We start from the raw sequence: 214776 nt of genomic DNA, 5'->3' as shown, positions 1-214776 counted from the left end.
CGAATTTGGAGGTATAATGAAGTAAATCCAGTTTAATAAAACGGTAAAATGGATATATTCTGAAGGAAGTATTTTTACAACAAATAATGAATAAATTGATAAACAGATTATGTAAATAATAGCTTTCAAATAGATACAGAATGAAGATTGGTTGACAACAGATTTGAATCTTTAAATTATAAATATTATATAAAAAGTTTGGTACTCTTCAATTAAACAAAATAAAATGGATAATAGCCCTTAGGAAAGGGTCATAAACTGAACTAGTTAAACAAGAAAAAACAAGTTAATATTAAATGGTGATTCAGAGAATAGAACAAATTAATAATTAAAATTACTCTCAGGGTGTGGTTTCGCCTAAGGAAAATAGACCTTTTAGCTAAGTACAGCGTGGACAGTTAAATTTATTTAATACTATAAAATTTAATTATGATAAATTTTGTACCCTTAAAACTATAGTCATGACTTTTCCAAATGGACGAATTTATGCGCTGTACAATTTTCGCAGATTTATGGGGATCCCCTTTTATATATTCGAACAACTTACGTAGACTTTTGTTTCCGTTTTTTGGTTTTTCGAAATATATTCGGCCGTAGAATATATCGTTCCGGCTGGGTCCTTCCACGTGGCGAAAAATGTTGAACAGACTTCACTGATATAATTTCAGGGTTTATTTGAATGAAATTTAAAATCTTAATATCACAATTATTATAGGAACTTTGGAACAACTTTTTAAAAAACAGAAAAACGAAGATTAAGTTACATGAAACAGAAATTAAAGCTTTTGAACAATTAGGTACGTGGACTAGGTCTGCATCCTACCGATGATCCTTGCAAAATGGCCTCGAGTCTTCCTCTTCTAATTTTCACTTCAATTTCTCCTCCAAATTTTATCTCGCCAAATTTACATATTAATTCGGGATTGGTCCGATTCTGTGACGTAACCAATACGCCGAATGGGTGGTGTCACTGTGTCCAACTTTAAAGCTTTTAAAATAGGGTGAAATTCCTGATTTTAAGTTGTTCCAAATTATTATTTAGTTTTTTATAATTATAATAATACCCAACATAAATAATAGAATTCGTCTATGATGATATGCTTTTAAATTGGCTTCAATGAACAGCTAATGATTATAGAACATAGACATGCTTGTATAACATAAAGTAGACATAAGAATATATATGTTTATAACAATAACGAACATCATAATAAATAAATATTTCTTCCTATTTTTTTGTTTATATTGTTTTTTATATGCTAGAATATCGACCCTCAAACGTTATATATGGCTAAGCTAATTTGTTCATATATTTTTAACAAGTATATTTTTTTTGTAGTTTAAATAAATAAATATTCGGGCTTATTTGGCCTAGAAACGAAAGTATAAAAATGAAAAATTTAATAATATATTATTTCTATGATCGATGTTTAGTTGAACTGCCTTCTCAATTTGCTACTTGTTAATGAGCTAGCCTTGGTTTGTTTTGGGGTTATGTTTTCATTTCGAAACTAACCTTCAAATATAACTTTACTGTTCCAATCCATAGGCATATAAACATATACGGTTTTTTCCATTGACTAATTTTTTGGAAGGCATACAATTACAGATTTATTTATTTCCTTCTTTGTAAGTTAGATAATGGTCGTCTATCTACCTCAGATAAGATTGTATTGTTTCTACGGTGATAGAAGCTATTCCGTTCTTGTACTAGCCTATGAACAAATTTATTCTGTATTTTGAGGACTGTACAATCATTGGTACATCACACCTTCCACTGAGTGACGTTCAATGATCGTTTCCTCCCACTGTACAGATTTTCAACATCTCTTTGTGACAAATCCATCTTGAGTTGCTAGTCACAAATTAAACTTTAAACTAAAACTTCAAACTAATTAAAATACAACATAACCACGCACTAGATCCATCAGTTTAGACTGCAACACAGCACCATAAAAAGCCACAACCTAGAACTTTCATCAATGCTGTCTCCAGCTGTTGGTGGACTCAAAAAAATAAACATAAAATATGCCGTTCTTCCACTGGACATTTTCAATTTATGCATTGCCCTGAGCTCTGTTGGATACTTTTGTAACTAATATCTCTACAGTCGATAGAAGACATAACAAAGGCCATTATTCCACCAAAAAACAAGATTCATGAAAATTCGAACATAGGCCCTTCTTCCAGACACCCATTCATATGTTTCAGAATTATAATTCTGTACAACTTATACCCTTTTGCACATTCCTCATTTGACATATACCCCTTTTCACACATTTCCAAATTTAAGAACAATGATAAACAGAACCATTTCTGTTTGCATTTTATGAAATTGGCATTATATAGCTGCTAATTAGCATTAATAAGTTAATTACCTTCATTTAAAAATTAATTGGGTGATTTTCACCTAAGAATAAATGAATCCTCGAAAAAAGTAACAACTTTCTGTGAAATATTAAAAACTTTATCAGAATCTGTAGATTAATATAAATTATAATATCAAACATGTGATGCTTTACAGCACATTAAACAGTAAGCAATGTGATAGAGTTTGTTATTCTAAATGGAAAATGTTCGGTTTGATTGTTGAATATTATTAATCTGATCTCCCATTACAGTATCAAAATCTTTTATATAATTTTTCATGTACCACTAAAGTATCAACTCACAAACTTACCTATCATTCATTATTAGTCCATCTCAAGTTTAGTCTTAAAAATAAAATCATCATGTACTTTTATAAACTAAAAAAACTAAATTCATACTTTTCTCAATCTCCCTACTCCAAATGTTCTTCATCATCTTGAATTGTATCAGGATGGATGTCTCCTCCAGTGGCTGTTGTCGGCAGTTCTTCATAAAATTTATGAAATATGTCAGGCACTAGGGGTAGGAGTGCAAGCAAATCTTTTTTCTTAGCAACTGTTATTGGAACTCGTGAATTGTAGCTCAGCCGGAGGGTGAGATTCGAATTCCCATGATCTCTTCTAAAGACACTAATTTTTTTAAATTCTGCCTCAACACTCAATGTCTCCTTATAGAAAACTACATTCGAGCCTTTCTCATACCGCAGCCACTTGACTTCTCTCCAGATGAACTTTTCTCCATTGGCATTATTTTTCTTCATTTGAAGAGCTGTACTGAACAAGTCTGAGTATTCATGAAAATGTTCCTGTTTCATTTCTTTTACAACAAATGGACGTTCCTTACCAGTCTGACGCACTCGTGTGGGTGGTAAATTTCAACTGGCTTGTTGTTTTCTTCTTTTTTCTTTCAATCTGGGCGTGTGAAGAGTCACACTCGAGGTGAGTGTGACCTGCAACAAGGAACTTATGATCTATTATTTTAATTGTATCACTATTTTTCAAAAACGATAGGCACATCCCAGCTAGAAATCTGTTTTATTCTGGCCGCCACAAGTATCTGAATACATCACAACATGGGCGACATTGAGTGGCATATTGCTAAAATGTCTTGAAAGGCATGATGCCACTTGATTGGCTCCTCTTCCTCCTTCGGGCTGAGACCACATGTAGCAATATGCTTGTCTATCTTTACAGTCATAAACAGTTAAATTGAACGTCCATAGAAGACGCTTATAAAAGGCCACTCCACTTTGTAGTAAAGGGGTTGGCAGGCATTGCTGCATGTCAAAAGCCAACACTCTCATACCTCCATCTGTTTCACTATTTTTTTTATCATTCTTCTTTGATTCATAGGCCAATTCGGCAAGACTTTGATGAGTTCTCAATTTTTCTTCAATGTTCACTCTCTCTTCCTCTGATGCCAACGACATTCTCATATTGAGAGTGTCACATAAATTGCACGTGTCATTCTTTGGACTTTTTATTGCCAAATTCTGTTCATGAAAGATTCTCTCATAAAGGGTTCTGCATATCGGCTTGTCAGCTATCTTACAATATTCCCTATACATGAGTGCCAAAGTATAGTGAGAAGGAAAATATTTCTTGTTTGTGTGTCGTCTAGAATAATGACTCTCATATGCAGGTATGGACAAGATATGTTGCCTTGCCTGTTCGAGTATTTCCTCACTTATTTTATTTGGAGGACTGTGTGAGCCCCTCTTATCGATCGGTGTTATTCCACTAGTGGAAGATGATGATTTTGAATTATGATGATGAATTATGTTGACTTATATCCCTTTACCAAAACACATTTGTATGTGACTCTGATGTTTCCTTTTGCACATTCGTATAGAAACTGCAATAATAGTCTTAGGACATAATATATCCCTTTACACACTTGTAGAGAATTTCAAGCTCTATAAGCTGGTGGACATATCTCCATTTCACCAAAAATTGACATAAATTTTATACCCCTTTACCCTGGCACCACAGAATTGATTTCAAGGAAACACCACCAGCAATCCAGCATTCCGTTAAGACTATCACGTCGAAATCCACGTTCAGGTCTTCCAGTTGAATAAGAAATTCTTCAAAATTTTTATTGTAGCTTATGATGTTGAAATTGATGATTTTCAAGTTGAAAGGTTGAATTGTATTGTTGACATCTTGTGAATTTGGAATCGAAAAGTCTTCAATGTCTAATAAATCCAAATCAGCCATTTTTGTTTTTGTGTTTATAATTATTTGTGTGCCAATTGAAGACATGAGTGGATGAAGGTGTTATGTTACAAATCATACTTTTTGAGAAAATCGAGTTCAAAGTTTTTTTATGGCTACTTTTTCATGGTTATTACAATACTCCTATAATTTTGATATTATGTTATCACTTACAAATAAATTTTTTTGACATGATTTTCCAATTTTTTTATCCATTGCATATATGTTTTTTTCATAAAAATGTGTACATAACACCTTCATTCATGAAAGGTTTGTAAAAAAACTGAACTATTTGAAAAGTGAAAAAGGTGTTTATTATGTCAAAAATTATATTCACACACTGTTTATAATGAAATAAAATGTTTTTTGCCTTTCAATCCCAAAGTCTCTGTGTTCTAGGACTTGCTTCTGGGTAATTTCGTTCAAAATTTTAGAATTCGGTAATATTTTCAATGAAAAGTGAAAAAAAAAGATGAGAATAAAGTTAAGGATAAAATAAGTTGAAAACTTTATCTCAGACAGTGGTTAATTACCATTTAAACATTTTCTTTCATTATAAAGATCTCTACAAAGAGTCGTAATGATCAAGCAAGAGAGATCTTCATAATAAAAGAAAATGTTTGAATGGTGATCAACTACTGTCTCAGATAGAGTTTTTATTGAAAGTTTTCAATAATCTCCTCATAGAAGTACCGGTACTCAGGCCTCACAAACTTAATCTGTTCTTGGAGATTTCTTCTTTTCTCTTCTGAAATTGTTCCATACTTCTCACGAATTCTCTGGATATGAATGTCTTCAGCAGCAGGTGGTACAGAGTTTTTCTTTTTAAGTAGATTGACTTCTATAAATGGTGTTGCTTCATCGTATGACTCTTTGTAGAGATAAGAACCGAATTTATTGACCCTTACCCATTTTATACCATCCCGGAATCTGATCTTTTTATTCAATGAGTCTTTCTTCCTGTTCAGTATATGAAGCTTTTCTGGCAGCTCCTCGAGTTTTTTGAAATGGTTTGTCATGTCAATTACCTGATTAATTTTAGATGCTGAAGAAATTATTTCTCTATATTTTTCTGGCACATAAATAACTTCATGTTTTCGCAATTTTTTTTCAATTCTTCCAAAGTCACGATCAGAATCAAGGTAACTATGACCAACTTCAGGAAATTTATGGTCTATGCAGTCAAAGTATCCTTTCAGCACAAGGTACTGATAGAGGCAAATCATAGTGAAATTCTTGTTTTGGCCAGCGCATGAATCTGACCAGATGATTAAATGCTTTTTGTCTGTTATACTCTCATCTACTTCAATATACCTCAAAAGGGAGCTGTAAATTTCTGAGCTTCCTCTGTTCGCGATATCTTCTGTCCAAGTACAGAAACATGCTCTTTCTGAGCTGTTATCAATGATGTGTATGCCGAAATTATAAAACCACATCTGCCGCAAATAGAAGGCATTTGATGTAGATAGCTTGGGAAGGGGCATTGTTTGTTGCAAATCAATAGTTAAAAATACAATATTCTTATCAGACTTTGCTCTATTTCTATCGTATCTCATTGCTTCAAATGCACTTTTCACGTTTTCTTTGTGTTCCTGGTTGTCTTCACCAGCATCACAGGTTGCACAAGTATCACTCCTAGGGGATCCAAAAGATAAATTAAATTCTGTGACAAATACTTTGTTGTAAGAACTCTTTTTTATCTTGAATTTGTCTTGTAGATTAGCTTGATTACACTCTTCAATGTATAGCTCATACATCTTACTTAAATTCAGTAAGGGAGACAGATATTTTTTATGTGGGTTTTTGTTTCTGGAATAGTGAGATTCTTCTACTGGAAATCTGTTTATATGTTCCACGATGTGCTGTTTGGTACAATCATCCATCCGGTGAGGTCTGTTCATATGCTTTCCTCTGCAATCAGGTGGAGGAGCTGATACACCACTCTGAACACGACTTTTCATTATATCAATTTTTTTCCGCCCTACTTGATACAATGAACATAGAGCTTCTTTGCATACTTGTTCTGCTTCACCCTGTTTGTTCACAGTATAAATAAAGGTTGCTGTTTTATGCTTGTATTGTAGATATCCTTGTCCTCAACTGATTGTATTTTTTGAGTTAATGACAGCATGAGATCTTGCTCTCCAACTGTTAAATATCTGAATGAGTTGGTATGCCTACTAAGTGCTACTATTATGTGCTGAATGCTATTGTAAATCTTGAGTGGTTTAGTATTTTTCCTCACTAGGATAACATCTCTAAACGTTAAACCCTGAGCTTCATGTATAGTTAGTATTGTTAATGAGCCAGCGGGAGCCTTGTTTTTAACAGCTTCCAGTACCATTTGTTTTTCTGATTGCGTGAATGTGAGGATTAAAGTTTGTGGTTGTAGGTTGTGAGGTTCTCCGTTAATTATTGTTGGTTCAATTGATCGAATAATTTTATTTGTAGTGCAGATATCATTGTAGTAGTTAGACAACAGACAGCACACATCCATTGAACACCTGTTGGTTACTGATTGGTAAGAATCCGGATCCGCGAAAACAGAAATATTTTTCCACACTGCTGGAAAAGCACTTCTCTCGATGTAAGATATTTGTTTTGAGTCTCCAACCAGTACTATCTCGTCTGCGCCTGTCAGCTCAGAGACGAATCCTACGAAGCCGGCGTGCATAAGGACAGCTTCATCGATGAATACGCGCTTATATTTTTTGTGGCAGTCATTAATTAGAAACGACGTCACGGTTCTGTAATTTGAATTGATGATTGAGTTGAATTCATTTCCGTGTTTCTCCTTTATAGTTGATCTTATTCCTTTGATTGCGGCTCTTGTTTGAGTTAGTATGAGGTCTTCCATTGGTCGATGTTTATCAACAATTAGATGTGTTTTTCCGCTCCCTGGAACTCCATCAATCCATCTGATTCTTGGTATCTTGCATCGAGATATATCAATTTTCGAAACAGCATCCAACAGTTCCTCATTAAGCATCACTTGAGTGTCTCGACTAACCATAATATATTTTTCATTGGTTCTATATCTGCGAGAACTGTTGTCAAATGATACGTAAGCTCCGCCTCCCTCCATACTGAATCCCATCCTATATTTTGAAGTAGTTGATAGAAGGAACATTTTCAATTCATTATAGTAAACATTCATACTCCTCAATTCAATTTCTTTGAAGACCGACGATGAAGCATGAAGATTTTCGGTTCGAAGTGTTAAAAGAGCTTCTTTGAAAATACCTGCGTTTATTTTATCATATTGCTGTAAAAGATTTTTCAATTCAATCATGCAATTTAGAAAGTTATGGTGCTTGCTATCTTCTGGTAGATAACCTCTTAGGCATACTTTTTCTTCTGGCCGATCTGGTTCTGGAATATTGATAAAATTCATGCTGTTAGTGCCCCTATGATAAAATATATATTTCAAATGATTAGTTGATAAGATGAAACTGAGTAAATCAATTGAGGATAAATCTGCTAGCTGGCTAAATTCATCTATGCCTACGACAAGTGGATAATTCATTGATGCCCATTCATTTATTTCCAATAGGACTTTTTTAATTTCTTTAGAGCATTATAATCATTTACTGGCTACAAGTAATTCCGAATTAATATTATATAGTCTAATATAATGAATGGTTTTTTCTCATGTGTTACCCTACCATGACGTCGTTTTACAGACTCCACATCTTTTACTTCTGTTTTACTAGTAGTTCTGTGAACAGTAAACCTCGCGCTCAGTAAGTTACATTGACCTGTTGTTAAGTTTTCTCAAAAATTAATAAATAATTTGTCAATTTCAAATGTCTAGAAAAACTCCTAAATAAACATGGAGCTTTCTGTCCTATCGTACCATGACGTTTCGTCCCGGAATGTGAGTGTGAGCGCTGTTATCAGGTCTGGCTGCAACTGTCTACAACGTTGATGGAAAGATACATTTTCAAGATGTTTGATGTTTTTGAATGAGTAGTATTATAATCAGCTGTCTACTAACGTTGAAGGAAAGATACATTTTCCAGATGTTCGATGTTTTTGAACGGGTAGTATTATTAATAGTCCACTAAACTGCTGATTTATGATTAATAATTCTATTGTCTGATTTTTACTCCAATATTGGCGTATGAAGGATGTTCCTTTTACCTTTTATATTATCCTTGAAATGCAAAATTTCCAAAAACCTTGTATAAACGTCGACGCACAATTTAAAAAGAACATACTTGTCAAATTTCATGAAAATCTATTACCGTGTTTCGCCGTAAATGCGCAACATATAAACATTAAGAGAAATGCCAAACCGTCGACTTGAATCTTAGACCTCACTTCGCTCGGTCAACTAGACAACAATACAACAGGTTTCTTCTGTGACTTCTTCTCCCTATAAGCAAATGCCACTACTTTTCCCTGTTTGAAATACTTTTTTATGGCCCACTTGAAGATTTTGTTTCACTCCATCAGGTAATCCCTTCTTGTTTTTTCTAACAGTACAAGTGAAAACGTTTTCAGTTCATACAATTTTTTCACTAGAGGTACACTTATCTGTTAAGACATGAAATCCTTTGTTAAAATAATTGCTTGCACAAAACAGAGCTGTAACAACTGCATACCCTAAACCATACTTCTTAGTTTCTTCAGAGGTCCTTTTTTCCCTTGTAGCACATCATGGACATGCAGTAATTGGATACCGAGTCGCACAATACCCACAGTTTGATGCCCCATCGGTGATTATGTTTATTTGGCAAGTATTGAGTGATAGCATTTTGACTTTTTGTTCCTATAAGGGTCTCATCGATTGATAACAACAAACTGTTGGTGAGCTGTATAGAAGAATTTGAATAGTCTATTGCAGTGTTCAATTAGGGGCATGCATAGAATAACACATGAATAAACTTTACTGAAGTGTACAATTTCAGTGAACTATGCAATGTGGAAAAAATGTCTTAATATTGAGAGTAAAAACTATTCTTTTATAAATAAATTAATAGAAAAAAGCATCAATTCTATCCTAACCTTAAAAATCACACATATTTTGAATATTATGATGTCTGATAATCCATGACACATTGCATTTTGTATAAGGTAATTATTTTTATAAATAAAATTCACTGAAATTCTACATTGTAAATCTATATTTACTTACCATCTCTTCCAAGCTCCAAAAATTTCACTATTTTCTCTGCTCTGCTTTTAACCTTCTAGTCGTGACCCTTCCCAGGGACCCGGGCAATTTTTGTTTTGGTTATAATTTTGCTTCCATTTGCTTTACTGTCTATTGTGACCCATGTAAATTCATGTCAGTAGACACTCAAACTTGATGTAGAGTGTTAGTGCTCTGTGACTTGTTGTTCTCGTGAAATGACATTTCTGTGTCCCAGGGACTCAAGGGTCACGACTAACACAACTTTTTTCGTTTTCTTTCAAATGCACATTTTCATGCAATAGTGATTGAATTCAAGCAGTCAATATGTTTATTTTGAACAGAGACTTCGAATAATGTGCAAATTGACTTCTGAATCTTTATTTCAATGACATTAGTGATGCTAAAAATAAATTCATAGTTCAAGATAAGAATACTGACCCTGAGTGGGATGATAGTGAAACCAATGAACTTCAGGTGATCCCAGGAATACTAAATCTCCCCTAAAAGTGAACTTTATGAGACCTTATATTTTTTCAATGTTTCTAGTAGTGTTTCATGTAGGTTTTAGGATTTATAATATCTGTATTCATCACTATAATTTCATGAGTCTTGCAAAGATTGTGCAACATGAAATTGAGGGTAGGGTAAAAAATACCCTAAAAGTGAACTATGACCTTCCAATTTTTTCCCTATCTTTCTAGTAGTGTTGCATGTAAGATCCATCATAGTATTCATCACTGTAAGGTTTTGTTCACTTTATATAAAATAATAACCTAACGTTACTTTTCACCACCCTAAAAATGCAAGGTTTTACAAATTTATTTTTATAATTATAATAAAGATCGATTTCTGCTTTACATAAGTGCTCAATGCGTTCTTCAATAACCCTTGGACATATCAGAATCATATAGAATAACATTAAATCTTAAAATATATTGAAATATTCAATATTAAAGAAGTGGGTCCCTGGGACCCAGGGTCACGACTGTCAGAAAAAAATAGGGTCACGACTAGAAGGTTAAATATTGCTTATGGTCGGAAAAAAGATTCTGCAGTGCGCCAATGCCGCCAATGTGATTTCATTGCCGCCAAAATCAATTTTCGTTCAGTGCAGAACTAACCCATCTTGGACATTGGATACTTAGGTCACATAGAAGTTCAGTGCAGAACAATCTTTTTGGACATAAGATAGTTCTGCTCTGATAGAAATGCGAATGAGGACTTAAGCTATAACTGTACTAATGAAATAGAAGGTGAATGGGTAAAATTGGACTCTGCAGCATGAAGATAAACCTAGATATGATCAATTTCATTCATAACTCAAAAAATGGAAAATTTGGACTTAAGATAGTTCTGCTCCAAAGGGACGAATTATGATATAAGTCTATTTCATTTTCTAGTATCCATATTTCTGTCAAGACTATTATTAGCAGGTTGCTTTCTAATTTCCTCATTTGAACTATGAATAAATCAAAATTACTTTGCAGACTGCATATACCGTATTTTGGTGAATAATTAGTGTTTCTCTTTTACTTATTTCTGATGACATTTTTATTCAGTGACACTGTTATTTGCTGGATTACCTGGCTGCTCTGATGCACTTCTCACGTTCAACTTTGAGTTCAATAACTGATGTTCTGTCTTCTTTCCTTGCCAGAATCTTCCCTTCCTTGATCCATAGGTATTTGATTTCACCTCTTTTAAAGATCTCTCTAACCATGGTGAAAATCCTTTTTTGCGCAGGTGCTAGACTTTTGTTCACATAGACTGGATGGTCCATTTTTTCTCCCATCTGTTTTGTAGAAAACTGCCTCGTAACTTTCTTTTTATTCAATATTTCTTGTTTGTCTGTTCTATGAATGAACTTAACACCGATTGGTGGATGTAGGTTTTCATTTTGTTGTTTTAGTCTGTGACAAATGTCGATTGCATCTGCTTTTATTTTGTGTCCCAATGCTTTGCTCATTATAAAAATAATTTCTTGTACATCTTCATCCTTTTTTGGGTATACTATTTATTTCCAGCATGTTCGATCTTGAGTATTCTTTATATCCTCGACGTGCTCCTTCAGCTATGCATTTTCTTCCCTGAGGCTAGCTACTTCTGTTGAAAGTATATTGATGTTGATGAGGCATGTGCTAATTTGCCTGTTTTGCTCATGAAACTTCTTATTTATGTCGTTTATTTATTGATGACATGATTCAATTGATTTCCCAAGCTCCAACTCCATTTTATTAATATTCTCCTCCATTATGATTTCCTGCAATTTCCTCTAGAACTCCTGCAAGTTCTTGGAGTCCTTGTTTCCTGTTTGGTCGATTCACTAACCAAACTTTTGCGACCTGTGGAGGAACAGCTACTACATATCCAAATTTGTTTATTTTTCTTCATGTAGTCTGCATCGTCCTTGGTCATTTTCACATATCCTGTATGAAAATTCGCTTCAGAGTCGACACATGAAATCAGCTCACCTGAATTCCGAACGGATTCAGACCAAATAAGACAAGCCATTTTTTAAATCTTCAAATAAATTATTCACTATAGTACGGTCCACTAGTACGAAATATTTTGTTATGGAGCATTTAAACTTTGCACAGCTGACGCAGCAACCACTCTGATACAACCGCTCTCGTCGAGCTCTCAATCATTCCTCAACCTGTATTGAGGATCTTTGCATGATGCTGTCAGAGGTCCTGAATTATGAGGTTTTTTGAAGATTTTTTGCTCAGAAATGTTTGCATTTCCTATATTGCAAAAATTTTACTCTGACAAACGATTGTAGATTTGCTGCAGAGGTAAGTGGTGTTTTCTCATTAGATTTTTAACCCTCTGATAGGCGCACCATCAAAAATAACACATTATAGCATGCTGGCTACATATGTAGCCCATTTTGTTTTAATTGTATAAAATAGTTCACTAGGTTTTCTTCAAGTACAATCGTGAGTAACGTCTTTTATAACTTATCATCACGATTAAATAATAATAAGAGCAATTCTACAGTTGTTTCAGCTTGGATAAAATATTTCAATTTATCATGATAATGACCGAATAAAAATGACTCCTCTTTATCAGCTTGAAACTCAATTTTTTTCAGATAATATTTTACATATTTGTATGTACAAACACAGATATTTTGTAAAATGTACAACTTCGCGAAAAGTGAATAGAAAATTTACAATGGGGAAGGATGGAAAATATATCACTTACTCATTTCATTGTCTTTAGTGACTTTCAAAACAAATGTCACACACTAGTCTGTTATGGTCTGGGCAAATTTTTTGTCCACATTCATTGCAGCTTTTAATAGTGGACCTATCACGTTGTCTACCGCATCTGTATAGTACCTTCCAACTTTGTCATCAGCAGGAAGTCGTAGTGGCTGGTGATCGTCAATTCCAAGAATTTTCTTCCCTCTTCTTTTAATTTCAGATGACAGCCCAGGAATTTCGATCCTTTCTCGTATTTTAGGAGCAATAAGCTCCCAAGCAACTTTTGATATAGAGTCACTTCTGGGCAAGACTCGCAGTTTGGCTTTGTTGGCATTGTAGATCCGTGATGCATTTATTGTAGCAATATTAAGTAAATCTAAAATAACACCATTGGCCATGTGCTACGTCGTATTTGGAACACATTTGATCCAGTACATCAACTCCGATTCTTGTGTGGTTATAACATTTTTAATGTTACTATTTCAGGTTTTTTCCTGTCTACTGTTGCTTCATCTATTTTGTGATCATCATGCATAGTTGAAAGGAGAATAACATTCATTTTTGGTTTTTGCAGTAGGAGACTAGGGTCTTTCCTTTGTGATGTGCAAACAGAGATGAATAGAGAGCACTGTCTTTGTTTGCTTTGAGTTCCTGTGGCACACCCACCCTATTGCTTCGAATAGTGCCTACAATCGTCAATATTGTTTTTCACTCAGAAGTCTCTCGGCTAACGGTATCAAAGTAAAACAATTATCGGAGGTCAAATTCCCATTTGTACCTGCTACATGCTCTATCAATCGTAGTGTCACTTCTGCAGACTGAAAGTCTGTATGGCCCATCAGGCTGAGTACTCACATACACTTCTAGGTTCAAGCAGTACATAGATTTGGCACATACTAGAGCTAACACTTTCAAGCCATATTTTCCAGGTTAGCTGGGAATATACATTCTGAACTGGCAACGACCGCGAAATTTCACCAACTGTTCATCAATTGTAACAAATTCACTGGGAGTAAAAAATCGCTGAAAATTTGCAACACAGAGTTCAAACCTTCTGGTTTTAAATTTTCTCTGATGTATTTATAGGCTTCATTTTGTTTTTTCACATTGAATATATGTACTGTGAAACTTTTCATATCAGTCTGAAATCTATCCACTAGTTCTCCGATAGTGCCATCAATTTTAACTCTGTACAGCAAAACTAGTAATATCTTCGTTACCTGGTAATGTGGTTGATTTCTTTGAATTTTTGCAGAAATGAGTGCACCGCCACTTTTTCCACTTTGTCCTTGGACATCCTGCGATATGTTGTTTCCTTCAGGCTACATCCAAAATGGAATTTATTTTCACAGCCGAAATACGTAACAAAATCACCTGATGCTGGTAATGCACTTTCACAATAATAACACTGCGCCATGGCCGAACTTTCAAATTATACTGTGTTTATATGAAAAGAAAACAGAATTCAGGTTAGGATAGAACAAGACTAAGTTGTTTCTTATCAGAGCTCTTCGATAGCCGTCCGCTCGCCTCGAACGACTGATTAAAACTTATATGTTGTTTTTAAAAGTTTATTATATGTTGAAATCGTATTAATATAGCTTCTTTAGAATCCCGTTCTTATATTTTTCTTATACAGGAAAAAGACATTATGTTTTTTCAATCATGCAGGAAAAAAATATTCACTCATATAACCCATATTAGTCAAGTCTATAAACTATCAAAAGAAACAGAATTACAAGAAGTGTACTCTGTAGTTAGGTACCTAATTATAATTCCCTCAACCTTCAAGGCTGTGCAAAGGCTAAAAATAAACTTTCTACTCGTTATATTTTTTCAAGTTTTTCGATTTGTATATCATTAAGCTATTAAAATGAAAAAGTTTTCTCAGAAAAACATTTTTTCCGATCATTACTTTTTATGAGATATGAGGGCCTGAAGTTTGAATTTTTGGGACAGAACATTCCAAATTCTGTAAGAGATGAATCCATGAGATTTAGAGGATGGATTCTTCATGGTATTGTTCATCTAGTAAAACAAAAATTTTCTGAAAATATCAATTTTTGAAAAAGTTTTTCAATTTACCAAAAATAACTCAACTAAAAGTTATTTTTGGTTATTTTTAGTAAATTGAATAACCATCTTAAAAATTGATATTTCCAGAAAATTTTTGTTTTACTAGATCAACAATACCATGAAGAAATCTATCTTCTAAATCTCATGGATTTATATCTTACCGAATTTGAAATGTTCTGTCCCAAAAATTTAATCTTTAAGCGCTCATATCTCAAAAAGTAATGATAAAAAAAACATTTTTCCTGAGAAAACTCATTTTGATGGCTTGATGATACAAATCGAAAAACTTTGAAAAATATCACGAGTAGAAAGTTTATTTTTAGCCTTTGCACAGCCATAATGTTCTTTGAAGGCATACTATATTAAATATTCACTCAAGTTACTATGAGCAAAATTTATGTGAAAATGTAATGTAAGAATTAGACCAAGCCTGTACATTTCTTCCCAATTAATTTTGATATAAAGTCAATGTTGTCCAAAATGAGGTTATGATAAGTAATCACTGCCCTACTTCAACATATATAATTTATGATCCAGAAATAGTATTCTAAAGTTTTGGAATTTAAGAAGTTGATAAAAGAAATCACCAATGGCTTAGAAATAACTTTTTTAGCAATTTTTTTGAAATATCTTGATATTAGGCCTACTCAAGTTAAAAACTTCCAACTGGTCTCTTTAGATTTCTCAGCAACTTCTACATATGGCGCGACCACAAAGCCAACCTTTCCTTTTTTGTTTAATTACTTGATTGTAATAATTTAAATGAATGAATAAATAGAATGTTTCAATATCTAAATTTTTCCCAGCAAAGGTCAACAATAATTATTGTAGAGTAGAGAGTCTTTATTATATTAAAGATCTATTAATAACATTGACTGAACTGCTATGACTGAGTCAGATTTGAGTGGTGCGAGCGAATGTAAGGAAATGCAATCATTCATAACTTTACAGTTTCAGAAGCTAATTTCTCAACCCAACAGAGATAATAACAGTAGGCCTACCAGATCTGAAGAATATCTTCTCTACATCCAAATTGAAAATTTCTACTTCAATATTCAACTAACAAAAAATATAAAGATAAGCTGTAATCAAATTTCAAAATAAGAGGAATAAGAAAATTTGCTAAAAGGATTTTCCCTACCTGTTCAGAGGTGCTTTCCGAAGCACTTTCACAGTAACTATGATCCTTTGATATTTGATACATGTAATCCTTGAAAATCGCAACTGTTGCAATTTTCAAGGATTCATCATGCTTCAAATCCCTGAAAAACAAAAAAAAAATGAATGAAAATTGAAACAATGTAATGTTGAATATGAAATGATGACTCTTGAAATGTGTAACTTAGGGGTGATTTACTCCTGAGTAACTCAGGGGTGGTACTCCTAGAATGTAGGAGTACTATATAATCAAAAGTCATTGAACCAAAAAGCTATATAAATGGAAATGCTGTTTGTAATACATGGTGCGGTTTCAAACATTGTTTAAAGAAAAACAGAATTACTTACAATTAATGTTTTTTTTTAAATCTTATTTGTCATCTCAAACAGTTTTTTTACATAATCAATAAATTTCAATGTGGGCGCCCTTAGTCGCTCGACAAATGTCCAAACGATATTCAACTTCTCTCCAAACATTCGCTAACATTTCTTCGGTTATGGTTGTCATTGCTTCATTAATCCTGTTTTTCAAGTGGTTCAAGTCGCGAATTTTTTGTGAATAAACAATGTTTTTGATGTAACCCCACAAGAAAAAATCACAAGGTGTCAGGTCTGGACTCCTTGGAGGCCACAGCATAGGTCCTTGTCGGCCTATCCATCGATCTCCAAATTTTCTGTTCAAAGCGTCTGTGACCAATGCACTAAAGTGTGGGGGAGCACCATCTTGTTGGAAATGAAGTTGATGAATGTTTTCGAGTTCAACTAGCTGAGGAAAGCAATAATTGATTAACATGTCGAGATACGCAACTGGGTCATTCTCAAATTAACGCAGTTTTCACCGATCATTAAAAAAATTACAAATTATTATTTTTTCTCTACAAAATTCATTAAACAACTCTGAAATAATTAGGGGAATAAAGTGTTATAAGTGGCCTAGATCATTGAACCGTTTTTTTGACATTTAAAATTTTTGGCTGTCCACGGAGGTGAGACAAATGTCTACGGAGGTGAGGATTGAAATAATTAAACAATCATGATAAGTTTTACATAGTTTAATCTGGAAATTTTAATATATTGTGATACTGTGAGTGACTTAGTACATAGTGCAATAATTCTGATTCACTAGTATTTCATGTTGTAAGGCATAAAATCAAAATCAAATGTATATGTGTTTCTATGGAAATGAGTAGGTTGATTTAATGTTGCACAGATATCCTCAATATTTATATCAAACAACTGTTTCTTTTCTTCCTCAGGCAAGCTGAACTTTGTAGTTCCGGTTTTTTTAGAAAAAACACTCTATATTCCTCATTATTGATAATTTCATCTATTACAGCAACAAAGTGCTGAGTACTTTTTTTGCCTAAGCATTTTACAACAACAAAGTCATTCATTTTAGGAGTTTTAAAACTGGGATTGGATGTGGTCTTTTCTTCTTCCTCTTCATCACTGCTACTGGTATATACTTCTTTGTAAATAGATTTATGCCAAATTGGTGCTGAAATTTGGTTAAGGACGTAAACATTTTAATATGTAAAATAACTCCATAAGGTAATTTTTCTCTCTATAAAGTTCTAATGTAAAACAGGGGATATCCACATTGACACATTGTATTTAGCCTCATGTTTTAAAATTTGTCTATTTAATAACATATGATGACAAGTTTCAAAACATGAGGCTTAATACACGATACAGTACATCAGTGTGAATAGCCCCTTAAAACCAAATGTATGCACATAGAGAAAAGGATACGTTTTACCAACTTCCAATCATCTTCTTTGGTGCTTGAATTCCCTTCTGCGATTTCAAGTGAATTTGAAGCTGAAGTATTATTAAGGAAAATTAAATTGTGAAGAATTTTAAGAGAATTTAGCCTAGTGATCTAAGAGAAACCCCATTATTTACTAGACTTGAGAAAAATAATAAGTTTTATTTTGGTTATTATTACAATAACTAAAATAATAATTAGTATAATAATAATAATAATGATGATTATGATAATTCAACTCTTGAATAGGATTAAAAAGGATACGTTTTTGTCTCATGTGTAGAAGAGGAATTTCTCCCAGCTTGTAATGGCAGCATGTCACATCAAATTGGCAAATTGTACAGCTTAGTCTCCTTGCTTGCATACTGTCTTTTCCCTTGATCTTTTCCCTTGATCCAGGTGATTTCATGAATTTTTGTTGTACCTTTGAAAGGCACAACATCATGTGGTATGCATTGGTCAAAATCCAGTATTCTTCCTTCCTTTATAGGGATTATCTCAATCAAGGAGTTGGCTTCTTTCAGTTTATTCACAAGGGTTGAAAAGTCTGGAATATCCTCGCCTTTAGCAACAATGGCATCGGCCGTCCGTTTTACTGCTCCTCCTATGCCATCAGGGGCACCTTTACCGTGTGATGCCTCTGAATAATGCCAAGCCATTTTATGTACATTTAGCAAAGACGCTAAGGTCGAACCAAACATGTGAAACATCGATTTATTTCTATACTGGGTAGAAGGACCATCTGAAGAATTTGTCCAAGAGAAATTAGTGGACTGTATCTTATTTGTGTGGCAATGAGCCGAATGAATAAAATTGATGAGTAAGAAATAAATAAGTCTTATTACTTGCATGGACGAAATTCCACATATCCGAGATGAGTAACCACTGTGCTTGCAAGACTGATTGCAGCTTGGAGGCAAAATGGTAACTCTGATAGTAGCTAAGAAAAAAGGGTAAGACACCAAATGAAAAGATTGGTTAACAATATTCAATTTAATAAACAACAGAAAATAGTAAAAAATTTATATGAACAAAAACAGCAGTTGCTGTAACTAGATTTCAGATGGGCACATAAGCACAAAAGCAGAAAAAAGAGAATTTGATGTATCTCAAATACAAAATTGACTTTAAAATAATTGTATGAAATTAGATAAATTGCAAAGTTATTTTAATGCCTACTACACAAATTGACCATGAATTATTAAGAAAATATAATTTTCAAAGGGGTGAATTGCTTTATGAAAATTTAATTTAGGTACTAGACCAAATTCGTAAAGACAAAACAATTTGATAATTCAATAGGTATACAAAATATCTACAGAGAACATTAGCTGTAAATACAAAGGTTAATTAGTACAACAAACAAAGAATAATACAATATAGGATGATATGTAAAACAGGGTATGCGCAAGACGCTAACAAAATGCTTGAATTGATTAGATCGATTTGAGTCTTGAATAAATCGAGATAAAGACTTGAAACGTCTCAATCGTAGAAAACATAAGTTGACAAAAATGTTGGTAAAAATGAAAATTATTTAGTGCTGTCAAAAATTGGTAGAAAGCTCATCAATACATAATTATTACACACATCAGAACAATAGCATAATTATTTGAACGCTATATTGCGGTAGCAACTTAATCAAATTACTAAGTCAGTAGATTCAAAACTAGTAAAAATGTGACTTGAATAAAGATAATAATAATAGCAAGGGCTAATTATTGTAATAACTGCAATAGGAAAAGATCTGTAGCAAGGTTACACATAGGCTAGCAAATAAAACGTTGTAAAACAAAGTAGGTTATGTAAATGGAAATGTAAACAAAACAGATTACACAAAAGAAATATACGCTGAAGAGCGATGCAATGACAAGTCCAAATTTGTAATGGCTTGTATCAAAACTAGTAAAGCAATACTTAGAATGCTTATGTAAATTGGTATATATATGATAAGGTTATAATGAAATATACGCCGAAAAGCGATGTAGTGACAAGATCACAATATGAAATGGCTTGTGCCAAAACTAATAACACAATACTTGGAATGCTTATGTAAATTGGGATTTACAAAATATAGGTTATAATGAAATATACGCCGAAAGGCGATGTAATGACAAGTCCGAAAATTTGTAATAGCTATTACCAGAACTAGTAAAGCAATACTTAGAATGCTTATAATACAATAAACATAATTAGGAAAAACTGAAAAGTTCACTGAAGCGCTGTGGCTTCAAGGTAAGATTATGTAAAAATTGAATTTGCAATGAAAATTGCTGTTCAAAATATGAAGCAAAGGTGAAGCTTCAAAATGCGATGTTTCGAATATATTGAACGATTAATTGTGAATCCAGTAATAACACACATTAAACGGGAGATTATGACAAAGTAGCCTAAAAAAATACAAAATGAAATTGAGGATAAAATATAAAATTACTCAGCTTGAGACATGTTGAATTGAAGAAGTAGGAATGCCCAGGAGAGGACAAAGTGCGACCAGCCTCGACTTGTAGACTTGTGAACATGGATGTCCACCAAGTATGTGTTCAAATGGATTGAACACCCGATGAAGTTGAACTCCAGACGACCTTCTACGACGAATACTGTGAGTGCACAGTAGAGATGTTGAAGCAGCAGAGTACTATCAACGGAACCTTCTAAGGTTGAAGGCCCCCCGAGAGATGACAGCGTGGTAAGACCAAGACTGACAAGAGAATAGAAGACGATCCAGAACAGCTTGAACTGGGAACGAATTCCTCGTAGAAGTTATCCTAAGCTGCCATGCTTAGGAGGAAGTCTGAGTTTTGCCGAAGGAAACGGCCAATGCGGAGAAAACACACTTTGAGTAAAAGTTGTCCACGAGGACGCGGTGCACAAATTGAAATATTGAGCTATTTCAATAAATAACGAAGAGAAATTAAGGATTTATGACTCAAAACGTCGAATATGATTAACGTAACAAGATTTAAAACCAGACATTGGTAAAATGTGAAAAGTACGGGAAACTCAGAAATTTTGGTGACTGTGACTTATGGAGAAAGACGCTACGGAACGGCCATGTTGTCGACGAGTGAAGCATCCTACAACCAAAAGGGCGGATGCGGAACGATGTGGAACTAACAGGAAATGACAAGAAAAACACAACGCAATAGACTCAAAAATTCACAGAAAGTCTTGAAAGAGATTAAAAAAATACAATCGCAATGACCATAAAATGATTAAAGAGTCAGACGATAATAATACAAGACGCAAAAGCAATAAATGCGTGACGAACTTACGACCGGGGAAAAAATAAGGGGAAACACATTAAGTTGGCACTGGAAGCGCGCCAGATTCAAAAATGACGAACCGAACAAAGATACAACTGAAAACAAATGAAAGTAGTGCATACATCCAACACCATCACTGAGAAAATGAACCGTGTCTAGTAAAGGAATTAGTTGTTTCATACGACTAATAACTGGTTCTAAATGTGCAACAATTGCTGCTGGGTCATGTCTATTGTTATTACTCAAAGTTACAAACGACTTGTGTGTTTGGTCACCATTCAATGGGTCATGGTAATACATAACTGATGTATGCAAGGTGACTTGCTGCTTGGATCCTCCAAAGTGGACAGATTGGATTTCTTGACCATACTTGCACACATAATTTTCTGAGAAGTCCATATGAAGAAGGACTTCATTATGTTTCAAATTTTTCTTAATAGCATCTACTGTGCTGTATTGGTGATAAATATTTGATACATGCTCCATAAACTTGTGAAGTGAATTCTGAAACACGTCAATCAAATCCTGCTTTGTACAGTTTACGTCAACTTTTACTGTTCTTAAAGAAAGCTTTTCTTCCTTTCGCACTATTATTGGTACTTTTTTAGTAACCCACTTTTCATACTTTACAGGTTCTGACAAATCATCACATAGCAGAATATTAATTTCTTTTCCATTACAGGCTCGACATTTTCTTTCTAAACAACTTTCTTTCAGTTTTCCTTTGCCAGTCTTCCAGTTTTCAACATAAATTTTCTACAACAATAGAAGCACTGTTCTCTTCAATCAATTTGAGAGTTTTTAATTTTTTGACTATAAATGAAAAGTTCTCATGAATTTTGCATAAGCATGTTTCTCTTGAAGAAGCTCGAGGAATAATGACCCAAAAAGGTCTATAACGACAAAATGTTGAATAGCTTATGGGAAAACCAAGTTTATTCTCAGTTCTAAATAGCTTGTACAAATTTTTCATTGAGTCATTCAGCAAGCGCTTTTGTCGTTTTTCTTTTTTCTTGGTTATTGTGTCTTTTTTACCAGGACACAATCTGCTGCATCTGTCCTCTTCAAAAAAATGTACTACTGATTTCTTAACAATCTCAGCTTTCTTAATAATATTCTTGTGCTTTTTTTATCTTTTTAGATATAATTCTTTGTGAAGATGTAAGGTGCTGTACATGTTTCATACATCTATATTTCTGAATGACTGTCCCACCAAGCAACAGCGACCATTTATTTTTAAAATTCCTGGATTTTTCTTGTTGGAATGTTTTTTTTATCTGATGGCAAATTACCTCATTATTGAACAATTTTTTTTGTATTCTCATCTAGATTTTTATTGTGTAGAATTGGTGCCATTGTTTTTCTAGGAGTGTCATCTTCTGATGGAGTTTTCATTTGCGTTTTTTGCAACAGCCTTTCATATTTTTTACGGTACCTATCAGCACGATGTTCCAAAAGCTTGACTTTTTCTTCTGCTTTTCTTAGCTTTCCTGATGAAATTTTTCTGTTTCGTTTAGCTACTTTCTTACCTGAATCAATACGGCTGGTTGATGGTTTGGGAAGAATATCATTTTGAACCAAATCAATGTCACGATCATCACTTGGACTTGCTGGAGGGGTGTCTACATTACCAATTTCTTTTTTTCAACAGACCGTTAATACCTTTCTCTCCACTGCTTCCTCATCCGTCTCTTCTCTCTATCACTCAACTCCTCTATAACTTTAACCGTTCCTCTCTTCCGTCTCTCATCCCATCTTTCTCTCTCCTTCAACTTAGCTGCTTCATTCAAAGATTCATTGTTTTTTATTTTTTCCCTAGCTCTTTGCATACTCAGACGTTTTTGTTCCCTTCTCTTATTCATTTTTTGTTCCGCCGAGAGAGTGCTCTTCTTTATTGGATTCATTTGTTACCTAAAATAAGAATAAATTTTACTTCTTTATGCAACACTCATAATTTGAAAGTTTGCCGAAGGTCCAAGTTATACGGACGTTTTTGACGGGCGTTGTCGACGCACGTTTTTACCGGGCAATGGACTTTCTATTGTGGAAATTATACGAACGTTTTCGATGTCACAATAGAAAGACTATTTCTTGGTAAAAACGTGCGTCGAAAACGTCCGTATAACTTGGGTCTCAGGTTATAGTTATATAGTTAAATACCTAAACTTTGTTATTCACCTACTAAACTAATTTGAACTTATAGTTTAGCAACAGAATAAACAGAAATTATACTTTTAATTAGTGTATATTTATATTCAAGTCCAGGAAGAAGCATGCTGAAGCTGAAATTTGATAGGCCTAATTGAATAGCTAGAATTATTTTTTCTCTAAAGAAGGTCTAAAGTTCAGTTATACCAAAATCTAAAAAAAACTATCAATAAAGAATTAGTTTCAGATAAATTCCAGACCCTTTCAGACCTGAACTTTTCAGAGTGATGTAATATGAATGATTTTCACATATTGTCATCTCCTAATTTTTCTATGATTTTTGATATAATTTTTTTCTTTCTAAGTCTTTCCAATTTTGAGAAAATTTATGTACACAAATTGGTACATCAGGATTCTGTTGACATAAATGACTAAAAGTTGAATCTACACAAGTTGGTCTACCAGGAATCAAATAGACATGAGTTATAGTATCTTATACTACTTTTTAAAGAGAGACCACTATATTTACCGATAATTTGTTATGTTGAGTTCAATAATAATAGAAATTCGCCCAATTTTACTATGTGAATCACATAAATTGAATTAAATTTGTTCAAATAAGACAGACACTTACCTGAAGCAGCTCCACAAGTCATTATTTTCTAGATTCCAGGTCAGCATAAGTAAAAATTTGTTGCACTTTACTATGTAGTGAGTGGATGCACTTATAAAAAAAATTTTAAAAATACTTTGATACTTTGAACATATATAACGAAAGGGTAATGAAGCGGAATCAGAGGACAATGAAGTATGTTAGTCAAGAGTTAGAGGATGCACATTTTTGGAACAATAGCCCAGTGCACAGGTAGCGCGGCCCCGTCTCCTTTCTTTTACCCATACGTTTACCTCCTTACTACCCTAAACAGAACTGCGGGGTCAAAAATTGTCTTCCCAACTTTCCCCTCTATGACCTTTCCTTGACTGGACTAATAATATAATTGATCAAACATAAAACAGTGGATACAATGCTCTATAACTAGCAATAAAACTCATAATTTTCTTCTATAATAGGGGAGTTATATCTTGGTAATTCACAATATTTACTTGCAAAATATCTTCATAATAGTTTGTGATATTAATTATTGTCACATACAGAGTGGGTGAAAAGTCCAAGAACGGCTTAATAACTCATACACAACGGTAATTTGATGGTGGGTGTGATTGGGGATCCCACTCAAATTGAAAATACTACTTTACTATGACTGAAAATCTGGTCCGCCATCTTGGATCCACCATTTTGAATGCAACTTTATTTTTTAAATAGGAAGGTGGTCATGCAATACATGATTTCGATTCGGAATTTCAAGGCAAAATGAATGGCAAAACCCACACATCGATATCTCAAACCGTTTGGAAGATATTCACATCATTAATCAATAGCATGCAAATCAGAAATGAAATAAATTAGTGGTATTGATTAATAATGTGAATATATTCGAAACTGTTTTAGATTTCGATGTGTGGTCTTCGCCATTCATTTTTCTTGAAATTTTGTATCAAAATCATATTTAAAAAAAAAGTTACATTCAAAATGGCAGATCCAAGATGGCGGATAAGAGTTTTAAAGTCCCAGTAAAGTAGTATTTTCAATTTGAATAGGATCCTCAATCACACCCACCTTGAAATCATATTTTTTATGAGATGTAAGCCGTTCTCATACTTTTTTCTCCTCTTTCTGCTTTCAATTTTATTGATTAATTATGTTAATATCTTCGAAATTGTTTAAGATATCAATATATGGTTTTCGCCATTCATTTGTTCTTGAAATTTCAAATCGAAATCATGTATCGCATGACCACCTTCCTATTTAACAAAATAAAGTTGTATTCAAGATTGCAGATCCTAGATGGCGGACCAGATTTTTAAAGTGTTAGTAAAGTAGTATTTTCAATTTGAGTAGGATCCCCAATCACACCCACCATCAAATTACCTTTGTGTATGAGATATCAAGCCGTTCTCGGACTTTTCACCTACTCTGTATGTGGAGAATATATGTTATGGTAACTAAATTTCAATTCTATGACATCAGTTACATATTAAATATGGAAAAATTTTTTCCTGTACCTATTTGTCCCAAACTTTATTGAAGTTTAAGTTTAATACTCAATGTAATAAAATGATTACCACATTACTATAATAATCAAATTGCTATATTTCTAGTGTGTTTATTTCAAGTTCTTAGTACCTACATTATACAGTGAAGACAACATATGTTTTTTGGCTGATGATAACCAGCAATAAATCAGCTATGTACATGTCCATTTTAGAATCAGACCAACATGTTGAGTCACCGCTTGACCCAGTCTCAGCTGTGAGGTTGCAGAAACTAGAATCAGACCAACATGTTGACTAGACTAGAATCAGACCAGCATGTTAACTAGACTAGAATCAGACCAACATGTTGAGTCACCGCTTGACCCAGTCTCAGCTGTGAGTTTGCAGAAACTAGAATTAGACCAACATGTTGACTAGACTAGAATCAGACCAGCATGTTAACTAGACTAGAATCAGACCAACATGTTAACAGACTAGAATCAGACCAACATGTTGACTAGACTAGGATCAGACCAACATGTTGACTAAACTAGAATCAGAACAAAAAGACTGACCAACATGTTGAATCACCGCTTGACCCAGTCTCAGTTGTGAGGTTGCAGAGACTTGAATCGACTGGTCTGAGTGACATCATTGGAAAACACATGTTGCGTGAAGAGACTAGAGTCGCGAGTTGAGCTCAAGTCAGTGCTTCAACAACAAAGACTACATTTCTCTTATGCATTGTTAAATTGGGTTGTGTATTCAGACTGAATTAGGTGGTATTCAGAATGGACTTACAGCCCTCAAATAGATGTCATTTTGAAGCTTTGGGAATATTCTACAACAGTCTCAGTAATAGTAGGTTATGTCCACTGTAAATACATCTACATTGAAATTTTGTCCCTGAAGAATATTTTTCATGCTTTTGAAACTATATTAATCAGGAGAAGAGTAATTGAAATGAGATAAATCTCTACAATACTTTATTTTAGGTAGCTATGAACACTTTGGTGGTAGAATCAATCCGATATCTCCTACTATAACTAAAAAACAATCGATTAAAAAAATTGTCAGTTACGACCACCATCTTGAATTTATCAATTATGAAAAATATGTTCGTTGCTTTCTCATCGATATTCTTATTTGTCTGGTTGTAACGAAGAGATTGAGACCATTTCGCAAGTCTTTATCATGAAGTAGTCCTGAAAAAATCGATTTTATAGTTAAGTTTTAATGATAGTCACTTGGCTCAGCTGCTAAAATGGCATCATAAAAAATTATAACTCCAGAACAAAAAAAATATAAAAACTTGAAATAAACAGAAATTGATGATAAATTCTATTTCAAAGACCTTTTTTTCGGCACTTTATATCCGAAATTTGTCATTGAAAGTAGTTATTTTGGATAAATACTCTTGAAAAATGGAATGTTTTTGAAAAAGTGCATTTTTGTCGGTTAAAACCATGTTTTAGGTGGGAATGTGTGATAATAATTTTTGTAGAATTGTCCATTTTGATTTTGTGTTTACTAGTGGTCTCTATGATGGATGGTAACCATTCTATGACCGTTTTAATGAACGCTGAATCCGCCATTTTGAATTGGCCATTATGCAGCTCAGTGGTCGCATAACCCCCGAATGCGCATCAAGTGGTTCAGATATTCTGAGGCTCCCTAGAATCAGAATATTTGGGTCTTTTCCCATCTTCACGAACTGCCCACGAAACCCTGTTTTTGCGCCATAAGAAGCCCTACTGTAGTGAAAAATGTGCCTTTTTTGGTGGGCTACATTTTCGCCTGGACCACTACTTCAAGTATACTTTTCAAACAACTAATGATCGTCTGCTTTCGACTCGAGCAATTTCATTCGATCAATTATTGATCTCATTGTGTACGTTCTGGGAACATGGTAAACTGTTCTATTCACATTTTACTGGTAAAAAGTTCAGCGTCCCATCAGAACTATTTTGACAGTGACTCCCAGGCCCAGTTGCACAGAAGCCTGTTCAATTTTAACCTATTTTAAAGAAATAGGTTCTGGACTTCTCTCATGTATCCAAATAATATATTAAAAATCAGAACTACAATATAAATATTGCAAGCACACCCCCTTTCTTATGTCTATATTGACTGGACTAATATACAATAGCAAATATTATGAGAAGTACATAATTCCTGATTCACCAAAACAAGTGCAGATCACCATTACAAAGGCCTGTAAACAACTGAACAATGGACAGTTGATAACTGTCTATTTTCTATTTTATGAACAATTGAATTCATTTCTGGTGAATTATGAATGAAATAGAATCTACCATGCAGGCGTCTAAATCCAAAACAAATTATGATTCATAAGCATAGTTTTATTCAGAAGCAAAGTACTTGTGACTGTATTAGCACGATTCAGAAAATATTCCAAACAAAAAGATTGTCAGTCTTTACAATATTGACCCTATTGGAAACCCCCCTCACTACAATGACAAGGACGCAGTCTGCGCAACCACCCCTCCACATTAGCACTCCTGTCATACTGTACATTAGTTTTTGCATTTCACCTTTCTTCCAATTGAATACTTTACCCTATTACCACTTCAAAGAAAGTAGTTTGTTGTAAATGAAAAAAAAAAACAGTGAACGGAGAATTGGCTTATCTTGGAAATCTTGCAGTATACTAAAAGTATTTTTTTATTGCAGAAATTTTCGTTGAAACTTTTTCTCGAGAATTTACAAATGATTGGTGGGTTTCTAATTTCTGTATAAGAAAAAACCGTGTAAAACTTGATCTCTCCAAAAATATTTTTTTCCCGGGTGTTATCATGTAAAGCTATGGGGCGAATTTGAATTGCCATGCATGGCCGAACGTGGGTAATAAAGAATTCGATGAGAGAAGAATGAACCATGTATCCCAAATCGCTGTACAAATAGAATATAGTACAGATTTCATGTGATATTGAAATGAAATGGGAATAAATGATAATATGAATGTCCAACTATAAAATGACTTTAAAATTCGATGAACTTGGAGAAAATTTGGCAATGTTTGACGTTCAATAGAAAAAATTTGGTAAGTGATATCAAAATTTGGCGGTAAGGCGCGAGATGTCCAAATGTTTCTGAACAATTTGGTACCATTTTCATGATCATCGGTTGGAAAATAGTGTCTGAAACATGCAAGAACGAAGTGCCTGTTTCAGCCCTTTTTCCAAATTATAACATTGCTCTTAAGTTCTTGACTTATTTGAGTCCAGGACTTTAAGGCCGGTTGCAGACGAACCACTTTCGCATGTGGGATGTGGGAACAACATACTACAGAACAATACTACATAACACAGAGAGACTTTAAGGCAGTAAACATGAGGGAAATTCACAATATTATATTGTTGTCATTTTGGCAATGGGAGACAGCTGATTGAAGCTTGCTTATTCAATCGAGCATGCTCTCCAACTACTTTGTAACAATAATTATTATTACTTTGTGAAAATACATCTCGATTTATTTGTAGGCCTATTCAAAGCAAAGCCTAACCTTTTGAACCATGAATGAATAAACATTTCATTTTATGTTATGCTATTGATCATTGATCCTAACCAGTGATTTTGGAATAAACATTTTATTAGGCTATCAAGTTGGAAAACTTATTTGTTTTGAAAAAATAATAATTGTATATATTTTTTTATTAATAATGCTGTATATGACATTTATTAATAACATTTACATTGGAAGATAAAATTCCAAGGCAATCCTTGTATTATTTTTCTTGAACATTTTTAGGTTTTTTCAGTCATCAAATAAGGTTAGTTTTTATGCATAATTCTGATAGAACTTTATACCAAAATAGACTTGCTAACCATAAAATATGTATTTAGATGTACTTATCCAAATAATTCACAAATCCAAATAATTTACATATCCAAGACATTTATTTGGCTATTCATCTACTCCAAAACAATAACTGAGATATGTTTGCTAAGTTTTAGTCCAGAACTTGATTTTGAAACCTACACCCAAGTCCATGGTTCAAAATCATGCTGTTCTAAGTTCTGGACTTTGAGATTTTTGATAAATCCTTGACTCGGAAAGAGGCAAGAATCCAATTCAAATCCTAGACTTATGAGCCCTTTACTCAGAAAGCAAAATTATAAACTCCAGGGTCTACTTGAGTCTTCAACTACGCTTGATAACGCTCTTACTTGGAAAGCCAATTTTCTGACTCCAAAGTTTAAAGCCAGTTAAAGTCTAGAATTTGTCCAAATACCGAACTCGGAAACCAACCCTAAAAGTTTATAACTTCAACCATCCTGGACATCGTCCATCCTCACAAACATGCTTCAATTAGCCTACTGGTATAAGTTACTTGTAGTGGTATAAATAATATTGAAAGTTTATTTCAGAATCATTTCCATTGAAATTGGGTTATTATTACTAGTAGTTCTGTGAACAGTAGACCTCATGCAGTAATCTCATCCACAACTACCTGATGTCACCTGTTCTAGTTGATTCAGTTGAATCATAATTTACTCTTAAAAACTGTTATTTGCTTTCTCCAAGATCAAAAAATCACTTTTGTTAATAAACTCAGTTCATGTTTGAATTTGTATCCCATATGATGATAAAAATATTTCTCAACTATTTTGAAATTAATTTTTTTCAATCAAGAATATTATAATTTCTTTGGCATTATTCAGTTCATTTAATCATTTTTTATTTTATTTTCAATCACCTATTAATTTTGTTTTTCAAATGTGAGAATATTGATAATGATGGGCACACATCATAAAAAATATTGAAACCCTACCTTATAGAAATAGACACAGCCAGACATCTGTGCAATCCATGCAATGAATAATACACTTGTCAGCTGATTGATTATGAATAATTATATAGTCTAATTACTCCTATTTTCAAAGTAGATGATAATATATATAGTGATATCAGAGTATGGAGGAATTCTTTTCTTTTCACATCATCCTTAAAATGCAAAATTTCAAAAAAAACCATGTGTATACATCGACGCACAGTTGAAAAAGGAATATTCCTGCCAAATCTCATCTAATTCTATCAACACGTTTGGCCGTAATCTCGTTACATACAGACAGACAAAAGCAAATCGAGTTGAAACATAGACCTCACTACGTTCGGTCAACAAATAGTATTTCTTTTTTGCTATCATTTTTAAGAGAAATTGAAATGGAATACTTACTTAATAACTTAATTTCTGTTTACTTGAAGTTCAGTTTGTTGTATCACAGCGTTTTAAATTAGCAGCCAAGATTTCAGGTGTGTATGGGAATAAAAATCTGATCACACTTATGAAAGCAAAGTTTTGAATCAAATTATGAAAAAGGATATTTCATTGATGAATGTAATTTATTTGACATGAAATTGATTATTTGATCAAAGAAAATGGAAACTAATATCATTTTGAAAGTAATGGAATAAATTATTGAGAGCTTTTTACACTTAGTGGCAAAATGTAGTCAAATACCGACTTGTATAGAGATTAGGCAACTCTGCTCTTCCATCTTTCTTCACTGCCATTATAAGAACATGGACCTAACTATAGAGAGAGATCGCGCTATCTGCTTTGTTGAATGACAGACGGACTGACCTTTTGGAGAGGTCAGCAGAGCATCTGCGGTCTTCAACCTCATGGTTCCTGTTAAACCGTTTCCAGCTAAATGAGAGCAAGACACAAAACATCATCTGCAGTTTGTTGCGTAATCTGCTTCATGATCAGGAGCCTGTGAAGCTGCTGGTCTTTATGCTGGATTCAAAGCTTAGCTGGGCCAGCCACATTCAGCAGGTGACCAAGAGACTGTCCCGAATCTGTTTCCTTTTGCTCAAGCTGAGGGGACATGTGACGGAGGCATAACTGGTCATGGTGTATCATGCACTTTTCCACTGCCATATCTCCTATGGTCTACTCATGTGGGGTCACTCAGCTAAGGTTGTGGACATACTGAAGCTGCAAAAACGGGCCACCAGGATCATTTTTGGAAGCGAACATCTTGTTCATTGCAAGCCCATTTTTGCTAGGCTGGGTATTCTAACTGTAATCAGCCACTTCCTCCTTCTCTGCCTCATGTACGTGAAGAAGAATCAACAAAATTTGTTGACTCGGACTGATGTACATCACCACAACACCAGGCATCGAGAGCTGTTTGACGTCCCCAGGGTGCGCCTCCAGAGATCGCGGGTATGCTATGGGAGTTCAGCACTATGCTACTTCAACAGGCTGCCTGCAGGGGTGAAGCAGTTGGACCTCAGCGTGTTCGAGAGAGTTGTGACCGGTTTTCTGAGAACCAGGGCTTATTACGATTTCCAGGAATATGTGAATGATGACCTGTCTCAAATATTATCAGGCTAAAGTGCCATTATGTTGAAGAGCAAGGCCTCATAATTATGATATATATTTTTTCGATCTGAACTTGATCACTGCCATCTTGATCATTTTAGTGTTTTTTGTTATATTTGTTTTATTCTTGACATGACGCCATTGATCCTAAAATAGTGGGTAATGGATGAAGAAGAAGGTATAAAGGATAGCAACACTATTGTCAATTGAATACTGCCATTACAACGTGGACCTCACTATAGGCCTAGTAGTTTTGCACCAGTTGTGTAATCGGTTGTCTCGTGACATGGAACAATCTACCACTGGAACTGGAACAATATAAAATATACCCGGAACGTACGCATTGGAAACAGCTGATTATGACAAACTTGTTTTCTTCAAATGTTTGTTTGCAGTTGGCTGCAGTGTCGAAAACCTGATGGCCTGATCAAATCAAAACAAATATAAATAAATTACAGGTTTATGTTTGATCTGAATGTGAGTATTGCAGCTCATCAAATTAATAGATCCTTTGATTATGTGGCACTTTCTTTCAAGTTTATTGGGTTATTCCCTAATTCATTATTTAACTTTCTCAAATTTGGAATTCTATTTCAATGCTCAAGTTTTTATTAAAATGCAATAACTATTTTGCTGTAAACTTACAGGTTAGACTTCTACACTCTTCTTTTTTAGATTATTGTGCCGCAACAGAACTAAATTCAGGTTTGCATTTTATAACTTTTTCACTTAAAATTATAGTGTGAGCCAATTACTTTAGCCAAAATGATTAAACATTTTATCAGTGATCAATAATTTTGCTAGGTAAGTCCGCCAATAACTTCTAAATAAGTAAATTATAGAATAATCGTACCTTTTTGTGTTTTGCTAATAGACTAGCACAAATATGCTGTCTTACATGCAGTAGTGCAGTTGATAATTTAAAATAGGTTTGTACTTGTTTTTATATTTTCTGTAATTAAGTTTCTTGTGCACATCTAGTAATTGGTAAACTAAGCACAAAAAGCTAAGTTATAGCCCAAATAATAGTAAAAAATACATACAAATAGCCTATGTCTATCACTACACTAAGTTACCGGTATATTTAGTTAAATACTATCTTGGTAACCGGAATAATATTTTTATGCAGGCTACAGCAAAAAATGTAAGCTATACAAGAAAGGGCAATCACATAATGCAGTATAGCCTAGCAATTTAATATAACAAAATCAATAACATTCTCAGCTGCTTTTTCTGAACTTACAAACTATGATTCAGTTACAAGGAAAAGCTTAAAATTTTTGCTTCCAAAGATTTTCCTCGTGACTGGACCATTAATAACTTGTTTCATTGGATTTCACGTATATACACTATATCACACATTTGTCTATTCTAGTATACAAAGAGTAATCATGAAAGTCAAGGACTTTATTGTCTTTTTTCCCAGTCAATACTTAGAAATCAACAACATTGTTATGTAGATTATTTATATTTTGATTTCCTCTATAACATTATCATATAGACTAGCATGTAACTCGTGCTCCGCAAAGGTCTAATTAAAACCTTGACAAACTTAAAACTGGATCTACTTAAATCTTGAAGAATTTTAAATGTGCATTTAACCATCCTCGGAAAATTAAGAATATATTTATGCAAAATTTCGAGTTGATCAGTCCAGTAGCTCAGACGTGATGATGCGTCATTCGTGGATTTCCTATACCGTACGTGTATAAGCCAATAATTCATTCCTTCATTATATATTATAGATTCGTTGCTGTGAAGGCTGTCAATATTATAAAATTCAACTGAATTAGGATGCTTTTGAGTCTGGTCATGTGTTTGGGAACCTAAATTTTTTTGAGAGAAAATAAAGTCTATTGGTCGACCATACCAATTTAGTGTAGGACACCACTGGGAGTTAGTTGTGCCAAGGCATGCGGCTAAATAAATAAATAAAGTTTGCCACAACAATGCAACAGTCTCAAGCTGCTTTGCATGTCATTTGTAAGCTATTTTAAACTAGTAGTTCTGTGAACAGTACACCTCGCGCATTTATAAACCATAGTCTCCTCTAATACTGTCCAACAGAGTAAATTCTGTCCCGACCTGTCGATTAGTCGATAAACGACTAATGTCAGTTTGGCTTGTAGTATCAACAATGCTAATAATTTGATGCATCTACTATCATCAAAAGCTTACCGAGTTGAAAGAAGAGAAAAGTCGGGAGAAAATACTATGCTACTTCGAGTTCAATGCATGCAATTAATAGTCCACACAACAGCTGTTCTTTTACTAAGTTACATTGAGATATTAAATTGCATGCGTCATTGCATGCAATTAATAATCCACTCGACAACTGATTTATGATGAATAAACACATATAACCGCACCTAGCCCGTGCCGAGGTACGGCCGAGCTACGCCCGTGACACTGTGATGGTGATAGGAGAACACACATAGCCGTGCGACAGCCTAGCGACAGCAGTGTCTCAGTTCTGTAGTGCAACTGTGGTCTGATTTCTGAATGTGTTAAGCTATTGCTAGTAATATAACACTATTAAAACTTGTTACATCCAATTTCAATTTATATTTTTCAATTTTCAACTAATTAGACACAGAAGATGAGAATCATAGTGCAGGTATGTATTTCGGTGCATAACGATACCACAATCATCATGTTTCGTAAATATACAGAGTGTTCAGAAGTAGTGTCGAACATTTTAGGGTATTGTTCATGGATGATGGGAGACTACAAATGTCGTATTTTAAGTGTCCAAAACTCAGCGGTTATCCTTATAGCTGCCATTTTGTTTTTTCACTTAAGAATCTTTATCTCAAGAACTAAATGATGTATTAATCTGAAATTTGTCATGAATATTCATGCTATAAAGACTCAACTTTAAAAAATAAAATGGAAAAATTTTCGATGTAAATTTTCAAAATGGCGGCCATTTTAAATTTTTGATTGTAAATTCCACGAAAACCGTTCACAGCAAATTTACAAGAGACAAAACATTTAACTAATTTTATCAAGATTACAAGGATACCTTATTTATTAAGATTGGTCAGAGAATAACAAATAAATTATTATTTTTGTACTGCATGCATGATCATGAACAAACAAGATCATCTGAAAAACATTGTAAAATCAGCTGGATGTTCATATGGACCCATACCGAGTTTCAAAGCTTCATCTCAAATACAATTGGAATTGAAAATTTAATATTGATGTTTAAATAATGAAAAGTGGTCATGCATTCAATAAGAAAAGAATTAATTTCTGAGAGAATTTCGGAGATTATTCTCCGACAAATCTTTATAAATCAGGTATCCTTGAAATCTTGATAAAATTTGGTAACTTTTTTGTCTCTTGTAAATTTTCTGTAAAGTGAACGGTTTTCGTGAAATTTGCCGTCAAAAATGTAAAATGGCCGCCATTTTGAAAATTGACATCGACATTCTTTCATTTTATTTTTTAAGTTGAGTCTTTATAGCATAAATATTCATGCCAAATTTAAGATCATGCGCTGCGTTAGTATGTGTCCCTACACGTTTGAAAGCATTTGTTTTCTCACTCGCCGTAGTACATCCGACACTCGGCCGTACCGCGGCGTGGGCTCGGTGCGGATATGTGTATCCCAGTCATTATTCTATAGTCTGATTTTTACTTCAATATTGGAAGAAGGCTCCTTTTCCTTTTATATTATCCTTAAAATGCAGAATTTTCAAAAACCTTGTATATACGTCGACGCACAATTTAAAAAGGAAGATACCTGTCAAATCATGAAAATCTATTACCGCGTTTCTTTCCGCCGTAAATGCGGAACATATTAGCATAAAGAGAAATGCAAAACCGTCGACTTGAATCTTAGACCTCACTTCGCTCGCTCAATTATTTCAAACAATAATTAATGTTACATAACACTCTTGGTCTTGGCATAAGCATCACTAAAGCTGCCATAATTATCTCAGTCAATATTGGTCCAATCTTGAATAATCAGGTACCAATCGATAGGTAATTAAATTCATTAATAAAAGTTATTCTTGTAATTTCATATAAAACCAACGGTTTCTGAGTTATTTAAGAAAAAACATTTTAATTGGCCGCCATTTTTTTTAAACATCTTTATTGCCCATAAAAAACAAATACAAAATAAAAAACTTACAAAAGAAATATTCTAGATTATAATATTATGCTATTTTACAAATAAATTAAAATTACATGGCACCACCCAGCAAGGGCAAAACCCTGACCGCTGAGTGAGAGTATCAGCTGTTTAGACAATATAAACATTTATTTACTAATAATCAAAAAAATCGAAGTTAACAATAAATTACTAGTAATTATAATATTTGACTGATGTCGAAGAAAAATTTTTGTATCACCCACTTATTTATCTGTTCCATCCTCTGTCTACCCCTATTAGAAAGATATTCTGACAATGCATTTGGCATGATATTTATTATTTTTGAGCTAAGATACCCCAATTGTCTTCGCACTATTGTCAAATCTGAATAGTTGATATTATAAATGTTATGAGATGTAACTCTCAGGTTATACATAGAAACGTTATTATTCACTGTAAATTCATCCTTCCTCATCCATGAATAATAGAGAAGTTTCTTTATATAAATTTGATACTGTCATCACTTTAAATTCGGCATATGTTTCACTACTAGAAAAAGCCCTTGGCTTATTGAGAATTGCTTTTATTATCATTTTGTTTTATGGCTTTGAAAAATCATCATAATTTTTTTGTAGCTTTGGCTAGTGATTGTACAACTAAATGATTGTACAACGTTTCAATTTCATATGCTCAACCATTATTTAGAAAAAAAATTGTAGTGATAAAAGTGAAATGGCCGCTGTGTGAGTAACTGAAGACTTCCGGACAATTTAAATATGATATTTAGATATGTTTGTTACCCAGGAACAATTCCCTAGAGTATTATTATTATTGGTAGGGAGTTGGTAAACACTCTGTATAATAAGCTTAGCATCAGCTGTTTAAAAGTGAAATGCTCGATTATTCAAGATCTCTCCCGATTCCTGATTTCTCATATTTTTGACCTAACGCGATCCAATAGATTTATTTCAAGGCGCTGAATCGGAATCTGAAATTAGAATTCTTCTATCTTCATTTTTACGTGATTCAAGTCTTTGATGAGAGATCTTTATCGAAAACGTACGCTAGGATGCTTGGAGAAAATCACCCCCAAAGCGATTCGAAAGCATCTGTCCGTCTGCGAGCAGAGTTTCGTCGGCTGGCAGATCGCAGATGTCGGCGTGAACACCCACATTGTTTAAGCCGGCGACAGATCTTTTTAAAAATCCATACACAGACTCTGCAGAGCTGCAGATTTTGGTGTGAAGATTACTTTAAGGCCTTGCCACTCCGACCACCATCTACCAACAGTGCCGCTGGCGGTAGCGACCAACCATGTCCACCACACTGAGCACTGAGCTCGCTACCGCAGCGGTACGGCCGAGTAGTGGCAGAATCTGGCCACTGACTGACTGGCTAACGTAGTGACTAGGTTACGCATGCGCGCTTGTTATGAAAAACTTTCAGTAATATACTCAAATATGACAAGTCACACCGCTTCGCGTCCGCTAGCGAAAAAAATCTCTCAGCAAGTGGTAGTGCTCGGTACTAGGCAGTACTCTTACCTGCTAAGCGAGCTCTATGTGACCTGGTATACTTAATAACACAGGAAGAAATTTTTAAAACCACGATCCCGCATCGGTAGCGAAGTCAGTCTGGTATGGCCTTTATAGCTTCTGAATGAAATTTGCATCTCAATGCAATTTTGTGCTTCCCCATACTGATCTATGTAAATATTGTTTTTATAAGATGTCTATGATTATTCATCAAGTAATAATATTCCTCTCCTATTTTAAATGTATGAGTTTCCACGATAATATGATACCGCACTAACAAGAAAAATGTGTTTTTTACAGAAGAGATGTCAGGAAATGAGGATGAGGATGAGGACCTGACAGTGACAGATGTTGCTGACTTGCTCCAGCAGCAGTTTGCTGTCATAACTGGTGAGTTGTTGTTGACTTCTACTATTCTAAATAGACCTTTTTGTCGTGTTCGTCTCCTCTTAGAATTCATTATTTCTGTTGAAGCTCTTTCGAATTCGAATATACTTCCTAATTTAAATTGCAAGGCCACTGCACTATTATTATTATTATTATTATTATTATTTTTTTTTTTTAATAAAATTTGTTGAATAGAAATTGATTTTGTAGAATTTCTCCATAATTAAAAAAAACTCAGTTATATTTTTGTCACATCCACATTACTACTTATTGAACTGACTAACAGAGCTGCAGTTACGTGTTGAAACGAACACAATTATTCAATGCCCACAAGATACAATTACTGAACGATGTTGTTTCCCGGTAAAGGTGCATTTTCGTTTGTGCGTAAATTTCTGCAGTCAACGACGACAAGCATTGTTGACATTCATATTGTCCAAATTTCAAGTGTGCTAAAACAGCTGATCACATAACTTTTCATTATTTCTGTTTATTATTAAAGAATTAAACATTTGTAATAATATCAACATATTGCCATTTAAAAGTATAAGCTCAACCTGCCCCATTAAAACATAATCAAACATAATATTTTAGGTTATGTAGACAAATTGAAATCTACCCAATCTGAGATTCTCTCCTTGTCGTAGTCGACGACGGCATTTACGCACAAACGAAAACCCTGCTCAACCTGAATGTGTATCCTACAAGATACATTACCATAAAAAGTTATTGAATTTAAATTAGTTTAATCTATCTATTCCTATATCTTATTCAAGCCTTGTAGGTATGATAAAAAGCAAGATATAACCTAACTTTTCTAATATCAGGATGTGTGCTTGACAATTTAAGGGTTAACCACAGAATTGTAATGCATAATCGAAAAATCGTAATTGTCAAATATTTCTTTCTTATATTTACTCACATTAGGTCAGTCAATGAAGACAAAAATATTATCTTATTAGCAGTTTTTATAATAAAAATGTAGGTGGAGGAAAAATGTTGTGTATATCACGAGTGAAAAATGTTTTTTCTCCCTCAGGAAAATTGTTGCCCTCGGCTTCGCCTCGGGCTTCAAACTTCTCCCTCAGGGAGAAAAAACAGCACTTTTCACTCTAGATATACAAATAACTATTTTTGCGCAACTAATTAAGGGAAAGCTAAATCTTTGCAGTGTTAGTATACTTAGTACGTAGCCTGAAATCACAAAATACTCATCGCATATCCCGCTTATTTAACCCCCTGGAACCCCCCCCCCACAGTTCGAAACTGCAATGGTCTCGTGAAACAAGTATATCTCGGCACCAAATCAAGGTATCGAGCTGACTTTGATTTCATCCTTTCAAGGATGAATAGATCTCCAATTGATGTATTATAACATTTTAATGTACCAACAATTATCTATTGATCAAAAAGTTATTCCCTTACAAAGTCGAGGGCAATTCGTGTAAAATTGTGACTTTCTCAAATTTTTTAACTTAATCACAGAATTTTATGTAGAATATCATCCCCAATATTCCAGTAGTGCTGAAAAAGGTTGAACGATTAAAAGGAAATTAAATTTTTTTGATGAAATTGAAAACATCGCATAAATATGTTTTTCATTTGAATACAACTTCTCTCAGAATTATGGTATTTGGTAATAAGTAAGAATTTTATATCAAAATAACGGGGAGAATGTTTCCTTTATAGTGTTGTCTGGATCATTTTTATCCACCTCCGTAAACAAAGCCATAGTGCATTCTGGTGACGTCAGCACAGGTAGGGCTCCTACACCAATAAAAATTTGTTGATTTCAACTGATCTATATCAGCTAGTGTTTTTATTGGTGTAGGAGCCCTGACATTACCATCAACCACCTGTCATGCACTATGTCTTTGTTTACGGAGGTAGTGCCTATATTTCAAATTAATATTTATTCTACAGTTTTGAGTGCCAAGTTGAAGGAATTTTGTTATCAATTCGGATCTTAATCTTTCTAAATTCAAAATTAATTGTTTCAAGTGTTTGTGTTTTGTTTCAATGTGGAAATTAGTGAAGAATTGAAAAGTCGCACATAACCTTTATTTGGACAATTTATTTTATGAAATTGGGATGAAAAGAAGTTTTAGACTGTAGTCTGTTTCTTTGTCCTCAAGTTGATTGTAAATGATAAATAAATAAATAAAACACTTTTTAGTCGGATATGAGTGGCTGAATGGTATTCCATCATTATGCTATCAATAGCTGGGAGAACAGAAAGATGAGACAGAACGCTTGAAAAATTCAGCGAATGCTAGCCACATGATTATAAACAGTGAATATGGCAACCTTGCTCGAATAATCCAAGCAGTGTTGCATGGCAGCCTTTCTCATTGCAGCTCTTAGAACATAATATAGAATGGTATAATTATATCTGGTCTAAGTTGCAGCTGCAGTTACTATATAAACATAATTTGTTATAGTTTAATCTTTGATATAGTAACTGTAATTGCAGCCAGCTGCTTACAGTTGAAATGTTTGCGTCATAATTATAAAAATGAATGTATGTTTGTTTGTTTGTTCCCTATAGACTTAAAAACTACTTGATAGAACGACTTTAAACTTTGGGTATATGTTGTGTGAATATTGGGGATGGTTTCTGACCATAAATTTTAATAGGGTGCTAATAATAATTATTTATTCCATTTTACAGACCTATGTTTTCTTACTTGCCGGCCAAATCAGGTACCATAGAACGGAAAGATGATCATGATTCAAGATCATGTTGTGATAATATGATTTAGTATCTAAAGTTACCAGCTGTAATAAACAGGTCCCCGTGCTTAATACGGTAGTTTGGAGTTGAAGTGTAGTTGATTGGTACCAGCTGTAGATAATGGTTCCTTGGAAGACCTATACAAATTATCAGTCCCCTATCATTGAGAAACTGGAAAATGTTGGAAAAAATTATTCACCTCATGAAAGAGAGTTGTTCATATTGCATAATTATTTTCTGAAGAATGACAGAATAATTTACATTTTTTTGAATTTAGCTTAGCTGATATTCATCCTAAAATGGAAGATAGAAAGAATATAGTGATTCATCGTATATCGCATATTTCCTGGACCATCTATTGCCAATCAACAACTATGAACGCACTATGAACTACATTCATCTTTGAAACACTGATTTAACCTATCTATTTTTTTTTTTTAATTCAACACTTTACTAATAGATATTACTTACTACCAATTGATTAAGAAGAATATGTTTTCGGAATAATAAATGCTGCATTACTAAGCTTATAGGAAGTCCGTATTGAGATATAAATGAAAATATTGATTGTCAAATAAAATTCATGGTTCACCAAATAAAGTCAAGTGTGACATGAGATACATTGACTATTTGGTGGTACGAAGTTTGCCGGGTAAGCTAGTATTTTATAAATTGCCAGCCTTTAGCATACAATTTAGTACACAATGGATATCATTCAGCCGCTCTCCTCTTCAAAATTCCCTTGAGACCAAAATACAATCTTCCTAATACTTTTGACACCCACTTATCTTTTGAAACAAAAAATCTAGCATTTCAAAAATGTAATTTTTCCTGATGATGCGTCAAACATGGTTGTATTTCCTATCCCGTACGACATTATAAGCCAATTCTTTTCTTTATAATGTTATAGAGATATAGATAGATAGATGCCATCTCAAGTAAAGTATTACAAACTGGAAACTTGACGAACTGAAAACATGACGTACCCTTAAAACTTGATAAATAATTGTAAACTTGACAAACTGAAAACTTGAAGTTCTGGAATCTTGAAGACCTGAAAATGTGCCTATAACCATCCTCGGTAAATCAAGAATTTTTACGGAAAATTTAAAGTTAATCAGTTCAGTAGTTCAGACGTGAGATGCGTCAGTCATGTATTTCCTATCCCGTACGTGTAAAAGCCAATCATTTTCTTCATAGTATTATAGAAGAAGAAGATTATGTTCGTCCATGTCGAGACATTTCGAGCAAAACACATCAAATTTGTGATATGCTAGATTTTTTTTAAAAGAAAAGAGAGGTGGTGGAAGCAAGTAAGTTTCTCAGAAATAATTGAAATTATTTTTCCAATATTTGGCCACAATAGATCATTTGACAAATAAATTTGAAGGGATTGTTTGGAATCCAATGTTTGTCTTTGCAGCTCTATTGAGAATAGTTGGAAGGTGAGCATATCAGAAGAGCCCATCTCTAACCCTTTTGCTGAAGGTGTGGAACCGCTAAGTTGATTGAAGAATTTACCCCCGACACTAAAGCTGCTATAACAAATGAAAGTAATCATGAAATAGTGGAATAATACATCAAATCAAAAAGACTTCAGTGTTCTTTAATCCCACGATTAGTATTTATTTTTTTCGGTGCATTGTTGTAGAGTTATAAGCCTTGAAAGTGCAAAACGTTGGATGAAATCCGGTGTTTTCAAAAATAACACACTTTGAAGAGCAGATATCGCAAAAACTATGGAAGATATCAGAACACTGTACAAGACTGAACTTGAAGAGAATTTATCAAGCTTCATTTCCGAAGGTTAGTCATATCAGTGGAGTGCATTGTTCTCAAGATATAAAAATGTGAGCAACAAATGAAAAAAATCAACTTTCAAACAACCCTCATCCCTTTAGCTCAAGGGTTAGTGATGGATGGATGCATGTATTTTTTTAATGAATAATTGAAAAAGTATGAGGTAAAAAAGAGCAAAAATTGGAGGCAAGTGTGTTTTTTCTGAAATGACTCATCTTAAGGCTCGGATATCTCGAAAACTATAAGATATATTGGAAAAGTTGTCAGATGCATGCTGTAGGTAATTTTGTATAGAATAGTCATGTCTGTAAGAAGCATAATTCTCGAGATTTATGCGAGAAACCAAAGAAAGATATCTTTGAACCACCCTTACCCCCTTAGCACAGGGGGTGGAGGTGAGGACTTCTGGTATGTTGTTTACCACCTTTCTACCCTCAACAAAGCTGTGAGGTCAAATATTGTCTTCCAAACTTTTCCCTATATAACCTTTCGTTGACTGGACTAAGATGAATAATCACTGTTCGTACTATACATAATGATTGGCATTTCTGAATGAATACTGTTACTGATTAAATTAAAATGATTTGTGACAATATACATTATTTCCTAATAGTATTTCGAACTACAGTACTTACTACTTGACGTGACAATATTGTGTACTTAATACTTACTAATTGTGTTTTAATACTTACTACTATGATTTGTGACAATATACATTATTTCCTAATAGTATTTCGAACTACAGTACTTACTACTTGACTTTTACTCGCTATTCAGACGTAATTTAAGTTGCCGTGAACTATATTTTGCAGTAAATTATTTCAAATTCTTTTCAAGCTTCATCAGTTTTAAATCCAATTTTCGTTTGTATGTAAACTTATTTACAAACTTGAACAATTTATGCATTTGATTTGGCTGAATAATTCTCCTTTCTAATCATTTTTAAAGTTTTAAATTTATTCCAAGTTATTCTTTTCTCTATATTTACTATTATATTCCCAGAGCTTCCCAAAAATATATCAAGCTACTAAAACCTAAGAGTTAACTCCGCTTGATAAGGAGTATTTTCATTTTATTTTAAAACTCATTTTTTTATTCAAATCCTCATCATAAAATATTTCATCAAATTCAACAGATATCATAAGATAGCGAGTTTATATCTCCAGATTACTTGTATTTCTTCTATCTCTGTCCTTTCGCTGTGCTGCGGTTTGCTCTGTATGTTTGCTGCTCATTGGCTTTTTGATACATGGCTTTGTACTGATTGTACATGTGAAAACTTTCCAAACTTCTACACATGTCGACCGTTTAATTATAATTTTACTTGAGTTCTTCATTTTCAATTTTCCATTTCAGATTCCTAACGGGTGTTAGAGTCGAACGTCCATTTAAAGGTCAAGTCGCTTCCATTCTGGATTTCATTCATTCTTTACCGATATTCAATACTTATGTAATCAATTAATCATATTAAATGCAGTAGACTATCCTGTTGCTGACTAATATTACTCAGCTCTTTACCAATGCCTGTAGGTGAAACGAAATGAAAATATATTGAACCAACGGTTCTCAAATTTTTAAACTCAATAAATTCAAGATATTTAATTGCAACCAAAAACTAACATTATTTATTATAATGCGGATTCCGATTCTATATTTCACCATTTATTCTCCAGTACAGAATATTGCTGTATTTTACTCCATAATTTAATTGATTACAAATAAGCTGAAGACATTCGAGTATACTAGTCATTATAATAATCCTTTAATACGCACTTAATTTCATTAATAGTGTAGATTGTGGATATAAAGCTTTTGCGATTGTTGAAATCATTTATAATATTGCGATTAAATTCATTTTATAATATTCTAGAGATCTCAAGAACGATATCTATTGATTTCAATAAATAATCAATCAATTTTGTTTCATCTGTTTTAAAATCATCTTCATAATATTTTTTAGAAATTAATGTACTTAAATAATATTCTTCTCTCCAATGATAACTCAATTTCATTCATTTCAGTTTTTATAATAGTATAATCTAAAACAGTAGATCCAGTCACCTCTCATCATCATCCTTTCCATTAATCACACGAACCTAGAGCTCATTCGGGCCTCACATTAATAAAATCAATACAAATCTTTGTTGTCACAGTGAGTGATTAATTCATTTATTGTAAAAAATTGACTGATAGTCGTTCTTTTTAATAGAAAAAAGTTATTTAATAATAAGCAGTTCGTGATGGAAAACAACATTGAAAAAATCAATACATTCACTGTTATTTTAAATTAAGTAGCCTATATCGATTGATAATATTATCAAAGTAACGTTAATAAATTCGTATTGTACTTTTTCACATCGTCAGTGGCATTTCCTACTGATGATGTTTCTATAAATTTGTGAAAGTAGACTGAGACTCACAAAATCGGGCAGCCGTTTTTCATCAGCCATTCAATGCCGAAACTTTGCTACTCATCCAAGTAATCAATGTTTATAATAAAATAACACTTTAAATCAGACTTATCATAAATATTGCCTCGTTTGTTTCTATTTTGATTTGAAAGTCATCGAAAGGCATTGTAAAGAGCCAAGTACTGTTTGCCTGTCAATGGATAATTTGTTTTGATTTTTGTTATTTTAACCGGAGCAATCTATTTTAGGTGGTAAGTCGGTGGAAGGCTATCCCCTGATCACACTTCCAGACTTGGGCAATTTCGGCAACTTGTCCGACTCAGACTATCAGAAGTTGATTCTCTACCTCACATCCGTCCCTCCGTAAGTATTCTTGCACATGATACTCTCTCATTCTGTGGCGAGGCTCAGCTCAGTGCTCCATCCCACTCGGCTTGTATCATAAATGGTTCTGTTTCATGTTTATCGCTTGAGCCTTGATTACAGTCTTATTATCTGGCCCACATTTCCTGTCGCTAGTACCCTCACGTTTGCTATTGTGTTGAGGCACTGTGTCCTCCCCCCTAACCCCACCCTCGTCGTTTACTGCACGGATTTGTGTGATACATCCCAACTGCCCCTATCCTATTGTTACAGTCAACTGCTTTGTACTCGTAGTTAGGAGAAATTCGCTTTCTATACCAATCATCATACCATCCCTTTCAAATTTAAATTCTGTTTTGAAATTTAATTTGAATATTAGTTTATTTATTTTAATTTGAAAATAAAAAATAAAACTTATATAGCTTGAATGATACTGATAATATCGTGTAATCTGGCTGGCTTAGGTCTGGAGTCAGAGTTTTCTGTTCGCATCTGATCAATTTCAGGGTCTCTGACATGACCTAACGACTGAGACCGACGTCTTAACGTGTCCATTAAAAAAATGAAACTTATATGAATTCTACCAAAAAAGAGACATGAAAAACTAATTTACCTTTGATGTAATTCAAACATATAATAGTTATTATTAAGATCATGTAACACAATAAAATAATCCTAATTTTGTAAATCTTATCCTCCAACTTAACTTTCAATATAAATAAATTAAAAAAAAATTATATGAAGTTCATTCTAATAAAAGTTTCATGTAAACTATATTACTGTCAATAGTAAGACGATTTTACTGTGACTATACCAAAAGAGCTCACCAAATATGCATTTGGCATGAAATACAAAACCAATTACTGTAATACCGCTAATAGGTTTCAAGAAATGAAACCGAATGTGTTGTCTGCGATGAATCTTATCGCATTCTTTTAATGAAAGTGGTGAAGTGAAGTGAAATGAAATGACTACTAAGTGGTTCAGACATTTGATATCAAGGTCACCACTTATTGCGTTGAAAGCTGTTCTGATGCATCTGTATCTGTATTTAAATTTTATCTCGAATCATAATTAATAAATTTGGATTAAAAATTGAAAATATAGATCTTTTCTATTTCTTGTAGCGAATAACGAATTATTGTTAATTGTAAAGTGAAATATATTTCAGTATCTTTTACACGTGAAATACTGAATTTTCCAACGAAATCGAATTTAAACAGCTTCAACTAAGAAATTGACTTTATTTTGTAGAAAATTGCTAAGTAAGGAAACATACTCCTGAATTTTACTCAATATTGACAGTAATATAGTTCACTTAAAACTTTTATTAGAATGAACTTCATCTAAAGTTTTTTTATTTTTAAAAATTAATTTATATTGGAAGTTTAGTTGGAGAATAAGATTTACAAAATTAGGGCTATTTTATTGTGTTCCATGATCTTAATAATAACTATCATATGTTTGAATTACATCAAAGGTAAATAAATGGAATTCTCGCTCACGGATTTAATGTATTTTTAAAATATTCATAATAGTATATAAAATATTCATATTCATAAAATAATAAAGCATCAATAATGAAGTAACACATAATTTGTCATACACTGATTCATGTTTAGACTTGCTTCTGAGAATTTTAATTTCATCATAAATTTGTCACTATCGTTGTTACAGTTGATGTCATGATCACATCATTTCTATGATTGTTTGGAGCCTACATTTTATAAAATGAAATTTGCAAATAGGCCAATTCCTTTTTTTAATGTTAGCTATTCCTCTACTCTAGTTTTGAAACTAAATTGAGTCTCATTACCTGAAAAAATTCTAACAGATTCCGTAATTCCTCATGGGATTCTAAGGGATTTTAATGGGATTTAAACTTAATTTTCACTTTGGCTCTGTGGGTTCAATTCATTATAGCTAAAAAATAACTTTTTAAAGGATAAAAATATATTATATGTTTAAGACCTCATTTCAGCTATTTGAAACAAATTCCCCTTGAACAAGAGCATTCATTGGTTGAACCGAATTCAATTGTTTCAATGTGTTTGAACTTTCCAGTATGCATGAAGCAGATATGGGGTTCGTACTTGTCGTTGACCGAAGAAATGACAAGTGGAGCTCTGTCAAAAGCGCGCTTCTAAAAGTCTCAGTGAGTACACCACCTTCACCAATATATATACTCGTACTACCATTCACAATGCATTATCATTTATTAAATATTGAAATATTTTCATAAATTAATTTCAGAAGCCAGTTGTTGGAATGATATTCTACCAACCGTCTTTGATTATTCATGTGCGTGCTCTTTTTATGCTGCCATTGTACTGTACATTTCAAAACATTGACTATTTATCAATGATAGCTGATTTTAGATCGCATTTTTTCGGATACTAATTGAAATTGTTCTTGATAAATATTGAGAATTCGTTTTTTAGAATAGAACTAGATTGGTTTACAATCGGAAATTCCTAATTAAAAAGTAATCATTTTGAATTACAATAAATTTATAGGTCTTTTGCTTGAACTGATTCTATTATTTGGAATTATTTTCATTGGGGCTGTACAATACTTAGTGACGGATCCATATCTCTATTCATTTCTATGAAAGAACATTGTAAGATACATTGATGATCTCTATGTGACCGAACGTAGTGAGGTCTATGTTTTAACTCGGATTTTCTTTTGTCTGTCTGTATGTAACGCGATTACAGCCAATCGCGTAGATAGAATTAGATAAGATTTGGCAGGAATATTCCTTTTTCAACTGCGCGTCGATGTAAACACAAGGTTTTTTGAAATTTTGTATTTTAAGGATAATATGAAAAGAAAAGGAATTCCTCCATACTCTGATATCACTATATATCATCTACTTTGAAAATAGGAGTAATTAGACTATAGAATTATTCATAATCAATCAGCTGACAAGTGGATTATTCATTGCATGCATTACACAGATTTCTGGCCGTGTCTATTTCTATAAGGTAGGGTTTCAATATTTTTTATGTTGCGTGCCCATCATTATCAATATTCTCACACTTGAAAAACAAATTTATTAGTTGATTGAAAATAAAATAAAAAAATGATTAAATCAACTAAATAATGATGAAGAAATTATAATATTCTTGATTGAAAAAAATTAATTTTAAAATAGTTGAGAAATATTTTTATCAGATGGAAATATTATCACGGAACTGGATAAATTATCATATGGGATACAAATTCAAACGTGAACTGAGTTTATTAACATAAGTGAGTTTTTGATCTTGGAGAAAACAAATAACAGTTTTTAAGAGCAAATTATGATTATACTGTGAATTATTGTGATTCAACTAGAACAGGTGACATCAGATACTTGTTGATGAGAAAACTGCGTGACGTCTACTGTTCACAGAACTACTTGTATATAGAGGTACTGTTCCTGATATACATTAATAATATTTCCCGTCTCAATACTACAAGTAGATATTCTTATTTGCTAACGACGCAGTGGTTATTTCTACAGGTAGGGAATGGGAATAGCCCAGTCAACGAAGTGTTATAGAGGGAAAAGTTTGGAAGACAATTTTTGACCCCGCAGTTCTGTTTAGGGTAGTGAGGAGGTAAACATATCAAAATTCCTCACCCCTACACCCTATGCTAAGTGGGTGGGGGTGGTTCAAAGGTACCATTTTTTGGTTTCTCTCATATAAATCGAAAATTATGCATTTTACAGACATGATTATTCTATAAGAAATTAAAGCTTACATAATTTCCTACAATATTGATCTTACAACTTTTTCTATATCTCTTCCACTTTTCGAGATATCCGCTCTAGAAGATGTGACATTTTTTATAAAAACACATTTTCCTTCAATTTTCTGCCATTTTTGCTCTTATAACTTTTTGAATATCGATTGGAAAAATCCATGCTGGTCATGAGCTTATAGAGCATCAAATACTCTTCAATTTGATGTATAATTTCACAAGTTTACGCACATTCTCACGACTGTTGCAGCAGCTTCAGTGTTGAGTGTGAGATCTTCAGTTATGCAAAAATAGACCAATTGACAAAGGAATTTGGAGAGAATGTTTTGAACACAATATTTGACTTCGCAGCTTTGTTGGGACCAGTTAGGGAGTGAACATATCAAAAGTCCCTATTCCCACCCCTTGTGCTAAAGGGATGAGGGTGGTTTAAAAGTTGCATTTTTCAATGTTTTGCTTACACGCTCATATCTTGAGAAAATTGCGTTCAACCGACATGATTAACTATTCAGAAATGAAGCTTGATAAATTCTCTACAATATTTGTACTGTGGTGATTTGTGATCACATCGCTGTTGTTCACAGACTTCCCTGTGCTCAATTTAAGACAACTGTATATTAAGGCTGTGCAAAGGCTAAAAATAAACTTTCTACTCGTGATATTTTTCTAAGTTTTTCTATTTGTATATCATCTAGCTATCAAAATGAAAAAGTTTTCTCAGGAAAACATGTTTTTCTGATCATTACTTTTTGAGATATGAGCACCTGAAGTTTGAATTTTTGGGACAGAACATTTCAAATCCGGTAAGAGATAAATCCGTGAGATTTAGAGGATAGATTCTTCAGAAATTGATATTTTTAGAAAATTTTTGTTTTACTAGATCAACAATACCATCCTCTAATATCATGGATTTATATCTTACCGAATTTGAAATATTCTGTCCCAAAAATTCAAACTTCTGGTGCTCATATCTCAAAAAGTAATGATCAGAAAAACATGTTTTCCTGAGAAAACTTTTTCATTTTGATAGCTTGATGATATACAAATCGAAAAACTTGGAAAAATATCACGAGTAGAAAGTTTATTTTTAGCCTTTGCACAGCCTTAAACACAGAAATAACCATGGATATTCAACACCTCAATAATATCTTGGAATAGAACTTAGGTCTCCACACTATCTAGCACAAATCGGCTATAGAAATTTGCCTAATGATATCAGGGTGGCTTAAAGTTGCAGCGATGTGGTGTATAGTAGGAAGCTTTTGAAATGGCTGATTGGCATAGGTTGGGCTGGAACTGAGGACTTGCTCCATTCCTATGCTTGGCGAAGCGGTTCCGGAATTTCTAAAATTTGATAAATACATCGTCACGATCTTGGGTTCTCTTGATCTTTTTTAGCTCTTTCTTTCCACTTGAGTACTTTATTTTTATTATGCACTCTTCTCTAGTAGTTCTGTGAACAGTAGACCTCACGTAGTTTTCTCATCCACAAGTATCTGATGTCACCTGTTTTAAATGTTAACAAACTCAGTTCACATTTGAATTTGTATTCCATATGATAATTCATCCAGTTCCGTGATAATCTTTCCATCTGATGAAAATATTTCTCAGATATTTGAAAATTAATTTTTTTCAACAAAAAATATTGTAATAATTTCTCCAGCATTATTTGGTTAATTTAATTATTTTTAATCACCTATTATATTTGTTTTTTCAAATGTGAGAATATTGATATAATACTGATGGGTACGCACAATAATACCATGAATGCAAAACAGAATATTGAAACCATAGATCTTATAGAAATAGACATGGCTTCTCCAGATATCTGTGTAATGCATTCAATGAATAATCAGCTGATTGATTATGAATAATTCTATAATCTGATTAATCCTATCTTCAGATTAGATGATATATAGTGATATCGAAGTATGGAGAAATTCCTTTTCCTTTCATATTATCCTTGAAATACAAAATTTCAAAAAACCTTGTGTAGGTTTGCAACATCAACGCGCAGTTGAAAAAGGAATATTCCTGCCAAATCTGATCGAATTCTATAAATGCGTTACATACATACATACATTCTGACAAAAGAAAATCCGAGTTAAAACATAGACCTCACTACGTTCGGTCAAGAAATGGTGACAAAAACAGCAAGGAAGTGCAATAGTAAGTATTTTTCCTCCGCCTACTGTCTAATGTGCTTACTTTACACCCTGGAACATAATACTCAAGTGTCACTTTTTCGCTCTCGGGACGAAAAAACAGAAAAACTCCCTAGAGTGTAAAAGTGACTCCATTTAAATAGCATGGGAAGCATCTCAATTTAGAAACTTGCATTTGAAATATGTTAGAAGGTCTAAGCTCAGATGAGGAAACATAATAGAGGTGTCTGCCATTGAGTCAACTGAATTCAATACCTCAACCAGAAATTTGATCAACTCATGAAATATAATTATGTTTGTATGCTATTACATACTTAATATTAGTAGACGATAAAAATTGTTACATATTTTATTTTATTCAAAATACCAGCAAACAAATATCTTCCATCTTCAATTCAAATTTGAAACGCGTGAACTGGAGTCAGCCATCTTTGATAGACGGCCAGCTGATAATTGTTACAACTTTTGCCGATAGATAGCGCAATCGGCAGTGCCAGACGACCAAGGTCTATAAAATACAGGTCATGACACTATTGTTGTTTGTGTTAAGTTATGAAACGGAATCAGTTTATGCTTCTAGAATTGAATAAAGTATTTTGCAATAAGATACTATCATTTTATTTGGATGAATGAAATACAAATAAGATATTATGATTAATTCAAATTCAATTTTCAGAGTATAATTGAATCTTACCTCTAACCTCATCATAGTACTGCGTTTATCACGAAACCTGGTGGATAATTTTGGAACTACTTGGGCAAATCCTTGGTGCTGAACATTTTTACAAATAGTTTATGAAATGTAAACAGTTTATGCTTCCAGAATCAAATACAGTATTCAGTCATAAGTTACTATCATTTTATTTGGATGAATGAAATACAGATAAGATATATACTATAAACTATTCAAATTCGATTTTCAGTGTAGGATAGAACTTCTAACCTTAACTTCCGCAGTCTACGACAACAAGCATTGTTGACGTTGACATCCAGATTGGCCAAATTTCAAGTGTGCTAAAACAGCTGATCAAGAAACTTTTCATTATTTGTGTTTATTATTTAAGAATCAAAACATTTATAATAATATCATCTCATTGTCATTTGAAAGAATTTAAAAGTATAAACTCAACCGACCACATTAAAACATAATAATTGAACATAATCTTTTAGGTTATTTAGACAAATCAGAATAAAAAATAAAAATACTTGGACAATTTCCTGATATTCAGACCTCAGAATTGCTAGAGCTATGACCTTCCAGTTTTGCTTTCGGAAGTGCCTATTAAACAATTATTCTCATATATTGTTTATTTTTCTGTGTGGCGAAAAATAGCGTTCACACCACGGGCAAAAATGTTTTTCGGCCCTAGGTGCGAAATATACTATTACAATTCAAAGCCAAGCAATATTCCTTGAACAATATAACAAAATAACATCATGTTGCTCAATCTATAATGATAACAGCTGATAAATTTGAAAATTGGTGAACTAGAACCCCATAAAATGGCGATTTTGCAATGCATCACGGGATAGTGTCATGACCATCCTGTATTTATAGACCTTGCAGACGACCGGTTTTTAGTTTTTAGATTTCAGGTTATGTGAAATAAAACATTGTCACCAGAACGTGAGTTATTATTCTTATTAAAATTATTTGATTTGCAGTTTCTGTAAATGTAGGTGGAGGAAAAATGTTGTTTATATCACGAGTGAAAAATGTTTTTTCTCCCTCAGGAAAATTGTTGCCCTCGGCTTTGCCTCGGGCTTCAAACTTTTCCCTCAGGGGGAAAAAGCAGTACTTTTCACTCTATATATACAAATAACTATTTCTTTCTAGGGTAGGAACTCTACCCTATCCACAGACGTATAAGTCTTCTTTGGGGATTCCACTTTTCAATGTTTTTACAATTTTAAAACAAAATAGTAATTTAATACATCTTTATTGACCGAGCGAAGATTCTAAGATTCAAGATTCTAAGATTCAAGTCGACGGTTTGGCATTTCTCTTAATGTTTATATGTTGCGCATTTACGGCGAAACGCGGTTATAGATTTTCATGAAATTTGAAAGGTATGTTCTTTTTTAAATTGCGCGTCGACCTATATACAATGTTTTTGGAAATTTTGTATTTCAAGGATAATATAAAAGGAAAAAGGAGCCTCCTTCATAGTCCAAAAATATCAGTCAAAATCAGACTATAGAATTATTCATCATACATCAGCTGTTTAGTGGACTATAATACTACCCGTTCAAAAACATCGAACATCTTGAAAATGTATCTTTCCATCAACGTTGTAGACGGTTGCAGCCAGACCTGATAACAGCGCTCACACTGAAATTCCGGGACGACACGTCACGTTACGATATGACAGAAACCTCTATGTTTATTTAGGATTTTTTCTAGACATTTTAAATTGATAAATTATTTATTAATTTTTGAGAAAACATAACAACAGGTCAATGTAACTTACTGAGCGCGAGGTCTACTGTTCACAGAACTACTAGTATTTATTATTCTATTGCAACTGAATTATATTGTACAAACTTGTAATTTCATGTGGAATGATCTAATTTTATTCAAAATTTTATAATCTAAAAAAAAGGCAAGAGCAAATAATTTTTCTGTCCGATTACTGGATTCGGCAGAAATAGCTGAAAACGGGAAAAGGAACCGAAAATACAACGTTTTTGGGCCACTCTGTATCTAGCACAAGGAAATTTTGCATGAAGAAATTGGCTCTGGACTTCTCTCATATATCCAAATAATATATTAAAAAATTAAAACTACAATATAAATTGCAAGCACGCCCCCTTTTTTATGTCTATATTGACTGGACGATTATAGTCACATCTAACCACATATTTAACACTTGAACAGAAATGTTTGATCTGTCAGAAGGTAATGTACTCATTACTTTCACCAATTTACCTATAAAACATAACTTTTTAGGTTATGTTCATCTCACCTTATAGGGTAGATGAACTGAAATCGAGAAGAACTGAGACCTTCCCGAAAAATCTTAGGGTTTTTAACTTTGCTTGAACGTCATATTCAAACACAGGGTGATAGTACAAGTAATTCAAGAAACTGTACAAGCAAATCTTGACACTAATATTGCAGCTTGAATATTGTAAATGCACTGTATCCATGAAGTTTCAAACAAACCTTTCTTTTTCATTTTCAGGGTTATTTTCCAGGGTTAATACATATAGTTTATGTTCTTCGACCATCCGGTTTTCTACAAAAAGCCATTTCTGAAGTTAGCAATAAGTTATTCAAAGAAGAATTCAAATTTAGAGTAAGTACTATTGAATAAAATATGTAATTTTAAAATTTATTTTTAATCTTCATAGTCTCCATTCCAAAATCATGGTTGATTTTTTGATGAAATAGTTTAATCTTGTAATTCAATCAAATGCACTTTTTGAGTGCGTTTGAGCATAGCTTATAATACTCATTTTCAGTTTTTCATATACTCAAGTGAATTCATATTTTCAATAATTATCCTTAGTTTCTCACATTAAATTTCCATATATCTTGACCTATAAAGTTTTCACTCCAAAATTAATTGTAATTGTAATATTTAAGTGTGGAATAAACAGCGTACTTATTTCAGGCAATTGAACCATTTTCAGATAAATTTTATATTTCCGAATCGAATTACTTACATAAAATCATTAAGAATGAAAGTATAATGTCCGGTTTCCGAGCTCGGGGATTTAGCTAAGTTCTAAACTTTAAACAGCTGGATTCAGAAAATTGGATTTCCGAAACTGGGCGTAGCTGCAGTTTTTTGACAATCTTTATTTTCTCATTTCTATAATTGGAAACGTTTTTCCTTGACGAAATTAAACATTGCTAAATAATTCAAAATAGCTGAAACTTCACACTATTTTCCCTTTATTTCATTTTGTGTTCAATTTTCTAGTTTTTCGAAATTTAATTTAAACGTGACTATGACTACGGCTACGCCCCATTTCGGAAAGCAAATTTTCTGAATCCAGCTGTTAAAAGTCTATAAATTAGCTAAATCCCTAGCTCGGAAACCGGCCGTTAATGATCAACATAAGGAGTCTTTCAACTTTGGTCCAGTCAAAGAAAGGTTATAGAGGGAAATGTTTGGAAGACAATTTTTGACCCTGCAGTTCTGTTTAGAGTAGTGAGGAGGTAAACATATCAAAAGTCCCCACCACTATCCCCTGTGCTAAGGGGATGGGGGTGGTTTAAAAGTACCACTTTTTGGTTTCTCGCATATAAATCGGAAACTATGTATCTTACAGACATAATAGTTATACACTCAATTGAAGCTTACATAATTTCCTACATTATTTATCTCACAACTTTCTTTATATCTTCCCTAGTTTTCGACATATCCGCTCGAATTTCCCCACACCTTTTGCAGCAGCTTTAGCGTTGATTGTGAAATCTCAATTTTTTGCAATAGACCAATTGACAAAGGAATTTGGAGGGAATGTTTTAAACACAATTTTTAACTTTGCAGCTTTGTTAAGACTAGTTAGGAGAAGAACATATCAAAAGTTCCCATTCCTAACTCATGTGATAAGGGGATGAGGGTGGTTTAAAAGTTACATTTTTCAGCGTTTTTCTCCCACGCTCATATCTCGAGAACAATGCGTTCAACTGACAAAACTAACCATTCAAAAATGAAGCTTGATAAAGTCTCTACACTTTTTGTTCAGTGGAATTTTGTGATATTCCCAACTGTTCCCAAGATATTCGCTCTTGAAGGTTTGTAATTGTTAAAATGACAGGTTTTTATCCAATGTTTCGCTTTTTCAGGGCTTATAACTCTCCAAAAATGCATCGTAAGAACTGATGCCTATTGTAGGTTTGTAGAGCATAGAATTCTTTTTGAAATGATGTATTATTTCACTAGTCCAAATTTTCCTTTCATTGTTATAGTAGCTTCAATGTAGGGGGTGAAATTTTCATTGTTGCAATAATTGATCGTTTGACAATGACATTTGAAGGGGGTGTCTGTGAAACAATTTTTGACTCTGCAGCTTAATTTGGACTAGTTAGAAGGTGAACATACCAAAAGTGCGCATCTTTATCCCATCTGTTGAAGGTGTGGAACCGCTGAGTTGACACTTCTTGCAGCAATAAAAATTTCACCCCCCACATTGAAGCTGTCATAACAATGAAAGGAAAACTTAGAATAGTGAAATAATACATCATTTCAAAAAGAATTCACTGCTCTACAAGCCTACAAGCTGCAAAGTTAAAAATTGTGTTTGAAACATTCCCTCCAAATTCCTTTGTCAATTGGTCTATTGTTGCAAAAAATGGAGATTTCACAATCAACGCTAAAGTTGCTGCAAAAGGTGTGGGGAAATTCGTTAAAGTGTGAAATTATACATCAAATTGAAGAGAATTCAATGCTCTATAAGTTCATAATCAGCATGGACTTTTCCCATAGATTTTTCAAAAGTTTTACGAACAATAATTGAAAAAAAAATTGGAGGCAAACGTGTTTTTTTCAAAAATGTTACTCCTTCAAGAGTGGATATCTGGAAAACTAGGGAAGATACAAAAAAGTTTTGAGATAAATAATGTAGAATCTTATTATATTAAAGCTGCAAAGACAAAAAATTCACAGCAAAAACGGCTGATGTACAGGGGTTATATGTGAGAAACCAAAAAATGGTACCTTTGAACCACCCCCAACCCCTTTGCACAGTGGGTAGGGGTTGGGACTTTTGATATGTTTACTTCCTCACTACCCTAAACAGAACTGCGGGGCCAAAAATTGCCTTCCAAACATTTCCATCTACACCCTTTTTTGAGCATTCATTGTCTGGACTACTTGAGATTATAATGAGAAATAAATTGAAACATTGAATTATTGGGCAATAAAATGGATTTAATTGAAATGCCTTAGGATTTCTATCCATGTTTTCTTACCACATTGTTCTATATACTATTTGCTGAGGTTATACCAACTTTTGTAGGTTATACCTACATTCTTATAAAATCGTATTTCATATCAAACGCCTCAAATGAGTTTATTATTTTGTATGACGTAAAGATAATGTTGATTGGCAGGTGGTTGTGTGTGGCTGTGTTGAAGAGTTGCACCATTTCATAGAGAAAAGTGAACTGACCGCTGACCTCGATGGTAGCATGCCATATTCCCACCAACAATGGATTGAACAGAGGATTGTGAGTAGTTATTTTTCTATCTAGAATCACAACTTCTTGTTGATGAAGTTAATATTAATAAAAAAATGTCATCCTTCATAAGAAAAAACATTCCCTGTGTGGTAACATGTTTGTAAATGTTGTTTATTGATTTGAAAATAAATTACATTATTTATAATCTAAATGAAATCATTCTAGTAGAACAGCAAAAAAAAAAACGAAATGAAATTGAACCTATGGACTTGAAAAAGTCCATTTTTTATTATTTCATTACTTTTAAAGGATTCTTTTTAAGTTTTTTGCATAGGAAAAAAATCTTGTATTATTGACCGAAGTGAAGCTGATGTCTTAGTTTTGACTCGATCGGCTTTTGTCTGTTTCTTTGTACCACAGTCGCAGTTATTGTCTGATTTGGATGAAATATGGAATGCAAGTTCTTTAAAACAAGGTGCAGAAACGTATGTGTAACGATTTTTGGTAAGACCTCCGGTTTTTTGTAATTTAAAAAACCGTAGACTAACCTCAAAAGTTACTTTTTTGTATCTTTGAAGATACAGCAATTCATGTTCCTACTTTTTCGCATCTATTGATACCAGGCCATGGTGTCCGAGTCGGTTAGAGCGTTGTTTCTCACACTGTGGAACCCAGGTTCAAATCTCGTTCCGACCAGATTTTTTTTGCAGACAATACTAATTGTTTTATCTTATTCTAATAATATATCATAAAATTACTATTATGATTATATAGAATAATTAAATTGAATCATCTTATTATTATATTAAATTGATTTATCAAATTAGTTGGATAATTTTTTTTTAAATCTTTATGTCTATGTTACAGATAACTCAACTATTTTAGTTGTTCACAATTTTTATCATCATAAAAATTAATCAACAACTATTTTAGTTGTAGACAATATTTAACATCATAAACATTTCTTTAATCTCCAACTTCTTTTATTCATAACTATAAATTATTAATTTAGTCATTTTTCAACTGAATTTTCAGTTTATCATGTAAAATAATTATTGTATTATATGCATTTTTGTGTCGCTCTACAGTGTCAAGTCTTTTGTTTTCCAGTGGCGAAGCTACCTATAACTGAAAGGGGAGTCTAGGAGCTCTAAAGCTTACCGCTTGTCTTTCAGAGCATTTTGAGCATATTCTTATTCAAAAGACAAGGAGAAAACAGAGTTTGAAGAAAATACTTCACTAGTCCATTACACTCATCCATTGCATAATTTTTAAGAAATAAGAAATTATCCTGAAAGTTCCACAACAAATTAAAGATAAATCTGAAATTGAAAAAGGATTTGGTTTCATTATTGTTGAGTAAACCAAAGCAAACCGCCAAAACCGAGTTGTAGGTTAAGAACAAGCCAAGTGTAAACAAGCCACAAACCAACTGATTTATTTGAAATTATAAATTTTGTAAAAGCTTTGATGATCGATGTTTGAAGACGATTACTTCCATGTCGATACATCGAGATCAAGACATCGATAAGGTACTCGAACTATGAACCCAGCTGTAGGAGCCTAGACTCCAAGTTCTACTATGTGGCTATGGTGCTAAGTCACGTTGTCATAGCAACCATACAATACGCCACGCCCATTATGAATGAATTAAGAGTCTCATGAGTTTGAGACTCACCATGCAGAATGAATAGATAGCCTAGCAAGTCTGCTCTCTGCTGTCGGCCAGACAACACACAGCCACAAAACAGTTTGGAAGGCGGTCTGGCCAGCTCTTATCCAAATTTGCAAAGAAATATATGCGTGCTAATAAAAAATAATATTCACATCAATCATAATCAATTTTGGGGAGTCACAGACTCTTAAGGTGCGTACAGACTGTCGCTCTGCTCCGCAACCGAACGTCACTCCAGCAGAGCGATTGATGATCGACTGGCGAGCAACAGTGGTTCGACCGGGGAACGCGAGAAGATCTAACATCTTCCGTAACGTTCATGATGGGTGCGTGGGCGGAGCGACTGTGGTCGATGGTGGTACGAGGGCGGTACGAGGGAGGAGCGTGCTCGGTGCAGGTTGGAAGCGCGAATATGTGTACGCAGCTTTAGATTCCCCTTCAGCTTCGCCACTGTTGTTTTCCTTTTGGTATGAGATCGGAAACCGATTTGTGAGCATTATCATTCTGCATAGGCATAACAAGCCATAACATTGAATTCACTTTTCATGAAAAACATCATTATAAACCTCCTGTCATTGTCACCAACAAACCCATCTTATTTAGAATCATTTTCCGTCTCACCATCGTCTGTGAGACGATTCATCGTCTAAATTGCCTACTCCATATTCCATTTTTCCGTCAGTTGACCGATTTCTTATAATTAATAATTAGAAAAGTTGTAATATATGTTTATATTGCAAATATGGAGACGATATAAAGGTACCTCCTTGATAAGTCCAGTGTCCCTGCAAACAGTGTCTCTAGCACTTTCAATGGAGAAAATAATAGATGACATGGCCAAATCTTCACAATATACTGTACTTACTGTACTGGCTCTTCTCATTAGATTGAAAGTTGTATTCATGAGCGAGGTCTACTGTTCGCAGAACTACTAGTTTCTTTGATTTAGATTCTTCGAGCTCTTTTATAATGTGGAGAAATGTTTATTCACCAAAGATAATGCTAGCTGATTTTGATGAATATCGTTTCAAGATCTCATGTATCTTAAACCTGAAACTATCTCTGCCAATTATGAGCTTCGAAATCACTTTCTGGTGGTTGGAACTCACATCAATAACAATATAAGAGTACTAGCAGAGCATCCGAGCTACGGCAGTTAAAAGATAGATTATTTTTGAGAGAATATTAATTGCTAGATTATATTTATGATCCAAATTTAATGAAAATCGTTATCATTTTTGATTGATAAAAGCAACTCCCGTCATAAAAATTTGTTTTATGAAACATTAAGATTTAATAAATTATCTGTAGTCCCGGGTTTTGAAGCAGCAGTGCCCAATCAAATTGTTTCTCAATAAATTTATTTTCTTTAAATAAGTTTTTCAACTATTTACTAACCTAATAAAGTAATTGAACTCAAATCTTGTTTAGAAACCATCCTCAACTTACTGCCAACCTGACAAAATTACTGTTAATCAATTTAGTTGCCAATTCTAATCGTAACAACTGTTCCGAAAAGGTACTTTGTATAGTTCTTTTAACATTTTATGTTATTTCCATTTCAATTATAATTAAGAGATTGGAAGAAGATGAATGAATATACATGCTAAAAGATGAACTTCAACTCTTGGAAAACACCCTTAAAGTTAAAATATCGCCAAAAGATTTCTTTGTGAACATCTTGGACCTATAAGGAAGCTATATTCTGAGTTTTGTTGCAATCCATCTAGTAGTTTTTCAGAAATAATCGTGATCAGTGAGTGAGTGAGTGAGTGAGTGAGTGAGTGAGTGAGTGAGTGAGTGAGTGAGTGAGTGAGTGAGTGAGTGAGTTAAGTCTAAGAAGAATTTCATAAGTATAGGCTTGGCTTCAACGTAATTGAAAAATATTTATTTGAACAAATGAAATGACAAAAGACTATTGTAATTTCGATCAGCAAAGCAAACAATTTCTAAAAATAAATGTTTCCGCCCGGGATCGAACCGGGGGCCTTGTGCGTGTGAAGCACACGTGATAACCACTACACTACGGAAACTTGATGTTAGAAATTATATTCAGCGACTTATTGGTTGAGTAGGCAGAAGCTGATAAGATACTGTAGGTACTACTGATAAGATTACAACATAACTCACATCAATAAAATATTGCTAGTTGTCTATCCATTTCTCTAAATAATCTCATTCAGTTCTCCAAATCAATCATTTTCATTGCGCACGCACAAGCAACGCAAACACATGGACTTGTAAAAGTTCACAAGTCAGCGTAACAAAAATCTTTATTTGCCCAAGCAAAGACCGCCTATGAGAAGGGAGCCTTATTTTCAGGCATAAAAATATATAATTCGTTGAAAAACGAGTTGAAAACTGAGACTAATTGAAAAGTATTCAAAAATATACTATTGATATACGGTACTATTAAAGAGTTGTCCCTACAGTGTTGAAGAGGGAATGTCCTTGTCTGGAAGTTTGGACATATAGGCTTTTAAGAAAATTACTATATTGAAAAATGTATCGAATAAAACCAATCTTGTATGTAACATATATATGTAATTGACAGGTGGCATGTTGGGTGAGTTATAATGAAGCTCACATATACAGAGTGATTCTTAATTATGGTAAAATAATTTAATACGTGATAGTAGAGGTAAAAATTAGAAAAAAAGTTCTTATAAACATATATCCATAAACGCTTCATTAGCGAGCTATACAGTGTGAAAGATTTCATAGCTACAACCTATGAGTTATTAGTTCTCTCCTCATAAAACAGCAAATTTTTGTGGTGTAATGTACTACATAATAATACATTTTATTTAACTTTTATTTGAATTTAGTTTACACATCTTACATAATTCTTTTCATAATTAAATTCTCTACAACTTTTATTGCGAAAATGTTTTTACTGATCATTAAAGAAAGTTATTGGGCATCAAACGTAGAAGTCTGTGATTTTCTACTTAGATTTTTTGCATATTTCCACTTTTTTCTCAAAAACTACTCACACTACAGCTTCCTACAGAGTTTTATTCAATTTTTCCATATGAATCCACCATAAGTTTTTCAAAAACTAGTCCCCAAACAATTCAGCATCGGTGTATTTCACCAGAGGAACTGAATTCCGGGCGAAATCTTTCACTCTGTATAGCTCGCTAATGAAGCGTTTATGGATATATGTTTATAAGAACTTTTTTTCTCAATTTTACCTCTACTATCAAGTATTAAATTATTTTACGATAATATTAAGAATCACTCTGTATACAACTAAGCGCCATGAATAACAATAATAATAATAATAATAACATGAATAATAATAATAATAATAAATTGCATTTTAAGTTACTGCTTGCCAACAAGCTGTCATCTTTCTAACGAGATTACCATGCACTCGTCACTTATACAATATAGGCCTATTTGTAATAATTATATTGAATGCGGATGTGGTCGCTGATTCATCCAGATATTATATAAATTAATTATAATGTTTTCATCTACTCTTTAGATAATATATTTATGTCATTGAATGAGCGCTCTATACTAAATGAATAAAGCTGAAATAGGCAGTCGTCCAATATACTATTGTCAATAGCTAACTTTTTGAACAATGCAATTAATCTACCTTACTTATTGTTTAATGTGAGGTCCTAGTTATAAATATTTTTAATTATATATGATTTCATTCGTAATTATTTTAACATCAGTTTACATAGATTAAATTATTTGTGTAACATATTCCTCTTTAATGTTGGAGAAGTTCAGTTCTGGGCTAAGCCCGTTCCCTATCATTCATTGTATGACGTTATGGAACCTCTCCTTTATTGAGATAAATGCATTATATTGTAGATTCCACTATATTCAAATTCCGCAACTCAGCAATCGTTTTGCTCTCTTTTTTCTGTTTCTTTGTCTTTTTTGTTGACCGTAACTTCTTTTCTTCTTCTGTATTTTTTTCATAATTCTATCTTTTTGTAGTTTAATATTTTTATAATTTCCTTTACACAACATGAGATGAATGTATTCATCGTACACAGGCACTGTAAGCCCATGCGAGGAATATCTACTATCTGTATTATTTTTTTTTTGTATTATATCATTTTGAGGAAATAAATCAATTGAATAGAATTGAAAATTAAACTATTATTAACTTAGAAACTAGTACATCATTAACTTATTAGAAACCAGTACATGATCAAACTAGTACTAATGAAGACGTTTTCTGATTGCAATTCGGTGTAATTGATAATAATATAATCAATACAATTTAGCCTACCTCAATAAATAAATTTATTAATAGTCAGATACAGTGTTGAACTGAATTACTCGTAAGTATCTCCCTATCATTATAAACTATTCAAATTCACTTTTTTCTGCTTTTTGACTCAGCCTGAACGCAGTCAAGTGTATGTAGTCCATCAAAACTCTATTCCAATAAGTAATTTGTGTACTCCAGAAATTCTTATTTCACATTCTTATTCATGTATGAATTGTTTATAATTTAGTTCCACAATGTATTCTTATTGGACGTGTACTGGTGAAACTGGCTCAGAAGAAGAACTATGTAGGCCTACCGGTGCGAATGAGTCAACCAGCATGATCCTATGTATCGCTAAGAATGGAATGACTTTTTATTTGTTCACGTGGTGAAGTTTAGACAGTAACGTCCACTCTACCACTTAACCATGTCGTTAGCAAAAAATACAGAGATAATAAAGAAATCAAACCAAAAATAACAATAAAATGTAATAAATATGTGAGTTCAAAATCTGAAAATAAGAGTTCAACTGTTTTTCAATAACTAATGCCTTTCAGAGTGAGTAGTCCGTACTGCATTCTACTGTCAAGTTTCTCAAGTAACTATTAACTGATTCATCCTTGATACATTGAATCTCTCTCCTTAGTTCTTGAGTAGATTATTCAAAACTCTTTTGTCTTGGGGGGAACGTGATTGCTGCCATCTCCTTCTAGCTCTCCGTTTTTCAACAATCAATTCTCTGATTTCCGCAGGGTTAATTATTTCCAATGGATCTTCTTCTGATTTGTGGAGTATTACACCATGCTGCCTGTTGGATACTAGTAGTTCTGTGAACAGTAGACCTCACGCAGTATTCTCATCCACAAGTACCTGATTGAAACTATAGAACTTATGGAAATACAGCAATAGACTGGCTTCTCCACACATCTGTGTAATCACTTGTCAGCTGAATTAAGATGAATAATTCTATAGTCTGATTTTTACTCTAATATTGGCGTATGAAGGAGGCTCCTTTTTCCTTTTATATTATCCTTGAAATGCCAAATTTCCAAAAACTTTGTATATACGTCGACGCGCAATTAAAAAAGGAACATACCTGCCAAATTTCATGAAAATCTATTACCGCGTTTCGCCGTAAATGCGCAACATATAAACATTTAAACATTAAGAGAAATGCCAAACCGTCGACTTGAATCTTAGACCTCACTTCGCTCGATCAATCAGTCACAAACTTCTCCAACTCCCGATCAATTTGTTCTTCGTTCCTCAATGGTGAGTTCAATTCTATTCTTCCCTCCAGGTTCTGTTGGAAACCATCCCAATCAGTGCTGCTATTCGCTAACGCAGGACAAGTATTTTCCTTCCGTAGAATTGAATCACCCAGAGTCATAATGATGGGTGAGTGGTCGGAATTAAGGTCGAAATTATCCTCTGAATGCAAATAATTAACTGATATATTCTTTGTCAAGAAGAAATCTATGAGATCTGGGATTTTCCTCGTATCGGTGGGCCAGTAGGTTGGTTTACCAGTTGCAAGAGCTTCGCACCTCATCTCTTTCATTGCTTCGAAGAGCTGTCTTCCCTTGTGTGTTGTTAAGCGCGATCCCCAATGCACGTGCTTTGTATTGCAATCACCACCAAGAATGAATTTTTCTCCTAACATATCAAGCAATGTCGAATCTGATGGAATATCTGGGAGGACAGTAAATAGCTGCAACAACGAAGTGATCATTTACCGCTTGCACTGCTACACCTATCAATTGAACTCTATCACTTTCATGTTTCACTTCTTCATGATGTTGTAGATTGTCTCTGATGATGATGGCACTCCCACCCCTCGCGGCATTGCTGGGATGTAAAGCATGATAGATCTTAAAGCCTTTGAATTTGATAAACGATTGATTTGTAAAATGAGTTTCAGATATAAGATATATATTTTTTTTCTATGTCTAGAACTGCTTCTAACTCCTGTTGCCGTTGTAACAATCCATTCGCGTTCCATTCCATTATTTTTAGTGAATGAATCATTTGAATTTCAGTAGTTTACTTTGTTCTAACTTCTGAAATTTAGATTGTAGTAAGGTGATTATTTGCTCTTGTCTTTCCAGTTTTGCCAAGATGAGTTGCAAAATATTATTGGTGCCTTCTTCTACTTCACTTTTTTGCTCTTCCAATTTCGGTCTATTTTCTTTTGAGACAATCTGGGAGAAAGTTAATTTCTTAACTGCACTACCATTGTTTAGATTGTGAGCTTCTGTATTTTCCGTGATTTTTGGTGGGATATTTTGAATGGTTTTCTTCCGTGAATCTGCAATAGTTTTTGTTTTAGTAGAATTCCTGATTTTTTGCAATTCGATTGCGACAGTGCAACCTCGATAGCTGGCTGGATGTGCTTCACCGCAATGAATACATTTTGGTAGAGCATCGTTGGGTTTTAAACATTCCTTTGTTTGGTTTTTACCTGCACACTTAACACACCTAGGCTCCTTGTTACAATATTTTTGTGTGTGGCCGTATGCTTGGCAACGTTTGCATTGCGGTATCAGATTGGCCTTCTTCAATGCTTCAACCTCCACTCTACAGCCAAGTATATTTTTCAATTCAAATACTGTTTTTATATCTTCTTTTGCGCTGAATGATACCATGAACATATCTAATGGTTCTCTTGTCTTCCACCTCAGCTTGTTTACAACTTCTAGAACTTTCAGATCTTCCTGTATCATTTCTGTACTACAAGAGTGATGAAGCTTTATAATCATCACTCTTATTGGTCTCGACTGCTTATCTTCATAGGAGTGCAATTTGAGCCCCTCTTTAATCAATTCTCTGGTAATATTCCGATAAGTTTCTGAATCAACTGCATTTACTTTAAATGTTTCTTCACTTAACAGTTTTATCCTAAATCCGTCAGTTGGTGACACTTTTTTACTTTCCTTGCCCTATTACCATAGGTAAGGAAAGTATTGCTTTCCGAAAAAAAATCAAGGTACCCCAATTTCTAAATTTCTATACGTTTTAAGGTCCCCTGAGACCAAAAAAGTTGTTTTTGGGTATTGATGTGTGTGAGTGTGTGTGTATGTGTGTGTGTGTGTGTGTGTGTGTGTGTGTGTGTGTGTGTACACGATATCACATCTTCCAATTAACGAAATGACTTGAAATTTGGAACTTAAGGTCCTCACACTATAAGGATCCGACACGAACAATTTCGATCAAATGCAATTCAAGATGGCGGCTAAAGTAGCGAAAATGTTGTAAAAAACAGGATTTTTCGCGATTTTCTCTAAAATGGCTCCAACGATTTTGATCAAATTTATACCTAAAATAGTCATTGATAAGCTCTATCAACTGCCACAAGTCCCATATCTGTGAAAATTTCAGGAGCTCCGCCTCATCTATGCAAAGTTTGATTTTAGATTTCCAACTATCAGGTCTCAGATATAATTCAAACGAAAAATTTCGAGTGGAAAAGATTGAGCATGAAAATCCCTACAATTAATGTCCAGTAACATTTTCAACTAAAATTGAAAATAAGCTTGAAATTTGAGAAAATGTTATTATTCAATTGCAAACTGTTGATTCTATTAAATCATTCACTATGAAGAAATAGCAGATCTCGTGTGTATCCAGCGTTATTGTACTGTCACCAGCTGGCTCAAATCTTTGAATAGTAGACTTGAGATGCGCGTGAACTTTAGCGTTAGGTGATCAATTTTCATAACGGCAAGGAAAGTTGTGTGAGTGCGCCACACCAGATTTTTCAAACTTGTCAGAAGTACATTCAGATTCTCAATATCATCCACAATGATTGGCGGTGGTGGCATTTCTTTCTTCTTCCTCTTCTCCTCCTCACTGATGGGTTTTTCCACGAGAGTGATTTTATTATTCAAATTTTGTTGCTTCTTTTTTGCAGACTCATTTTTTAGTTCTGGCGATGGGGTGCTAAGCCTCCTCATCTTGGTTGCCCGCTTAGTACGAGTTCTGATCCATTCAGTTTCTTCAGCCTCTACTTCATTTGTCGAGTAGTTCTCGGCTGCTGAGCTGGTAGGCTGTAGGCTATGGATATTTTCCCCCATATTGAGAAATCTTTTTTTCCAAATCCTGCATTTTTTGCAAGAGTTCTGCGTTGCTTCTCTCCAGCTCCTTCCTCTTCTCATCAGATTCCTTCCAGGTGATGAAAAGTACCTGCTCAGCTGAAGATTTGAGTTTATTTGCTTTTATGTATTGATCCGGTGAACACTGGATTTCTGGTGTATTTGCCATGTTGTTGGTATCCATGCTCTCGTTAGTGGCTTCCTTTTCTTCTTGCTCTGATGCAGGAAAACTATATGGCTTCACTAAGTCTGACACAGTATGATTTTGCTACCATACATTTCAAACAGCACTCGTAATCAACACTCACGCACACCGAAACGCGAACGCGAGCTATATTACGGCCGCGAAAAGCAGGTCGCTTTGCTTGCATAAAATACCGCGGTTAACGACCGATACTCGATTCAATATTTTTGTTCCACTTTTAATCGCGAACAAACTGCTGACTCACTACCTCTACACTACACTATTACTACTCCACTATACGTCCGTTCTCTATGACTTCTAACGCAATACTGGACTCAGAAATGAAAGTCAGATGTGTAGGCTTTGTAATCAGTCTGAAGAGACTGTTAAGCATATCATACTAGATTGTGAGAGACTAATAGCAAGGAGAAGGGCTATGTTTGGCTGCAAGCAACCAGGTGATGAATGGGATGTTAGTATAGGGAGAAAACTTCTGTATCTTGTAAATGATACAGGTATTAGTTTGCCCAACTAACATAATTGGGACACACAATAAGCTACGGTTGGCGTGTGAGGTTCTTTGAACCTTTGGATCCTTGAATCCGTTCCTTCAAAACATCTACATTGTCGTGTTAATTTTTTTTTTTTTTTTGTTAACTAAATGATACAATAGGCGATAGCGCTGTGAAAATATTATCAACGAAATTCTATTGCAATGTGTGTATTTGGTGTGTTGATGCCAGGCATTGGAACAGTTCTCGTGCCAAACAAAGGCAGTGTCGCAGTCACTGGACAGCTTTACTCAGCGGCTGCGCGACAGCACACTAGACTTGGTGCTGAGTCTGGAGGAAGCCCGCGAGCTGCTGGAGATGCAGCGTGAGGAGTACGAGGCTCTCAAGGAGGAGATCCTCAGCGCTGCGCAGTGCGGTGAAGCACTGCTTGGTGACATTCGCCAGCGAGCCACCGCCTCCTCCTCCTCAGCCACCGCCTCCTCAGCCGCGCCCTCCTCATCCCCGCATCACCCGTCCTCGCTCTCCAACATCACTGCTGTTGAAAGGTCACACTTACATTCATAAATATTGACATAGTGTCATTCCCATCAATACATTCATTAAACTAGTAAATTATTATTAATCTAGTTGCATGTATCTAGCATGCAGTTTGTGCTCCACAATCAAAATATACAAAAGTTCCTCTATAAAAAATTACTCAAAATTAATTTCCCAATGTTAAAATGTAAAAATTATATTTATTTAAAAAAACAATTCACATCAAACTTCTCACAGAAGCATCAAGTTTATGATGTGTATTAATAGTGTTCTATGTGCTCTTTTTTCGTGGCTCGGACAACATCTTTAAAAAAGTAGGGTCTATACACCATGGTTAGTGAAAATGTACAAAGTATTTAGGCGAATTTACTTCATGCCCCACTGTTTCATGAAGCTTCTCGGTTCCCCATATAAAACATTTAACACAACTAGGCTTGCTTGTAATGAAAGAAAAGCTGACAACCACTCTAAACATTCCTCAAGAATGATTTTAAATGACTGACCCCCAGTTGTACGGACGTATGTCGATTGATTTTTACCACGTACATAAAACATTCTCCTAAAGTGAACGTATTTTGCGCATTTTCACAAACCATGGTGAATGGACCCAACTTTTTGTAGATGTCAAAAGGTAATTGACTAATATTATGTGAAATTGCTTGTGTTCATCGTTTTTTATCCAAACCTGTTCAATAATCCATACTTTCTGAATAACAATGCGTCGCAACAATTGTGCAAAATTTCTAACTGCTGCCGACTCTACAGTGCTGCCAACTATAACATTCAAAACTTTCAGTTTAATTATGCCATTCTGTACGGTTCTTACTTATCCAGAGAGGAGCAGAGGATAAGCATGGAGTATTGAACTGACTACCCATACTACCTATACTTTTCAGTTTCGGTTGGTAAGAGAACTGAGTTAGTCCAGGCAATGGATGCTCAAAAAAGGGTATAGAGGGAAATGTTTGGAAGACAATAATTTTTGACCCCGCAGTTCTGTTTAGGGTAGTAAGGAGGTAAACATATCAAAAGTCCCCACCCCTACCCACTCTATAAATTCATTTATACACTCATACCTTACGTTCAAGTATTTAGAGTTTCAAAACATAATAGAGGCTTATAAAACAATAAATTACCTCCGGTTTTTGGGTCCTCTTGCTCTCCCACTCTAGATATCAAGCTACACCCAACACTATATTATGTTATCACTAATGTGAATTATAGGTATTAATATACTAATGTATAATTATAATTCACCTACTGTTATCGGAATCTTAGTTGTGTAATTTTAATTACACATATTGTAATTTATAGTAAATATAATACCATAATTATAACTACTTATTGAATAATACTGCTTGCAGGAACTGTCCCCCAATCTCAGACGCATAGTCTTACTGGGGGAATTCCACTCAATCAATATGTTCTTTCTACTGTTTTTGTAAAAATGTGATTCTTATTTTGTTGAATATCAAATATAAATATGTACATGTATTGTATGCCAAGTGGAAATAAACGAATTGAATTGAATTGAACTGTGCTAAGGGGGTGGGGGTGGATCAAAGGTACAAGTTTTTGGTTTCTCGCATATAACTCGAAAACTATGTATCTGACGGACATAACTGTTATATACAAAATCAAAGCTTAAATAATTTCCTATAAACTTTTCCTATATCTTCTCTAGTTTTCGAGATATCCGCTCTTGAAGGTGTTAGTTATGTTGGTTGAACGCATTGTTCCCAAGATATGAGCGTGGGAGCAAAACGCTGAAAATGTTGTTGAGACTAGTTAGGAGGAGAACATATCAAAAGTCCCTATTCCTAACTAATGTGCTAACGGGATGAGGGTGGTTTAAAAGTTGCATTTCTCAATGTTTTGCTTACACGCTCATATCTTGGGAACAATGCGTTCAACCAACATAACTAACTATATAAAAGTGAAGCTTGAAAAATTCTCTACACTTTTTGTTCCCGAGATATTCGCTCTTGAAAGTGTTCAATTGTTAAAATAACAGGTTTTTAACCAATATTTTGCTCTTTCAGGGCTTATAACTCTCCAACAATGCATCGTAAAAACTTATGCTTATCGTAGGTTTGTAGATCATTGAATTGTCTTTGAAATGATGTATTATTTCACTATTCCAAATTTCCCTTTCATTGTTCCCTTTCTTTCAGCTATTTTGAATTATTTAGGAATGTTTCAATTCGTCAAGGTAAAACGTTTCCAATTATTGAAATGAGAAAATAAAGTTTATCATAAAAACTACGACTATGCCCCGTTTCGGAAAGCCAATTTTCTGACTCCAGTGTTTAAAGTTTAGAACTTAGCTAAATCCCGAGCTCGTAAACCGTCCCTTAGTGCCTTGAGATATTTGCGAGCGTTTTCTCTGCTCCTCTGTATAAAATGAATTGTTCACTCATTCACTCAATTATTTAAGATTGAAAATCACTTCTGGACTGAAAAAACTAACGATAGCGCTAACATATTCATTTTATAAATTTAGTTGGAACACTACATAGAGTATCGAAATAACCCAGCTATCACATCTCCAAGATCAAAAAAAAAAAAAATAATTATAATGCATCTCTCTTTTCTTTTCAGTTGCCTTATTTATTAACGTCTAATGAAATTAATTTGTTTGTCTCAGGTTACTTGTTCAGCTGGAAGAAACTGAAAGAACATTTGATGATTTCTGGGACCAACATTCAGCCAGGCTACGACAATATCTAGAATTTAGCATACCAACGATAAGAAATATTGCGTTAGGAGGGGGAATAGCAACGCGCTACGCTTTGACGCGACCCTTCATTATCATCATTATTATTGCATGTTATATGATTAACACATTCACTCGGACGGAAAATCTTTCTTCAGTTGTTTTATATGTATTTTTGGGCGCTTAGCTCAAATTTGATACTACCAAGCTCATTAAACCATGAAGAAGGGGGGTAGAGGGGGTCCCTCAACCCCCAAAATTAGATCTCAGTGTTTGGCAGTAGAAGCATTTCAAAAGCATATAAAGAGAGCCAGTTTTGGTTCGGGGGATTATTCCTAACCCTCATTTAGGGTTGTTCCATCATCCACCACCTATGGACCCGCCGTGTCCCGGACTGGCTCAAACCGGCAGGTGTCAAACACCATCACGGACCGCCCACCCACCACTTAAATTAATATTCACACTATATACAATAGTCATTCTCTCAAAATCACTCTCCCTCTTTTTCCTTCTCCTCCCCTCCTCCTCTTCTTTCTCTTCTCCTCCCCTCCTCCTCTTCTTCCTCTTCTCTTCTTCCTCCTCCTCCTCATTTCCTTTTCTTCTTCTTCTTCTTCTTCTCTTCCTTCTTTTACTGTTCTTGACAATCCAATTCAATCTCGTGATCAATAATTTCATCAATATTAGGACTATTTTCGCAAGAAAGACCATCACAGTGCTCACACATGGCAGAGCAATCAAGTCCCACTTTCCGACACCCACAATATTTAAGACATGATGTCTTACAGCTACAAGACACAAGGTGCAGAAGGTCATCAGGTGCAAAGGGTTTGGTGCTTTGTACCGGTTTTAAACTTTTCTTGTGATCACCATTTTTCCATGCAATCTTCCTGTTATCTGTTTGCAGAAGTAGATTTCTTGATTCTCAGGGGCAAGAGCTATCAACAGTATCAACAAATCAGTGTCTGTACCATACAACATAACAGTTTTGTGTCTCTTCAGCTCCTCTATTCCAGTCGTCACAATGGAAATATCAGCATCGTCTTTTGCAACAATTGTATTGATATTTGAACTTATAAGCTCTTCAGAAACTGAAAATATAAGCTTCTTCTTGTTTCTTCTGTTGCCTAAAAATTCTTCCTTTGATGTTAAGCATTTTGTGTTCCTATCAAAATCTATGTCATTTGAGGATTTTTTTGCTGCTCTTCTATTCTGCTCTTCTTGTTTAGTTGTACAGTCTTCTGGATAGCCATCAAATACAACCGTTACATTTTCTCCAAAGTTTTCTACAACATATTTTCGATAAATGTGTATGATATTTCCATAAGTGGAGTCTTGTGGCCAGGGAACATAATGAAGGAGAAATCCTCCATCAATAATCACACATAAATTTGTTTGATCAATTTCTTCTTCCTCTATTACAGCATCTTGAAACACTTTCAGGATAGATGATTTAGTTCCTTTTCTTAGTGAAACATTGTCGAAGAGAGATGGTGGATGTGAAGACAGTTCATATTCAAGATACAATTTCAATTTTTGAGAGCTATCACACACACAGAGTATTCTATTGAAGAGCTGTTGAGAGTTGACTGGTATTTCTTTGGATCTGACTTTAACTAATTTGTGTGCTAGTTGGGTCTTAACCATGTCCTTTCTTTTTAATGTCAGTTTCCCAAATGATTTTCCTACCATTGTCTTCATAGCAGCACAACCTATGTCATAGGCTTGGTCACAGTTGACTGACTCATCACTGATGAAACCAGATGATAATGAAACTAGCTCTCCAGATTCCTTATTTAATGGATTGTGTTGTCTGAACCATGTGGTGAACTTATCAATATCAGCTTGGTCTCTGAGTTTTCTTGACTTTCTCAGCTCAACATGTTGTTCACTGTAGGTAATAGAAATGTCTAAGAACTCCTCTAATGCTTCATTAATCTTTATGAAGTATGGTGTCCCAAGAATCCATTTATTCACAGTACTTTCATTCATTCCCCTTCCATGAGTGAGTCCTCCTACAGATTTCATTGGCCTCATCAGACATTGCTCTATGCACATGTCTGTCCATGTTCCTGACCAGTATCTTGTTGTTCTTTTCACAGTAAAATATCCCTTGTTGATGAAAAGATCTAATTCTTTTTCAGAGAGTTTTTCAGTTATTTTGGTCATTTCTTGGGCATAAATATGTGCAGACTTTGCATAAGGCAAGTGGCCTGATGCATGGAAATATGGAAGCATATCTGTTGTGCATTTTAAATGCATAATCCAATCTCCTGTCCTCTCAGCATACACAAAATTAAGAGCTAAATCTATAGTGTGAAAAAGCTGCAGCCACAACTTAGCTGTCCTGCTTGTCTTTTCAATGGTTTTCATACATTCATCCAATTGATTGAGTTTTTCTAATAGCAAGGGGTTCTCTAATGCATGTTTTGTTGACATTTCTCCTGAAATAATTTTTCTACATACTTCATCAACTTCATCAAAACAGTGTTGGATATCAGGAAACTGCTCTCTAGCAATGTTCATTAGAGCTGCTACTGTTAGTGTAAATGCTCGAAGACATCTGTCATAAGCATGCCCATTCATCATATGACTTACTGTAGCTTTTCCATACACTGTGCCCCAGAGATCTTCTAGACCACTTCCTTCCATAATCTTCCCAATAGCTCCCATATAAGACATCAGTAAATGAAATCCTCCCAAACGGACAACAGTTTTCGATATTTTACTGTCTTTATCAGAGGCACCTACTATATCCATAGCTTTTAAGAAAAGAGGCTGATCAAATGTAACAATACAGGTTTGATTTTGTTTCTTACTTTGGTCAGCTGCAAAAAGCAATGCTGTGTAGATGGTTGACATATTGCTGGGATCCAAATTAATAAATGGTACTGCCATAATGTATGTTGTTTGACATTCTGCTGAGTTTGTCATTAGGTTGGTCATAAATCCACTCCACCCAGGCTGTGAGTGTACATGAGAAAGCCATACGAAGTTGAGGGGATGCAAATATTCTGAAGGTAAACATGACACACTTCCAACTTCTTTCAGTTTATCCAAGTCTTCAATGATCATGTTAGACAGACCAGCATTTCTTTTCTTCATTGGATACACATACTCACGAATACTTTCAATGTTTTGAAATGATCCACTTGAAATCCTCTTCACAGTAGTTTGAGTTTGGACACAAGAACCTGGTGTGATGCACTGAATGCCTCCCATGGAATGAAAAGTTCCTAGTCCATCTAAGGTTCGAATATTTACGTCGGCATTGTCAAAAACGTGTTGAAGAAATCCATCAGGTTCAATAATTGGGGAGCCAGCACTGATTAGTGACGTTATGTAAGTCGAAGCTTCGTTGTATGATGCACACACTCCCATTGAAGACAACATGTTTATTAAATGTTTAGAACCATACAGTCGATGTAAAGTCAAAGCTAGGCTTGTCTGTATAGGTGAAAGGAATGATCTTGGTCTCACAGCAGATATTATAGCATGACTTATAACAATACATTTCTTATTGACTTTTTGTGATTCAATTGAATTCCTCTTCTTTGTAACCTGTGACATGAACATTTCAAGAGTCTCGGGGATGAGATTTTTTCCACCTGATTTAATTGTTTCCAAATCTGGATACGAATTGAAGTCATAGGTTTTCCTTTGTATGTCTTCTCTTATTATTGAGGCAGCAGCTGAAACAATCCTCTTCTTCTCTTCTTCTAGATCAAGAACCCTGTTTCTATACCAATTGTCCACAATTTTATGCACATTGTCAGTAAGGCAGAAAACATTCTTTTTACCAGAAACATTTGTTAATGTTAGTCTCTCTTTGAAATGCTCTTGGAGAAGCTTTCCTAAGTGTTTGTCAGAATAAGCAGCATCATCATCAGCTAAAGATTTAAAAATATCCTGAACTTCTTTTATAGTATATTGGCACTCATCATTGTTTTCTATATAGTTACATACTTTGGTAAATGTAGAAGCTAATTTGGTTTGAGGTCTACCTTTTTGTGTTTCAATCGGTTTAGATTTAGTAAATTCTGTGTAGCAATGTTTGTGATAGCGCGCTTCTGCTGCTACTAAGTCTATTGCACTTAGAAGTCGGGCTTTTACATTTTCACCCCATATGTCACTCCTAACGTTGCACTTTTGTAAAAAACTTTCTTTGAACTCGATCGTCGTTACTTCGTGAAATGGTTTTCTATATTGAGTTGGAATTTTAGAGCTGTAATTTGCTGATTTTCCACAAATAAAACAACACAACTTAAAATCAAAATTGTCCTGATGGGTTCTACGAGTAACTCCAGTGGTTGATGTACTGGGTTCATTTTGTTCATCTAGTGTCTTTATAGCTGCTTGAATACTCGAAGGTCTTGTGTATTGTTGCCTACATAACTTGTGTAATTTAATAGTACTCTTTCCTCGTAGTTTTTCATGTAAACTGTCTCTTCTTTTTTTGCTGGCTTCAGAAATAGCATTGATTCCATTCTTTACAACTACAATATTGTCATCTAGTTTGTTACCACAAATTAAACAATTTAAGTCCGATTCATCCATCACTAATTGTTTCAAACTTGTTTGGAGTAACAGGAGCACATCACGCCGAACTGATATTTCTACAAAACTATATTTTTGTGTGTAATCACTCAGAAGGGATCACAAATAAATAAATTCATAATCGAACTGTGTGAAAAAATTGTCACCATCAATGCACTAACTACGAAAAATCTACCACGTGTTTCACTATGAAAAATTACGAAAAATCTACCACGTGTTTCACTATGAAAAATTACGAAAAATCTACCATGTGCTTCACTACGAAAAATTACGAAAAATCTACCACGTGTTTCACTACGAAAAATTACGAAAAATCTACCACGTGCTTCACTACGAAAAATTACGAAAAATCTACCACGTGCTTCACAACGAAAAATTACGAAAAATCTACCACGTGCTTCACTACGAAAAGTCTACCACGCACGTCCGAACTTGGCAAACTTCCCTCTGAAACTGACATGAGGGATGAGAATGCCACTCATACGAGAATGCAAAGAACGAGTTTCTTTTCTTTATTTAGCAACAAAAACAATATTGAGAGGAGCAACGTTAGCGCCGCACCCCTACTGCCCGGCCCAGCCATAATAATAGATGTCATCTATTTCTATGGGCCCAGCTCACCACTGTATTGTCAAAATGTAGCATACAAAATACTTAGTCTTTTGTATATAATATAGTTATATGTTATATAGTTATGCTATGAGCCTCACTCTGCATTTGTATCTTCAAAAATATCCATATTATGCATTCTATACAACATCTAGTCACAATGGTTCTCTTAAAATCTAACAATATAATTTTATGAACTTAAAGCCACAAAAACAAGCTACTTTTCTATTGAACATAAAAACTATTCTATCAATCTGAACTATGAGTATTGAAGAATAAAATATAACTGAGAATCTCTCGTTTTTCAAATAGACGCATGGCTTGTGCGAGCTTGATGTGAGGGGACCGCGTAGCTCGTAGCGTAAAAGTGTAGCGCGTTGCTATTTCCCCCTCCCAGAGCGACATTTCCGATTTTTTGTAAGCAAGATTTATATCGTTGGATTGAGAAAGAATAGATCTTAAACTTTCATTCAAAGTTTTTTTCGATAAAATTGCTTACAAATAAGTAAATTGGGAAACAAAAATGAGTCTAGTTGAAAAAAGTTCATTTTTTTAGATGTTTTTGTTTATATCAGGATAACTATCATTTTTATCGTGAAAAAGCATAGACCCATTATTGTAGACCATTATATTAGCAACCTTTCTAAAAAAAATTCAACTCTATTCGATGATTGGTTACTGAGATATCGAGCTTCTAGTAAACATCGACATTAACGATAAATAGATGTAAGAAGGTAAGAGATGTTTAAGTAGGTACCAATATAAATAATAAGTACGTATGTAGCAATAAAAGAAAATTCAGTAGATCAATTGTCAGACTTCCACTCTCAAGTGTGTTTCTTATTCTCATCACCTAGTACTCTTCTCTCTTGATAATTATAATGAAGCATTGTGCATTTTTCCACGTACATTGTAAATATTGAACTTAATATCAAATTTTCATTTTCAATTTGTAAATTTAGTATCCAGTCATTGGATTGGTTTGCATTACAGATTAATAATTACAATTTATGCGTTTTTCTATGTATGGAGCTATTCATCATCAGTTTTCAATAAATTATTCAACAACATTTTTATGTTAAATCATCTTAGGGCCGTTTGCACAGTAACAGTTAAAACTAAATTTCATTTCAAACTGGATTAAAAATCATAATTGTGTTAGTACATAGTTTATAAGATTTTATATTATTCCAAGTGTTGATTTTTCCATAATAATGTTATTAAAACACCCTGGAAGGGTATACTTCTATCTGAGTGACACCAAGAGTACACTGGGGCATTCAATATCAAATAATAAAAATGGTATATATTTTGTGTAATATTTATTAGAAATCATTTACTTATGTACTGATACAAAATCTATTTTATGTAGTATAGTTTTAAGATCAATATTCACTTGAATTGTAATTATTAGAAAACATAAAAATCTTTTTTTTGTAATACTGCTCTAAATTTTCACAGCTCGCAGTTATTACACAGCACTTTAGTATGAATTTTACAACTAAAATTCTTGCATTCAGCACATTTGATTGTTGTTTTGGTGTCCTTTGACCTTGGGCAAAGTGCACATCTTGCTGATGATCGATTTGCGGCTGCTGCTTGTGGTTGTTGGGGAATATCGACTCCTAGCTGTTCAGAAATGGAGACCCTTATATTTCTGCTCAGTGTAGGAATTTGAAGCCTTTGGAGCATGAAAAGTTTCATCATCTCTTCTCCTAGTTGCAGAAGGAAATTGCGTCTTGGTGGAACTTTTTCTTTTGAATTAGTCGATTGTCTCTGACTACTATGTACGAATTCAAACATGCAGAATTCAAAATCCCATAAAAGATACAAAGAGGCCTGCGTCTTGTTTTCCCACTAACTGTATATTTTGCAGACATCTGATCGAAGAGATCCACACCTCCTTTGGTTCCATTATAAAAGTGGATTATCTCTGGCTTCTGCTCACCTTTCATGAAAGTGCGACCTTCATGTTGGATAAGAGCAAAACATTTTTATTCTTTTCGGGTAAAAATGATACCAATGTTAGTTCTTAATCGAAAATAAACATTGAAGTCACTACCTTGCGGCCCTTTACCTGGATGAGTTCTGAAGGAATTTCTTATTTTTTCTCAAAGTCCCAACCATACTCAACTTATGATTCTGTAGCATTTACTTGAATAGAGGGAAAGATGAAAACCAATTGTCAACTGTAATGTTCCTGTTGCTGTTGTGAATTGTTTCAGACAGTTTCTCAACAAAATAATCAGCTTTTGGTTTACCATTGGAATTCATTTTTCCCTGTATAGAGTATGGCATCAATCAAGTATCCATTTAAAGCATTACACATCATTACAATTTTGAGTCCATATTTTGCTGGCTTACTAGGTATATACATTTTGAATCAACACTTGTCCCTGAATGCCAGTAACTGCTCATCTATTGTGAAAAATGCTCCTGGGGTGTAAGAGTCTCGAAAATTCTGTATGAACATTTCCCATAAGTCCCTGATTGGGGCAAAAGGATCAATTTCTCTTCTAGCTGATCTTGTATTCTTGTCATCAAACCGAACACAATTATTTAGGAACTTGAAACGCTTCTCTGGCATCACATTTCTTGCTATTCTCAAGCCTCTAAAATCATGCCAAAGATGTTCAGTTGAAATACCACTCTGATTATTGGCCCCAAAATATATAAAGAGTCCAAATAGTGCTTTGATCTCTATAGGAGAAGTGGGGCTAACAAAGGTGGCATTAGTATAACTGACATTCTGCAATTCAATTTCCTCAGTGAATTTGACAATTTCTTCTATCATAATGGTCACTTAAGAATAATTGTAGTGCACTCACCTCCTGCTTTAGACCTTTTGCTGCTCCGTTTGGTCCAGGCCGAAAAAAACAATATTCCTCCTTGGAGTTCGGCCAGTTGTTTTAGAAGGAATAGCAGACCACTTATGTTTATTCTTCCCTCTCAAGTTCTTCTTGGGAATAATAACAAAGCTTGAAATCTGTGAAGGTTGAGAAAGTTCTTTTCCATGGATAGATGCTGGATTCTCATCGACTGGAGTTCTTGAACAGCTTGACTGTGGTTCCTGGGGTTGTTCTGGATTCAATTTTTTTCCGTTTCCTTCTATCGTCTTCTTGTTCTTCATCTTCACTTCTCTCTTTATCAGGCGAATTTGGAGCATATTCATCATCAGACACATTTGAAGTAAAAATATCTGGTTCTTCATCTTGTTTCTCATAGGCTTCTTCAACTTCCTCATCATCTGATTTATCACTAGCATTATTTTCACCAAGTTCATAATCAGATTCAATTCTAAACAACTCTGTTTCTATTTCTTCAACTTCTAAAAAGTCCAATTTTATATTGATAATGCGAAATGATAACAGCACTACTAATAAATGATAATAACAGATAATTAGAGTCTATAGAATGTCATAAATAAACATATTGAAAATAATCGTTATTATTATAGAAATGACACAAAAGGTACACTGGGGTACTGTATGCCCCAAACACTGAAGATCTATAGTGAGGTCCACATTATAATGGCAGTGGACAAAGATAGAAGAATAGCGATGCCGATTCTCTGCATTAATTAATTATATTTCTACACTGTCAAAAACATAATTGGCATCGTTGTGGACCTAGAAAAGGATAGTACCACCGGCTTTGTCGAATGATAGACTAGGATAGCAAAACCGAAGTTGATCAAATACTGTCATTATAACGTGGACCCCACTATAGCAGATGGGACGTCTTTCTAGCACAACAATGACATCAACTAATAGAAGAGCATAGTGAACAACTAAAAGTCACTGCTGTTGAAGGATGCAGGGCTGCCAATTTCAGAATACTGGGAAAAAAGAAATTCCCGTGGGGCACTCAGTTCCCCAGTGTACCTTTGCAGGGTTAAAACAAACTGCTAATAATTAGGATTGTAGGCTACAAGTTGTTTTTATTTATTTATTCATTTATTCCTTGAAAAAGCATTACAATAATTCACAATTTAGAAATATAACAACAAAATGAATCAATAGGAAATACAAATAAACATAAGGAACTACTTCCCCAAAAGAGCAAGCTCGAGCTTGGGGAAGGAGCAGCCGTACTTTGACTACTTACTTATTATTAATTAACATTACAGTATATACATTAACAACTAAAATCAAATCCTTTCAATAAACAAGATAAATCAGTGATGCTATAATAGATCAATATATTTACATACAATATGTGTTAGATGCAACAAAATTTGTAAATTATAATAAATTATAATTATGACCTGATATTGCCTAGCCTAGTGTATAACATGATATAAGATGTGGTACAAAATGAAATCTATTCAATTGGAATAATTACTATACTAATGTAATCCAGAAATTCTCGGCACTATCCCAGCCATGAGAGCTAACCAGATACTTTTTCAAATGTAGTCCAAAGTTTTTTTGGGCGAGTAAACCTCTCAAATTACTTGGAAGAATATTAAAAAATAATGGAGATAAATATATGAAGCTACGCTGACCAGCAGTAGTCAATAATCTAGGAACAGTAACCAGACCTGACTCCTCCCGTCTTGTAATAGTACAATCCGTTCTATTAATGAAATGAAAAAGTGATTGCTTCTTATAATATAATATGATGTGTTTCAGGTATATCTGTCTAATCGGTAGAACTGAAAATTCCAAAAAAGCCAATCTTGTTGAATACATTCTATTCTTTTTCAGAATAATTTTTAATATTAAATTTTGTATTGTTTTTACTGGTTTTAGAACATTTGTATATGCACCACCCCAACCCACAATACCATATTGGAGCAATGACTGTGCCAGTGCATAATACACCATCTTCATGACTTTCATAGGCAAAACAGAACGTAATTTCACAAATAAATAAATAAGTTTTCTAGATCGTGTAGTAAGCTGCGACAAATGTACATCCCACTTTAAATGCTGATCAACCATTACTCCAAGATATCTGATACTGCTAACCTTCTCTATTTTATTACAATTAACTGAACACCCTAAATCTACATGACTAAGACAATTTGGAGAATGCAAAACAAGTGACATATTAACTGGCTGATTCTGTATATTCAAGGAAAAAGAGATGTATTTTGTTTTGGACAAATTCAGAGTCAGTTTTCTTCTATCAAGCCATTTTTTTACTTCTCCCAGTCCCCTAGCAGCTGAGTCATATGTGCTAGCCCAGTTTTCTTCATGAAAAATTAAAACTGCATCGTCTGCAAATGACAATATTTTCCCATTGATTAAATTAAGGTTACAAAAGTCATTAATATAGATCAGGAAGAGGCAAGGTCCAATCACTGTTCCCTGCGGGATTCCCATTTTAACAGATTTATATTCACTAACAGTGTTATTGACTCTAACACATTGTTGCCTATTCTTTAAATAACTGCAAAACCATCCCAGTGCCACATCCTCAAGACCAAGGCTACGGAGACAATCAAGTAGACGATCATGGCAAACTGTATCAAAGGCTTTTGCAAGATCAAGAAAAATAGCTATTTGTCTCCTACCTACATCCAAGTTTAAGATTGTTTCTTGAACAAAAGCAGCAATTGCTTCCTGTGTTCCCATCCCCTCTCTAAAACCAAATTGATTTTTTGACAGAATATTATTCACTTCCAAAAATTTATGTAGCTGTCTCTTTACACATTTTTCAATTATTTTAGCCAAATTCGAAAGTAAACTTATAGGTCTATAGTTGGTAATTTTCCTTTTGTCTTGTGATTTGAATATTGGTTTTACTACAGTTGTTTTAAAAGAATCTGGAAAAATACCTTGTTCAAAACTTACATTAATAATGTGTTTGAGTGGGGAGGCAACAATACTTTTAACAGATTTTAAAACAGATACAGTAATGCCATCATGACCAGGCCCAGATGCACCTCTAAGACTCTCGATCGCCTTCACAACCTCAGTCTCTGATACATATTGAAAAGTAAAATAATCTTGCGGATTGTGGGGATTGTCTGGTTGCAAATCATCACCAGGCTCACTAGGAATATTTTGTACCATTTTCTCTCCTAATTGTTATTGTTATTGTTATTGTATGTTTCAAGTTTTTCGACTGCTATTACTTTCCTTGCCCTATTACCTTAGGTAAGGAAAGTATTGCTTTCCGAAAAAATTAAGGTACCCCGATTTCCAAATTTCCATACGTTTCAAGGTCCCCTGAGTCCAAAAAAGTGGTTTTTGGGTATTGGTCTGTATGTGTGTGTGTGTGTATGAGTGTATGTGCGTCTGAGTACACGATATCTCATCTCCCAATTGACGGAATGACTTGAAATTTGGAACTTAAGGTCCTTACACTATAAGGATCCGACACGAACAATTTCGATCAAATGCAATTCAAGATGGCGGCTAAAATGGCGAAAATGTTGTCGAAAGCAGGGTTTTTCGTGATTTTCTCGAAAACAGCTCCAACGATTTTGATCAAATTTATACCTAAAATAGTCATTGATAAGCTATATCAACTGCCACAAGTCCCATATCTGTAAAAATTCCAGGAGCGCCACCCTATCTATGCAAAGTTTGATTTTAGATTTCCAACTATCAGGTCTCAGATATAATTCAAACGAAAAATTTCGAGTGGAAAAGATTGAGCATAAAAATCTCTACAATTAATATTCAGTAACATTTTCGCCTAAAATTGAAAATAAGCTCTACATTCGAGAAAATGTGATTATTCGATTGCAAATTATTGTTGATTCTATTTAATCATTCACTATGAAGAGATAGCACACCTCGTGTGTCTGCAGCGTTATTATCCTGTCAGCAGCTGTCTCATATCTTTGAATGCGCGTTAACACTAGCGTCAGGTGATAAATTTTCATAACGGCAAGGAAAGTTGTTTGAGTGCTCCACACCAGATTTTTTTATTTCATGCATTAGAATTTACTTACTTTTTTTAATAAATGTATTAATAATATTTAGGTCTATGGAGAGAATGAGAAGAAATACTAAAAACTAATTCCAATTTGAATAAATTAAAAAATTAAAAACGTGTTTCATTTTGAGTTTAAGCCACCAGCTGATTGAATTGAGTTTAAGCTTAGACTGTGCAAATGGCCCTCAATGTCAATGAATAATATTTAGATACTACCTGGCCAGGCGAACTTCGTACCGCCAAATAGTTTAATGCATCTCATGACAAACTATATAGATAATTTTCAAACTGCAAAATAAATAATTTACTAAAAATCAATTCTGAACACAGAAGACAGCACAATTATTCGAAACAAATAAATGTCTTTAGAGCATGTAAGTATTTAACCTGAGGCCGCACTGATGGATGGTTGCACACAGAACAGTCATTTTGTTTTTAGTCTGGGCGTTTAGAATAAAATACATGGGCGGTTATGGAGCAGCACACACTCTTGTCTACTATCTACCGACGGCTGTTGTATGACGCAATGATTATAACAGCTGATTTTTATTTCTGTGTGTGGCCAGCTTACAAATCTTCTCCCATAAGGATTACATGTAAACTTTGAAGGACCGTAGAAAAGAGTCCTGAAGTCGGATTATGAATTTGATATGCCATAAACCTGGTCCTGAGCATAACGAACACAACTAAAAAAATCATCAAATTCGGTGCACACATAAAAAAGTTATTGAATGTCAAAATTTGAGGCTCGATTTTTATTTATATAGATTTCTATTTACTATCAAATAATCTGATTGGAGGATTTAGATCTTTACTAAATTCAACAATTGCAAATTCTAATTTGAAATTTATCCCACAAAAAATAAAATTAATATAAAGAACTTTTTGCAATATTGTCAAGTGGAATTCATTAAAGTAAACCATATGCTTGTGTTTGTGGGAGAGTACCAACAAGCAAATTAAAAAAGATTTTTAAATTTTAATGTAACAGAATTATTTTGTTCAATGAGGTGTATTATTTGCAATATTTTTGAACAGGAAATTGCTTTGAATAGTGTGTTGAGTGAAGAATTGTGATTAACAACCTTGTCCAATATTAATTGATCAAACCTATATTTATTAATTGAATCTAATATTATTCGGAATATCTTATTTCATCTAAATTCGTGAGTGTTAGCTCAAGATTCGCCTTATTCTTCCTCTCCCAATATTTATTTATTTACATTTAACAATACACACATTAAATACATAATTAGAAAAGGATCAACAGGCCTAGCCCAAAACTGCTCCCTTTCCAAAATTTTGGTAGTAATAAGCCAATGTCTAAAAGGTAGGTTATGTTGCTTCACTTTGAATCAAATTCCGAGTCCAGAAATATACATACCAGAATTTAGAATTATTTAATTAGATTGAACACCGAAAAGAATAAAAATATTGCACCAAACTGTAATTCAAAAGTTTAAAACATTGAATTATTTTGAAATTCAAAACCAGAAAACAAAACTAAACTCGACTTGCAAAGATGAGTGTTTGTACGAAAATGGAAGATTAAGGTGCGGCTTCTAGGACACTCTTATTAAATTCAATGGCCAAGTAATTTAGGTTCAATGGTTTGTTACTTTCAACAAGTGCCCTAGGAACCGGTAGATAATGATAATGATAATTGTTTCAGACTGAAATAGAGCGAGCAGAAGAGCTGGTGAGCAGAGGGCAGACGCTGCTGCGAGGCCGGCATTACCTGCACCTGCAGTGCGTCACACCCAAATGCGAGGAGCTGCAGCGCATGTGCATCACGCTCAGCGAACGCCTGCAGAAGCGCTCCGAAACACTCGCCAAGTACAGGGACCTGCAAGAGCAAGTTGACAAGGCTAGTAATCAGCTTACAAAATAGAGCAGCATTTTCATTCCTACTATATTGTCACTCTATAAATTATAATCTATGCAATCCTAATGTTGGCACAGCCACCTGTTGGCACAGCCACCTGTTGGCCCAGTCGCTGGCAAAGTAAGATGGCCTAGCCTGGTAAACGTGCAATTCCTCACGAAGGCCAATGAAGGCCAGCGCTGGCAAGCCACCCATCCACATACTGGCGTGGTCGACTTTGGCCTTCATTGGGCCAACATGTAGATTTTAGCATTGATCTTATGGAGTACAGTGCTACCAGATTTCAAATACTCCAGAGAGCCTCTGAGCTAATTGTGTGAGAAAAAGAAAGCGAGACATTTTTGAAAAGACATTTTTGTGTTCCTATTGTCATAGATCCCCGTGCTGCATACTAAAGTTTGCACGGACTATAGATTTATGTTTTATGATTTATGTTTTGTAATCCATGTTATGTTTTTATTTACATTCTAAATAATACTAATTTTCAGGTTCCATAAGAATTTTATTTATTTTATGACAGTTCGTTGGCTACATTTTTGAGAGCATAATTACAAATTTTATAATAGTTTATGCTATCCTCACTTCCCAGTTAGTCCAGTAAATTAAATAAATTAGTTACCCAGTCCTCACTACTCAACAAGCATAATGAAAAAGAGTCAAATAAAACTAGGAGGCACTAGAGAATACATGAAAGATGATGAAAAATATATATAAAGAATTTACTTTCTGAAACAAGAGGTTTGCACATTGAATTGTTTCTTAGAAAACAGTTGATTTTTGAGAAAAAACAGTGCTCTATATTATACTTTTTCGATTGACATAGTTTGAAGCTTTGATCATAGCGGGAAAATATGGCATAGTTTGGAGCATTTATCATAGCAGGAAAATAAGAACCTAGAGATATAAGATTAACTTTTGCAATAACTTGAACTGGTGTTAACGTTTCTGAATAAACCCTCATTCTCACTATAAATAATGATTATACTTTGAAACTCGTTTTACGTTGGGACACCAGTGGAGTCCGAACACCAAAATCTGGTGTCATGGCTGGTATCCCTAGAGTAATGAGTGCAATAAATACTAGTGCCTCGCAGCTCACTCGCACACTTGGAGTACTAAAATAATACGAGCCTATAGCTTAAAATTTTTAGCCAAACTTTTATGAAAATTGACTACAATTCAAGACTTTGAGTGATAAGCAACTCAATTATAACTGAAATTAATTGAATTGTGTGCATTAAAAACTGGTACTTCGCAGCTCACTCGGACACTTGAGTCCTAAAGTAATACGAATCTGTAGCTTGATAGTCGCATTCCCAAATGTTTATGAAATTTGACTGCAATTCAACGCTTTGGTTGATAAGCAACCCAATTCCAACTGAAATCAATTGAATGTTCCACACAGGCGAAGTTTCCTAGACCATAGTTCTTTTCAACTCCAACTTGTTTATTGAACTCTGACTACCCTCAATGGAAGACATCTATTGTAATATGAATTTTTGGTAAATAAATTGGTAAGAGTTAGCTCGTACATACTTATACATTCATATTCCCAACATCACAGTTCATATTCAAAAAATGATGCTCTCAATGAATAATGCTCTATGCTCTCAGTTGATGGAGGAGATTATGAATTATTAAATTCTGTTCCCAAGCGAAATTCAATAATTATACTGTTGAAATTTGAAATCGCATACTATAATGCAAGACACAGAATACATTCAATTATTGTGTACAACCATAGAACAGGCTTCAATGTGGAACCAAATCAGTCAGATAATGTAGAGGCGGGTACACTGTGAACTGTCAGAGTTTCTTGTGAACAACGTCAATGCTAACCATTCAATCAATGCTGACAAATGAATCTAATTCAAAATTCACTTAAAACTGTCAGGGTTCCTTATAATCAGAGTTAATGCTCCCCATCAGCCAATGCTTATGAATCAATCTAACTTCAGATTTACTTTAAACTGTCAGCATTCACTTTGAACTCTTGGGGAGTCCGATGAAGCGAGCATTCAAAAAACACACCAGTGTTTAATGTTAAGTCGGGCCTAGGCCACAAACTCAAGTTCTATCATAAATTTGTCAAACTCTTTAAATAAGGATGATATAATAAATAAATCCAATCAATAAATAATAAGATAAAGTGGAGAAATCAATATATTCTACTACAAGATCTTTATAGTTGAATTGATTTAGCACTTCCAATGTTCACAATCTAGATTAGAACTCATCGAGGTAATGAAACGAATCATTAATGAATTAAGTAACATTCACATATTTCTTGAGAAAAGTTGATTATTTATTTGTTGGTTGGTTTAGGCGAACAAATGGTGCGCTCGTGGAGTGGAGCTGCTGGCGTCGCAGCACATCGAGAAGTGTTCGTGCTCAGCCGAGCTGGCAGAGGCGGCCCTCGCCGACATTCAGGCATTTGTAGCCAGCGCCGCCCAGTTCAAGCTCAGCAGCCCACGCGAGTTCCACACGCTCTTCCAAGAGTCCATCACACCTGAAACTAAGGCGCTTGTCACGCAGGTACAAAATATGTTATGGAAATTATTTAAATGTGTCCAAATAGATTATTAATTATCATCCAAATATTAAAAAACACATCCGAAATGTCCGTTTCAGTTTCAAGTTCTCGAATTTAATCAATTTTTGATTATCGATGAGATTTCATGTTGTATGAGTATTTGTTTCATACTTATTCTTTAACAATATTCTTGTTATATGCCTGTAAATAAAGTAACTTAAGATTTATACTAAGTGATAAGCAAGTATTATTTTTAATGAATAATCTAGAAATGATCCTGTGTTGATGTCATATTTTTTATTCTCAATAAAATTCTTTATTGTCAATCATCTTGATTCTATAATTTAGTCAAAATAAATTACTTCGAATAAAATGGCTATTGGAATATTGTTTAACGTAGCTCCTTCAATTAATTTATTATCGAATATGAATATAATGTTTAAATAAAGGCGTGAGAAGTGGAAATAACTTTAGTGAGAGTAATATAGTTATAAGTTTGCAATGAAAAGTTCAACACAAAATTGCAACGGGGTTGCATTTGTTGTATCAAAGTTGAGTTTATACTTTTTTATGAAATAAAATAAGTAGGAAATTGCTTTTACATTTAGATCCTTTTTTAAGTATAAATATTTTTGTAGTGTAGTTAAGTTAGGCTATTCAACTTTTGTTCATATTCATTCAAATGTTGGCATGCATGTTATTGTAATGAATTCGAACTAGAAGGAACTATTATCAAGAAGAGGCAAGTATCTCAAGAACAATCATGAAGGATGGAGTAAGAAGACAACATCCTCTGAAGGGAAGAAGTCAGCTCAAGTTATATCATTTTAATATACAGGTACTCAAACATTTATTTCTAAGGAAATGTTGGAAGTATGACTCTTACTTCAATGACTTCAAAAGAGTCTTCAATGACTCTTACATTAGTTGAATTATTATGTACTAACCTTTTAATTTTCCTATATTAAAATACATTTTGCATAATATACTCTACCTGACCTCTACTAATGAATTCCAGTAAGAATTTTACAGTTGAATCAAAAAACTTTGTAATAAGATAATTGTCTGAAAAGCTATTATTTTAACTATGCCATCTTGTCTAATTTAAACATAATGAGGCTTAAAGTTGGAGCTCATATGCTTAAATTCCTCGATTGTAGGTGACATTTATTAAGAGAATCTAAAGTTTATTGATTGGTATTGTTTTAAAGGTACTGCAAAGAGTCGATGATGTCTCTACAATGTGCGATAAACGGATTACTAGTCTAAAGAAACTTGTGCAAAAACCTCCACGACCTGTGCAAACAGTCACTCCCGAGCCAGCTGTGCCTATTCAATCTCCAAACCCAAACAGAATATCACTGGTGAGTTATCATCATTAATACCATAAATATGACAAATATTAATTTAATTGCCTATATTTGAATCCCTATATATATATTGCTATCCCTATGATTATATTGCCTATAATTTAAATCCCTATGAAATATAAATAAAAATAAAAATCTTATAACCCTTTTTTGAATTATTTCATTTTTATTTCTATTTATATTACAAGTAGCCCTATACAGAAAAGAGACAACCCTATGAAATATTATAATTATGTTCAATGAAAATTATCAATTACTTTGCAGAGTCTTCCAAAGTCGCAGATAGTGGAGCGTGTTGAAGAAGCATGCAGTTCGAGTAATAAGGACAATGACGTTTCAAAAGCCAAGCGACATCACGTTCTCACAGAGCTGCTAGAAACTGAAAGGATCTATGTTTCCGAATTAGGATCGATCCTGAAGGTAAATTCGTGTATTAAAAATCTCTATTTTTTAGAGTCTATTTATTTTTCCAATGTACGGTATCCATCTCACTATAAAAAATTGAAGTACAAAGTTTGCACCAAGGAATCTAGAATACAAATTGTAGAATACTCTGTATTCCAGATTCCTTAGTAATTGCCACTTCACCTGTCATAAAAATTATATATGTTAACTTTGAACACGTTGTAGATATAGTAATTAGATTAAAATGGTGGGCAATTAAAATAAGTAAACGATCATAGAATAGAATAAAATAGAAAAAACGTTTATTGAATAAATAAGCTACCTTAAGCGAACCTCAAAGAGGCTGCTTGACAAGGTACTATTATACAAAACATGTAAATTCAAATATAATTATACATTTATCAGTGAACTTTATTTTTACTTAACAGGTAAATTCACTTATCAGTTTATTACACTGTTAAATTTACTTACAGAATTTACTTAACAGTTAAAATTATCATGATATTAATTAATTAATTGATGGCTCAGCTCTCAAAAATCTAAAGAGTGTTATAATATATAGTCAACCTGAACTTACATACAAAAAATAGAACAGAATGAATTACAACAATACAATACATTAATAATGAGTTACATTATGTTACATCTAAAGTGTAATTATTCAACCAAATCTTTAAATTTCTTTTCAACAGGCGCATATTAACAAACTCAGCACAATTATCGGGTAAATCATTGAAAGTTCTTGGTACAATGTAGATTAAGGTGTTTCTGGCACAATTATCGGGTAAATCATTGAAAGTTCTTGGTACAATGTAGATTAAGGTGTTTCTGGCTAAATTATTCGAAGTAAATGGTACAACATACCTCTCATTCCTTAAATCATATCGATTAACTTTCATAACTAAATATTTTTGCAGAAGTAATTTTCTAAAATCAAAGTAAACAGAAATATACCTTTTATATTCAAAACCTTGCATCTATTCAAAAGGTTCTCATATGAAATATCTCCCTGAGAATTGCTGACCAAACGTAAAATCTTCCTCTGTACCAAACATATTCTCCTAAGATAAACATTGCTAGCAAATCCCCACCCTTGCAATCCATATCTCATAACAGACTCTCCCAAGGCTATATACATCATCCTCTTCACTTTATTAGGTATTAAATCTTTCATATAATACATTTTGGCCAATACCTGTTTGAGTCTATTACAGGCATTCTTTATATGGATATCCCAACGAAAATGACTGTCAACTGTTACTCCTAAATACTTATAATTTATACAATTCGATATAAAATGACAATCTCTTGTACATATGAAAATATCTTGCTCCTGCAGTTGGAAACATTCACAGCAATGGTGCTTAATTTTGGGTTCCCTAATTCTTTTCATGTAGGATGAGGTTATATGCAGCACCTTGGTTTTGGTAACATTTATATTTGAACAGTTATTATGAGACCATTTAGCTAGAGTATTGGTATCATGTTGTAACCGGGTTTCGGCTACATCTAACGATTTATGAGAGGAAATCAACAAAATATCATCTGCAAACATAAAAATCTTACAGTGAATCAAATATCTAGGTAAGTCATTTGTGTAAAGTAAAAACAGCAAAGGTCCCAGGACTGATCCTTGAGGCACTCCCACAAGTCCTCTCTTGACTTAAATAGTTCCCAATTTTAACAAAAAAATTTCTATTCTCCAGATAACTTTCAAATAACTTGAGTACAGGTCTAGATAGCTTTTGTATAATAAAATTTCATGCTCAATAGTGTCGAATGCTTTTGAAAAATCTATAAAAATCATATAGGTCGCAATACTAAATACTAAAAAATTCCTTGAGCTTTCTTGCATTTGAGTACTATACTCAAATTTATTACCAATCAAATAACAGTGATATAATTTTTTAGTCTTTTCTTGAAAATTGTTTGATCTTAATTATCTCAACTCAGTTGCATCAATCTTTGTTATATCTGTCCCATATTCTGTCAAAATATTTTTTAAAAAATCTGGGTGAGATCAATGAGGTTTTATTCTAATTTTTGTAAATAATCCTGGTATGAATGTACTAAGTTTTCTCCTATGAACTAATCAAAAACAGTATTTCGAGATTCAGGCTATAGTCAGCATCTGATTAACATTGGTTTGATATTTTTGTATGTTATTAGACTACAGGCACTATCGTTTTCTTCCTCCGCACCTTTGCCAAATCGTTCATAGGCTACAAAGAAATTTGATGAACTGTCAGAATATTTTATTTCCATTAAAAAAAATTATTATTCAAGATTTAAATCAATATTATGTTTTCTTGGGGAATATAATATATCATTCCAGATATACCGGTATCATAATTAATAATTATTAAAAATAATCAACTATTAATATTAGATCATATATACAGGAATAGCTTGTATACTATATTATGTATACCATAGATGGCGGTAGAAACGGAAAAGTAGCTACATTAAGTCCCTATAATTTCCACTGACTCTATATCGCGAATCCCACTATAGCTAAGTACTCTAAACTAGTTACTCTATCATTCTTGTATTATAAAAAAAACTCTTGGTTTGAACTATTACAATACTAATTCTTCTATCAACAACCTTTTTACTTAGTTTTTAATAAATGTCGATGTTTATGTGTTATGTAGTTCAACAATCAGACAGAATTGTCCTTTAAATTGATATTATTATTCAATTATAATTCTTTGTCATTGTAATATTGCGTCAACTTGAACACTGTAGTTGTACTCCTGATTAACTTTTTCATTTTGTGTTGAAAGGGTTACAAGTCGGCCATGTCATCGGATGATATGAGACTGCTCTTGCCTCCAGGACTTGAAGAAAAGTCGGACATTCTGTTCGGCAACTTGGACGAGATCCACCAATTCCACGGCGAAGTCTTCCTGCAGGATTTAGAAAACTGCATCTCAACAACAGAACTTGTAGCACTTTGTTTTACTCATAGAGTGAGTAGGAACACTTTCCAAATTGTTCACTAATACATAAACTTTTATCGAGTTTTCAATAATTATTTTAATAGTATCATATTATTCCCAGTTGAAGAAGCTTCTTCAGCTTTTGTGTTAGTTATTTCTTCATGTTATTTTTTTGGGACCAGTTTCAATTAGCTTAATTGATTTAAGTGTGTCATCCAAAGTTCCTATTTTGAATCATTATACTTCAAGGCTCCCCATTTTTATGCTTAGTGGTCTGAGGATGATCGCTGCATTCAAATTTAATAATTAAATCTATTACATTTTCATTAACTTATAAAACTTCAGATTTCCGTTTTGATGATAAACATTGCGAAACTCCAAATTTCTGTCTTGACGATGAACATTTTTTTCCAGAGAGAATCATTTCACCGGTTGTATAGTTACTATTGTCAGAACATTCCTCGTTCGGAAAGGCTGCGATCTACAGTGGGCGATAATAATGCCTTTTTCCAAGCGTGTCAGTTGAAACTGGGCCACAAATTGCCTCTTGCTGCCTATTTATTGAAACCCGTACAGCGGATAACCAAGTACCAGTTGCTTCTCAAGGTGAACAACTCAAATATTCCAATATATATTCATTGTCATTAAAAATTCATAAATAGTTGAGTACGAAGAATTGCTAGTATCCTTGTATTATTTTATATCAGACATCATTTCATATTTATCCAATTGGAATAAATACCCGAAACTAGTCATTCAAAATGAATAATTCATTTTGACATTTGATAATGCGATAGGTACCAAAAACTAGTAGTGTCAGAAATAAAATGTTATGAGGGTGGGCCTACTAGTAATTATTTGTAAATTGTAATCAAATTTTCAAGTAACCCTATCAAAAAACTAAATGATTCATGAATAAATAGTTCATTCTTATTTTATTAAGTACTTCAACTAGAATAGTTTGTATTGTATTGAGTTTTATGACCTAAGATAATAAAATTTAGAAGTAACGTGTTGAATTCATTTAAAGTTTTTTTTTGAAGTATGGATTTGGGTAACAATCCGGCCATTTTATCTCTAAACCCCCTCCCCCTTTCTCAAACATACCACATTAGCTAGTGTCGATTATTGATTGTCAATTGTTGAATAAGTTTTTGAAATAACAACATTCATGGTTCTCAATAAAGTCTATTTGCTGAAATAGCAGAAAAACAGATTCAAAGACTGTGTCTACGTTATTGAAATAATAAGGGACAGCTAGTCTGTTCATAGTAACATTGGGAGTTCTAATCTTAATGCTAAAAATGTTTTTTTCTGCTGAACATAATGATAGGACAAAGCTGTAAGAGATGTTGTGCAGTTCATGTGAATCATAAATATTAAATTTATTTGTTTCAATGGGTTAAATCATTTACTGTAGAAAATATTAATTATCTCATTTGTAATAGAATAAATGATCTTTGTTATGTTTCAGGATCTTCTCCAGTACAGTGAAGAAGAGAAGTGGTGTGGGGAGCTGAAAGAAGCATTAGACTGCATGCTGGTGGTTTTGAAATGTGTCAATGACAGTATGCATCAGATCGCTATTACTGGATTTTGGGTAAATATTTTACTTGAAACTTGTTTCGCTTTCCATTGATCTCATCAACATTTAATCTATAATATAATAAAGGAAATAATCAGATTCTACACGTACGGGATAGGAAATCGACGAATGACGCATCATCACTTCTGAAATACTGAACTGATTAACTTGAAATTTTGAATATAGATTCTTAATTTATAGGCCTATTTTAATCCTTCAAGATTCCATTACGTCAAGTTTTCAGTTTGTCAAGTTTTTAACTAAACCCTTGTGGAGCACGGGTTACCTACTAGTCTGTTAATAAAGATAAGATTCGTTCAACAAGCTCACATATCTAGGCCTACATATCTGAAAAATATCACACAGAATATAGTGTGTTATGTATACTGAATTAGAGTTGATTCCTTCTCATTACCCAACCTCTCCGTATTTATTCTTATTAATTTCACTTTCGAAAACGATTCTCAAAGTTTAATAGTAATCAAAACTATATACCAAGAAGATTTTGATGCGTCTTCTATATTTTTCGAAAAAAAAACCCAGCTCAAATCATAGCATCCAGATAATCAAATGTTGATTATTGTTACAGGGAGAGTTGGCCGAACAAGGTGAGCTATTGATGCAAGGCTCATTCAATGTTTGGACAGAAAGCAAGAAAGACCTGTTGAGAGAACTGCGACTGAAACCCATGCAAAGGCACATCTTTCTCTACCAGAAAGCTATGCTTTTCTGTAAGAAAACCACCTCGCATAAGTCAACCTACCATTTTAAGCATTATTTGAAGGTAATTCATTTCTCATTAATTGTATTATTTAATTAAGCTACTTCCAATAAATGAGATCTTAAATCCATATTTGCAAGAGTTTCATTCCTAGATCTGTAATAAAACACGAAGAGCTATCCACTGATATGAACTTTTCATTTTTGAACCAAATACGTTAACTCCATTTGACATTCGTAATAATATTCTTTGCATATATCACACTTCCAAGCTGTTTACCGTTGATGGAACTCTACTTAATATAAAATCTTCATATAACTTCTTGAAATTAGCGTCCTTGGGAATTTTTAGTTGACGATTCAACTGAAGAACGATTTTTCAGTCTTGAAACTCATTAAAAACTATTGTAGCTGATCGGCCTCTGAAATTATTCTATTTAATCCGCTCAATGATAATAAACTGCACCTTTTTAAATGATAATATATGATACTGGAATTTAATCTCAATGTAGAAAGATAAAACAGGCATTCGCCAAAATTCTCTATTCTAAATATGATAATAAGACAGTCTGAAAGCTATGTTGATCCATCCATATCTTAATTATAATTTGAGTTACGTTCAATTTTTAATTTTCTGAAAATTAGAACTAATTTGTAAACCCCAGTCGATAAACTCTACAAAACAACAAAAACAGTGCATAACACAAAAACCTCTATATAAAGATCAATTGTAATTCAGTAGTTAGAGCGACTTTGAGAATTTCAAATATTAGAATTCTCTTGTTGGATCAAATTTTTCTACTTTTTACTTTTCAGTGATATTTGAGTATCTAATATTTCTATTCGATTTGGTAGTGAATTCAATTCTTTTAAATGTATTCATTGACAACATAACCTATATTATTTTGGACTACAAATTGGAAAAAACTTATGAAGTGGTAACATTCAAACTATCCAAATATGGGAAAGGAACAGTTTTGGGCTTCAATCCTGTTGTTCCTTTCCCAATCATTCATAGTTGAGAATGATATTGTATGTATCTATGTTTAAATAAATTAATAAATATATTAAAACATTTTATCAAAATTATATATATCAAAAATACCTATTTGGGAAAGGGACAACAGAATCGTCCCTTTCCCAATTATTTGTATATTTAATTACTATAGTAATCTCTAGTTCCCTTCTTATACTTTTTTATATAAATACTATTCATATTATTTTGTTGGTATAAAGAGGGTACTAGTGATTTTTTTAATAATTAAACAGTTCAAGTAGAAAATATTTTACCTGATTTGTATATTATCCAATGTAAAATAAAATAAAACCAAAATTTCTGGTTAGTGTAAAATATTTCATCATTTCATGGTAGAATTGTGTGAAGACCTGACATTATGTCAGACTATGTCGGTTTATTCTTAATTGATTGATTATATGCCTGTATTAAGGGCGGAGATTAAATTATTAGTTTAATGATTTGAATTTGGGAGAGAAATAGCTCATGATTCATATTTTTCCCTATAATTATTCCTCATGATTTCTCCTTTAATCCTCGTATTCATTTATGCAATCATTTAACATTACACAACTTCCAGAAAATTACCACAAGCTTAAGCCCAAAACGGCTGCAATTCTAAATTAAACGACAGTTCAAATGTCTTATAATTCATTATTTGAATAAGGTGTTTGTTGTGCAGATGTCGGAAGTGGGCTTGACGGAGACGGTGAAGGGGGACGGGCGCACATTCGAGGTGTGGTTGCCGGGGCGCCAGGAGGTGCACACCATACAAGCGGCCACCACACAGCAGAAGGCCGCCTGGGTCGAACAGGTCAAGAAGCTGCTCTTCGACCAGCTCGCCCAGCTCAAGATAAGGCAGTTCTCCTCTACCAAAATACACCATGTGTACGTTAATTCGAGCTATATCTTCTTTCTTTTATACTGATAACTATTCAACTGTCTTCTAATTGTTAATAACATGTTGTTATTTGTGTCCCAACACAATTAAATTACAATGTTGTTTCAAATCAAATGGTAAGCATCAAACGATTGTTTGAAAATGAAGTACAAAAAGCTTTCAAATAATAGATTTACATTGTAGTATGTCATTGTAACTCTTTTGTATTATACAATTTATGTTATTTAGAACTCAGTCATTTCGGCTCAGTCATTTTCAAGCTCAAAGTTCAAAACGCTCGTAACAGCTCAAGCACGAGTGAGCACTGCTTATATATAAGAATGTTGTATAATCTAATAGGTCTGTATTTGATAGTTGTGAATATTTCTGTAAATGTCTCTTCACATTACGCTATGCTGAAATACGAGTAGAAGCTAACAGTTCACTGAAGCAACTGTTCACTATCAGTTGATTATTCAATGTATAGGTACTCATTAATTTCATTTTTGTATCATTTATTAGTATATTCAAATGTTGAGATCATTGATACGGTCTGAGATATCGATGCGCGGATTTCGCCATTAATTTTCCTTTGAAATTCTGTATCGAAATCATGTATTACATGACTGCCTTCCCATTTGAAAAATAAAGTTGGATCCCTATGACGGATCCATCAAAGATTGCAGACAAAAGTTTTGAAGCGATAGAAAGTTTTTTTTCAATTGTAATAGGATTTCCATGGAACCTACTACTGTAATATCATACTTATAAAAGATATATTCAGTTGTTTCCATAATAATTCTCACCAACTCTGTATAATTACTAGTTGCAATTTAATTATTAGAGTATTTTAGAGTAATTTACAGTAATTTAATTACTCTTTATAATTAAAAGTTACAATTCTCACCAACTCTGTATAATTACAATTTGTTTTCACTCTTTATATTACAAGTTGTCTCTGTATATTTACAAGTTACATCTCAGAGATCAATACAACAGTTCATGAGCGAGTTATTGAACCCAGAGGGTCTCTAGTTATGGTATGTTTATTTTATGTTAAATGCTGCTGTCAAACAGCTGTTTTTTGTTCGAAGGCATTCTTTTTCGTTCAAAGGCATGTCCTTTCTCACATGTTCGATACACTTGTCCTGTCGTTAGTGGCCATCCTAATATTGCTAGATCATAATGGTATCATAATTATTATCAATTCAAAAAGATTCGGAGTATTCATCGAAATCAATATGAATAGTATTGTTTTCTATTGGAGTTAGAAGCAAAAATTAAAACGGAAATTCTAAAATTAAATTTATTGAATAGGTAATTATTAATATTTGAAAATATACATATTTGAGGGCACCAGAAACTAAATCCCATCATTACCCTTATAACGCACCCTGATCAGTAAAATTTTAAAAGCAATACATGGAAAGTATTGAACGTATAGAAATTCTATAAAATACATGTAATCATGCATTTAAAATAACAACAATTTATGTATGTAGTTTTTTATAAAATATAAGTGTGATTTTCACAATCACAATTTATTTAAATGAGGACAATTTCAATTGTTTCAGTAATGTCAATCTCTAGTAAAATTGATAATGTGCTTTATGTATTGTATGTATGATTCCAGAGCGCTTCGACAGGCGTGCTCACTGGACACGGTGGGCCCGCGGGGCCAAGGAGGGGATGACGGGGTGGGACCGTGTCGGTCGCAGTCGACGGCTGGCGATGAGGACGCGGCCTGGTCGTCCGACTACACCAACAGCGACGATGACGACCCGCCTATGGTCAGTGACAACAGTGATCTAGCGTCTCCCTAGTCCAACCGATTCTAAAACTAATCTAATCAACGACTCCTGGCGTCGAGACGCGCCACACTCAAGACGTCGTCGAGGTACCCCTGCCTGCCCCGCCCTATCAGCGCACTTACGCACGCGCATGCGCACAAGTGCACACTATTATTGATGTCGTCTCAATGCATGCGGTTTTTTCTCATTCCAAACAATCTGTATGTTTGTCGTCAGTGTGTTGAGGCACATTATCGAAAAGTGCACATCTCCCGTCACATCGTAGACCACATTCCAATAGATTTCACTCACCTGAATTCAGTCCACGCTTATGCTGTTAGTTCGTATCATTCATCTATGCATACAAACACACAAAGCATTCTAATGAATGAAACAGTTTTGCTTTCAACCTGTTGTTTCTTTGTTGAATAACTTGGTTCATAAATATTGTTGAGTTTCCACTTTTCACAAGCCAAGTCCAAATTCTAGTAGAATATACGTACTTGGTGAAGTTTTATGCCAAATGAGTGGAATATACTTGAAATCTCACAAATATAAGGAACTCTGAACCCAATCTCTCAGACGTGTAGTTAATTTTTTCAGCTTAGTTCACTTGAATTATTTGTTTTTACATTCTCCATCAGAAAATACTACACATTGTGACGTACAGATGCACGTATACAAGATTTCACGAGATTGAGGCTCTGCGCATTAAAAACTGTACAATATACAGCAAAATCATTTGATAAACTGACATTTTATAAACAGTTTGAAATCTTGACCTAATAGTTTATAGTGCGATATTAAGCATAGGATAAACTATCATTTTCAGACCGCTAATATATTGTATGTCCGCTTTATATAAAATTACAAGTCAAGCTTTGGAAAGTTTGGACATTGAATCATTGAAACCAAAAACGCGTTGATAATGCCTTCTATCTTCCCAATAGCAAAAGCATAGAATTGGTTAGGAGGTGATGTTTTAGCTAACCTTTCAAGGAGCAAGTTTTGTGATTTTTTTCTCGAACACAGTAACAGTAGCACAATTATATAATGTTGTGTTTATCTACTTTTGTGTGTATTTAGGTTGATATTCTTTGTGTATCTGGCTTACCTCGTCACTTTTTATTAGTTAATAATATGCACCATTCATTTTTTGAAAGAGCAAATAAGCTCCCTCATGAAATTAAGTACAACATACAATGAATACACTATTCCACTTCATAGGCACATTTTTTTCAAGAGTTCTATCATTCGAGTTTGACTGTAGTTGTATTTGTGTTTTCACTATTATTATTGATTATGTTTGGAGTGTGTTAACAGATTTGTATCACTAGATATTCTATGCAGTTTTTAATTTACTTGAATTGGTATATAGAGCAAATCGAGGAACTTGATCAAGAATTCAAATATATTGCCTTCAATCTACAAATAAAATCAATCGATGATGGGAATATTTTTAATTGCATCTCATTAGTGATTTCCCAATCAATTTTTTAATATTGAGTCTCATTCTTGTTTCTACTAATATTCCTAAATGAAACTTTTAAACGTTAATAATACATTATCATTGATACTACGTGATATGTAGTAAAATGGAAATGTCAAAACTGTATTGCAATACCATTGGTGACTAAATCACAATAGTGAAACACTGAAGCACGCACCATTTCCCAATCATTTCGCTTTCATTTCTTTGAAATTCCATGTATGTATCCAGTCTTTCCAAATAATCTGCTTCAATAATTTGGACTGTAAGTTTTTCCGTAATTAATAGACATTTATCCAGTCTTTCTAGGGATTTTCGGGTGTCATTCGTAAGTGCGATATCTCAAATGTGCTAGTATTTCAATTTTTCGTTAGTTGTGTTTATTATATAAAATGATCAACACATTTCAAATAATATCATCATATTGCCATTCAAAAACCAAAACCTAATCTCCATTACCTTTCATTTCATCTTTAAAACCTAATTGAACAGAACCTTTTAAGTTATGTTCATACACTAGACAAATTGAAATCTCGCAGTATGGAGGCAGTCAATTAGGCTCAATTCAACAACTTTTCGACGGTCGATTTCAATGGGATTAATCAGTTAATCCATTCTTTCCAGTAATCTTGTAAGATGTGCTTTTTACTATCTATTACCAATTCTATTTATTAACTTTTGTGTGGGTTTGTTAAATAGGGGGGTAGCGGTGGCGGTGGGCGCTACATAGCGCTGGCCGATTACTGCGCGGTCGGCCACAGCGAGGTCTCCATGAAGGAGGGCGACGTCGTGCAACTCATCAAGGTCGGCTGCGCTGGCTGGTGGTACGTCCGGCTCATTGGTACGTAAAACATACTATTCCATTTCTCTGTCTGAAGCCGAAATAAATGTTTTCAAGCGGTGAGATCTCTAGCGCTCCTAGCTTGAGCGCAAAAAAAACTACGTCTTGAAAGTAAAGTTGAGAATTGTCACAGCATTCCATTTTCTATGGTTCATCTACTTATTTGTGCTTTCTCCATGATATTATTGAAAGTTAATGGCGCAGGCCAACAAGCGGTCACCCGTGCAATTTTTTTTCAATCAATCTGAATTTTTGGATTAGATACTATACGACATAATCGTACAATACATGAAAAATAAATAAAATAAATGAGCTTTCTCAATATACTGGAAACTAGATTGATAATTTACCGTGTTTCATTTATAATGTCGCCATTCAGCTCACAAAACAATTAATTATTGGTGGCCTTATTAATGTATTTATTATCAATGTAATAATTCATAAAGAATATACTGATACCCTTTTGCGTCTCTCATTCAATTTACTCTATTACTTAGCCGATTATAAATAACTAAAAAAATTAAATTATTGGTAACAATAATTAAATAATTACTCATAGCCTTTAGAAACACACCATCCCTCATCCCTCAATACAAGTTATGCTTAAAGTGGAATGCAACATACATATTAATATATTATAACATATATAATATATTAGAATATGTTTACTTTGAATATAGTGTATATTGCTAATTTCTATTTGTTATCTTAATGTGTTTTAAATTATAATACCGTATGTATGCTTATTTTGATTGATATTGTTAAATTGTCTTGTTAATAATAATTATGTTGACAATAAATGAATGAATATCAGAGTAGTCTTACTTCAAATGAGTGTACAATACACTATGATAATGAAAATAAAAAACTCAAAAGCACTTATAATGAATGAAATGCTCGCCTGCTCTGATCGCTGACCATTTCCACAAATGTATCTGTGATGCTTAGGCCGATTTTTCTTGACTCTATAGAGTCTGAAGTCATAGAATTTAATGTCGATAAATTTAATGCTTTTTCAATGCTCATTCCTCAAGTTTGGCGTGACTTTGAAACTAATGACATCAAATTTATGGCCGGGCCGTAATACAGCACTGCACATGATGAAATTAGTTCTTTGTTCTACTGTAACTTGTTCCTTGATGACTTGAATTATCGCAATCAAGACCACAAATAACATTCTAGTGAATAAATGACTGAGGATAGGATATCAGACTAAAGCATAAAACTTTAATCCATGTTGAATAATGATCTTCAATGATCTGTATAATAAACTTAGTCTATTAACATTCTGTACAGCTCGGTCTTGAGACTATTCAGTTCATTGATAGTGATTGATAATTCCAAGTTTACTTAATATTGTCTTCCCGATTAGCTAGACTTTCTTTCAAATGTCTTCTATGTTGCTTCATCGCAAAGTTCTCTGTCTATCTAGTATTATAGAAGTATATACAATGTAATAAATTTCAGGTTTATTCTTCATTCTTTATCCGTACAAACACATTTACATAATCGGTAAAGAAATTAAGGCAAACTTTTTGCTAGTTCTATCCACGAATTCAAAATGATATGGTACAAATAATGTTAGGTATTCTCTAACATTAAGATATTCGTTTCATTTTTTTCACCTAAAGCATAATGAAAATGTAAATGAAATAAATACACAGCCAATAGCGATGGTGTACTATTAGTGATCTAACAAAGGTGATGATATTCAAGCTTAGTCTCACGTATACCTTATTGCGGTATTGTAGTACCTTACATATTTGCGCAGGAGAACGTTAAATTACAATTTTGGCACAAAAAAATACTGTAGAGTCAGCAGTTCGAGATTTTGCACAATTGATGTGAACGCATTATCATTTTTAATCAGCATCGATCATTGGACCTGTGTGAAATGTGCTATAGCTATGAGAGCATTTTACTAAAAAGGTGATAACTGCCACACAGAGAATATTTTGACAGCATTATTACCAGCTTGGTACGCCATGCACGTGTCCCTGTGGTGATATCTTGAAGGCAAGGTTTACTCCCACTATCAAACAAGAGTCATCTTATCCCAGTGGCTTTCACTTTCTCCTACTCCTATTGGCAAACAAGAGTCATCTTATGCCAATCGTTTCCACTTATCGTATATTATTATTTTTAGTTCAATTTTATTGTATTGTATTGTAGTGCTGAACTTCATTTTTATTTCTATACATGTATATAAGTAAGTTAAATAAAGTTGAATTTGAAAAGAGTGTACCGTTCACGTCCTGCAACAATCTATGAACAGGAGAACATTGCAAATGAAACCACTGCCATTCCCCAACATTTTCTGCACTAATCATGCCAGAGCATGCATAACAGGTTGCTATAAAGAGATCTCATCTCTCCCATTTCATCTTGAAAAAAATAATGAAGAAGCACTATTGTACGACATGTTGATAGTAAAAATATACTGTTTAGTTAATAAATTGCTAGTTTTATAAATTGATTCGTGGAATTGGCTGTGTTTCTTATCCCTGCGCCACTCTGTACAAATACTATCTGGAAAGTTTATTTTGAGGAATGATATAGCTGAATGAGTTGAATGTTGGTGTTGGTGTTAGGCGGGCCACAATCACAGCTGGAAGGCTGGGTGCCGGCAGCCTATGTGGAGCCGTACAGTCGCAAGTCATCGCGCAGTTGCCAGTCTGTTAGCAGTCAGGCCTCCTCACTCAACGAATAGAGCCCACTGATATTCGTCTAATCATCGTTCTAAAATTGTGTATATTCAACGATTGCTTGTACAGTCAAATATTTGTAATCTGAGGCTTCACACTCCTGGAATGTATAATGTTAGCTTGTAAACACGAGTGTACATGGAAGAGTATTTTCCAACTAAAAGCGTGTCGTTAGTACAAAAATAATTTTATTGTTGAAACAGTAAAATATTGATGAGTTTTATGAATATGGGGATACTTTCATGAATGTGTAAGCTCACTAGCAAAACTGTTTACATAGAAATGTATTCACTAACTAAAAGTGTGTCATTAGTATAGAGAATAAGTCTACTGTTAAAACAGTATTATTGTTGTTAACAACAAGAGTGTACAAATTATAAGTTATATTCATACCTGGCTGATATTGTGTTGAGAAATTAACTCAGTTATTTCTATGTAAACTTGTAGTTGGTAGCTTATGGACATCAATTATTGTGAATAGCAATTCATTCCATTGATGGATTGCACTGCATTGAAAACATGGAATATGCTGATTAGCTACTAGTCAGTCAACATTTCTACGATGTATATTTTTTATTTTATTATTTGTTTCAAATCTGTGAGAATTAGCCTATACCAAGTATGAGCCTTTTCATGATTTTAATATGATGAATATGAAGTGAATATTTCATTTGATTCGCAACTGTACTTGCTTGATATAAAGTTTTTCAACATATTCTATTCCCAAATGATGTTAAAGTTATAAAATATTATAAGATATAACACTATATTATTGAATCATTGTACGTTTTATAATCTACATGAGCATACGACATTCGTCTGCCATTTTGCAACTACTTACTGTAAGATATAATTAATACTAGTTTTTCGTTCAAGAAATGGTAGAAATTCCTTGTAATTAACTATCGAAATGCCTTTAAATACAAATATGAAATTATCCATTACCTGCCTTAGGTCAGCTACTTTATTAAGAACAAAAGTGCCCTACATTTTTATGGTTTGTAATTTTGTAAACGTTGAAATTTCCTTAATGTAGATAACTGTTTGCTATCAGGATTTATACTTCCTGAACTGAAAATAATAATTGTTATTTTTTTATTGAATCAGGAATTGAACCTCTAAAAAGAGCAGTAAGTTCTTTATAAGTTTTCTAATTCTATAATTTAGTGCCATTTGCACAGTGTCAGTTTAAACTAAATTTTCTATTTTAAACTAGATTAAATCTATATCAAGTCTCATTTGTTATAAAGCAGTTCATTTTTAGTTTAATCCACCAGCTGATTTAATAGAGTTGCTTTTACTATGCAAATGGCCCTTGGATGAAGTACAGATTGTGTATTAATTATTAATACTCTAGATATAGATTGAGTCAGTTTATTTTGTACTGATGGTTTTTCAAGTAAGAACAGAACAAAAGAATTTGAAATCTATGAAAAAAGACAGTTTATACCTTTTACCTCAATAATATCATCCTAGTATTCTAGTTTTTATTCCAATATTGTTGAGCAACAATTTGATCATTTAATTGTTGATATTTTTAATTATAAGATCATTTTCATCATTGTATTTCAACCTGCTTGATACCCATGTGATCTCGAAAAAGTGAAAAATAATCTAATCTTTATTCATCATTTCTACAAACATTAACTAATAGGCCTAATTGAAAGCGACTAAAACAATGTAATTTTTATCAGTTGATTCCAATCTTTATTACCAGATCTGTAATTTTCCAAAGCATTAATTGCCATAGGCATACTTATGTGAATTTTGAAAATGAATATTAGGCTCTAATGAAAGTGAATTATTATTTTTAAAATGATCACTTACTTACACCCAGGGCCATCTATATCTAAGTTGATATTTGGCCGCACCAACCAACTGTCTCATCGTAGTTCGCTCCTCAGCATCTTTTTCTGTCGCTCCAAGCCTCTCCATGACAGTCTTAACCTGTTGCCACCATCTCTGTCTGGGTCTCCCAGGGGGTCTTCTTCCGGGACGGTTGGGTGCTAAAACTTTTTTCAGATTGGACTCTTCTCTTCTTCTGAATACGTGTTCGACTCATTGAAATCTCCTACATTTTATTTCTCTTACAATGTCTGGGTTATTGTAGAGGTCTCTGATTTCCTTATTATGTTTCTTCCTCCATTCTCCTTGCTCGTACGTGGGCCCATATATCTTTCGCAGCACTTTATTTTCAAAATACTAAGAGCTTTTGTTATTATTTCTTTGTCATTTTGCAAGTTTCAGACCCGTAGAGTAGTACTAGAAATATAATTGTGTTTTTGTATAGTCTGAGCTTTGTTCTGTGAGAAAGAGACTTTGAAGAAAGTAATTTGTTGCAGGCATACACACACCTGTTTGCTGAGTTTACCCTATTTTGTATCTCTACAATATCCAAATTTATACTTGAGATTGTTACTCCGAGATATTTGAATTCCTGCTCATCTATTTTCAAGCTGCCCATCCTTTCCCTCTGGTTTCTTGTAAAATGTATAAATTTAGTTTTTTTCATAGGCATTAATAATCGCTGTACCGCGTAACCGATTCCCTGGTCACTTCTTGCCTTTGATCCCTGTGCCTCTTTTTCTCTGCTCTCACTTTCTCTCTAGTTTCTTCGTAAAAATTACAACCAATCCATATGGCAAAAATGTTTATACATGCTTGAAATCCGAGAAGGATGTGAGGAAGAAGGAAATTATCAACTATCAAATAAACTAATAATCATCAATAATAATCATTTGTTATTAGTCCATTTTTCTCTGCTTCTATTAGCAATTTGGTAAGGGTTTTCATGTCCTCTGCACTTTCTGAAATAATTGCCACATAATCTGCAAAAGCCAACACATTAATCTTCGATCCAACCTCTACACCCACCTCTTGTTGAGCTACTTTTTGAAGCGCTTCCTCTGTGGCCATGTTGAATAGAATTGGAGAGAGCCCATCTCCCTGTCTGACTCCTGAATTAACCAAGAACGGTTCACTGTTGTGGCCATCTATTTTAAAATATTTCTAGTATGGAAACTATAACAGCTTCTTTCCATTCAGATGGTATTTGTTCTTTCTCCCAGATTTCTAGGATCAGTTCCCACAGTTTTTCTGTAATTACTTCGCCCCCATTCTTTAATAGCTATGCTGTTATCTCATTTCTTCCAGGTGCCTTGTTGTTTTTCAAGGATTTGATAGCACTTTTCCCACTACTTGTCTGGTTGGGGGTTGTCTCTGTATAGCTCCCAGTCATCTATACTATTGCTGTTCATCCAGGCTTTTTTCCATCTACTTCGTCCCTCTACTATTCGTTGACACTCTTGATCAAACCGTGGCTTTTTGTTTCTATTTTTTCTTTTACCTCACACTTCTTCAGCGGTGAGCAGAATTTTATCTCTGACTATTGTCCATTTGTTGTCAATGCTCTCATTTTTCCCATTTCTCCCAAGATGCTGAATCTATTGTCAAGCTTCAGAGCAAATTCCGCTGCTATTTCATTGGCCTGAAGCTTTCCGTTTCTATTCGTCTTTCTGGTCGTTCTGTCTTTCTTTTCTGAACAGCTTAAAATTTAGAAGTAATTTGCCAGAGCAAAACTCTCAAGCCAAGAAAGCTCAATCACTCTTGTATCTGAATACCTGACATCTTCGAAGACATCTTCAAATCCTAGAAATCCGTTTGTTACGACTTCAACGTAACGTCTTACCTGTCTCTAACTGGTCTCAGATTGTAGAGCACAAAATTACACCCAGATGGATTTTGAATTATACATTTGAATGATAACAATCAAAAGATATTGTTGATCAAAAACTAAAACTCATGAAAATTGTTTCTTTTTTTTAATTTCTCTCATTTTTGAAAAATTGTAACTCAGTGCTCATTGGAGATAGAGAGTTCCAAATGATCTCATTTCAATACAAATTTCATAATCCAAAAAAGCGAGAGCGAATTTTCCTGTCCGATCACAGGATTTGGCGGAAATGCTGAAAACTGGAAAATGAGCCAAAAATACGAGGTTTTGTACAAGGAAATTTTGCATGAAAAAATTGTTTCTGGACTTCTCTTATGTATCCAAACTATATATTAAAGAATCATAACTACAATATAAATTACAAGCACCCCCTTTTTCATGTCTATATTGACTGGACTAATAAGGCCCCTGCAAAATCCTCCAATACAATCATGTAATCCCCGTAGACATACGTGTATGTGTACTCACGTCACGTGGCAATACTGCAAAGCCAATAAACTTCCCTACAACTAAGGAGTTTCCCTCAAAAAATCGCACAATACAACTTTGTCGAATTTGGCCAAGACTTAGGTGTTGATAGAATTCTGTCATATCTTTGATTGTGATTCTTTTTTTCTCGAAGGATTGTTCATCTGAAAGCTCAATCAAATACTCTTGTATCTGAATACTTGAGATCTTCGAACACATCTTCAAATCCTAGAAATCCATTTGTTACGACTTCAACGGATTGTCTTCGTCCGTAGAGAAGATCTTCAGGGATCCTTTGAAGCCATCTGATGGAGGCTGAATCAAAAATTCAACTTCCTGTAGCGATTTCCCCTTGCTAATCTTGGACTCAAGGCGTTTATTTCCCAGCAGATAAATTTCATTTTCTTGTTTAATGATCATTACTGGGAGATAAAATTTCAATCTGGCGCCTACAATCTTCTGGAGGTTGAACGAGTCAACGCTGCAAAGTACAATCATCGACTTGGGCTCTGAGAACTGAAATGGAAAATTCGCTTTCATATCATCCTCCATGTAGCATTTTATAGAATGCTTATTGAATTTTTGAAAGAATGAAGTGTAAACATAACCCATTTTCGAGAAATTTCTATCTAAATTAAGGAAATGAACAGTTTTGGACTTTAAGCCTGTTGCTCCTTTCCCAATCATTCATAGTTGAGAATGATTGTATCTATTAATGTATAAATAAATAAAATATCTCTTGAGCGATTAATACTGGCCAATCCGAGGATTCTAGCAGATCTGTAGATCTCATCGTGTGATGCCAAATAGAATGTTCAGAATTTAGATGGTTTACAACCTTTCAGCTTTCATCCACCTTTCTCTTGCTGGTGTTCACGTTGGAGGATGTAGCTGTGTCCTGAATGCACGAGTCTGAAGAAGCGTCTTCAGTGGTCATTGTTATTTGGGTCGTATTTGGGACATGCAGCTGTTCATTTATCGAGTCCATTGTCTTAGGTTTACGTCTCACCAAACGAAGCGCTGATCGCTGATACTGTTGATGAGGATCGGCCATTACCAACTATTTCAGACTCTCTCGCTGTCACTGAGGTCGTATTCATATAGTTTTTATTTTTATTAGTTTCCTTTTATTTTCGTTTGTTGAAATAAGGATACATCACGTTTTCTTCCATTAATAGCTGCATTGATGACAGCAGAACTCACGACCTCAGGAGTCACGTGAAGATTCTCCTGTAACAAGACTGGTTCGTTCACAGGAACATTGTGATTTCTCTTCTTAATTTTCTTTCTGCGTTCAGGTCTGGGGACAAAGGATGTTCCCATTCAGCTCTCAGATTATCACTAATATATTGATCTTCAACACCCGCTTCATTACCATCCACTATTTCAGAGCTGAGTATCAGCTCCGCACTTCAAAACTTTGGCTTCTTGTTTGTTTATAGCCTGAATATTCATTTTCAAAATTCTTAGTATTCATCATATATTATTTTCAAAAAGGATCCACTATCCTCGAATTTATTGGATTCTTGTATTAGACTTGTTCAATTATTATATTAATTATTTTCAACACAGTAAAATTTATTACAAGTTCAGAGTTTATACTAGTTTATTGTTTTAAGTTTGAAAAATTATTATACTTTCCATCTTAAGCTTTAATGTAAACAGTTATTATTAGAGTCAAGCGAGTGTAAATTTGTTAAATATCGACAATATAATCGATTTCCAACATATTTACTCAAACATTTCTGAGATATTATGTGAAAATATTATATATGTATTAAATAATGAATAAATGACTGTAGCTTATACAAAGATTACTAAGTCAGTAGCCTACTTCTAAGCTGTGTAGATTAAAATGCAGTACTACATAAGTTATTATTCGTATGTATGAGGAATAACTGCAGTATTACTTTTATTATAAGGATCACTATACATATATACTGTATTTTGAATATTGATTGAACAGTTGATTTGAACCACGTATAGACTTCCACTTTGGAAATGTTATCAATCTTGATAGACATCAATAAATCTTGTACGAGTTTCTATTGCGAACTGATAGATGGCTACAATATTATTTAGTAATTCTTATTAATCTTCAAGATTAAACCAATATTGTAATCTTCAATATGCATTTTCAGGGTACATTGAATAGAATAACGACTTCTACTTACTAAGACTGTATATCCAATCTCATTTCAGAAGCATCGGAAATTCAAATGATGAGTTGAAACTTGCTGAATAATTTGCAATGTAGGTGTTTTGAATTTAGAAACCAAATCTTTTTCAAAGATAAAGCTGTTAGATTGTAATTTTCTCTCTAATGACTTGATCGTTCAATTTCATTTCTCGATTAGGTATTTCAGAATTACTAACAACAATATTCTAACCATATTTTATATTCTCTTGTGATATTATAATATAATGTGACAAACTGGCAGTGCAGTTTATCTATTATCAGTTGTATTCGTGATATATGACATCAATATTTAATCTTTCCAAGAAAACATTACATATAGGATAAACTAATAATATACATAAGGCTATTATTTGTTACAAGTACAACCCAAATAACAATGACCACTGAAGACGCTTCTTCAGACTCGTGCATTCAGGACACAGCTACATCCTCCAACGTGAACACCAGCAAGAGAAAGGTGGATGAAAGCTGAAAGGTTGTAAACCATCTAAATTCTGAACATTCTATTTGGCATCACACGATGAGATCTACAGATCTGCTAGAATCCTCGGATTGGCCAGTATTAATCGCTCAAGAGATCTTTATTTATTTATACATTGATACATACAATATCATTCTCAACTATGAATGATTGGGAAAGGAGCAACAGGCTTAAAGTCAAAAACTGTTCATTTCCTAAATTTAGATAGAAATTTCTCAAAAATAGGTTATGTTTACACTTCATTCTTTCAAAAATTCAATAAGCATTTTATAAAATGCTACATGGAGGATGATATGGAAGCGAATTTTCCATTTCAGTTCTCAGAGCCCAAGTCGATGATTGTACTTTGCAGCCTTGACTCGTCCAACCTCCAGAAGATTGTAGGCGCCAGATTGAAATGTTATCTCTCAATAATGATCATTGAACAAGAAAATGAAATTTATCTGCTGGGAAATAAACGCCTTGAGTCCAAGATTAGCAAGGGGAAATCGCTACAGGAAGTTGAATTTTTGATTCAGCCTCCATCAGATGGCTTCAAAGGATCCCTTGAAGATCTTCTCTACGGACGAAGACAATCCGTTGAAGTCGTAACAAACGGATTTCTAGGATTTGAAGATGTGTTCGAAGATCTCAAGGATGAACAATCCTTCGAGAAAAAAAGAACCACAATCAAAGATATGACAGAATTCTATCAACACCTAAGTCTTGGCCAAATTCGACAAAGTTGTATTGTGCGATTTTTTGAGGAAAACTCCTTAGTTGTGGGGAAGTTTATTGGCTTTGCAGTATTGCCACGTGACGTGAGTACACATACACGTATGTCTACGGGGATTACATGATTGTATTGGAGGATTTTGCAGGGGCCTTATTAGTCCAGTCAATATAGACATGAAAAAGGGGGTGCTTGTAATTTATATTGTAGTTATGATTCTTTAATATATAGTTTGGATACATAAGAGAAGTCCAGAAACAATTTTTTCATGCAAAATTTCCTTGTGCTAGATACAGAATGGCCCAAAAACCTCGTATTTTTGGATCATTTTCCAGTTTTCAGCTATTTCCGCCAAATCCTGTGATCGGACAGGAAAATTCGCTCTCGCTTTTTTAGAATATAAAATTTGTATTGAAATGAGATCATTTGGAACTCTCTATCTTCAATGAGCACTGAGCTACATTTTTTTTAATATGAGAGAAATTAAAAAAAAAAACAATTTTCATGAGTTTTAGTATTTGATCAACAATATCTTTTGATTGTTATCATTCAAATGTATAATTCAAAATCCCTCTGGGTGTAATTTTGTACTCTACAATCTGAGACCAGGTAGAGCGGTCTATCTCATATAGTTTTCCAGGTACACTGACAGCAATACTCCTTGTATTGTGAAAAACACCTTATTTTTAGCTGCAACCATTACCAACTCCGTACCATACTCCATAACCGACTCCATTGTCATCATATTGAGGTTTCGCACAATAGCATAAGATCATGTTTTAAATCACCCGTTAGATGCACTTAATCTTGTGGAGAGGCGCGCATAAAAGACTCCTGAATTATCAACATTTCAAACACTCATAACTTTTGATGCAAGCATCTTAAGTCAAATTCGGTCGAAAAATGGAAAATTCATCCGCGAGTGTACTCTAACCAGTATTTCTCTCTATACACAAAAAATGACCAAGAAGGGAACCTGATCCGTCCCCATTTCGTCCAAACAGACAAAAATCAAGGAAACTGATGAAAATAGAAACCAAGTAATCATTGAACAAGAAAGTGAAATTATCTTCCAGGAAATAAACGCCTTGAGTTCAAGATTAGCAAAGGGAAATTGCTACAGCAAGTTGAATTTTCGATTCAGCCTCCATCAGATGGCTTCAAAGGATCCCCTGAAGATCTTCTCTACGGACGATCTTTCGTAGAAAGATCCGTTGAAGTCGTAAAACGGATTTCTAGGACTTGAAGATGTCTTTGAAGTTTGAAGATCTTATGCATTCAGATACAAGAGTAATTGAGCTTTATGATGAACAATTCTTTGAGAAGCAAGGAATCACAATCAAAACCATCAACACCCAAGTCTTGACGAATCATTTATTAACATAAAATTTGAAATAGTAATTTTCTGCAATTCGTCTATTCGTGTATTCCAGCTTTATTTGTTATAGCTATTCATTACAATTCAATGCAATAATTTTCATTTATACACCGTAAAGATTTCAAATCATATCGTAATTGTGATCTAATAGTTAAAGCAACTTCAATCGTACAAGTGTATTCAGTATTTGATTTGAAGACAGTTATAGTTTTCAGTATATCATGTAGTACCGGTATCCATTCATTCCATCTCCATTATATATTACAGTACCTACAGTACAGCATTTAATTCAAATAACAGCTCACTACTCATCTCATGACTTTTTGCAAGCATCTAAACTTGTAATCCAATCCATCGCAGGTATCGCAGCTCCAAATACTTGAACGTCAATTTATTTCGTTTTAAATTAGACAAAAAATTCAATACAATACAAATTTATTGGAAATGTAATTTCTCTTAGGAATTTTGTTTGTATCTGATTGGTGATGTTGATAGAAAGGGATTTCTACAATTGTGTCCATTTTAATAAATAGTTTAATATACCTACCTCTATTTCTTTTGAGAATCGAATTTCCTACAAACCACTGCTTCATGCATATTCCATTTTACTAAACTTATATGCAACGCTAGATAGTACTAGATAACATTCTCATTCCTTTCCGTAGAAGGTATTATTGTTGTTCTCGAATATACAAGGCTTTTCAATAAAATGTACTGATAACACAAACAAATATGACATAAACAATAATAATTGTAATATTTTATATTAACAATGTTATTCAATAACATTGGAATAGTAAAGGGCTTCCGTAATATTATGAAACTGTAGTAGCGTCAGTATAGATAATCACAATTAGTAACTAAAAACAATGTTCCATTTTTAGCGCAAGAGTTTTTCTTACAAATTTACAGTATTATTATAAATAATCTTCATCAGGTTTTGTCATCAATAGAGAACTTTCACCTAATGGCGCTTTAAAAGCTCAATTCGTCATTCAAATTGTATGAACTTCCTATATGTTATTAAGAATTAAGCCTCATGATGAATATTAGAGCAAAATTCAGCATATTGCTAATATTTTTAGAATGGTTTTATTATTTTCCATAGTTTTATAATTCGTCAAATACTTTTTATCAAGTTTCATTAACTTGTGGTGGAGTGGTCAATTCAATGAAAATCTGTGAACCTAACCAGTCACGAGTCATTTTTGTTTTTCGTTTTCAATAAAATAAACATAAATGATGTTTGTATATTTCAATTGGTTTTAATTCTGAGCAAATTGTTATACTTTATAAAAATGTTTCTAAAACATTATATAGATTTTGATTTCTTAGCGACTGGTTCATGATAATTGCATTTGATTCTCACTGTCCATTTAATATCATGCTCCACATTATAAAGTTGATTTCTATAAATTATAAATTCATATTTATACGGTACTCATAATATCATGTTAAAATTGTTATCTAGTTGAAATTGTATTATTTTAGCATTCCCTCATTGTATATTATTGTCAATAATTGAGTCAATCAATAACATAAGAGACTGTTGAAATATTAATTGTTTGGCGAATAAAATACTCAAATAGTTAAATTGTGCTGTTGTTGTTGTTATCCAACCCGCCCTTCTCCATAATGTGTCAACTTCATTTATACTCATATATTTCTTTTTGATAACGTGGACTGTAGCATATTAGTATGTAATGACATCAGGTTTACTGTTCCTATCAAATTAATAGATAAAAGAGTAAAAAAGTGGCAAGGAATTTTGAAGAAAGAAGCAAGAACAAAGTTCAAATGTCAAACAAAAACTTGATCATTACAAGAAATGAAACTCATTTTGAAAAATTATGAAATTATAAAAACTATGTTGGAGGAATGCGTCCTTTTTGAACTCTATGATGGATTTTATGTCCTTCTTAGGCGAACCATAACTACCGTAATATAGAAAAATCTACAATATTTACTAAAAACTCTTCAGCAAAGTTTATGTTCTGTAGCTAATGTTTAATATCAAAAAATTGATGGTCAAAATAGTTTTGGGTTTTGAGTCTAGCCAAACTGGTCGCCCATGATAACAGACTACCAATATGTAAGCTTTCAAATAATTTATTAATTCAAGGTGATGGTTTCTTGATCCATTCCGAGCTGCTATGTATTAACACACTTTTTTATGTATTTAAACACGACATGCAGTCAATTATTAAGTAAATAATTAAAAACTTTTACTTACTGACTGATGTACTTTCAGTCGTAGTACTTTCGATCGTCTAGCGATCATTTTCAACAGTTATCGCTAGACGATCGAAAGTACTTCAGTCAGTAAGTAGAAGTTTTTAATTATTTACTTAATTATTGACTGCATGTCGTGTTTAAATACATAAAAAAGTGTGTTGATTAATTCAGTTGTTGGAGGTGATGTCTCACACTTACCCCTTTTACAATCTGCAACTTGCAATCTGCATCCTGTCCAGATAATGTATTATTCAGTAAAGACTGACACAGTCTGCACCCTTATTTTCTTCAACCAAGTATTTCCATCTGTAAAATGTTTTACTATGGGTTTTGTTAATCATTTATAATGGTAAAATCAACGTTCATGATGGTATCAAATTAACAGAAAATGTCATTTCTATTCCAACTCATAAATCGGAGAATGATGCTCAATGGCATGTGCGCACATGCGTAAGGCAATGAGAAAGAAGTTGAGAATGAGTGAATCTATCAATTCCCTATCTATTATATGCTTGGAATCTGCCTATATAGTTGCCTTCTGAACCACCAATCCAATACCTTGAAAAATGATCATTAGAGCTATTGATTTGGAATTTATTGAAGAAGTCTATGTACAACATGCTTCATATGGTCTATGGCATAAACATCCAAAAATTCATTTTCATAACAAAAATTAAACAAACCTAATTTTTAGGGCTATCAAATCTTCGGTTTTTTGCAACTGCAAATATTAGCAACAGAATTAAATACCGGACTGGTTATAATAATCGATTATTGCCACTCCATTGGAATATTTATTTTTAGTTAATAAAGCAAAAAAGTTTTTTTTAACCATCATGGCTATTGAATCATTTTACTAAATTACTAATCTCATTATTTATTTCAAAATCTATAGGCCGTTAGCCCTCTACTTAAATTAGCATTATATGAATATTAATATTGAATACCATACTTATAGTTATGTATGTTATAAAATCATAATTAATTTAATTTCAAATTATTATTTTTATTTTCAATAGATTAAATTCATCCACTGATATGGTACCTAACAAAAAACAAAACACTAATATTATAAATTTCATACTAAGAATTATCCTGCAATTACATTGGTAGTACCATGATTGAACCACTCATTGAAGCAATGAGAACAATTTTTTTAAGTAGGTAGCATGGATAATTTTATTATACGAATAGAACAATAAATGTCTATTCAAGGCTACTCATGAATAATTATGGCATACAAAATTTGTAGTTCGATAAACCAGTAAAGTGTGACTTGCATTCAGGGGAAATAGTTATTGAATATTCGAAGTAGGTTTTGTGCTACCGTGAAGCCATCATTGCACGCAATGCACAATTAGCGGGCCAACTTGTTGGAGCCCTCTATTAATCAACTTGAATAATTAATTTGCTGGTTGGCGAAGTTCCTTTTTTAGGGGTCAGTCAACACTATTGCCGCTTGTTACCTAGTAGTGACAATCTTGATCGGATCGAATGTTAGCTGGTGGAGGGGGAAACGTACGTTCTGCATGAGTCAACAGTTGACAGGGGGACGCACCTTGCGGCTGTGGCTGTGGCTGTGCACAAGCTCAACTCGAATAGTATTATTCTACTCGAAGATCGAGTAGGAGTAGTCGTGAAGCGATGTCAAATGAAGTGTAGTGTGATGATGTATTGTATTTCAAGCGACTAGTTACACCTCTGGCAAGACACGTACCGGTGCATCTCTAGTTACCTTGGCGAGATATCATGTGTCACCTTCGCGACCTCGTTTAGAAGTTACACGCCGTGTGGTGGGGAAGAGAGAAGAGAGGCTGATAACACAAGCATGCATTCAAATGAAAAATATCGTTCCAGGTACGATCATTCATTTTCTAGCTAGCATTGTTCTCTGTTTACAAAATAGGCCTATAGCTCAGCAAAAATTAATAACGATTAAAAATCAATTCTGCTCAGTTTCATAATTCTACTGCACCATGCCTCATTCTTTATTATGATAATGGAAAAACCAATGTCAATATTTTTACATAGATTTTTTACTATGAAAAATCGGCCACTGCATTTTAAATGAAACAGGAATAAATAATAAGCCTATATTCTGAACTCCTAACATTTTTCTATTATCCGTAAAAAAATAATCTGTTTCACCTTCAAAATGAGTAATTTGGAATATTAATTAAGAAATCCTCATTGTATTATCGCGATGGACAAATAATATTATTGAGGATTTTGATAGGTTGATTCAGTAGTAGGTACTGTACTCTGTAGCCTCTTGTACTTGTAGTAATATTATTTAATGTCCACAAAATTTGTTTAGCATTATTACTACTAGTAAAGTAGGCTATTGTAACTCTTTGAAAAATTGAAACCCATTTTCACACTTAACAGTATCACCATGCAATAATTTACTAATATAAATATAATATTAATGTAATAATAAATGTAAAATATTACAAAATGATAGTAGGCTTATTCAAATATGATCAATTGTTGTACGGTACCTAAAAAAGTATCATCATTTGTCATAACATCTCCTTCCATGTTTGCTACGGTGTCTGTAATAGCTTCTATACGAGCATGCGCTGTTTTTTATTGAGAACAATACTATAGCACGAGCACTAATCATTGATAAGCTCTCATTTATTTGAGCGATTGTATTTTTCACTTCAAGTGTCGAAAGATCTCATCCATTTAGTTTGTAGAATAGTGAATCATTTACAAAATCACAACACAAGCGTTGTTTTTTCAAAATCTCCAAACAAAGACACAATTATGTAAATTACTACGGTTTGGATTCGCAGCTAGATCAATCAATCTAACGTAAATTTAAAACAATTCAGTGATGATAGCCTACAACGTATTATTATTTAGTATTCAATTTGATCCAGTAGTGTTTCTGTCAGATCACTACCTGACTTTGATATTGCAACATAAAATTTTTATTGACGTGCGAAAAAATACTCAACTGTGAATTACTTTTTCCTGACAAAGTATTTGAATAGCGGTTTTTGTTTTTCGAAAAGTGTTTTTTTTTTCTTTTTCAAGAATCAAAATGAGTGGTTTTTCAGTAAACGCTGTTACAATTCTTCAAGACTTGAAACAGAAGATAAGTATAATTATAATAATGCAATTTTAAAAATATATTTCAAATTCTCAAGCTATTTAGAATCTACAGAACTAGTGGCCAGTATTTAATCTAGTATTTAACGTATCACATATTTATCTAAAACCAAAAGTATACATGAACAATGTTTTTGGTACCACCGCTAATCAGGCGTTTTCTTAACGAACTGAAGCCTTGAAAACAGTATTGTAACATAATACAGGCACGTGCTTTAGCAAAAGTGACTAACTAATACAGAGTCAATTATCGGTAGAACTACTACATATTAACAAAACTCAAAACTATTAAATATATTTACAACATTCGTTGAAAAATGTTTAACTTTCATGTCCAAATAAAAAACTGTATTTAATAGACTTGTGTTTCACCGCTTTGTCAAAATCATGTTGTTGTGTTGTTGAAAAGTCTTTGGTATTTTAACTTGATATTGTTCGGGTCTCTCTACTATAAAAGAGGAGTTCGTTACTTTTCTTGGATTATTAAATCACAATAACTTGGGTATTATCGATCATTTTGAACCTGATAGATCCTGTCATCATTCAAAATTCAATATTTCTACAGACCTGCAGCAAGAATGATTATTTTCATAGTTTGCTCACATCATCGAGATTTGTATTCTGACGTTACTAAATTGTAGAACTAAAACTGCCAAAAAGAATTGAAGTGCTCACCAATCAAATCGCAATTGTATCCTGGTTCATGATGCCTTCCGAATAATAATAGTATTCTGTACTCTAGCCTCGTTACGGTAACAATTCTTATTCCAAACATAACATGGAGGAGCATTTCCTTCAATCTATCCATAGATGATAAGTTTCAGATAATGTTGCTATTTTGTTTTATTTTCTCATGTCTTCATTGATACTGATTCATGAGTAAAAGAAAGTCGTCATTGCTGGGAGAGGAGTTTATCGCAGCCCCGATTTAATTATGTGAGACAACTTCTATGATGTGATAAAAATTCAAGAAATGAGTGAATAAAATAGTGGATAAGTACTTTGTAGAACAGGATATGTATAGTAAAAAGTAATTTAATGCCAATAATGAATGAAAATCGCATTTTTTCATCTCCTTGATGATAATACTGACATATACAACATTCATTCGTTACGGTAGCCTATTTCTATTATTAACTAGCAGGGCACCCGTGCTTCGCTACGGGAATTAAAAGATAAAATTATTTTTGTGAAACATTTATAATCTAAATCCTACCAAAATTGTTATAATCGTTTTTGAGATTAGGCCACAACTTGGCATGAGAATTATTGTGTCAAATCATTCAAATAATTAATTGATGTGTTGGAAGTGCTCTGTAGAAGAGTAGTCTAATTGCAGCGAATTTAGTAGGATATGGGGCGGGGCTTAAGAGTCGCCCTCGACTTTATTCATTGGCAATTGATATTTCCCGTTGACAGTAATCAAATTAGCAGTGATCATGTTATTTTTGCTTTGGCAATTGAAGATTAAATTCCAAATTAGGTTGATTTGGAATTTGATGACTCTGGTATCCATGGATCTCTTGCTTATTCTGGAATTTTTTGCATAGCCTGTTGCTTACTTTTCGTTTCACTCATCCAAAAGTGTAAAAGAGGCCAATCCACTGATTCTTTCTTACATGGAAGTCCATTCATACATAAGAGTCCATTCATAATAGTATAACATTTATTGTGGCTGATTCCACATGTCCTAAACTCTACAATCATATATATCAAAGTGGGATCATTTTAATATGAATTCCCATAAATATGAATAGAGTTTATTCAATCGCTTTGATTATTGACTACCATTAAATGATTTCTTTTTTTTGATCTTAGCTTGAAACCAAAAGCTTAGGGATGACAATTTGGATGTAAACTAACATGAAACTCAATTTAATTTCTATCTAAATTGACAACTTTAGAATTTACTTATGATCTATCAATATCAATATCATCATGAAAGGAAATAGGAGCAGCTGATGGAATATTATGTTTTTTTCGATTTAGTTTTTAGCTGATTTTGAAACATGAAAATATCAGGCCCAGTAGCACAAAAGCGTGTTCAATTTCAATCAGGGTTAAATTTCATGAGAATCAATCAGAGCAAGGTATTTTTGATAGAAGGCTTATCTGATTGGTTCTCGTGGTCTTTAGTCCGGATAATGAATTATGACAGTGCAACTGTCTCTCTCAAGGCCATGGCTGCGTACAAACATAGAGCAACAGAGGAACCAATACAACAGAAGCTGAAGAAATTAGTTGCATTTCTATCACCTCACAATGAACATTGCATTCAACTACCATATGTTTGGAGAGATCGATTTTAAATTTCTTTTGCTATCATCCGGTCACTTTCTGAACCTATTCTTCCAGATGGTCCATGGATACTGCAATGTTTTAAAATAAGATCGCTAAATTTGGTAACTCAACTTCAGCTATTATAATGATTTTTATTTGCTCACACTTTCTTACGTTTTCAACAGACTATGGAAAACTTTTTTCTGATCAGCTGCTACTTGAGGGACCAATAATCCTTTCTCTTGGTAGTTCAACGAATTATCCCAGAGTTGAGACCTGTTCCAAAATAATGTTTTTTGTTGCAAGCACAATATATTCCTGACTCAATCAAAATCGTTAGAGCCGTTTTTGAGATCCGTCCGACATAGATACATATATCCACAAACACACATATTCAAACAAATCGCTTTCTTAGTATAATTATTGACTTCAATGATTATGATTTCATTCAATGAGAGCTTATTTCACATAATAGTAGCAGCTGGCATCAAAAGCAGAAATGTCAAACATGATTGAAATCGAAAAAGTAGCGATCATCAACATTATTTTCTTCATCTGATCTAAAGTAACCAGATTATGGTAAGATTCACATCAATGTGTCAGCATTGTTTGAAAGGGGAGCATTGATGCTATTAATGAGGAATACTGACAGTCAACGAACTGCTATACATACTGTATTCTCCAATATTTTTATCGAAAGCTACCTTATATTTTCTTTGGTAAAACAATCAATGTTTGGGAATAATTAATTCATGGGAAAAGCGCCTTACTTCTATGCAAGATATTTTCACATTAGAAAAAGCAACAACAGCTATTTGGCCGTTTCAATAAATAACCCCTTTCTTTCGCCCAAGTTAAATTTTAGAAAGTTTTTTAAAATACCCCTGTTTACATACTGACAGTTTCAAGTGAATATCAACGAACTGTTATGCATGTTCTCCAATATTTTTATCGAAAGCTACCTTTTATTTTCTTTGGTTAAACAATCAATGTTTGGGAATAATTGATTCATGGGAAAAGCGCCTTACTTCTATGGAAAATATTTTTACATTAGGAAAAGCAGCAACAGCTATTTGGCCGCTTTAATAAATAGCCCCTTTCTTTTGCCAAGTTGAATTTTGGCTGAATTTCCTCATTCTTTGCAAACAGATTCCACAACGGACACTTCTGAAATTTTAAAAATACCCTCCATATATCATACTGGATTATTAAAATTTCATCGAAATCGTTTTAGTTAGTTTTCACGATCTGTCGGATATACAAACAAAATTAGTCTTGATAGAATAGGATCAATTGATAGAAGCAACTCCCGTCATAAAAGTTTGTTTTATGAAAATATATGGCTTTAGTTTTGATCACTTTTATAAACGCACAGAAAGTGTTCATTTTTATTACACATATGAATCTACTTGAAGGCTATCTGTGCACAAATAACTGCGATGCACCTATATTTAGTAAACTAGGAGCGAACTATCTCTCTTTATTCTTCTTTGAATTTTGTTTTCAATTGATACAAATACTTTGCTAGATGTGTGTGTCACTTTTGTTTCTTGGGTTTTGACAAACTTGATCGTTTCTTAAACGTTTTCTTCCCCAATTGGTAAAATTTCAAAGCTCAAAGCTTTTCCGGGGTCTTTCAAATTGATGAAATTTTACCTGGTAACTTTTCCTATGGTATATTATTTCAAGAGACTACTCCGCATCCACGCAATTGTGCAGAATGCCGATCAAAAGTAATATTGTAATACCTACAATTTTATATTATTCATTCATCATGATGAGTGAACTTAAACCTCATTATTCAGTTACATTGCTTTATTGTCGTGGCTCAATTTCTACTACTCCAATAGACTGTAATCAAATGATGTTAGTTAGGTACCGTACTCACTTTGAAGATTACACTTTATTCTTATTTTGTACAATCATGGTTGCAAGAACAGTACCGGTAGGTACCATTAATTATTTCCTGATATAGAATACTGTTTTCTCTTAATGAACCTTTTGTTAGTTAGTCTTGGCTTACAAGTTTCAAAATAGCTTTACATTCCAGAAACCATGCTATTGCTCCTACTATAAAATAAAATAATGAGATAATTATTATTCTGTATTAATGTGTACCGTATTTGTTTCAATTTTTTTGCTGATTTTCTTGATATGGTGCAAACTAATCCGTTGAGAACTGAATCAGTTATTGGAATGGTATCTGGAAGCTTTGATACTACTACTGGAGTCTTAGATTGTGGGTAAGTTGAGATCAACTTTCCAAAATATTTTTCAAGTTACCGTATTAAATGTTAATGGAGTCTGTTATGACTCATGAGTTATTTAGTATCAGTTGACTAATCTCATTCGTAAACTTGAATGAAAAATTCTCTTTTAGTGTTATCAATCATCTACAAGATATCTCGGGCAACTGCGAGATGATTGGCAACAAAATAAATAATTTATTCATTGTTGTTATATACAATTGACATACAATTATTTCTGATGGATACGGTAATTGATAACGTCCATTTCCTCAATATCATTTGAGCTGCTTAATCCAATCCAACTTAATCCTGGGTCAAATCAAGCGATATGGTTTTAAAATATCTGCACGAGTTGGAGAAGTGCTTAATATAGATGGTATAATTACATGTACGGTATAAAATGTATCCAAAGGGACACTACATAGCCTACGTGTGAGAGGATATTTAGACATTTTTCGTCCGGGATTGACATCAATGTATGATATCATCCTTAATTGGAGATTGAAAAATAATATTTTTTCTTAGGATTTGAATGTGTGAATTTTCCGTCCGGAAACTACCATCAAAATCAACAATAATTGGGATGATTGAACGAATAAATATATCTGATTTTGTTGAAGAATCTTATTCAATCTGACGAGAACCATATTGTAAGAATTCCTATACTGTGATAATATTTTTTTTATAGTAGCCTAAACTGGAAACAGTTGATATAGCTTAAGAAATATTTTGTCAAAATAGAGAACCCCGATTCGTTGATTATTTATCAATGAAAAATTTAATAATATGCCCTAATGAGAAGAATATTTTTAAGAGTAAAGAAAAGTGTCTTTTTACATGAATTATATCAAAGAGATACGTGTGAGAAAGAATATTTATACTGTGGGAATGATATCCCAACCATACATTATTATCAACAAAAATTTACTTCCATAACAACCCATAAACAAAGGCTACGGTAATTGAAATTTTCAAATTCAAAGGACACTCAATTTTGATCTGCTTTCGAATTAAAATTTTAAGAAAACTCACTACAATCGTTTCATCAAGCTAGACGGCACATTATTAAGGAATTTTGGCTTGAGTTTTTTGGTAAAGGCCTAATTCTTGCTTATCTTTAACATGCGTATTTATTTTTGAAATGTTCTTAATAATTCTTCTTTTTATATTTTTAAAGCAAAGTGAATAATATTTCTTTCCAGGTATATCTGCAATGGTTATGTGCTTTGCAGTAGATTTGGAAGGTTTGCCAAGCCTCGACTGTTTTTCATCATCTTCATTCTACTGGGTGTTGTCCATGGTGCAGTCGAGACTATTCTGACGAAGACAATTCTCTCCAGTGACCCAGTCATTCCATACAGAATCACAAGTGAGTATTCCATGGAAAATTCTTGTAAAGCCCAGCAGAAAGTTGCTCATACACTAGACTTATGAATAAACGAAATTAATATCTATAGTACTTCAAATATCATCAAATAGCACACCTCATTATGAAACTCTCGTGTGCAGGCAATTTTCCTACATCGTACTTATATTTTCCATGTTCGTAATTTTTTTGAGAGTAGGCCTACTAACCAATATTGTAATATATCATACATTTTAAATGGTCGATTGAAATCTACGGATCACGTTACTCATTTTCTAATTTTTGTTTTATTAATTAGGTCCATCCCTAATTGTGGAGAAGCTAAAAGGTCGCAGCCTTTGATTGAAAAGAAACTTAATCACGATTGACTGGTGGCATAATATTATTTGAATTTGAACTCGAATATGCGAATTTAAGATCTGATGGGTTTTCAAGAAAATTACATCCCTCTTTGTAAGCAAAAGAGAGAGATATTCTCAAACTCATGTGAGAGCGTCACAAGCATAATTGCATGATTAGTGTTTTCGAAAAATATGTTCCATTTTTTTCAATAAAGACTATACCGCAATGGTTTATTAAAAACAATCAATGTTGTTTTTGCTGATATAACTTCTGTTGATCCTTCAATATTGAGAAGTAAATGAACGTTTTTGGCAAATCATGTAAGGTGGCGAAACATTTATTTTAGACGAACAAATTTTTGCAATTCAACTAAAAATGTCAATTCTTGTCGGGCAGAAATGATAGATTGGAAAAGATAAATACGTAATTGTTCCAATTTTTACGAATAAAATGTCTTCAATAAAAATATCCAATAATCTTTCAACCTATTCACACAGATCCATTGCATTTGTTTACAGAATGGATAGTTGTTGGGAGTGAAGTATTGCAGGTTGTTTGTGCCCTGCCGATAGTGTTTTGGGGATCGCGCAAGAGGCGGCCACAATGGCTGGCTGCCTGCACGGGAGCACTTGCTGCAGCTGGCTTCCTGTTCGCTTCCTATCTATTGAGTGAATACAGTGCCGACTCAAAACGCAGCCAATACCGGACTCAGAAAGGTTAGTGTGCCATCATTGATACGGTATATACTTATATTCAATGTTGAAATATTAAGTGGAAAAATTGTCTCAAAAGTATCAAGAACTCGTCTGTAGAGGTTCAAGTATCATAAATGTTCGACTTAACTGACTGAAGATGGTAATAACGATTAATTTGAGGAAACTCTGGCCAAATACATCATTGCAGAAAGAATGTTATCAGACTGTTTAGAACACTCATTATAATAATAATAATAACATTACCGTAATAAAAATGAACAATTTTTGGCAGTAATTTTAATATTAATTTAATCATTCTAAATAAAAAATACAACACAATGGAAACCAAGAAACAAATTCCAATGCTTCTTAAATTTCGAATTTTTGCTTATTTGTCCAATATAACTACATAATTTATTTTGTGTTTACAGATACGTTACTTTGTAATATTTGGCTCGACAATATAATCCTAAAAAAATGGAGCTGGTACTGGTTGACAGTTCTTGCATTGTTTCTACTTCATTTTGCGACCGGTATCAGCAGGATTGCCTACTGGTCTCTTGGTATTGCATATGTAGATGACAATTCTCTGCCTCGGAGTAGTCCTTTTGCTATTGGTAAGTTATTGTGTCTTTTTCAAGCAAAATACATAAATTTTATTTATTCGATATTGATAATAACGCAGGCTTTGTCTACGAAGGATCGTCAGACTAAAGCAATCATGGGTTAATTTGGAATTAACCAGTCGCAGGTAGAACCGTCTAATTGCATCGATAAGATAAGCGCCGTGAGAGGTTCTCGCATTGGAAGATTAACTGCTCGAAGATAACTCTGGTAACAGACAGCCCTCAATCACTTGCAAGTGGTTCAGAACCCACCTAAAACTTTTGTTCTCAGCTCTCATCACAGGCTTACGTGGGCATTATCCTCAAAGATATAGTTCCATTTCAACTCAATAAAATCAATTTTATGCATTAAAACATCCATTGTCTAATCCTAATAATTATACTGGCAATTATATTGTTGTCGCCATCATTATTCTGCATAGGCCTACTCTGACAGCATGCAGTGCTTCCCTACCTTTCATATTTTTTGGCGACCCACTTTTATTCCAATGGAGACTAGGAAACCCTCCACGATGATAGGTATATCATGTTTGTTGCATTTTCTCGTATTTACAACTCGAATTATTCATATGTTATACGTGAGGTCGATCAAGTTACAAAAGTTACAAATTGAAAAAATAAATTTCAAGTGTATGATTCATCTTAAAAGTGAAGCTAGTAATAAGGAATCAGTCAATTCGGTGAATTCTATTCAAGAATTCACTGCGACTTACAGGTTGGGTAACGCTGGTCTGTATACTTTAAAAGTATAAATTTTACTTCTAAGTAATAATTTTCATTCAACAGATTGAATATTATCTAAAATTTTGAAATGTGCTTCTTCTACAGGCTTCATATTGGCTATTAAACAGTTTGGTGCATTCACAGGACTTTTTATTTCATACTTCAGTACAACTAATTTCTACAATGGCTTTTGCTGGCTTGGTAAGTAGGCTCGCTATAGCATTGGAATAAAAATATTAAACATTTTAAATCCATTAAACAAACATTTTACTGAACAAATAAAGATCACCTAGAGAATATTTTTTGAAAAAAAGAAATTTTTGTAAGACTAGCATACCCTATAGGCTAATATTTATAGGTAATGAATAATTTACTCCTTCAAGTTGTAGTCCTATACACGGTGATTGAATTATAATACAGAAATAATCACTAGATATCATTCAACAAATGAAATCATTACAAAATTATCACGGTACCGTACTAGATAATATATACCAGATAATTATTATTAGAGTAGGCAGAGCAGTCATGACCGGTCGTGTTTTGTTTGTGCTCTGTGTATATTCTGTGTTTTCATGGGGTTTTTCTGAAATTTTTTTGGTACAATCTGTAGGTATAAAGTTCCTTATTTCAGTGGTCAAGACATAGTCCGGATTTCTATAGCTATATACGTTTAATAGTGTTTTGAGTGTTCAAATGTTAAGTTACCAGTTTCTGAATTTTTGTATGCTACTACGGTGTTGAACCTCTTATCGAATCAAAGTTAGATAATGCATTCTTCTATCCATTTTCACTGTTAATCTGTTACTTCTATGAGACCTCTTTCCACTGTTCTTACAGGAGCTTCCTATACTGTCCTGCCGTGCACGCTCTCTCGGCTTATCTTACAAAATTCCTCTCTTTCTCCCGTCCCCATTGATATCGCAATGTTTTCGTCAAGTCAGTTTTCTGTTTTCATCTGTTGCTGCCAAAGAGATCTAGTCATCATTGGCTATATATTTATTTGATTTTATTCGTATTTAATTAAACTGTTTTAATTCCATTTTATCTATTCTGACACACCGAGTGAGCAATATCAAACGGTTTGAAAGATGCTCTGTTGACCGAAAGACTCTCGGAATAAGGAGTCAACTCTATATGGCCAACGGTCTTTGGAGTGGAAGAGCTGTATAGAGAGGGCACTCTCTTGTCCTGAAGGTGTTAGAAACAGCTTTAAAGGCGGAGGAACTAAGTATATTCTTAGTCAACGGCATGAGAATGCAGAAGGCATGATGGGCAACCACTGCATTAAAGGCTTTTAGAGCAGTCCTAGTATTCATTAAGGCAATTTGTCAGCTATAATTTTATTTCTGGAATGGACACCCTAAACGAACTTCCGAGTGGTATAAGTATGAGCAATGATAATAAGGAAAAACAATTCTTCGTACAAGGAAAAACATCGTACAAGAATCGGGACTTGGCATGTAAGAACCATGGCTCAAACAGGGAAAATAGAGAATGCTTTTCAAGAAATGAAGCGTTTGAATTTATTGGTTTTGGGGATAAGCGAAATGAGGTGGCCGGATGCAAGCTATTACAACAGTGAAAACTATAGAGTGTACTATTCTGGTGCCCCACAAAAGTATGAGCATGGAGTTAGAATAATTATACACAAATCAATCGCACAGAATGTACCAAGCTTTATACCTACTAATGAGAGAATGATGCTTGTACAAATAAGAGCATTGCCAGTGAACGTGAACATTGTACAGGAAAATGCGCCCAAAAGTGAGCATGATGAACAAGTGATAATTAATTTTTATTCTCAATCAACAACTCTTATCAAGAACATTCCTGAAGAAGTTCTTATAATAATGGGTGACTCCAATGCCAAGGTAGGAGAAGGAAGATCAGGAATTCATATTGGTCCACATAACCTTGGAGATAGAAATGAGTCGGGAGAAAATCTTTGTACTTTTGCGGTGGAAAACGATTTGATTGTGGTGAATACCTTTTTTGATCTACCTCCTCGCAGATTGTATACTTGGAAGTCTCCATGAGATGGAACGGATGGTAGGATTGTACGCAATCAGATTGATTATTATATAATGATGAATAGAAGATATAGAAATAGCTGCAAGATGGCCAAAACATTTCGAGGAGCAGATATAGACTCCGACCACAATTTGCTGGTTTCCGATTTTAGACTACAGTGGAAGAAACTGAGAACAAAATCAACACAAAAGACATTCGACAGAAGAAAAATCAATGATCCACATGTGAGAGAACAAATTGAGAATGTACTCGGTGTTGCTCTGATTGAAGTGAATGCAAGTTCGGAGATCGAAGACAAAATAGGGAAAATAGTAGATGTCACAACAAGAATAAAGAAAAATACTTTGAGAGTTGATAAAGAAAAGAGGAAGTCGCGGATAAGTGATGAGATTTTGGAGTTGATGGAGGAGAGAAGAATGAAGAAAATAGATAAAGACCTAAATCAATATAAATCAATCAATAGACAAATAAGAAAGAAAATCACAGAAGCAAAGGAGCAGGAATTCAAGGAGAAATTTTTAGTAATTGAAGTGGCTCAGGCAAGGTATGACACATTCAATATGCACAAAAAGGTTGAAGAACTCACATGAAATTATAAGAAGAGACCATACAGTCGATTAAAAGTGGCAAAGCACCTGGCCCGGACGGCGTTCAGTCAGGAATCTTGAAACTTTTCAATGAAGATTTCAAAAAACAGCTGACATCGGTTTTCAATTATATATATAACAGTGGAGAAATACCAAAGGAATGGTTAAGATCAGAATTTATAGTTCTTCCCAAAAACAGGGTGCCAAGAAGTGCAGTGATTATAGAACTATCAGCCTTATGAGCCACTTGTTGAAAATATTTTTGAAGATTATCGTAGACTGTATAAAATATGTGAGGATCTAGTATCGCCTACACAGTTTGGCTTCATGAAAGGACTAGGAACTAGAGATGCGCTTTTTGGTATACAGGTCCTTTTCCAACGCTGCGGCGACATGAACTGCAATATATATGCCTGCTTCATCGATTATCAAAAAGCATTTGACAGAGTTCAGCATAATAAAATGATGAAGGTCCTGCGGGATAGCGGAATTGATGGTAAGGATTTGCGTTTAATTAAAAACCTGTATTGGAATCAGTCGGCATCTGTTAGAGTCAACAATGAGAAAACAGAAGAAGTTAAAATTCTCTGAGGAGTACGGCAGGGTTGTATATTATCTCCACTAATATTCAACTTGCTCTCAGAGGCAATTTTCCAAGAAGCCTTGGAATACTCGGAGGCCGGCATACTATTGAATGGAGAGAGATTCAACAATTTCAGGTATGCGGATGATACAGTAATTTTTGCCGACACCCTGCAAGGACTTCAACTGCTAATGGACAAAGTCGCTGAAGTTAGTAAAAAATTTGATCTGGAAGTCAACATTAACAAAACAAATACAATGATAATTAGTAAAGAAAAAGTTGACAATGTGCATTTCACTATTGATGGTAAGGTAGTGGAGAGAGTGCCAACTTATATTTACCTGTGTACAGTTTTGAATGAGCAGCGGGACCATTCTCAGGAGGTGAGGGCTCGGATTGAAAGGCGAGAGCGGCATTCCAAATCATGTCAAGAGTATTATCAAGTCGCATAATTTGACCCTTGAACTGAAAATTAGACTCCTACGTTGTTGTATATTTTCAATTTTGTTGTATGGAGTTGAGTCTTGGACCCTGACTGAAACAACAACAAAGAAACTTGAAGCGTTCGAGATGTGGACCTATAGACGAATCCTGAAAATATCATGGATGGACAAAATTTCCAACAACAGGGTTCTTCAACAACTCAATAAGAAGACGGAGATAATGTACACTGTCAAGAGACGAAAATTGGAGTATCTGGGGCACATTATGAGGAATGGAACTAAATATCAGTTGTTAAAATGAGTACTACAGGGTAAAGTTCTTGGCAGGAGAGGTGTTGGTAGGAGACGAATTTCCTGGTTAAAGAACTTGAGAACATGGTTTGCAGTGTCCACCTCGGAACTTCTTAGAGCGGCTGCCAACAAAGTTATAATTGCCAGAATGATTGCCAACATTCGGTAGCGGATAGGCACCAGAAGAAGAAGAAGAAGAAGAATTATTACATGATATTGTTATACTATCATAATAAGTGTTAAGTAAATTACCTAATAATAATTATCATGATAATATACCTAATTACTAGAAGCATTCTTGTAACATTCTAAGGATGAAATTCAGAATGTTTTTCTATTAACATTTTAAAAATCATTGAGCATTATAATATACAGAGTGTCCCACGAAAGATGTAACAGCCGAAGACCATCGATTCCACAATATGTAATTTGCAACAAAAAATGTCCAGTAACATTTTCTTAAATCGACCTTAGTTTTCAAGATTATACCGGTATCGACTTTTCGATATTTTTGAAAAAGTCAATAACTAGAAAACTATCAGCCAAAATCTAATTCTATTGATATGGTTGAAAACAAGAAGAAATTTCCAATAAGATTCATATAAGGTGTTTTTCCTTTTTGTGACGTATTTGAACTTTAAATAAGCATTTAAACTGTTTGACATTTGGCTTTGAACTCGACGAATGTAGGCTACTTTTTTACCTTCGAGTGCTCATAAAAAGTTCTAAAAAGTCAAAAAAGTAACAAATTATATGAATCTTATTGGAGATTTTTTCCCCTGCCCAAGCTCCTTTTAATTACCCTTGGAATTAAATTTCAACTAAAATAGATTTCCAGTTACTTTTTTCAAAAATAGACTATCGAAAAATCTATATAATATTTTGAAAACTAAGGTACAGTAAGTATAAGAAAACATAGTGTATGTATAAAAAACTTCACTTGGCATATTTTGTTGCAAAATTCATGTAGAATTTTTGGTCTTTGGCTGTTACCCCTTCCGTGAGATATGCTTTTACATTTATTAAATTTATGTTCTATTTTTGCAGGCGTTTCCATTGTTGTTCTGATAGTTGCGTTTCTGATTGGAATGTTCCCAACAAAAATGATTGACAATGAATTTAGGAACGCCAGCTATTCCGATGAAGATACAGGTAAAACTTCAAGATATTTTAAGCTATGAGCTACACAGTTGTGAAATAAACCTTATGAATTTTAACTGAAAAAAGTAACCTATATCTTGAGAATTTGAATAAGGAAATTAAAAATAACCAGACTAAACATTTACTATTTAATTGGATAGGTGTGATTGGCAATTACCGTGCTCAATTTGTGTGTGAATTTCATATTTACATCATTTGTTTTGAAAAAGAACTCAATTCATAAATGTATGTCAAAAGCAAAAGTGTGTTAACATTGCTCTTGAAAATGCTTCTCATATCAACAAATTTTTTACAGATTTTATCCAGCAGCTTTTATCTTTATCTATCTGAATGATTTATTGAATGTAATTCTACTTTTCCAAAAACTAAATATAGTAGCTGAAAATGGAATTACATTTAATAATGTAAGACCCTCAGCCTAAGTTTCTTGTATATCTGAATCATCATTTTCTTACAGGGTACTTTGCTTCACTAAAAAGAATCTTCACTAACAAAGTAATCATCCTAAATGGATCAGCTATGATTCTGGTTTTGACAGTCGTAGTGAATGCTTCAGCGATAGAAGATGAATATATAGAATCAGTTTTCTACGTTCCATCATCGTATTACTCACTTTTCAATTCAATATTATCGTGGAGATATCTATTCAGTAAGTAACTAGGCACAATAATAAGTTAAAAAAATATGTTTAGGCTTCAAGTTTAGTTCAGATGTGGAGAGATTCTTTACAAAAATTGCATGCATACGCTAATTTCTTAATAATAAGTGAATTAATGAGATTGGTTCGTCTGTGGTTGAGAAAAGATTCTTAAAATTATGCTTTTCAAGAAACACGAATTGATTTGTTCTTATAGAGTTTCACCTAAAGAACTATTTTCAACTACGATAAACATCGTACGGTACCACAGTATTCAACCCATAAAATGTTACTTGTATCGTTATACAGTTCTGTAGTTCTGTGTCGAATTATTTGTTGGTATTGTTGTACAAACCATTGCGGAAAACTTCAAGTCACAAACACCATTACGAAATCTATATGATCAAACTAAGAATGAAAAATTGCTGTGCAACTCAACTTTAATTCTAATGTAGAGGAATGAATCCTCATATTTATGTTTTGGCAAAATATAGTGTCCATAGAGTGGACCTAGGTATATAGGTCTAGTTGTATATTAGAGGTTACCTTTGTATTACAATAAGCTCCTGTAATAATGGAAGCGGTGGGCTCTGTGGTCGCACTGATGAGCTATCGATAAGTTGAGATTCATGCGCCTGCTACTCCCGTTGCATGGGTGACCATTTGAAGAGCATAAAAGTACTCCTCTAAACTCCATTACATTTTCATGTTATTATATTGATACTTTACACGTTTATAATGTATAGGCCTACATTTATAATTCTGGTTACAGACTGTTATGATACTTCTCAGGTATTCTAAAGCCATCAGTTGCAGCATTTGCCATGTTGATCTCTGGATGGTTGATCCATCGGATTCGCCCGCGGTCGACCATTCTGTGCATCTGGAGTGTGATGTGTTTGTGTGTGGCCGCCGCATCTATGTTTTCTCTCATCTTTTTGAGGTGCTCGGGAACTCCTATTCATCATGAAGATTCCAGGTCTGCCTTGCAAATAATTATTCAGCATAGCATTATATTGAGTATTCTGGGTGAAAATAACTCCAAAACTATTTTAAATTTAATAAAAAACGTTGACCTATCAGTTAGGAAACGAACTAACTCTGTGATAAGGATTTCAATAGAAATAATATTTCGAAAGTGCATCCCCTCACCCTTTCCCCTTAGCAAGCCACCTCAACCAGTCTGCCTACAACTTCCGTGAGAACCGAATCGCAACGCAGTCTAAAACGCAAGGTTATTATTGGCCGCATGCCACTGTTAATTATTCCATTGTCTGAACTCACTGGTAATTTCGCGGTCCTATACGTATCGAGAAACCCCTCAAAATCCAACACTATCATTACTTATTCATTTTAAAATAAGTTGAAGATGTTTGGGGAAGTAACTTGATTTTGTATTGCTCGTAATTTGACTTCTAATAGTTGAAATGGGAATAATTGTTATAGTTTTTTAATAGAGCTTAAACTTGAAAAAATGCTATTCTTCAAATTCAAAGTGAAATTTCAAACCGTTTTTTCTCCGGGTGATTATAGTGGTTTCAATATTTCAAAAACTTCTCCATTTTATAAGTTTTTGAATGAGTATAAATTCGAAAAGGCAAGCTCCATGATAAAGTGTTCAAAACTGCTAATATCTGGAGTGAACACCTTCAAAATGAGGAAATTCACAAACAGCAAGCATCAAGAGTGGTGACGATCCTAGGGTGAAATCACCTGATTTCTCTCTGACAATATTCACAAGTTTCAATCAATATTTTAACATTCTACAATGATATGACTTTTCCAATAACTTGCATTATTTCCCTAAGGGTAAAATTACCTGATTATTGCATTATTTTCTGTAGCATATAGCCTAAATCCTATATAAAATGTAAATCATGCACTTTTACAATATCCAACAAAATTTATTCATAGAATTATAATTAAAAGTAGATGAATGACACAATTGAAAAAAAACTGATGGCAATCATTCAGATGATAATCAAGTTAAATGTCATGATCACTGCTTACAGGAATTCAAAATAGCCTCCATTTCTCTTTGTGCAACTTCTTCTGCCGTTCATCAAGCTTCGAGTTGCCCGTCTCACTTCGTTGGGCCGTCTCTTCATTACTTTAAACGTCAATCGAATTCTGAGAATCAGTTCCTCCTGGTCTCTACAGGTTCTCTGTAAACTTTATACTTTTCACAACCCCCCAAAAGTAGAAGTCTATTGGAGTAAGATCAGGTGAGCGTGGTGGCCAACTTACGGGTCCACCTCGGACATTCCACTGCCCAGCATAATTGTTATCAAGCCACCCACAGACGTTTCTAGCATAATGAGGGAGGCAGCCATCCAACTGGAGCCACATATTCTGCCTCAAATTGAGAGGCACGTCTTTCATCGATTCGTGAAGCTCATTGGTTGGAAAGTCCATAAAAAATTCACCATTTATTCTCTCAGGGAAAATGAAAGGTCCATGTATGTGGAAATGTTATTGTGGAAATTTACAGCACCAGTTCTTGTGAACGTTCTTTTATCTGTGATTTGTCCATGAAATGTTTGAAATACAATCTTGTGCTAATATCCAACGGCAAATTGCATCATTGAAACAGTATCAAGTTCATTCAACTCTTGAACTGGGGTTTCATGAAATCGTCGTAAGTTATTTTTCTTCAATATTCTTTGAACTATCATTCTTGAAACATCCAATATCCCAGCGGCCCGCCAGATGCTGGATCGAGGATTCTACTCAAAATACTTTAGAATAAGATTCTCAAAAGCTTTAGAAATTAAGACAGGCCTCTCGTACCTTGAATCTGATCCTAGACCCTTACCATGTTGACATCTGTCAATCTTGAAAACGTGTTATGATATGGATGTTTTCGGTCAGGAAAACGTCTCCTGTATACTCTCTCTGCCTCTCTTGAATTGCATCCACACTCTCCATACACCAATAACATGTTCAAGTACTCAATCAAGGTTAGTTTCATGATAATGAACGCAAACACTTCTCTACTTGCCAAAGTTGATACATATCATGCCAATTAACTTGAAAGCACACTGAAAACTATACTGAAAATAGGCTGAGACATACACATCTTGTTATCTTATTCAGGATTTATGGTACAGGAAATAATGAAAGTTATTGAAAAAGTCATATCATTCTACAATGTTAAAATATAGATTGAAACTTGTGAATATTGTCAGAGAGAAATCAGGTGATTTCACCCTAGGATCGTCACCACTTGATGCTTGCTGTTTGTGAATTTCCTCATTTTGAAGGTGTTCATTCCAGATATTAGCAGTTTTGAACACTTTATCATGGAACTTGCCTTTTCGAATTTATACTCATTCGAAAACTTATAAAATGGAGAAGTTTTTGAAATATTGAAACCACTATAATCACCCGGAGAAGAACCGAGAAAAAATGGTTTGAAATTTCACTTTGAATTTGAAAAATAGCATTTTTTTTCAAGTTTAAGCCCTGATAAAAAACTAAAAAATATCTTACAACAAATAAAATTACATTAATCACGTTTGAAATGTTTTTCTCTTTCCTACAATACCCTTGAAATTAAAATTCAATTTGTAGTTTTCGAGTTATTGAGTATTTAATGACCAGAAGTAGGCATATTCTGAAAATATCGAAAATCGATATATCTCAAAAACTAAATTCGATAGGAAAAAGTTTACTGAACATTTTTTGTCAGAAATGTCGAGTAGAATCTATGGTCAACGGCTGTTACAACCTTGGTGAGAAACCCTGTATAATTATGTCTTAGGAATGCATCCTAATATTAGAAAGTAGTGGTGTATTCTTCTGCACTTGAAAGAAGATGTATTGTATTTAATACTTGAAATAATGATTTTTTACACGAATTTGATAATGCTCGTATTGATAATTTGTTGTAGGAAGGACCTATTAGAATACTGCAACAAAGACTGCGACTGCAATCAAGTGCCTTTCACTCCGGTGTGCAGTGAATATGATCAATTTGTTTTCTACTCGCCCTGTCATGCTGGCTGCTCCTCGTCACAAGGCACTGGCCAACATAGGGTAATTGGTTCACCTCTTTCTTCCAACCAATATATTATATTACTAGCCGGCTGGCTCCGCCCCCTGGACCCCCGACTGGATCATCCAGAAATAGGATCAGCATTTTTCATTTGAGCTTTCTTTCTTCCTATTAGATATTGAAGACTATAAAAAAACTAAAATATTTCGTTGACAGTTGCTAGAAAAATAGTAGGTGAAGGAAAGGAAATTGGAATTAGGAATAGGAAGTAGGAAAGGGCCGTACAGTAGAACGTGCACGACAAGCACTGAGTCGTAGAATAGCCAAATAAAATTGTACCATTGTTCTTCACCCTAATCGCAAATTGCGGAATGCCAGGAAGGGGTGGGGAAGGCGAAATAGAAAGAGAAATAAGAGAGAGAGAGAGAAGTAGGATTGAACACCTCCGTCAAAAGTCATAAGAGACTTTAAGGCTCGATTCAATCACCAGTTCTCTTCAAATTATGTAGTGCAGGGTTGCAATTTTTTTTTGTCAGAATTAATGAATAGTCAGTTATTTCTCGATTAGAGACTTGGTTAGAAGATCATGAGAATTATTGTATTTCAGTCTAATAGTTCTTTGAAATTTTGAACATGAATGGTATGTTCACTTAACAAACATCCATATCTAATCCTATCAAGTATGAATTTGCTTGATAAATGTAGAAAAATGTTTTGAAAACTCAATCAAAAACTTTAGAAAAGATAACCTCTAACTCTAAAACGCTGGGGAACGCTGTAAAAGCACCTATGCTGTACTTCTGTACGAAATCTGAACATGATATGTCGATTAGTTCTTGAGAAGGCTTAGAAAACGCCTAAAAACCGCCGATCTTGGGTGGAACTTGGGCGCCTCAGCTTTAGGCGGAATTCAATTTCCAATACAACATTTTTATACCTCAGCTGAGCTTTTGTACCAAGTTTGAACTTTTTTTGCCAAATAGTTCTTGAAAGCGATGAAAAAAACGCAAACCTCAAATATTCTACATGAATAATTTCATTTTCCAGGTTTTCTTGGACTGCCAATGCGTATCTTCTCACTCAGTCCGAGGAGGTCACTGCACCAGAGGCAAATGCAGCATCTTCTACTATATTTATCAGATTATGACATTGATAATCACAGCCGCTATCTCAAGTGGCTTCATTGGCTGTCTTGTGGTTTGCCTAAGGTACCGTTAGCGATAGCGATTTCTCAATTCAATCTTGTTTAAAGGGTTAGCTGCTAAGAAACGTTTCATATGAATTTTAAAAGTTCCATTCTCCATATTTCTAAGATCTTCAGGAAGTGAATTAAACAATTTTATTGATAAAAATAGAAATGTTTTTTGTGTACTAGAATAGGTATACCGATAAGTAGTCAAATTACCCCTATTTCTAGTGTTATGGCTATGAACTACCCCCTGCTCCACAAACTTCTCCAAATTCTCCTTAACATAAATAAGGCTCTGTTGAACAAATATTGAAGGTAGAGTCAATATTCCCAGAATTTTAAAATGCTCATCACACTGTGCTCGCTTAGAAAGCCCACAAATCAGTCTGATAGCCTTTCTCTGTATTCTAAAAAGTCTACCACTGTAAGCTCTGGAACCCCAAAGTATGGTGCCATATGACAGATGAGAATTGATGTGAGCATAATAAATCACCTTTAAAACATCCAAACTGACATATGACCTCAGTTTTCTAATTAAGAAGACTCCCTTATTCAGCTTGCTAGCAACAATGTCAATATGCTGGGACCAACTAAGGCAAGTGTCAAGTGTGAAGCCCAGAAACTTTGCCTCTTTCTCCTCATTCATAGTCAGTCTTCTATTATAACTGATAGTCAAGTTCTGAACTTTATCAGAGTTTACACATAATAAATTTGAATTACACCAGCTTTCGATCGAATCAGCCAAGTCCTGGGAAGCTTGACTCAATGAAACTACTGTGGGAAAGCTCAGAAAAACACACAGATCATCCGCAAACAAATAGCTTTTGGCTGGAGGGTTTACAATTGTTGGTAGATCATTTATATAGACGATGAACAAAATAGGCCCTAAAATAGAACCCTGAGGCACGCCATGGGAGACAGGTAGATACTGTGACTCAGATTCCTCAAAAACAACCTTCTGGAATCGATCCCCCAAATAAGATTCTACCAGTCTCAAAGATCTTTCCTAGAAGCCATAAAATGCAAGCTTATCTAGCAACAATGTGTGCGATACAGTGTCAAATGCTTTTGACAGGTCAAACAATTTAGTCTGAGTAAATTTCTTGTTTTCCAAAGAATTCAGACAATCCCTGTATAGATCAATTGCAGCTCTAACCGTATTTCTCCCAGTCCTATATCCAAACTGAGAATTGTTGAAAAGATTGTTTCTTTCGAAGTAATCCACAATTTGATCATTTAGAGCCTTTTCAAGTACTTTTGAAACAGTAGTGGTTATGTTAATAGGTCTAAAGTTATTATAATCTGATCTACAGCCTTTTTTATATATGGGCAGAACTTTATTCATCTTCAAGCTTTGTGGAAAAACACCTTCAAGGATTGAACTATTAACTAAGTGTGTAAGAGGATCTATAATATAATCAAGACTGAGTTTAAGCATCCTAGGACTAATGTCATAGACGTCTGCACTATTACTCCCCTTCATTTTCTTGAGTATATTAATTATGTTATCTGTTTCAACTAATTCAAATTCAAATCTGGACGTGGGCGCACAGTAACCAGCTCTCAAAAAGTCCATTGCACTATGACTGCAACTTTTACTTTCAACTTCAGCTACAATTTTATCTATGTTTTCTGTAAAGAATTTGTTGAACTGATTTGAGTTTAGTGAGCCTTTTTTAATCATTGACTTGGATTTACTCAGTTTTTTAATTATACCCCAAATTGCCCTGCTCTTGTTTTTGGATTCAATAATTTTTTTGTCATTTTGTGTCTTCCTTAGAGTCACTAACATGTCTTTGAATTCCTTTTTTCTAATTTTATACAGAATCTTTATTTCATTATCACCAGTATCAAGATAAACATCATAGAGCAGATCACACATATTCTTGATATTCATTAATTCAACACTATAGATTTTGCCTGGCTTAGGAGCTGTTGTCTTTAATTTTACAGTCTTCAATGGAAATGTCAAATCCACAATATTCTTGAGTGTACTCAGGAAAAAGGAGGTTTTTAGTTCTAGATTGCCATCTCTATATAGGTCCGTCCAATTTATTTTATGTAGCAAATTTTGAAAATGTATAATACTGTCACTGTTGATGTGTCGAATAGTTTTGGTTTCTGTGCAATTGCTTCCTGAATGTTTTGAAAATAATCTTGTTTTAAATGTGAGAGCCCAATGATCTGAGTACCATGTCTTTTCAACCCCACATGTAAAAGAACCTTCACTGATGGTAGTGATGATATTGTCAATACAGGTTCCCCCATTAGATGAATTAGGTCTGGTAATATTGTTATAACTCATCGTCAATCCAAAAGAAACAAATAAGTCCTTCAATTCCTTAATATTATTGTCATTGCTTATAAAATCATAATTGAAATCAGCACATAAAATTATGTTATTGGCATATTTCAAGACATGTTCCAATATACAACTTAGTCTATCCAGGAATATGTTAAAATTATTGTTTTCAGAGTTTGGTCTATATAAAGCTAAAACTATTGTATTTGAATGCACTAAATGGATAGCTGTCGCCTCTAAAACCATCTCTATTGACATCTGATTTATGCTTCCAAGCCTTTCAAAATCTAGTCCATTTTTCACATAGATCAGGCACCCCCCATGTTTCCTGGTGACCCTACAGTAAGCATTCCCAATTGAAAAGCCATTAATTCCATACAAGTCAACCTCCTCTGACTCCAACCATGTTTCAACTATACACGCAATGTCCACATTCAAGTCTTTAAGTTGATATTCAACAGAGTCAAGCTCATTTCTGATGCTTTGAACGTTCCAATGGAAAATAATAGTATTAAAATTGTCGTAATTCAGATCATTTTTATATTTAACTTGATTTCCTGAGTCAACAATATACTCTATACATGGATTTCTATGTGCTTTGCTTCTTCTAAAAAAGACCTGGGCTTCGTAATGACTGGTATCTGTAAGACTGGATTTGAATTCAATCTCATCTCACAAACTCCACCTGTGATCAAACCTGACAAATTATTACAACTCTCAACACCAACAAATGAACAATCATTGCTTGAAGAAGAAGCTGATTTGATTGACAAGACTGGGGCCACGTCATACGTCTGAGTAGATCCTGATAGTAAATTCAATAACTCATTTGCAAGTCTTATTTTCCCATGCCTATTAAGATGTAGCCCATGCCGAGTGTGAAATCTCGCCTGGTAGCTCCATATGCTTAGCATACTCAGAGAAAACTCTTGGGAAATTGAACAAACAGCTTCATTAAAAGACTCTATACACTTGTTCATATGCGACCCCACTGCAAGATCATACCTGTTTGGTATTGTTGAAAGAATCAACCCTAACTTATTGCTCCTCAGAGTACTAACTAATTTACGGAGCTTCATTATACAATTATAAATGTCTATCTCCGTAGAGGTGTCATTAAAGCTATTTGTTCCCCCTATAAGAACAACAGTATCATCTTGTTTCATTGTGCCAAGCTCAAATGATGACAAAATACCATCCATTATATAATTAATCGGTGCGCTAGTAAAAATTAATGACTTGAACTTGAGGTTAGAGGCTGACTTCCTATCCATCAACTCCCTTATGCCTTTCACATGGCTGTCACCCCACAGCCAAACACTTGAAGAGTCTTCAACAAGAATGTCATTATCAGGAGAAACATTTTCAATCTGATAATTGTTTCTATAAGTTCCTACTCCATTAAAAACTGAGCTCATCATGGAACAAGCATTAAGAAAACTGTTCAGTACTGACTTGGCCTTCCCAACATTAGTCTTCATATCTAATATCAAACACCTATTTTTCTCCAAATCAGACTGTAAATCAGAAATCCTATTGAGAAAGAGCCTTTTCTCCGAACATGTACCCTCCCCCTGCACTACATCAACAGAACAACAATCCGTACCGATATGTTGCTCGACGTCAATTACCTCGTTCAAGCGCACATTCATCTCCTCCGTTTGAGCACCAAAATCCCTAAACGTTTTATCTTGAAGATCCATTATCAATTTTTCATTCATTATGGAACGGTCTACAGCAGCATTCCATTGTACCCATAGACGAGAATTCTCCGCAACCAGATTATGATTCTCAATCATTAACTTCTCAACAAGATGAAAACAGCCAACGCAAACATCCTGAGAAACAGATTTATTTATCCTATCAGGCTCTACACACTGAAGACACCTGGTTGTGTAATTCAGATACAACAGGGAGTTCAGTTTCATTGGCATGAGATATAGGGGTGGAAGACATTGCAGCTGACATCACACTAATATTTGATGCAACATGTGAATGGTCATCGCAAACGGAATCCTCATCTGCAGAGTCGTCGTTTAACCTCGTTGTTCCATCACAAGGAGGAGAATGATTGTGAGAATCAGATTGGCTCATATCTACTATTTTTTTAATATTTCTATCAGTTTTAAGAGTAGCCTTACATGTCTTTGACAGACAACGCCAATTTATGTTCCCCAATGAATTAGCAACTGTTTTTCTGTAAGTAAAACTTTGAAAGGTCAATTTAGGGTTGCCCTTGTTAGTCTTTCCAACAATAAACTCAACCCCTTCAGCCATTCCTCCCTATCCCCTGACTCGTTCAATATGAGGTTCTGATAATAAAGTGATTGTGTAGTTGAAGAAAAAAAATCAAGAAAATTTTACTGTAAGACTGAAAATATTCTACATGTACTAGAGAGTAGGTAGACTAGTTGTTTATAGTGTACGACGTAAACTAAAAGAGTAAAGAGTGTAAAAATCCTTTTGATATTAAGTATTCAATTGATAATAAAGTATGAATATTATTGGAATTATGTCATGAATTGATTATTTCTATTCATTAATCATGAATATGATGATTTAAATTATAAGTTCAGAATTCTGTGCGGTATGCTGACAATAATATTTTAAGAAGAAAAAAAAAAGATTAATGAGAGAGCTCTTCAAAACAAACAAGTTTAACGCTAGTAAAGGGAAGGATTAAGAAGATTAATCGGCTAGAGAAACAAATAAAATCTTATCACTAGAATGTTGAAGATGATATATCTCAGTGAAAGTCTGATAAGGAGTCTAAATGTGCACCAAGCAAGGAATCACGCAGCAGGGTTGACTCTCTTCGTTCTGCAGCAAGGATTACTCATCATCATCAAGCAAGAAATTAGTTCCGTATCATTAGATCCAACTGGGTATCTCAATCGGTATATCATTCATCCACACAGACACTTGAGATCGAATAAGTTTTTATTGGTTCAATGTAACAAAATATTGATATTGACAGTGCAGAGAAACCAACAATGTCCGATGTACACGAATTGTTATATTTTTCATCTCATTCAAAAGTTCATTTTCAATAGATAGGTGGACGCAACGATCATTAAACAAGCAACACGGTATTAGATATTGTTGCACACCCAGCTTTGGGTTCAGGCCACTGAATATTCCTTTGAGCAGCCTCACTACAACGTGTTACTTGGTACCGACGTCAAACAAGATTCTTATTACAGGTGGTACAATTTCATCCCTCAAGTTTGTTTCAGGGAGGTCAAAGTTCAATCCGCTCCAACCAACTCACAATCACCGGCTTCCTTGTCTCTTTCTTGTAGGTTAGGAAGTAATTATCAGCAATTAGACTTAAGTTACGTCTCTCTTCAGGCAAAACTATTAATGCACTCGTAGAATCACTTCCCAAATATTTAAAAATCACTCACTTAGAGGGTAAGACTCACAAAATAACTACATAATTCACAAAAACAGACAGACGAACTTTCGAGTACACCACTCGTAGCAGCCAGTGCTACCAACCCGAGCCATAGTGAAAACTATGTGGAGTTAAAGAAAATTACTGGTACGGTAATATTCTTAGATTGAACACAATATTACAAGGGTCTATTAATTTTCTATGTATAATTAAACACTCAAGTAGCCCTACTAAAATATTTTATTACAACTATGTGGAAGTATGGTGTTATCTGGACATTATGGATTATATAAAATAGAGAAATCTTCCATATCATTGTAATTTAGAAATTATATCAATCAAAATAATAGCAAGAACTTATATTTTATCAATCAATAGTTTCTACTTCCTATTGTTATTGCAACAGAATAACGTAGATTTATTTTTTAACATTTTCAAAATTAAAAATTAATGTTTGAAATTTTAAAATTGAACAAATTTATCTTTCACTGACTTGCATTCTACTGGATTATTTGAAATTCACTAGCAATTTCCACAAATTCGGAATAACTAAATTCTTACTTGCTCAGTAGTGTGAATTTTTATAATGAATAATTCTATTCAACAATTCTTTGACATTTTAATATCTATTTATTTCAAGAGATATCGTGATAATCCATCCAGTATTTCTTGAGAATATTTTTTTAGATAAGTTCTATTAGATGTTCATGATGATGTTTTGTTAAGTTCTATATGAACGTTATTGTAGCATTAAATTTTCGTTTATATCACAGAAATATTTGAATAGTCTATCTAGTGATAATTGAAAATTTTACTTGAGCAATAATACTTTGTTAAAATTCAATTGTACAATTATTTTTACAGAGGCGTATTACCAACAGATAAGTCATCTGCGATTGGTGTGATAGCAATTATTTCTGGATTTGCTGCAAGAGCTCCTTTCAAGTTTCTATATGACTTTGTTACAAGTAAGTTGTATATTTATATTTTCAATCAAGTTTTCAATTATCATAATAGGCTTGCAATTGAGAAAATTTATTTGAAAAATTTGGTATAGGTATTTTAGCCGACAAATCTGATCTCTTGTTTGTGAAAATATAATTTAGACCTTGATTGTGTAAGTTACTTTTCGTGAAAAAATAGAAGATAATGTAAGTTTTTATAATCGGTATAATGTTACTAAACGTTACTTAATGGATAAATTAAACTTATACAGTGACCTAATAACATTATTATTGTATATCCTACTATACAGGTTTTTGGACAATGAAATATGTATGATTTGAAAGAACAGTTACATTTTCATTTTTTAACGAGACCAAAAACGGGTTTTCCAGTGTGTATCCCAAATGTTGTCATTTTATTTAACAGATAGGAAAAAATTAGTAAAATCCCAATAAATTTAATTACCCAACCCTGCATAATAATCTTCTGATATAAAAACTTCTACTACCTGTTATTCTTAGATTAGTACAAACGTAATCTATGAAAACTATAATAATAAATTTGACTTCCTAAATTTCAATATAGATATCACATGGACCAAAATAATTTTACTGGTAACTTGTCAGGTTTTCCATTTGATATTCAGATTGAATATCAAATTATTGGTTTTGTTGGTAGTTTGAAATCACTAGTAGGTAAAACAAAAACCTTCCTTTTGTTTCAGATTTCGGATGTATTTACTTGGTTGGAGATTTATGCAAAATGTATAATTCTGAAAAACTTACAACCTATTTTCATCTTCTGAATATTTGTAAGTACAATACAGAAATACGTATTGATAAATTCATGTTATACTTCAATATAAATCTCAAAATTCTGATCTTAATCAACATTATTTAACAATAATTCATTTTTTTTAAATCGAACCAACATATTATCAGATGCATGAATGCACCAGCATATTATCAGATCCATGAATGCACCAAACAATGCACCAACATATTATCAGATGCATAAATGAAATCGTGCACGAGGGATAGAGAAAAGCCCCTAATGAACTATTATCATTCTACAAAAGACTTTAACAAAATTAATGGAAGCCACTATGACAGTTACAATTTACAAGTGGTTTACGATGGAACAGAGGACAACAATATTTTAAATAGACTTCAAGTACTAATACTGGCGCAATCTCTCGACCCTAGGAAAGATATGTTTCAACTGATCCAGTAAGCGGCGGCGGCGGCCAATTTGAACAAAACAAACTGCGCTTTGGATTTTATGGGGTCACACTAGTCTTCATCAATTCATTTTCCAAATTATAATATAATTATATTGAATAGAAAGAGGAAAACGTTTGGATGCAGCTCATGAAGATCATTGCATATAAAAATGAAAAGAATCTCGTAAAGGGATGAAGGGAATTTTATTGAAGAGATTAGAAATTGTTTTGAGGAGATAATAATCATAAATATAGAAACCTAGGTTTGGAAGTTTTAAAACCCATAAATAATATATTGATAATATTTGTCTCACAATTAATTGATTTCAGGTCTTCTTCTGATAGCAGCTGGCATTCTATCACTGATGTGCTTTTTGGTAGAGGACATTGCCTTGTACGAGAGTGTCATTACAAGAGCGTCTCGTAACAAGCAGAACGTAAGTGAACCAGATGCAGATGGTAGAGAAATGACAGATTTCAGGTCGCAACTGAATCAAGCGCTTAAAAATCGTAGGGAGGTCGCAGCTGAAGAACAGCAACTTCTCGGTGAAAGAAGGTAAACCACTCACAGCTGAACCGAGCTGCTATTTGCCTTCCTACTAACTGCGGTGGTTGGATCTTACTAAATATTTTCGAATGAGATTGCATCAACTATAACATAAACTGATATCAACTATAATATAAACTAATAAACTAATTATTTTTGTGTGTTTTGAATTGTATATTTGGAGTGTGTAATTGAAAAATGTTAAAGCGACACATAACCTATAGTCCGGGCGCAAATGTCATGAATAAGGCACTCACTCCGTGGTCATTCTTGAGTAACAGCCATGGAAGATGTCTCAATTTCTTCGTTTGGTCTAGCATAATAAGGATCGTGATGATAGTCGGGGGTTGGCAGCCTTGACTGCTGTGAGAAACATTAGTGAGATCGTGCTCAAGTGAAATTTCAAATCAAACAGTTTAAAATTCTAATAGTGTCGTTAAAAGTTACCAATTCAACAATTTAAGGACTAACAGTGACAAGTTATCAAATTTGTTTTGTGTAAATTACAACCTGTGATGAGCTTTGGACATTGGAAAATGGAAGTTGAACTATTGTAGGTTAGAAAGAAGAAGCCAAAGCAGAGACCTCCAACACAGGTGGATCGCAAGTTGGACTTTGAACTACCTGCAGCAATCATGAAAACCGAAAAATTACCAGATGATCAATGACAGGGAAATACGAAAGAAAGTAACGGAACAACAGAGAGAGAGAGAGGTTGATAGAGGCGCTGAGTCGAGCTACATCACAACACCTTGCTTATCTGTCTTCAGACTGTTATCTACCTTGACCTACGCAACATCTTAGAAATAAATTCATCGAACCAGTTAGATAGCTTAAACATTTTATACTCCAAACAATTGAGTTATTAAAGGTGCTTTCATCCTTAGGACGAATTTCAAAATCGAACAGCATATCTTCATTCAAAATATAACCATTCTAACATCCTACAGTACAATATGTCACAAATAGAGGAGAAATTGGACAGGATTCTGGATAAATTAGAGAAGCTTGATTCATTAGACAACAAAGTGGATGCAATGAATTCTCGTTTTGAAGATGAAATAGAGGGAATAAAATCAGATATAAATACCTTGAAACAAAACTATGCAGAAAAAGTAAAGATTGTAGAGGAGAGTAAGCGGAAGTTTAATTTACTTATCTATGGAGTTCAGAGTAGAAGCTATTTTGAAATGAATGATCAGATCATGAACGTTCTCAAGTTTCTAGTCCCTGAAATAAATGGTAACTATATCAAAGAGTTATGGAAAACAAATAAGAGTAAAGAAAGAGCACCTGTGTTAGTGAAATTGAATTCAATTACAATAAAAAGAATTATACTGAGAGAGAAGAGAAGGCTCCAAGATGATAGACGCTATAAAAATGTACAAATCAAGGAGGATTTTTCTCAAGAAACCAGAGCAATAAGGAAAAACTTATTCTCCCATCTCATGAAATTAAAAAGCAAGGGTCAAAAGGTTATCATGAAAAAGGATAAGCTAGAAGTAGATGGGAAACTATTTTCACTTGAAGAACTGGACAATATAGAGGCCAAATCAGCCAAACGACCTAGAAGTGAAGAGTCGAGTCCAAGGAATCAGGAAGAGGAAAGCAAAAGTCGCCATGGAAAGCAGTCTGGGAGGAAAGGGAGAAGGGTGGAAGGTAATAGAAGCATAGAGAGTTTCCTCACCAAGCACAGCAATGCGTGTGAAGAAGCGAGCAAGGTGAATGAGCAAAAATCCACTCATCAAAACAAACAGCTGATTGAGAGACCAGAAGAAAGAAAAGAGGAATGTCAAAAAACTGTAAATAATCAGACATAGCAAAAACTAAGAATACACAGGACCGGATTCATTCAGGAATTAAACAAGAATAGTTCAACTAGAAATGGAAAACTTATACACATAGGCACATTTAATGCAAGGTCTGTCCTAGGAGAAGATAAAATTATGGAGCTTGAGCTAGCAATGAAGGAGATCGAATGGGATGTTTTAGGCTTAGCTGAAATCAGGAGAAGCTACGAAGAAGTAGTAGAGCGAAATAGTGGGCATATCTTCTGTCACTCAGCAGCCACAAGAGGGAACAGAGGAGTTGGCTTTTTTGTGAATAAACAACACAAAAATAAGATCACCGAATTTAAACCCATATCAGACAGAATTGCGTTCATAAAAATATCAATTGGAAACAATAAGCTAATGATAATACAAGTACATGCACCAACATCCGACAGTAATGAGGAAGAAATAGAACTTTTTTACGAGAGACTAGAAGGTATAATGATACAAAAACGAGCAGGAGAAAGACTAATAGTGATGGGAGATTTCAACGCAAAGATTGCAAGGAGCGCTGAGATGGGGGAAGCTAGTATTGGAAATGAAAGAGGCGAAATGCTACTGGATTTTGCCCTAAGCAATAATCTCAAGATTGTAAATATGCTATTCAGAGGAAGTATTGAAGACAAGTGGACATGGAAATCCCCAATTGGAGGCTTGCATGAGATCGACTACTTTATGGTGGAGCAGAGGAACAACACTGTACAACACCTAGCCGTAATGAAAACATTCAAGTACGACTCTGACCACAGAATGCTGATGAGTGAAATGAAGCTACATAAAAGAAGGTTTTTCATCAAACAAAGAAGAACGAGAATAGAGGAGACAAACAGTGGAAGATATGTTGAAAATTTAGCAGAAGAAATTAGAAAACTACATATAACCCAAAACAATAGTATTGAAGAAATATATACCGGACTTGTACATTCGATTCGAATAGCTTCCAACAGATTGGAAAGAGTACAGAGAGGGGAAAGAAGAAGCAAGAAAATCTCAACTGAAACAATGAATTTGATTGAAGAACGTGAGAGATTGAATAGAATTGTTGAGAAGACAGACGAGGAGAAGGAGGAGCACAAAAATCTCAGAAAAGAAGTACGAGCAAGAATTAGGAAAGAGACAAAAGAATACGAAGAAAATGTAATAAATTCAATAATGCTGACAACAGGGTCAACTAAAAAGATCAATCAAGAGCTCAGCAGTACTAGAAAAAAAATGGATCGCCAAATTGAATACAGAAGGTGGGATTGCGACAGAAAGAAGTCGAATTATAGACCATATATCAGTATTTTATGAGAATTTATACAAGAAGGACAATGGAGACGAAAGATGGGCTATACGAGAAAATCAACAAGCGACTGAATTCGATTTTGAAGCAGCGGAAATATTAGAGGCAGAAATATTCAATGCTATTAAAAGTCTTAAGAAAGGTAAAGCTCCTGGAGATGATGGAATCACAGGCGAAGCAGTGATTACAGGATTTGAAAAACTATTGAAGCCGCTAAAACTTTTATTTTACAAAATCTTGAGAGAAAAAACAATACCTCTAGCATGGAAGAGAAATAAAGTGATTATAATATTCAAGAAAGGTTCAAGACTGGATATGGAGAATTATAGACCAATCACTCTCCCCTCAGTGCTGTATAAGCTATTCGCTTCCATAATTAAAAATAGATTACTGAACAAAGTTTATGAAAATCACCCCACTGAGCAAGCAGGATTCAGGCCAGGATATTCTACAATAGATCACCTTCAAGCTGCAAATCAGATAATAGAAAAATCGATGGAATATAACATACCGCTCTACCTATGTCTAGTGGATTACCAAAAAGCATTCGACAGTGTGAGTCATTGCAGGATGTGGGATGCCCTCGAAGAAGCTGGCATAGACAGAATGTACATTGACGTGATTAAGAGTCTATATGATAATACAGAAATCTATGTGGAACTGGAGAGAAAAGGAAAGAGCATAAAAATTGAGAAAGGATTGAAACAGGGCTGCCCACTCTCCCCAATATTATTCAACTGCTGCTTGGATTACATTTTTCGAAGGCTGGAGTGGGAGGATAAGGGCCTCAGAATTGATGGGAAAAAACTATCAAATCTTAGATTTGCAGATGATGTGATGGTTGTGGCAGAGAGCGCCGAGCAAATGGAAGAGATGATGAAGGAACTGCTGAAGGCTAGCAAAACGATTGGCCTCCACTTGAATGCTCAGAAGACCAGATTAATGACAAATTCCGAAAAAATAAGGGTAGAAATCGACTGTGGAATTCTTGATTACGTGGAAGACTACGAATATCTGGGCCAGGTTATATCGTTTGTCAACAGATCTGGGAAAGAAATCAAGCACAGAATTGATAAAGGGTGGAAGAAATATTGGGCACTGAAACGCATCTTCAAGGGCAATTACTCAAATAATTTGAAAGGAAAAGCGCTATCCATGTGTGTCTATCCGACGATATTGTATGGCTCGCAAACATGGGCGCTCACAGAGTACTTGGACAGGAGGTTGGAGACCACACAAACGAAAATACTGCGTAGCATTCTTCGCATAAGGCTGAGTGAACGTTCAAGAAACACTGATATATTGAGTCTTGTGCGCGTCAAATACCTACAACGAGAGGCGCACATATTGAAGTGGAAGTGGGCGGGCCACGTCGCGAGAATGGACGAAAACCGGTGGACCAGGACTTGCACTGAGTGGGTGCCGAGGGACAGGACCAGGAGCAGAGGACGGCCACCAACCCGATGGAGGGACGAGCTATGTCAAAGGGTAGGACACGCATGGGCAACCACTGCAAGAAATCGACAGTTGTGGAACAAAATAGTGTCTAAGTTATAATTCCAAGAACTATTGTGAAAAAGATTTAAAATCCTGTAAATTTGTAAATAGCTTGATAAATTGCCAACCTATCATTTTACCTCATACAAGAGAGGCTTTTGTTCAATTATGAATGTCAATAAAGCTTTTATTATTATTATTATTATTATAGTCGAAATCACAGGCAAACACCTCGAAAACAAGATGGCCGCCAAAATTTTCAGGGTTTTGCTATATCGCTTGTATTTCAATAACCGCTCTAGATAGATATTCAATCTTTTTTTCAAACGAGAATCTTTTAAAAATCTTCCTCTACAATTTTTGTTAATAACATTTTCCTCTAAAACGCGTATTTTTTAGTTATAACCTTCAAAAGCCCAAAAAAAATTTTTTCTAAATTTGTTCAAATTTCATTCCATTATAACTTTTTTTTTGTGCAAGAGATACAAAGAAATTTCAATCCTATGAAATTTAGAGCGTTTTTCAGCTTTGGAACGATATATATTCATGCGCTGTACGTCAAAAAATGTGTTCTCCAGCGACCTCCAAAGAAAACCCTGCATGACTTCTGGTGCGTTTTTCCATATGCATGAGGCAACAAGCTAGAACTATAAAATCAATTTTTTCATGACTACTTTAAGATAGATCTTTGCAAATGGTCTCAATCTCTTCGTTACAACAAAACTAATAAGAATATTGATGATGGAAGCAACAAAAATATTTGACATCATTGAAAAATACAAGATGGCGGTCATTATTGACAGAAAGTTTTATATCGCTTGTTATTCAGTTATTGTGAGATATATCGGATTGGTTTTACCACCAAAGTATTTAGAATTAACCAAACAATGATGTTCGAGAGAATAATCTCATTTCGACCACTCTTACCATTATTTATTCAACTTCAAAAACTTGAAACATACATTTTTCGGGGACAAACTCTGTATATGTATTCGCAGTGAACAAACACTAGTATTATTGGCACAGTGTTGTAGAATATTTCCGAAGCTTCAAAATGACATCTGGTTGGAGGCTGTAAGTCCATATTTTACGGCTGGAGCGTCATCGGAAAAAGAGTAAAAAGTACTGTTTGCAGCGGAAAACACGCTTTTCCCACCAAATGCCAATCCCAACAATTAGAAAACCGTGTAGCTCATGACTCCTTGAAGAATCATGAATCAAGAATTTTTTATTGTCACAAACAAAATTGCATAGACAAAAGTCACTTGACATGAATATCACAATATTAATACTAGGATCAAGTACAGGTCATATAACTTACATTATAAAAACTATAATAAAATTAAAACTCATAATATTATGGATGAGAGTCACTAGTTAAAATCTCTTCAACAGAGTAAAATGCTCTCTCCTTCAACCATTTTGCGATAATATATTTTAATCTTCTACATTCATAATTTCTAACTTCAGGTGATGAAGGTACAGACTTGGGAATGGTATCAATCTCTTTATAATGATGTGTAGAAAGAGATTATCCATGATGGCAATCTCAAAATTTTTTTGTCATCATGAAAAAACAAGATGGCGGCAAAAATATGTCGATTTTCAAGAAATCGTCTGTAATTCTAATAATGTCGAGGATATCGGATCAATTCAGCCATCTGGAAGCTCCAAAACAATCATACTACAATATCCGAAAGATTTATCCAATTTTGTATTTTTCGTTAAAAAGATTTTTCGTCAAATATATCGTTCCAAAGCTGAAAAAACGCTCTAAATATCATAGAATTAAAATTTCTTTGTATCTCTTGCACAAAAAAGTTATAATGGAATGAAATTTGAACAAATCAAAAAAAGGTTTTTTGGGCTTTTAAAGGTTATAACTAAAAAAATATGCGTTTTAGAGGAAAATGTTATAGAACAAAAATCTGGTGTGGCGCACTCACACAACTTTCCTTGCCGTTATGAAAATTTATCACCTGACGCTAGTGTTCCCGCGCATCTCAAGTCTACTATTCAAAGATTTGAGTCAGCTGGTGACAGGACTATAACGCTGGAGACACACGAGGTCTGCTATCTCATCATAGTGAATGATTCAATAGAATCAACAGTTGCCAACAGTTTTTAATTGAATAATCTCATTTTCTGGAATTTCGAGCTTATTTTCAAATTTATGTGAAAATGTTACTGAACATTACTTGTAGAGATTTTCATGCTGAATCTTTTTCACTTTAAATTTTCTGTTCGAATTGTATCTGAAGCCTGATAATTGGAAATCTAAAATCAAACTTTGCATAGATGGGGCGGAGCTCCTGAAATTTTTACAGATATGGGACTTGTGGCAGTTGATAGAGCTTATCGATGACTATTCCAGGTATAACTTTAATCAAAATCGTTGGAGCCGTTTTCGAGAAAATCGCGAAAAACCCTGTTTTTGATAATATTTTCGCCATTTTAGCCGCCATGTTGAATTGCATTTGATCGAAATTGTTCGTGTCGGATACTTATAGTGTAAGGACCTTAAGTTCCAAATTTCAAGTCATTCCGTTGATTGGGAGATGAGATATCGTGTACACAGACGCACATACACTCATACACACACACACACACACACACACACACACACACACACACACACACACACACACACACACACACACACACATACAGACCAATACCCAAAAACCACTTTTTTGGACTCAGGGGACCTTGAAACGTATAGAAATTTAGAAATTGGGGTACCTTAATTTTTTTCGGAAAGCAATACTTTCCTTACCTATGGTAATAGGGCAAGGAAAGTAAAAATTATAGAGGAAGATTTTAAAAATATTTTCGTCTAAAAAAATGGTTGAATATCTTGAGCGGTTATTGAAATACAAGCGATATAGCAAAACCCTGAAAATTTTGGTGGCCATCTTGTTTCCGAGGTGTTTGCCTGTGATTTCGACTTATCATCATCACGATCCTCATTATGCTAGACCTAAGGAAGGAATTGAGACATCTTCCATGGCTGTTACTCAAAATTGACCACGGAATGACATTTGCGCCCAGACTACTAGCTACATTTGAACTGTTGTATAAATTAGAATTGGAACTGTTTTGGGCGTAAGCCTGTGGTACTCTTCTGGAAGTTGTGTAATTCTGAATGATTAAATAAATAAATAAATGAATAAAACATGCCACATCAGTGGATCGTATACGAATTTCCCAAGAATTACTCAGATCCAAATTAATGAATAAAGCTGAAAATATTCATCATGGTTCACGTAATACTCTGAGTATGCAACAAACTGTAATAAGTTTTAGCTTTTTTTATTTCAACTTCGTTTTGAAGATATTCATTGGAACATTGGACGTCTATTTTACTTTCTCGACAGACTTGAACTAGTTTTGCCATTAATAGGTAATAGCCTTATTATTCAATGAACTTTGTTTTCCCTATTCTATTTGTAAAGTTGGTTCTAATGAGAATACACGAAACAGACAAAAAATATTTGTTTTGCGTTTATTATTTACTGTGTTAGGTAATTGTCTACCAATTGTTGAATTTGAAATCACTGTTTCATATTTAAGTGACAGTATGTTGAAATTTCTAAGTAAGTTGAGCGTACTAATCACTAACCAGTTTCTTATACTAATCACTAATAATAATATAACAATTATTATGCCTCACCAGTTTACTATCCCATATAACTTGTGATTGATTTATTTGGATGCTACAATTATTATTCACACTTGTTTGTTAAGAAACTCAGGGACAAAATTTAAAACAACTCTTGAAGCAACAAATGACAATTATTTTTTTTCAAACACATAATAGAATATGACTAAAAAGTTAGTTTTTTGTCAAACATTTAATTCTTGTGAATCTTAATGTCTTTAGGACAACACACCACAATAAACGTTGTCCTTTTTAAACCATATCACTAACATATCAAACCCAGACATTATTATTTTATGAAAATCTCTAGTGGATTTTATGCTAGGACTTATAGCAATCATTTTCTATAAGTGCCATTTACAGTGTCAGTGCAAACAAAAACAAACAAACTCAATTTGAAACTGGATTAAATCCATATCAAGTCTTGTGTGTTATAATGTGGTTCACTTTTAGTTTTAAGCCACAAGATAATTCAATTCAGTTTTTACTGTGCAAACGGCACTCACTTAGTCTCCTGAGTAGTCTTGTTCTGTGTAAATTAATTGTAATTTAATTAGGAAAGAACCTAAATTTAAGAATTTAATCGACTGAGTGCAAGAGCTCAATCAAATTTTAATGTTTGATATTGTTTGTTTGCTATTACAGGAGCTCCATGAGTTCCAAACAGTTCAGCGAAAACGATCCAGCTCCGGCCAACGATCAGCCTCCCCAACAGCTACAGCAACACCAAAGAGCTTCGCAAGGCGTTGAAAACGGCAGAAACAGCTTCATTCTCAACGATGAAACGCCTAATAGTTTGGACAAGTTACGTCCATCGACAAGCAATCAATCCTCAAATAATAGAGACTCTAGGCCAAAAGTTCTGCCAAAGCCAATTATATTGTCTAAGCCATCTACTTCGACATTCAAAGCACAAAACCTGCCTTCGACCTCATCCAATGGTCTGTCGCCGTCACCAACTCCTCATCCAACTGACGTAAAGCCAGAGCGCTGTCTCACTACACCTCTTTAGCAAACAAATACCATACTTCGAAAGGAATATAATAAAGTTATAAATAACTTTGAAGAATTCCATTCCAACTATTAAAGATCTTACATATATTGAGAAATATTTCTTAATACAGCCTGTATTGCAATCAAGTTTTCATAATTCTAAATTCAGTCTGAAATTAATTACTCTAAGACGAAGCTCCTATCTAGTCTACAAGTATGTCATACTATGAAAACGTATACGGTAATCATAACTTACTTGAAATTTCAATTATTAATCATGAATATCTGTGGTGTTTGACAATGGTACTTATATTACATCGCCAGAAATGGTTTATAGTAGCAAAAAGTTTCAATTTATTTCATTTATAAAAAGTTTAAATAGCAAAAGTTTTGTAATGTTCAACAAGAAATTTATAATCAAAGTAACTTTGAAGATTCTTCTTTAAAGATTGACTAAACGTTGTATCATTTCTTCTAAAGTGAGTGGAACCAACTAAGTTAATGGAGTGTATGAGCGAATGTCTAATACTGATGATACCCGTGTAATGTAGAGTATTATGTAGATTTTGACTAATAAGATGTCATTTTGCAGTATGAAAATTGAATGAAGTGATTGAATGAATGAATTTTGTACGAGAATTGTAAAATTATATTTTATGAGAATAAAACAATTTCATAAATGTGAATTATGAATAGTAGTCAAACCAGTGTGTCATTATATTATTCTAATAAAAATGTTTGTCACATTTGAAAGGGAATTTATTATTACTATTACAAATCCATAATTTTGTATTATTTCTCAAGACTATAAGAGCCTGAGCATGAGAAGTGACATTCATTAGTGCAACACTAGAAGCAGAAACCAACTCAACCTGCCCTTCACAAGGCTGAGTAGGATACAAAGCAGCCCTGGTAGCCCTCAGCATGAGGCTTTTCAACCGGCTTCAGAGAGGGCTCTCACAACACGGCATTTCATCAAATGTACCCATGCATACTTTGTGAAACCCCCTCTTTATCATAACCCTGTAATAAATATAGGGTGCGGCAGCAAAACTTCTTTTTTTAAAGTGAACGCCATCCAGTCAGCTGATGTCGTACTATAGCAAATTTGGTCTCGTTAGAGAGGTCAGATCATAAATTTTTCTTCCCGACATGCTCATTCGCCATCAAACATTGGACCAATGAGAAGCGTGCATTTGCCATTGAGACTTATTTTTCGAGCGGATGTTCTGTGACCACAACACAGCGCGCATTTCGAAATCGCTTCAATTTAGCCCCTTTGACTACTGTCCCGGACAGGGAATCAATTGTTATGTGGGTCACTCCGTTCAGACAAACTGCAAGTGCAGCAAGACGAAGAACTAGGCCTAGGACCATTAGGTCACCTGAGCACATTGAGGCAGCGAGATTTTCTGCCTCAGCGTTCTGCGCGCAAACATGCGTCTGCTCTTGGACTTTCCGATCGGTCTGTGAGACGAATTCTTCATCTCCATCCATACAAGATGGCAATTATGCAGAAACATTCTGAACGTGACTTCAATTGAGGGAGCACTTTCCAGGACGCCTCATCTCAATTAGGAGCGATTTGGAGTGGCCAGCCGGGTTCTTTACAGCCCGATTTGAACCCTTGTGATTTTTTCTATAGGGGTTTTTGAAAGCCCTTATTTATTTGAACTGTCCAAGGACCCTACAAGATTTGAAAACCGATATCAGTATAGAAGTGGTGTCATGTTCAACTTTCGCTCAACAGTAGAAATTCTGTTCACACTGACAATCAACTACTATAGTACTGTATATAATTTATTATTCCAAAATTTAATTAATAAACTTGATATATGAATTCGTTGTTGTGTTTGAGTTGATTGAATTCCAACCACTTCTGTACTATGCATTGCAGCAATATGCGTTCAACAAATTGAGGACATTATACATCAAGGAGCCCTTACAAAAATTGAATACCTTTACCTGCCATGTTGAAAGAACTTGCAATAATCCTCACCCGTGTTGATTGACGCTTGGCAAGTTGTGATAATATTGCTCTATTGATCATGCAACATTTGTTTGAATTTGCTGGTTACTGGTAAATAAATAGAAAAATATTGTATATTATTTGCGTATCTTTGAAAATGATACATTCTCTTAAAATTCATATCCTCACCAACTGTTTTTCTACCACTCACAATAAGTGTTTGTGAATGACCTGTAAACTTGTAAACAGAATCTCTTATTCACTTTAAAACGCATAATAAAAACAGCCCTTAGTAAACCCATTCGCACTCCGACTAATGAAATATATGATGAGTTTAATGTACTTGACATTCGACAATTGTATGTCAGTAGCTTACTCCTCTTCATTCGTGCAAACAGTGATAATATGTTTAAAAAAATAAATCACAATCACACAACACGTTCAGCAAATTCCATTGGCATTGAAATTTCGAGACTTATTTAAACTCACTCAACAACAAACAGTCGCTATAATTCATTGGGTACGTCCACAATGCACGCTGGTTTTCTGAGTCAGACAGTCGGCGCCAATAGAGGCAGACTCGGCCCGCTTACTTTCCCATGTTAGTCAACGGAAGCGTCCATAGTGCACCAGCGCGCCGATTTCCTGCGAGCAGGCTGTCTGAGTCAGATTTTTACCGGAATGAATTTTTCATTCTGGTTTCAGATAACCTGCGAGTCGGACCGTTCGTGTTGTTATAAGTTGTTAGTGATGGATATAGAAGAACTAATTTCAGTAGTGCAGTTAAATCCACCGATTTGGGATAAACGAATGAAAGAACATTCTAATAGGAACATAGTTGATGCTTGTTGGAGGAATATCGCCTCACAAATGAAGATTGATGGTAAGTAGATGTGATAGATATTTAAATATTAAGTTATACCTATTTCGATTTATTTTAATTCAAAGTTTTTAAATGGCCGCCATTTATTTTTTCACTGCATCACTTTATATATTTTTTCTTAACTGGCCACAACACTTTAAAAGCTAACCTTATTAACCCAAACAAGACCGGTAGATAACAAAATTGTTTCTACGAAAATGGGCTATGATAGTATTGAAATTATACAAACACAGTATACAAAACTCAATACTTTTTCGGCTGTATTCCCAAGAATACAGGGTGTTTCTTTTTAAGTCGGCCACGATTATGATCTTAGTAACAAATGATTTTACAGCAAATTTTAAATAAGGAACTTCACCTTATTACTGCTTATTAAAATTTTGTTACTAAGGTAAATGCCCTTCCTTCATGATGTTTTTGAATTGTTCACTTAATTTAAGACTTTTTTACAGTTGAACTTTTTCTCCTAACCACACCTTTAGAGGCTATTGATTGTTAAACACTGGAAATTCCGAAAATTCAGCACCTCGTTTGTTTTAAACGAGCAGTTTTAGGGGAAAAATATCAAGAGTAAAATGTCCTAAAATTATGTAAACAATAATAAAAAATCACAAAAAAGAGGTAAATTTTTTTTTTAATAAGCATAACAAATAAGGCAATGTTTCCCTTTTAAAGTTTGATGTCAAATAATTGTAAATCAGTTTGTAACAAAATACGTCTTTACAAGGATAATTCATATCATAAAAACAATCAGTTGCAATTGAAATTTTAATATATACATTTTATGTCAGTAGTTAATACACTTTTAACATTGATCGATTGAATGTGAACATGATTGATTGATTAAAGTTTTGCTAAAAAAGGCAGTTACATTGACACAAAACCCTTAAGGACTCGCCACACCAAGCTCGCCAGTACCGCCGAGGTAGTACCGCTGGTGGTAGTTTTCTCGGCTGAGCACGCCACACCGAAAAACGTCCGCTAGCGGTAGTCTCCGAGTAGTGAGTCTAGTAGTGGGGGGAGGGCGTGACTACAGCACTCAGCACTGCGCTACCTCTTCGAATCGCCTGCCATGTATTCAGGTTGAGCGAGCCACACTGAGCTCGCTTTGTCCGCCGTACTACCTCTCAGCGAACTTTTGTTGAATCGCCTAGCAGGCGGTCGTAGGTGGTAGTGGGCCGTACTACCGCCGCGGTAGCGAACTCGGTGTGGCGCGCTCAACCTGAATACATGGCTAGCGATTTTTAAAACTTCGCTACCGCCGCGGTAGCGAGCTTGGTGTGGCGTGCCCTTTACACTTTTAATCATCATTTCTGTCAACTCGACATCCGTATCTAGTACTTTTGAAAGTATTCTCCATTTTGCATACAGGATTCCGAACGCACACTCAACTGTTTTTCTAGCTCTTGAATGTCTCTTATTGTAATTCCTTTTCGTGGGGTCCAAGTTCTTTCTCTTGTAAGGTGTCATTAAATGAGGCAGCAGCGGGTATGCTTCATCAGCCAACATCACAAAAGGAGCTTGGACATTTGTATTAGGCACCATTTTAGGTTCTGGAAATGTTATATCTTCAGATTCAATGAATTTGTGCAAGTGAGATGCAAGAAAAGTTCCACCATCACTTTGCTTTCCGTAACCTCCAACGTCAACAGTTATAAATTTGTAGGATGCATCCACTAAACCTTGCAGAACAATAGAAAAGAACTTTCTATAATTAAAGAACATTGCAGCCGAATTATCTGGACACTTTATTCTGATATGTTTGCCATCTAGACAACCAATCACGTGTGGGAAGTTCCATATTTCAGCAAAATCATTAGCTATTTTACTAAAATCTTCTTCTGATGGTGTAGGCATATAAAGTGGTTGCAATTCATCCCATATTGCCGTAACTGTCTCCTTAACAATATTAGCAACTGTAGATTTTCCCATTCTAAAAGAGAATGCCAATCCTCGAAATGACATACCCGTTGACAAAAACCTGAAACAAATTCCTTATATCAATATAACAAACTGTAATTGGTTTCAGAACCTGTGCTTCGGAAGAAGTGGAAGTACCTGCAGGATCAATTTAGCGTAGAGTGCAGCAAAATAAAGCCGGCAAGATCGGGGGACGCAGCCGAAAATAAAAGTGAACCTAAATGGCCTTACTTCAAAGCTATGGTTTTTTGAAAGATGTAGTTAGACCTAGAGCATCTTCAAGCAACTTAAAAAAAGTACCTTCCGTCAACGAAGAAGAAGAAAATTATCAACAAAATGAGGAAAACATCGTCCTTGATCATCAGGAAACTGAAGACACAGCCGGAACTGAAGTTCTCGACGTAGCTGGGGAAGAACCGCTTACTGGTGACTTGGGGGACGTCCATTCTGCTGTTTCAAACGAGCCAAAGGAACTTACAAGTCTGCCAAAAAAAGGAAGCGAGTGATGGGCAATTTACAGTACAACGAAAAGATATTGCAGCTGGAGCAACAGAAGATAGCTACAATACAAAATGCTCTTCAGAAGGAACCTGAAAATGATGATTTGATGTTTTTTAAAAGTCTGTTGCCGTTCATTTCAAAAATTGCCCCAGAAAAAAAGCTTAGATTTCGGAGCCGGATTCAGCAAATTGTAGATGAGTTTGCTTTTGGAACACTCGCACCAATCTATCCCAGTCGCCCAGTATACAAGCAGCAGGCCATCTACAGCGAGCTCTTGTTATGACAGCAGGCCGCCATCTGTCGACAACAACTACCAACTATCAATGATGACATCCCCCCAAGGAACATTTCCGCAGAATCAAGGGGAGTTCTCAGGAGGCACGAAATTCACAGAGTCATCAAACCTGTATAATCCTAATTATGAGCAATTCAACTAACACATTAAGCAAGTTCTGTGTATTTTTCTATTATTAGATTATTTAACAATTTAAAATGTTCAGTCTGATTTTAAAAGTAATGCAATTAAAATAATGTTTTTTTTTCCAATTTCTTATTACAAAATAATAAATAATGTAACTGAGAAAAATTTGTTTCATTGCATACCTCAACGTGATATGCAGTCTCTCCTCTGGAAGAATAGGGGTTTTGTGGTAATTCGCCCAGTTTTTGGTAAGCTTGTGTTCGATTTTCGACAGAATAAAATAAAATGTGTTCGGGCTCATCCTGAAATATTCGAAAAATCTGTTCTCATCGGCCAGAAGCTGCGGAAAAAGATGTGAGTATTCCCCGTAAGTAGATCTTAACTTATTAATAGGATGCACTTCACTTCTCACAGGTCTTAACTTCGTCACCACATTGTCAGTAAGCAGCAGTAAAGCTGCTGTCTCTTCTCTTGTAAGATCCATGATACACTGATCACAAACGGGCAGGTGACGTTTCCAACCTGCCAACCTGCTTGCACTTTGGACACATCCAAGTCAGATATTCGGCGCCGAAAATCTGAATCTGACTACCTGCTTAACCAGCGTGCATTGTGGACGTACCCATTCATTTGAAATTGTGAAGTATATTCAATTGTGTATTTATTTCATGCAATAAATGAATTTGAAATTATTTCTAATAAATAATTAAATTTACATTCTATTGAGAATTATTTGACTGTAGAAGTTACACAATGTTTTCTTAGCTTCATCCAAAAAGCTTCCTAATAAATAATAGATGAATACATTATACAGAGTGAGGCAGCAAAACTACCTTCTTTTTAGTAAATACAACTCTTTACATGGATCAGAAAAGTTTGTATTTATTTTTTGTAATGTAGACACATATATAAAATTTTGTTTCAATTAGTTTTGAATATCAAATCAGGTAGATGACGTCCCCCATTCTCCATACACTGAGTAAACCGATTTTTGGCGTTTGGCGTTCATGACTCGTGCCAGCATTTCAGGCGTTATGTTAGCAATTTGTTCCCTGATCATGCAGCTATAGTGAGATTCAATTCCTTATGAATAATTTCAACCTATTTCCCATTCAACCAATGTTGACAATTCCAAGTGAGCAGGATAACACAGGTTGAGTGATGCTCTCATAGAAGACAAGGATGAAAATAACGCCAATGCAAGTGAATACCAGCTACTGGTTTCACCTGAGAAAAGCTAGAATAGAGCTTAGTTGAATTAAATAAGCTATTAAGGCTGTGCAAAGGCTAAAAATAAACTTTCTACTGGTGATATTTTTCCAAGTTTTTCGATATTTATATCATCAAACTATCAGAATGAAAAAGTTTTCTCAGGAAAACATTTTTTTCTGATCATTACCTTTTGAGATATGAGTGCCTAAAGTTTGAATTTTTGGGACAACATTTCAAATTCGGTAGGATATAAATCCATGAGATTTAGAGGATGGATTCTTCATGGTATTGTTGATCTAGTGAAACAAAAATTTTCTGAAAATATCAATTTTTGAAAAAGTTATTCAATTTACCAAAAATAACTCAACTAAAAGTCATTTTTGGTTATTTTTAGTAAATTGAATAACTATCTTAAAAATTGATATTTTCAGAAACTTTTTGTTTTACTAGATCAACAATACCATGAAGAATCTATCCTCTAAATCTCATGGATTTATCTCTTACGAAATTTGAAATGTTCTGTCCAAAAAAATAAAACATTAGGCGCTCATATCTCAAAAAGTAATGATCAGAAAAAAAATGTTTTCCTGAGAAAACTTTTTCATTTTGATAGCTTGATGATATACAAATAGAAAAATTTGGAAAAATATCAAGAGTAGAAAGTTTATTTTTAGCCTTTGCACACCCTTAAATTAAACCCTGGTAAAGGTACTCCAAAGAAAATCACTTTATCGATACAAAAATTCATTTATTAGTCACAATGAAAGTAGGCTACAAAGCTTTCAAGAGCTAATGTACAAGAATACTGACTGGTATATTTGTAGTTGAGTATTATTTATTTACAATTTACTAGTATTAAGTGAACAGTATTAAAATGTAGACGTGATAATGCTATATAACATGATATACCAAGCCTGTAATAAATACAAAAAATGTTGGAACACCATAATCAGAAAAGATAAATTTTTAAAAGGATTAAATCCTTAAGTTGAAATAGTAGCTTAGTTGAAAATTCTAAGTTGAAACAGGCTACTCATAAGTGAATTAATGTGTAAAGTAATCTAGGGCATTAAAATTTGCTACAATGGTTGCAATGATATCTCTAAGGAAAACAGTGTATTGGTTTTGTCCAATTCAACTTATAAATTTCTATATTCTCACTTTGTTTACCTTGAGTGAAATGAGCATGAAATACGGATTTCCAAAGTGTGTATCTATACCGACTTAAAAAATCATCAATCCAAATTTTCAAGTTGGAGAACATAATTATATGCGATGGCAAACTACAATCGTCGATTTTTGGATAATTTTTATGGAGCCAGCCACTTGGGTACTCGAAAAATAAGTCCGCTTCATCTTTATAGACGGGATCTCTTTGGAAATTTGGCTCACATGTTAGGAATTTGGTTGTAACATTTACATGCAAGTGACTGTACAAAGGAGTAGAATGGCAAGGCATCAAAAACAAAAAAGATGACTTATTTGAATTTGAGCTGGCCTCTTCTGCTAGAATGGAAATAGTATCCAAAGGACCAATTTGATGCCATTGGCCTAGGTAGAAGGAACCTATAAAATTACTCAATAGCATCAGCAAACTTAGAACTAATACATATTTTGAGTTGCGTATGAAACATGTAATATTTTTTCCACCATATTTTTTGAAATGTAAAGCTGAAATATAGAACATGATTGGAGCTAACGGCAAAATGAACCTAAATTCTTTATGTGGCACCAAACTGTAGCAGAAAAGAGTCCACATAACGGTAAAATATAAAATCAAATCTATATTACTCAACTTCATCAAAGTTTTTTGATGATTCCAGTACTTTGAGAACAAGTAAGACAAAATAGAAAATGTTATTGAATATATTTCTTGATAAAAGGGTAAAACTAGAGGCCCTAGAACAACAGGTATACCTACAGTAACATACCAAAAAAATGAATGAGCACCATAGTGAATACCAATGTTGTAAGAAAAATTGTAGAGAAAAAAGTTTAAAGGTGTAATAACAATTTTTTTATAGAAAAATGTATCAATTAAAATTGTTGAAACAAATACTTTTAGAAAAATGATTAAGTATACTTTGGTCAAAAGAAGAAAAGGTTTGGAATTGACAGCAATGTCATAAAAGCAAAGTGGTAACCAAATTATTGCAGATGTGGGTCTTGAGAGACAAGCCAGCCCTACAAACCATAAATATGTCCTGCTTTTCATTTTGCTTTCAACCAATAAACTTTTTGTTTTTTCTTTCTTCTCAAGCAAAGACCATGGGTACAAGTATAGTGCAATAATTGTAAAATTCAGCTCAATTGTATTTGAAAGTGTCCGTGTAGAGCAGTACGATACAAACAAGCACATCATCCAAAGTAAACTCACCCATGATGATAGAGATTTATATGTGGGTCCCAACATGAATCTGAACCAGGATGCAACGCAGGTATCAGCATATGCTGAGAATATTGCTTGCATGTATCGAGGCAAATATATTACTGTTTTTCTCGAGTCCAAACCAAAAATTTCAATAAATTTATAGGCTCCTGCAAACCAAAGAGGATAAAAGAAACTTCGAATACCATGCACCCACTCCCAAGTGGTATAGCCATATCCAAATACCATTTTATGAGCAATCTCCAAGCTTTGCCAATATTCATCAGGAACAAACGATGTTTGAATCATGTAAATTGATAGTATTCGCACAAGACTCAACACCAGTAAAACTTTTTCAAAGTCAAAATCACTATTTACTTTCCTTTTGGCCATTCTAAAGCAACTCGAATAAAATTATTAACGTTTTTTAGGCCTACACATTTGTTCACTTTTGTTTGTTGTGTCACAATAAAATAACTTTTACATTGTATCACAATTCATATATTTTATTTAAAAAATTAAATTAATTGAAATCAATAAACATATTATTATAAATTTTAAAGTATGAAGTAGTTTCGTTCTGAGAAAGACGGTATAGGTTATGTTTACAAATTTCAATAGCCGGCTCTCTCTGACTCCTGACAGCTGTTTTATGTGTTTATAGATAACAGCTGTCGGGTGTAATGATGCTTAGAATTGAGGTTATGTTTCAGATAATATTACTACGTACAAATCAAGTAATTTTTATGTTTATTTTTAAAAATTCTAATTTTTAACTCATTTTAAAGTTGCTATTTTTAGTAACAATTCTTGATTGAATATCAAGAAACAATGGGGATAGTTTCAGTAAGAAATGTTTGAATAAAAAGATAGTTATTTTGCTTTGAGGTTTGCTTGATCAATTTTATTCAAATGTAAGTTATTGATAATTTTTTATCTGTATATTATGCAATCTTATAGTTCTTTGTTGTACGGTATAAATACTGTTTTATTTTAGTATTATAATACTTTATCGTAACCTAAGCCTATAGGTTTACCAAATTTTTTGAAACAAGATCCGGACATGTGGCTTTCAGGGGCGGTAGGTTACCGTACCCTGGAGGACTCTCCAATAAAGCTTTTAGGGGGGTCCGGGAATATTTTACAATATTCAAGCTTTGAAGAAAAGAGTCTGAGACATGATAACTGTTATTCAACTTATGTCAATGCATACGTTTTTACTAATGAGGATTATGGGTTGAAAAAATTATAAATTTATCAGAATAAGGTCTCTTCAATTCACTATCACTTGAAATCAAATTCCATTACATATCAATATCAGATTGGATAGGAATTGTATTACATATTATATAAATTATATCACTTATGTCTCAAGTGGGCTATTTGCTTTAACTCTCAAACTTTTGAATAAAGTGTACTAGATCCAGGGACAGCTTCGTTGAACCTCCTTGACTTTTCAAGGAATTCTCGATAATCTTGAAAAATGGCTTGTTATTTCTTATGTGGTTATTAGATTTTGAGCACTTTGAAATAGTACTTGCTTCAATGTAAAGAACTCTTTTTAACTGTCAGAGGGAATCTTCCTCTCTTAGTTGTTCAGACAGACCCCACTATTGAGAAAATGCGCTTGGCTGGAGTCAAGGTACCTGCAGATATATGGCAAATTCCAATATTAATTTGAAAATATTCACAAAGAACACATTGCTTTTATTTATTCAATCATTCAGAATTATACAACTTACAGAAAAGTACCACAGGCTAACTTACACCCAAAACGGTTCCAATTATAATTTATACAACAGTCCAAATGTAGCTCAGAGGTCACTTCAAAATTCTTCAATTACACAATCAATTTACAATCCATACACACAAAATGCTTTTAGAACAAACTTCGAATAACCTACTTGTTTTCATTTGTATTGTGTTTTGGTATTCACTTTCCTTGCCCTATTACCATAGGTAAGTATTGCTTTCCGAAAAAATTAAGGTACCGTACCCGAATTTCTAATTTTCTATACCTTATTTCAAGGTCCCCTGAATCCAAAAAAGTGTTTTTTTTTGGGTATTGGTCTGTATGTGTGTTTGGAACTTGAAGTCCTCACTCTATAAGGATCCGACACGAACAATTTCGATCAAATACAATTCAAAATGGCAGTCAAATGGCGAAAATTATGTCAAAAACGAGGTTTTTCGCGATTTTCTCAAAAACTGTACCATAGATCTATACCATAAATAGTAATTGATAAGTTCTATTAACTACCTCAAGTCCCATATCTGTAAAAATTTTAGGAGCTCCGCCCCATCTATGCAAAGTTTGATTTTAGATTTCCATTTATCAGGGTTCAGATACAAATTAAACAAAAAAATTCAAATGGAAAAGATTGAGCATGAAAATCTCTACAATTAATGTCCAGTAACATTTCCACCTGAAATTGAAAATTAGCTCGAAATTCGAGAAAATGTGATTATTCAAATGAAAACTTAATGAGAGAGGTAACTGTAGACTGGAAGAGATTGCAGAATTGATCTTGTCAGCTGATCAATTCAAAATTAATATCGGGGCACCAAGCTTTGCTCGTTATTTATTTATAAACTATTGATAAACAGAACACAATTCTTTAAAATGATTGGGGAAGGACAAAGCAAAAGGAACAGCTCAAAACTGTTTCTTCCCCGAATTTTGATTTATACACTATAAATAGTACAGAAAGTAGTTTATGTTCCATACACTTGAATTCATCGGTTCAATTTTCAGTCCAAACATTTAAAAACAAAAAAGTTCTAATTTAGATTATTTACAAACCAAATTGAATAACAAAATAACACTCACTAATCACTTAAAATTGTCAAATAATGAATAACTTTGAAAATTATGATATACTCTAGTTTAGAATGATTATCATGTCATGTCAACAAATCAGATTATTTTGATCAAGTCCATTAAAATTTCTATATAATATTTCTCGCTGATTGATTACACAGCTGGAAATAATTTTGTTTCTCTCCCATACAAGCATCTTTTGTTTCGACAGACGACGTAATTATCATCTGTTTTTCCAAGGATGAATAATTGTTATCCTTTTCATGTCCTTCAGCTAGTTTTCCCAGGGATGAGTCCTAGTGCATCGAATTTTTATATCATAAACCTACTATCTTCCGAATTTCGTGAAAATCGTTAGAACCGTTTTCGAGATCCGTTGAACATAAATATATAGAAATATACAGAAACTGCTCGCCAAATATAATAGGATATTTCCGAAAACTCGTTACGCTGGAGACCTCTTATGAAATGTTATTTTCTAATCAGATGTGTATCATGTTTCTTTCTTCCTAGTCCAGAAAATTCATATGAAATGAATTTGAGTCCATGAGAATTTTACAGATGATATAATAATGTTCAGGCAACGAATGCTCAAAAAAGGTATAGAGGGAAAAGTTTGGAACACAATTTTTGACCCCGAAGCTCTTCTAAGGATATTCAGGGGGTAAACATATCAAAAGTCTTTAACCCTACTCCCTGTGCTAAGAGGGTAGGGGGGGGGGTTGAAAGTACCATATTTTGTTTTTTTTGCATATATCTCGAACAATACGCGTCTTTCGGAAATGTTTGACGAATACAAAATTGAAGCTTACAAATTAGCCTACAAGTTTCATACGTAACATTTTTCCATATCTCTCATAGTTTTCTAGATATGTGGTCTTGAAGGTATTACAATTTGAAGAGAAACCCTTCCGGCTCAGATTTTTCCATCTTTTTGGCCTTATAACTTTTTAACGATTGATTGAAAAAATCCGTACTAATCATGAGCTCATAGAACATAATATTCTCCTCAATTTAATTTATTATTTCATTATTTTACGCAACTCCCTACGATTGTTGCAGCCGTTAAAGTGTTGAGTGTAAAATCTTCAATTTAACAACAATAGATCAATAATTGATAGGAAAATGTTGAGGGAAAGTTTGGAACACAATATTTGACTACGTAGCTTTGTTTGGACTACTTAGAAGGTTAACATATCAAAAGATCTCATCCCTACACCTTATGCTTGAGGGATGAGGGTGATTTTTCATTCCGGCTTACATGCATTTATCTTGGAAACATAGTGAAATTCTCAATACAGCAGTAATAGATCATTTGACAATGTAATTTGGACACAATATCTGGAAAAGAATTTTTGACTCTACAGCTTCATTAAGACTAGTTAGGAGCTGAACATATTGAAAATCCTCATTCCTAACCTCTGTGCTAAAAGTAGGGTACCGTCAAGTTGACACTTGTTGCTGTATTGAGAGTTTCACTCTCAACACTAAATATGCTATTACAAATTGATGGAAAGCATATAGTGGTGAAAAAATACACCAAATTGAAGAGAATTAAATTCTCCACAACCCAACGTTCAGTACTTATTTTTCCATGCATTATTGTTAAGTAATAAGCCCTGAAAGTGAAAAAAGTTGGAAGAAAAACTGTCTTTTTAAGAAACAAAACTCTACTTAACAAAACTTGTAGGAAATTTATCTACCTTCATTTTTGTTCAGTAGTTCCTATTTTTGTTTAGTCATGTCGCTGGAATTCATTTTTTCCTAGATACATGCGTGTAAGCCAGAAATGAAAAACCACACCTTTTAAACCACCCTCATTGAGCACGAGGGGTATGGATAAGGTATTTTGACACATGTTCACCTTCTAAGTAGTCCAAACAAAGCTACGTAGTCAAATATTGTGTTCCAAACGTTCCCTCCAAATTTCTCTGTCAATTGATCTATTGTTGTTAAACTGATGATTTTACACTTAACACTATAAAGGCTGGAACAATCGTAGGGAGATGTGTAATATAATTAAATAATTCATTAAATTGAAGAGAATATGATGCTCTATGAGCTCATGATTAGCAAGGATTTTTTCAATCAATCGTTAAAGAGTATAAGGCCAAAAAGATGAAAAACTCGGAGGGTTTCTCTTCAAATTGTGACACCTTCAAGAGCTCATATCTAGAAAACTATGACAGATATGGACAAATGTTACAGATGAAACTTGTAGGCTAATTTGTAAGCATTGATTTTGAGAAAAATTTCCGAAAGACGCATATTGTTCGAGATATATGAAATAAACCAAAATATGGTCCTTTCAAACCAAGGGGTAGGGGTGAGGACTTTTGATATGTTTACCCCTAACTATCCTTAGAAGAGCTGCGGGGCCAAAAATTGTGTTCAAAACTTTTCCCTCTATAATCTTTCGTTGGCTGGACTAGTAGCTTACCTACGGGAATAATGAAAATTTTCAATACGGCTAGGTGGTGTGAGTGCGCCACACCAGATTTTTCATCTTTTGGTAGGAAATTCCATGGTATTTTGTGTTTTGGGTTTTTCATCTTTTGGCAGAAAATTCCATGCTAATTCAAGATTTTTCAAAATGTCAACAGTGATGATCGCAAAAGGTCCCCAATTAGGCTACGTTTTCAGTTCCTATAAGTAAAATCCAGATATTTCACAAATCCGGTCGCCAAACTGAACAGGTACTCCAAATCTGGACTGTTTGTACAAAATCCAAACGTCTGGTAACCCTACCCAAGCCTCAAGTCATCGTCCTTGATATAAATTCTAGTCGCCAGTGGTCCCCCACAGTTGATGTGTTGACATTCAAAAGTCTCAAATAACCCAGGGCTACTAGAAAGTTGTTTAACCAATTGAATGACTAATAAAATAAAAAATTCTATTTGTGATTTAATCATAAATAAAATAGGTATATGATATTTGCAAGAATATGATTATTTTTCAATAAGTCTGTTGTACTAAACACCCAAAGATGAGATGAAAAAATTCTCTATCAGGCGGTGTTTGGACTTTTAAATCCTCCCTACCACTCAACCTCAAAACCCAGACTTGTGAGCAAAGATTTTGACCAATAATAAAAAATTCTATCATTGATAATAATATAAAAGCGAAATGGCACTGATTCATTCATTTATAATAAACAGAACTAAAAATTCACTGAATCAAATACGTTCAAATTTGGCATGTATGTTCATTTAGCCATCTAGAGGCGCACTAAGAACGGAACACCCCGCGTTTTCTCAGCTTTTTCAAGAACTAATATTGGCAAAAAATGTTCAAACTTGGTACATAGGCTCAGCTGAGGTATAAAAATGTTGTATTGGAAGTTAAGGCGCCCAAGTTCCGCCCAAGATCGGCGGTTTTTGAGCGTTTTTCTGCGTTTTCCAGGCCTTCTCAAGAACTACTTGACAGATCATTTTAAAATTCCGTACAGAAGCTCAGCAAGGGTCTAGAAAACTCATAATTACGCCAAAGATACGCCTGAAATAGGCAGTTTTACTGCGTTTTCCCAGCGTTCCTCACATTTTGCAAGAACTAATTGAGAGAAAATGTTCAAATTTTGTACACAAGCTGAGGTATAAAAATGTTGTATTGGGAGGGTATTGGAATAAAGCCCCACGTTTCGCGGTTTTGAGCGTTTTCCTGCGTTTCCTACGCCTTCTCAAGAACTAATTGACAGATCATGTTCTGATTTTGTACAGAAGTTCAGCAAGGGTCAAGATTTTTCTTGAGGGACTTTAGAACTACGCCAAAGATACGCCCAAGATTGGTGGTTGTACTGCGTTTTCCTTGCATTCCCCAGCGTTTTATTTTGCGTTTTATCACATTTTTCAAGAATCAATTGAGAAAAAATGTTCAAACTTTGTACAGAAATTCAGCAAAGGTCAAGAAATTTCCTCTTGAAATTACTTCAGAATAACGCCGAAGATACGCCCAATATAGGTTTTACAGCGTTCCCCAGCGTTTTTAGAAAGTTTATTTTCTTGAGTTTTTCATTTAATTTCCAAAGCATTTTTCTACATTTCTCAAGCAAATACTTGATAGGGTTAGATATGGATGTTTGATATGCTCTCCATATCATTCCAAATAACTATTGAATAATTGAAATATAATAATCAAGTCTCTAATTGAGAAATAACTTAATATTTATTAATTCTGATAAAAAGATTTTTGTAACCCTACACTACATAATTCGAAGAAAACTGGTGATTGAATCGAGCCTGAAAGTCTCTTTTGACTTTTTGACAGAAGAAAGAAAGCTCAAATGAAAAATGCATTTGACTACTCAAATGAAAATGATCCTATATCTGGATGATCCAGGATGCGGAGCCCCCTTGCTTGACGGATAGCGAGCAAAATGAGCCTACCGGCTCGTTGAAATTAAGTGGGCCTAGTTTACAGATAATTTCATGAGAAGTCCTGTCCTCAAAATTGACTTTTTCCATCAAAATTGCATTATTCTTTTCCTAATTATTTAATTTCTTAATAAGCATTATAAACAACATGCATCCTTCTTGATAAAACCTATAATGTTTCCCATTTTATTGTTGCAGATATATTTGCCAGTTGAAGTTGAAGGGATGTCCAACTCAATTTAATGAATATCATTAGAGAATCGTATATGAACCTAAGGAGTATCATTCCTTCAAATTTACATTTGCAAAACTATAATGATTTGGAAGAAGAAATACTTGACTTGACAAAGGACTGTTATAAACAATTGCTGCTTCTTGATGAGCAAATAATGAAAAACGAAAATTTTAAATTTGAAGGCGTTCTTGATGAAATAAAATCAATTGTGCAAATTGTACTGGACAGGACATGGGAAAATTTGAACACCGGCCATTGGTCACAAGTTCCAGAATCTCAACGGTTCATTTACTCTCTTGGAAGCCTTTTTCTCTCAATGATTAGTGTGATGCAAGCGTTTCTAGTGCAAAGTGATCAACAAAAGTACTGTTTAGAAAAAGGACTTAAAGATGCTGATATGGGTTTATTGTTAGGTTGTGCTTACCGTACTGAACTCACCAAAGCTGCTGAAATATTATCCAACTGTATTACCAAATTGGACTCCCCAAACGAAACTACTGGTACTTCTTCTTTGATTTGTGGGAGTTTGTTACCAGAGTTTACTGGAGTAAAAGGTTGTGAGATAGATACTTTATCCTGTCCATCTTTAGAAACATTCTATGCAATTTTTTTCCTTCCTAGAAAACCGGTCAAATTGGAAGCTTGCATGACTCACTGGCCTGCATTGAACAAATGGAATAGTTTGGACTATATTTCTGCAAAAGCTGGAGGCCGTACAGTGCCAGTCGAGATAGGATCTCGTTATGATGAAGAAGAGTGGTCACAGTCTCTAATGACTGTGAGAGAATTCATCAGAACACATATAACGAGTGAAAACAAACAAAAGAGGACAGGATATCTGGCTCAGCATCAACTATTCAATCAAATTCCAGAGCTTCTTACCGATATATGTGAACCTGAATACTGTTGCTGTTCTGATAAGGAGAATACTGAATCAGGTGGCACAGATATCAACGCCTGGTTTGGACCAGCTGGTACAATATCTCCTCTGCACTATGATCCAAAACATAATATTCTTGCTCAAGTTGTGGGCAGGAAGCGTGTCATTCTCTATGATCCGAAATATTCTGACTGCCTTAGTTGTCACAATTCTAAATTACTCAAAAACACCGCTCAAGTAGACCCAGAGAATCCAGATTATAAGCAGTTTCCAAATTACAAGAATGTACCAGCTCTAGAAACGATTTTGCATCCTGGTGAAATGCTCTACATTCCACCAACATGGTGGCATCATATTCGTTCTTTAGATGTCAGTTTCTCAGTGAGTTTTTGGTGGGAATGACTATAATATTCATATATTTTTTAAGTTCTACAGTCACTATAAGCAGTAGGTAAAGTGACTAATCTGTACTGCTATAGTGATTATGCTGTATTGATGATGTATTTATTGATGCTTTATTTAACTTCCATGATATAATATTTTATTTACATACCGTGATTTATTCAGTTGATACTGTAATAAATAGTACCTACCCTATGAAATATGTTTTGTGATTATCTTCTCTTATAACAATAGTAAATAGTCTTCCACAATTTTCTAAGTTAAATAAAACATATTTATAGTGATTCATTTCATAAAAGAATTAGAATTACATAAAACTAGATGGAACATTTCTGTTATTAATCGGACCACAAGATACTACTGTTATCAATTTGACAAAACTTGCAATTTGTTCTTTGCTGACCTGAGCTTCACAGAAGTGTTTTTCACTTTCTGAGTAGTTGTGAAGGTGATATTTAGTAGTTATCCATATGCCTACTGAATAAAAGTACTATAACAGACTGGACAATATCTAGTATTTTTATATTTATAAAAGTGTTTTTACAAAGCAAGCTGCTATTGGCAATACACAGGGTCAGTCTCGTTTAACTGATGCCCAGGCACTGTTCCTTTCAGAATCACTCTTGCCACTTTTAAACGAGATCTGTAGGCTTCTTCCTTTTCAGTCTTCTCACTGTATTAGAGTTGTCAATGAGGTGTAGAGCTTGGATGTTCTGATGATTATGTAGAGTCTCTTCATGGTTTCTGGCAGCCTTTGTGATCATGACATCGACTGCTTCCATCTGCAGGTCCCTGTGGAGATCCGAGTTTCTGACAAAGTAACTTCTTGAAGAATGAAATGAAAGTTTCTGATAGCCTACTATTCTAAGCAATTTATACTGATTGATTTACCATATGACGAGTTTTATCTAGAAAATATCACCACTACAGTATTGAGGCACAGTTAATTTGCTACAAAACTACCTCCATTCCAAATGATTATACAGAGTGGTGCAGAGGAAACGCATGTTTTTCGAACTGTTAGTACCTACTCGGTGACGGGAGGAGGTATTGACCTGGAAAAAATGTTGGCAGACGGCCCATACTATGCCTTTTCAGTCGCTATGGAGCGTTGGAACGTACAATATCATGTGATCGCTATCTAAATGAAGATAACGTGAACAATTTTTAAAATTAATCCAAAATAGTATTAAATACATGAAGTACTATTGTAAAAGTGAGTGTTTAGTTACTTATCCATAGTTCAAGTTAGGGTGAAACCCTTAAATTTAATGGAATCAGCTTATTGCTGTACTACCACTGATTGGTGTGCTATTATTAGGAAAAATTGATATTACTTTTATAATAATAAAATTGTACTATTAGGCTACATGATCATATACCCCACTTAGATCCTTGGTTGGTTTTGTAACAAGACTTTTTTCAAGTGAAAAGTGTAAGCCTTGCGCTCAACACCCAACCTGGAGGGCCGAGGTCCTCTTAGACCTTGAGTCAAAGATATAGAGTGGCCATCTCCTAGGCACTTGCTTTCACTGCAGCTTTCAGAGCATAACCTATCATGGATTCGGGTGCAGGCCTACTTCCTGAGCTCTTCCAACCACCCTCTCCTCATCCGCCTATATGAGGCCGTTGATAGTTTCTCACCTATAGTGGGGTCCACGTTACAATGGCAGTGAAGAAAGATAGCAGAACAACGTTGCCGATCCTCTGTCTTGTCAATGCCTTCTATAGACGGTATCTGATATATAGGTTTATTGATGTAATATTAATTGTTCATTCTCATTTAAAATAATAAATTATGCTCGTGTATATTTTATTAAGCAATAAATTATATTTTTCAATAATTTCATAATGAATTTTCATAATTAAGATGAAATAATTATTTTGTTAATTAATTATCAATTCTACATTGTTAAAAACAATCTGGCAACAGATCAAAGTGAGAAAGAGATAGCGCTATCCGCTTTGTTGAATGATAAACAAGGATAGCAATACCATTGCTAATTAAACACTGTCATAATGTGGACCTGACTATAGTAAACATAGGCAGGGGCCCTTACAGGGTGACACCGTCCAGAGCCAAAAGGGCCATGGTCTTTGATGAGGTGTAGGCCTATCTCGTGCAGATGAGACAAGCTGCATCCACCACTTGCTGGGGCTCGATGCGAATGGGTAGGCCTACACCGGGATTACCAACCCCGAACTTCCATCAGTCCCTCTGACTAAGGAGGGACTAATTAAATTTACTTAAACTGCGTTTACACCGGAGCTAATAACACGAGTTATTAACTTGACTGAATCGTCAAAGATTTCTCTTGACAAAAGTTAATAACTCATGTTTCTAACAGAAAATTCCTTTTTATTAACAAGATCTTGTTATCAATATAATTGACTGCCATATGATTTCATTCAACGAGACTATTCATATGATATAGCAGCCGGAATAAAAAGCAAAAAATTGCCTTCAAATTTGAATTGAAACATGTGTGTGATCATTAAAATAATGATCTTCATCTGCTCTTATGTAAATAAATTATAGTGCGTTTACACCAGAGTTTTACACCAAAAGTTTTCAACATAAGTTAATAACATTTTCTTTTGGCTGCTAGTTTTGTTATCAACAAAAGTTAATAACTTTGTCACGTGTTTTGTCTACAGCTGTAGTTATTAGGGAACAGCTGTAGGGTAGGGGTGCTGGGCGAGGGAGTTGCGGGGAAGATAGTAACCTGTTATTAACAAAAGTTACCTCGACTCGATGGATAACATGAATCTTATGTTAATAACAAGGAATTTTCTGTTGAAAACACGAGTTATCAACTTTTTTCAAGAGAATTTTTTGTCGATTCAGTCAAGTTGACAACTTTTTATTAATAACTCATGTTATCTTCTTCAATCTTCTTCAATCGTCATTTGTAGGACCATTAACCAGCATTTAACATTTATCAACTCCGGTGTGAACGCAACTCAACATGATGTTATTAACTTTTGTAATAATTAACATAAGTTGATAACAAAAATGTTAAAAACTTGTGTTATTAACTCCGGTGTAAACGTAGCTTAAGGGTTGTTTGCACAGTCAAAGCTTAAAATGGATTTAATCAGCTGGTGGCTCAAACTCAAAATGAAACAAGTTATAACAATCTAGACTTGATACGAATATAATCCAGTTTAAAGTGGAATTTAGTTTAAACTGTCACTGTGCAAACGGCCCTTTATTGGTTTATTGTTCTAAGCTTTTAATTTATTCAAATTGAAATATATTAGATTTAGTATTTCTTTTCCATAGACCTAAATATTATTAATAGGTACATTTATTAAAATAGACAGAAAATAAATTGTAATGCATAAAATAAAATAGCAGTCGAAAAACTTGAAACATACAATAACTTGTAGCCTACAATCCTATTTATTAGCAGTTTGTTTTAATAACAATATTATTAAAAAATCAACACTTGAAATAATATAAAATCTTATAAACTACCGGTACACAAAATCTATTACGGTAACACAATTAGGAGTTTTTCATTTTTAATATCAGGGTAGAATAATTTCTTCGAATACCGGTATGTAATTTATCATCTATTGAAAAAGATAAGGACTGCACTTTAGTATATGGGCCGCGGAATCTAGCATTGAGACCTACATAGATCGATAGAGGAGATCAAGACGAGATCAACCAAGAGAGCAAACTATAGGTATAAATCAGATATATTTAATAATCTTGAAAATAATAATTATTATTATTTTGCCTTCAAATTAGAAAGCCCGCGTTATAAGATAGTCGTTAGATCTATCAAGTCGCTCGTGAAAAAATTATTTTCAATATACGAGACTTACTTCACAGAATATGAAATAATTATATGAAATTAATTATCTCTAAAATAAATTTGTGATTACAATGTCTCATGAATTAATAATATCGATTCCTATACAATTAATTCCTTGTGTTGATGAGCTCGCTTAAGTTATCAAGCTAGCATTGACCGTGTTTCAGCAACTTTGTGTTTAGTTGTATTTTGTGTCATTCTGCATTGGAAGTTTTTAAATATTTCAACATTTATTTTCTTATTCAAATCTAAATTTTCATAAAATATCAAATATAATAAATTCAAATTTTAAGAGTGAAGATTAGTTGAGAAAGATGGTAAGAATTTATTTTTCAAAGTTTGGGTAGTAGTAGTATATTTTGAGGTTAAACAAATTGCCTTAATCCCGGTTTAATGTCTAAATTAATAGTATTTTATTCACGAAAACAATATTCTCCCAAAGCTTTCTTAAACATGTAGTGTTCAGTGTTTTATATTCCCATTGATGAAATCACTGGTGAATGAATCAATAAGAAATGATTCTGACAATTAGGCTACTTGCAACATCAATTCTTGCATTTATGTTGCCGTTTGCTTTGCTTTGTAATTTATAAAATAATTTTTAAGTAGCCTATTGTACGGGTAGTTTTATTTAAATACATAATGTCATCCAACAAGCACATAATGATAGATCATTATTTCAATAAAATTAATTATTACAAATATAATCATTATTATTTTATTATGTTGAGACAATGCACTTTAATATTATAGATAAATGAAAAAATGCATGTCATTCAATTGAGCTCTGATGCAATGATGCAGTGACAGATTTTACACTTGTGACTTATTATGATTTTGATCATTCATCATTAAATATAGTTTTCAGATTATTCTATTCATTGTAGTTTAAAATTTCTTTATTCCCGGTTTAATGAGTGACTATTCTATTCACTCAAACAGTTATCCCAAATCCTTCATGATTTTACAATTTCTTTTATATTAACTTAATTTCGACAACTATCATATTGTCATCTCTCAACTAATTTTACTTATTAAATTTTTCATGATTTCTTATCATAACCGAAAATCGGTGCAAGACAACAAAATCAGAATAGATTCGACTTGATACCTGCACATTTAGTTGATTTGTTCCAACCCTGCAAGTATCCATCAACTGCATCTATCCACTTTTATCAAAAAAGTTACGGCACAGTGTTTTATAGATGTTTTGTTTTCTTATTTGAAGAATGCAAAATTTCTTATTGAAAGAATTTGTAGTTCTTTAAAAATAGTGCGGAATGCTCCATGCGGGCTTTGAAAGAGATTATTCGCACAATTAAAAATAAAGATGATATTATTAAACAATATATTTCCAGCTTAAAATAGATTATCCTCTAGCCTAGTTATTGAGTTAAATCACCGTGTTTATTGTCTACTAATAACCTAAGTTTGCGCACTCTGTTATAAAAATGAGTATGGTGAGAGAGTATGTTTGCTTATGCGGGCCTCCACAGAAAACAAAACTTAAAGACATTCATCATTATATATATATGCTGTTACAACATATAGGCCCATGCTGCATGCAATATTACAGGTACCGTATCAATTGAATTAGCCTAGATAGAAAAAGTACCATCCATAATATTGTGAGTTATGGTTAATGAATAAATGATCTTTATTACCTTGTAAGCTATAAGTAGCAATTGGTTCGTCAGAAAAACAAGCACACAAAACATATATATCAACAACAGGAGAATTTGATAAAGCTTATTAAATTAATGAGAAAATTAAGTCTTAGGTGCAAAAAACACAATTTCACATGAAGAAAAACAGTATCCCATAAAGTTCATGTATAAAATTCTTTGATGGTAACATCCGGAATATTGAAAAACTGCCATTGGAAAAATATAAAATAGGTACTATTTTTCTGGTTGACCATTGCTACCAAACTCATTTAAACTACAATAGTAATGTATTTGAAAAACTTATTCATGCTCTATTGATCGATATATTGCGTGATGCCAGGTATATCAATGTGAATAGTATAAATTAAAACAGGAGACACACAACATAGATAGATTAAAAACACTGAAAAACTTACATTATAATCGGAAATTTTTAAGGAACTGTGTCCCCTTTCTCAACCGAGCAGAGAGTGTAATGTAAGTTTTTCAGTGTTTTTAATCTATCTATGTCGTGTGTCACCTGTTTTAATTTATATTATAAAACTTTAAAGTGTTTTCTGTTATGTGCTATGAATGTAAGTATATACTTATAGTATTTATATCTAATGTAAATAGTTTATTGAGGCCCAGTTCACTTCTAATTTATTCAAAGTCCAAACTATGTCTTATCATTGATGATTAACTTCACATTATCTCCAAAATGAATATGCTGAAAGATTATGTTTCTTTTTTCAGGTACCATTTACAAACAAAATATTGAAGAGAATGTGCTCAAAGGAAATGCATATGAATTCTTTTTTGTTGACCAGGATGGAACAATTCTTTGGAACCTATACTTAGAATAAGTTAGTTAGGTAAGATAAAATTCCACTCATTTTTTAAACTTTATATAGGCGATGTCATTTTATACAGTTTCCCATTTTTTAAAAAGGTTTATCCACTTCAATGTTTTATTATCGATTTGATGGTAGATATTCAAATAGTAAGATTTAACTATGGTACGTGACTAAAATAATAGAAAAACTGACTGAATTTTGAAATCATTAATAGCTTACAGGAAATCTTAATATTTCGAAACTACCTGAAACCACATGAGATCAAGATGGACAGTTGAGAAGAGTGCTTAAAAAACAATGTATTCACTTATCATTCAGGGAATAGAGTTATTCATAATATTTGGGATTCCTTCCATAAAGAAATAATTTATGTAACATTATCTAATAATGTGATAACATTACATCAATAATTTGATGTTAAAATTGTTTTTAAAACACTCTTCTCAACTGTCCATCTTGATCTTGAGTGGATGATGACTTTATAAATGACCATACATTAGAACTATGAATAGATGACTTCAAAAATTCACCCAGCAAGTGCTGGTAGAAAACACTGAATAATAGCTTTTAATGACAGTCATTCCACCTTTTAAAATTTATGATTAAATTCATGGATGAAATACCCACATTGTTCTGAGAGAGATTTATGTATTTGCAGTTTGGTATTCATTTTCAAATCACTTAGTTCTACTTATAATGTTGTAGATAATCATCATTTCAGATTAAGCAATTAATTTATTGATTATTTCCATTTGTTTCATTAAACTTGTTTCTCTAAATGTAGAACTAAAAATTACTTTATGCAGTACATTTTGGAAGAGTTAAGTAAACCAAACGGTCGAGAAGTAGGCCTACTGACCACAGAAATAAATAAATAATTGTTCATGGTATCCAAAAATATATTGTTCACCAACAAGTTCTTTTGACCTAGGGGCACACTGATTAATCCCAATTCCTGCATGGAGATTTATTTATTCAATCATTCAGAATTACACAACTAACAGATTGATGCTAATAATAATTCAACTGAATGTTGGTTTATTGGAATTTCTCATATAATATTACTTTGTCATTATTGGGGGTTCCTTCCCAAGAAATATAATTAAAAACTTATACAGATTACAATCAATTTCAGAATTCACTTTGCAAAGTTTTTTTTTATAATGAATAATAAATTATCTATAACTTTTTGATTTCAGGCCTAGTGATGTACCAGCCAGAAGTAGAGGATGACAAAGAAAATCAACTATGGATAATATTCCATGGATATGATTCATGTATGATGTAGTAGCCTACAGAAGAAAGAGATGGACTAATCTAATAAATATATTCATTTTTTCAGTACATCTTGATGTGTTTATTTCATGTTATTTATAATATCTTCTTTTTCTGATCGCTCCTGCTAACTGCTTCAATTCAGGTAGTTTTGAAGAACAGCAAGTGACATGAAATTAATAAAATATGTTTTAATTGTTTATACTTGAGGGATTTTTAAAACTATATTTAACCCAAAAGCATCGAACTCTTATTAACAACTTTATTGGTTCTGTATGTCTTCTGCTTTTTTGGAACTAATAAAATTATTTAACATTGCTGACTGGCAAATGCTATAGGTAACACGTAGTTAAATAATAGACTTGAATTGGATATAAAATAGGGTATCACAATTATTATGTATTGTATTAAGAATTAAGTAATAGTACTTATTTACTGCATTGAAGGGGTAATAATTCTTTGAATATGAAAAATAACTTAAGCAAAAGTTGAAAATATGATGTTCCAAGCCACATCAAATATAATCACTTTCAATTCTACCTTCTAGGCTATATTTCCAAGGTTTTGATTAAAATTGATAAGCTTTTAGAACATTATAGTGAATAAGGAGTTTGAAAGGCTACTCTAATTCTAATTAATACCCTAATAAAGTATTAATTTTAATAGGGCAACTTTAATGGTTAATTGTAGAAAATAACTAGTAGGCCTACCCTAAAATATTCAAAATAAGCATGACCAGTTTCTAATTATGTCATTGTCAAGAGAGTCCTTATTGAAAATGTCGAAACTAATCATGTTTCATTTTGGAATATCACAAGGGTACTAGTTACCTTCTATAATTAATAAATATTCATCCATTTTAAAATAGGCTATGTGTTATTTAAAGTACCATAACAGAACTCGTTTATTAAAGCAAGATATAGTTATCTCAACAATAATTATTAGAATTAGTTCGCCTGTTTGAATACACTTTGTACATGTCATATGTGTTAATCTATAATAATAATAATTTCCAATATTCGTATAGCTTTTACTGGTGAGGAGTCCCTAATTGAACATTGCCTGAGAAGGCATATTGATTTAGGCAGTCAATTGGCCTCACGATTCTTATACATGATTGTATATCAGCCGGGACCGTACCCATCCAATGATCAAAAAGGGGACTGCTAAAATAAAATTGCCTAAAAAACGTTTACAATATTGATATCCCTTGGTGTAATATATCCCATAGATTCCAAAAATGCCAAAATTAAAGCACTTATTTATTATTTATTTATTGATTTTTTTTCGATAGAGCTTCAATAGGCCTTTGAAGTTGAATACGGTACTCATAGTAGGTAGGCCTACCTATAAACGATGTGATTCAAAGAACATGCATTGACTCTGAAGGCAATTGATTCTAGTTAATAAAATAATTATAATAATAACTTATTAATAATAGAATGCTTCTAGTTAATAAAATAATATCTTATTAATAATGAAATACAATCAGTTACTTCAAATAATTTACCCTTACAAATTTCAAGCATAGGAAATGAAAAGTTAACTCTTAGATTGACATGCCTATAAAGCATAGAATTTTGCATAATTATTGAAGTAACTAATAATTGTGGAAAAGTTATCTGAGTTTTAAAAAGCAATTAATTCACTTTATTGAATTAAATCTCCAATAATCATTTCAGAATTACCTTTTGGACAACCCAAAAAGTTCATTACCCATAACACATAAAGCAAAATTCATGTCAAAGAACTAGTTCTTTGAATGTTACTGTTTCTGCCCGCCTGGGTGCGCTGCAATCGATTCTGCTTCTGCCCGTTACGAAAACACAGCTTAAGAAATCTTTTGGCAATATTTTAACTCTAAGGGTTGTTTTTAAGGGTTTAAAGTTCGTCTTTTAGCATGTATATTCTTCTTCTCCCAATCTCTTAATTATAATTGAAATTTCCATATCATATGTTACTATAGAACTTTAATCTAGATAGAGTACCTCTTCGAAACAGTTGTTAACTTCCATATCATATGTTACTATAGAACTTTAATCTAGATAGAGTACCTCTTCGAAACAGTTGTTAACTGGCAACTAAATTAATAATTTTGTCAGGTTGGCATTAAGTTGAGTTGACTTTGTTAGGTTGGCACCAAGTTGAAGATTTAAATGCATTTATCGCGGAAAAATTGATTGGGCACTGCTACTTCAATCCTGGGAATATTATATTACTAGCCGTCAGGCTCGCTCCGCTCGCCATATCCGTTTAGCCAGACGTTTAGTCTGGACCCCCGACTGGATTGTTCTAACATATGATAAAAATGCTCAAATGAAAAATGCAGGCGAGCGAAGCGAGCCTGCTGATCTTATTCTTGGACGAACCAGTCGGGGGTCCAGGGGGCGGAGCCCCCTGGCTAGACGGATATGGCGAGCGAAGCGAGCCTGACGGCTAGTATTTAATAATCTTGAAAATGTAATTATTATTATTTTGCCTTCAAATTAGAAAGCCCGCGTTATAAGATGGTCGTTAGATCTATCAAGTCGCTCGTGAAAAAAATTATTTTCAATATACAAGACTTACTTCACAGAATATGAAATAATTATATAAAATTAATTATCTCTAGAATAAATTTGTGATTACAATGTCTCATGAATTAATAATATCGATTCTTATTCAATTGATTCCTTGCGTTGATGAGCTCGCTTAAGTTATCAAGCTAGCATTGACCGTGTTTCAGCAACTTTGTGTTTAGTTGTTTTTGTGTCATTCTGCATTGGAAGTTTTTAAATATTCAACATTTATTTTCTTATTCAAATCTAAATTTTCATAAAATATCAAATATAATAAGTTCAAATTTTAAGAGTGAAGATTAGTTGAGAAAGATGGTAAGAATTTATTTTTCAAAGTTTGGGTAGTAGTAGTATATTTTGAGGTTAAACAAATTGCCTTAATCACGGTTTAATGACTTAATTAATAGTATTTTATTCACGAAAACAATATTCTCCCAAAGCTTTCTTAAACATGTAGTGTTCAGTGTTTTAAAATTCCCATTGATGAAATCACTGGTGAATGAATCAATAAGAAAATAATGATTCTGACAATTAGGCTACTTGCAACATCAATTCTTGCATTTATGTTGCCGTTTGCTTTGCTTTGTAAATTATAAAATAATTTTTAAGTAGCCTATTGTACGGGTAGTTTTTTTAAAATACATAATGTCATCTAACAAGCACATAATGATAGATCATTATTTCAATAAAATTAATTATTACAAATATAATCATTATTATTTTATTATGTTGAGACAATGCACTATAATATTATAGATAAATGAAAAAATGCATGTCATTCAATTGAGCTCTGATGCAATGATGCAGTGACAGATTTTACACTTGTGACTTATTATGATTTTGATCATTCACCATTAAATATAGTTTTCAGATTATTCTATTCATTGTAAAGTTAAAAATTTCTTTATTCCCGGTTTAATGAGTGACTATTCTATTGACTCAAACAGTTATCCCAAATCCTTCATGATTTTACAATTTCTTTTATATTAACTTAATTTCGACAACTATCATATTGTCATCTCTCAACTAATTTTACTTATTAAATCTTTCATGATTTCTTATCATAACCGAAAATCGGTGCAAGATAGACAACAAAATCTGAATAGATTCGACTTGATACCTGCACATTTAGTTGATTTGTTCCAACCCTGCAAGTATCCATCAACTGCATCTATCCACTTTTATCAAAAAAGTTACGGCACAGTGTTTTATAGATGTTTTGTTTTCTTATTTGAAGAATGCAAAATTTCTTATTGAAAGAATTTGTAGTTCTTTAAAAATAGTGCGGAATGCTCCATGCGGGCTTTGAAAGAGATTATTCGCACAATTAAAAATAAAGATGATATTATTAAACAATATATTTCCAGCTTAAAATAGATTATCCTCTAGCCTAGTTATTGAGTTAAATCACCGTGTTTATTGTCTACTAATCTGTTAACCTAAGTTTGCGCACTCTGTTATAAAAATGAGTATGGTGAGAGAGTATGTTTGCTTATGCGGGCCTCCGCTGCATGCAACATTACAGGTACCGTATCAATTGATTTAGCCTAGATAGAAAAAGTACCATCCATAATATTGTGAGTTATGGTTAAGTTAGTTGAAATCAATGTCAGCCGACTAGACAAATTACACAATACAAATTATTAAAAATAAGACATTGAAAAATATAAAAATCTCCATTAGCCACTAAATTGAATTAATGTGCTTCAGATTTGATTTGATTTAGCTTGCAGCCTCAAACTTATAATTTATATTTTTACTGTTATAGTTTGAAGATTGTTAGAAATTCATGATTGGTAATACTCTGATATTTTTCATGTTTCAGTCTATCCTTTCTTATAATGGAGGTGCATTAGTTGCCATGACTGGCAAAGACTGTGTTGCTATTGCTTCTGATAAAAGGTTTGGAGTTCAATTGCAGACTTTGACCACGAATTGTCAGGTAAACAAGTTATTAATTATGTTAATGTAGCAAATGTATGAATACTTTTAATTGAATCCATTCTGATCACTTTAGTGACCAATAAATACAAGTAAGTTATAGTGCATTTAGGCCATGTCACAATGCATTATTATTTTAACTATAGAATCAAAGTAATTAAAATTGGATACAATAAAACAACAATGGTGGTATATCAAAGAATTTCACTATTAATAAATTCTTCAACCAAATATAAAGGGGGTTTTCAATACAATTTGTATGCTCTTTTTAATTTGTGAAGTAACATCTTTCTTGTTTTCAATGGCTTATTATAACAACAATACTAATGATACACAACACATTTTAAGGCTGTTAATTAGTCTGATGGTAGAAGTTACAATCTTATCGTTACCTCTTGTATTGTAACCAGGACATTCATTATGTTTCATGTAACGTTCTTTCAATACGAATCAAGTTGTAATATAAAAAATAACAATGAAGGTGAAATAATGATATCGTATCAAATTGTATGAAGTTTAGTTTACGTGAGTCTTGTTGGGGGAGGCCCTGGATTGCTCTTATTGCCATTTTGTGCCAAATAAAACTCTCTTGCACGTTGAACAGTTATCCCTCATTCTAATTCGTGTAAGAAGGTAAGCTACCCTTGCTAGTTTTTTAAGTAGATTATTTACATGTTATTTATTTTAAATGTAGATCATTTACTAAGCTTAGGCCTACTGTCAAGGACTACACCCAGCAATCTAACCGGTTTAGTATTCTCCATATTTAAGTTATGTCCCAATGAAAACATTATCCTTTCAGTTTTTCTCTCATTAATTTTGAGCTTATTTGATAAATACCATGATTTAGCATGGTTGAAAGAGCAAGGAAGTTTATTACTCAGGTCAACGTAAAGTTTATGCCATTGTAAAAATGTATAAGACATTTTAAAACTGAAATAAGGGCCCAGAACCTACCACAATACAGCTAATATAACAATGAAAGGAAAACTCGAAATAGTAAAATAATATATTCGATTAAAGACAATTTAATACTCTACAAACTTACGATAAGCATTCATTTCCACGATGACATGTTGGAGAGTTATAAGCCCTGAAATAGCAAAAATTAGATTAAAACATGTTATTTTAACAATTTCACACATTCAAGAGCAAATATCTCGGAAACTGTTGGAAATATCAAGCAAATTGTAGATAATTAATCAACATTCATTGGATAGTTACATGTCGTCTGAAAGCATTTTTCCCAAAATATAAGCGTGTGAACAAAAAGTTGCATCTAACACAAGAGGAAGGGATGGGTACTTTTGATATGCTCACCTCCCAACGGTTGCAACAAAGCTGCTAAGTCAAAAATCGTGTTTAAAACTTTCCCTCCGAATTCCTTTGTAAATTGGTCCAAGGTCTAAACTTGAAATATGGGTTGGGCATAATATACTATACTGCTAGATTTATGTTCGAGTTTTGAGTAGGCTGAGGAGAAAGTATAAATTTCAAAATCTACACAGTAATTCTTCTTATTACTGATTACTTAGGAATTTTCCCAACATGAGTGATTAATTCATCCGTACTTCTCATTTACAGAAAATATTCGAAATGGGACCTCATCTCTACTTGGGAATGGTCGGATTGGCGACTGACGTAAAAACTGTTCAGTCCAAGTTGAAGTTCAGGCAGAATCTATATGAACTCAGAGAAGGTCGTATAATGAGCCCAGAAATATTTACGAATATGATGTCAAATATGTTATATGAAAGAAGGTAAGCTGCTGGTATATTAATTGAATATGTGGGCATTGATAGCTAGTATTCCGAACATGACCTTATTTCTTTGGATATAAATTATTCAAATGCTTCATTGATTCGAGCTTTATTGGATGTATTGAACAGTACATTTTTCCCATTATTTCTTTCCAATATAACTTGATTCTCAAGAGAACATCATACCTTTCAGCAGAGAGGACATGTATATAGCCACTTCACAAGGAGGAGGAATGACATCAACTTGCCTCAGGCCAGACTGACTCGATCTCATAATAGCTTCCATGTCCGTGCACTTAAGATTTACAACAGGATGCCGGTGTATTTCCGTGAACAGGAGGAAAACATCTTCAAGAAGGCACTTCGTGAGAAGCTTGTGAGTCTGGCTCTCTACTCCCTGGATGAAGAGTCAATCCAATGTTTTCTGAGATTTATTACTGGCCTCCCATCTTGATTTCAGTCTAGTTATCAAGTTTTAAGTTTTATATTTTTTATGAGGCAATCTATCCAGCAAGTGCTGGTCATGGATGGAGACTACTGAATTACTGAATTGATTATTGAAACGCGCTCTTTTCCATTTCCTAATAGAATTGTCATTTTTGAGATATTATGCTTTTATTCCCTCACTAAAGCATGGTTTTTCATTAGTAGAGTTTTCATTAGTAGAGTTAGTGGTAGAGTTAGTGGTAGAGTTCCCTGGGCAAGTACTATTTATCTTGTGAACTCTCCCAATGAAAACGTTCATGGTAGAGAGTAGAGTACTAGTTTTTAGTAGAGTAAAGTGGGATAGCACCGTGGGATAGTACTCTACAACTTGCCTTCCCCCACTACCAAAGAGGCAAGATAACCTCTCTCCCTCACCCCTCCTTCATCCTTCCCGTTTATCTTTCCACCCACCACTTCAAGAAGCGTTGTCGAGAAGTCAACATCGTTTTTCGTTCCGTTCCGTGGCGTTCGAGCTGAACGCAATTACCTCGTTTCGTTTCGTGATATATGTGCAATATCATATAGGCCTACGCATAAAGACAGGATATCGTCAGCAGTAACTTCTACACACGAGATACAGTCCACTTCCTCGCCAGTTCCAAGGTTAGTGCAAATTAAAGACTTACTTTTGGGGTTGTCGACGTTTTCGTGAATTAAATCTTAACTGTACCCCAATCCATAGGTTTGGGGACAGGACGGGATTACCACATGGTCCACCAGGCCTGGGATATGTTCTATTTCCAAGAGATTTATTTTTCAATTTAAATTTCAATTCGTTAATAGTAGAGTTACTTGTTGATACATGCACTGATATCCATGTTAAATCCAGTTACAAAGTTCCTTTCCAAATCTCCTTGTTTATCTAATCAGTTACTTAGTTACAATGGCAAGCCCACAAGCCTTGCTTACTATTCGTGTGAAGAAGAAAGAAACTTTGTTTAGCCGTGTTCAACAAGCTTATGACTTGTTGAAGGACATCAATGATCCTAAAATTCAATCTCAATTTTTGATAAGAAGCATATCTATTGAAAATACTGTGAAAGAATATTCTGCACTCTTAGATGAAATCAATGAATTATCTATTCAAGTTGAACCTACTAAAGAACCTGAATATCAATCACTTACCGTTATTGATAATTTATCCTGTGCAATAATAAATGCTCGTGATAAATTGAATCAAATGAAAAATGAGAAACCGAAGGAGAAAAGTGAACCCTCACCTTCAACCTCTCATTCTCCCCGTTTGAACATGATATTACCTCCAACTGAAATAAAACCGTTTGATGGCTCTGATATTTCAGACTGGCCTAGATTCAAAAATATCTTTTCATCATTGATTGTGGATGATAAATATTATTCTCCTGTTCATAAATCTCATATTTTGCATAATTTGTTGAAAGGCGAAGCAGCCAGAGTAGTGAAATCTTTTCAGATAAGTAGTGATTTTGATTTGGCATGGAAAACTCTATGCAAGCGTTATGAAAGTGATAGGGTGCTAGCTAACTACTACGTAAATGAGATTTTGAAAACTAGTTCAATCCCATTTAAACCTTCGTTACAATCGCTTCAAGATTTTCTTGTTAAAGTAGGTGATAGTATTACCACTCTGAAATCGTTGAAAGTTCCTGATTTGGCTGATTATATCTTGTACTCATTAGCTATTCGTCAATTAGACAAAATATCACGTGAATCGTTTGAGCTCGAGGTAGCTGATAAGAGCTTTCCTTCTTGTCAACAGTTGATTGATTTCGTGAATAAGAGAGTTAGATCTTATCAATTATCTGCATCTGATGTGCCGTCTGTTAATGAACAAAAATCTATCGAAAAGCCGAAAAATAAGTCTTTTCAGAAAAAGGTTGTCTTATCTACTCAGGCTGATAACAGCGTTCGAAATAAAAGCAGCTCAGTTACTTGTGAATTGAATGATAGTGCTGAAACAAAATGCTCATTTTGCAACTCAACGAATCATTCGTTATTCAAATGTCCTGCTTTCTTGAAAAGAGATCCAAAAGCTAGGAATGAATTTATTAAATCATTGAGAGTCTGTTTCAATTGTTTCTCCAAATTTCACGCTGTAAACCAATGCAAGTCTAAATCGTTGTGTTATTGTGGTCGTATGCATAATAAATTACTTCATTATCCTCGTAGTAGTGATAATAGCCGTTCGAATTCTCCTGTTCGTTATCAGAAGTCTACTGATAACATCTCTAAAGTTGCTTTGAAATCGAAATCCGTTGATTCGATCACTCAAACTGATAGCACTATGAATGTTGTTGAGAATTCAAATTCTTCTAAGCATTGTGGTATCACTGATAATGTTATTGATAAGTCATCAATTGTTAGTTTAATTCCTAAAACGAGTGTTGTTCTAGGTACTGCTCAAGCAGTTATTAAAAATTCATCTGGTTCGTTTATTGGTGTTCGTTTAATGATTGATTCTGGTAGTACTGCTAATTTCATCACAAAAGATCTTGTTATGAAACTTGGTTTATCTGTTCATGATTGTCATCAAAATTTCTCTGGTTTGAATTCCTCGAGTGTAGGGAATTCTTCTGGTGTTGTGAAATGTTTGTTGAAACCTAAGGGCTCAAATCACCCTCGTCTAGAAGCTGAGGCTTACGTGATTGATAAAATAGTTGGTTCATTGCCCCCTATTTATCTCAGTTCGAAAGTGCAAAATGAGTTGAAAAAATTCAACCTTGCTGATCCTGTGTTCTATGAACAACGTTCCGTTGATCTTCTATTGGGATGTCAGTTATTCAACAAAATATTACGTCATCATAGTCAAGTCTCATCTAGTGAAGAGTGTTCGTTTTGCGTGATTCCTACCGTGTTTGGTGACATTATTTTGGGTGAATTTCCAAATCATTCCGGTCTTCTTAATCAGTCATTGACTGCATTAATGACGTGTCCCACCTCTGAGAACTCGTTGAATAATTTGGTTCATAAGTTTTGGGAAAGTGAAGAAATTCCTAATCATAAATTTCCTAGTCCCGATGATGAGTTTTGTGAGAAACATTTTGCTGAAACTCACACGCGTGATACTGAAGGAAGATATGTTGTTCGTCTCCCTTTCAAAGTTGACACTAATCAACTCAAGTTTCATGAATCTCATGATGTTGCTTTAAATCGTTTTCTGTCGTTGGAGCGTCGTATGCTGCGTGATGCTCGTTTGAAATCTGATTGCGTATCATTTATGGAAGAGTATCTTCTTTTGGATCATATGGAAGTTGCTAAAAAACCAGGTAAATATTTTATTCCTTATTTTTGTGTATTCAATCCGTCATCACCTACAACAAAGGTTCGTGTTGTATTTGATGGGTCTGCTAAAAAGAGTCACATTTCGTTGAATCAAGTTCTTCATTCAGGTCCAAAATTGTTAAATGACATATGTGATGTGTTAACTAGATTCAGACTTCACTCATTCGTATTCACGTGTGATGTTACGAAAATGTATCGTGCTATCCTCGTTGATGAAGAAGATCGTTCTTTCCTTCACATATTGTTTCGTAAAGATCCTTCCGATGATATTGTCGTTTATGAGCTCAAAACAATCACATATGGTTTGAAACCGTCTGGTTTTCTTGCTCAACGTGCTCTCATTCAACTGGCGAAAGATGAAGGAGATAAATTTCCGTTGGCAGCAGCAGCTATTCGTGATGATATATATCACGACGATTTTCTCACAGGTGCTAATTCGTTGGAAGAAATCTGTGAAATAAAATCACAACTTTGTAATCTTCTAAACTGTGCTCATATCAAGTTGAATAAATGGAGCAGTAATTCTCCTGAGTTCTTGGATTTGATTCGTTCTGAAAACACTCAAGTACCACTTCATATCAGTGATGAGCCTAATTCAAATGTGAAAGTTCTTGGCATAATGTGGAACCCAACTACTGATTGTTTTCATATTAAAGTCTCCGTTCCAGAGTTTCAAAAGAAAAACTCTAAGCGCACTGTTCTGTCCGTTATCGCGCGTCTGTATGACCCTCTCGGTTTTATAGCTCCAGTAATATTCAAAATGAAATGTTTTTTACAAGAGCTGTGGAAGTTGGACATCGATTGGGATACGCCGATTCCTGTTGACTACAACGAATGCTGGAACGAGCTGATGAGAGAGCTTCCTGCTCTAAGTTCAATTTCAATTCCTCGATGCGTTTATGGTGATGCTTTTTCTTGTCAAATACTTGGGTTTTCCGACGCATCGCAGAAAGGAATCTGTGCTTGTATCTTCTTGAGAGTTGTGTCGTCAGAATCTACGGTGAAATGCTTCCTGTTGAAAGCTAAAACTAAAGTTGCGTCGTTGAAAACTCTGTCTATTCCTCGATTAGAGCTTCAAGCTGCGTTGTTGCTTTCGCGATTGTATGTTTCAGTCCTTCCTTCACTGGAAAAAATCAATCTTCAATCTACGTTTCTGTTCAGTGATTCAACTATTGTTTTATCTTGGTTGCATATACCTCCTTACAAGTTGCAAACGTTTGTTGCAAATCGTGTTGTGAGAATATTAGAGTTGACTAATATTTCTGATTGGAATCACATTGCTACTGATTTCAATATTGCCGACGTTGGATCAAGAGGCATTTCTCCCCAAAACTTGTGCAATTCGCAAGATTGGTTCAATGCTCCAACGTGGTGTTCTAATTCGTTGTCATGTTGGCCGTTGTCATCTATGACTTACCCTGCTACTGAAATTCTGCCTGATGTGAAACAAAATAAAGGTGTTGTTTTGAATATCACTGAAGAGACTGCTGTTATTCAGATAACACGTTTCTCCTCATACATGAGATTGTTACGTTCCTGTGCTTATGTTTTACGTTTCGTGAATAACTGTAAAGCATCAATTAGTGGTGTCTGTCGTAAATCAGGCGCACTTAGTGTTCAAGAGTTGAAATGTGCACAAATTTATTGTGTTAAAATTGTTCAAAAGTGTCATTTCAATCGTGAACTCGACCTATTGAAAGAGGGTAAACCTTGTGATAAGAGTTTCCAAAAATTGTCTGTATTCTTGGATTGTGATGGTGTGATTCGTGTTGGTGGCAGATTGGTAAATAGTGCTTTAGGATATGAAGCCAAGCATCCTTGTTTGATACATAAAGATAGTCATTTTACTAAACTCCTCATTGAGTATTATCATATTTCTCATCTTCATGCTGGACCAAGAATAGTGCGTGCTCTTATTCAGCGTTATTTTTGGATTGTTGGAGCACACAGTGTTATCAGAAATGTGATTTTCAATTGTACTCGTTGCCGTTTATTCAATGCAACTCCTGTTGCTCCCGTCATGGGTGATCTTCCCAGCTCTCGTGTTGTTCCCAGTGCTCCCTTTCTGAAGGCTGCGGTCGATCTAGCTGGTCCTTTCACTGTCAAAGAGAGTATTCGGCCCAAAGCTCGTACGTACAAGGCATACTTTGCACTGTTTGTCTGTCTGGCAACAAAAGCTTGTCACATTGAGGTGCTTACAAGTCTTTCATCCGAAGAGTTTATTAACACTCTCCATCGTTTTGTTTCTAGGCGTGGATTGCCTAAAGAAATATTCTGTGATCAAGGGACGAATTTCAAAGGTGCTGCGCGACAATTGAAGGAAATTGTTGAATTTCTCAGATCATCAGAAAATCAATCCAACGTCTGTGATGCGATGTCATCTAAAAGCATCCAATTTCGTTTTAATATTCCACATGCTCCTTTCATGAATGGAATCTGTGAGTCTAATATTAAAAATGTGAAATTCCATTTGTTTCGTGAAGTGGGAAATTCGGTCCTAACTATTGTTGAGCTTTCCACTCTGTTGGTGAAAATTGAGGCGATACTCAATTCGAGACCGTTGTATGCGCTCTCTTCATCTCCTGATGACTACGAGGCGCTGACTCCCGGACATTTCCTTGTTCATCGCCCTCTGTTGGCGGTTCCTGAAATTGACGTGAGTGATGTCAACGAGCACAGACTGTCTCGTTGGGAAAAGGTTAATCGCTTCACTCAGAGATTGTGGAAGAGGTGGGAGAGTGAATACCTCCACACTCTTCAACAGAAGAATAAGTGGTTTGAGAGTAAAGTGGGATAGCACCGTGGGATAGTACTCTACAACTTGCCTTCCCCCACTACCGCTTCTCACTCTACTCTACTAAACTCACTCCACTACTATGCTAAAGAAAACAATCTCGAGCTAGTAGAGTAGAGTCTAGCTAGAGTAGAGTAGAGTAGAGTAGAGTAGTGTATTGACATTTAAGGTTAGTTCTGTTCACTAGACAACACACTTTACCTACTATTCTCAATTATAGTGAAAACAGTTACTCGACCAAGTAAGTAGAGTAGAGTTAGTATGCCAGATAGTAGTATAATTGAGAAAAGTGTGTTGTCTAGTGAACAGAACTAACCTTAAAATGTCAATACTCTACTCTACTAGCTTGAGATTGTTTTCAATAGCACAGTACTGGTAGAGTACAGTGAGCAGCGGTGGTGGGGGAAGGCTAGTGGTAGAGTACCATATCACGGTGCTGTCCCACTACACTATACTAGAAACTAGTACTCTACCATGACTCTACTCTACCATGAACGTTATTATTGGGAGATTTGACAAGATAGTTAGTACTAGCCCAGGGAACTCTACCACTAACTCTACTAATGAAAACCAGACTTCACTGTTATCAGCACTATCTTCTTTTAAACTGCAGATCTCAGTATTTCATTCATTTAATTGAGTTAGGTTCATTTTTAAATTGAAGTATGTTATTCAACTACATTATTATCTGTGCCAAAACGATATAATTCCCAGTGATGCAGTTCACTAAGACACAAGTGTCTGTTAAGCAGTTTCAACAAGTAATACCTTGAAACCAAATCTTTTATTCTAGTGCCACTTATAAATACATTTTATGCTATTTAGGCCCGTTTGACGGTGATTAAATAAGGCTTAAATGTCGCAAGAATCAACCAGAGTAGCGGAAGTCATACTTAATTAGTTCTTACCACAGTTAAAATATAACAGACTTGAGTGCAACCGGATCTCAGTTTTTAAATTGGATCTAAGCTGTTTCAAGTTAGAGAAATTGTAGATATAAATATAATTGTCAGCTATAGTGGATGACACATTATTAGTTCTGTAGAATGAATGAACTGTAAAACTTCAAAATTATTAATTTGAATAATGTTTTAAAAATATGTCTAACCAATCTCTTTTAGTAAGTAATCTCTTTATTAATTTTATTCTTGATCATCGATCTCTTATAATTATTTACCTACTGCAAATTGTATTTTATTACGCGTTTTACTGTTATTAAGATTAATAAAGTTTTAGCCATTGAAGTTTCATGTTTTATACCTACTCTTGTAGTAGATTTTTTGAATGTTCTTTCATTTGACGTTATTCAGTACAATTAAACTACTTTTGACGCTTATAGACTGATTTTCGCTGTTCTGGAATTATCAGAAGACTTTTTACATTATGAATCAATAAATGAGTGGATAATAAATTAGTTGATTGAATGAAAAAGACTAAGAAATTGTCAAAAAACCACAGATTTATTGATACTTAGAAAGACCGGTTTCGGTTATTACAGCATTGTCAATCTCTGATAAACTGATCAATAAACTATCAATAAATCTGTGGTTTTTTGACAATTTCTTAGTCTTTTTCATTCAATATGAATAATTACCACAATATCAACTTCTCAACTACGCAAAAAGTAAAAGAAATCAGTTAATTACAGTATTATGTAGTTTTTATTGGGAAAACTGAACGGTGTTAGCCTAGCCGTAACACCGTAAGACAGATCACATGACAGGGGGGCGCGACAGTCGAGACCGACGACATTCGAGACCTACGACCGTAGAGGACTGTTTTACAGTCCTCTATGGTCGCTGGTCTCGACTGTCGGGCCTGTACAAAAATTAGAGACTCGCTTGCAGCAGGCGACAGTTGAGGACACATCCTACTGCGATTCCAGACAAAATACATTTTATAATGATTATAACTTCTGATTTGTTGAAAACTAAATAATGGAAACTTCCTTCATAAAAAAAGCATATGAACTTTGAAGGTAGATAGTGCTTATCCTTGAAGGATTTTCAGAACGATCATCTTTGTGAAGAATTACAGCTTAATCAGTCAAGTATTTCAAGCGTGATGAGCTCACATACAAACAGACAGAAAGACAGACACCATCTCGTCTTATAGATGGATAGAAGATAGATAAATATTTAGATTTGTCAATGAAGGAGGCATAATGCAGTAGTAATGGATTCCCATTACTTAAAAATATGTTTAGGGACCATCATCCAAGTACTGGAATGTATATGACTTGACCACCTTTGTTGACGAAACTCAATTGGAGGAGTCCTCTTTTTCAGGAGTCCTCTGCCGTCGCAGGTCTCGACTGTCGGGGCTGTACAAAAATTAGAGTGGCCTCAACTGTCGCCTAACGCAGGCGACATTTAAGGCCACTTTTTCAGAAGTCCTCTGCCGTCGCAGGTCTCGACTGTCGGGGCTGTACAAAAATTAAAGTGGCCTCAACTGTCGCCTAACGCAGGCGACATTTGAGGCCACTTTTTCAGGAGTCCTCTACCGTCGCTGGCCTCGAATGTCTCCGGTCTCTACCGTCGCTGGTCTCGACTGTCGCAGGACTCTTCTGTCGTTTGCCTCGTTTGACATCGACCCCATGACAGACTTGTGTATAATGCACCATTCTAGGCCATTGTCATCCGTGATGGGATCGGAACGCTGCCTGACAGGTGAGGCCCCGGCTTCCCTCCCCCTTTCCAAACCGTGAAAGCCCCGCCACACTTATTATGCAGCTTTCCTATTTGAGATCACAGATGACAACGGCCTTGAATGGTGCATGCCATACATGTTGGTCATAATATGATCTGTCCCACAACCACCCCTCCACCCAACACAAATATCGGACATGGCAAGGATCGGAACGCTGCATGATAAGTGGGGTTTATAGAAGTTTATAGGCCTAATAAATGAGAAGCATAATAGAAAACTTTATAAACTAAGTGCCGGTTGCACAAAAGCCAGTTAAATTTTAACCGTTATTAATTCCACGAGAACCAATCAGAAAAGCGTTCTTTTGATAAAGCCTTCTCTGATTAATTCTCGTGAAATTAATCACGATTAAAATTTAACCGGCTCTCGTGCAGCCGGTACTACTTAGTTCACTGGAAACTTCGAAACTTTATCATTGATATTTATTTCCTTTTTGGCGTTTTTGACGAATAAAATTTAACCGGCTTTCTTGCAACCGGCACTTAGTTTTATAAACTTTTCTATTATTATTTACTGATAGTCTACTGGAAACTTTGAAATTTTAACATTGATATTCATTTCCTTTTTGGTGTGTATAACATTAAAAATGTTTAAATTATTAATTGAAAAAGACATTGTTGATTATTTTTATTGGTCACCATATATGAGACTTGATGTGACGATTGCAGATTCGGGCCGTTCTTCATTGAGCCAATTGTTGCTGGTTTGGAGCCGAAAACGTTTAGTCCGTACATTTCGACAATGGACGTGCTGGGCTCGACGAGCGTGTGCAAGGACTTTGCCGTGCAGGGCACATGCACCAATCAGCTGTTCGGCATGTGCGAGTCGCTGTGGCAGCCCGACCTTGAGCCGGACGCACTCTTCGAGGTCATATCGCAGGCGCTCGTCAATGCCATCGACCGTGATGCGTCCTCCGGTTGGGGCGCTGTTGTCCATGTCATGTCAGTAGCACTCTATCTTACCAATCATTTCATTAATTCAATAATAATTTCTTTACTCTGTATAAAATAAGTCGACACAAAATATATGTGTTGCCAAATTTCAATCTTATCATGCAAGCTCATATGACTCATATATTTTTTCAGTCGATGTTGAGTTGTCAGTTTGAATATATCCAGTCTTGCATGAGAAGATTGAAATTTGGCACAATTTGGCAACACGTATGTTCACTTCAAGTCTCAACTTATTTTATACAAACTATAATCAACTTGTGAATAGTCAAATAAATCAAGTCATGCATATGAGTTTGTCACAAAATTTTTTTAAATTGTCTATTACAGTAGAACCTCCATAATTCGTAGTGGAAAGGATCAAGCGTTTATTACAAATTATAGAGACTATGGTTGAGGATAAGGAAGAGGTGGAGGAGGAGGAGGAGGATATTTACACTTGATATCTTCCCATTTCATAGTGTATTTGAAAAAAATCCAGAAAACACGAATTATAGAGGGCTGTCACAGACAAAACTAAAATTTTTAGAGGTCGAAGATTAGCCAGAGCTCGTTTTACTACGAATTATGGAGAAGACCGAAATACATTGCTTTACTACGAATTATAGAGGGGTTTTTCAAGGGACCGAATTATAGAGGTCCGAAATGTCGAAGTTCTACTGTACAAGTAACCAGGAACACTATATTCAGCAAAACCTTGCGCACATCGGTGCGAATAGAGTGCGGGACGGCAACGGGATTTGCATCATTTTAGGCCGTGGTAAAATGGTTGTAATTGACAGTCGTTCCGTGTCCATCACACGTTTTGCACCTGGGTGCGCTAGGCTTGAGTAGTAAAAATATTGTTTAAGCTATAAAACTTTCTTTTCAGTACTAGTCTATTCAACATAGCCAAATCACTTTAATTCCTTTATACCGTTATATTCATTTTTTGGAAACAATGAACTGATATTGGACTGATATTTCAATTGGACTGATATTTTAAGAACAAGAAGTTTATCATTCAACTATTACAGTTATTTCTTAGATAAAATTTCTAGACTCAATGCTCTGCCGTGGTGTCACTTCTAATGATTACTAATTATACCCTAAACGCCCAGGTTTTTCAATTTTTTTTTTTTTTACTTTTTCTCACATGGGTCGTTAATACAGTTCTTAGAAACAACTCCTGAAATATTTTATTTTTTATTAACTTACTAGCTTACCCGGCGAACTTCGTACCGCCAAAAAGTCAATGTATCTCATGTCACACTTGACTTTATTTGGTGAATCATGAAATTTATCTGACAATAAATACACGTCCTATGTGTTTAGTCATGCAGCATTTATTATCATTATAAATCACTTTATCAAATGAAACAAAATTTGAAAATTTTCATTTCAAAATCCAAATTTCTAATACAAATAATGTTGTAAGAGCTGCAAGAGATTTTGCTTTGTTATTGAGTGTGTACTTCGTTCCTACAAGTATGAGTAATGAATAAATAAGGTGTAAGGTATAAGGTATAGGTATGAGTTGATGGTAACCCCCTAATATAAATGCTTATAATATTCATAGAATTAGAGTAATTCAGCCAGGATTTTTTTTCTTAGCGTTTTTGATTCTTCGTTAACAATAATCAATTGCATAGAGTTATAATATTCATTACAATAGAGATATAATATTCATTACAATAGAGATATAAATGAACTTACCTGTGCATGTCAGCCATAACCTCAACGTTGATTTTCAAAGGTATACTGATGAACACTGGAGTAAGTAAATGCCACCTAATGACTAGAACACAATCTTCCCCTTCCATTAGAAATGATCACAGTGTTACCTTAACAATGCTAGAAAAATATCCCAATGTTCCCATGTTTTCTGTTACCATATGGTAACACGGTGCATTTATGGGTTAACCCTTAGTGATGATGATCATTAATGACAAAATGATGATCACTGATAATTGAGAAAATAAATTATCATAGACAAATCAATACCAATTTGATATAAGTTTGTTTGAAATGTTGTTAATTATTTCTGATGAGTTTACAGTTGTTTGAATTAATGAATGAATGAATGAATAATTAGCATTTATTTTTACATTTCCAATTAAACTAAAAAAATATTCACAGTTATAAATGCAAGCTGTAAACCCTTGGTCAACGACCATCAGGTGAGGTTTGTCTTGATTAAATTTTATACAAAATGATATCTTCTTGTTTTGCAAATACTTTTTCTTTTTAATTAAGTGTTCATTCAACTGTTAAGTTGAGTGTTGACAACTCACTATCCACTGAACTCTGAGTTTGATTATTGTATGTATTTCCATGCACTAACACCGTAAGTGTGTTAGAATTGACCGTAAGCACCTTCAGCCATTCATCTCCGTTTAGGTAGTCCTTCAGTTCTACCCGTGACAATGCTGCCCTGCCAAAGTGTTGCTATCTGAACTCGGCGAGTATGGAACATGTTCCAATGAAATGCGTGATATCATAGAGAAACAATAGCGTTAGTAGATATCCCATGGTATAGGGCGTTTATGTCGCAACTTTTACTGTTATCTCAAGTCGATTACTATCGATTATTGTAGATTTCTACTGTTTTGGCCGGGTGAACGGCACGGTATGAGAGATTATCAGCGTCACACAGCTTCAAGGGAAAGATCTACGTGGACTATCGGCTTGAGATAACAGTAAAAGTTGCGATATAAACGCCCTATACCATGGGATATCTATTTAAGCTATTGTTTCTCTATGGTGATATCCTATTCCTATCTACTGCATAATGAGCAGAGCTTGACCCCATTGAATGAGTTCATATTGTGTCGGATCAATTCATTTCTTGTCTTGAAAAACCACTTGATGTTTTAAAAGCTAACATTTTCAGAAATGTAATCATTCCAATGATGGATCTCTCGAGCAATGGTGTACCGCTGGCTCATGGCGACCTGCTGCATCTGTTGATCTTGTAGTTTATTTCCAATCCTGTCAATTGTCTCATTGATGTTCAATCTACCTGCTGCTATCTCCTCTCATGAAATGCCAAACAAGTCATCCTTCAGTCGTCATATAGAAATTAGTCTTCTTTGAATCATCGATTTCAGCAGTACTCACAGATATCTTCTCTTCACAAACTGAAGGTGTAGCCTGATTGTATGCAGGAAATTCGGACCAGCTCTAGTCTCCAAAAACAAAGGATAATTTGAGCTTTATGATGGGAGTCAAAAGCCATTCTTAAGAAATAAACGCTGTATACTCTCAACCACATCATAGAATCTCTCTGAATAAAAATACAAATTGAAATCCAAGTACCCTTTTTAAATTATTCAGTCACGTCATGTTTCGGCTATAATGCCATTATTGGCATTGGAAAATAAATAAAATGACTATTGCAAGATAACTAAGCTTCTTATTTTTGATCATATATTCATATGATTTTATAAACTAAGACTGTAAATTTTGATATAAATTTGCACGATTCTATCAAAAAATGGGGTTATAGAATTGCAATAGTATTTATTTAATGACATTTTTTATTTTCACTTGACAATGGCATTATAAATAGTCGAAACATGTCGTGACTAAATAATTTAAAAAGGGTAATTTTTATTTATATTCAAAAGTAGCCCTAAAGAAAAAAAGACAATCTCCCTACACCTTTGCTGTATAAGAAATTACTGAAATTTCTATTGCATCGAAGATTTTTAGCTTGGATTAAAATTGTACTGCAAGAAGGATAGTTTTGGAAAAACTTGAAGCCATTTTTTCTGAGAGTGATTTTTCTTTAAAATGTGATGCCAATGACAGCTTTGTTCACAATCTTACTCCCAGATACTTGTACGATTTGACAACCTCAATTGGCCTCTCCACTTCTCATGCCTTCCACCATTTCTGAAGATAACAATTTTTTACTTATCCAGGTTAATTAGCAAGTTCCACTTTCTGCAATACTCCTCTAGTACTATTATCATTCTACTTATTCTGTATATCTGACACCAATATCATCAGCATAGGCAAGTATTCTAATGCACACATTATTCAACCTTATGCCTCCTTTCATGTTGTCTTCTATGTCATTCAGGAAGATGTAAAACAGAATTGGTCCAAGTAAACAGCCTTGCTTGACACCTGCCTTTGTGAAGAATCTATCAGGCAGATCTCAGAACTCCATATCCTTGCTGATGAGTTGCTGTATATCATCTTAATAATCTTCAACATCTTTGTTGATAAACCAATTTCTGAGTTTGAAGAATAACGCCTGCCTGTCAACACTATCAAACGCGGCAGAAAAATCCACAAACAAGGGATAGACCTTTTGTCTTTCAACTGCTAGCTGAATAATGGCCATCTAACTGAAGATGTTATCTGCCGGTGCGTAGTTATCTCTGAAACCTGCCTTGATCATTCAGGATACTGGTATTATGGATCCACATCTTCAGTCTCTCCAAGATGAGTCCTGTGAACATTTTTGCTTCCATACTATTGAATGATATTCTTCTAAAATGTGAAGCATTTTTGAAGATTTGGAGAACACAATTGATGTCTGGAAGTTCTAAGGAACCTGAGAGAAGTTGTAGAAGCCATTGAAAACGTCCAAAAATCTGTTCATGAATACAACTAAATCATTCTTGTAAAATTTGTAGGGGATTCTATCCTCACCTGGGGCGTGTCATCCTTCACATAAATAATCATCTTATCCAGTTCCTCCTTTCGAAACTGCGCGTCTAGAAAGTAATCATGCACATATAGTTCAGGATTATAGTTCTTCAAACCAGAGTTGGTTACCAAATTGGTCTGTAGTTTCTTCTTGAATCTGAGATCAAGATCCTTCCTCCTATGAATTCTTTCTGCGACTACTGTTTTTAGGGAAACAACGCCCAAGAATCTGGCACTATACTATAGAGGAAGGTAGGAATAGCAGCAGCCATCGAGGTCACAGGATTCATATACATAGGGCTCAGGATGCAAAACTCTATCAATCATCACTATTGGATAACAACAAAGACTTGAGTTGTTAAACCTAATCTTCCAATGAAATACTTGCTCCCGCCATATGCTTCAGTTGCCTAATTAGTTTCCAGAAATCTCACTGTCTGAAAACTATCTGCACATTCCTTCCAGTAAAGCCCTGCACACACACATCGATTTTTGTTCGTACGATATTTTGCCGTCCTTATGAATTCTATCTGATTAATCGGAACTTGACAAACATCATCTGTTTAATCCAATAGCATTTATAAGGACGGCAAAATATCGTACGAAAAAAATCGATGTGTGTGTAGCTACCCTTAGGCCGGTTGCAGAAGAACCACAATCGCATGTGGGATGTTGGAGCTACTATTTTCCTTCTGTGGTAGGCACCACACACGCAGCGCATATGGAATGCATTGGCAGGCATGGCATTGGCACTGATACTTCCACGTGGCGTTGCGCGCTGTGGTAGCGTTTTTTCCTTGCGATTGTGGTACCACTGGTTTGAGCACCACGCTTACCCTAGCTTCTGTACCACAATCGCAGTCGCTGTGATAGTGTTCCCTCGAATTTTACCTCAAATTTGTAGGTTATATTAGATAGCTTGGTAAATAATTACTCGGTAAATTGTAATTGGTACTTTATTGTGTAATTCATAATGTCAGAATTTGACATGGATCGATTTATTGTTGAAATTGAATCAAGACCTACATTGTGGAGCTTTGAAACTCACTTTAAAAATTGAAAAACTATTTTAAATTGTCAAACTGCACTTTTATAAACACAAAGTTTATAATAATAATTTTTACAGGCAAAATTAATAAATATGTTACAATTCATACTTAGTAGGTAGATACAGTATAAAATCATTCTATCAATTCCTTAGAATAATTCGATAGGGAGATCAAATTTAAAGATAAATCAAACAAACCAATTTAATTCATTCATTCAAATATTACACTATTGGCATCGCCCAGCAAAGGAAAAATCCTGTTCGCTGAGTGAGAGCAAAACAAAATCAATCTACCATGGAACTAAAAAGAAACCAAAGGAGTTAATAGTGGAAAAATAAATTACAATATTTTTTATGCCAAAGAAAAAGTTTTCAACGATCCAGTCTATGACTTCCGCTCCCATCCTTCGCCTGCCCACAGGGAAAAAATATTAATTCTGTTACCAGTGATGAGATTTATTAGTTGGGTGCTAAAATAACTCAATTTTCTGCGTACTATTGTCTAAGTGGAGTTTACATCAATTATGGAAAGATTCCACAATATATTGTTTCTACAAATGTTATCACTATGAAAACACTATAATGAAATCACCTAAACGTAACCTACAACCTGATAGATTGCATAACATTACTGTTGCACTAATGAGCGTTTTCTCAAATGTTGTGTGAAAGACTCTGCGTTAGTCGTATTGTTCTGTGGTATGTCGGTCCCACATCCCACATGCGATTGTGGTTCGTCTGCAACCACCCTTAGCCTTCTTCTTTTCTTCAACGATTCTTCTGTATTCCAGTTGCTTCCATCACATCATTATTATTCATGAGGTTTTTATTATTGAGATTTGGAATTATTTTCATAAGTTCGTAATTAGTTACTGAAGCAACGTTAAAAAACCATCATACGTTCAATTTTGTCATGTTCAATGATTAGGATTACCATATCTACTGCTTTATTTTATTACAAAATATTTTTGTTTTGTTACAGAGAAAAGGATAAAGTCACAATCAAACATTTGAAGACCAGAATGGACTAAGTATTTTTGGTATTATTCTTTATAATTTAATTTTTCTTTGTATTTTATAAAGCCTTATAAACTATTTTGAGTTTCATTGAATTTATTTCACTCAAAACTACCCTATTAAAAATTACGAATGATGTATATTATAGATTATTAAACGTGGTATGGAAGGATCAGAACTGGTGGTTTTTGATACAGTGGCCAGCGATATATTTGATCATTTAGTTAATATAAGAAACATATGAAACATAAAAATCTGACAGATCAAAATTTTCTGCTCATTGTTGAATATATGAGTAGATGTTACTATATTAGTCCAGTCAAGGAAAGGTTATAGAGGGAAAAGTTGGGAAGACATTTTTTGACCCCTCAGTTCTGTTTAGGGTAGTAAGGAGATAAACATATCAAAAGTCCCCACCGCTACCCCTTGTGCTAAGGGAGTGGGGGTGGTTTAAAGGTACCATTTTTTGGTCTCTCGCATAAAACTCGAAAACTATGTATCGTAAGGACTTGACTGTCATATAACAAATTAAAGCTTACATAATTCCTACAATATTTTATTTTACAACTTTTTTATATCTCCACTAGTTTTCGAGATATCCGCTCTTGAAGGTGTGACATTTAAAAAAAAAACACGTTTGCCACCAAATTGTTTCTATTTTTGCTTTTATAACGTTTTACAAATCGACGGGAAAAATCCATGCTGATTATCAGCTTATAGAGCATTAAATTCTCTTCAATTTGATGTATAATTTCACACTTTTACGAATTTCCCTACACCTTTTGCAGCAGCTTTAGTGTTGAATGTGAAATCTCCATTTTTGCAACAATAGACCAATTGACAAAGGAATTTGGAGGAAATGGTTTAAACAAAATTTTTGACTTTGCAGCTTTGTTCAGACTAGTTAGGAGAATACATCAAAAGTCCCTGACAGAATCCAAAGTCAGGGCAGTGGACTGTGAATGATAGTTGGTATTAATACCTACAAATAAATCTTTGAATTCTGTGCATAAAAATACTGATAGCTTAAAGTGTGGTAAGTACGCCAATAAAAGACCAAAATGAGTCAACAAGATGAGATTTAATAATAATAAAATAATAGGCAGATGGCCACATACAAAAACAAGTGTAAGTAGATTGAGTCGAAAAATCTTGGGACAATTACAACATGTAATAAAAAACGTTAGAGAAATACAAAATTTAAATGAAATTAGGTCAATGACATTAATGACCATTGAAGCCTGACAATAATCGAAAAGATATTATTAATGATACCTGAATTGCGAATGTAAATTGAGTGCTATAATGAAAAAGTTATTGCTGCAAAATTCAATCTTAATGATTTACAAAGGGAAAAGTAATAAATGACAATAAGCTGTAGATAGTGCTCAACAAATAGAATACATTAATATAGCCGGCATAGGCCTTCAGTGAATTAAATGTCAAGTTAGACATCAATTGAACAACTCAAATATGTGAATGTGCTTGCAAGCCAAGCGTAGCTATCAATACAGTAAAATAATTACTAATATAGAATACGTTAATATAGGCGGCATAGGCCTTCAGTGAATTGAATGTCAAGATAGACATCAATAGAACAATTAATAGGCGTCGGTGGCCTCAGTGAATTGAATGTCAAGATAGACATCAATAGAACAATTAATAGGCGTCGGTGGCCTCAGTGAATTGAATGTCAAGATAGACATCAATAGAGCAATTAATAGGCGTCGGTGGCCTCAGTGAATTGAATGTCAAGATAGACATCAATAGAACAATTAATAGGCGTCGGTGGCCTCAGTGAATTGAATGTCAAGATAGACATCAATAGAACAATTAATAGGCGTCAGTGGCCTTAAAATGACACTTAAGAGCTAAGGGTAGCTATTAAATACAATGTAAAGATTGTCCAAATTAAATACAGGCGACATGGGCCTTCAATGAATTGAATGTCAAGATAGACATCAATAGAACAATTAATAGGCGTCAGTGGCCTCAAAATGACACTTAAGAGCTAAGGGTAGCTATTAACAAAATTGCATGTCTTGGTCGACATTAATACGCTTGTAAAGCCAAGGGTAGCTATCAACAAAATTGCATGTCTTGGTCGACATTAATACGCTTGTAAAGCCAAGGGTAGCTATCAACATTGAATGAAGTACATATTATAACCTTGACATTATGTAGGACAGTGCTCTCAATGAGACATGTACTGTAATATATTGAATTCATGAAAATAGGCTCGATTACCAAAGGTATGGACAATTAAATGTTTTTAATTGCTGAAAAAGTTGAATGATAGCTACAAAAATTGTATAAATGCACATAAAACTGTTTGACTTAGAAATAGAGAGCGTGGTCCATTATTGAAACGCTGTAGCATTTTATGAACAATTATGTAATACATGCGTAAATGAAAATTGAATAGAAGATTACGTAACCTGAATAAGATTTTGAAGAAGAGATGCAGCCAGGCAGACAGGCAAGGAATCCGCAGTACCCAAAAGAACAGGACATCAGCAAGCGACGATGTGATCTGGCCATGCGATGACAAGAATGGAAGCGTCCACCACAGCAGGCAAATCCCCCAGTGGAAGTGTGAGCAGAAGCATGTAGAATTCCAAACGAATAATCCGACTTTCAAGTTGTGGAATTTTTAGATTGATTTCCAAATGGTAGAGATGATGAACTTGAAAGTTTGAGTTTCAAGAGGTGAAGCCAATTGTTAAAAGAATGGCAATAGACGCCCACACGAGGTTGTGATCTTGACAAAGTTTATCAGCGTAAATAAGTGAAGAAATCAATGAATAATTGAATCACAATTGAAGAATAGAATAAACGAGTTAATTTGAATGAGTAATTCACTTTTAAAAACGTTCTGTAAACTAGATGAATTTGGATGAAAAGTTTAGACCGGGAGCGTAAGTGCACTCACCGACTAGGAACCATTGAAAGACAAGAAGACAGACTGACGCTCTAGCAACAAAAGGAAGGCGGAAATGTCAGCCACGTACATAAAACGTTTACAAACGTTTGGTGAAAAAGTAGCAAATATCTAGAAAGTAAGATGCCTAAAGACAAAATAAATTCAAAAAAATCGAATAGTACAAATATTAAAATTGAAACGACAAATAACACGATGAATAATATAGAAAGCCAACTTGATTACGGCAGTGCCGTAGAACCGTGACTGTGACGTCACCGGACAGTGCAGATGGACAAAATGATGACATGATATCTACGTAGTAACGGAACGAGTAACAAGTGGAACCGTTCTAAAAAATGCTTTGTCAGATTTTACAGTCCCCATTCCTAACTCATGTGCTAAGGGGATGAGGGTGGTTTAAAAGTTGCATTTTTCAGCGTTTTGCTTCCACGCTCATATCTTGAGAATAATGAGTTCAACCGACATAACTAACTATTTAAAAATGAAGCTTGACAAATTCTCTACACTTTTTGTTCAGTAGAGTTTTGTGATATTCCCAACGGTTCCCGAGATATTCGCTCTTGAAGGTGTGTTATTGTTAAAATAACAGGTTATTTTATCCAATGTTTTGCTCTTTCAGGGCTTATAACTCTCCAACAATGCATAATAAAAACTGATGCTCATCGTAGGTTTGTAGAACGTTGAATTCTCTTTGAAATAATGTATTATTCCACTATTCCAAGTTTTCCTTTCATTCTTATAGCAGCTTCAATGTAGGGGGTGAAATTTTCGATGCTGCAACAATTGAACGTTTGGGTTCCCTTACATGTATAAGCTGATTCTTTCTAATCACAATAAGTAATCTGATTTGAGATAAACATATTATGAAATTAACTGTAAAATTTATTCAATAACTCAAAGTTGAAGTTATGAGTGCGTATTGAAATGATGTTAACTATTTTGGTGAGGTCTACTCATATTTATGTAAATATTAGAAAGCTCAAGTACCCTTTTTATTTCATTCGCCCTCACTAGCCAGCTGGTGAAATCAATGGTCAGCCCTGATAGGTATTTGACTGTACCTACTTGATACTTTAAGCTGTGTTGATCCAAGTTTCAACCTAGAGAGAGACTTGACCAGGTTCTATTTCCTTGTAAATTGAACAACTACAGTCTTTGAGGGATTTATGCTTAGTCACTCTCCAAGTCACCAGTCATTAACAATTTTGATGTTGATGTTCATGATGACATCCAGCAACATTGAGCAACAATATTTGTGAACCTTCCCTGTACCATGAGGACTATGTCGTCAGCATAGCCCTGGACAGACACCTTCACTAGTAAGTTCATGAAGGAGACCGCATCCACGATCCACCACAAGATATTCCACCGAATGGGTGAAAGCACTCCTCCCTGTGGACAACCTTTTGCAGGTGCGATCAGCATTGATTTACCTTGTAGATCGGCCCTGATCCGCCTGGAGCAGAGCATGGTCTCAATCCACCTACATATGGCAGGCTCAAGACCACGCCCCCGCACTACCAGGACCATGGCCTTGTAAGTAATGTTGTCAAAAGCGCATTCAGTGTCCATGAAGGCACATAGAGCAATTTCCTTGGCAGCAGGGCTGTTTCACCGGACTTGCAAGGCTGATAGGCATGCCGGTTCCTCCTGAAAACACTCCCTTTCTAAGATGTCTTTCCACCAGTCTCTCCAGTGTCTTCAAGAGAAACGATGTGAGACTGATTGGACGTACCGACAAAATGATTTTGCTGTTGAGTAGTCTGCTCTTCCTCTCTTTAGAATGAAGACCACACTATACTGAGGCACCTGGCTTGAGAAATGCAACCATAAGCCAGACATGATCTAAAGAGTTCACACAGGAGTCAGGAGGACTAATAGAGCTTCTGGTCCTTATTGCTGCAGCATAGCTGGTATGATGCCATTCCCCCCCTTCCGATAGCATTGTTGTGCATTGAAGGAATAAAATTATTCTTATTCTTCCCCTATGAGATTTCAAAGGGCCAAACTTGGAGATGGTCCATTTAACTTTGGAGAGTGTGTCAATTTGTCTGGCTAAAGTCCAGCTTCCACGATCAGCTCCTGGCCATGAGCCCATTTTGCTGTTGCCAGGCATGCCTGACCGATCACTCTCAAAAATACAATCTGGAAAGTGAGTCTCAAGGAGAAGTTTGAGACTTCCATCAATTCTAGTGGTATATTGTCCCCGTTTGCAATGTTTATGAAGCTTCCTGACCGCCCTTTGCGGTCAACCACTTAGTATTAGTGTGTGACTCTTTCCCTGCCGCAATGGGCAATTGTCCTGAAAGCAGCTCATGATTGCATTCTGAAGGTCAGAAGCAAACTGATCAATGTCTGCAAAGCAGGTGACCCTCCTGCCCAATGATCCAAGTTGTGACAGGGACAGGAGGTCAGACAGAGTGACCAATCTGTTCTTGGATCTCGGTAGCAGGAAGAGCTGCCTTCACTTTGCATGTTAAAACAGACATGGCCTACCTGTGATCAGACAAAGAGGCCTCATGACTTACGTGCCAATTGTCAATGAACCTTAGGCGTCCTTCTGAGCAGAATGTAATGTCAAAGGTAATAGCAGGTAGAAATGTAATGGGTAGGGTGAAGGTAGGTAATAGCATAGAGCCATAAAGTAATCAGATCTGTGGTATAATAGCTATAGTGAGGTCCACGTTATAATGGCAGTGAAAAAGGATACGAGAACAGCGTTGCTGATTCTCTGTCTTGCCAGATTATATTTCTACTTTGTTAAAATAAAGATCTGGTAGCGTTGTAGAGCTAGAAAAGGATAGCTTTGTCGAATGATAGACAAGGATAGCAAAACCAATGTTAATCAGATACTGACATTATAACGTGGACTGCACTATATCACTGTGAACAAAGTCTCTAATACCTGACCCAAATGTTTGAATCAATATTATATTTGAATTTTGCATCATTTCTACAATTCTACAGTTGAAAAAAATGTTATTATTTATAACGATTATAGAATGGTATATAATAATTGAAGTAACAACCGTTAGTTATCAAATAACTGTGAAACGTTCACTTTTAAATCAAACAATTTAGTGGCAGAAAAAATTAAAATTAGTATAGTACAATCAAAACTAGAACTCTATAAATTATCTCTCAATCGGATATTTAAATCTTAATTAGAGCTTTATTTGAATAAATATGGAATTCAGGATTTTTTTTCAATTTAATATTTTCACTACTTCTTATGGATTCATTTTTTCAACCACTCTATACTGTTCTTGCTCTATGGATTATAACCTCTTTATTTTGTCAACCACATGTTTTGTTTTCTCAATTCCCATTAGAGATGGGAAGTTCGGATCACTTTACTGATTCGGGTCAGTCGTTCACGTTCACTGCCGCGACCCGTTCAAAAAGACCCGTTCAATTGAACGGTTAATTTTCTATAGCTTTCCTATAAACAAGCAAAAAAAAAAAAAAAAAAAGGGTTCACCACAGTTGATGTGTAAAGACAGTAAAAACAGGGGTTTACCTCAGTTGATGAACGGGTCAAATGAACGGGTTTTTTGAATAAATGTGATCCGGATCACTCGTTCACCTTAATGACCCGTTCAATTCGAACGGGTCATGACCGAACGACACATCTCTAATTCCCATTAATTTCTAACTACGAAGAAGAAGAAAGATTTTAACCTCTCTGAGCTGTGTAGAAAAGTTAGAATAGTTTTTGATTCTTTTTAAGAATAATAATAAATAATTTATCATCTTGGGTATTAGCATAAATCAAAAATGACTAAAAAGAAGTTACTGAAAAGAAAATTGAAGGAGAAAGAAAATAAACCAACTGCTTCAGATGAGAAGCCATTGCCTTTAACCAGATTCTCTGATGAGCCTGAAGAAAAAAAAGTAAGTACAATTTATTGTTTAGAACTATAAAATACGTACTCTATTCATCTTTATTTATATTCCTTATTGTCATTTTTTTATATAAAAAATAAGCTTGTAACACTGATTCAACGTTTATATCTTATAGGCTACCAATGCAAATAGCTACCAAAATGCAGCAGATATCAGGTTATGTCAAAAATCAAAATAATGAAAATTGATATAAAATAAGATATAAAGAGTTCGGATAGTGGAGCCGAGGCCAGCACGTCACTCGTGTGACCTTGCAATTCATGGTTGTTAATTATTGTTCAATTGCCATCTTGCCCCTGTGAAACGCGTTTTTGTGTATAACAGTTTTGTGCGGGGTGGTGAATCATTCACGGAAGTTCAACGCCTTTTTCGTTTTAATGTTTATCGGCATGGAGACAATCATAGCCGTTACCATAGAGATAATGCCATTCTTAGTGGAGGTAGTTTAATAAATAGCAGCCACCGGGACCATGTTGCACAGTTTAAACTTCGGAAAACATGGAACGTGTCAGACAGGCTATATTCCCTAATTGTGTTATTTATAAATTTGGTGATCTGCATTCTGTGTATTTTTTTCTTTTGGGGATTTCTTAAATCTTGTGTGTATAAAAACAAGCCAGCCTCGTACGTTCGGCGAATTATGACAACCTAAAGAACAAAACATGTCGCTTAGATCAATCATTTGACGATAGAGAAAGTCTATAGAGAGCTTCAGGAAACGTCTTCACATATTTTGTAAACGTGAAAATCAACACCATCTTAATGATATTCTCCTGTACACAGATTAGTCAAATTTAATGTTCTAAGAAACGTATTTCTGCCAATGAATTGTTTAATAGAGTGTTGTTCATTTGAAAAACTTCCGTTTCCCTTCGGTGGACTCTATCTATCAAGTTTAAGGCCAATAATAGTGTGCTATATTCTTAAAAGAAAAGTATATACTTATGGTATTTATGAATTCTTCTGATTATGAGTAATTAATCACTTTTGATATAGGATTGAGTTTATTGCAAAATGGAATGTATTCCCCCAAGCTCTGAAATGTTTCTGTATTTTCAAATCAAATGTTCTAGACTACCATTTTTTATAGAATTTTCAGCTGAAATAAATCAAACATTCTCAATACTAAAGTACACTAAAAAAACTGCATTATACACTAAGATTTAATTTTGAAAATCCTATGTAACGAATAACAATAAATCATGTAGCTAGCATGGATAATCTTCTTTCAACATTACTCTTCTCAGAGAAACTACTATAATTATTATTATTGTTAATAATAGCAATGATTTGTCATGATTTGAATTAATGAAATTTCAAAAACCTTTTTCATGAAAGTATTCTGTAATTCAGTGTACAATGCTTTGTTGCAGTCGAAATGGGTCAATAAAACAAGAGTATTAGTGTTCTCTGCTCGAGGAATTTCTTACAGGGATCGGCACCTGATGAATGACCTGCGTAAAATGATGCCACATTCAAGAGAAGAAAATAAAATAGAAAAGAGAGACAATTGGACAATAATAAATGAGGTAGGTAATGGAAAAATAGCCTAATAATCTTAGTTTTGTCATTTTCTAAATCTTTTTCTGTCACAAACTTCATCAAATTTGTCCAATTCTATTGTCACATGGGCTCACATCAGTATTGCAAAATTTCTTTAATAGACTTAGGCTACATAAAAATATTATACAGTCAATAAAAATTGGAATTTGGAATATGTTGAAATTTTTATTTTGTTATCAATGGAGTTTGAGTCATATGTCCTAGTAATTGTAAATTGGAATGATATTTATGAATAAAATCTTATATAACTTTAATTCAAATGAAAATATTTGTTTCGTTCCTGAATCATCATCTTAAGCCGCATCCACATGTTGGCCAAATGAAGAACAGTGTGTGGATGCCTGGATGGGTGGTTTGCCAACGCTGGCTACCGCTGGCCTTCATTGGGCACTGGTCACATTGCACGCTGGGCCAGCGACTGAGCCAAGTGTGGACTAGGCATTAGACTAGTGCAATGGTGGTGAGAGTTGAATGGAGCTATAGTGTGATTCATGTTATAAAGTCAGCACCTGATTAACTAACATTGGTGTTGTTATCCTTGTCTGTCATGAGGCAAAGCAGATAACTATTACCCTTCTTCAACGTTTCTATATTAATTTTAATCTCAGAAGAAATATAATGAATTAACAAAATATTCAATCTCAATTGAAAAAATGTATTACTGTATTCAAATATGAAAAATAATTATTCTATAAACGAATAATACATTATTAACAAGAATTGAAAATTAAAATGTCTTTGTCTTTACAAATGCATTTTCACGCTTTGTTAAATCATGTGGATTGTGATTGCCCTTGTATTGAAAAGGTGAAATCCTAAAAATATTTGGGTATAATGATGGATGATCATATAAAATGGGATACTCATATTGAATATATGTGCAGACGGCTTAAATATCTAATTTATAAGTTTTATAAACTAAATCAAATAGCTGATATGGTAATAATAAAAAGATATATTATGCTTATGCGCAATCACTTTTCCAATATGGAATTGAGATATGGGGGGCTGCTTATATCCATATGAACAAATTATTCACATTACAGAAACACCTTATCAGTGCTGCATTATGCAGGCCAAGATTCTACCCTAGTAGACTTCTTTTTCAAGAATTCCAGGTGCTTACAGTGAGGCGAACATATGTTAAAAGAATCATATTATTCATTAATAAGAATAGTGATCCATTCAACTTAAGGAATAATCCATATAATTTGCGTCCCTCCAATCCATTACAATTTGATATTGACTTTACCAGCTTAAGTGTATGTAGGCGTCAGTTTGAATATCAGTGTTACTTGTTTATAAATAAAGTTCCAACGGAATTCATTATTAATAGAATTACAAAATCCATAATGAATCTTGGAGCCTGTTCACATGACAGCGATTTACGTTCGGTTGTCGCGCGGTTGACAAACCGAGCGATTGCCAGGTATAGGGGAACACATGGTGCTGTACACATGCATCGCTCGGTTGTCGCTCGGTTGCCGGGCGGCTCGATATACTAGAGCAGGCATGAGAGCGTACACATGTCTTCAGTCAACCGAGCGGTTTCGATCAGAGCAGTAATATATGTTTAAGAGTAATATAGTGATTAAGTACATAGATTAAGATATTAAAATTGAGTACATAGATGTTGTACCTAGTAATTATTTATCATAACCGAGCGTAAACCGCTCATGAATCGCTGTCATGTGTACGAGGCTGGCAAACCGAGCGATTTGCCAATCGAGCGACAACCGAGCGTAAATCGCTGTCATGTGAACAAGCTCTTATACTGGATTGGATTAGGATAAATGTTTATTTTAAATAATTATATCCATTATGTAGTGTTTCATTCTTGTGTTATAAATTTTAAAAAATATTTGTCATGGCTTCATTGAATTGGCCTTTTTGAGTTTGTCATTTGCTTGTGATTTTGTTACTTTGTCTTATCGTTTGTAAGTATTGAGATGTGACCTAGTTTCCATAATTTTAGTTATTCTAGTGGTTTGAATAAGCTCTTTTTCTCTCTATTGACATGTTTGCTGAATCTAGTTGTTCGAACTCACTGCCGGCGCACAAGTTTTCTTTGCCGGTAGTGCCATTTTTAAGTTAGAATATTTATTTTATCAATCTGTATTATTTTATGGCATGTAAATGAATTTGAATTGAATTTGAAAAAAAATATACCAGATATACCGGGATGACTTGAATCATGATATCTACTCAAGAAATACGAGACTTGTCAACCCTGTAGTCCTATCTTTTCCACTGACTTTATGGAGAGCGATTTGACTCAGTGGTTGCGCTGATAATTTGAGAATGATGCGCCTGCTACTCCCGTTGGATGGGTGACTGCTTGAGCCAACATCTCTGAATATGATTCATGAGTTGTAAAATCGCTTCCCGGTGGTTCGGAATCCACCTAAAACTGTAGGTCCATTCATCTCTCATCATCATCCGCCTCTTTACTCACGTAAAAGGTTAGAACACGTGGTCATCACCCTCATCTCACAGTAGTCTTGATTGGCTGCCGATCAAACAGGAAGTAAGAACCCAGATGCTTGGACAACACTATCTCCATCAGAAATATCATGCACTATTCACATGGAAAGGATTATAGGGTTTATTCATCATCATAAATTTCATTCTATTTTATATTAAGAAATTAAGAAAGAGGGTATTTTTTGTGTTGTGTTTATCTACTCTACTTAGTTTAATTTGAAGATATATATTATATATAAATGTTATATCTGAAAATAATATCTCAATCAATTCATGATTTTTTCAGATGTGTGAGATGAAAAACTGTGATAAATGCATATTGTTAGAGGGTAGGAGGAAGAGGGACCTATATATGTGGATTGCAAATGTTCCCATTGGTCCTTGCGCTAATTTTCTAGTTGAAAGTGGTAAGTTCTTTTTTATTATTATAATCGCTATTCACATTTTTATTCGTAATAGCTTTTGAAGAATCGAGCATGTCTTTTTACAAATTGACACGATATGTATTTAGTTAATATGAACAATTATTCAAAATATTAGGCCTACTGCTCTTC

The 214776-nt window shown here is 34.1% G+C and overlaps 9 protein-coding genes and 1 non-coding gene across 17 annotated transcripts in view; 5 read left to right on the top strand and 5 right to left on the bottom strand.

Moving 5' to 3' along the window:
• Window positions 1-17206: 17206 nt before the first annotated feature.
• LOC111049348 lies at window positions 17207-18314 on the bottom strand. Its single transcript, XM_022335393.2, has 3 exons — window positions 18202-18314; window positions 17922-17990; window positions 17207-17667 (listed from the first exon to the last, which is right to left on the bottom strand). The coding sequence occupies exons 1-3, from the start codon at window positions 18299-18301 to the stop codon at window positions 17393-17395; spliced, it is 444 nt and encodes a 147-aa protein (XP_022191085.2). The 5' UTR covers window positions 18302-18314; the 3' UTR covers window positions 17207-17392.
• A 13942-nt stretch (window positions 18315-32256) lies between these two features.
• Window positions 32257-107401, top strand: LOC111049344 (guanine nucleotide exchange factor DBS). Its single transcript, XM_039430812.1, has 21 exons — window positions 32257-32506; window positions 37742-37831; window positions 45022-45136; window positions 47201-47291; window positions 54237-54350; window positions 57119-57235; window positions 68124-68437; window positions 71077-71331; window positions 71931-71982; window positions 84875-85069; window positions 87413-87622; window positions 88832-88984; window positions 89255-89410; window positions 92182-92367; window positions 92752-92943; window positions 93812-93937; window positions 94512-94706; window positions 96340-96545; window positions 98171-98327; window positions 100516-100657; window positions 103249-107401. Exons 1-21 carry the CDS (start codon window positions 32398-32400, stop codon window positions 103365-103367), a joined length of 3294 nt encoding a protein of 1097 aa, XP_039286746.1. The 5' UTR covers window positions 32257-32397; the 3' UTR covers window positions 103368-107401.
• On the bottom strand, window positions 60823-60895 carry Trnav-cac. Its single transcript has one exon. It is a non-coding gene; the product is annotated as a tRNA-Val (tRNA).
• Window positions 72027-77011, bottom strand: LOC120353291. The gene is made up of 2 exons (XM_039436448.1): window positions 72832-77011; window positions 72027-72689 (listed from the first exon to the last, which is right to left on the bottom strand). The coding sequence occupies exons 1-2, from the start codon at window positions 75697-75699 to the stop codon at window positions 72672-72674; spliced, it is 2886 nt and encodes a 961-aa protein (XP_039292382.1). The 5' UTR covers window positions 75700-77011; the 3' UTR covers window positions 72027-72671.
• An 8697-nt stretch (window positions 107402-116098) lies between the features above and the next one.
• Window positions 116099-155326, top strand: LOC111060507 (solute carrier organic anion transporter family member 74D). 5 transcript variants are annotated; one of them, XM_039436413.1, is made up of 15 exons: window positions 116114-116426; window positions 122158-122212; window positions 123421-123587; window positions 124445-124642; window positions 125053-125238; window positions 126076-126171; window positions 130956-131060; window positions 131527-131718; window positions 132499-132685; window positions 135600-135744; window positions 136751-136911; window positions 143456-143559; window positions 144261-144347; window positions 145089-145314; window positions 154226-155326. In XM_039436413.1, the coding sequence occupies exons 1-15, from the start codon at window positions 116408-116410 to the stop codon at window positions 154590-154592; spliced, it is 2295 nt and encodes a 764-aa protein (XP_039292347.1). In that variant the 5' UTR covers window positions 116114-116407; the 3' UTR covers window positions 154593-155326. The 5 variants fall into 5 exon arrangements, with proteins under 5 accessions (XP_039292361.1, XP_039292369.1, XP_039292347.1 ...); XM_039436409.1 differs by lacking the exon at window positions 116114-116426 and adding an exon at window positions 117228-117675 and having other exon boundaries at window positions 122133-122212; XM_039436427.1 differs by lacking the exon at window positions 122158-122212 and having other exon boundaries at window positions 116099-116426; window positions 123451-123587.
• Window positions 155327-157148: 1822 nt separating this feature from the next.
• LOC120351902 (protein ALP1-like) lies at window positions 157149-160875 on the bottom strand. The gene is made up of 3 exons (XM_039430723.1): window positions 160450-160875; window positions 158722-159406; window positions 157149-157202 (listed from the first exon to the last, which is right to left on the bottom strand). Exons 1-3 carry the CDS (start codon window positions 160749-160751, stop codon window positions 157149-157151), a joined length of 1041 nt encoding a protein of 346 aa, XP_039286657.1. The 5' UTR covers window positions 160752-160875.
• A 1331-nt stretch (window positions 160876-162206) lies between these two features.
• Window positions 162207-164380, bottom strand: LOC111044075 (GPI mannosyltransferase 3). The gene has a single exon (XM_022329136.2). It carries the CDS (start codon window positions 164238-164240, stop codon window positions 162582-162584), a length of 1659 nt encoding a protein of 552 aa, XP_022184828.2. The 5' UTR covers window positions 164241-164380; the 3' UTR covers window positions 162207-162581.
• A 134-nt stretch (window positions 164381-164514) lies between these two features.
• Window positions 164515-172875, top strand: LOC111044088 (bifunctional peptidase and arginyl-hydroxylase JMJD5). The gene is made up of 2 exons (XM_022329152.2): window positions 164515-164761; window positions 171237-172875. The coding sequence occupies exon 2, from the start codon at window positions 171281-171283 to the stop codon at window positions 172553-172555; it is 1275 nt and encodes a 424-aa protein (XP_022184844.2). The 5' UTR covers window positions 164515-164761; window positions 171237-171280; the 3' UTR covers window positions 172556-172875.
• Window positions 172876-176517: 3642 nt separating this feature from the next.
• On the top strand, window positions 176518-203415 carry LOC111044087 (proteasome subunit beta type-3). 2 transcript variants are annotated; one of them, XM_039436390.1, is made up of 5 exons: window positions 176518-176699; window positions 184544-184660; window positions 186244-186419; window positions 196338-196610; window positions 203291-203415. In XM_039436390.1, exons 1-5 carry the CDS (start codon window positions 176697-176699, stop codon window positions 203337-203339), a joined length of 618 nt encoding a protein of 205 aa, XP_039292324.1. In that variant the 5' UTR covers window positions 176518-176696; the 3' UTR covers window positions 203340-203415. The 2 variants fall into 2 exon arrangements, with proteins under 2 accessions (XP_039292324.1, XP_022184843.1); XM_022329151.2 differs by lacking the exon at window positions 176518-176699 and adding an exon at window positions 182844-183033.
• A 6214-nt stretch (window positions 203416-209629) lies between these two features.
• Window positions 209630-214776, top strand: part of LOC111044086 (ribosome biogenesis protein BRX1 homolog) — an 11780-nt gene continuing 6633 nt past the window's right edge. Inside the window, exons 1-3 of one of the 3 annotated variants that reach the window (XM_039436378.1) lie at window positions 209630-210167; window positions 211549-211704; window positions 214509-214629. In XM_039436378.1, the coding sequence (XP_039292312.1) occupies window positions 211621-211704; window positions 214509-214629 (205 nt within the window). In that variant the 5' untranslated portion in view covers window positions 209630-210167; window positions 211549-211620. Of the gene's footprint in view, window positions 210168-210534; window positions 210683-211548; window positions 211705-214508; window positions 214630-214776 lie in introns of those variants that run through there. The other 2 variants (XM_022329149.2, XM_022329150.2) reach the window with 2 other exon arrangements.

Source organism: Nilaparvata lugens, chromosome 1 (genome assembly GCF_014356525.2).
Source record: "Nilaparvata lugens isolate BPH chromosome 1, ASM1435652v1, whole genome shotgun sequence".
NCBI classification, from domain to species: domain Eukaryota; kingdom Metazoa; phylum Arthropoda; class Insecta; order Hemiptera; family Delphacidae; genus Nilaparvata; species Nilaparvata lugens.
This window is presented reverse-complemented; position numbering and strand designations above follow the sequence as displayed.

Excerpts from the sequence above, each read along its gene's own strand:
- LOC111049348 (XM_022335393.2), bottom strand. The coding sequence starts at position 18,301 with ATGCAAGCAAGGAGACTAAGCTGTACAATTTGCCAATTTGATGTGACA. Across the intron at positions 17,991-18,201 it reads TCTACACATGAGACAAAAAC|CTTCAAATTCACTTGAAATC; the intron begins GTATCCTTTTTA and ends ATAATACTTCAG. Across the intron at positions 17,668-17,921 it reads TGATTGGAAGTTGGTAAAAC|CACCAATTTGGCATAAATCT; the intron begins GTATCCTTTTCT and ends ACCAAATTTCAG.
- LOC111049344 (XM_039430812.1), top strand. The coding sequence starts at position 32,398 with ATGCTCAAGTTTTTATTAAAATGCAATAACTATTTTGCTGTAAACTTA. Across the intron at positions 87,623-88,831 it reads CTAAGGCGCTTGTCACGCAG|GTACTGCAAAGAGTCGATGA; the intron begins GTACAAAATATG and ends ATTGTTTTAAAG. Across the intron at positions 92,944-93,811 it reads AGTACCAGTTGCTTCTCAAG|GATCTTCTCCAGTACAGTGA; the intron begins GTGAACAACTCA and ends GTTATGTTTCAG.
- LOC120353291 (XM_039436448.1), bottom strand. The coding sequence starts at position 75,699 with ATGGATGAATCGGACTTAAATTGTTTAATTTGTGGTAACAAACTAGAT.
- LOC111060507 (XM_039436409.1), top strand. The coding sequence starts at position 117,622 with ATGAGTGGTTTTTCAGTAAACGCTGTTACAATTCTTCAAGACTTGAAA. Across the intron at positions 124,643-125,052 it reads CCAATACCGGACTCAGAAAG|ATACGTTACTTTGTAATATT; the intron begins GTTAGTGTGCCA and ends TTGTGTTTACAG. Across the intron at positions 143,560-144,260 it reads TCTATATGACTTTGTTACAA|ATTTCGGATGTATTTACTTG; the intron begins GTAAGTTGTATA and ends CTTTTGTTTCAG.
- LOC120351902 (XM_039430723.1), bottom strand. The coding sequence starts at position 160,751 with ATGGATCTTACAAGAGAAGAGACAGCAGCTTTACTGCTGCTTACTGAC. Across the intron at positions 159,407-160,449 it reads AGACTGCATATCACGTTGAG|GTTTTTGTCAACGGGTATGT; the intron begins GTATGCAATGAA and ends AATTTGTTTCAG. Across the intron at positions 157,203-158,721 it reads CAGAAATGATGATTAAAAGT|ACAGCCTGCTCGCAGGAAAT; the intron begins GTAAAGGGCACG and ends AATCTGACTCAG.
- LOC111044075 (XM_022329136.2), bottom strand. The coding sequence starts at position 164,240 with ATGGCCAAAAGGAAAGTAAATAGTGATTTTGACTTTGAAAAAGTTTTA.
- LOC111044088 (XM_022329152.2), top strand. The coding sequence starts at position 171,281 with ATGAATATCATTAGAGAATCGTATATGAACCTAAGGAGTATCATTCCT.
- LOC111044087 (XM_039436390.1), top strand. Across the intron at positions 186,420-196,337 it reads AATATGTTATATGAAAGAAG|ATTCGGGCCGTTCTTCATTG; the intron begins GTAAGCTGCTGG and ends TGACGATTGCAG. Across the intron at positions 196,611-203,290 it reads GGCGCTGTTGTCCATGTCAT|AGAAAAGGATAAAGTCACAA; the intron begins GTCAGTAGCACT and ends GTTTTGTTACAG.